The sequence below is a fragment of the Equus asinus genome, chromosome 21, assembly GCF_041296235.1.
Source record: "Equus asinus isolate D_3611 breed Donkey chromosome 21, EquAss-T2T_v2, whole genome shotgun sequence".
NCBI classification, from domain to species: Eukaryota; Metazoa; Chordata; class Mammalia; order Perissodactyla; family Equidae; genus Equus; species Equus asinus.
Window position 1 is genome coordinate 3,245,396 of NC_091810.1, and position 288,358 is coordinate 3,533,753.

Sequence of the window (288,358 nt, forward strand, 5' to 3'; positions counted from 1 at the left end):
GGCAACCCCCTTCACGGACACAATGTTTCCAAGACAACTTAGACAAATCGGATGAATTCCACTCTCCAGGAAAGATATTTTTCTGTCTCTTTTCCGGATTTGGGAAGTTTCGAACTTGACCCCTGATCCTTGAACGTTCCCCTAGATTCCGTCCAGATACGGGCTTACTTAATTTTTATAGGGTGTGCCATTTGTTTGCCCTACATCCTCTACCCTGGCCTGTTTATTTTTCTTGAAACACAACTGTAAAGTTCTAATTTTCGTGCAACTTCCTTACATATGGTGTCAAAACACATAATCAATAATCCTTCTACGGCAAGAGGTAGGGGGAGAGAATTTCGATGGAGGCAAACAGAGCACACTAGCCTGGGAGGGCAGCCTTCACGAAGGAACGAAGCCCTGTGGAAGAGGGTGCTTTTCAGCACCCTTGTAGAGCACTTCCAAACAAAGAGACATACCCCAAGCGTGACAGGGCTCCATTCCTTCAAGGCTTCCAAGACATCTCTTGGGACACATTACCATGTGCCCAGTGGGCCCACGTGACACCAGAGCTTCGGAAAAAGAGACTGACCTTCAAAGAATGCTATGGGCCTTGGAAAGGAGGCATCGATTCTTCTCTTCAATGTCCTCAAGACATCTTTCTTGACTTTGCATTATGCTTAAGGCACAAGGGCACTGTAGGTGTGATGAACGCCAAGTCCGGCCACTTGTTTCCAATGAAGTTGCAAGCTTGAATCAGCATGACCTCCCCATAGACTTGAATAGATGACAATGTTCTCCTCTCCGTGCCTGTCCCTCTATTCTCACTTGTGGCCTAGGGTTCCTTTCTTATCCCTTGCATCAGACTCTGTTTTATCTCTTCTAGTTTCTGTGCCTGCTTTCTGTTTGCCAAACCTGTTTCTGGGTATCTGTCCCTTTAATAGCCTAGCCTAGGCCAATCCTCAGACTGTAACCATGCGGCCACCCTGGGGGACATGTTCACCGTGATGTCATAAGCGACCTCAAAATTCGAAGTTGTCCTGACAACCTCCGTGCACACAGAGTTTCACAGCCATCTCAGACCAGTCTGACTCCTCACCCTGTCTAGGTAGGATAGTTTTCCTTTTTCTGCAATTGTTGTCAGTTTCTATCTTTCTCCTTGAACTTCGAAAGGGCTCCTACATTCTCTCTAGACACTGGTTTCACTCCTGTAAGATTATCCTGGGTTTTATCTCTTATATCTTGGGTAGATGGCAAAATGGGTGGACCTTACCCAGAAAAAGTCCTGGACTCCCTCACAAGTTGAAGTTGCCCAGGGAATGTTCTGATGCACAATGATGGTGTCATCTCGTGGCACTCTGCCAATTCCACCTTGGCAGGTCACAAGTTTTCCTTCCTTCTGCCTTTGGGAAGTGTACCAGATACTTCCATAGATTGTAATATTCTTATGGTTCCTTTTCTTGTGCGTATTGATAACGTATCCTCACAATTGCTGCTTATTTATGATCTCTGCCCGCACCATACCATGAAATCTATATTTCCTAACACTACTAATGTGATATGCACTCGTAATGTGAAACAGTGAGGCCCGGGCCGCCCAAGCGGAATGTGGGCACTTACCTGCTCCACCACAGGGCCGGCCCTGAATTGTACTTTTGGACCAACCTTTTGCCTGAACTTGGGAAGACGTGGGCCTGTTTGGATTATTCGTGAAGGTGATTAGTAATAACATCATGGACGGTAACATTTTCCGTTCGTTCATGGGTTTAGGACTGATCATGTTCTCTTCGTAGTATTCCTCTTCACCTATTTGGAATGGTCTGCCTTTCTGTAGCATCTGTAAGCATTTGGAGGTGATTTTCCATCCTTGGAAGTTCACCTTCCATAAACTCTTTCCGCCCCCAAAGCTTTATGACATCATTCTGGACCCCGTTTTGGATTTTTGATTTGAGGTGAATTTATAGCCATGACCCTGCATTAGAACGTACTATAACTTCCAGATTCACATCCTCATTGCTTTAGACTTCTGTGTAGCTTACATCATCTTCACCAGTGTAAGACTAATCACAGGCCCTCACCACACACTTGTGCCTAATCTTCTCTTTCACCCTCCGTCACCGCCCCTCTTTGCCTCTGGGAGCCCGCATACAAATGTTCAGTGCCACCTGTTGGTTAGTGCTTGCTTTTTCTTCTCCTTGTAAGTGAGATTCTATGGTATTTGAATTTCTCACTGGGGCTTGTTACACTTCCCCTAAAACCCTCACAGCCATTCTGGTGGTCACAAATGGCTGGATTGCATCATTTGTTCCGGCTGAGTGGTATACCATTGTGTGGCTATAGCCCATCTTCCTTCTCCAATCATCCCTTGCTGGACACCAGGGTGCTTTCCAAGTCTTGGATATCAGGAGTAAGACTGTGGTGAACACAGCCATGCACATGTCTTTATGCGGTAGTCTTTCTGACTTTTTTGGATAAGCAAGCGGCAGATTAATAGCTGGGTCATACGGGACATGGATACTTAAACTTCTGAGGCAGTTCCACACCTTTGGCATCGTGGCTGCACCGGGTTACACTCCCACCAGCAGTGCAGGAGGCTTCCCTTCTCTCCACCTCCTCTCTGACACTTGTTATTTCCTGTCTGCTTCCTTCTAGCCATGCTGACCACAGTGAGCTGCCATGGCCTTGCAGTTTGGATTTGCATTTTCCTGAGACTTAATGATGGTGAACAAGTTTTCATGCACCTACTGGCCCTCTTTCTGTCTTCTTCGGAGAAATCTCTGCTTCCATCTTTTGACCAGGTTTTCATTGGCTTGTTTTTTTTCTTGTGGAGACGTGCGAGTTGATTGTATCTTTGGGCTTTTCACCCCTTGTCCGATGTGTGGTTTGCAAACATCCTCTCCCAATTGTTGTGGTGTCTTAGTATTCAGTTGATGGTTTCCTTGAGTGGGCAGAAGTGTGTGCATTTGATGTGGTCCCGTTTGTTTCTTGTTTCCTTTGTTGCCCTTGCCCAGTCAGACATGCTTCTTCCAAATAGGCGGCTCAGACAGATGGCAAAGAGCACTCTGCCTAGGTCTTCTCCTACAAGGTTCACGGTTTCAAGTCTGCCATTCAAGGCTTTAATCCATTTCAGGTGGTGTGTGTGCCAGGTGTAACATCATGGTGTACTCTCGTTGTGTTCCATGTGGCTGTGCAGGCTTCCCAGCACCGTTTATTGTAGAGACTCTCCTTCCTCCGCTGTCTCCACTTGGCTCCCTGGTCCAAAATGGGCTGTCCATGTAAGTTTGAGTTGGGCTCTGGGCTCTCAATTGTTTTGCATGGGTCTTCATGCCTGTTTTGGGGCCCAGACTGTGCCGTTTCGGTACCTAGCGCTTCGTCCTCTATGTTGAAATCAGAAATTGTGACACGTGCTGCTTTGTTCGTTTTCCTGAGGATTCCTTTGCCTAGTCAGGGTCTCGTGTTGCTGGCTAGAAACTTTAGGATTCTCTCTTCTTCTCTGTGGCAAATACTGCTGCAACTTTGACTGGGATTGCATGGAATCCAGAGATTCCTTACTGCGGTATGAACCTTTCAAGTGTGTTAATCCTTCCATTCCTAGATCCCTCGATATCTTTTTTTTTCTTGTGTCTTCTTGAGTTTCTTTCCCCAAAGGTTTGCTAGTTTTTGAATTAACATAGAATTCACCTGTTTTGCTAAGGTTATTCACAGAGATCCTATTCTTCGTAATGGCAAGCTCCTGTTTTTTTTTTTTTTTTTCCTTAGCTTCAGTTTTTCTATTCTTTGCAACTTTTAATTGGTTTTGTTTTGGCACAAGTGCATTGCTGTGCTCACATCTGCTGGCAATGCTCCTGTATTTGCTGTGGAAGTCTGGCCCTGTCCAACGTCCCTTCCCATCTGCCTCTACTCTACCTCGGACGCCTGCACCAGAACAACTGAAGCAGTGGTGAGGAGGCCCAAACCGAGGATTCCACCCAGCCCATACTGGGCCACAGACCCAGAAGGTGCGGACCTCACCACTGCACCACCGGCCGGCCACTTACATGTTCAGTGGCAACGTGCAGTTGAGTGCAACGGGAGTTAAATATACTAGTGAGCCCAACTCTAGCACTGTGTAGATGAGGCTAGGTTGTTTTTCGGGTCCATTGTGATGTCAGAGGATTTGTCATAATTGTGTCTCTGAGGTCCAGCATGCTTCCTGGATACAGGTTTCAGAGCCTGCTTGGAGCAGTCTCATAACTCACCCTTCCCAGTTAGCCCATGCTTGACCTTCGCTGCCGTTTTTTGGCTTGTGAATTTCTCTGACTTTCAAACGTTCCAGCAGAGTCTGTCTAAAGACGGACATCATCTTTCATTGTGGATAATTCAGGTGTGATTTCTGTTCACCTTCCATTTTCTGGGTCCTCTTTTTCTTTTCCATAGTATACTCGTCATGGTCTTTCTCAGCTATCTCCCTTAGACATGCTTATCAGTCCGTTCTCCTTCATTCCGAGGGATTAGTTTGTATTTCTTTAATCGCTGTATGTTCTCTAGGGTGAGGTGTGAGTGCTTTCGTGACTCTTGGTTGTTGTCCTTGAATTTGCACCGGTCACTTGTAGGACTCTTGGCTATCCTAGCCTAGGTCAAACTAAGCACTGAGAACACGTGGTCATGTGGGTTGGTTTGACATCCTGAGATCAGAAACTCCAAATTCGAGGTGGTCCTGGCAACTCCCTTCACGGACACAATGTTTCCAAGACAACTTAGACAAATCGGATGAATTCCACTCTCCAGGAAAGATATTTTTCTGTCTCTTTTCCGGATTTGGGAAGTTTCGAACTTGACCCCTGATCCTTGAACGTTCCCCTAGATTCCGTCCCGATACGGGCTTACTTAATTTTTATAGGGTGTGCCATTTGTTTGCCCTACATCCTCTACCCTGGCCTGTTTATTTTTCTTGAAACACAACTGTAAAGTTCTAATTTTCGTGCAACTTCCTTACATATGGTGTCAAAACACATAATCAATAATCCTTCTACGGCAAGAGGTAGGGGGAGAGAATTTCGATGGAGGCAAACAGAGCACACTAGCCTGGGAGGGCAGCCTTCACGAAGGAACGAAGCCCTGTGGAAGAGGGTGCTTTTCAGCACCCTTGTAGAGCACTTCCAAACAAAGAGACATACCCCAAGCGTGACAGGGCTCCATTCCTTCAAGGCTTCCAAGACATCTCTTGGGACACATTACCATGTGCCCAGTGGGCCCACGTGACACCAGAGCTTCGGAAAAAGAGACTGACCTTCAAAGAATGCTATGGGCCTTGGAAAGGAGGCATCGATTCTTCTCTTCAATGTCCTCAAGACATCTTTCTTGACTTTGCATTATGCTTAAGGCACAAGGGCACTGTAGGTGTGATGAACGCCAAGTCCGGCCACTTGTTTCCAATGAAGTTGCAAGCTTGAATCAGCATGACCTCCCCATAGACTTGAATAGATGACAATGTTCTCCTCTCCGTGCCTGTCCCTCTATTCTCACTTGTGGCCTAGGGTTCCTTTCTTATCCCTTGCATCAGACTCTGTTTTATCTCTTCTAGTTTCTGTGCCTGCTTTCTGTTTGCCAAACCTGTTTCTGGGTGTCTGTCCCTTTAATAGCCTAGCCTAGGCCAATCCTCAGACTGTAACCATGCGGCCACCCTGGGGGACATGTTCACCGTGATGTCATAAGCGACCTCAAAATTCGAAGTTGTCCTGACAACCTCCGTGCACACAGAGTTTCACAGCCATCTCAGACCAGTCTGACTCCTCACCCTGTCTAGGTAGGATAGTTTTCCTTTTTCTGCAATTGTTGTCAGTTTCTATCTTTCTCCTTGAACTTCGAAAGGGCTCCTACATTCTCTCTAGACACTGGTTTCACTCCTGTAAGATTATCCTGGGTTTTATCTCTTATATCTTGGGTAGATGGCAAAATGGGTGGACCTTACCCAGAAAAAGTCCTGGACTCCCTCACAAGTTGAAGTTGCCCAGGGAATGTTCTGATGCACAATGATGGTGTCATCTCGTGGCACTCTGCCAATTCCACCTTGGCAGGTCACAAGTTTTCCTTCCTTCTGCCTTTGGGAAGTGTACCAGATACTTCCATAGATTGTAATATTCTTATGGTTCCTTTTCTTGTGCGTATTGATAACGTATCCTCACAATTGCTGCTTATTTATGATCTCTGCCCGCACCATACCATGAAATCTATATTTCCTAACACTACTAATGTGATATGCACTCGTAATGTGAAACAGTGAGGCCCGGGCCGCCCAAGCGGAATGTGGGCACTTACCTGCTCCACCACAGGGCCGGCCCTGAATTGTACTTTTGGACCAACCTTTTGCCTGAACTTGGGAAGACGTGGGCCTGTTTGGATTATTCGTGAAGGTGATTAGTAATAACATCATGGACGGTAACATTTTCCGTTCGTTCATGGGTTTAGGACTGATCATGTTCTCTTCGTAGTATTCCTCTTCACCTATTTGGAATGGTCTGCCTTTCTGTAGCATCTGTAAGCATTTGGAGGTGATTTTCCATCCTTGGAAGTTCACCTTCCGTAAACTCTTTCCGCCCCCAAAGCTTTATGACATCATTCTGGACCCCGTTTTGGATTTTTGATTTGAGGTGAATTTATAGCCATGACCCTGCATTAGAACGTACTATAACTTCCAGATTCACATCCTCATTGCTTTAGACTTCTGTGTAGCTTACATCATCTTCACCAGTGTAAGACTAATCACAGGCCCTCACCACACACTTGTGCCTAATCTTCTCTTTCACCCTCCGTCACCGCCCCTCTTTGCCTCTGGGAGCCCGCATACAAATGTTCAGTGCCACCTGTTGGTTAGTGCTTGCTTTTTCTTCGCCTTGTAAGTGAGATTCTATGGTATTTGAATTTCTCACTGGGGCTTGTTACACTTCCCCTAAAACCCTCACAGCCATTCTGGTGGTCACAAATGGCTGGATTGCATCATTTGTTCCGGCTGAGTGGTATACCATTGTGTGGCTATAGCCCATCTTCCTTCTCCAATCATCCCTTGCTGGACACCAGGGTGCTTTCCAAGTCTTGGATATCAGGAGTAAGACTGTGGTGAACACAGCCATGCACATGTCTTTATGCGGTAGTCTTTCTGACTTTTTTGGATAAGCAAGCGGCAGATTAATAGCTGGGTCATACGGGACATGGATACTTAAACTTCTGAGGCAGTTCCACACCTTTGGCATCGTGGCTGCACCGGGTTACACTCCCACCAGCAGTGCAGGAGGCTTCCCTTCTCTCCACCTCCTCTCTGACACTTGTTATTTCCTGTCTGCTTCCTTCTAGCCATGCTGACCACAGTGAGCTGCCATGGCCTTGCAGTTTGGATTTGCATTTTCCTGAGACTTAATGATGGTGAACAAGTTTTCATGCACCTACTGGCCCTCTTTCTGTCTTCTTCGGAGAAATCTCTGCTTCCATCTTTTGACCAGGTTTTCATTGGCTTGTTTTTTTTCTTGTGGAGACGTGCGAGTTGATTGTATCTTTGGGCTTTTCACCCCTTGTCCGATGTGTGGTTTGCAAACATCCTCTCCCAATTGTTGTGGTGTCTTAGTATTCAGTTGATGGTTTCCTTGAGTGGGCAGAAGTGTGTGCATTTGATGTGGTCCCGTTTGTTTCTTGTTTCCTTTGTTGCCCTTGCCCAGTCAGACATGCTTCTTCCAAATAGGCGGCTCAGACAGATGGCAAAGAGCACTCTGCCTAGGTCTTCTCCTACAAGGTTCACGGTTTCAAGTCTGCCATTCAAGGCTTTAATCCATTTCAGGTGGTGTGTGTGCCAGGTGTAACATCATGGTGTACTCTCGTTGTGTTCCATGTGGCTGTGCAGGCTTCCCAGCACCGTTTATTGTAGAGACTCTCCTTTCTCCGCTGTCTCCACTTGGCTCCCTGGTCCAAAATGGGCTGTCCATGTAAGTTTGAGTTGGGCTCTGGGCTCTCAATTGTTTTGCATGGGTCTTCATGCCTGTTTTGGGGCCCAGACTGTGCCGTTTCGGTACCTAGCGCTTCGTCCTCTATGTTGAAATCAGAAATTGTGACACGTGCTGCTTTGTTCGTTTTCCTGAGGATTCCTTTGCCTAGTCAGGGTCTCGTGTTGCTGGCTAGAAACTTTAGGATTCTCTCTTCTTCTCTGTGGCAAATACTGCTGCAACTTTGACTGGGATTGCATGGAATCCAGAGATTCCTTACTGCGGTATGAACCTTTCAAGTGTGTTAATCCTTCCATTCCTCGATCCCTCGATATCTTTTTTTTTCTTGTGTCTTCTTGAGTTTCTTTCCCCAAAGGTTTGCTAGTTTTTGAATTAACATAGAATTCACCTGTTTTGCTAAGGTTATTCACAGAGATCCTATTCTTCGTAATGGCAAGCTCCTGTTTTTTTGTTTTTTTTTTCCTTAGCTTCAGTTTTTCTATTCTTTGCAACTTTTAATTGGTTTTGTTTTGGCACAAGTGCATTGCTGTGCTCACATCTGCTGGCAATGCTCCTGTATTTGCTGTGGAAGTCTGGCCCTGTCCAACGTCCCTTCCCATCTGCCTCTACTCTACCTCGGACGCCTGCACCAGAACAACTGAAGCAGTGGTGAGGAGGCCCAAACCGAGGATTCCACCCAGCCCATACTGGGCCACAGACCCAGAAGGTGCGGACCTCACCACTGCACCACCGGCCGGCCACTTACATGTTCAGTGGCAACGTGCAGTTGAGTGCAATGGGAGTTAAATATACTAGTGAGCCCAACTCTAGCACTGTGTAGATGAGGCTAGGTTGTTTTTCGGGTCCATTGTGATGTCAGAGGATTTGTCATAATTGTGTCTCTGAGGTCCAGCATGCTTCCTGGATACAGGTTTCAGAGCCTGCTTGGAGCAGTCTCATAACTCACCCTTCCCAGTTAGCCCATGCTTGACCTTCGCTGCCGTTTTTTGGCTTGTGAATTTCTCTGACTTTCAAACGTTCCAGCAGAGTCTGTCTAAAGACGGACATCATCTTTCATTGTGGATAATTCAGGTGTGATTTCTGTTCACCTTCCATTTTCTGGGTCCTCTTTTTCTTTTCCATAGTATACTCGTCATGGTCTTTCTCAGCTATCTCCCTTAGACATGCTTATCAGTCCGTTCTCCTTCATTCCGAGGGATTAGTTTGTATTTCTTTAATCGCTGTATGTTCTCTAGGGTGAGGTGTGAGTGCTTTCGTGACTCTTGGTTGTTGTCCTTGAATTTGCACCGGTCACTTGTAGGACTCTTGGCTATCCTAGCCTAGGTCAAACTAAGCACTGAGAACACGTGGTCATGTGGGTTGGTTTGACATCCTGAGATCAGAAACTCCAAATTCGAGGTGGTCCTGGCAACTCCCTTCACGGACACAATGTTTCCAAGACAACTTAGACAAATCGGATGAATTCCACTCTCCAGGAAAGATATTTTTCTGTCTCTTTTCCGGATTTGGGAAGTTTCGAACTTGACCCCTGATCCTTGAACGTTCCCCTAGATTCCGTCCAGATACGGGCTTACTTAATTTTTATAGGGTGTGCCATTTGTTTGCCCTACATCCTCTACCCTGGCCTGTTTATTTTTCTTGAAACACAACTGTAAAGTTCTAATTTTCGTGCAACTTCCTTACATATGGTGTCAAAACACATAATCAATAATCCTTCTACGGCAAGAGGTAGGGGGAGAGAATTTCGATGGAGGCAAACAGAGCACACTAGCCTGGGAGGGCAGCCTTCACGAAGGAACGAAGCCCTGTGGAAGAGGGTGCTTTTCAGCACCCTTGTAGAGCACTTCCAAACAAAGAGACATACCCCAAGCGTGACAGGGCTCCATTCCTTCAAGGCTTCCAAGACATCTCTTGGGACACATTACCATGTGCCCAGTGGGCCCACGTGACACCAGAGCTTCGGAAAAAGAGACTGACCTTCAAAGAATGCTATGGGCCTTGGAAAGGAGGCATCGATTCTTCTGTTCAATGTCCTCAAGACATCTTTCTTGACTTTGCATTATGCTTAAGGCACAAGGGCACTGTAGGTGTGATGAACCCCAAGTCCGGCCACTTGTTTCCAATGAAGTTGCAAGCTTGAATCAGCATGACCTCCCCATAGACTTGAATAGATGACAATGTTCTCCTCTCCGTGCCTGTCCCTCTATTCTCACTTGTGGCCTAGGGTTCCTTTCTTATCCCTTGCATCAGACTCTGTTTTATCTCTTCTAGTTTCTGTGCCTGCTTTCTGTTTGCCAAACCTGTTTCTGGGTGTCTGTCCCTTTAATAGCCTAGCCTAGGCCAATCCTCAGACTGTAACCATGCGGCCACCCTGGGGGACATGTTCACCGTGATGTCATAAGCGACCTCAAAATTCGAAGTTGTCCTGACAACCTCCGTGCACACAGAGTTTCACAGCCATCTCAGACCAGTCTGACTCCTCACCCTGTCTAGGTAGGATAGTTTTCCTTTTTCTGCAATTGTTGTCAGTTTCTATCTTTCTCCTTGAACTTCGAAAGGGCTCCTACATTCTCTCTAGACACTGGTTTCACTCCTGTAAGATTATCCTGGGTTTTATCTCTTATATCTTGGGTAGATGGCAAAATGGGTGGACCTTACCCAGAAAAAGTCCTGGACTCCCTCACAAGTTGAAGTTGCCCAGGGAATGTTCTGATGCACAATGATGGTGTCATCTCGTGGCACTCTGCCAATTCCACCTTGGCAGGTCACAAGATTTCCTTCCTTCTGCCTTTGGGAAGTGTACCAGATACTTCCATAGATTGTAATATTCTTATGGTTCCTTTTCTTGTGCGTATTGATAACGTATCCTCACAATTGCTGCTTATTTATGATCTCTGCCCGCACCGTACCATGAAATCTATATTTCCTAACACTACTAATGTGATATGCACTCGTAATGTGAAACAGTGAGGCCCGGGCCGCCCAAGCGGAATGTGGGCACTTACCTGCTCCACCACAGGGCCGGCCCTGAATTGTACTTTTGGACCAACCTTTTGCCTGAACTTGGGAAGACGTGGGCCTGTTTGGATTATTCGTGAAGGTGATTAGTAATAACATCATGGACGGTAACATTTTCCGTTCGTTCATGGGTTTAGGACTGATCATGTTCTCTTCGTAGTATTCCTCTTCACCTATTTGGAATGGTCTGCCTTTCTGTAGCATCTGTAAGCATTTGGAGGTGATTTTCCATCCTTGGAAGTTCACCTTCCGTAAACTCTTTCCGCCCCCAAAGCTTTATGACATCATTCTGGACCCCGTTTTGGATTTTTGATTTGAGGTGAATTTATAGCCATGACCCTGCATTAGAACGTACTATAACTTCCAGATTCACATCCTCATTGCTTTAGACTTCTGTGTAGCTTACATCATCTTCACCAGTGTAAGACTAATCACAGGCCCTCACCACACACTTGTGCCTAATCTTCTCTTTCACCCTCCGTCACCGCCCCTCTTTGCCTCTGGGAGCCCGCATACAAATGTTCAGTGCCACCTGTTGGTTAGTGCTTGCTTTTTCTTCGCCTTGTAAGTGAGATTCTATGGTATTTGAATTTCTCACTGGGGCTTGTTACACTTCCCCTAAAACCCTCACAGCCATTCTGGTGGTCACAAATGGCTGGATTGCATCCTTTGTTCCGGCTGAGTGGTATACCATTGTGTGGCTATAGCCCATCTTCCTTCTCCAATCATCCCTTGCTGGACACCAGGGTGCTTTCCAAGTCTTGGATATCAGGAGTAAGACTGTGGTGAACACAGCCATGCACGTGTCTTTATGCGGTAGTCTTTCTGACTTTTTTGGATAAGCAAGCGGCAGATTAATAGCTGGGTCATACGGGACATGGATACTTAAACTTCTGAGGCAGTTCCACACCTTTGGCATCGTGGCTGCACCGGGTTACACTCCCACCAGCAGTGCAGGAGGCTTCCCTTCTCTCCACCTCCTCTCTGACACTTGTTATTTCCTGTCTGCTTCCTTCTAGCCATGCTGACCACAGTGAGCTGCCATGGCCTTGCAGTTTGGATTTGCATTTTCCTGAGACTTCATGATGGTGAACAAGTTTTCATGCACCTACTGGCCCTCTTTCTGTCTTCTTCGGAGAAATCTCTGCTTCCATCTTTTGACCAGGTTTTCATTGGCTTGTTTTTTTTCTTGTGGAGACGTGCGAGTTGATTGTATCTTTGGGCTTTTCACCCCTTGTCCGATGTGTGGTTTGCAAACATCCTCTCCCAATCGTTGTGGTGTCTTAGTATTCAGTTGATGGTTTCCTTGAGTGGGCAGAAGTGTGTGCATTTGATGTGGTCCCGTTTGTTTCTTGTTTCCTTTGTTGCCCTTGCCCAGTCAGACATGCTTCTTCCAAATAGGCGGCTCAGACAGATGGCAAAGAGCACTCTGCCTAGGTCTTCTCCTACAAGGTTCACGGTTTCAAGTCTGCCATTCAAGGCTTTAATCCATTTCAGGTGGTGTGTGTGCCAGGTGTAACATCATGGTGTACTCTCGTTGTGTTCCATGTGGCTGTGCAGGCTTCCCAGCACCGTTTATTGTAGAGACTCTCCTTCCTCCGCTGTCTCCACTTGGCTCCCTGGTCCAAAATGGGCTGTCCATGTAAGTTTGAGTTGGGCTCTGGGCTCTCAATTGTTTTGCATGGGTCTTCATGCCTGTTTTGGGGCCCAGACTGTGCCGTTTCGGTACCTAGCGCTTCGTCCTCTATGTTGAAATCAGAAATTGTGACACGTGCTGCTTTGTTCGTTTTCCTGAGGATTCCTTTGCCTAGTCAGGGTCTCGCGTTGCTGGCTAGAAACTTTAGGATTCTCTCTTCTTCTCTGTGGCAAATACTGCTGCAACTTTGACTGGGATTGCATGGAATCCAGAGATTCCTTACTGCGGTATGAACCTTTCAAGTGTGTTAATCCTTCCATTCCTCGATCCCTCGATATCTTTTTTTTTCTTGTGTCTTCTTGAGTTTCTTTCCCCAAAGGTTTGCTAGTTTTTGAATTAACATAGAATTCACCTGTTTTGCTAAGGTTATTCACAGAGATCCTATTCTTCGTAATGGCAAGCTCCTGTTTTTTTGTTTTTTTTTTCCTTAGCTTCAGTTTTTCTGTTCTTTGCAACTTTTAATTGGTTTTGTTTTGGCACAAGTGCATTGCTGTGCTCACATCTGCTGGCAATGCTCCTGTATTTGCTGTGGAAGTCTGGCCCTGTCCAACGTCCCTTCCCATCTGCCTCTACTCTACCTCGGACGCCTGCACCAGAACAACTGAAGCAGTGGTGAGGAGGCCCAAACCGAGGATTCCACCCAGCCCATACTGGGCCACAGACCCAGAAGGTGCGGACCTCACCACTGCACCACCGGCCGGCCACTTACATGTTCAGTGGCAACGTGCAGTTGAGTGCAACGGGAGTTAAATATACTAGTGAGCCCAACTCTAGCACTGTGTAGATGAGGCTAGGTTGTTTTTCGGGTCCATTGTGATGTCAGAGGATTTGTCATAATTGTGTCTCTGAGGTCCAGCATGCTTCCTGGATACAGGTTTCAGAGCCTGCTTGGAGCAGTCTCATAACTCACCCTTCCCAGTTAGCCCATGCTTGACCTTCGCTGCCGTTTTTTGGCTTGTGAATTTCTCTGACTTTCAAACGTTCCAGCAGAGTCTGTCTAAAGACGGACATCATCTTTCATTGTGGATAATTCAGGTGTGATTTCTGTTCACCTTCCATTTTCTGGGTCCTCTTTTTCTTTTCCATAGTATACTCGTCATGGTCTTTCTCAGCTATCTCCCTTAGACATGCTTATCAGTCCGTTCTCCTTCATTCCGAGGGATTAGTTTGTATTTCTTTAATCGCTGTATGTTCTCTAGGGTGAGGTGTGAGTGCTTTCGTGACTCTTGGTTGTTGTCCTTGAATTTGCACCGGTCACTTGTAGGACTCTTGGCTACCCTAGCCTAGGTCAAACTAAGCACTGAGAACACGTGGTCATGTGGGTTGGTTTGACATCCTGAGATCAGAAACTCCAAATTCGAGGTGGTCCTGGCAACCCCCTTCACGGACACAATGTTTCCAAGACAACTTAGACAAATCGGATGAATTCCACTCTCCAGGAAAGATATTTTTCTGTCTCTTTTCCGGATTTGGGAAGTTTCGAACTTGACCCCTGATCCTTGAACGTTCCCCTAGATTCCGTCCAGATACGGGCTTACTTAATTTTTATAGGGTGTGCCATTTGTTTGCCCTACATCCTCTACCCTGGCCTGTTTATTTTTCTTGAAACACAACTGTAAAGTTCTAATTTTCGTGCAACTTCCTTACATATGGTGTCAAAACACATAATCAATAATCCTTCTACGGCAAGAGGTAGGGGGAGAGAATTTCGATGGAGGCAAACAGAGCACACTAGCCTGGGAGGGCAGCCTTCACGAAGGAACGAAGCCCTGTGGAAGAGGGTGCTTTTCAGCACCCTTGTAGAGCACTTCCAAACAAAGAGACATACCCCAAGCGTGACAGGGCTCCATTCCTTCAAGGCTTCCAAGACATCTCTTGGGACACATTACCATGTGCCCAGTGGGCCCACGTGACACCAGAGCTTCGGAAAAAGAGACTGACCTTCAAAGAATGCTATGGGCCTTGGAAAGGAGGCATCGATTCTTCTCTTCAATGTCCTCAAGACATCTTTCTTGACTTTGCATTATGCTTAAGGCACAAGGGCACTGTAGGTGTGATGAACGCCAAGTCCGGCCACTTGTTTCCAATGAAGTTGCAAGCTTGAATCAGCATGACCTCCCCATAGACTTGAATAGATGACAATGTTCTCCTCTCCGTGCCTGTCCCTCTATTCTCACTTGTGGCCTAGGGTTCCTTTCTTATCCCTTGCATCAGACTCTGTTTTATCTCTTCTAGTTTCTGTGCCTGCTTTCTGTTTGCCAAACCTGTTTCTGGGTATCTGTCCCTTTAATAGCCTAGCCTAGGCCAATCCTCAGACTGTAACCATGCGGCCACCCTGGGGGACATGTTCACCGTGATGTCATAAGCGACCTCAAAATTCGAAGTTGTCCTGACAACCTCCGTGCACACAGAGTTTCACAGCCATCTCAGACCAGTCTGACTCCTCACCCTGTCTAGGTAGGATAGTTTTCCTTTTTCTGCAATTGTTGTCAGTTTCTATCTTTCTCCTTGAACTTCGAAAGGGCTCCTACATTCTCTCTAGACACTGGTTTCACTCCTGTAAGATTATCCTGGGTTTTATCTCTTATATCTTGGGCAGATGGCAAAATGGGTGGACCTTACCCAGAAAAAGTCCTGGACTCCCTCACAAGTTGAAGTTGCCCAGGGAATGTTCTGATGCACAATGATGGTGTCATCTCGTGGCACTCTGCCAATTCCACCTTGGCAGGTCACAAGATTTCCTTCCTTCTGCCTTTGGGAAGTGTACCAGATACTTCCATAGATTGTAATATTCTTATGGTTCCTTTTCTTGTGCGTATTGATAACGTATCCTCACAATTGCTGCTTATTTATGATCACTGCCCGCACCATACCATGAAATCTATATTTCCTAACACTACTAATGTGATATGCACTCGTAATGTGAAACAGTGAGGCCCGGGCCGCCCAAGCGGAATGTGGGCACTTACCTGCTCCACCACAGGGCCGGCCCTGAATTGTACTTTTGGACCAACCTTTTGCCTGAACTTGGGAAGACGTGGGCCTGTTTGGATTATTCGTGAAGGTGATTAGTAATAACATCATGGACGGTAACATTTTCCGTTCGTTCATGGGTTTAGGACTGATCATGTTCTCTTCGTAGTATTCCTCTTCACCTATTTGGAATGGTCTGCCTTTCTGTAGCATCTGTAAGCATTTGGAGGTGATTTTCCATCCTTGGAAGTTCACCTTCCGTAAACTCTTTCCACCCCCAAAGCTTTATGACATCATTCTGGACCCCGTTTTGGATTTTTGATTTGAGGTGAATTTATAGCCATGACCCTGCATTAGAACGTACTATAACTTCCAGATTCACATCCTCATTGCTTTAGACTTCTGTGTAGCTTACATCATCTTCACCAGTGTAAGACTAATCACAGGCCCTCACCACACACTTGTGCCTAATCTTCTCTTTCACCCTCCGTCACCGCCCCTCTTTGCCTCTGGGAGCCCGCATACAAATGTTCAGTGCCACCTGTTGGTTAGTGCTTGCTTTTTCTTCGCCTTGTAAGTGAGATTCTATGGTATTTGAATTTCTCACTGGGGCTTGTTTCACTTCCCCTAAAACCCTCACAGCCATTCTGGTGGTCACAAATGGCTGGATTGCATCATTTGTTCCGGCTGAGTGGTATACCATTGTGTGGCTATAGCCCATCTTCCTTCTCCAATCATCCCTTGCTGGACACCAGGGTGCTTTCCAAGTCTTGGATATCAGGAGTAAGACTGTGGTGAACACAGCCATGCACATGTCTTTATGCGGTAGTCTTTCTTACTTTTTTGGATAAGCAAGCGGCAGATTAATAGCTGGGTCATACGGGACATGGATACTTAAATTTCTGAGGCAGTTCCACACCTTTGGCATCGTGGCTGCACCGGGTTACACTCCCACCAGCAGTGCAGGAGGCTTCCCTTCTCTCCACCTCCTCTCTGACACTTGTTATTTCCTGTCTGCTTCCTTCTAGCCATGCTGACCACAGTGAGCTGCCATGGCCTTGCAGTTTGGATTTGCATTTTCCTGAGACTTAATGATGGTGAACAAGTTTTCATGCACCTACTGGCCCTCTTTCTGTCTTCTTCGGAGAAATCTCTGCTTCCATCTTTTGACCAGGTTTTCATTGGCTTGTTTTTTTTCTTGTGGAGACGTGCGAGTTGATTGTATCTTTGGGCTTTTCACCCCTTGTCCGATGTGTGGTTTGCAAACATCCTCTCCCAATCGTTGTGGTGTCTTAGTATTCAGTTGATGGTTTCCTTGAGTGGGCAGAAGTGTGTGCATTTGATGTGGTCCCGTTTGTTTCTTGTTTCCTTTGTTGCCCTTGCCCAGTCAGACATGCTTCTTCCAAATAGGCGGCTCAGACAGATGGCAAAGAGCACTCTGCCTAGGTCTTCTCCTACAAGGTTCACGGTTTCAAGTCTGCCATTCAAGGCTTTAATCCATTTCAGGTGGTGTGTGTGCCAGGTGTAACATCATGGTGTACTCTCGTTGTGTTCCATGTGGCTGTGCAGGCTTCCCAGCACCGTTTATTGTAGAGACTCTCCTTCCTCCGCTGTCTCCACTTGGCTCCCTGGTCCAAAATGGGCTGTCCATGTAAGTTTGAGTTGGGCTCTGGGCTCTCAATTGTTTTGCATGGGTCTTCATGCCTGTTTTGGGGCCCAGACTGTGCCGTTTCGGTACCTAGCGCTTCGTCCTCTATGTTGAAATCAGAAATTGTGACACGTGCTGCTTTGTTCGTTTTCCTGAGGATTCCTTTGCCTAGTCAGGGTCTCGTGTTGCTGGCTAGAAACTTTAGGATTCTCTCTTCTTCTCTGTGGCAAATACTGCTGCAACTTTGACTGGGATTGCATGGAATCCAGAGATTCCTTACTGCGGTATGAACCATTCAAGTGTGTTAATCCTTCCATTCCTAGATCCCTCGATATCTTTTTTTTTCTTGTGTCTTCTTGAGTTTCTTTCCCCAAAGGTTTGCTAGTTTTTGAATTAACATAGAATTCACCTGTTTTGCTAAGGTTATTCACAGAGATCCTATTCTTCGTAATGGCAAGCTCCTGTTTTTTTTTTTTTTTTTTCCTTAGCTTCAGTTTTTCTATTCTTTGCAACTTTTAATTGGTTTTGTTTTGGCACAAGTGCATTGCTGTGCTCACATCTGCTGGCAATGCTCCTGTATTTGCTGTGGAAGTCTGGCCCTGTCCAACGTCCCTTCCCATCTGCCTCTACTCTACCTCGGACGCCTGCACCAGAACAACTGAAGCAGTGGTGAGGAGGCCCAAACCGAGGATTCCACCCAGCCCATACTGGGCCACAGACCCAGAAGGTGCGGACCTCACCACTGCACCACCGGCCGGCCACTTACATGTTCAGTGGCAACGTGCAGTTGAGTGCAACGGGAGTTAAATATACTAGTGAGCCCAACTCTAGCACTGTGTAGATGAGGCTAGGTTGTTTTTCGGGTCCATTGTGATGTCAGAGGATTTGTCATAATTGTGTCTCTGAGGTCCAGCATGCTTCCTGGATACAGGTTTCAGAGCCTGCTTGGAGCAGTCTCATAACTCACCCTTCCCAGTTAGCCCATGCTTGACCTTCGCTGCCGTTTTTTGGCTTGTGAATTTCTCTGACTTTCAAACGTTCCAGCAGAGTCTGTCTAAAGACGGACATCATCTTTCATTGTGGATAATTCAGGTGTGATTTCTGTTCACCTTCCATTTTCTGGGTCCTCTTTTTCTTTTCCATAGTATACTCGTCATGGTCTTTCTCAGCTATCTCCCTTAGACATGCTTATCAGTCCGTTCTCCTTCATTCCGAGGGATTAGTTTGTATTTCTTTAATCGCTGTATGTTCTCTAGGGTGAGGTGTGAGTGCTTTCGTGACTCTTGGTTGTTGTCCTTGAATTTGCACCGGTCACTTGTAGGACTCTTGGCTACCCTAGCCAAGGTCAAACTAAGCACTGAGAACACGTGGTCATGTGGGTTGGTTTGACATCCTGAGATCAGAAACTCCAAATTCGAGGTGGTCCTGGCAACCCCCTTCACGGACACAATGTTTCCAAGACAACTTAGACAAATCGGATGAATTCCACTCTCCAGGAAAGATATTTTTCTGTCTCTTTTCCGGATTTGGGAAGTTTCGAACTTGACCCCTGATCCTTGAACGTTCCCCTAGATTCCGTCCAGATACGGGCTTACTTAATTTTTATAGGGTGTGCCATTTGTTTGCCCTACATCCTCTACCCTGGCCTGTTTATTTTTCTTGAAACACAACTGTAAAGTTCTAATTTTCGTGCAACTTCCTTACATATGGTGTCAAAACACATAATCAATAATCCTTCTACGGCAAGAGGTAGGGGGAGAGAATTTCGATGGAGGCAAACAGAGCACACTAGCCTGGGAGGGCAGCCTTCACGAAGGAACGAAGCCCTGTGGAAGAGGGTGCTTTTCAGCACCCTTGTAGAGCACTTCCAAACAAAGAGACATACCCCAAGCGTGACAGGGCTCCATTCCTTCAAGGCTTCCAAGACATCTCTTGGGACACATTACCATGTGCCCAGTGGGCCCACGTGACACCAGAGCTTCGGAAAAAGAGACTGACCTTCAAAGAATGCTATGGGCCTTGGAAAGGAGGCATCGATTCTTCTCTTCAATGTCCTCAAGACATCTTTCTTGACTTTGCATTATGCTTAAGGCACAAGGGCACTGTAGGTGTGATGAACGCCAAGTCCGGCCACTTGTTTCCAATGAAGTTGCAAGCTTGAATCAGCATGACCTCCCCATAGACTTGAATAGATGACAATGTTCTCCTCTCCGTGCCTGTCCCTCTATTCTCACTTGTGGCCTAGGGTTCCTTTCTTATCCCTTGCATCAGACTCTGTTTTATCTCTTCTAGTTTCTGTGCCTGCTTTCTGTTTGCCAAACCTGTTTCTGGGTATCTGTCCCTTTAATAGCCTAGCCTAGGCCAATCCTCAGACTGTAACCATGCGGCCACCCTGGGGGACATGTTCACCGTGATGTCATAAGCGACCTCAAAATTCGAAGTTGTCCTGACAACCTCCGTGCACACAGAGTTTCACAGCCATCTCAGACCAGTCTGACTCCTCACCCTGTCTAGGTAGGATAGTTTTCCTTTTTCTGCAATTGTTGTCAGTTTCTATCTTTCTCCTTGAACTTCGAAAGGGCTCCTACATTCTCTCTAGACACTGGTTTCACTCCTGTAAGATTATCCTGGGTTTTATCTCTTATATCTTGGGCAGATGGCAAAATGGGTGGACCTTACCCAGAAAAAGTCCTGGACTCCCTCACAAGTTGAAGTTGCCCAGGGAATGTTCTGATGCACAATGATGGTGTCATCTCGTGGCACTCTGCCAATTCCACCTTGGCAGGTCACAAGATTTCCTTCCTTCTGCCTTTGGGAAGTGTACCAGATACTTCCATAGATTGTAATATTCTTATGGTTCCTTTTCTTGTGCGTATTGATAACGTATCCTCACAATTGCTGCTTATTTATGATCTCTGCCCGCACCATACCATGAAATCTATATTTCCTAACACTACTAATGTGATATGCACTCGTAATGTGAAACAGTGAGGCCCGGGCCGCCCAAGCGGAATGTGGGCACTTACCTGCTCCACCACAGGGCCGGCCCTGAATTGTACTTTTGGACCAACCTTTTGCCTGAACTTGGGAAGACGTGGGCCTGTTTGGATTATTCGTGAAGGTGATTAGTAATAACATCATGGACGGTAACATTTTCCGTTCGTTCATGGGTTTAGGACTGATCATGTTCTCTTCGTAGTATTCCTCTTCACCTATTTGGAATGGTCTGCCTTTCTGTAGCATCTGTAAGCATTTGGAGGTGATTTTCCATCCTTGGAAGTTCACCTTCCGTAAACTCTTTCCGCCCCCAAAGCTTTATGACATCATTCTGGACCCCGTTTTGGATTTTTGATTTGAGGTGAATTTATAGCCATGACCCTGCATTAGAACGTACTATAACTTCCAGATTCACATCCTCATTGCTTTAGACTTCTGTGTAGCTTACATCATCTTCACCAGTGTAAGACTAATCACAGGCCCTCACCACACACTTGTGCCTAATCTTCTCTTTCACCCTCCGTCACCGCCCCTCTTTGCCTCTGGGAGCCCGCATACAAATGTTCAGTGCCACCTGTTGGTTAGTGCTTGCTTTTTCTTCGCCTTGTAAGTGAGATTCTATGGTATTTGAATTTCTCACTGGGGCTTGTTTCACTTCCCCTAAAACCCTCACAGCCATTCTGGTGGTCACAAATGGCTGGATTGCATCATTTGTTCCGGCTGAGTGGTATACCATTGTGTGGCTATAGCCCATCTTCCTTCTCCAATCATCCCTTGCTGGACACCAGGGTGCTTTCCAAGTCTTGGATATCAGGAGTAAGACTGTGGTGAACACAGCCATGCACATGTCTTTATGCGGTAGTCTTTCTGACTTTTTTGGATAAGCAAGCGGCAGATTAATAGCTGGGTCATACGGGACATGGATACTTAAATTTCTGAGGCAGTTCCACACCTTTGGCATCGTGGCTGCACCGGGTTACACTCCCACCAGCAGTGCAGGAGGCTTCCCTTCTCTCCACCTCCTCTCTGACACTTGTTATTTCCTGTCTGCTTCCTTCTAGCCATGCTGACCACAGTGAGCTGCCATGGCCTTGCAGTTTGGATTTGCATTTTCCTGAGACTTAATGATGGTGAACAAGTTTTCATGCACCTACTGGCCCTCTTTCTGTCTTCTTCGGAGAAATCTCTGCTTCCATCTTTTGACCAGGTTTTCATTGGCTTGTTTTTTTTCTTGTGGAGACGTGCGAGTTGATTGTATCTTTGGGCTTTTCACCCCTTGTCCGATGTGTGGTTTGCAAACATCCTCTCCCAATCGTTGTGGTGTCTTAGTATTCAGTTGATGGTTTCCTTGAGTGGGCAGAAGTGTGTGCATTTGATGTGGTCCCGTTTGTTTCTTGTTTCCTTTGTTGCCCTTGCCCAGTCAGACATGCTTCTTCCAAATAGGCGGCTCAGACAGATGGCAAAGAGCACTCTGCCTAGGTCTTCTCCTACAAGGTTCACGGTTTCAAGTCTGCCATTCAAGGCTTTAATCCATTTCAGGTGGTGTGTGTGCCAGGTGTAACATCATGGTGTACTCTCGTTGTGTTCCATGTGGCTGTGCAGGCTTCCCAGCACCGTTTATTGTAGAGACTCTCCTTTCTCCGCTGTCTCCACTTGGCTCCCTGGTCCAAAATGGGCTGTCCATGTAAGTTTGAGTTGGGCTCTGGGCTCTCAATTGTTTTGCATGGGTCTTCATGCCTGTTTTGGGGCCCAGACTGTGCCGTTTCGGTACCTAGCGCTTCGTCCTCTATGTTGAAATCAGAAATTGTGACACGTGCTGCTTTGTTCGTTTTCCTGAGGATTCCTTTGCCTAGTCAGGGTCTCGTGTTGCTGGCTAGAAACTTTAGGATTCTCTCTTCTTCTCTGTGGCAAATACTGCTGCAACTTTGACTGGGATTGCATGGAATCCAGAGATTCCTTACTGCGGTATGAACCTTTCAAGTGTGTTAATCCTTCCATTCCTAGATCCCTCGATATCTTTTTTTTTCTTGTGTCTTCTTGAGTTTCTTTCCCCAAAGGTTTGCTAGTTTTTGAATTAACATAGAATTCACCTGTTTTGCTAAGGTTATTCACAGAGATCCTATTCTTCGTAATGGCAAGCTCCTGTTTTTTTTTTTTTTTTTCCTTAGCTTCAGTTTTTCTGTTCTTTGCAACTTTTAATTGGTTTTGTTTTGGCACAAGTGCATTGCTGTGCTCACATCTGCTGGCAATGCTCCTGTATTTGCTGTGGAAGTCTGGCCCTGTCCAACGTCCCTTCCCATCTGCCTCTACTCTACCTCGGACGCCTGCACCAGAACAACTGAAGCAGTGGTGAGGGGGCCCAAACCGAGGATTCCACCCAGCCCATACTGGGCCACAGACCCAGAAGGTGCGGACCTCACCACTGCACCACCGGCCGGCCACTTACATGTTCAGTGGCAACGTGCAGTTGAGTGCAACGGGAGTTAAATATACTTGTGAGCCCAACTCTAGCACTGTGTAGATGAGGCTAGGTTGTTTTTCGGGTCCATTGTGATGTCAGAGGATTTGTCATAATTGTGTCTCTGAGGTCCAGCATGCTTCCTGGATACAGGTTTCAGAGCCTGCTTGGAGCAGTCTCATAACTCACCCTTCCCAGTTAGCCCATGCTTGACCTTCGCTGCCGTTTTTTGGCTTGTGAATTTCTCTGACTTTCAAACGTTCCAGCAGAGTCTGTCTAAAGACGGACATCATCTTTCATTGTGGATAATTCAGGTGTGATTTCTGTTCACCTTCCATTTTCTGGGTCCTCTTTTTCTTTTCCATAGTATACTCGTCATGGTCTTTCTCAGCTATCTCCCTTAGACATGCTTCTCAGTCCGTTCTCCTTCATTCCGAGGGATTAGTTTGTATTTCGTTAATCGCTGTATGTTCTCTAGGGTGAGGTGTGAGTGCTTTCGTGACTCTTGGTTGTTGTCCTTGAATTTGCACCGGTCACTTGTAGGACTCTTGGCTACCCTAGCCAAGGTCAAACTAAGCACTGAGAACACGTGGTCATGTGGGTTGGTTTGACATCCTGAGATCAGAAACTCCAAATTCGAGGTGGTCCTGGCAACCCCCTTCACGGACACAATGTTTCCAAGACAACTTAGAAAAATCGGATGAATTCCACTCTCCAGGAAAGATATTTTTCTGTCTCTTTTCCGGATTTGGGAAGTTTCGAACTTGACCCCTGATCCTTGAACGTTCCCCTAGATTCCGTCCAGATACGGGCTTACTTAATTTTTATAGGGTGTGCCATTTGTTTGCCCTACATCCTCTACCCTGGCCTGTTTATTTTTCTTGAAACACAACTGTAAAGTTCTAATTTTCGTGCAACTTCCTTACATATGGTGTCAAAACACATAATCAATAATCCTTCTACGGCAAGAGGTAGGGGGAGAGAATTTCGATGGAGGCAAACAGAGCACACTAGCCTGGGAGGGCAGCCTTCACGAAGGAACGAAGCCCTGTGGAAGAGGGTGCTTTTCAGCACCCTTGTAGAGCACTTCCAAACAAAGAGACATACCCCAAGCGTGACAGGGCTCCATTCCTTCAAGGCTTCCAAGACATCTCTTGGGACACATTACCATGTGCCCAGTGGGCCCACGTGACACCAGAGCTTCGGAAAAAGAGACTGACCTGCAAAGAATGCTATGGGCCTTGGAAAGGAGGCATCGATTCTTCTCTTCAATGTCCTCAAGACATCTTTCTTGACTTTGCATTATGCTTAAGGCACAAGGGCACTGTAGGTGTGATGAACGCCAAGTCCGGCCACTTGTTTCCAATGAAGTTGCAAGCTTGAATCAGCATGACCTCCCCATAGACTTGAATAGATGACAATGTTCTCCTCTCCGTGCCTGTCCCTCTATTCTCACTTGTGGCCTAGGGTTCCTTTCTTATCCCTTGCATCAGACTCTGTTTTATCTCTTCTAGTTTCTGTGCCTGCTTTCTGTTTGCCAAACCTGTTTCTGGGTATCTGTCCCTTTAATAGCCTAGCCTAGGCCAATCCTCAGACTGTAACCATGCGGCCACCCTGGGGGACATGTTCACCGTGATGTCATAAGCGACCTCAAAATTCGAAGTTGTCCTGACAACCTCCGTGCACACAGAGTTTCACAGCCATCTCAGACCAGTCTGACTCCTCACCCTGTCTAGGTAGGATAGTTTTCCTTTTTCTGCAATTGTTGTCAGTTTCTATCTTTCTCCTTGAACTTCGAAAGGGCTCCTACATTCTCTCTAGACACTGGTTTCACTCCTGTAAGATTATCCTGGGTTTTATCTCTTATATCTTGGGCAGATGGCAAAATGGGTGGACCTTACCCAGAAAAAGTCCTGGACTCCCTCACAAGTTGAAGTTGCCCAGGGAATGTTCTGATGCACAATGATGGTGTCATCTCGTGGCACTCTGCCAATTCCACCTTGGCAGGTCACAAGATTTCCTTCCTTCTGCCTTTGGGAAGTGTACCAGATACTTCCATAGATTGTAATATTCTTATGGTTCCTTTTCTTGTGCGTATTGATAACGTATCCTCACAATTGCTGCTTATTTATGATCTCTGCCCGCACCATACCATGAAATCTATATTTCCTAACACTACTAATGTGATATGCACTCGTAATGTGAAACAGTGAGGCCCGGGCCGCCCAAGCGGAATGTGGGCACTTACCTGCTCCACCACAGGGCCGGCCCTGAATTGTACTTTTGGACCAACCTTTTGCCTGAACTTGGGAAGACGTGGGCCTGTTTGGATTATTCGTGAAGGTGATTAGTAATAACATCATGGACGGTAACATTTTCCGTTCGTTCATGGGTTTAGGACTGATCATGTTCTCTTCGTAGTATTCCTCTTCACCTATTTGGAATGGTCTGCCTTTCTGTAGCATCTGTAAGCATTTGGAGGTGATTTTCCATCCTTGGAAGTTCACCTTCCGTAAACTCTTTCCGCCCCCAAAGCTTTATGACATCATTCTGGACCCCGTTTTGGATTTTTGATTTGAGGTGAATTTATAGCCATGACCCTGCATTAGAACGTACTATAACTTCCAGATTCACATCCTCATTGCTTTAGACTTCTGTGTAGCTTACATCATCTTCACCAGTGTAAGACTAATCACAGGCCCTCACCACACACTTGTGCCTAATCTTCTCTTTCACCCTCCGTCACCGCCCCTCTTTGCCTCTGGGAGCCCGCATACAAATGTTCAGTGCCACCTGTTGGTTAGTGCTTGCTTTTTCTTCGCCTTGTAAGTGAGATTCTATGGTATTTGAATTTCTCACTGGGGCTTGTTACACTTCCCCTAAAACCCTCACAGCCATTCTGGTGGTCACAAATGGCTGGATTGCATCATTTGTTCCGGCTGAGTGGTATACCATTGTGTGGCTATAGCCCATCTTCCTTCTCCAATCATCCCTTGCTGGACACCAGGGTGCTTTCCAAGTCTTGGATATCAGGAGTAAGACTGTGGTGAACACAGCCATGCACATGTCTTTATGCGGTAGTCTTTCTGACTGTTTTGGATAAGCAAGCGGCAGATTAATAGCTGGGTCATACGGGACATGGATACTTAAACTTCTGAGGCAGTTCCACACCTTTGGCATCGTGGCTGCACCGGGTTACACTCCCACCAGCAGTGCAGGAGGCTTCCCTTCTCTCCACCTCCTCTCTGACACTTGTTATTTCCTGTCTGCTTCCTTCTAGCCATGCTGACCACAGTGAGCTGCCATGGCCTTGCAGTTTGGATTTGCATTTTCCTGAGACTTCATGATGGTGAACAAGTTTTCATGCACCTACTGGCCCTCTTTCTGTCTTCTTCGGAGAAATCTCTGCTTCCATCTTTTGACCAGGTTTTCATTGGCTTGTTTTTTTTCTTGTGGAGACGTGCGAGTTGATTGTATCTTTGGGCTTTTCACCCCTTGTCCGATGTGTGGTTTGCAAACATCCTCTCCCAATTGTTGTGGTGTCTTAGTATTCAGTTGATGGTTTCCTTGAGTGGGCAGAAGTGTGTGCATTTGATGTGGTCCCGTTTGTTTCTTGTTTCCTTTGTTGCCCTTGCCCAGTCAGACATGCTTCTTCCAAATAGGCGGCTCAGACAGATGGCAAAGAGCACTCTGCCTAGGTCTTCTCCTACAAGGTTCACGGTTTCAAGTCTGCCATTCAAGGCTTTAATCCATTTCAGGTGGTGTGTGTGCCAGGTGTAACATCATGGTGTACTCTCGTTGTGTTCCATGTGGCTGTGCAGGCTTCCCAGCACCGTTTATTGTAGAGACTCTCCTTCCTCCGCTGTCTCCACTTGGCTCCCTGGTCCAAAATGGGCTGTCCATGTAAGTTTGAGTTGGGCTCTGGGCTCTCAATTGTTTTGCATGGGTCTTCATGCCTGTTTTGGGGCCCAGACTGTGCCGTTTCGGTACCTAGCGCTTCGTCCTCTATGTTGAAATCAGAAATTGTGACACGTGCTGCTTTGTTCGTTTTCCTGAGGATTCCTTTGCCTAGTCAGGGTCTCGTGTTGCTGGCTAGAAACTTTAGGATTCTCTCTTCTTCTCTGTGGCAAATACTGCTGCAACTTTGACTGGGATTGCATGGAATCCAGAGATTCCTTACTGCGGTATGAACCTTTCAAGTGTGTTAATCCTTCCATTCCTCGATCCCTCGATATCTTTTTTTTTCTTGTGTCTTCTTGAGTTTCTTTCCCCAAAGGTTTGCTAGTTTTTGAATTAACATAGAATTCACCTGTTTTGCTAAGGTTATTCACAGAGATCCTATTCTTCGTAATGGCAAGCTCCTGTTTTTTTGTTTTTTTTTTCCTTAGCTTCAGTTTTTCTGTTCTTTGCAACTTTTAATTGGTTTTGTTTTGGCACAAGTGCATTGCTGTGCTCACATCTGCTGGCAATGCTCCTGTATTTGCTGTGGAAGTCTGGCCCTGTCCAACGTCCCTTCCCATCTGCCTCTACTCTACCTCGGACGCCTGCACCAGAACAACTGAAGCAGTGGTGAGGAGGCCCAAACCGAGGATTCCACCCAGCCCATACTGGGCCACAGACCCAGAAGGTGCGGACCTCACCACTGCACCACCGGCCGGCCACTTACATGTTCAGTGGCAACGTGCAGTTGAGTGCAATGGGAGTTAAATATACTAGTGAGCCCAACTCTAGCACTGTGTAGATGAGGCTAGGTTGTTTTTCGGGTCCATTGTGATGTCAGAGGATTTGTCATAATTGTGTCTCTGAGGTCCAGCATGCTTCCTGGATACAGGTTTCAGAGCCTGCTTGGAGCAGTCTCATAACTCACCCTTCCCAGTTAGCCCATGCTTGACCTTCGCTGCCGTTTTTTGGCTTGTGAATTTCTCTGACTTTCAAACGTTCCAGCAGAGTCTGTCTAAAGACGGACATCATCTTTCATTGTGGATAATTCAGGTGTGATTTCTGTTCACCTTCCATTTTCTGGGTCCTCTTTTTCTTTTCCATAGTATACTCGTCATGGTCTTTCTCAGCTATCTCCCTTAGACATGCTTATCAGTCCGTTCTCCTTCATTCCAAGGGATTAGTTTGTATTTGTTAATCGCTGTATGTTCTCTAGGGTGAGGTGTGAGTGCTTTCGTGACTCTTGGTTGTTGTCCTTGAATTTGCACCGGTCACTTGTAGGACTCTTGGCTACCCTAGCCTAGGTCAAACTAAGCACTGAGAACACGTGGTCATGTGGGTTGGTTTGACATCCTGAGATCAGAAACTCCAAATTCGAGGTGGTCCTGGCAACCCCCTTCACGGACACAATGTTTCCAAGACAACTTAGACAAATCGGATGAATTCCACTCTCCAGGAAAGATATTTTTCTGTCTCTTTTCCGGATTTGGGAAGTTTCGAACTTGACCCCTGATCCTTGAACGTTCCCCTAGATTCCGTCCAGATACGGGCTTACTTAATTTTTATAGGGTGTGCCATTTGTTTGCCCTACATCCTCTACCCTGGCCTGTTTATTTTTCTTGAAACACAACTGTAAAGTTCTAATTTTCGTGCAACTTCCTTACATATGGTGTCAAAACACATAATCAATAATCCTTCTACGGCAAGAGGTAGGGGGAGAGAATTTCGATGGAGGCAAACAGAGCACACTAGCCTGGGAGGGCAGCCTTCACGAAGGAACGAAGCCCTGTGGAAGAGGGTGCTTTTCAGCACCCTTGTAGAGCACTTCCAAACAAAGAGACATACCCCAAGCGTGACAGGGCTCCATTCCTTCAAGGCTTCCAAGACATCTCTTGGGACACATTACCATGTGCCCAGTGGGCCCACGTGACACCAGAGCTTCGGAAAAAGAGACTGACCTGCAAAGAATGCTATGGGCCTTGGAAAGGAGGCATCGATTCTTCTCTTCAATGTCCTCAAGACATCTTTCTTGACTTTGCATTATGCTTAAGGCACAAGGGCACTGTAGGTGTGATGAACGCCAAGTCCGGCCACTTGTTTCCAATGAAGTTGCAAGCTTGAATCAGCATGACCTCCCCATAGACTTGAATAGATGACAATGTTCTCCTCTCCGTGCCTGTCCCTCTATTCTCACTTGTGGCCTAGGGTTCCTTTCTTATCCCTTGCATCAGACTCTGTTTTATCTCTTCTAGTTTCTGTGCCTGCTTTCTGTTTGCCAAACCTGTTTCTGGGTATCTGTCCCTTTAATAGCCTAGCCTAGGCCAATCCTCAGACTGTAACCATGCGGCCACCCTGGGGGACATGTTCACCGTGATGTCATAAGCGACCTCAAAATTCGAAGTTGTCCTGACAACCTCCGTGCACACAGAGTTTCACAGCCATCTCAGACCAGTCTGACTCCTCACCCTGTCTAGGTAGGATAGTTTTCCTTTTTCTGCAATTGTTGTCAGTTTCTATCTTTCTCCTTGAACTTCGAAAGGGCTCCTACATTCTCTCTAGACACTGGTTTCACTCCTGTAAGATTATCCTGGGTTTTATCTCTTATATCTTGGGCAGATGGCAAAATGGGTGGACCTTACCCAGAAAAAGTCCTGGACTCCCTCACAAGTTGAAGTTGCCCAGGGAATGTTCTGATGCACAATGATGGTGTCATCTCGTGGCACTCTGCCAATTCCACCTTGGCAGGTCACAAGATTTCCTTCCTTCTGCCTTTGGGAAGTGTACCAGATACTTCCATAGATTGTAATATTCTTATGGTTCCTTTTCTTGTGCGTATTGATAACGTATCCTCACAATTGCTGCTTATTTATGATCTCTGCCCGCACCATACCATGAAATCTATATTTCCTAACACTACTAATGTGATATGCACTCGTAATGTGAAACAGTGAGGCCCGGGCCGCCCAAGCGGAATGTGGGCACTTACCTGCTCCACCACAGGGCCGGCCCTGAATTGTACTTTTGGACCAACCTTTTGCCTGAACTTGGGAAGACGTGGGCCTGTTTGGATTATTCGTGAAGGTGATTAGTAATAACATCATGGACGGTAACATTTTCCGTTCGTTCATGGGTTTAGGACTGATCATGTTCTCTTCGTAGTATTCCTCTTCACCTATTTGGAATGGTCTGCCTTTCTGTAGCATCTGTAAGCATTTGGAGGTGATTTTCCATCCTTGGAAGTTCACCTTCCGTAAACTCTTTCCGCCCCCAAAGCTTTATGACATCATTCTGGACCCCGTTTTGGATTTTTGATTTGAGGTGAATTTATAGCCATGACCCTGCATTAGAACGTACTATAACTTCCAGATTCACGTCCTCATTGCTTTAGACTTCTGTGTAGCTTACATCATCTTCACCAGTGTAAGACTAATCACAGGCCCTCACCACACACTTGTGCCTAATCTTCTCTTTCACCCTCCGTCACCGCCCCTCTTTGCCTCTGGGAGCCCGCATACAAATGTTCAGTGCCACCTGTTGGTTAGTGCTTGCTTTTTCTTCTCCTTGTAAGTGAGATTCTATGGTATTTGAATTTCTCCCTGGGGCTTGTTACACTTCCCCTAAAACCCTCACAGCCATTCTGGTGGTCACAAATGGCTGGATTGCATCATTTGTTCCGGCTGAGTGGTATACCATTGTGTGGCTATAGCCCATCTTCCTTCTCCAATCATCCCTTGCTGGACACCAGGGTGCTTTCCAAGTCTTGGATATCCGGAGTAAGACTGTGGTGAACACAGCCATGCACATGTCTTTATGCGGTAGTCTTTCTGACTGTTTTGGATAAGCAAGCGGCAGATTAATAGCTGGGTCATACGGGACATGGATACTTAAACTTCTGAGGCAGTTCCACACCTTTGGCATCGTGGCTGCACCGGGTTACACTCCCACCAGCAGTGCAGGAGGCTTCCCTTCTCTCCACCTCCTCTCTGACACTTGTTATTTCCTGTCTGCTTCCTTCTAGCCATGCTGACCACAGTGAGCTGCCATGGCCTTGCAGTTTGGATTTGCATTTTCCTGAGACTTCATGATGGTGAACAAGTTTTCATGCACCTACTGGCCCTCTTTCTGTCTTCTTCGGAGAAATCTCTGCTTCCATCTTTTGACCAGGTTTTCATTGGCTTGTTTTTTTTCTTGTGGAGACGTGCGAGTTGATTGTATCTTTGGGCTTTTCACCCCTTGTCCGATGTGTGGTTTGCAAACATCCTCTCCCAATTGTTGTGGTGTCTTAGTATTCAGTTGATGGTTTCCTTGAGTGGGCAGAAGTGTGTGCATTTGATGTGGTCCCGTTTGTTTCTTGTTTCCTTTGTTGCCCTTGCCCAGTCAGACATGCTTCTTCCAAATAGGCGGCTCAGACAGATGGCAAAGAGCACTCTGCCTAGGTCTTCTCCTACAAGGTTCACGGTTTCAAGTCTGCCATTCAAGGCTTTAATCCATTTCAGGTGGTGTGTGTGCCAGGTGTAACATCATGGTGTACTCTCGTTGTGTTCCATGTGGCTGTGCAGGCTTCCCAGCACCGTTTATTGTAGAGACTCTCCTTCCTCCGCTGTCTCCACTTGGCTCCCTGGTCCAAAATGGGCTGTCCATGTAAGTTTGAGTTGGGCTCTGGGCTCTCAATTGTTTTGCATGGGTCTTCATGCCTGTTTTGGGGCCCAGACTGTGCCGTTTCGGTACCTAGCGCTTCGTCCTCTATGTTGAAATCAGAAATTGTGACACGTGCTGCTTTGTTCGTTTCCCTGAGGATTCCTTTGCCTAGTCAGGGTCTCGTGTTGCTGGCTAGAAACTTTAGGATTCTCTCTTCTTCTCTGTGGCAAATACTGCTGCAACTTTGACTGGGATTGCATGGAATCCAGAGATTCCTTACTGCGGTATGAACCTTTCAAGTGTGTTAATCCTTCCATTCCTCGATCCCTCGATATCTTTTTTTTTCTTGTGTCTTCTTGAGTTTCTTTCCCCAAAGGTTTGCTAGTTTTTGAATTAACATAGAATTCACCTGTTTTGCTAAGGTTATTCACAGAGATCCTATTCTTCGTAATGGCAAGCTCCTGTTTTTTTGTTTTTTTTTTCCTTAGCTTCAGTTTTTCTGTTCTTTGCAACTTTTAATTGGTTTTGTTTTGGCACAAGTGCATTGCTGTGCTCACATCTGCTGGCAATGCTCCTGTATTTGCTGTGGAAGTCTGGCCCTGTCCAACGTCCCTTCCCATCTGCCTCTACTCTACCTCGGACGCCTGCACCAGAACAACTGAAGCAGTGGTGAGGAGGCCCAAACCGAGGATTCCACCCAGCCCATACTGGGCCACAGACCCAGAAGGTGCGGACCTCACCACTGCACCACCGGCCGGCCACTTACATGTTCAGTGGCAACGTGCAGTTGAGTGCAACGGGAGTTAAATATACTAGTGAGCCCAACTCTAGCACTGTGTAGATGAGGCTAGGTTGTTTTTCGGGTCCATTGTGATGTCAGAGGATTTGTCATAATTGTGTCTCTGAGGTCCAGCATGCTTCCTGGATACAGGTTTCAGAGCCTGCTTGGAGCAGTCTCATAACTCACCCTTCCCAGTTAGCCCATGCTTGACCTTCGCTGCCGTTTTTTGGCTTGTGAATTTCTCTGACTTTCAAACGTTCCAGCAGAGTCTGTCTAAAGACGGACATCATCTTTCATTGTGGATAATTCAGGTGTGATTTCTGTTCACCTTCCATTTTCTGGGTCCTCTTTTTCTTTTCCATAGTATACTCGTCATGGTCTTTCTCAGCTATCTCCCTTAGACATGCTTATCAGTCCGTTCTCCTTCATTCCAAGGGATTAGTTTGTATTTCGTTAATCGCTGTATGTTCTCTAGGGTGAGGTGTGAGTGCTTTCGTGACTCTTGGTTGTTGTCCTTGAATTTGCACCGGTCACTTGTAGGACTCTTGGCTACCCTAGCCTAGGTCAAACTAAGCACTGAGAACACGTGGTCATGTGGGTTGGTTTGACATCCTGAGATCAGAAACTCCAAATTCGAGGTGGTCCTGGCAACCCCCTTCACGGACACAATGTTTCCAAGACAACTTAGACAAATCGGATGAATTCCACTCTCCAGGAAAGATATTTTTCTGTCTCTTTTCCGGATTTGGGAAGTTTCGAACTTGACCCCTGATCCTTGAACGTTCCCCTAGATTCCGTCCAGATACGGGCTTACTTAATTTTTATAGGGTGTGCCATTTGTTTGCCCTACATCCTCTACCCTGGCCTGTTTATTTTTCTTGAAACACAACTGTAAAGTTCTAATTTTCGTGCAACTTCCTTACATATGGTGTCAAAACACATAATCAATAATCCTTCTACGGCAAGAGGTAGGGGGAGAGAATTTCGATGGAGGCAAACAGAGCACACTAGCCTGGGAGGGCAGCCTTCACGAAGGAACGAAGCCCTGTGGAAGAGGGTGCTTTTCAGCACCCTTGTAGAGCACTTCCAAACAAAGAGACATACCCCAAGCGTGACAGGGCTCCATTCCTTCAAGGCTTCCAAGACATCTCTTGGGACACATTACCATGTGCCCAGTGGGCCCACGTGACACCAGAGCTTCGGAAAAAGAGACTGACCTTCAAAGAATGCTATGGGCCTTGGAAAGGAGGCATCGATTCTTCTCTTCAATGTCCTCAAGACATCTTTCTTGACTTTGCATTATGCTTAAGGCACAAGGGCACTGTAGGTGTGATGAACGCCAAGTCCGGCCACTTGTTTCCAATGAAGTTGCAAGCTTGAATCAGCATGACCTCCCCATAGACTTGAATAGATGACAATGTTCTCCTCTCCGTGCCTGTCCCTCTATTCTCACTTGTGGCCTAGGGTTCCTTTCTTATCCCTTGCATCAGACTCTGTTTTATCTCTTCTAGTTTCTGTGCCTGCTTTCTGTTTGCCAAACCTGTTTCTGGGTATCTGTCCCTTTAATAGCCTAGCCTAGGCCAATCCTCAGACTGTAACCATGCGGCCACCCTGGGGGACATGTTCACCGTGATGTCATAAGCGACCTCAAAATTCGAAGTTGTCCTGACAACCTCCGTGCACACAGAGTTTCACAGCCATCTCAGACCAGTCTGACTCCTCACCCTGTCTAGGTAGGATAGTTTTCCTTTTTCTGCAATTGTTGTCAGTTTCTATCTTTCTCCTTGAACTTCGAAAGGGCTCCTACATTCTCTCTAGACACTGGTTTCACTCCTGTAAGATTATCCTGGGTTTTATCTCTTATATCTTGGGTAGATGGCAAAATGGGTGGACCTTACCCAGAAAAAGTCCTGGACTCCCTCACAAGTTGAAGTTGCCCAGGGAATGTTCTGATGCACAATGATGGTGTCATCTCGTGGCACTCTGCCAATTCCACCTTGGCAGGTCACAAGTTTTCCTTCCTTCTGCCTTTGGGAAGTGTACCAGATACTTCCATAGATTGTAATATTCTTATGGTTCCTTTTCTTGTGCGTATTGATAACGTATCCTCACAATTGCTGCTTATTTATGATCTCTGCCCGCACCATACCATGAAATCTATATTTCCTAACACTACTAATGTGATATGCACTCGTAATGTCAAACAGTGAGGCCCGGGCCGCCCAAGCGGAATGTGGGCACTTACCTGCTCCACCACAGGGCCGGCCCTGAATTGTACTTTTGGACCAACCTTTTGCCTGAACTTGGGAAGACGTGGGCCTGTTTGGATTATTCGTGAAGGTGATTAGTAATAACATCATGGACGGTAACATTTTCCGTTCGTTCATGGGTTTAGGACTGATCATGTTCTCTTCGTAGTATTCCTCTTCACCTATTTGGAATGGTCTGCCTTTCTGTAGCATCTGTAAGCATTTGGAGGTGATTTTCCATCCTTGGAAGTTCACCTTCCGTAAACTCTTTCCGCCCCCAAAGCTTTATGACATCATTCTGGACCCCGTTTTGGATTTTTGATTTGAGGTGAATTTATAGCCATGACCCTGCATTAGAACGTACTATAACTTCCAGATTCACGTCCTCATTGCTTTAGACTTCTGTGTAGCTTACATCATCTTCACCAGTGTAAGACTAATCACAGGCCCTCACCACACACTTGTGCCTAATCTTCTCTTTCACCCTCCGTCACCGCCCCTCTTTGCCTCTGGGAGCCAGCATACAAATGTTCAGTGCCACCTGTTGGTTAGTGCTTGCTTTTTCTTCTCCTTGTAAGTGAGATTCTATGGTATTTGAATTTCTCACTGGGGCTTGTTACACTTCCCCTAAAACCCTCACAGCCATTCTGGTGGTCACAAATGGCTGGATTGCATCATTTGTTCCGGCTGAGTGGTATACCATTGTGTGGCTATAGCCCATCTTCCTTCTCCAATCATCCCTTGCTGGACACCAGGGTGCTTTCCAAGTCTTGGATATCAGGAGTAAGACTGTGGTGAACACAGCCATGCACATGTCTTTATGCGGTAGTCTTTCTGACTGTTTTGGATAAGCAAGCGGCAGATTAATAGCTGGGTCATACGGGACATGGATACTTAAACTTCTGAGGCAGTTCCACACCTTTGGCATCGTGGCTGCACCGGGTTACACTCCCACCAGCAGTGCAGGAGGCTTCCCTTCTCTCCACCTCCTCTCTGACACTTGTTATTTCCTGTCTGCTTCCTTCTAGCCATGCTGACCACAGTGAGCTGCCATGGCCTTGCAGTTTGGATTTGCATTTTCCTGAGACTTCATGATGGTGAACAAGTTTTCATGCACCTACTGGCCCTCTTTCTGTCTTCTTCGGAGAAATCTCTGCTTCCATCTTTTGACCAGGTTTTCATTGGCTTGTTTTTTTTCTTGTGGAGACGTGCGAGTTGATTGTATCTTTGGGCTTTTCACCCCTTGTCCGATGTGTGGTTTGCAAACATCCTCTCCCAATTGTTGTGGTGTCTTAGTATTCAGTTGATGGTTTCCTTGAGTGGGCAGAAGTGTGTGCATTTGATGTGGTCCCGTTTGTTTCTTGTTTCCTTTGTTGCCCTTGCCCAGTCAGACATGCTTCTTCCAAATAGGCGGCTCAGACAGATGGCAAAGAGCACTCTGCCTAGGTCTTCTCCTACAAGGTTCACGGTTTCAAGTCTGCCATTCAAGGCTTTAATCCATTTCAGGTGGTGTGTGTGCCAGGTGTAACATCATGGTGTACTCTCGTTGTGTTCCATGTGGCTGTGCAGGCTTCCCAGCACCGTTTATTGTAGAGACTCTCCTTCCTCCGCTGTCTCCACTTGGCTCCCTGGTCCAAAATGGGCTGTCCATGTAAGTTTGAGTTGGGCTCTGGGCTCTCAATTGTTTTGCATGGGTCTTCATGCCTGTTTTGGGGCCCAGACTGTGCCGTTTCGGTACCTAGCGCTTCGTCCTCTATGTTGAAATCAGAAATTGTGACACGTGCTGCTTTGTTCGTTTTCCTGAGGATTCCTTTGCCTAGTCAGGGTCTCGTGTTGCTGGCTAGAAACTTTAGGATTCTCTCTTCTTCTCTGTGGCAAATACTGCTGCAACTTTGACTGGGATTGCATGGAATCCAGAGATTCCTTACTGCGGTATGAACCTTTCAAGTGTGTTAATCCTTCCATTCCTCGATCCCTCGATATCTTTTTTTTTCTTGTGTCTTCTTGAGTTTCTTTCCCCAAAGGTTTGCTAGTTTTTGAATTAACATAGAATTCACCTGTTTTGCTAAGGTTATTCACAGAGATCCTATTCTTCGTAATGGCAAGCTCCTGTTTTTTTGTTTTTTTTTTCCTTAGCTTCAGTTTTTCTGTTCTTTGCAACTTTTAATTGGTTTTGTTTTGGCACAAGTGCATTGCTGTGCTCACATCTGCTGGCAATGCTCCTGTATTTGCTGTGGAAGTCTGGCCCTGTCCAACGTCCCTTCCCATCTGCCTCTACTCTACCTCGGACGCCTGCACCAGAACAACTGAAGCAGTGGTGAGGAGGCCCAAACCGAGGATTCCACCCAGCCCATACTGGGCCACAGACCCAGAAGGTGCGGACCTCACCACTGCACCACCGGCCGGCCACTTACATGTTCAGTGGCAACGTGCAGTTGAGTGCAATGGGAGTTAAATATACTAGTGAGCCCAACTCTAGCACTGTGTAGATGAGGCTAGGTTGTTTTTCGGGTCCATTGTGATGTCAGAGGATTTGTCATAATTGTGTCTCTGAGGTCCAGCATGCTTCCTGGATACAGGTTTCAGAGCCTGCTTGGAGCAGTCTCATAACTCACCCTTCCCAGTTAGCCCATGCTTGACCTTCGCTGCCGTTTTTTGGCTTGTGAATTTCTCTGACTTTCAAACGTTCCAGCAGAGTCTGTCTAAAGACGGACATCATCTTTCATTGTGGATAATTCAGGTGTGATTTCTGTTCACCTTCCATTTTCTGGGTCCTCTTTTTCTTTTCCATAGTATACTCGTCATGGTCTTTCTCAGCTATCTCCCTTAGACATGCTTATCAGTCCGTTCTCCTTCATTCCAAGGGATTAGTTTGTATTTCGTTAATCGCTGTATGTTCTCTAGGGTGAGGTGTGAGTGCTTTCGTGACTCTTGGTTGTTGTCCTTGAATTTGCACCGGTCACTTGTAGGACTCTTGGCTACCCTAGCCTAGGTCAAACTAAGCACTGAGAACACGTGGTCATGTGGGTTGGTTTGACATCCTGAGATCAGAAACTCCAAATTCGAGGTGGTCCTGGCAACCCCCTTCACGGACACAATGTTTCCAAGACAACTTAGACAAATCGGATGAATTCCACTCTCCAGGAAAGATATTTTTCTGTCTCTTTTCCGGATTTGGGAAGTTTCGAACTTGACCCCTGATCCTTGAACGTTCCCCTAGATTCCGTCCAGATACGGGCTTACTTACTTTTTATAGGGTGTGCCATTTGTTTGCCCTACATCCTCTACCCTGGCCTGTTTATTTTTCTTGAAACACAACTGTAAAGTTCTAATTTTCGTGCAACTTCCTTACATATGGTGTCAAAACACATAATCAATAATCCTTCTACGGCAAGAGGTAGGGGGAGAGAATTTCGATGGAGGCAAACAGAGCACACTAGCCTGGGAGGGCAGCCTTCACGAAGGAACGAAGCCCTGTGGAAGAGGGTGCTTTTCAGCACCCTTGTAGAGCACTTCCAAACAAAGAGACATACCCCAAGCGTGACAGGGCTCCATTCCTTCAAGGCTTCCAAGACATCTCTTGGGACACATTACCATGTGCCCAGTGGGCCCACGTGACACCAGAGCTTCGGAAAAAGAGACTGACCTGCAAAGAATGCTATGGGCCTTGGAAAGGAGGCATCGATTCTTCTCTTCAATGTCCTCAAGACATCTTTCTTGACTTTGCATTATGCTTAAGGCACAAGGGCACTGTAGGTGTGATGAACGCCAAGTCCGGCCACTTGTTTCCAATGAAGTTGCAAGCTTGAATCAGCATGACCTCCCCATAGACTTGAATAGATGACAATGTTCTCCTCTCCGTGCCTGTCCCTCTATTCTCACTTGTGGCCTAGGGTTCCTTTCTTATCCCTTGCATCAGACTCTGTTTTATCTCTTCTAGTTTCTGTGCCTGCTTTCTGTTTGCCAAACCTGTTTCTGGGTATCTGTCCCTTTAATAGCCTAGCCTAGGCCAATCCTCAGACTGTAACCATGCGGCCACCCTGGGGGACATGTTCACCGTGATGTCATAAGCGACCTCAAAATTCGAAGTTGTCCTGACAACCTCCGTGCACACAGAGTTTCACAGCCATCTCAGACCAGTCTGACTCCTCACCCTGTCTAGGTAGGATAGTTTTCCTTTTTCTGCAATTGTTGTCAGTTTCTATCTTTCTCCTTGAACTTCGAAAGGGCTCCTACATTCTCTCTAGACACTGGTGTCACTCCTGTAAGATTATCCTGGGTTTTATCTCTTATATCTTGGGTAGATGGCAAAATGGGTGGACCTTACCCAGAAAAAGTCCTGGACTCCCTCACAAGTTGAAGTTGCCCAGGGAATGTTCTGATGCACAATGATGGTGTCATCTCGTGGCACTCTGCCAATTCCACCTTGGCAGGTCACAAGTTTTCCTTCCTTCTGCCTTTGGGAAGTGTACCAGATACTTCCATAGATTGTAATATTCTTATGGTTCCTTTTCTTGTGCGTATTGATAACGTATCCTCACAATTGCTGCTTATTTATGATCTCTGCCCGCACCATACCATGAAATCTATATTTCCTAACACTACTAATGTGATATGCACTCGTAATGTGAAACAGTGAGGCCCGGGCCGCCCAAGCGGAATGTGGGCACTTACCTGCTCCACCACAGGGCCGGCCCTGAATTGTACTTTTGGACCAACCTTTTGCCTGAACTTGGGAAGACGTGGGCCTGTTTGGATTATTCGTGAAGGTGATTAGTAATAACATCATGGACGGTAACATTTTCCGTTCGTTCATGGGTTTAGGACTGATCATGTTCTCTTCGTAGTATTCCTCTTCACCTATTTGGAATGGTCTGCCTTTCTGTAGCATCTGTAAGCATTTGGAGGTGATTTTCCATCCTTGGAAGTTCACCTTCTGTAAACTCTTTCCGCCCCCAAAGCTTTATGACATCATTCTGGACCCCTTTTTGGATTTTTGATTTGAGGTGAATTTATAGCCATGACCCTGCATTAGAACGTACTATAACTTCCAGATTCACGTCCTCATTGCTTTAGACTTCTGTGTAGCTTACATCATCTTCACCAGTGTAAGACTAATCACAGGCCCTCACCACACACTTGTGCCTAATCTTCTCTTTCACCCTCCGTCACCGCCCCTCTTTGCCTCTGGGAGCCCGCATACAAATGTTCAGTGCCACCTGTTGGTTAGTGCTTGCTTTTTCTTCTCCTTGTAAGTGAGATTCTATGGTATTTGAATTTCTCCCTGGGGCTTGTTACACTTCCCCTAAAACCCTCACAGCCATTCTGGTGGTCACAAATGGCTGGATTGCATCATTTGTTCCGGCTGAGTGGTATACCATTGTGTGGCTATAGCCCATCTTCCTTCTCCAATCATCCCTTGCTGGACACCAGGGTGCTTTCCAAGTCTTGGATATCCGGAGTAAGACTGTGGTGAACACAGCCATGCACATGTCTTTATGCAGTAGTCTTTCTGACTGTTTTGGATAAGCAAGCGGCAGATTAATAGCTGGGTCATACGGGACATGGATACTTAAACTTCTGAGGCAGTTCCACACCTTTGGCATCGTGGCTGCACCGGGTTACACTCCCACCAGCAGTGCAGGAGGCTTCCCTTCTCTCCACCTCCTCTCTGACACTTGTTATTTCCTGTCTGCTTCCTTCTAGCCATGCTGACCACAGTGAGCTGCCATGGCCTTGCAGTTTGGATTTGCATTTTCCTGAGACTTCATGATGGTGAACAAGTTTTCATGCACCTACTGGCCCTCTTTCTGTCTTCTTCGGAGAAATCTCTGCTTCCATCTTTTGACCAGGTTTTCATTGGCTTGTTTTTTTTCTTGTGGAGACGTGCGAGTTGATTGTATCTTTGGGCTTTTCACCCCTTGTCCGATGTGTGGTTTGCAAACATCCTCTCCCAATTGTTGTGGTGTCTTAGTATTCAGTTGATGGTTTCCTTGAGTGGGCAGAAGTGTGTGCATTTGATGTGGTCCCGTTTGTTTCTTGTTTCCTTTGTTGCCCTTGCCCAGTCAGACATGCTTCTTCCAAATAGGCGGCTCAGACAGATGGCAAAGAGCACTCTGCCTAGGTCTTCTCCTACAAGGTTCACGGTTTCAAGTCTGCCATTCAAGGCTTTAATCCATTTCAGGTGGTGTGTGTGCCAGGTGTAACATCATGGTGTACTCTCGTTGTGTTCCATGTGGCTGTGCAGGCTTCCCAGCACCGTTTATTGTAGAGACTCTCCTTCCTCCGCTGTCTCCACTTGGCTCCCTGGTCCAAAATGGGCTGTCCATGTAAGTTTGAGTTGGGCTCTGGGCTCTCAATTGTTTTGCATGGGTCTTCATGCCTGTTTTGGGGCCCAGACTGTGCCGTTTCGGTACCTAGCGCTTCGTCCTCTATGTTGAAATCAGAAATTGTGACACGTGCTGCTTTGTTCGTTTTCCTGAGGATTCCTTTGCCTAGTCAGGGTCTCGTGTTGCTGGCTAGAAACTTTAGGATTCTCTCTTCTTCTCTGTGGCAAATACTGCTGCAACTTTGACTGGGATTGCATGGAATCCAGAGATTCCTTACTGCGGTATGAACCTTTCAAGTGTGTTAATCCTTCCATTCCTCGATCCCTCGATATCTTTTTTTTTCTTGTGTCTTCTTGAGTTTCTTTCCCCAAAGGTTTGCTAGTTTTTGAATTAACATAGAATTCACCTGTTTTGCTAAGGTTATTCACAGAGATCCTATTCTTCGTAATGGCAAGCTCCTGTTTTTTTGTTTTTTTTTTCCTTAGCTTCAGTTTTTCTGTTCTTTGCAACTTTTAATTGGTTTTGTTTTGGCACAAGTGCATTGCTGTGCTCACATCTGCTGGCAATGCTCCTGTATTTGCTGTGGAAGTCTGGCCCTGTCCAACGTCCCTTCCCATCTGCCTCTACTCTACCTCGGACGCCTGCACCAGAACAACTGAAGCAGTGGTGAGGAGGCCCAAACCGAGGATTCCACCCAGCCCATACTGGGCCACAGACCCAGAAGGTGCGGACCTCACCACTGCACCACCGGCCGGCCACTTACATGTTCAGTGGCAACGTGCAGTTGAGTGCAATGGGAGTTAAATATACTAGTGAGCCCAACTCTAGCACTGTGTAGATGAGGCTAGGTTGTTTTTCGGGTCCATTGTGATGTCAGAGGATTTGTCATAATTGTGTCTCTGAGGTCCAGCATGCTTCCTGGATACAGGTTTCAGAGCCTGCTTGGAGCAGTCTCATAACTCACCCTTCCCAGTTAGCCCATGCTTGACCTTCGCTGCCGTTTTTTGGCTTGTGAATTTCTCTGACTTTCAAACGTTCCAGCAGAGTCTGTCTAAAGACGGACATCATCTTTCATTGTGGATAATTCAGGTGTGATTTCTGTTCACCTTCCATTTTCTGGGTCCTCTTTTTCTTTTCCATAGTATACTCGTCATGGTCTTTCTCAGCTATCTCCCTTAGACATGCTTATCAGTCCGTTCTCCTTCATTCCAAGGGATTAGTTTGTATTTCGTTAATCGCTGTATGTTCTCTAGGGTGAGGTGTGAGTGCTTTCGTGACTCTTGGTTGTTGTCCTTGAATTTGCACCGGTCACTTGTAGGACTCTTGGCTACCCTAGCCTAGGTCAAACTAAGCACTGAGAACACGTGGTCATGTGGGTTGGTTTGACATCCTGAGATCAGAAACTCCAAATTCGAGGTGGTCCTGGCAACCCCCTTCACGGACACAATGTTTCCAAGACAACTTAGACAAATCGGATGAATTCCACTCTCCAGGAAAGATATTTTTCTGTCTCTTTTCCGGATTTGGGAAGTTTCGAACTTGACCCCTGATCCTTGAACGTTCCCCTAGATTCCGTCCAGATACGGGCTTACTTACTTTTTATAGGGTGTGCCATTTGTTTGCCCTACATCCTCTACCCTGGCCTGTTTATTTTTCTTGAAACACAACTGTAAAGTTCTAATTTTCGTGCAACTTCCTTACATATGGTGTCAAAACACATAATCAATAATCCTTCTACGGCAAGAGGTAGGGGGAGAGAATTTCGATGGAGGCAAACAGAGCACACTAGCCTGGGAGGGCAGCCTTCACGAAGGAACGAAGCCCTGTGGAAGAGGGTGCTTTTCAGCACCCTTGTAGAGCACTTCCAAACAAAGAGACATACCCCAAGCGTGACAGGGCTCCATTCCTTCAAGGCTTCCAAGACATCTCTTGGGACACATTACCATGTGCCCAGTGGGCCCACGTGACACCAGAGCTTCGGAAAAAGAGACTGACCTGCAAAGAATGCTATGGGCCTTGGAAAGGAGGCATCGATTCTTCTCTTCAATGTCCTCAAGACATCTTTCTTGACTTTGCATTATGCTTAAGGCACAAGGGCACTGTAGGTGTGATGAACGCCAAGTCCGGCCACTTGTTTCCAATGAAGTTGCAAGCTTGAATCAGCATGACCTCCCCATAGACTTGAATAGATGACAATGTTCTCCTCTCCGTGCCTGTCCCTCTATTCTCACTTGTGGCCTAGGGTTCCTTTCTTATCCCTTGCATCAGACTCTGTTTTATCTCTTCTAGTTTCTGTGCCTGCTTTCTGTTTGCCAAACCTGTTTCTGGGTATCTGTCCCTTTAATAGCCTAGCCTAGGCCAATCCTCAGACTGTAACCATGCGGCCACCCTGGGGGACATGTTCACCGTGATGTCATAAGCGACCTCAAAATTCGAAGTTGTCCTGACAACCTCCGTGCACACAGAGTTTCACAGCCATCTCAGACCAGTCTGACTCCTCACCCTGTCTAGGTAGGATAGTTTTCCTTTTTCTGCAATTGTTGTCAGTTTCTATCTTTCTCCTTGAACTTCGAAAGGGCTCCTACATTCTCTCTAGACACTGGTGTCACTCCTGTAAGATTATCCTGGGTTTTATCTCTTATATCTTGGGTAGATGGCAAAATGGGTGGACCTTACCCAGAAAAAGTCCTGGACTCCCTCACAAGTTGAAGTTGCCCAGGGAATGTTCTGATGCACAATGATGGTGTCATCTCGTGGCACTCTGCCAATTCCACCTTGGCAGGTCACAAGTTTTCCTTCCTTCTGCCTTTGGGAAGTGTACCAGATACTTCCATAGATTGTAATATTCTTATGGTTCCTTTTCTTGTGCGTATTGATAACGTATCCTCACAATTGCTGCTTATTTATGATCTCTGCCCGCACCATACCATGAAATCTATATTTCCTAACACTACTAATGTGATATGCACTCGTAATGTGAAACAGTGAGGCCCGGGCCGCCCAAGCGGAATGTGGGCACTTACCTGCTCCACCACAGGGCCGGCCCTGAATTGTACTTTTGGACCAACCTTTTGCCTGAACTTGGGAAGACGTGGGCCTGTTTGGATTATTCGTGAAGGTGATTAGTAATAACATCATGGACGGTAACATTTTCCGTTCGTTCATGGGTTTAGGACTGATCATGTTCTCTTCGTAGTATTCCTCTTCACCTATTTGGAATGGTCTGCCTTTCTGTAGCATCTGTAAGCATTTGGAGGTGATTTTCCATCCTTGGAAGTTCACCTTCTGTAAACTCTTTCCGCCCCCAAAGCTTTATGACATCATTCTGGACCCCTTTTTGGATTTTTGATTTGAGGTGAATTTATAGCCATGACCCTGCATTAGAACGTACTATAACTTCCAGATTCACGTCCTCATTGCTTTAGACTTCTGTGTAGCTTACATCATCTTCACCAGTGTAAGACTAATCACAGGCCCTCACCACACACTTGTGCCTAATCTTCTCTTTCACCCTCCGTCACCGCCCCTCTTTGCCTCTGGGAGCCCGCATACAAATGTTCAGTGCCACCTGTTGGTTAGTGCTTGCTTTTTCTTCTCCTTGTAAGTGAGATTCTATGGTATTTGAATTTCTCCCTGGGGCTTGTTACACTTCCCCTAAAACCCTCACAGCCATTCTGGTGGTCACAAATGGCTGGATTGCATCATTTGTTCCGGCTGAGTGGTATACCATTGTGTGGCTATAGCCCATCTTCCTTCTCCAATCATCCCTTGCTGGACACCAGGGTGCTTTCCAAGTCTTGGATATCCGGAGTAAGACTGTGGTGAACACAGCCATGCACATGTCTTTATGCGGTAGTCTTTCTGACTGTTTTGGATAAGCAAGCGGCAGATTAATAGCTGGGTCATACGGGACATGGATACTTAAACTTCTGAGGCAGTTCCACACCTTTGGCATCGTGGCTGCACCGGGTTACACTCCCACCAGCAGTGCAGGAGGCTTCCCTTCTCTCCACCTCCTCTCTGACACTTGTTATTTCCTGTCTGCTTCCTTCTAGCCATGCTGACCACAGTGAGCTGCCATGGCCTTGCAGTTTGGATTTGCATTTTCCTGAGACTTCATGATGGTGAACAAGTTTTCATGCACCTACTGGCCCTCTTTCTGTCTTCTTCGGAGAAATCTCTGCTTCCATCTTTTGACCAGGTTTTCATTGGCTTGTTTTTTTTCTTGTGGAGACGTGCGAGTTGATTGTATCTTTGGGCTTTTCACCCCTTGTCCGATGTGTGGTTTGCAAACATCCTCTCCCAATTGTTGTGGTGTCTTAGTATTCAGTTGATGGTTTCCTTGAGTGGGCAGAAGTGTGTGCATTTGATGTGGTCCCGTTTGTTTCTTGTTTCCTTTGTTGCCCTTGCCCAGTCAGACATGCTTCTTCCAAATAGGTGGCTCAGACAGATGGCAAAGAGCACTCTGCCTAGGTCTTCTCCTACAAGGTTCACGGTTTCAAGTCTGCCATTCAAGGCTTTAATCCATTTCAGGTGGTGTGTGTGCCAGGTGTAACATCATGGTGTACTCTCGTTGTGTTCCATGTGGCTGTGCAGGCTTCCCAGCACCGTTTATTGTAGAGACTCTCCTTCCTCCGCTGTCTCCACTTGGCTCCCTGGTCCAAAATGGGCTGTCCATGTAAGTTTGAGTTGGGCTCTGGGCTCTCAATTGTTTTGCATGGGTCTTCATGCCTGTTTTGGGGCCCAGACTGTGCCGTTTCGGTACCTAGCGCTTCGTCCTCTATGTTGAAATCAGAAATTGTGACACGTGCTGCTTTGTTCGTTTTCCTGAGGATTCCTTTGCCTAGTCAGGGTCTCGTGTTGCTGGCTAGAAACTTTAGGATTCTCTCTTCTTCTCTGTGGCAAATACTGCTGCAACTTTGACTGGGATTGCATGGAATCCAGAGATTCCTTACTGCGGTATGAACCTTTCAAGTGTGTTAATCCTTCCATTCCTAGATCCCTCGATATCTTTTTTTTTCTTGTGTCTTCTTGAGTTTCTTTCCCCAAAGGTTTGCTAGTTTTTGAATTAACATAGAATTCACCTGTTTTGCTAAGGTTATTCACAGAGATCCTATTCTTCGTAATGGCAAGCTCCTGTTTTTTTGTTTTTTTTTTCCTTAGCTTCAGTTTTTCTGTTCTTTGCAACTTTTAATTGGTTTTGTTTTGGCACAAGTGCATTGCTGTGCTCACATCTGCTGGCAATGCTCCTGTATTTGCTGTGGAAGTCTGGCCCTGTCCAACGTCCCTTCCCATCTGCCTCTACTCTACCTCGGACGCCTGCACCAGAACAACTGAAGCAGTGGTGAGGAGGCCCAAACCGAGGATTCCACCCAGCCCATACTGGGCCACAGACCCAGAAGGTGCGGACCTCACCACTGCACCACCGGCCGGCCACTTACATGTTCAGTGGCAACGTGCAGTTGAGTGCAATGGGAGTTAAATATACTAGTGAGCCCAACTCTAGCACTGTGTAGATGAGGCTAGGTTGTTTTTCGGGTCCATTGTGATGTCAGAGGATTTGTCATAATTGTGTCTCTGAGGTCCAGCATGCTTCCTGGATACAGGTTTCAGAGCCTGCTTGGAGCAGTCTCATAACTCACCCTTCCCAGTTAGCCCATGCTTGACCTTCGCTGCCGTTTTTTGGCTTGTGAATTTCTCTGACTTTCAAACGTTCCAGCAGAGTCTGTCTAAAGACGGACATCATCTTTCATTGTGGATAATTCAGGTGTGATTTCTGTTCACCTTCCATTTTCTGGGTCCTCTTTTTCTTTTCCATAGTATACTCGTCATGGTCTTTCTCAGCTATCTCCCTTAGACATGCTTATCAGTCCGTTCTCCTTCATTCCAAGGGATTAGTTTGTATTTCGTTAATCGCTGTATGTTCTCTAGGGTGAGGTGTGAGTGCTTTCGTGACTCTTGGTTGTTGTCCTTGAATTTGCACCGGTCACTTGTAGGACTCTTGGCTACCCTAGCCTAGGTCAAACTAAGCACTGAGAACACGTGGTCATGTGGGTTGGTTTGACATCCTGAGATCAGAAACTCCAAATTCGAGGTGGTCCTGGCAACCCCCTTCACGGACACAATGTTTCCAAGACAACTTAGACAAATCGGATGAATTCCACTCTCCAGGAAAGATATTTTTCTGTCTCTTTTCCGGATTTGGGAAGTTTCGAACTTGACCCCTGATCCTTGAACGTTCCCCTAGATTCCGTCCAGATACGGGCTTACTTAATTTTTATAGGGTGTGCCATTTGTTTGCCCTACATCCTCTACCCTGGCCTGTTTATTTTTCTTGAAACACAACTGTAAAGTTCTAATTTTCGTGCAACTTCCTTACATATGGTGTCAAAACACATAATCAATAATCCTTCTACGGCAAGAGGTAGGGGGAGAGAATTTCGATGGAGGCAAACAGAGCACACTAGCCTGGGAGGGCAGCCTTCACGAAGGAACGAAGCCCTGTGGAAGAGGGTGCTTTTCAGCACCCTTGTAGAGCACTTCCAAACAAAGAGACATACCCCAAGCGTGACAGGGCTCCATTCCTTCAAGGCTTCCAAGACATCTCTTGGGACACATTACCATGTGCCCAGTGGGCCCACGTGACACCAGAGCTTCGGAAAAAGAGACTGACCTGCAAAGAATGCTATGGGCCTTGGAAAGGAGGCATCGATTCTTCTCTTCAATGTCCTCAAGACATCTTTCTTGACTTTGCATTATGCTTAAGGCACAAGGGCACTGTAGGTGTGATGAACGCCAAGTCCGGCCACTTGTTTCCAATGAAGTTGCAAGCTTGAATCAGCATGACCTCCCCATAGACTTGAATAGATGACAATGTTCTCCTCTCCGTGCCTGTCCCTCTATTCTCACTTGTGGCCTAGGGTTCCTTTCTTATCCCTTGCATCAGACTCTGTTTTATCTCTTCTAGTTTCTGTGCCTGCTTTCTGTTTGCCAAACCTGTTTCTGGGTATCTGTCCCTTTAATAGCCTAGCCTAGGCCAATCCTCAGACTGTAACCATGCGGCCACCCTGGGGGACATGTTCACCGTGATGTCATAAGCGACCTCAAAATTCGAAGTTGTCCTGACAACCTCCGTGCACACAGAGTTTCACAGCCATCTCAGACCAGTCTGACTCCTCACCCTGTCTAGGTAGGATAGTTTTCCTTTTTCTGCAATTGTTGTCAGTTTCTATCTTTCTCCTTGAACTTCGAAAGGGCTCCTACATTCTCTCTAGACACTGGTGTCACTCCTGTAAGATTATCCTGGGTTTTATCTCTTATATCTTGGGTAGATGGCAAAATGGGTGGACCTTACCCAGAAAAAGTCCTGGACTCCCTCACAAGTTGAAGTTGCCCAGGGAATGTTCTGATGCACAATGATGGTGTCATCTCGTGGCACTCTGCCAATTCCACCTTGGCAGGTCACAAGTTTTCCTTCCTTCTGCCTTTGGGAAGTGTACCAGATACTTCCATAGATTGTAATATTCTTATGGTTCCTTTTCTTGTGCGTATTGATAACGTATCCTCACAATTGCTGCTTATTTATGATCTCTGCCCGCACCATACCATGAAATCTATATTTCCTAACACTACTAATGTGATATGCACTCGTAATGTGAAACAGTGAGGCCCGGGCCGCCCAAGCGGAATGTGGGCACTTACCTGCTCCACCACAGGGCCGGCCCTGAATTGTACTTTTGGACCAACCTTTTGCCTGAACTTGGGAAGACGTGGGCCTGTTTGGATTATTCGTGAAGGTGATTAGTAATAACATCATGGACGGTAACATTTTCCGTTCGTTCATGGGTTTAGGACTGATCATGTTCTCTTCGTAGTATTCCTCTTCACCTATTTGGAATGGTCTGCCTTTCTGTAGCATCTGTAAGCATTTGGAGGTGATTTTCCATCCTTGGAAGTTCACCTTCCGTAAACTCTTTCCGCCCCCAAAGCTTTATGACATCATTCTGGACCCCTTTTTGGATTTTTGATTTGAGGTGAATTTATAGCCATGACCCTGCATTAGAACGTACTATAACTTCCAGATTCACGTCCTCATTGCTTTAGACTTCTGTGTAGCTTACATCATCTTCACCAGTGTAAGACTAATCACAGGCCCTCACCACACACTTGTGCCTAATCTTCTCTTTCACCCTCCGTCACCGCCCCTCTTTGCCTCTGGGAGCCCGCATACAAATGTTCAGTGCCACCTGTTGGTTAGTGCTTGCTTTTTCTTCTCCTTGTAAGTGAGATTCTATGGTATTTGAATTTCTCCCTGGGGCTTGTTACACTTCCCCTAAAACCCTCACAGCCATTCTGGTGGTCACAAATGGCTGGATTGCATCATTTGTTCCGGCTGAGTGGTATACCATTGTGTGGCTATAGCCCATCTTCCTTCTCCAATCATCCCTTGCTGGACACCAGGGTGCTTTCCAAGTCTTGGATATCCGGAGTAAGACTGTGGTGAACACAGCCATGCACATGTCTTTATGCGGTAGTCTTTCTGACTGTTTTGGATAAGCAAGCGGCAGATTAATAGCTGGGTCATACGGGACATGGATACTTAAACTTCTGAGGCAGTTCCACACCTTTGGCATCGTGGCTGCACCGGGTTACACTCCCACCAGCAGTGCAGGAGGCTTCCCTTCTCTCCACCTCCTCTCTGACACTTGTTATTTCCTGTCTGCTTCCTTCTAGCCATGCTGACCACAGTGAGCTGCCATGGCCTTGCAGTTTGGATTTGCATTTTCCTGAGACTTCATGATGGTGAACAAGTTTTCATGCACCTACTGGCCCTCTTTCTGTCTTCTTCGGAGAAATCTCTGCTTCCATCTTTTGACCAGGTTTTCATTGGCTTGTTTTTTTTCTTGTGGAGACGTGCGAGTTGATTGTATCTTTGGGCTTTTCACCCCTTGTCCGATGTGTGGTTTGCAAACATCCTCTCCCAATTGTTGTGGTGTCTTAGTATTCAGTTGATGGTTTCCTTGAGTGGGCAGAAGTGTGTGCATTTGATGTGGTCCCGTTTGTTTCTTGTTTCCTTTGTTGCCCTTGCCCAGTCAGACATGCTTCTTCCAAATAGGCGGCTCAGACAGATGGCAAAGAGCACTCTGCCTAGGTCTTCTCCTACAAGGTTCACGGTTTCAAGTCTGCCATTCAAGGCTTTAATCCATTTCAGGTGGTGTGTGTGCCAGGTGTAACATCATGGTGTACTCTCGTTGTGTTCCATGTGGCTGTGCAGGCTTCCCAGCACCGTTTATTGTAGAGACTCTCCTTCCTCCGCTGTCTCCACTTGGCTCCCTGGTCCAAAATGGGCTGTCCATGTAAGTTTGAGTTGGGCTCTGGGCTCTCAATTGTTTTGCATGGGTCTTCATGCCTGTTTTGGGGCCCAGACTGTGCCGTTTCGGTACCTAGCGCTTCGTCCTCTATGTTGAAATCAGAAATTGTGACACGTGCTGCTTTGTTCGTTTTCCTGAGGATTCCTTTGCCTAGTCAGGGTCTCGTGTTGCTGGCTAGAAACTTTAGGATTCTCTCTTCTTCTCTGTGGCAAATACTGCTGCAACTTTGACTGGGATTGCATGGAATCCAGAGATTCCTTACTGCGGTATGAACCTTTCAAGTGTGTTAATCCTTCCATTCCTCGATCCCTCGATATCTTTTTTTTTCTTGTGTCTTCTTGAGTTTCTTTCCCCAAAGGTTTGCTAGTTTTTGAATTAACATAGAATTCACCTGTTTTGCTAAGGTTATTCACAGAGATCCTATTCTTCGTAATGGCAAGCTCCTGTTTTTTTGTTTTTTTTTTCCTTAGCTTCAGTTTTTCTGTTCTTTGCAACTTTTAATTGGTTTTGTTTTGGCACAAGTGCATTGCTGTGCTCACATCTGCTGGCAATGCTCCTGTATTTGCTGTGGAAGTCTGGCCCTGTCCAACGTCCCTTCCCATCTGCCTCTACTCTACCTCGGACGCCTGCACCAGAACAACTGAAGCAGTGGTGAGGAGGCCCAAACCGAGGATTCCACCCAGCCCATACTGGGCCACAGACCCAGAAGGTGCGGACCTCACCACTGCACCACCGGCCGGCCACTTACATGTTCAGTGGCAACGTGCAGTTGAGTGCAACGGGAGTTAAATATACTAGTGAGCCCAACTCTAGCACTGTGTAGATGAGGCTAGGTTGTTTTTCGGGTCCATTGTGATGTCAGAGGATTTGTCATAATTGTGTCTCTGAGGTCCAGCATGCTTCCTGGATACAGGTTTCAGAGCCTGCTTGGAGCAGTCTCATAACTCACCCTTCCCAGTTAGCCCATGCTTGACCTTCGCTGCCGTTTTTTGGCTTGTGAATTTCTCTGACTTTCAAACGTTCCAGCAGAGTCTGTCTAAAGACGGACATCATCTTTCATTGTGGATAATTCAGGTGTGATTTCTGTTCACCTTCCATTTTCTGGGTCCTCTTTTTCTTTTCCATAGTATACTCGTCATGGTCTTTCTCAGCTATCTCCCTTAGACATGCTTATCAGTCCGTTCTCCTTCATTCCGAGGGATTAGTTTGTATTTCGTTAATCGCTGTATGTTCTCTAGGGTGAGGTGTGAGTGCTTTCGTGACTCTTGGTTGTTGTCCTTGAATTTGCACCGGTCACTTGTAGGACTCTTGGCTACCCTAGCCTAGGTCAAACTAAGCACTGAGAACACGTGGTCATGTGGGTTGGTTTGACATCCTGAGATCAGAAACTCCAAATTCGAGGTGGTCCTGGCAACCCCCTTCACGGACACAATGTTTCCAAGACAACTTAGACAAATCGGATGAATTCCACTCTCCAGGAAAGATATTTTTCTGTCTCTTTTCCGGATTTGGGAAGTTTCGAACTTGACCCCTGATCCTTGAACGTTCCCCTAGATTCCGTCCAGATACGGGCTTACTTAATTTTTATAGGGTGTGCCATTTGTTTGCCCTACATCCTCTACCCTGGCCTGTTTATTTTTCTTGAAACACAACTGTAAAGTTCTAATTTTCGTGCAACTTCCTTACATATGGTGTCAAAACACATAATCAATAATCCTTCTACGGCAAGAGGTAGGGGGAGAGAATTTCGATGGAGGCAAACAGAGCACACTAGCCTGGGAGGGCAGCCTTCACGAAGGAACGAAGCCCTGTGGAAGAGGGTGCTTTTCAGCACCCTTGTAGAGCACTTCCAAACAAAGAGACATACCCCAAGCGTGACAGGGCTCCATTCCTTCAAGGCTTCCAAGACATCTCTTGGGACACATTACCATGTGCCCAGTGGGCCCACGTGACACCAGAGCTTCGGAAAAAGAGACTGACCTTCAAAGAATGCTATGGGCCTTGGAAAGGAGGCATCGATTCTTCTCTTCAACGTCCTCAAGACATCTTTCTTGACTTTGCATTATGCTTAAGGCACAAGGGCACTGTAGGTGTGATGAACGCCAAGTCCGGCCACTTGTTTCCAATGAAGTTGCAAGCTTGAATCAGCATGACCTCCCCATAGACTTGAATAGATGACAATGTTCTCCTCTCCGTGCCTGTCCCTCTATTCTCACTTGTGGCCTAGGGTTCCTTTCTTATCCCTTGCATCAGACTCTGTTTTATCTCTTCTAGTTTCTGTGCCTGCTTTCTGTTTGCCAAACCTGTTTCTGGGTATCTGTCCCTTTAATAGCCTAGCCTAGGCCAATCCTCAGACTGTAACCATGCGGCCACCCTGGGGGACATGTTCACCGTGATGTCATAAGCGACCTCAAAATTCGAAGTTGTCCTGACAACCTCCGTGCACACAGAGTTTCACAGCCATCTCAGACCAGTCTGACTCCTCACCCTGTCTAGGTAGGATAGTTTTCCTTTTTCTGCAATTGTTGTCAGTTTCTATCTTTCTCCTTGAACTTCGAAAGGGCTCCTACATTCTCTCTAGACACTGGTGTCACTCCTGTAAGATTATCCTGGGTTTTATCTCTTATATCTTGGGTAGATGGCAAAATGGGTGGACCTTACCCAGAAAAAGTCCTGGACTCCCTCACAAGTTGAAGTTGCCCAGGGAATGTTCTGATGCACAATGATGGTGTCATCTCGTGGCACTCTGCCAATTCCACCTTGGCAGGTCACAAGTTTTCCTTCCTTCTGCCTTTGGGAAGTGTACCAGATACTTCCATAGATTGTAATATTCTTATGGTTCCTTTTCTTGTGCGTATTGATAACGTATCCTCACAATTGCTGCTTATTTATGATCTCTGCCCGCACCATACCATGAAATCTATATTTCCTAACACTACTAATGTGATATGCACTCGTAATGTGAAACAGTGAGGCCCGGGCCGCCCAAGCGGAATGTGGGCACTTACCTGCTCCACCACAGGGCCGGCCCTGAATTGTACTTTTGGACCAACCTTTTGCCTGAACTTGGGAAGACGTGGGCCTGTTTGGATTATTCGTGAAGGTGATTAGTAATAACATCATGGACGGTAACATTTTCCGTTCGTTCATGGGTTTAGGACTGATCATGTTCTCTTCGTAGTATTCCTCTTCACCTATTTGGAATGGTCTGCCTTTCTGTAGCATCTGTAAGCATTTGGAGGTGATTTTCCATCCTTGGAAGTTCACCTTCCGTAAACTCTTTCCGCCCCCAAAGCTTTATGACATCATTCTGGACCCCTTTTTGGATTTTTGATTTGAGGTGAATTTATAGCCATGACCCTGCATTAGAACGTACTATAACTTCCAGATTCACGTCCTCATTGCTTTAGACTTCTGTGTAGCTTACATCATCTTCACCAGTGTAAGACTAATCACAGGCCCTCACCACACACTTGTGCCTAATCTTCTCTTTCACCCTCCGTCACCGCCCCTCTTTGCCTCTGGGAGCCCGCATACAAATGTTCAGTGCCACCTGTTGGTTAGTGCTTGCTTTTTCTTCTCCTTGTAAGTGAGATTCTATGGTATTTGAATTTCTCCCTGGGGCTTGTTACACTTCCCCTAAAACCCTCACAGCCATTCTGGTGGTCACAAATGGCTGGATTGCATCATTTGTTCCGGCTGAGTGGTATACCATTGTGTGGCTATAGCCCATCTTCCTTCTCCAATCATCCCTTGCTGGACACCAGGGTGCTTTCCAAGTCTTGGATATCCGGAGTAAGACTGTGGTGAACACAGCCATGCACATGTCTTTATGCGGTAGTCTTTCTGACTGTTTTGGATAAGCAAGCGGCAGATTAATAGCTGGGTCATACGGGACATGGATACTTAAACTTCTGAGGCAGTTCCACACCTTTGGCATCGTGGCTGCACCGGGTTACACTCCCACCAGCAGTGCAGGAGGCTTCCCTTCTCTCCACCTCCTCTCTGACACTTGTTATTTCCTGTCTGCTTCCTTCTAGCCATGCTGACCACAGTGAGCTGCCATGGCCTTGCAGTTTGGATTTGCATTTTCCTGAGACTTCATGATGGTGAACAAGTTTTCATGCACCTACTGGCCCTCTTTCTGTCTTCTTCGGAGAAATCTCTGCTTCCATCTTTTGACCAGGTTTTCATTGGCTTGTTTTTTTTCTTGTGGAGACGTGCGAGTTGATTGTATCTTTGGGCTTTTCACCCCTTGTCCGATGTGTGGTTTGCAAACATCCTCTCCCAATTGTTGTGGTGTCTTAGTATTCAGTTGATGGTTTCCTTGAGTGGGCAGAAGTGTGTGCATTTGATGTGGTCCCGTTTGTTTCTTGTTTCCTTTGTTGCCCTTGCCCAGTCAGACATGCTTCTTCCAAATAGGCGGCTCAGACAGATGGCAAAGAGCACTCTGCCTAGGTCTTCTCCTACAAGGTTCACGGTTTCAAGTCTGCCATTCAAGGCTTTAATCCATTTCAGGTGGTGTGTGTGCCAGGTGTAACATCATGGTGTACTCTCGTTGTGTTCCATGTGGCTGTGCAGGCTTCCCAGCACCGTTTATTGTAGAGACTCTCCTTCCTCCGCTGTCTCCACTTGGCTCCCTGGTCCAAAATGGGCTGTCCATGTAAGTTTGAGTTGGGCTCTGGGCTCTCAATTGTTTTGCATGGGTCTTCATGCCTGTTTTGGGGCCCAGACTGTGCCGTTTCGGTACCTAGCGCTTCGTCCTCTATGTTGAAATCAGAAATTGTGACACGTGCTGCTTTGTTCGTTTTCCTGAGGATTCCTTTGCCTAGTCAGGGTCTCGTGTTGCTGGCTAGAAACTTTAGGATTCTCTCTTCTTCTCTGTGGCAAATACTGCTGCAACTTTGACTGGGATTGCATGGAATCCAGAGATTCCTTACTGCGGTATGAACCTTTCAAGTGTGTTAATCCTTCCATTCCTCGATCCCTCGATATCTTTTTTTTTCTTGTGTCTTCTTGAGTTTCTTTCCCCAAAGGTTTGCTAGTTTTTGAATTAACATAGAATTCACCTGTTTTGCTAAGGTTATTCACAGAGATCCTATTCTTCGTAATGGCAAGCTCCTGTTTTTTTGTTTTTTTTTTCCTTAGCTTCAGTTTTTCTGTTCTTTGCAACTTTTAATTGGTTTTGTTTTGGCACAAGTGCATTGCTGTGCTCACATCTGCTGGCAATGCTCCTGTATTTGCTGTGGAAGTCTGGCCCTGTCCAACGTCCCTTCCCATCTGCCTCTACTCTACCTCGGACGCCTGCACCAGAACAACTGAAGCAGTGGTGAGGGGGCCCAAACCGAGGATTCCACCCAGCCCATACTGGGCCACAGACCCAGAAGGTGCGGACCTCACCACTGCACCACCGGCCGGCCACTTACATGTTCAGTGGCAACGTGCAGTTGAGTGCAACGGGAGTTAAATATACTAGTGAGCCCAACTCTAGCACTGTGTAGATGAGGCTAGGTTGTTTTTCGGGTCCATTGTGATGTCAGAGGATTTGTCATAATTGTGTCTCTGAGGTCCAGCATGCTTCCTGGATACAGGTTTCAGAGCCTGCTTGGAGCAGTCTCATAACTCACCCTTCCCAGTTAGCCCATGCTTGACCTTCGCTGCCGTTTTTTGGCTTGTGAATTTCTCTGACTTTCAAACGTTCCAGCAGAGTCTGTCTAAAGACGGACATCATCTTTCATTGTGGATAATTCAGGTGTGATTTCTGTTCACCTTCCATTTTCTGGGTCCTCTTTTTCTTTTCCATAGTATACTCGTCATGGTCTTTCTCAGCTATCTCCCTTAGACATGCTTATCAGTCCGTTCTCCTTCATTCCGAGGGATTAGTTTGTATTTCTTTAATCGCTGTATGTTCTCTAGGGTGAGGTGTGAGTGCTTTCGTGACTCTTGGTTGTTGTCCTTGAATTTGCACCGGTCACTTGTAGGACTCTTGGCTACCCTAGCCTAGGTCAAACTAAGCACTGAGAACACGTGGTCATGTGGGTTGGTTTGACATCCTGAGATCAGAAACTCCAAATTCGAGGTGGTCCTGGCAACCCCCTTCAGGGACACAATGTTTCCAAGACAACTTAGACAAATCGGATGAATTCCACTCTCCAGGAAAGATATTTTTCTGTCTCTTTTCCGGATTTGGGAAGTTTCGAACTTGACCCCTGATCCTTGAACGTTCCCCTAGATTCCGTCCAGATACGGGCTTACTTAATTTTTATAGGGTGTGCCATTTGTTTGCCCTACATCCTCTACCCTGGCCTGTTTATTTTTCTTGAAACACAACTGTAAAGTTCTAATTTTCGTGCAACTTCCTTACATATGGTGTCAAAACACAAAATCAATAATCCTTCTACGGCAAGAGGTAGGGGGAGAGAATTTCGATGGAGGCAAACAGAGCACACTAGCCTGGGAGGGCAGCCTTCACGAAGGAACGAAGCCCTGTGGAAGAGGGTGCTTTTCAGCACCCTTGTAGAGCACTTCCAAACAAAGAGACATACCCCAAGCGTGACAGGGCTCCATTCCTTCAAGGCTTCCAAGACATCTCTTGGGACACATTACCATGTGCCCAGTGGGCCCACGTGACACCAGAGCTTCGGAAAAAGAGACTGACCTTCAAAGAATGCTATGGGCCTTGGAAAGGAGGCATCGATTCTTCTCTTCAACGTCCTCAAGACATCTTTCTTGACTTTGCATTATGCTTAAGGCACAAGGGCACTGTAGGTGTGATGAACGCCAAGTCCGGCCACTTGTTTCCAATGAAGTTGCAAGCTTGAATCAGCATGACCTCCCCATAGACTTGAATAGATGACAATGTTCTCCTCTCCGTGCCTGTCCCTCTATTCTCACTTGTGGCCTAGGGTTCCTTTCTTATCCCTTGCATCAGACTCTGTTTTATCTCTTCTAGTTTCTGTGCCTGCTTTCTGTTTGCCAAACCTGTTTCTGGGTATCTGTCCCTTTAATAGCCTAGCCTAGGCCAATCCTCAGACTGTAACCATGCGGCCACCCTGGGGGACATGTTCACCGTGATGTCATAAGCGACCTCAAAATTCGAAGTTGTCCTGACAACCTCCGTGCACACAGAGTTTCACAGCCATCTCAGACCAGTCTGACTCCTCACCCTGTCTAGGTAGGATAGTTTTCCTTTTTCTGCAATTGTTGTCAGTTTCTATCTTTCTCCTTGAACTTCGAAAGGGCTCCTACATTCTCTCTAGACACTGGTGTCACTCCTGTAAGATTATCCTGGGTTTTATCTCTTATATCTTGGGTAGATGGCAAAATGGGTGGACCTTACCCAGAAAAAGTCCTGGACTCCCTCACAAGTTGAAGTTGCCCAGGGAATGTTCTGATGCACAATGATGGTGTCATCTCGTGGCACTCTGCCAATTCCACCTTGGCAGGTCACAAGTTTTCCTTCCTTCTGCCTTTGGGAAGTGTACCAGATACTTCCATAGATTGTAATATTCTTATGGTTCCTTTTCTTGTGCGTATTGATAACGTATCCTCACAATTGCTGCTTATTTATGATCTCTGCCCGCACCATACCATGAAATCTATATTTCCTAACACTACTAATGTGATATGCACTCGTAATGTGAAACAGTGAGGCCCGGGCCGCCCAAGCGGAATGTGGGCACTTACCTGCTCCACCACAGGGCCGGCCCTGAATTGTACTTTTGGACCAACCTTTTGCCTGAACTTGGGAAGACGTGGGCCTGTTTGGATTATTCGTGAAGGTGATTAGTAATAACATCATGGACGGTAACATTTTCCGTTCGTTCATGGGTTTAGGACTGATCATGTTCTCTTCGTAGTATTCCTCTTCACCTATTTGGAATGGTCTGCCTTTCTGTAGCATCTGTAAGCATTTGGAGGTGATTTTCCATCCTTGGAAGTTCACCTTCTGTAAACTCTTTCCGCCCCCAAAGCTTTATGACATCATTCTGGACCCCTTTTTGGATTTTTGATTTGAGGTGAATTTATAGCCATGACCCTGCATTAGAACGTACTATAACTTCCAGATTCACGTCCTCATTGCTTTAGACTTCTGTGTAGCTTACATCATCTTCACCAGTGTAAGACTAATCACAGGCCCTCACCACACACTTGTGCCTAATCTTCTCTTTCACCCTCCGTCACCGCCCCTCTTTGCCTCTGGGAGCCCGCATACAAATGTTCAGTGCCACCTGTTGGTTAGTGCTTGCTTTTTCTTCTCCTTGTAAGTGAGATTCTATGGTATTTGAATTTCTCCCTGGGGCTTGTTACACTTCCCCTAAAACCCTCACAGCCATTCTGGTGGTCACAAATGGCTGGATTGCATCATTTGTTCCGGCTGAGTGGTATACCATTGTGTGGCTATAGCCCATCTTCCTTCTCCAATCATCCCTTGCTGGACACCAGGGTGCTTTCCAAGTCTTGGATATCCGGAGTAAGACTGTGGTGAACACAGCCATGCACATGTCTTTATGCGGTAGTCTTTCTGACTGTTTTGGATAAGCAAGCGGCAGATTAATAGCTGGGTCATACGGGACATGGATACTTAAACTTCTGAGGCAGTTCCACACCTTTGGCATCGTGGCTGCACCGGGTTACACTCCCACCAGCAGTGCAGGAGGCTTCCCTTCTCTCCACCTCCTCTCTGACACTTGTTATTTCCTGTCTGCTTCCTTCTAGCCATGCTGACCACAGTGAGCTGCCATGGCCTTGCAGTTTGGATTTGCATTTTCCTGAGACTTCATGATGGTGAACAAGTTTTCATGCACCTACTGGCCCTCTTTCTGTCTTCTTCGGAGAAATCTCTGCTTCCATCTTTTGACCAGGTTTTCATTGGCTTGTTTTTTTTCTTGTGGAGACGTGCGAGTTGATTGTATCTTTGGGCTTTTCACCCCTTGTCCGATGTGTGGTTTGCAAACATCCTCTCCCAATTGTTGTGGTGTCTTAGTATTCAGTTGATGGTTTCCTTGAGTGGGCAGAAGTGTGTGCATTTGATGTGGTCCCGTTTGTTTCTTGTTTCCTTTGTTGCCCTTGCCCAGTCAGACATGCTTCTTCCAAATAGGCGGCTCAGACAGATGGCAAAGAGCACTCTGCCTAGGTCTTCTCCTACAAGGTTCACGGTTTCAAGTCTGCCATTCAAGGCTTTAATCCATTTCAGGTGGTGTGTGTGCCAGGTGTAACATCATGGTGTACTCTCGTTGTGTTCCATGTGGCTGTGCAGGCTTCCCAGCACCGTTTATTGTAGAGACTCTCCTTCCTCCGCTGTCTCCACTTGGCTCCCTGGTCCAAAATGGGCTGTCCATGTAAGTTTGAGTTGGGCTCTGGGCTCTCAATTGTTTTGCATGGGTCTTCATGCCTGTTTTGGGGCCCAGACTGTGCCGTTTCGGTACCTAGCGCTTCGTCCTCTATGTTGAAATCAGAAATTGTGACACGTGCTGCTTTGTTCGTTTTCCTGAGGATTCCTTTGCCTAGTCAGGGTCTCGTGTTGCTGGCTAGAAACTTTAGGATTCTCTCTTCTTCTCTGTGGCAAATACTGCTGCAACTTTGACTGGGATTGCATGGAATCCAGAGATTCCTTACTGCGGTATGAACCTTTCAAGTGTGTTAATCCTTCCATTCCTCGATCCCTCGATATCTTTTTTTTTCTTGTGTCTTCTTGAGTTTCTTTCCCCAAAGGTTTGCTAGTTTTTGAATTAACATAGAATTCACCTGTTTTGCTAAGGTTATTCACAGAGATCCTATTCTTCGTAATGGCAAGCTCCTGTTTTTTTGTTTTTTTTTTCCTTAGCTTCAGTTTTTCTGTTCTTTGCAACTTTTAATTGGTTTTGTTTTGGCACAAGTGCATTGCTGTGCTCACATCTGCTGGCAATGCTCCTGTATTTGCTGTGGAAGTCTGGCCCTGTCCAACGTCCCTTCCCATCTGCCTCTACTCTACCTCGGACGCCTGCACCAGAACAACTGAAGCAGTGGTGAGGGGGCCCAAACCGAGGATTCCACCCAGCCCATACTGGGCCACAGACCCAGAAGGTGCGGACCTCACCACTGCACCACCGGCCGGCCACTTACATGTTCAGTGGCAACGTGCAGTTGAGTGCAACGGGAGTTAAATATACTAGTGAGCCCAACTCTAGCACTGTGTAGATGAGGCTAGGTTGTTTTTCGGGTCCATTGTGATGTCAGAGGATTTGTCATAATTGTGTCTCTGAGGTCCAGCATGCTTCCTGGATACAGGTTTCAGAGCCTGCTTGGAGCAGTCTCATAACTCACCCTTCCCAGTTAGCCCATGCTTGACCTTCGCTGCCGTTTTTTGGCTTGTGAATTTCTCTGACTTTCAAACGTTCCAGCAGAGTCTGTCTAAAGACGGACATCATCTTTCATTGTGGATAATTCAGGTGTGATTTCTGTTCACCTTCCATTTTCTGGGTCCTCTTTTTCTTTTCCATAGTATACTCGTCATGGTCTTTCTCAGCTATCTCCCTTAGACATGCTTATCAGTCCGTTCTCCTTCATTCCGAGGGATTAGTTTGTATTTCTTTAATCGCTGTATGTTCTCTAGGGTGAGGTGTGAGTGCTTTCGTGACTCTTGGTTGTTGTCCTTGAATTTGCACCGGTCACTTGTAGGACTCTTGGCTACCCTAGCCTAGGTCAAACTAAGCACTGAGAACACGTGGTCATGTGGGTTGGTTTGACATCCTGAGATCAGAAACTCCAAATTCGAGGTGGTCCTGGCAACCCCCTTCACGGACACAATGTTTCCAAGACAACTTAGACAAATCGGATGAATTCCACTCTCCAGGAAAGATATTTTTCTGTCTCTTTTCCGGATTTGGGAAGTTTCGAACTTGACCCCTGATCCTTGAACGTTCCCCTAGATTCCGTCCAGATACGGGCTTACTTACTTTTTATAGGGTGTGCCATTTGTTTGCCCTACATCCTCTACCCTGGCCTGTTTATTTTTCTTGAAACACAACTGTAAAGTTCTAATTTTCGTGCAACTTCCTTACATATGGTGTCAAAACACATAATCAATAATCCTTCTACGGCAAGAGGTAGGGGGAGAGAATTTCGATGGAGGCAAACAGAGCACACTAGCCTGGGAGGGCAGCCTTCACGAAGGAACGAAGCCCTGTGGAAGAGGGTGCTTTTCAGCACCCTTGTAGAGCACTTCCAAACAAAGAGACATACCCCAAGCGTGACAGGGCTCCATTCCTTCAAGGCTTCCAAGACATCTCTTGGGACACATTACCATGTGCCCAGTGGGCCCACGTGACACCAGAGCTTCGGAAAAAGAGACTGACCTTCAAAGAATGCTATGGGCCTTGGAAAGGAGGCATCGATTCTTCTCTTCAACGTCCTCAAGACATCTTTCTTGACTTTGCATTATGCTTAAGGCACAAGGGCACTGTAGGTGTGATGAACGCCAAGTCCGGCCACTTGTTTCCAATGAAGTTGCAAGCTTGAATCAGCATGACCTCCCCATAGACTTGAATAGATGACAATGTTCTCCTCTCCGTGCCTGTCCCTCTATTCTCACTTGTGGCCTAGGGTTCCTTTCTTATCCCTTGCATCAGACTCTGTTTTATCTCTTCTAGTTTCTGTGCCTGCTTTCTGTTTGCCAAACCTGTTTCTGGGTATCTGTCCCTTTAATAGCCTAGCCTAGGCCAATCCTCAGACTGTAACCATGCGGCCACCCTGGGGGACATGTTCACCGTGATGTCATAAGCGACCTCAAAATTCGAAGTTGTCCTGACAACCTCCGTGCACACAGAGTTTCACAGCCATCTCAGACCAGTCTGACTCCTCACCCTGTCTAGGTAGGATAGTTTTCCTTTTTCTGCAATTGTTGTCAGTTTCTATCTTTCTCCTTGAACTTCGAAAGGGCTCCTACATTCTCTCTAGACACTGGTTTCACTCCTGTAAGATTATCCTGGGTTTTATCTCTTATATCTTGGGTAGATGGCAAAATGGGTGGACCTTACCCAGAAAAAGTCCTGGACTCCCTCACAAGTTGAAGTTGCCCAGGGAATGTTCTGATGCACAATGATGGTGTCATCTCGTGGCACTCTGCCAATTCCACCTTGGCAGGTCACAAGTTTTCCTTCCTTCTGCCTTTGGGAAGTGTACCAGATACTTCCATAGATTGTAATATTCTTATGGTTCCTTTTCTTGTGCGTATTGATAACGTATCCTCACAATTGCTGCTTATTTATGATCTCTGCCCGCACCATACCATGAAATCTATATTTCCTAACACTACTAATGTGATATGCACTCGTAATGTGAAACAGTGAGGCCCGGGCCGCCCAAGCGGAATGTGGGCACTTACCTGCTCCACCACAGGGCCGGCCCTGAATTGTACTTTTGGACCAACCTTTTGCCTGAACTTGGGAAGACGTGGGCCTGTTTGGATTATTCGTGAAGGTGATTAGTAATAACATCATGGACGGTAACATTTTCCGTTCGTTCATGGGTTTAGGACTGATCATGTTCTCTTCGTAGTATTCCTCTTCACCTATTTGGAATGGTCTGCCTTTCTGTAGCATCTGTAAGCATTTGGAGGTGATTTTCCATCCTTGGAAGTTCACCTTCCGTAAACTCTTTCCGCCCCCAAAGCTTTATGACATCATTCTGGACCCCTTTTTGGATTTTTGATTTGAGGTGAATTTATAGCCATGACCCTGCATTAGAACGTACTATAACTTCCAGATTCACGTCCTCATTGCTTTAGACTTCTGTGTAGCTTACATCATCTTCACCAGTGTAAGACTAATCACAGGCCCTCACCACACACTTGTGCCTAATCTTCTCTTTCACCCTCCGTCACCGCCCCTCTTTGCCTCTGGGAGCCCGCATACAAATGTTCAGTGCCACCTGTTGGTTAGTGCTTGCTTTTTCTTCTCCTTGTAAGTGAGATTCTATGGTATTTGAATTTCTCCCTGGGGCTTGTTACACTTCCCCTAAAACCCTCACAGCCATTCTGGTGGTCACAAATGGCTGGATTGCATCATTTGTTCCGGCTGAGTGGTATACCATTGTGTGGCTATAGCCCATCTTCCTTCTCCAATCATCCCTTGCTGGACACCAGGGTGCTTTCCAAGTCTTGGATATCCGGAGTAAGACTGTGGTGAACACAGCCATGCACATGTCTTTATGCGGTAGTCTTTCTGACTGTTTTGGATAAGCAAGCGGCAGATTAATAGCTGGGTCATACGGGACATGGATACTTAAACTTCTGAGGCAGTTCCACACCTTTGGCATCGTGGCTGCACCGGGTTACACTCCCACCAGCAGTGCAGGAGGCTTCCCTTCTCTCCACCTCCTCTCTGACACTTGTTATTTCCTGTCTGCTTCCTTCTAGCCATGCTGACCACAGTGAGCTGCCATGGCCTTGCAGTTTGGATTTGCATTTTCCTGAGACTTCATGATGGTGAACAAGTTTTCATGCACCTACTGGCCCTCTTTCTGTCTTCTTCGGAGAAATCTCTGCTTCCATCTTTTGACCAGGTTTTCATTGGCTTGTTTTTTTTCTTGTGGAGACGTGCGAGTTGATTGTATCTTTGGGCTTTTCACCCCTTGTCCGATGTGTGGTTTGCAAACATCCTCTCCCAATTGTTGTGGTGTCTTAGTATTCAGTTGATGGTTTCCTTGAGTGGGCAGAAGTGTGTGCATTTGATGTGGTCCCGTTTGTTTCTTGTTTCCTTTGTTGCCCTTGCCCAGTCAGACATGCTTCTTCCAAATAGGCGGCTCAGACAGATGGCAAAGAGCACTCTGCCTAGGTCTTCTCCTACAAGGTTCACGGTTTCAAGTCTGCCATTCAAGGCTTTAATCCATTTCAGGTGGTGTGTGTGCCAGGTGTAACATCATGGTGTACTCTCGTTGTGTTCCATGTGGCTGTGCAGGCTTCCCAGCACCGTTTATTGTAGAGACTCTCCTTCCTCCGCTGTCTCCACTTGGCTCCCTGGTCCAAAATGGGCTGTCCATGTAAGTTTGAGTTGGGCTCTGGGCTCTCAATTGTTTTGCATGGGTCTTCATGCCTGTTTTGGGGCCCAGACTGTGCCGTTTCGGTACCTAGCGCTTCGTCCTCTATGTTGAAATCAGAAATTGTGACACGTGCTGCTTTGTTCGTTTTCCTGAGGATTCCTTTGCCTAGTCAGGGTCTCGTGTTGCTGGCTAGAAACTTTAGGATTCTCTCTTCTTCTCTGTGGCAAATACTGCTGCAACTTTGACTGGGATTGCATGGAATCCAGAGATTCCTTACTGCGGTATGAACCTTTCAAGTGTGTTAATCCTTCCATTCCTCGATCCCTCGATATCTTTTTTTTTCTTGTGTCTTCTTGAGTTTCTTTCCCCAAAGGTTTGCTAGTTTTTGAATTAACATAGAATTCACCTGTTTTGCTAAGGTTATTCACAGAGATCCTATTCTTCGTAATGGCAAGCTCCTGTTTTTTTGTTTTTTTTTTCCTTAGCTTCAGTTTTTCTGTTCTTTGCAACTTTTAATTGGTTTTGTTTTGGCACAAGTGCATTGCTGTGCTCACATCTGCTGGCAATGCTCCTGTATTTGCTGTGGAAGTCTGGCCCTGTCCAACGTCCCTTCCCATCTGCCTCTACTCTACCTCGGACGCCTGCACCAGAACAACTGAAGCAGTGGTGAGGGGGCCCAAACCGAGGATTCCACCCAGCCCATACTGGGCCACAGACCCAGAAGGTGCGGACCTCACCACTGCACCACCGGCCGGCCACTTACATGTTCAGTGGCAACGTGCAGTTGAGTGCAACGGGAGTTAAATATACTAGTGAGCCCAACTCTAGCACTGTGTAGATGAGGCTAGGTTGTTTTTCGGGTCCATTGTGATGTCAGAGGATTTGTCATAATTGTGTCTCTGAGGTCCAGCATGCTTCCTGGATACAGGTTTCAGAGCCTGCTTGGAGCAGTCTCATAACTCACCCTTCCCAGTTAGCCCATGCTTGACCTTCGCTGCCGTTTTTTGGCTTGTGAATTTCTCTGACTTTCAAACGTTCCAGCAGAGTCTGTCTAAAGACGGACATCATCTTTCATTGTGGATAATTCAGGTGTGATTTCTGTTCACCTTCCATTTTCTGGGTCCTCTTTTTCTTTTCCATAGTATACTCGTCATGGTCTTTCTCAGCTATCTCCCTTAGACATGCTTATCAGTCCGTTCTCCTTCATTCCGAGGGATTAGTTTGTATTTCTTTAATCGCTGTATGTTCTCTAGGGTGAGGTGTGAGTGCTTTCGTGACTCTTGGTTGTTGTCCTTGAATTTGCACCGGTCACTTGTAGGACTCTTGGCTACCCTAGCCTAGGTCAAACTAAGCACTGAGAACACGTGGTCATGTGGGTTGGTTTGACATCCTGAGATCAGAAACTCCAAATTCGAGGTGGTCCTGGCAACCCCCTTCAGGGACACAATGTTTCCAAGACAACTTAGACAAATCGGATGAATTCCACTCTCCAGGAAAGATATTTTTCTGTCTCTTTTCCGGATTTGGGAAGTTTCGAACTTGACCCCTGATCCTTGAACGTTCCCCTAGATTCCGTCCAGATACGGGCTTACTTAATTTTTATAGGGTGTGCCATTTGTTTGCCCTACATCCTCTACCCTGGCCTGTTTATTTTTCTTGAAACACAACTGTAAAGTTCTAATTTTCGTGCAACTTCCTTACATATGGTGTCAAAACACATAATCAATAATCCTTCTACGGCAAGAGGTAGGGGGAGAGAATTTCGATGGAGGCAAACAGAGCACACTAGCCTGGGAGGGCAGCCTTCACGAAGGAACGAAGCCCTGTGGAAGAGGGTGCTTTTCAGCACCCTTGTAGAGCACTTCCAAACAAAGAGACATACCCCAAGCGTGACAGGGCTCCATTCCTTCAAGGCTTCCAAGACATCTCTTGGGACACATTACCATGTGCCCAGTGGGCCCACGTGACACCAGAGCTTCGGAAAAAGAGACTGACCTTCAAAGAATGCTATGGGCCTTGGAAAGGAGGCATCGATTCTTCTCTTCAACGTCCTCAAGACATCTTTCTTGACTTTGCATTATGCTTAAGGCACAAGGGCACTGTAGGTGTGATGAACGCCAAGTCCGGCCACTTGTTTCCAATGAAGTTGCAAGCTTGAATCAGCATGACCTCCCCATAGACTTGAATAGATGACAATGTTCTCCTCTCCGTGCCTGTCCCTCTATTCTCACTTGTGGCCTAGGGTTCCTTTCTTATCCCTTGCATCAGACTCTGTTTTATCTCTTCTAGTTTCTGTGCCTGCTTTCTGTTTGCCAAACCTGTTTCTGGGTATCTGTCCCTTTAATAGCCTAGCCTAGGCCAATCCTCAGACTGTAACCATGCGGCCACCCTGGGGGACATGTTCACCGTGATGTCATAAGCGACCTCAAAATTCGAAGTTGTCCTGACAACCTCCGTGCACACAGAGTTTCACAGCCATCTCAGACCAGTCTGACTCCTCACCCTGTCTAGGTAGGATAGTTTTCCTTTTTCTGCAATTGTTGTCAGTTTCTATCTTTCTCCTTGAACTTCGAAAGGGCTCCTACATTCTCTCTAGACACTGGTTTCACTCCTGTAAGATTATCCTGGGTTTTATCTCTTATATCTTGGGTAGATGGCAAAATGGGTGGACCTTACCCAGAAAAAGTCCTGGACTCCCTCACAAGTTGAAGTTGCCCAGGGAATGTTCTGATGCACAATGATGGTGTCATCTCGTGGCACTCTGCCAATTCCACCTTGGCAGGTCACAAGTTTTCCTTCCTTCTGCCTTTGGGAAGTGTACCAGATACTTCCATAGATTGTAATATTCTTATGGTTCCTTTTCTTGTGCGTATTGATAACGTATCCTCACAATTGCTGCTTATTTATGATCTCTGCCCGCACCATACCATGAAATCTATATTTCCTAACACTACTAATGTGATATGCACTCGTAATGTGAAACAGTGAGGCCCGGGCCGCCCAAGCGGAATGTGGGCACTTACCTGCTCCACCACAGGGCCGGCCCTGAATTGTACTTTTGGACCAACCTTTTGCCTGAACTTGGGAAGACGTGGGCCTGTTTGGATTATTCGTGAAGGTGATTAGTAATAACATCATGGACGGTAACATTTTCCGTTCGTTCATGGGTTTAGGACTGATCATGTTCTCTTCGTAGTATTCCTCTTCACCTATTTGGAATGGTCTGCCTTTCTGTAGCATCTGTAAGCATTTGGAGGTGATTTTCCATCCTTGGAAGTTCACCTTCCGTAAACTCTTTCCGCCCCCAAAGCTTTATGACATCATTCTGGACCCCTTTTTGGATTTTTGATTTGAGGTGAATTTATAGCCATGACCCTGCATTAGAACGTACTATAACTTCCAGATTCACGTCCTCATTGCTTTAGACTTCTGTGTAGCTTACATCATCTTCACCAGTGTAAGACTAATCACAGGCCCTCACCACACACTTGTGCCTAATCTTCTCTTTCACCCTCCGTCACCGCCCCTCTTTGCCTCTGGGAGCCCGCATACAAATGTTCAGTGCCACCTGTTGGTTAGTGCTTGCTTTTTCTTCTCCTTGTAAGTGAGATTCTATGGTATTTGAATTTCTCCCTGGGGCTTGTTACACTTCCCCTAAAACCCTCACAGCCATTCTGGTGGTCACAAATGGCTGGATTGCATCATTTGTTCCGGCTGAGTGGTATACCATTGTGTGGCTATAGCCCATCTTCCTTCTCCAATCATCCCTTGCTGGACACCAGGGTGCTTTCCAAGTCTTGGATATCCGGAGTAAGACTGTGGTGAACACAGCCATGCACATGTCTTTATGCGGTAGTCTTTCTGACTGTTTTGGATAAGCAAGCGGCAGATTAATAGCTGGGTCATACGGGACATGGATACTTAAACTTCTGAGGCAGTTCCACACCTTTGGCATCGTGGCTGCACCGGGTTACACTCCCACCAGCAGTGCAGGAGGCTTCCCTTCTCTCCACCTCCTCTCTGACACTTGTTATTTCCTGTCTGCTTCCTTCTAGCCATGCTGACCACAGTGAGCTGCCATGGCCTTGCAGTTTGGATTTGCATTTTCCTGAGACTTCATGATGGTGAACAAGTTTTCATGCACCTACTGGCCCTCTTTCTGTCTTCTTCGGAGAAATCTCTGCTTCCATCTTTTGACCAGGTTTTCATTGGCTTGTTTTTTTTCTTGTGGAGACGTGCGAGTTGATTGTATCTTTGGGCTTTTCACCCCTTGTCCGATGTGTGGTTTGCAAACATCCTCTCCCAATTGTTGTGGTGTCTTAGTATTCAGTTGATGGTTTCCTTGAGTGGGCAGAAGTGTGTGCATTTGATGTGGTCCCGTTTGTTTCTTGTTTCCTTTGTTGCCCTTGCCCAGTCAGACATGCTTCTTCCAAATAGGCGGCTCAGACAGATGGCAAAGAGCACTCTGCCTAGGTCTTCTCCTACAAGGTTCACGGTTTCAAGTCTGCCATTCAAGGCTTTAATCCATTTCAGGTGGTGTGTGTGCCAGGTGTAACATCATGGTGTACTCTCGTTGTGTTCCATGTGGCTGTGCAGGCTTCCCAGCACCGTTTATTGTAGAGACTCTCCTTCCTCCGCTGTCTCCACTTGGCTCCCTGGTCCAAAATGGGCTGTCCATGTAAGTTTGAGTTGGGCTCTGGGCTCTCAATTGTTTTGCATGGGTCTTCATGCCTGTTTTGGGGCCCAGACTGTGCCGTTTCGGTACCTAGCGCTTCGTCCTCTATGTTGAAATCAGAAATTGTGACACGTGCTGCTTTGTTCGTTTTCCTGAGGATTCCTTTGCCTAGTCAGGGTCTCGTGTTGCTGGCTAGAAACTTTAGGATTCTCTCTTCTTCTCTGTGGCAAATACTGCTGCAACTTTGACTGGGATTGCATGGAATCCAGAGATTCCTTACTGCGGTATGAACCTTTCAAGTGTGTTAATCCTTCCATTCCTCGATCCCTCGATATCTTTTTTTTTCTTGTGTCTTCTTGAGTTTCTTTCCCCAAAGGTTTGCTAGTTTTTGAATTAACATAGAATTCACCTGTTTTGCTAAGGTTATTCACAGAGATCCTATTCTTCGTAATGGCAAGCTCCTGTTTTTTTGTTTTTTTTTTCCTTAGCTTCAGTTTTTCTGTTCTTTGCAACTTTTAATTGGTTTTGTTTTGGCACAAGTGCATTGCTGTGCTCACATCTGCTGGCAATGCTCCTGTATTTGCTGTGGAAGTCTGGCCCTGTCCAACGTCCCTTCCCATCTGCCTCTACTCTACCTCGGACGCCTGCACCAGAACAACTGAAGCAGTGGTGAGGAGGCCCAAACCGAGGATTCCACCCAGCCCATACTGGGCCACAGACCCAGAAGGTGCGGACCTCACCACTGCACCACCGGCCGGCCACTTACATGTTCAGTGGCAACGTGCAGTTGAGTGCAACGGGAGTTAAATATACTAGTGAGCCCAACTCTAGCACTGTGTAGATGAGGCTAGGTTGTTTTTCGGGTCCATTGTGATGTCAGAGGATTTGTCATAATTGTGTCTCTGAGGTCCAGCATGCTTCCTGGATACAGGTTTCAGAGCCTGCTTGGAGCAGTCTCATAACTCACCCTTCCCAGTTAGCCCATGCTTGACCTTCGCTGCCGTTTTTTGGCTTGTGAATTTCTCTGACTTTCAAACGTTCCAGCAGAGTCTGTCTAAAGACGGACATCATCTTTCATTGTGGATAATTCAGGTGTGATTTCTGTTCACCTTCCATTTTCTGGGTCCTCTTTTTCTTTTCCATAGTATACTCGTCATGGTCTTTCTCAGCTATCTCCCTTAGACATGCTTATCAGTCCGTTCTCCTTCATTCCGAGGGATTAGTTTGTATTTCTTTAATCGCTGTATGTTCTCTAGGGTGAGGTGTGAGTGCTTTCGTGACTCTTGGTTGTTGTCCTTGAATTTGCACCGGTCACTTGTAGGACTCTTGGCTACCCTAGCCTAGGTCAAACTAAGCACTGAGAACACGTGGTCATGTGGGTTGGTTTGACATCCTGAGATCAGAAACTCCAAATTCGAGGTGGTCCTGGCAACCCCCTTCAGGGACACAATGTTTCCAAGACAACTTAGACAAATCGGATGAATTCCACTCTCCAGGAAAGATATTTTTCTGTCTCTTTTCCGGATTTGGGAAGTTTCGAACTTGACCCCTGATCCTTGAACGTTCCCCTAGATTCCGTCCAGATACGGGCTTACTTAATTTTTATAGGGTGTGCCATTTGTTTGCCCTACATCCTCTACCCTGGCCTGTTTATTTTTCTTGAAACACAACTGTAAAGTTCTAATTTTCGTGCAACTTCCTTACATATGGTGTCAAAACACATAATCAATAATCCTTCTACGGCAAGAGGTAGGGGGAGAGAATTTCGATGGAGGCAAACAGAGCACACTAGCCTGGGAGGGCAGCCTTCACGAAGGAACGAAGCCCTGTGGAAGAGGGTGCTTTTCAGCACCCTTGTAGAGCACTTCCAAACAAAGAGACATACCCCAAGCGTGACAGGGCTCCATTCCTTCAAGGCTTCCAAGACATCTCTTGGGACACATTACCATGTGCCCAGTGGGCCCACGTGACACCAGAGCTTCGGAAAAAGAGACTGACCTTCAAAGAATGCTATGGGCCTTGGAAAGGAGGCATCGATTCTTCTCTTCAATGTCCTCAAGACATCTTTCTTGACTTTGCATTATGCTTAAGGCACAAGGGCACTGTAGGTGTGATGAACGCCAAGTCCGGCCACTTGTTTCCAATGAAGTTGCAAGCTTGAATCAGCATGACCTCCCCATAGACTTGAATAGATGACAATGTTCTCCTCTCCGTGCCTGTCCCTCTATTCTCACTTGTGGCCTAGGGTTCCTTTCTTATCCCTTGCATCAGACTCTGTTTTATCTCTTCTAGTTTCTGTGCCTGCTTTCTGTTTGCCAAACCTGTTTCTGGGTATCTGTCCCTTTAATAGCCTAGCCTAGGCCAATCCTCAGACTGTAACCATGCGGCCACCCTGGGGGACATGTTCACCGTGATGTCATAAGCGACCTCAAAATTCGAAGTTGTCCTGACAACCTCCGTGCACACAGAGTTTCACAGCCATCTCAGACCAGTCTGACTCCTCACCCTGTCTAGGTAGGATAGTTTTCCTTTTTCTGCAATTGTTGTCAGTTTCTATCTTTCTCCTTGAACTTCGAAAGGGCTCCTACATTCTCTCTAGACACTGGTTTCACTCCTGTAAGATTATCCTGGGTTTTATCTCTTATATCTTGGGTAGATGGCAAAATGGGTGGACCTTACCCAGAAAAAGTCCTGGACTCCCTCACAAGTTGAAGTTGCCCAGGGAATGTTCTGATGCACAATGATGGTGTCATCTCGTGGCACTCTGCCAATTCCACCTTGGCAGGTCACAAGTTTTCCTTCCTTCTGCCTTTGGGAAGTGTACCAGATACTTCCATAGATTGTAATATTCTTATGGTTCCTTTTCTTGTGCGTATTGATAACGTATCCTCACAATTGCTGCTTATTTATGATCTCTGCCCGCACCATACCATGAAATCTATATTTCCTAACACTACTAATGTGATATGCACTCGTAATGTGAAACAGTGAGGCCCGGGCCGCCCAAGCGGAATGTGGGCACTTACCTGCTCCACCACAGGGCCGGCCCTGAATTGTACTTTTGGACCAACCTTTTGCCTGAACTTGGGAAGACGTGGGCCTGTTTGGATTATTCGTGAAGGTGATTAGTAATAACATCATGGACGGTAACATTTTCCGTTCGTTCATGGGTTTAGGACTGATCATGTTCTCTTCGTAGTATTCCTCTTCACCTATTTGGAATGGTCTGCCTTTCTGTAGCATCTGTAAGCATTTGGAGGTGATTTTCCATCCTTGGAAGTTCACCTTCTGTAAACTCTTTCCGCCCCCAAAGCTTTATGACATCATTCTGGACCCCTTTTTGGATTTTTGATTTGAGGTGAATTTATAGCCATGACCCTGCATTAGAACGTACTATAACTTCCAGATTCACGTCCTCATTGCTTTAGACTTCTGTGTAGCTTACATCATCTTCACCAGTGTAAGACTAATCACAGGCCCTCACCACACACTTGTGCCTAATCTTCTCTTTCACCCTCCGTCACCGCCCCTCTTTGCCTCTGGGAGCCCGCATACAAATGTTCAGTGCCACCTGTTGGTTAGTGCTTGCTTTTTCTTCTCCTTGTAAGTGAGATTCTATGGTATTTGAATTTCTCCCTGGGGCTTGTTACACTTCCCCTAAAACCCTCACAGCCATTCTGGTGGTCACAAATGGCTGGATTGCATCATTTGTTCCGGCTGAGTGGTATACCATTGTGTGGCTATAGCCCATCTTCCTTCTCCAATCATCCCTTGCTGGACACCAGGGTGCTTTCCAAGTCTTGGATATCCGGAGTAAGACTGTGGTGAACACAGCCATGCACATGTCTTTATGCGGTAGTCTTTCTGACTGTTTTGGATAAGCAAGCGGCAGATTAATAGCTGGGTCATACGGGACATGGATACTTAAACTTCTGAGGCAGTTCCACACCTTTGGCATCGTGGCTGCACCGGGTTACACTCCCACCAGCAGTGCAGGAGGCTTCCCTTCTCTCCACCTCCTCTCTGACACTTGTTATTTCCTGTCTGCTTCCTTCTAGCCATGCTGACCACAGTGAGCTGCCATGGCCTTGCAGTTTGGATTTGCATTTTCCTGAGACTTCATGATGGTGAACAAGTTTTCATGCACCTACTGGCCCTCTTTCTGTCTTCTTCGGAGAAATCTCTGCTTCCATCTTTTGACCAGGTTTTCATTGGCTTGTTTTTTTTCTTGTGGAGACGTGCGAGTTGATTGTATCTTTGGGCTTTTCACCCCTTGTCCGATGTGTGGTTTGCAAACATCCTCTCCCAATTGTTGTGGTGTCTTAGTATTCAGTTGATGGTTTCCTTGAGTGGGCAGAAGTGTGTGCATTTGATGTGGTCCCGTTTGTTTCTTGTTTCCTTTGTTGCCCTTGCCCAGTCAGACATGCTTCTTCCAAATAGGCGGCTCAGACAGATGGCAAAGAGCACTCTGCCTAGGTCTTCTCCTACAAGGTTCACGGTTTCAAGTCTGCCATTCAAGGCTTTAATCCATTTCAGGTGGTGTGTGTGCCAGGTGTAACATCATGGTGTACTCTCGTTGTGTTCCATGTGGCTGTGCAGGCTTCCCAGCACCGTTTATTGTAGAGACTCTCCTTCCTCCGCTGTCTCCACTTGGCTCCCTGGTCCAAAATGGGCTGTCCATGTAAGTTTGAGTTGGGCTCTGGGCTCTCAATTGTTTTGCATGGGTCTTCATGCCTGTTTTGGGGCCCAGACTGTGCCGTTTCGGTACCTAGCGCTTCGTCCTCTATGTTGAAATCAGAAATTGTGACACGTGCTGCTTTGTTCGTTTTCCTGAGGATTCCTTTGCCTAGTCAGGGTCTCGTGTTGCTGGCTAGAAACTTTAGGATTCTCTCTTCTTCTCTGTGGCAAATACTGCTGCAACTTTGACTGGGATTGCATGGAATCCAGAGATTCCTTACTGCGGTATGAACCTTTCAAGTGTGTTAATCCTTCCATTCCTCGATCCCTCGATATCTTTTTTTTTCTTGTGTCTTCTTGAGTTTCTTTCCCCAAAGGTTTGCTAGTTTTTGAATTAACATAGAATTCACCTGTTTTGCTAAGGTTATTCACAGAGATCCTATTCTTCGTAATGGCAAGCTCCTGTTTTTTTGTTTTTTTTTTCCTTAGCTTCAGTTTTTCTGTTCTTTGCAACTTTTAATTGGTTTTGTTTTGGCACAAGTGCATTGCTGTGCTCACATCTGCTGGCAATGCTCCTGTATTTGCTGTGGAAGTCTGGCCCTGTCCAACGTCCCTTCCCATCTGCCTCTACTCTACCTCGGACGCCTGCACCAGAACAACTGAAGCAGTGGTGAGGAGGCCCAAACCGAGGATTCCACCCAGCCCATACTGGGCCACAGACCCAGAAGGTGCGGACCTCACCACTGCACCACCGGCCGGCCACTTACATGTTCAGTGGCAACGTGCAGTTGAGTGCAACGGGAGTTAAATATACTAGTGAGCCCAACTCTAGCACTGTGTAGATGAGGCTAGGTTGTTTTTCGGGTCCATTGTGATGTCAGAGGATTTGTCATAATTGTGTCTCTGAGGTCCAGCATGCTTCCTGGATACAGGTTTCAGAGCCTGCTTGGAGCAGTCTCATAACTCACCCTTCCCAGTTAGCCCATGCTTGACCTTCGCTGCCGTTTTTTGGCTTGTGAATTTCTCTGACTTTCAAACGTTCCAGCAGAGTCTGTCTAAAGACGGACATCATCTTTCATTGTGGATAATTCAGGTGTGATTTCTGTTCACCTTCCATTTTCTGGGTCCTCTTTTTCTTTTCCATAGTATACTCGTCATGGTCTTTCTCAGCTATCTCCCTTAGACATGCTTATCAGTCCGTTCTCCTTCATTCCGAGGGATTAGTTTGTATTTCTTTAATCGCTGTATGTTCTCTAGGGTGAGGTGTGAGTGCTTTCGTGACTCTTGGTTGTTGTCCTTGAATTTGCACCGGTCACTTGTAGGACTCTTGGCTACCCTAGCCTAGGTCAAACTAAGCACTGAGAACACGTGGTCATGTGGGTTGGTTTGACATCCTGAGATCAGAAACTCCAAATTCGAGGTGGTCCTGGCAACCCCCTTCAGGGACACAATGTTTCCAAGACAACTTAGACAAATCGGATGAATTCCACTCTCCAGGAAAGATATTTTTCTGTCTCTTTTCCGGATTTGGGAAGTTTCGAACTTGACCCCTGATCCTTGAACGTTCCCCTAGATTCCGTCCAGATACGGGCTTACTTAATTTTTATAGGGTGTGCCATTTGTTTGCCCTACATCCTCTACCCTGGCCTGTTTATTTTTCTTGAAACACAACTGTAAAGTTCTAATTTTCGTGCAACTTCCTTACATATGGTGTCAAAACACATAATCAATAATCCTTCTACGGCAAGAGGTAGGGGGAGAGAATTTCGATGGAGGCAAACAGAGCACACTAGCCTGGGAGGGCAGCCTTCACGAAGGAACGAAGCCCTGTGGAAGAGGGTGCTTTTCAGCACCCTTGTAGAGCACTTCCAAACAAAGAGACATACCCCAAGCGTGACAGGGCTCCATTCCTTCAAGGCTTCCAAGACATCTCTTGGGACACATTACCATGTGCCCAGTGGGCCCACGTGACACCAGAGCTTCGGAAAAAGAGACTGACCTGCAAAGAATGCTATGGGCCTTGGAAAGGAGGCATCGATTCTTCTCTTCAATGTCCTCAAGACATCTTTCTTGACTTTGCATTATGCTTAAGGCACAAGGGCACTGTAGGTGTGATGAACGCCAAGTCCGGCCACTTGTTTCCAATGAAGTTGCAAGCTTGAATCAGCATGACCTCCCCATAGACTTGAATAGATGACAATGTTCTCCTCTCCGTGCCTGTCCCTCTATTCTCACTTGTGGCCTAGGGTTCCTTTCTTATCCCTTGCATCAGACTCTGTTTTATCTCTTCTAGTTTCTGTGCCTGCTTTCTGTTTGCCAAACCTGTTTCTGGGTGTCTGTCCCTTTAATAGCCTAGCCTAGGCCAATCCTCAGACTGTAACCATGCGGCCACCCTGGGGGACATGTTCACCGTGATGTCATAAGCGACCTCAAAATTCGAAGTTGTCCTGACAACCTCCGTGCACACAGAGTTTCACAGCCATCTCAGACCAGTCTGACTCCTCACCCTGTCTAGGTAGGATAGTTTTCCTTTTTCTGCAATTGTTGTCAGTTTCTATCTTTCTCCTTGAACTTCGAAAGGGCTCCTACATTCTCTCTAGACACTGGTGTCACTCCTGTAAGATTATCCTGGGTTTTATCTCTTATATCTTGGGTAGATGGCAAAATGGGTGGACCTTACCCAGAAAAAGTCCTGGACTCCCTCACAAGTTGAAGTTGCCCAGGGAATGTTCTGATGCACAATGATGGTGTCATCTCGTGGCACTCTGCCAATTCCACCTTGGCAGGTCACAAGTTTTCCTTCCTTCTGCCTTTGGGAAGTGTACCAGATACTTCCATAGATTGTAATATTCTTATGGTTCCTTTTCTTGTGCGTATTGATAACGTATCCTCACAATTGCTGCTTATTTATGATCTCTGCCCGCACCATACCATGAAATCTATATTTCCTAACACTACTAATGTGATATGCACTCGTAATGTGAAACAGTGAGGCCCGGGCCGCCCAAGCGGAATGTGGGCACTTACCTGCTCCACCACAGGGCCGGCCCTGAATTGTACTTTTGGACCAACCTTTTGCCTGAACTTGGGAAGACGTGGGCCTGTTTGGATTATTCGTGAAGGTGATTAGTAATAACATCATGGACGGTAACATTTTCCGTTCGTTCATGGGTTTAGGACTGATCATGTTCTCTTCGTAGTATTCCTCTTCACCTATTTGGAATGGTCTGCCTTTCTGTAGCATCTGTAAGCATTTGGAGGTGATTTTCCATCCTTGGAAGTTCACCTTCCGTAAACTCTTTCCGCCCCCAAAGCTTTATGACATCATTCTGGACCCCTTTTTGGATTTTTGATTTGAGGTGAATTTATAGCCATGACCCTGCATTAGAACGTACTATAACTTCCAGATTCACGTCCTCATTGCTTTAGACTTCTGTGTAGCTTACATCATCTTCACCAGTGTAAGACTAATCACAGGCCCTCACCACACACTTGTGCCTAATCTTCTCTTTCACCCTCCGTCACCGCCCCTCTTTGCCTCTGGGAGCCCGCATACAAATGTTCAGTGCCACCTGTTGGTTAGTGCTTGCTTTTTCTTCTCCTTGTAAGTGAGATTCTATGGTATTTGAATTTCTCCCTGGGGCTTGTTACACTTCCCCTAAAACCCTCACAGCCATTCTGGTGGTCACAAATGGCTGGATTGCATCATTTGTTCCGGCTGAGTGGTATACCATTGTGTGGCTATAGCCCATCTTCCTTCTCCAATCATCCCTTGCTGGACACCAGGGTGCTTTCCAAGTCTTGGATATCCGGAGTAAGACTGTGGTGAACACAGCCATGCACATGTCTTTATGCGGTAGTCTTTCTGACTGTTTTGGATAAGCAAGCGGCAGATTAATAGCTGGGTCATACGGGACATGGATACTTAAACTTCTGAGGCAGTTCCACACCTTTGGCATCGTGGCTGCACCGGGTTACACTCCCACCAGCAGTGCAGGAGGCTTCCCTTCTCTCCACCTCCTCTCTGACACTTGTTATTTCCTGTCTGCTTCCTTCTAGCCATGCTGACCACAGTGAGCTGCCATGGCCTTGCAGTTTGGATTTGCATTTTCCTGAGACTTCATGATGGTGAACAAGTTTTCGTGCACCTACTGGCCCTCTTTCTGTCTTCTTCGGAGAAATCTCTGCTTCCATCTTTTGACCAGGTTTTCATTGGCTTGTTTTTTTTCTTGTGGAGACGTGCGAGTTGATTGTATCTTTGGGCTTTTCACCCCTTGTCCGATGTGTGGTTTGCAAACATCCTCTCCCAATTGTTGTGGTGTCTTAGTATTCAGTTGATGGTTTCCTTGAGTGGGCAGAAGTGTGTGCATTTGATGTGGTCCCGTTTGTTTCTTGTTTCCTTTGTTGCCCTTGCCCAGTCAGACATGCTTCTTCCAAATAGGCGGCTCAGACAGATGGCAAAGAGCACTCTGCCTAGGTCTTCTCCTACAAGGTTCACGGTTTCAAGTCTGCCATTCAAGGCTTTAATCCATTTCAGGTGGTGTGTGTGCCAGGTGTAACATCATGGCGTACTCTCGTTGTGTTCCATGTGGCTGTGCAGGCTTCCCAGCACCGTTTATTGTAGAGACTCTCCTTCCTCCGCTGTCTCCACTTGGCTCCCTGGTCCAAAATGGGCTGTCCATGTAAGTTTGAGTTGGGCTCTGGGCTCTCAATTGTTTTGCATGGGTCTTCATGCCTGTTTTGGGGCCCAGACTGTGCCGTTTCGGTACCTAGCGCTTCGTCCTCTATGTTGAAATCAGAAATTGTGACACGTGCTGCTTTGTTCGTTTTCCTGAGGATTCCTTTGCCTAGTCAGGGTCTCGTGTTGCTGGCTAGAAACTTTAGGATTCTCTCTTCTTCTCTGTGGCAAATACTGCTGCAACTTTGACTGGGATTGCATGGAATCCAGAGATTCCTTACTGCGGTATGAACCTTTCAAGTGTGTTAATCCTTCCATTCCTCGATCCCTCGATATCTTTTTTTTTCTTGTGTCTTCTTGAGTTTCTTTCCCCAAAGGTTTGCTAGTTTTTGAATTAACATAGAATTCACCTGTTTTGCTAAGGTTATTCACAGAGATCCTATTCTTCGTAATGGCAAGCTCCTGTTTTTTTGTTTTTTTTTTCCTTAGCTTCAGTTTTTCTGTTCTTTGCAACTTTTAATTGGTTTTGTTTTGGCACAAGTGCATTGCTGTGCTCACATCTGCTGGCAATGCTCCTGTATTTGCTGTGGAAGTCTGGCCCTGTCCAACGTCCCTTCCCATCTGCCTCTACTCTACCTCGGACGCCTGCACCAGAACAACTGAAGCAGTGGTGAGGAGGCCCAAACCGAGGATTCCACCCAGCCCATACTGGGCCACAGACCCAGAAGGTGCGGACCTCACCACTGCACCACCGGCCGGCCACTTACATGTTCAGTGGCAACGTGCAGTTGAGTGCAACGGGAGTTAAATATACTAGTGAGCCCAACTCTAGCACTGTGTAGATGAGGCTAGGTTGTTTTTCGGGTCCATTGTGATGTCAGAGGATTTGTCATAATTGTGTCTCTGAGGTCCAGCATGCTTCCTGGATACAGGTTTCAGAGCCTGCTTGGAGCAGTCTCATAACTCACCCTTCCCAGTTAGCCCATGCTTGACCTTCGCTGCCGTTTTTTGGCTTGTGAATTTCTCTGACTTTCAAACGTTCCAGCAGAGTCTGTCTAAAGACGGACATCATCTTTCATTGTGGATAATTCAGGTGTGATTTCTGTTCACCTTCCATTTTCTGGGTCCTCTTTTTCTTTTCCATAGTATACTCGTCATGGTCTTTCTCAGCTATCTCCCTTAGACATGCTTATCAGTCCGTTCTCCTTCATTCCGAGGGATTAGTTTGTATTTCGTTAATCGCTGTATGTTCTCTAGGGTGAGGTGTGAGTGCTTTCGTGACTCTTGGTTGTTGTCCTTGAATTTGCACCGGTCACTTGTAGGACTCTTGGCTACCCTAGCCTAGGTCAAACTAAGCACTGAGAACACGTGGTCATGTGGGTTGGTTTGACATCCTGAGATCAGAAACTCCAAATTCGAGGTGGTCCTGGCAACCCCCTTCAGGGACACAATGTTTCCAAGACAACTTAGACAAATCGGATGAATTCCACTCTCCAGGAAAGATATTTTTCTGTCTCTTTTCCGGATTTGGGAAGTTTCGAACTTGACCCCTGATCCTTGAACGTTCCCCTAGATTCCGTCCAGATACGGGCTTACTTAATTTTTATAGGGTGTGCCATTTGTTTGCCCTACATCCTCTACCCTGGCCTGTTTATTTTTCTTGAAACACAACTGTAAAGTTCTAATTTTCGTGCAACTTCCTTACATATGGTGTCAAAACACATAATCAATAATCCTTCTACGGCAAGAGGTAGGGGGAGAGAATTTCGATGGAGGCAAACAGAGCACACTAGCCTGGGAGGGCAGCCTTCACGAAGGAACGAAGCCCTGTGGAAGAGGGTGCTTTTCAGCACCCTTGTAGAGCACTTCCAAACAAAGAGACATACCCCAAGCGTGACAGGGCTCCATTCCTTCAAGGCTTCCAAGACATCTCTTGGGACACATTACCATGTGCCCAGTGGGCCCACGTGACACCAGAGCTTCGGAAAAAGAGACTGACCTGCAAAGAATGCTATGGGCCTTGGAAAGGAGGCATCGATTCTTCTCTTCAATGTCCTCAAGACATCTTTCTTGACTTTGCATTATGCTTAAGGCACAAGGGCACTGTAGGTGTGATGAACGCCAAGTCCGGCCACTTGTTTCCAATGAAGTTGCAAGCTTGAATCAGCATGACCTCCCCATAGACTTGAATAGATGACAATGTTCTCCTCTCCGTGCCTGTCCCTCTATTCTCACTTGTGGCCTAGGGTTCCTTTCTTATCCCTTGCATCAGACTCTGTTTTATCTCTTCTAGTTTCTGTGCCTGCTTTCTGTTTGCCAAACCTGTTTCTGGGTGTCTGTCCCTTTAATAGCCTAGCCTAGGCCAATCCTCAGACTGTAACCATGCGGCCACCCTGGGGGACATGTTCACTGTGATGTCATAAGCGACCTCAAAATTCGAAGTTGTCCTGACAACCTCCGTGCACACAGAGTTTCACAGCCATCTCAGACCAGTCTGACTCCTCACCCTGTCTAGGTAGGATAGTTTTCCTTTTTCTGCAATTGTTGTCAGTTTCTATCTTTCTCCTTGAACTTCGAAAGGGCTCCTACATTCTCTCTAGACACTGGTGTCACTCCTGTAAGATTATCCTGGGTTTTATCTCTTATATCTTGGGTAGATGGCAAAATGGGTGGACCTTACCCAGAAAAAGTCCTGGACTCCCTCACAAGTTGAAGTTGCCCAGGGAATGTTCTGATGCACAATGATGGTGTCATCTCGTGGCACTCTGCCAATTCCACCTTGGCAGGTCACAAGTTTTCCTTCCTTCTGCCTTTGGGAAGTGTACCAGATACTTCCATAGATTGTAATATTCTTATGGTTCCTTTTCTTGTGCGTATTGATAACGTATCCTCACAATTGCTGCTTATTTATGATCTCTGCCCGCACCATACCATGAAATCTATATTTCCTAACACTACTAATGTGATATGCACTCGTAATGTGAAACAGTGAGGCCCGGGCCGCCCAAGCGGAATGTGGGCACTTACCTGCTCCACCACAGGGCCGGCCCTGAATTGTACTTTTGGACCAACCTTTTGCCTGAACTTGGGAAGACGTGGGCCTGTTTGGATTATTCGTGAAGGTGATTAGTAATAACATCATGGACGGTAACATTTTCCGTTCGTTCATGGGTTTAGGACTGATCATGTTCTCTTCGTAGTATTCCTCTTCACCTATTTGGAATGGTCTGCCTTTCTGTAGCATCTGTAAGCATTTGGAGGTGATTTTCCATCCTTGGAAGTTCACCTTCCGTAAACTCTTTCCGCCCCCAAAGCTTTATGACATCATTCTGGACCCCTTTTTGGATTTTTGATTTGAGGTGAATTTATAGCCATGACCCTGCATTAGAACGTACTATAACTTCCAGATTCACGTCCTCATTGCTTTAGACTTCTGTGTAGCTTACATCATCTTCACCAGTGTAAGACTAATCACAGGCCCTCACCACACACTTGTGCCTAATCTTCTCTTTCACCCTCCGTCACCGCCCCTCTTTGCCTCTGGGAGCCCGCATACAAATGTTCAGTGCCACCTGTTGGTTAGTGCTTGCTTTTTCTTCTCCTTGTAAGTGAGATTCTATGGTATTTGAATTTCTCCCTGGGGCTTGTTACACTTCCCCTAAAACCCTCACAGCCATTCTGGTGGTCACAAATGGCTGGATTGCATCATTTGTTCCGGCTGAGTGGTATACCATTGTGTGGCTATAGCCCATCTTCCTTCTCCAATCATCCCTTGCTGGACACCAGGGTGCTTTCCAAGTCTTGGATATCCGGAGTAAGACTGTGGTGAACACAGCCATGCACATGTCTTTATGCGGTAGTCTTTCTGACTGTTTTGGATAAGCAAGCGGCAGATTAATAGCTGGGTCATACGGGACATGGATACTTAAACTTCTGAGGCAGTTCCACACCTTTGGCATCGTGGCTGCACCGGGTTACACTCCCACCAGCAGTGCAGGAGGCTTCCCTTCTCTCCACCTCCTCTCTGACACTTGTTATTTCCTGTCTGCTTCCTTCTAGCCATGCTGACCACAGTGAGCTGCCATGGCCTTGCAGTTTGGATTTGCATTTTCCTGAGACTTCATGATGGTGAACAAGTTTTCGTGCACCTACTGGCCCTCTTTCTGTCTTCTTCGGAGAAATCTCTGCTTCCATCTTTTGACCAGGTTTTCATTGGCTTGTTTTTTTTCTTGTGGAGACGTGCGAGTTGATTGTATCTTTGGGCTTTTCACCCCTTGTCCGATGTGTGGTTTGCAAACATCCTCTCCCAATTGTTGTGGTGTCTTAGTATTCAGTTGATGGTTTCCTTGAGTGGGCAGAAGTGTGTGCATTTGATGTGGTCCCGTTTGTTTCTTGTTTCCTTTGTTGCCCTTGCCCAGTCAGACATGCTTCTTCCAAATAGGCGGCTCAGACAGATGGCAAAGAGCACTCTGCCTAGGTCTTCTCCTACAAGGTTCACGGTTTCAAGTCTGCCATTCAAGGCTTTAATCCATTTCAGGTGGTGTGTGTGCCAGGTGTAACATCATGGCGTACTCTCGTTGTGTTCCATGTGGCTGTGCAGGCTTCCCAGCACCGTTTATTGTAGAGACTCTCCTTCCTCCGCTGTCTCCACTTGGCTCCCTGGTCCAAAATGGGCTGTCCATGTAAGTTTGAGTTGGGCTCTGGGCTCTCAATTGTTTTGCATGGGTCTTCATGCCTGTTTTGGGGCCCAGACTGTGCCGTTTCGGTACCTAGCGCTTCGTCCTCTATGTTGAAATCAGAAATTGTGACACGTGCTGCTTTGTTCGTTTTCCTGAGGATTCCTTTGCCTAGTCAGGGTCTCGTGTTGCTGGCTAGAAACTTTAGGATTCTCTCTTCTTCTCTGTGGCAAATACTGCTGCAACTTTGACTGGGATTGCATGGAATCCAGAGATTCCTTACTGCGGTATGAACCTTTCAAGTGTGTTAATCCTTCCATTCCTCGATCCCTCGATATCTTTTTTTTTCTTGTGTCTTCTTGAGTTTCTTTCCCCAAAGGTTTGCTAGTTTTTGAATTAACATAGAATTCACCTGTTTTGCTAAGGTTATTCACAGAGATCCTATTCTTCGTAATGGCAAGCTCCTGTTTTTTTGTTTTTTTTTTCCTTAGCTTCAGTTTTTCTGTTCTTTGCAACTTTTAATTGGTTTTGTTTTGGCACAAGTGCATTGCTGTGCTCACATCTGCTGGCAATGCTCCTGTATTTGCTGTGGAAGTCTGGCCCTGTCCAACGTCCCTTCCCATCTGCCTCTACTCTACCTCGGACGCCTGCACCAGAACAACTGAAGCAGTGGTGAGGAGGCCCAAACCGAGGATTCCACCCAGCCCATACTGGGCCACAGACCCAGAAGGTGCGGACCTCACCACTGCACCACCGGCCGGCCACTTACATGTTCAGTGGCAACGTGCAGTTGAGTGCAACGGGAGTTAAATATACTAGTGAGCCCAACTCTAGCACTGTGTAGATGAGGCTAGGTTGTTTTTCGGGTCCATTGTGATGTCAGAGGATTTGTCATAATTGTGTCTCTGAGGTCCAGCATGCTTCCTGGATACAGGTTTCAGAGCCTGCTTGGAGCAGTCTCATAACTCACCCTTCCCAGTTAGCCCATGCTTGACCTTCGCTGCCGTTTTTTGGCTTGTGAATTTCTCTGACTTTCAAACGTTCCAGCAGAGTCTGTCTAAAGACGGACATCATCTTTCATTGTGGATAATTCAGGTGTGATTTCTGTTCACCTTCCATTTTCTGGGTCCTCTTTTTCTTTTCCATAGTATACTCGTCATGGTCTTTCTCAGCTATCTCCCTTAGACATGCTTATCAGTCCGTTCTCCTTCATTCCGAGGGATTAGTTTGTATTTCTTTAATCGCTGTATGTTCTCTAGGGTGAGGTGTGAGTGCTTTCGTGACTCTTGGTTGTTGTCCTTGAATTTGCACCGGTCACTTGTAGGACTCTTGGCTACCCTAGCCTAGGTCAAACTAAGCACTGAGAACACGTGGTCATGTGGGTTGGTTTGACATCCTGAGATCAGAAACTCCAAATTCGAGGTGGTCCTGGCAACCCCCTTCAGGGACACAATGTTTCCAAGACAACTTAGACAAATCGGATGAATTCCACTCTCCAGGAAAGATATTTTTCTGTCTCTTTTCCGGATTTGGGAAGTTTCGAACTTGACCCCTGATCCTTGAACGTTCCCCTAGATTCCGTCCAGATACGGGCTTACTTAATTTTTATAGGGTGTGCCATTTGTTTGCCCTACATCCTCTACCCTGGCCTGTTTATTTTTCTTGAAACACAACTGTAAAGTTCTAATTTTCGTGCAACTTCCTTACATATGGTGTCAAAACACATAATCAATAATCCTTCTACGGCAAGAGGTAGGGGGAGAGAATTTCGATGGAGGCAAACAGAGCACACTAGCCTGGGAGGGCAGCCTTCACGAAGGAACGAAGCCCTGTGGAAGAGGGTGCTTTTCAGCACCCTTGTAGAGCACTTCCAAACAAAGAGACATACCCCAAGCGTGACAGGGCTCCATTCCTTCAAGGCTTCCAAGACATCTCTTGGGACACATTACCATGTGCCCAGTGGGCCCACGTGACACCAGAGCTTCGGAAAAAGAGACTGACCTGCAAAGAATGCTATGGGCCTTGGAAAGGAGGCATCGATTCTTCTCTTCAATGTCCTCAAGACATCTTTCTTGACTTTGCATTATGCTTAAGGCACAAGGGCACTGTAGGTGTGATGAACGCCAAGTCCGGCCACTTGTTTCCAATGAAGTTGCAAGCTTGAATCAGCATGACCTCCCCATAGACTTGAATAGATGACAATGTTCTCCTCTCCGTGCCTGTCCCTCTATTCTCACTTGTGGCCTAGGGTTCCTTTCTTATCCCTTGCATCAGACTCTGTTTTATCTCTTCTAGTTTCTGTGCCTGCTTTCTGTTTGCCAAACCTGTTTCTGGGTGTCTGTCCCTTTAATAGCCTAGCCTAGGCCAATCCTCAGACTGTAACCATGCGGCCACCCTGGGGGACATGTTCACCGTGATGTCATAAGCGACCTCAAAATTCGAAGTTGTCCTGACAACCTCCGTGCACACAGAGTTTCACAGCCATCTCAGACCAGTCTGACTCCTCACCCTGTCTAGGTAGGATAGTTTTCCTTTTTCTGCAATTGTTGTCAGTTTCTATCTTTCTCCTTGAACTTCGAAAGGGCTCCTACATTCTCTCTAGACACTGGTGTCACTCCTGTAAGATTATCCTGGGTTTTATCTCTTATATCTTGGGTAGATGGCAAAATGGGTGGACCTTACCCAGAAAAAGTCCTGGACTCCCTCACAAGTTGAAGTTGCCCAGGGAATGTTCTGATGCACAATGATGGTGTCATCTCGTGGCACTCTGCCAATTCCACCTTGGCAGGTCACAAGTTTTCCTTCCTTCTGCCTTTGGGAAGTGTACCAGATACTTCCATAGATTGTAATATTCTTATGGTTCCTTTTCTTGTGCGTATTGATAACGTATCCTCACAATTGCTGCTTATTTATGATCTGTGCCCGCACCATACCATGAAATCTATATTTCCTAACACTACTAATGTGATATGCACTCGTAATGTGAAACAGTGAGGCCCGGGCCGCCCAAGCGGAATGTGGGCACTTACCTGCTCCACCACAGGGCCGGCCCTGAATTGTACTTTTGGACCAACCTTTTGCCTGAACTTGGGAAGACGTGGGCCTGTTTGGATTATTCGTGAAGGTGATTAGTAATAACATCATGGACGGTAACATTTTCCGTTCGTTCATGGGTTTAGGACTGATCATGTTCTCTTCGTAGTATTCCTCTTCACCTATTTGGAATGGTCTGCCTTTCTGTAGCATCTGTAAGCATTTGGAGGTGATTTTCCATCCTTGGAAGTTCACCTTCTGTAAACTCTTTCCGCCCCCAAAGCTTTATGACATCATTCTGGACCCCTTTTTGGATTTTTGATTTGAGGTGAATTTATAGCCATGACCCTGCATTAGAACGTACTATAACTTCCAGATTCACGTCCTCATTGCTTTAGACTTCTGTGTAGCTTACATCATCTTCACCAGTGTAAGACTAATCACAGGCCCTCACCACACACTTGTGCCTAATCTTCTCTTTCACCCTCCGTCACCGCCCCTCTTTGCCTCTGGGAGCCCGCATACAAATGTTCAGTGCCACCTGTTGGTTAGTGCTTGCTTTTTCTTCTCCTTGTAAGTGAGATTCTATGGTATTTGAATTTCTCCCTGGGGCTTGTTACACTTCCCCTAAAACCCTCACAGCCATTCTGGTGGTCACAAATGGCTGGATTGCATCATTTGTTCCGGCTGAGTGGTATACCATTGTGTGGCTATAGCCCATCTTCCTTCTCCAATCATCCCTTGCTGGACACCAGGGTGCTTTCCAAGTCTTGGATATCCGGAGTAAGACTGTGGTGAACACAGCCATGCACATGTCTTTATGCGGTAGTCTTTCTGACTGTTTTGGATAAGCAAGCGGCAGATTAATAGCTGGGTCATACGGGACATGGATACTTAAACTTCTGAGGCAGTTCCACACCTTTGGCATCGTGGCTGCACCGGGTTACACTCCCACCAGCAGTGCAGGAGGCTTCCCTTCTCTCCACCTCCTCTCTGACACTTGTTATTTCCTGTCTGCTTCCTTCTAGCCATGCTGACCACAGTGAGCTGCCATGGCCTTGCAGTTTGGATTTGCATTTTCCTGAGACTTAATGATGGTGAACAAGTTTTCGTGCACCTACTGGCCCTCTTTCTGTCTTCTTCGGAGAAATCTCTGCTTCCATCTTTTGACCAGGTTTTCATTGGCTTGTTTTTTTTCTTGTGGAGACGTGCGAGTTGATTGTATCTTTGGGCTTTTCACCCCTTGTCCGATGTGTGGTTTGCAAACATCCTCTCCCAATTGTTGTGGTGTCTTAGTATTCAGTTGATGGTTTCCTTGAGTGGGCAGAAGTGTGTGCATTTGATGTGGTCCCGTTTGTTTCTTGTTTCCTTTGTTGCCCTTGCCCAGTCAGACATGCTTCTTCCAAATAGGCGGCTCAGACAGATGGCAAAGAGCACTCTGCCTAGGTCTTCTCCTACAAGGTTCACGGTTTCAAGTCTGCCATTCAAGGCTTTAATCCATTTCAGGTGGTGTGTGTGCCAGGTGTAACATCATGGTGTACTCTCGTTGTGTTCCATGTGGCTGTGCAGGCTTCCCAGCACCGTTTATTGTAGAGACTCTCCTTCCTCCGCTGTCTCCACTTGGCTCCCTGGTCCAAAATGGGCTGTCCATGTAAGTTTGAGTTGGGCTCTGGGCTCTCAATTGTTTTGCATGGGTCTTCATGCCTGTTTTGGGGCCCAGACTGTGCCGTTTCGGTACCTAGCGCTTCGTCCTCTATGTTGAAATCAGAAATTGTGACACGTGCTGCTTTGTTCGTTTTCCTGAGGATTCCTTTGCCTAGTCAGGGTCTCGTGTTGCTGGCTAGAAACTTTAGGATTCTCTCTTCTTCTCTGTGGCAAATACTGCTGCAACTTTGACTGGGATTGCATGGAATCCAGAGATTCCTTACTGCGGTATGAACCTTTCAAGTGTGTTAATCCTTCCATTCCTCGATCCCTCGATATCTTTTTTTTTCTTGTGTCTTCTTGAGTTTCTTTCCCCAAAGGTTTGCTAGTTTTTGAATTAACATAGAATTCACCTGTTTTGCTAAGGTTATTCACAGAGATCCTATTCTTCGTAATGGCAAGCTCCTGTTTTTTTGTTTTTTTTTTCCTTAGCTTCAGTTTTTCTGTTCTTTGCAACTTTTAATTGGTTTTGTTTTGGCACAAGTGCATTGCTGTGCTCACATCTGCTGGCAATGCTCCTGTATTTGCTGTGGAAGTCTGGCCCTGTCCAACGTCCCTTCCCATCTGCCTCTACTCTACCTCGGACGCCTGCACCAGAACAACTGAAGCAGTGGTGAGGAGGCCCAAACCGAGGATTCCACCCAGCCCATACTGGGCCACAGACCCAGAAGGTGCGGACCTCACCACTGCACCACCGGCCGGCCACTTACATGTTCAGTGGCAACGTGCAGTTGAGTGCAATGGGAGTTAAATATACTAGTGAGCCCAACTCTAGCACTGTGTAGATGAGGCTAGGTTGTTTTTCGGGTCCATTGTGATGTCAGAGGATTTGTCATAATTGTGTCTCTGAGGTCCAGCATGCTTCCTGGATACAGGTTTCAGAGCCTGCTTGGAGCAGTCTCATAACTCACCCTTCCCAGTTAGCCCATGCTTGACGTTCGCTGCCGTTTTTTGGCTTGTGAATTTCTCTGACTTTCAAACGTTCCAGCAGAGTCTGTCTAAAGACGGACATCATCTTTCATTGTGGATAATTCAGGTGTGATTTCTGTTCACCTTCCATTTTCTGGGTCCTCTTTTTCTTTTCCATAGTATACTCGTCATGGTCTTTCTCAGCTATCTCCCTTAGACATGCTTATCAGTCCGTTCTCCTTCATTCCGAGGGATTAGTTTGTATTTCGTTAATCGCTGTATGTTCTCTAGGGTGAGGTGTGAGTGCTTTCGTGACTCTTGGTTGTTGTCCTTGAATTTGCACCGGTCACTTGTAGGACTCTTGGCTACCCTAGCCTAGGTCAAACTAAGCACTGAGAACACGTGGTCATGTGGGTTGGTTTGACATCCTGAGATCAGAAACTCCAAATTCGAGGTGGTCCTGGCAACCCCCTTCAGGGACACAATGTTTCCAAGACAACTTAGACAAATCGGATGAATTCCACTCTCCAGGAAAGATATTTTTCTGTCTCTTTTCCGGATTTGGGAAGTTTCGAACTTGACCCCTGATCCTTGAACGTTCCCCTAGATTCCGTCCAGATACGGGCTTACTTAATTTTTATAGGGTGTGCCATTTGTTTGCCCTACATCCTCTACCCTGGCCTGTTTATTTTTCTTGAAACACAACTGTAAAGTTCTAATTTTCGTGCAACTTCCTTACATATGGTGTCAAAACACATAATCAATAATCCTTCTACGGCAAGAGGTAGGGGGAGAGAATTTCGATGGAGGCAAACAGAGCACACTAGCCTGGGAGGGCAGCCTTCACGAAGGAACGAAGCCCTGTGGAAGAGGGTGCTTTTCAGCACCCTTGTAGAGCACTTCCAAACAAAGAGACATACCCCAAGCGTGACAGGGCTCCATTCCTTCAAGGCTTCCAAGACATCTCTTGGGACACATTACCATGTGCCCAGTGGGCCCACGTGACACCAGAGCTTCGGAAAAAGAGACTGACCTGCAAAGAATGCTATGGGCCTTGGAAAGGAGGCATCGATTCTTCTCTTCAATGTCCTCAAGACATCTTTCTTGACTTTGCATTATGCTTAAGGCACAAGGGCACTGTAGGTGTGATGAACGCCAAGTCCGGCCACTTGTTTCCAATGAAGTTGCAAGCTTGAATCAGCATGACCTCCCCATAGACTTGAATAGATGACAATGTTCTCCTCTCCGTGCCTGTCCCTCTATTCTCACTTGTGGCCTAGGGTTCCTTTCTTATCCCTTGCATCAGACTCTGTTTTATCTCTTCTAGTTTCTGTGCCTGCTTTCTGTTTGCCAAACCTGTTTCTGGGTATCTGTCCCTTTAATAGCCTAGCCTAGGCCAATCCTCAGACTGTAACCATGCGGCCACCCTGGGGGACATGTTCACCGTGATGTCATAAGCGACCTCAAAATTCGAAGTTGTCCTGACAACCTCCGTGCACACAGAGTTTCACAGCCATCTCAGACCAGTCTGACTCCTCACCCTGTCTAGGTAGGATAGTTTTCCTTTTTCTGCAATTGTTGTCAGTTTCTATCTTTCTCCTTGAACTTCGAAAGGGCTCCTACATTCTCTCTAGACACTGGTGTCACTCCTGTAAGATTATCCTGGGTTTTATCTCTTATATCTTGGGTAGATGGCAAAATGGGTGGACCTTACCCAGAAAAAGTCCTGGACTCCCTCACAAGTTGAAGTTGCCCAGGGAATGTTCTGATGCACAATGATGGTGTCATCTCGTGGCACTCTGCCAATTCCACCTTGGCAGGTCACAAGTTTTCCTTCCTTCTGCCTTTGGGAAGTGTACCAGATACTTCCATAGATTGTAATATTCTTATGGTTCCTTTTCTTGTGCGTATTGATAACGTATCCTCACAATTGCTGCTTATTTATGATCTCTGCCCGCACCATACCATGAAATCTATATTTCCTAACACTACTAATGTGATATGCACTCGTAATGTGAAACAGTGAGGCCCGGGCCGCCCAAGCGGAATGTGGGCACTTACCTGCTCCACCACAGGGCCGGCCCTGAATTGTACTTTTGGACCAACCTTTTGCCTGAACTTGGGAAGACGTGGGCCTGTTTGGATTATTCGTGAAGGTGATTAGTAATAACATCATGGACGGTAACATTTTCCGTTCGTTCATGGGTTTAGGACTGATCATGTTCTCTTCGTAGTATTCCTCTTCACCTATTTGGAATGGTCTGCCTTTCTGTAGCATCTGTAAGCATTTGGAGGTGATTTTCCATCCTTGGAAGTTCACCTTCCGTAAACTCTTTCCGCCCCCAAAGCTTTATGACATCATTCTGGACCCCTTTTTGGATTTTTGATTTGAGGTGAATTTATAGCCATGACCCTGCATTAGAACGTACTATAACTTCCAGATTCACGTCCTCATTGCTTTAGACTTCTGTGTAGCTTACATCATCTTCACCAGTGTAAGACTAATCACAGGCCCTCACCACACACTTGTGCCTAATCTTCTCTTTCACCCTCCGTCACCGCCCCTCTTTGCCTCTGGGAGCCCGCATACAAATGTTCAGTGCCACCTGTTGGTTAGTGCTTGCTTTTTCTTCTCCTTGTAAGTGAGATTCTATGGTATTTGAATTTCTCCCTGGGGCTTGTTACACTTCCCCTAAAACCCTCACAGCCATTCTGGTGGTCACAAATGGCTGGATTGCATCATTTGTTCCGGCTGAGTGGTATACCATTGTGTGGCTATAGCCCATCTTCCTTCTCCAATCATCCCTTGCTGGACACCAGGGTGCTTTCCAAGTCTTGGATATCCGGAGTAAGACTGTGGTGAACACAGCCATGCACATGTCTTTATGCGGTAGTCTTTCTGACTGTTTTGGATAAGCAAGCGGCAGATTAATAGCTGGGTCATACGGGACATGGATACTTAAACTTCTGAGGCAGTTCCACACCTTTGGCATCGTGGCTGCACCGGGTTACACTCCCACCAGCAGTGCAGGAGGCTTCCCTTCTCTCCACCTCCTCTCTGACACTTGTTATTTCCTGTCTGCTTCCTTCTAGCCATGCTGACCACAGTGAGCTGCCATGGCCTTGCAGTTTGGATTTGCATTTTCCTGAGACTTAATGATGGTGAACAAGTTTTCATGCACCTACTGGCCCTCTTTCTGTCTTCTTCGGAGAAATCTCTGCTTCCATCTTTTGACCAGGTTTTCATTGGCTTGTTTTTTTTCTTGTGGAGACGTGCGAGTTGATTGTATCTTTGGGCTTTTCACCCCTTGTCCGATGTGTGGTTTGCAAACATCCTCTCCCAATCGTTGTGGTGTCTTAGTATTCAGTTGATGGTTTCCTTGAGTGGGCAGAAGTGTGTGCATTTGATGTGGTCCCGTTTGTTTCTTGTTTCCTTTGTTGCCCTTGCCCAGTCAGACATGCTTCTTCCAAATAGGCGGCTCAGACAGATGGCAAAGAGCACTCTGCCTAGGTCTTCTCCTACAAGGTTCACGGTTTCAAGTCTGCCATTCAAGGCTTTAATCCATTTCAGGTGGTGTGTGTGCCAGGTGTAACATCATGGTGTACTCTCGTTGTGTTCCATGTGGCTGTGCAGGCTTCCCAGCACCGTTTATTGTAGAGACTCTCCTTCCTCCGCTGTCTCCACTTGGCTCCCTGGTCCAAAATGGGCTGTCCATGTAAGTTTGAGTTGGGCTCTGGGCTCTCAATTGTTTTGCATGGGTCTTCATGCCTGTTTTGGGGCCCAGACTGTGCCGTTTCGGTACCTAGCGCTTCGTCCTCTATGTTGAAATCAGAAATTGTGACACGTGCTGCTTTGTTCGTTTTCCTGAGGATTCCTTTGCCTAGTCAGGGTCTCGCGTTGCTGGCTAGAAACTTTAGGATTCTCTCTTCTTCTCTGTGGCAAATACTGCTGCAACTTTGACTGGGATTGCATGGAATCCAGAGATTCCTTACTGCGGTATGAACCTTTCAAGTGTGTTAATCCTTCCATTCCTCGATCCCTCGATATCTTTTTTTTTCTTGTGTCTTCTTGAGTTTCTTTCCCCAAAGGTTTGCTAGTTTTTGAATTAACATAGAATTCACCTGTTTTGCTAAGGTTATTCACAGAGATCCTATTCTTCGTAATGGCAAGCTCCTGTTTTTTTGTTTTTTTTTTCCTTAGCTTCAGTTTTTCTGTTCTTTGCAACTTTTAATTGGTTTTGTTTTGGCACAAGTGCATTGCTGTGCTCACATCTGCTGGCAATGCTCCTGTATTTGCTGTGGAAGTCTGGCCCTGTCCAACGTCCCTTCCCATCTGCCTCTACTCTACCTCGGACGCCTGCACCAGAACAACTGAAGCAGTGGTGAGGAGGCCCAAACCGAGGATTCCACCCAGCCCATACTGGGCCACAGACCCAGAAGGTGCGGACCTCACCACTGCACCACCGGCCGGCCACTTACATGTTCAGTGGCAACGTGCAGTTGAGTGCAATGGGAGTTAAATATACTAGTGAGCCCAACTCTAGCACTGTGTAGATGAGGCTAGGTTGTTTTTCGGGTCCATTGTGATGTCAGAGGATTTGTCATAATTGTGTCTCTGAGGTCCAGCATGCTTCCTGGATACAGGTTTCAGAGCCTGCTTGGAGCAGTCTCATAACTCACCCTTCCCAGTTAGCCCATGCTTGACCTTCGCTGCCGTTTTTTGGCTTGTGAATTTCTCTGACTTTCAAACGTTCCAGCAGAGTCTGTCTAAAGACGGACATCATCTTTCATTGTGGATAATTCAGGTGTGATTTCTGTTCACCTTCCATTTTCTGGGTCCTCTTTTTCTTTTCCATAGTATACTCGTCATGGTCTTTCTCAGCTATCTCCCTTAGACATGCTTATCAGTCCGTTCTCCTTCATTCCGAGGGATTAGTTTGTATTTCGTTAATCGCTGTATGTTCTCTAGGGTGAGGTGTGAGTGCTTTCGTGACTCTTGGTTGTTGTCCTTGAATTTGCACCGGTCACTTGTAGGACTCTTGGCTACCCTAGCCTAGGTCAAACTAAGCACTGAGAACACGTGGTCATGTGGGTTGGTTTGACATCCTGAGATCAGAAACTCCAAATTCGAGGTGGTCCTGGCAACCCCCTTCAGGGACACAATGTTTCCAAGACAACTTAGACAAATCGGATGAATTCCACTCTCCAGGAAAGATATTTTTCTGTCTCTTTTCCGGATTTGGGAAGTTTCGAACTTGACCCCTGATCCTTGAACGTTCCCCTAGATTCCGTCCAGATATGGGCTTACTTAATTTTTATAGGGTGTGCCATTTGTTTGCCCTACATCCTCTACCCTGGCCTGTTTATTTTTCTTGAAACACAACTGTAAAGTTCTAATTTTCGTGCAACTTCCTTACATATGGTGTCAAAACACATAATCAATAATCCTTCTACGGCAAGAGGTAGGGGGAGAGAATTTCGATGGAGGCAAACAGAGCACACTAGCCTGGGAGGGCAGCCTTCACGAAGGAACGAAGCCCTGTGGAAGAGGGTGCTTTTCAGCACCCTTGTAGAGCACTTCCAAACAAAGAGACATACCCCAAGCGTGACAGGGCTCCATTCCTTCAAGGCTTCCAAGACATCTCTTGGGACACATTACCATGTGCCCAGTGGGCCCACGTGACACCAGAGCTTCGGAAAAAGAGACTGACCTTCAAAGAATGCTATGGGCCTTGGAAAGGAGGCATCGATTCTTCTCTTCAATGTCCTCAAGACATCTTTCTTGACTTTGCATTATGCTTAAGGCACAAGGGCACTGTAGGTGTGATGAACGCCAAGTCCGGCCACTTGTTTCCAATGAAGTTGCAAGCTTGAATCAGCATGACCTCCCCATAGACTTGAATAGATGACAATGTTCTCCTCTCCGTGCCTGTCCCTCTATTCTCACTTGTGGCCTAGGGTTCCTTTCTTATCCCTTGCATCAGACTCTGTTTTATCTCTTCTAGTTTCTGTGCCTGCTTTCTGTTTGCCAAACCTGTTTCTGGGTATCTGTCCCTTTAATAGCCTAGCCTAGGCCAATCCTCAGACTGTAACCATGCGGCCACCCTGGGGGACATGTTCACCGTGATGTCATAAGCGACCTCAAAATTCGAAGTTGTCCTGACAACCTCCGTGCACACAGAGTTTCACAGCCATCTCAGACCAGTCTGACTCCTCACCCTGTCTAGGTAGGATAGTTTTCCTTTTTCTGCAATTGTTGTCAGTTTCTATCTTTCTCCTTGAACTTCGAAAGGGCTCCTACATTCTCTCTAGACACTGGTGTCACTCCTGTAAGATTATCCTGGGTTTTATCTCTTATATCTTGGGTAGATGGCAAAATGGGTGGACCTTACCCAGAAAAAGTCCTGGACTCCCTCACAAGTTGAAGTTGCCCAGGGAATGTTCTGATGCACAATGATGGTGTCATCTCGTGGCACTCTGCCAATTCCACCTTGGCAGGTCACAAGTTTTCCTTCCTTCTGCCTTTGGGAAGTGTACCAGATACTTCCATAGATTGTAATATTCTTATGGTTCCTTTTCTTGTGCGTATTGATAACGTATCCTCACAATTGCTGCTTATTTATGATCTCTGCCCGCACCATACCATGAAATCTATATTTCCTAACACTACTAATGTGATATGCACTCGTAATGTGAAACAGTGAGGCCCGGGCCGCCCAAGCGGAATGTGGGCACTTACCTGCTCCACCACAGGGCCGGCCCTGAATTGTACTTTTGGACCAACCTTTTGCCTGAACTTGGGAAGACGTGGGCCTGTTTGGATTATTCGTGAAGGTGATTAGTAATAACATCATGGACGGTAACATTTTCCGTTCGTTCATGGGTTTAGGACTGATCATGTTCTCTTCGTAGTATTCCTCTTCACCTATTTGGAATGGTCTGCCTTTCTGTAGCATCTGTAAGCATTTGGAGGTGATTTTCCATCCTTGGAAGTTCACCTTCCGTAAACTCTTTCCGCCCCCAAAGCTTTATGACATCATTCTGGACCCCTTTTTGGATTTTTGATTTGAGGTGAATTTATAGCCATGACCCTGCATTAGAACGTACTATAACTTCCAGATTCACGTCCTCATTGCTTTAGACTTCTGTGTAGCTTACATCATCTTCACCAGTGTAAGACTAATCACAGGCCCTCACCACACACTTGTGCCTAATCTTCTCTTTCACCCTCCGTCACCGCCCCTCTTTGCCTCTGGGAGCCCGCATACAAATGTTCAGTGCCACCTGTTGGTTAGTGCTTGCTTTTTCTTCTCCTTGTAAGTGAGATTCTATGGTATTTGAATTTCTCCCTGGGGCTTGTTACACTTCCCCTAAAACCCTCACAGCCATTCTGGTGGTCACAAATGGCTGGATTGCATCATTTGTTCCGGCTGAGTGGTATACCATTGTGTGGCTATAGCCCATCTTCCTTCTCCAATCATCCCTTGCTGGACACCAGGGTGCTTTCCAAGTCTTGGATATCCGGAGTAAGACTGTGGTGAACACAGCCATGCACATGTCTTTATGCGGTAGTCTTTCTGACTGTTTTGGATAAGCAAGCGGCAGATTAATAGCTGGGTCATACGGGACATGGATACTTAAACTTCTGAGGCAGTTCCACACCTTTGGCATCGTGGCTGCACCGGGTTACACTCCCACCAGCAGTGCAGGAGGCTTCCCTTCTCTCCACCTCCTCTCTGACACTTGTTATTTCCTGTCTGCTTCCTTCTAGCCATGCTGACCACAGTGAGCTGCCATGGCCTTGCAGTTTGGATTTGCATTTTCCTGAGACTTAATGATGGTGAACAAGTTTTCATGCACCTACTGGCCCTCTTTCTGTCTTCTTCGGAGAAATCTCTGCTTCCATCTTTTGACCAGGTTTTCATTGGCTTGTTTTTTTTCTTGTGGAGACGTGCGAGTTGATTGTATCTTTGGGCTTTTCACCCCTTGTCCGATGTGTGGTTTGCAAACATCCTCTCCCAATCGTTGTGGTGTCTTAGTATTCAGTTGATGGTTTCCTTGAGTGGGCAGAAGTGTGTGCATTTGATGTGGTCCCGTTTGTTTCTTGTTTCCTTTGTTGCCCTTGCCCAGTCAGACATGCTTCTTCCAAATAGGCGGCTCAGACAGATGGCAAAGAGCACTCTGCCTAGGTCTTCTCCTACAAGGTTCACGGTTTCAAGTCTGCCATTCAAGGCTTTAATCCATTTCAGGTGGTGTGTGTGCCAGGTGTAACATCATGGTGTACTCTCGTTGTGTTCCATGTGGCTGTGCAGGCTTCCCAGCACCGTTTATTGTAGAGACTCTCCTTCCTCCGCTGTCTCCACTTGGCTCCCTGGTCCAAAATGGGCTGTCCATGTAAGTTTGAGTTGGGCTCTGGGCTCTCAATTGTTTTGCATGGGTCTTCATGCCTGTTTTGGGGCCCAGACTGTGCCGTTTCGGTACCTAGCGCTTCGTCCTCTATGTTGAAATCAGAAATTGTGACACGTGCTGCTTTGTTCGTTTTCCTGAGGATTCCTTTGCCTAGTCAGGGTCTCGCGTTGCTGGCTAGAAACTTTAGGATTCTCTCTTCTTCTCTGTGGCAAATACTGCTGCAACTTTGACTGGGATTGCATGGAATCCAGAGATTCCTTACTGCGGTATGAACCTTTCAAGTGTGTTAATCCTTCCATTCCTCGATCCCTCGATATCTTTTTTTTTCTTGTGTCTTCTTGAGTTTCTTTCCCCAAAGGTTTGCTAGTTTTTGAATTAACATAGAATTCACCTGTTTTGCTAAGGTTATTCACAGAGATCCTATTCTTCGTAATGGCAAGCTCCTGTTTTTTTGTTTTTTTTTTCCTTAGCTTCAGTTTTTCTGTTCTTTGCAACTTTTAATTGGTTTTGTTTTGGCACAAGTGCATTGCTGTGCTCACATCTGCTGGCAATGCTCCTGTATTTGCTGTGGAAGTCTGGCCCTGTCCAACGTCCCTTCCCATCTGCCTCTACTCTACCTCGGACGCCTGCACCAGAACAACTGAAGCAGTGGTGAGGAGGCCCAAACCGAGGATTCCACCCAGCCCATACTGGGCCACAGACCCAGAAGGTGCGGACCTCACCACTGCACCACCGGCCGGCCACTTACATGTTCAGTGGCAACGTGCAGTTGAGTGCAATGGGAGTTAAATATACTAGTGAGCCCAACTCTAGCACTGTGTAGATGAGGCTAGGTTGTTTTTCGGGTCCATTGTGATGTCAGAGGATTTGTCATAATTGTGTCTCTGAGGTCCAGCATGCTTCCTGGATACAGGTTTCAGAGCCTGCTTGGAGCAGTCTCATAACTCACCCTTCCCAGTTAGCCCATGCTTGACCTTCGCTGCCGTTTTTTGGCTTGTGAATTTCTCTGACTTTCAAACGTTCCAGCAGAGTCTGTCTAAAGACGGACATCATCTTTCATTGTGGATAATTCAGGTGTGATTTCTGTTCACCTTCCATTTTCTGGGTCCTCTTTTTCTTTTCCATAGTATACTCGTCATGGTCTTTCTCAGCTATCTCCCTTAGACATGCTTATCAGTCCGTTCTCCTTCATTCCGAGGGATTAGTTTGTATTTCGTTAATCGCTGTATGTTCTCTAGGGTGAGGTGTGAGTGCTTTCGTGACTCTTGGTTGTTGTCCTTGAATTTGCACCGGTCACTTGTAGGACTCTTGGCTACCCTAGCCTAGGTCAAACTAAGCACTGAGAACACGTGGTCATGTGGGTTGGTTTGACATCCTGAGATCAGAAACTCCAAATTCGAGGTGGTCCTGGCAACCCCCTTCAGGGACACAATGTTTCCAAGACAACTTAGACAAATCGGATGAATTCCACTCTCCAGGAAAGATATTTTTCTGTCTCTTTTCCGGATTTGGGAAGTTTCGAACTTGACCCCTGATCCTTGAACGTTCCCCTAGATTCCGTCCAGATACGGGCTTACTTAATTTTTATAGGGTGTGCCATTTGTTTGCCCTACATCCTCTACCCTGGCCTGTTTATTTTTCTTGAAACACAACTGTAAAGTTCTAATTTTCGTGCAACTTCCTTACATATGGTGTCAAAACACATAATCAATAATCCTTCTACGGCAAGAGGTAGGGGGAGAGAATTTCGATGGAGGCAAACAGAGCACACTAGCCTGGGAGGGCAGCCTTCACGAAGGAACGAAGCCCTGTGGAAGAGGGTGCTTTTCAGCACCCTTGTAGAGCACTTCCAAACAAAGAGACATACCCCAAGCGTGACAGGGCTCCATTCCTTCAAGGCTTCCAAGACATCTCTTGGGACACATTACCATGTGCCCAGTGGGCCCACGTGACACCAGAGCTTCGGAAAAAGAGACTGACCTTCAAAGAATGCTATGGGCCTTGGAAAGGAGGCATCGATTCTTCTCTTCAATGTCCTCAAGACATCTTTCTTGACTTTGCATTATGCTTAAGGCACAAGGGCACTGTAGGTGTGATGAACGCCAAGTCCGGCCACTTGTTTCCAATGAAGTTGCAAGCTTGAATCAGCATGACCTCCCCATAGACTTGAATAGATGACAATGTTCTCCTCTCCGTGCCTGTCCCTCTATTCTCACTTGTGGCCTAGGGTTCCTTTCTTATCCCTTGCATCAGACTCTGTTTTATCTCTTCTAGTTTCTGTGCCTGCTTTCTGTTTGCCAAACCTGTTTCTGGGTATCTGTCCCTTTAATAGCCTAGCCTAGGCCAATCCTCAGACTGTAACCATGCGGCCACCCTGGGGGACATGTTCACCGTGATGTCATAAGCGACCTCAAAATTCGAAGTTGTCCTGACAACCTCCGTGCACACAGAGTTTCACAGCCATCTCAGACCAGTCTGACTCCTCACCCTGTCTAGGTAGGATAGTTTTCCTTTTTCTGCAATTGTTGTCAGTTTCTATCTTTCTCCTTGAACTTCGAAAGGGCTCCTACATTCTCTCTAGACACTGGTTTCACTCCTGTAAGATTATCCTGGGTTTTATCTCTTATATCTTGGGTAGATGGCAAAATGGGTGGACCTTACCCAGAAAAAGTCCTGGACTCCCTCACAAGTTGAAGTTGCCCAGGGAATGTTCTGATGCACAATGATGGTGTCATCTCGTGGCACTCTGCCAATTCCACCTTGGCAGGTCACAAGTTTTCCTTCCTTCTGCCTTTGGGAAGTGTACCAGATACTTCCATAGATTGTAATATTCTTATGGTTCCTTTTCTTGTGCGTATTGATAACGTATCCTCACAATTGCTGCTTATTTATGATCTGTGCCCGCACCATACCATGAAATCTATATTTCCTAACACTACTAATGTGATATGCACTCGTAATGTGAAACAGTGAGGCCCGGGCCGCCCAAGCGGAATGTGGGCACTTACCTGCTCCACCACAGGGCCGGCCCTGAATTGTACTTTTGGACCAACCTTTTGCCTGAACTTGGGAAGACGTGGGCCTGTTTGGATTATTCGTGAAGGTGATTAGTAATAACATCATGGACGGTAACATTTTCCGTTCGTTCATGGGTTTAGGACTGATCATGTTCTCTTCGTAGTATTCCTCTTCACCTATTTGGAATGGTCTGCCTTTCTGTAGCATCTGTAAGCATTTGGAGGTGATTTTCCATCCTTGGAAGTTCACCTTCCGTAAACTCTTTCCGCCCCCAAAGCTTTATGACATCATTCTGGACCCCTTTTTGGATTTTTGATTTGAGGTGAATTTATAGCCATGACCCTGCATTAGAACGTACTATAACTTCCAGATTCACGTCCTCATTGCTTTAGACTTCTGTGTAGCTTACATCATCTTCACCAGTGTAAGACTAATCACAGGCCCTCACCACACACTTGTGCCTAATCTTCTCTTTCACCCTCCGTCACCGCCCCTCTTTGCCTCTGGGAGCCCGCATACAAATGTTCAGTGCCACCTGTTGGTTAGTGCTTGCTTTTTCTTCTCCTTGTAAGTGAGATTCTATGGTATTTGAATTTCTCCCTGGGGCTTGTTACACTTCCCCTAAAACCCTCACAGCCATTCTGGTGGTCACAAATGGCTGGATTGCATCATTTGTTCCGGCTGAGTGGTATACCATTGTGTGGCTATAGCCCATCTTCCTTCTCCAATCATCCCTTGCTGGACACCAGGGTGCTTTCCAAGTCTTGGATATCCGGAGTAAGACTGTGGTGAACACAGCCATGCACATGTCTTTATGCGGTAGTCTTTCTGACTGTTTTGGATAAGCAAGCGGCAGATTAATAGCTGGGTCATACGGGACATGGATACTTAAACTTCTGAGGCAGTTCCACACCTTTGGCATCGTGGCTGCACCGGGTTACACTCCCACAAGCAGTGCAGGAGGCTTCCCTTCTCTCCACCTCCTCTCTGACACTTGTTATTTCCTGTCTGCTTCCTTCTAGCCATGCTGACCACAGTGAGCTGCCATGGCCTTGCAGTTTGGATTTGCATTTTCCTGAGACTTAATGATGGTGAACAAGTTTTCATGCACCTACTGGCCCTCTTTCTGTCTTCTTCGGAGAAATCTCTGCTTCCATCTTTTGACCAGGTTTTCATTGGCTTGTTTTTTTTCTTGTGGAGACGTGCGAGTTGATTGTATCTTTGGGCTTTTCACCCCTTGTCCGATGTGTGGTTTGCAAACATCCTCTCCCAATCGTTGTGGTGTCTTAGTATTCAGTTGATGGTTTCCTTGAGTGGGCAGAAGTGTGTGCATTTGATGTGGTCCCGTTTGTTTCTTGTTTCCTTTGTTGCCCTTGCCCAGTCAGACATGCTTCTTCCAAATAGGCGGCTCAGACAGATGGCAAAGAGCACTCTGCCTAGGTCTTCTCCTACAAGGTTCACGGTTTCAAGTCTGCCATTCAAGGCTTTAATCCATTTCAGGTGGTGTGTGTGCCAGGTGTAACATCATGGTGTACTCTCGTTGTGTTCCATGTGGCTGTGCAGGCTTCCCAGCACCGTTTATTGTAGAGACTCTCCTTCCTCCGCTGTCTCCACTTGGCTCCCTGGTCCAAAATGGGCTGTCCATGTAAGTTTGAGTTGGGCTCTGGGCTCTCAATTGTTTTGCATGGGTCTTCATGCCTGTTTTGGGGCCCAGACTGTGCCGTTTCGGTACCTAGCGCTTCGTCCTCTATGTTGAAATCAGAAATTGTGACACGTGCTGCTTTGTTCGTTTTCCTGAGGATTCCTTTGCCTAGTCAGGGTCTCGTGTTGCTGGCTAGAAACTTTAGGATTCTCTCTTCTTCTCTGTGGCAAATACTGCTGCAACTTTGACTGGGATTGCATGGAATCCAGAGATTCCTTACTGCGGTATGAACCTTTCAAGTGTGTTAATCCTTCCATTCCTCGATCCCTCGATATCTTTTTTTTTCTTGTGTCTTCTTGAGTTTCTTTCCCCAAAGGTTTGCTAGTTTTTGAATTAACATAGAATTCACCTGTTTTGCTAAGGTTATTCACAGAGATCCTATTCTTCGTAATGGCAAGCTCCTGTTTTTTTGTTTTTTTTTTTCCTTAGCTTCAGTTTTTCTGTTCTTTGCAACTTTTAATTGGTTTTGTTTTGGCACAAGTGCATTGCTGTGCTCACATCTGCTGGCAATGCTCCTGTATTTGCTGTGGAAGTCTGGCCCTGTCCAACGTCCCTTCCCATCTGCCTCTACTCTACCTCGGACGCCTGCACCAGAACAACTGAAGCAGTGGTGAGGAGGCCCAAACCGAGGATTCCACCCAGCCCATACTGGGCCACAGACCCAGAAGGTGCGGACCTCACCACTGCACCACCGGCCGGCCACTTACATGTTCAGTGGCAACGTGCAGTTGAGTGCAATGGGAGTTAAATATACTAGTGAGCCCAACTCTAGCACTGTGTAGATGAGGCTAGGTTGTTTTTCGGGTCCATTGTGATGTCAGAGGATTTGTCATAATTGTGTCTCTGAGGTCCAGCATGCTTCCTGGATACAGGTTTCAGAGCCTGCTTGGAGCAGTCTCATAACTCACCCTTCCCAGTTAGCCCATGCTTGACCTTCGCTGCCGTTTTTTGGCTTGTGAATTTCTCTGACTTTCAAACGTTCCAGCAGAGTCTGTCTAAAGACGGACATCACCTTTCATTGTGGATAATTCAGGTGTGATTTCTGTTCACCTTCCATTTTCTGGGTCCTCTTTTTCTTTTCCATAGTATACTCGTCATGGTCTTTCTCAGCTATCTCCCTTAGACATGCTTATCAGTCCGTTCTCCTTCATTCCAAGGGATTAGTTTGTATTTCGTTAATCGCTGTATGTTCTCTAGGGTGAGGTGTGAGTGCTTTCGTGACTCTTGGTTGTTGTCCTTGAATTTGCACCGGTCACTTGTAGGACTCTTGGCTACCCTAGCCTAGGTCAAACTAAGCACTGAGAACACGTGGTCATGTGGGTTGGTTTGACATCCTGAGATCAGAAACTCCAAATTCGAGGTGGTCCTGGCAACCCCCTTCACGGACACAATGTTTCCAAGACAACTTAGACAAATCGGATGAATTCCACTCTCCAGGAAAGATATTTTTCTGTCTCTTTTCCGGATTTGGGAAGTTTCGAACTTGACCCCTGATCCTTGAACGTTCCCCTAGATTCCGTCCAGATACGGGCTTACTTAATTTTTATAGGGTGTGCCATTTGTTTGCCCTACATCCTCTACCCTGGCCTGTTTATTTTTCTTGAAACACAACTGTAAAGTTCTAATTTTCGTGCAACTTCCTTACATATGGTGTCAAAACACATAATCAATAATCCTTCTACGGCAAGAGGTAGGGGGAGAGAATTTCGATGGAGGCAAACAGAGCACACTAGCCTGGGAGGGCAGCCTTCACGAAGGAACGAAGCCCTGTGGAAGAGGGTGCTTTTCAGCACCCTTGTAGAGCACTTCCAAACAAAGAGACATACCCCAAGCGTGACAGGGCTCCATTCCTTCAAGGCTTCCAAGACATCTCTTGGGACACATTACCATGTGCCCAGTGGGCCCACGTGACACCAGAGCTTCGGAAAAAGAGACTGACCTGCAAAGAATGCTATGGGCCTTGGAAAGGAGGCATCGATTCTTCTCTTCAATGTCCTCAAGACATCTTTCTTGACTTTGCATTATGCTTAAGGCACAAGGGCACTGTAGGTGTGATGAACGCCAAGTCCGGCCACTTGTTTCCAATGAAGTTGCAAGCTTGAATCAGCATGACCTCCCCATAGACTTGAATAGATGACAATGTTCTCCTCTCCGTGCCTGTCCCTCTATTCTCACTTGTGGCCTAGGGTTCCTTTCTTATCCCTTGCATCAGACTCTGTTTTATCTCTTCTAGTTTCTGTGCCTGCTTTCTGTTTGCCAAACCTGTTTCTGGGTATCTGTCCCTTTAATAGCCTAGCCTAGGCCAATCCTCAGACTGTAACCATGCGGCCACCCTGGGGGACATGTTCACCGTGATGTCATAAGCGACCTCAAAATTCGAAGTTGTCCTGACAACCTCCGTGCACACAGAGTTTCACAGCCATCTCAGACCAGTCTGACTCCTCACCCTGTCTAGGTAGGATAGTTTTCCTTTTTCTGCAATTGTTGTCAGTTTCTATCTTTCTCCTTGAACTTCGAAAGGGCTCCTACATTCTCTCTAGACACTGGTTTCACTCCTGTAAGATTATCCTGGGTTTTATCTCTTATATCTTGGGTAGATGGCAAAATGGGTGGACCTTACCCAGAAAAAGTCCTGGACTCCCTCACAAGTTGAAGTTGCCCAGGGAATGTTCTGATGCACAATGATGGTGTCATCTCGTGGCACTCTGCCAATTCCACCTTGGCAGGTCACAAGTTTTCCTTCCTTCTGCCTTTGGGAAGTGTACCAGATACTTCCATAGATTGTAATATTCTTATGGTTCCTTTTCTTGTGCGTATTGATAACGTATCCTCACAATTGCTGCTTATTTATGATCTGTGCCCGCACCATACCATGAAATCTATATTTCCTAACACTACTAATGTGATATGCACTCGTAATGTGAAACAGTGAGGCCCGGGCCGCCCAAGCGGAATGTGGGCACTTACCTGCTCCACCACAGGGCCGGCCCTGAATTGTACTTTTGGACCAACCTTTTGCCTGAACTTGGGAAGACGTGGGCCTGTTTGGATTATTCGTGAAGGTGATTAGTAATAACATCATGGACGGTAACATTTTCCGTTCGTTCATGGGTTTAGGACTGATCATGTTCTCTTCGTAGTATTCCTCTTCACCTATTTGGAATGGTCTGCCTTTCTGTAGCATCTGTAAGCATTTGGAGGTGATTTTCCATCCTTGGAAGTTCACCTTCTGTAAACTCTTTCCGCCCCCAAAGCTTTATGACATCATTCTGGACCCCTTTTTGGATTTTTGATTTGAGGTGAATTTATAGCCATGACCCTGCATTAGAACGTACTATAACTTCCAGATTCACGTCCTCATTGCTTTAGACTTCTGTGTAGCTTACATCATCTTCACCAGTGTAAGACTAATCACAGGCCCTCACCACACACTTGTGCCTAATCTTCTCTTTCACCCTCCGTCACCGCCCCTCTTTGCCTCTGGGAGCCCGCATACAAATGTTCAGTGCCACCTGTTGGTTAGTGCTTGCTTTTTCTTCTCCTTGTAAGTGAGATTCTATGGTATTTGAATTTCTCCCTGGGGCTTGTTACACTTCCCCTAAAACCCTCACAGCCATTCTGGTGGTCACAAATGGCTGGATTGCATCATTTGTTCCGGCTGAGTGGTATACCATTGTGTGGCTATAGCCCATCTTCCTTCTCCAATCATCCCTTGCTGGACACCAGGGTGCTTTCCAAGTCTTGGATATCAGGAGTAAGACTGTGGTGAACACAGCCATGCACATGTCTTTATGCGGTAGTCTTTCTGACTGTTTTGGATAAGCAAGCGGCAGATTAATAGCTGGGTCATACGGGACATGGATACTTAAACTTCTGAGGCAGTTCCACACCTTTGGCATCGTGGCTGCACCGGGTTACACTCCCACCAGCAGTGCAGGAGGCTTCCCTTCTCTCCACCTCCTCTCTGACACTTGTTATTTCCTGTCTGCTTCCTTCTAGCCATGCTGACCACAGTGAGCTGCCATGGCCTTGCAGTTTGGATTTGCATTTTCCTGAGACTTAATGATGGTGAACAAGTTTTCATGCACCTACTGGCCCTCTTTCTGTCTTCTTCGGAGAAATCTCTGCTTCCATCTTTTGACCAGGTTTTCATTGGCTTGTTTTTTTCTTGTGGAGACGTGCGAGTTGATTGTATCTTTGGGCTTTTCACCCCTTGTCCGATGTGTGGTTTGCAAACATCCTCTCCCAATCGTTGTGGTGTCTTAGTATTCAGTTGATGGTTTCCTTGAGTGGGCAGAAGTGTGTGCATTTGATGTGGTCCCGTTTGTTTCTTGTTTCCTTTGTTGCCCTTGCCCAGTCAGACATGCTTCTTCCAAATAGGCGGCTCAGACAGATGGCAAAGAGCACTCTGCCTAGGTCTTCTCCTACAAGGTTCACGGTTTCAAGTCTGCCATTCAAGGCTTTAATCCATTTCAGGTGGTGTGTGTGCCAGGTGTAACATCATGGTGTACTCTCGTTGTGTTCCATGTGGCTGTGCAGGCTTCCCAGCACCGTTTATTGTAGAGACTCTCCTTCCTCCGCTGTCTCCACTTGGCTCCCTGGTCCAAAATGGGCTGTCCATGTAAGTTTGAGTTGGGCTCTGGGCTCTCAATTGTTTTGCATGGGTCTTCATGCCTGTTTTGGGGCCCAGACTGTGCCGTTTCGGTACCTAGCGCTTCGTCCTCTATGTTGAAATCAGAAATTGTGACACGTGCTGCTTTGTTCGTTTTCCTGAGGATTCCTTTGCCTAGTCAGGGTCTCGTGTTGCTGGCTAGAAACTTTAGGATTCTCTCTTCTTCTCTGTGGCAAATACTGCTGCAACTTTGACTGGGATTGCATGGAATCCAGAGATTCCTTACTGCGGTATGAACCTTTCAAGTGTGTTAATCCTTCCATTCCTCGATCCCTCGATATCTTTTTTTTTCTTGTGTCTTCTTGAGTTTCTTTCCCCAAAGGTTTGCTAGTTTTTGAATTAACATAGAATTCACCTGTTTTGCTAAGGTTATTCACAGAGATCCTATTCTTCGTAATGGCAAGCTCCTGTTTTTTTGTTTTTTTTTTTCCTTAGCTTCAGTTTTTCTGTTCTTTGCAACTTTTAATTGGTTTTGTTTTGGCACAAGTGCATTGCTGTGCTCACATCTGCTGGCAATGCTCCTGTATTTGCTGTGGAAGTCTGGCCCTGTCCAACGTCCCTTCCCATCTGCCTCTACTCTACCTCGGACGCCTGCACCAGAACAACTGAAGCAGTGGTGAGGAGGCCCAAACCGAGGATTCCACCCAGCCCATACTGGGCCACAGACCCAGAAGGTGCGGACCTCACCACTGCACCACCGGCCGGCCACTTACATGTTCAGTGGCAACGTGCAGTTGAGTGCAATGGGAGTTAAATATACTAGTGAGCCCAACTCTAGCACTGTGTAGATGAGGCTAGGTTGTTTTTCGGGTCCATTGTGATGTCAGAGGATTTGTCATAATTGTGTCTCTGAGGTCCAGCATGCTTCCTGGATACAGGTTTCAGAGCCTGCTTGGAGCAGTCTCATAACTCACCCTTCCCAGTTAGCCCATGCTTGACCTTCGCTGCCGTTTTTTGGCTTGTGAATTTCTCTGACTTTCAAACGTTCCAGCAGAGTCTGTCTAAAGACGGACATCACCTTTCATTGTGGATAATTCAGGTGTGATTTCTGTTCACCTTCCATTTTCTGGGTCCTCTTTTTCTTTTCCATAGTATACTCGTCATGGTCTTTCTCAGCTATCTCCCTTAGACATGCTTATCAGTCCGTTCTCCTTCATTCCAAGGGATTAGTTTGTATTTCTTTAATCGCTGTATGTTCTCTAGGGTGAGGTGTGAGTGCTTTCGTGACTCTTGGTTGTTGTCCTTGAATTTGCACCGGTCACTTGTAGGACTCTTGGCTACCCTAGCCTAGGTCAAACTAAGCACTGAGAACACGTGGTCATGTGGGTTGGTTTGACATCCTGAGATCAGAAACTCCAAATTCGAGGTGGTCCTGGCAACCCCCTTCACGGACACAATGTTTCCAAGACAACTTAGACAAATCGGATGAATTCCACTCTCCAGGAAAGATATTTTTCTGTCTCTTTTCCGGATTTGGGAAGTTTCGAACTTGACCCCTGATCCTTGAACGTTCCCCTAGATTCCGTCCAGATACGGGCTTACTTAATTTTTATAGGGTGTGCCATTTGTTTGCCCTACATCCTCTACCCTGGCCTGTTTATTTTTCTTGAAACACAACTGTAAAGTTCTAATTTTCGTGCAACTTCCTTACATATGGTGTCAAAACACATAATCAATAATCCTTCTACGGCAAGAGGTAGGGGGAGAGAATTTCGATGGAGGCAAACAGAGCACACTAGCCTGGGAGGGCAGCCTTCACGAAGGAACGAAGCCCTGTGGAAGAGGGTGCTTTTCAGCACCCTTGTAGAGCACTTCCAAACAAAGAGACATACCCCAAGCGTGACAGGGCTCCATTCCTTCAAGGCTTCCAAGACATCTCTTGGGACACATTACCATGTGCCCAGTGGGCCCACGTGACACCAGAGCTTCGGAAAAAGAGACTGACCTTCAAAGAATGCTATGGGCCTTGGAAAGGAGGCATCGATTCTTCTCTTCAATGTCCTCAAGACATCTTTCTTGACTTTGCATTATGCTTAAGGCACAAGGGCACTGTAGGTGTGATGAACGCCAAGTCCGGCCACTTGTTTCCAATGAAGTTGCAAGCTTGAATCAGCATGACCTCCCCATAGACTTGAATAGATGACAATGTTCTCCTCTCCGTGCCTGTCCCTCTATTCTCACTTGTGGCCTAGGGTTCCTTTCTTATCCCTTGCATCAGACTCTGTTTTATCTCTTCTAGTTTCTGTGCCTGCTTTCTGTTTGCCAAACCTGTTTCTGGGTATCTGTCCCTTTAATAGCCTAGCCTAGGCCAATCCTCAGACTGTAACCATGCGGCCACCCTGGGGGACATGTTCACCGTGATGTCATAAGCGACCTCAAAATTCGAAGTTGTCCTGACAACCTCCGTGCACACAGAGTTTCACAGCCATCTCAGACCAGTCTGACTCCTCACCCTGTCTAGGTAGGATAGTTTTCCTTTTTCTGCAATTGTTGTCAGTTTCTATCTTTCTCCTTGAACTTCGAAAGGGCTCCTACATTCTCTCTAGACACTGGTTTCACTCCTGTAAGATTATCCTGGGTTTTATCTCTTATATCTTGGGTAGATGGCAAAATGGGTGGACCTTACCCAGAAAAAGTCCTGGACTCCCTCACAAGTTGAAGTTGCCCAGGGAATGTTCTGATGCACAATGATGGTGTCATCTCGTGGCACTCTGCCAATTCCACCTTGGCAGGTCACAAGTTTTCCTTCCTTCTGCCTTTGGGAAGTGTACCAGATACTTCCATAGATTGTAATATTCTTATGGTTCCTTTTCTTGTGCGTATTGATAACGTATCCTCACAATTGCTGCTTATTTATGATCTGTGCCCGCACCATACCATGAAATCTATATTTCCTAACACTACTAATGTGATATGCACTCGTAATGTGAAACAGTGAGGCCCGGGCCGCCCAAGCGGAATGTGGGCACTTACCTGCTCCACCACAGGGCCGGCCCTGAATTGTACTTTTGGACCAACCTTTTGCCTGAACTTGGGAAGACGTGGGCCTGTTTGGATTATTCGTGAAGGTGATTAGTAATAACATCATGGACGGTAACATTTTCCGTTCGTTCATGGGTTTAGGACTGATCATGTTCTCTTCGTAGTATTCCTCTTCACCTATTTGGAATGGTCTGCCTTTCTGTAGCATCTGTAAGCATTTGGAGGTGATTTTCCATCCTTGGAAGTTCACCTTCTGTAAACTCTTTCCGCCCCCAAAGCTTTATGACATCATTCTGGACCCCTTTTTGGATTTTTGATTTGAGGTGAATTTATAGCCATGACCCTGCATTAGAACGTACTATAACTTCCAGATTCACGTCCTCATTGCTTTAGACTTCTGTGTAGCTTACATCATCTTCACCAGTGTAAGACTAATCACAGGCCCTCACCACACACTTGTGCCTAATCTTCTCTTTCACCCTCCGTCACCGCCCCTCTTTGCCTCTGGGAGCCCGCATACAAATGTTCAGTGCCACCTGTTGGTTAGTGCTTGCTTTTTCTTCTCCTTGTAAGTGAGATTCTATGGTATTTGAATTTCTCCCTGGGGCTTGTTACACTTCCCCTAAAACCCTCACAGCCATTCTGGTGGTCACAAATGGCTGGATTGCATCATTTGTTCCGGCTGAGTGGTATACCATTGTGTGGCTATAGCCCATCTTCCTTCTCCAATCATCCCTTGCTGGACACCAGGGTGCTTTCCAAGTCTTGGATATCCGGAGTAAGACTGTGGTGAACACAGCCATGCACATGTCTTTATGCGGTAGTCTTTCTGACTGTTTTGGATAAGCAAGCGGCAGATTAATAGCTGGGTCATACGGGACATGGATACTTAAACTTCTGAGGCAGTTCCACACCTTTGGCATCGTGGCTGCACCGGGTTACACTCCCACCAGCAGTGCAGGAGGCTTCCCTTCTCTCCACCTCCTCTCTGACACTTGTTATTTCCTGTCTGCTTCCTTCTAGCCATGCTGACCACAGTGAGCTGCCATGGCCTTGCAGTTTGGATTTGCATTTTCCTGAGACTTAATGATGGTGAACAAGTTTTCATGCACCTACTGGCCCTCTTTCTGTCTTCTTCGGAGAAATCTCTGCTTCCATCTTTTGACCAGGTTTTCATTGGCTTGTTTTTTTTCTTGTGGAGACGTGCGAGTTGATTGTATCTTTGGGCTTTTCACCCCTTGTCCGATGTGTGGTTTGCAAACATCCTCTCCCAATCGTTGTGGTGTCTTAGTATTCAGTTGATGGTTTCCTTGAGTGGGCAGAAGTGTGTGCATTTGATGTGGTCCCGTTTGTTTCTTGTTTCCTTTGTTGCCCTTGCCCAGTCAGACATGCTTCTTCCAAATAGGCGGCTCAGACAGATGGCAAAGAGCACTCTGCCTAGGTCTTCTCCTACAAGGTTCACGGTTTCAAGTCTGCCATTCAAGGCTTTAATCCATTTCAGGTGGTGTGTGTGCCAGGTGTAACATCATGGTGTACTCTCGTTGTGTTCCATGTGGCTGTGCAGGCTTCCCAGCACCGTTTATTGTAGAGACTCTCCTTCCTCCGCTGTCTCCACTTGGCTCCCTGGTCCAAAATGGGCTGTCCATGTAAGTTTGAGTTGGGCTCTGGGCTCTCAATTGTTTTGCATGGGTCTTCATGCCTGTTTTGGGGCCCAGACTGTGCCGTTTCGGTACCTAGCGCTTCGTCCTCTATGTTGAAATCAGAAATTGTGACACGTGCTGCTTTGTTCGTTTTCCTGAGGATTCCTTTGCCTAGTCAGGGTCTCGTGTTGCTGGCTAGAAACTTTAGGATTCTCTCTTCTTCTCTGTGGCAAATACTGCTGCAACTTTGACTGGGATTGCATGGAATCCAGAGATTCCTTACTGCGGTATGAACCTTTCAAGTGTGTTAATCCTTCCATTCCTCGATCCCTCGATATCTTTTTTTTTCTTGTGTCTTCTTGAGTTTCTTTCCCCAAAGGTTTGCTAGTTTTTGAATTAACATAGAATTCACCTGTTTTGCTAAGGTTATTCACAGAGATCCTATTCTTCGTAATGGCAAGCTCCTGTTTTTTTGTTTTTTTTTTCCTTAGCTTCAGTTTTTCTGTTCTTTGCAACTTTTAATTGGTTTTGTTTTGGCACAAGTGCATTGCTGTGCTCACATCTGCTGGCAATGCTCCTGTATTTGCTGTGGAAGTCTGGCCCTGTCCAACGTCCCTTCCCATCTGCCTCTACTCTACCTCGGACGCCTGCACCAGAACAACTGAAGCAGTGGTGAGGGGGCCCAAACCGAGGATTCCACCCAGCCCATACTGGGCCACAGACCCAGAAGGTGCGGACCTCACCACTGCACCACCGGCCGGCCACTTACATGTTCAGTGGCAACGTGCAGTTGAGTGCAATGGGAGTTAAATATACTAGTGAGCCCAACTCTAGCACTGTGTAGATGAGGCTAGGTTGTTTTTCGGGTCCATTGTGATGTCAGAGGATTTGTCATAATTGTGTCTCTGAGGTCCAGCATGCTTCCTGGATACAGGTTTCAGAGCCTGCTTGGAGCAGTCTCATAACTCACCCTTCCCAGTTAGCCCATGCTTGACCTTCGCTGCCGTTTTTTGGCTTGTGAATTTCTCTGACTTTCAAACGTTCCAGCAGAGTCTGTCTAAAGACGGACATCATCTTTCATTGTGGATAATTCAGGTGTGATTTCTGTTCACCTTCCATTTTCTGGGTCCTCTTTTTCTTTTCCATAGTATACTCGTCATGGTCTTTCTCAGCTATCTCCCTTAGACATGCTTATCAGTCCGTTCTCCTTCATTCCAAGGGATTAGTTTGTATTTCGTTAATCGCTGTATGTTCTCTAGGGTGAGGTGTGAGTGCTTTCGTGACTCTTGGTTGTTGTCCTTGAATTTGCACCGGTCACTTGTAGGACTCTTGGCTACCCTAGCCTAGGTCAAACTAAGCACTGAGAACACGTGGTCATGTGGGTTGGTTTGACATCCTGAGATCAGAAACTCCAAATTCGAGGTGGTCCTGGCAACCCCCTTCACGGACACAATGTTTCCAAGACAACTTAGACAAATCGGATGAATTCCACTCTCCAGGAAAGATATTTTTCTGTCTCTTTTCCGGATTTGGGAAGTTTCGAACTTGACCCCTGATCCTTGAACGTTCCCCTAGATTCCGTCCAGATACGGGCTTACTTAATTTTTATAGGGTGTGCCATTTGTTTGCCCTACATCCTCTACCCTGGCCTGTTTATTTTTCTTGAAACACAACTGTAAAGTTCTAATTTTCGTGCAACTTCCTTTCATATGGTGTCAAAACACATAATCAATAATCCTTCTACGGCAAGAGGTAGGGGGAGAGAATTTCGATGGAGGCAAACAGAGCACACTAGCCTGGGAGGGCAGCCTTCACGAAGGAACGAAGCCCTGTGGAAGAGGGTGCTTTTCAGCACCCTTGTAGAGCACTTCCAAACAAAGAGACATACCCCAAGCGTGACAGGGCTCCATTCCTTCAAGGCTTCCAAGACATCTCTTGGGACACATTACCATGTGCCCAGTGGGCCCACGTGACACCAGAGCTTCGGAAAAAGAGACTGACCTTCAAAGAATGCTATGGGCCTTGGAAAGGAGGCATCGATTCTTCTCTTCAATGTCCTCAAGACATCTTTCTTGACTTTGCATTATGCTTAAGGCACAAGGGCACTGTAGGTGTGATGAACGCCAAGTCCGGCCACTTGTTTCCAATGAAGTTGCAAGCTTGAATCAGCATGACCTCCCCATAGACTTGAATAGATGACAATGTTCTCCTCTCCGTGCCTGTCCCTCTATTCTCACTTGTGGCCTAGGGTTCCTTTCTTATCCCTTGCATCAGACTCTGTTTTATCTCTTCTAGTTTCTGTGCCTGCTTTCTGTTTGCCAAACCTGTTTCTGGGTATCTGTCCCTTTAATAGCCTAGCCTAGGCCAATCCTCAGACTGTAACCATGCGGCCACCCTGGGGGACATGTTCACCGTGATGTCATAAGCGACCTCAAAATTCGAAGTTGTCCTGACAACCTCCGTGCACACAGAGTTTCACAGCCATCTCAGACCAGTCTGACTCCTCACCCTGTCTAGGTAGGATAGTTTTCCTTTTTCTGCAATTGTTGTCAGTTTCTATCTTTCTCCTTGAACTTCGAAAGGGCTCCTACATTCTCTCTAGACACTGGTTTCACTCCTGTAAGATTATCCTGGGTTTTATCTCTTATATCTTGGGTAGATGGCAAAATGGGTGGACCTTACCCAGAAAAAGTCCTGGACTCCCTCACAAGTTGAAGTTGCCCAGGGAATGTTCTGATGCACAATGATGGTGTCATCTCGTGGCACTCTGCCAATTCCACCTTGGCAGGTCACAAGTTTTCCTTCCTTCTGCCTTTGGGAAGTGTACCAGATACTTCCATAGATTGTAATATTCTTATGGTTCCTTTTCTTGTGCGTATTGATAACGTATCCTCACAATTGCTGCTTATTTATGATCTGTGCCCGCACCATACCATGAAATCTATATTTCCTAACACTACTAATGTGATATGCACTCGTAATGTGAAACAGTGAGGCCCGGGCCGCCCAAGCGGAATGTGGGCACTTACCTGCTCCACCACAGGGCCGGCCCTGAATTGTACTTTTGGACCAACCTTTTGCCTGAACTTGGGAAGACGTGGGCCTGTTTGGATTATTCGTGAAGGTGATTAGTAATAACATCATGGACGGTAACATTTTCCGTTCGTTCATGGGTTTAGGACTGATCATGTTCTCTTCGTAGTATTCCTCTTCACCTATTTGGAATGGTCTGCCTTTCTGTAGCATCTGTAAGCATTTGGAGGTGATTTTCCATCCTTGGAAGTTCACCTTCTGTAAACTCTTTCCGCCCCCAAAGCTTTATGACATCATTCTGGACCCCTTTTTGGATTTTTGATTTGAGGTGAATTTATAGCCATGACCCTGCATTAGAACGTACTATAACTTCCAGATTCACGTCCTCATTGCTTTAGACTTCTGTGTAGCTTACATCATCTTCACCAGTGTAAGACTAATCACAGGCCCTCACCACACACTTGTGCCTAATCTTCTCTTTCACCCTCCGTCACCGCCCCTCTTTGCCTCTGGGAGCCCGCATACAAATGTTCAGTGCCACCTGTTGGTTAGTGCTTGCTTTTTCTTCTCCTTGTAAGTGAGATTCTATGGTATTTGAATTTCTCCCTGGGGCTTGTTACACTTCCCCTAAAACCCTCACAGCCATTCTGGTGGTCACAAATGGCTGGATTGCATCATTTGTTCCGGCTGAGTGGTATACCATTGTGTGGCTATAGACCATCTTCCTTCTCCAATCATCCCTTGCTGGACACCAGGGTGCTTTCCAAGTCTTGGATATCCGGAGTAAGACTGTGGTGAACACAGCCATGCACATGTCTTTATGCGGTAGTCTTTCTGACTGTTTTGGATAAGCAAGCGGCAGATTAATAGCTGGGTCATACGGGACATGGATACTTAAACTTCTGAGGCAGTTCCACACCTTTGGCATCGTGGCTGCACCGGGTTACACTCCCACCAGCAGTGCAGGAGGCTTCCCTTCTCTCCACCTCCTCTCTGACACTTGTTATTTCCTGTCTGCTTCCTTCTAGCCATGCTGACCACAGTGAGCTGCCATGGCCTTGCAGTTTGGATTTGCATTTTCCTGAGACTTAATGATGGTGAACAAGTTTTCATGCACCTACTGGCCCTCTTTCTGTCTTCTTCGGAGAAATCTCTGCTTCCATCTTTTGACCAGGTTTTCATTGGCTTGTTTTTTTTCTTGTGGAGACGTGCGAGTTGATTGTATCTTTGGGCTTTTCACCCCTTGTCCGATGTGTGGTTTGCAAACATCCTCTCCCAATCGTTGTGGTGTCTTAGTATTCAGTTGATGGTTTCCTTGAGTGGGCAGAAGTGTGTGCATTTGATGTGGTCCCGTTTGTTTCTTGTTTCCTTTGTTGCCCTTGCCCAGTCAGACATGCTTCTTCCAAATAGGCGGCTCAGACAGATGGCAAAGAGCACTCTGCCTAGGTCTTCTCCTACAAGGTTCACGGTTTCAAGTCTGCCATTCAAGGCTTTAATCCATTTCAGGTGGTGTGTGTGCCAGGTGTAACATCATGGTGTACTCTCGTTGTGTTCCATGTGGCTGTGCAGGCTTCCCAGCACCGTTTATTGTAGAGACTCTCCTTCCTCCGCTGTCTCCACTTGGCTCCCTGGTCCAAAATGGGCTGTCCATGTAAGTTTGAGTTGGGCTCTGGGCTCTCAATTGTTTTGCATGGGTCTTCATGCCTGTTTTGGGGCCCAGACTGTGCCGTTTCGGTACCTAGCGCTTCGTCCTCTATGTTGAAATCAGAAATTGTGACACGTGCTGCTTTGTTCGTTTTCCTGAGGATTCCTTTGCCTAGTCAGGGTCTCGTGTTGCTGGCTAGAAACTTTAGGATTCTCTCTTCTTCTCTGTGGCAAATACTGCTGCAACTTTGACTGGGATTGCATGGAATCCAGAGATTCCTTACTGCGGTATGAACCTTTCAAGTGTGTTAATCCTTCCATTCCTCGATCCCTCGATATCTTTTTTTTTCTTGTGTCTTCTTGAGTTTCTTTCCCCAAAGGTTTGCTAGTTTTTGAATTAACATAGAATTCACCTGTTTTGCTAAGGTTATTCACAGAGATCCTATTCTTCGTAATGGCAAGCTCCTGTTTTTTTGTTTTTTTTTTTCCTTAGCTTCAGTTTTTCTGTTCTTTGCAACTTTTAATTGGTTTTGTTTTGGCACAAGTGCATTGCTGTGCTCACATCTGCTGGCAATGCTCCTGTATTTGCTGTGGAAGTCTGGCCCTGTCCAACGTCCCTTCCCTTCTGCCTCTACTCTACCTCGGACGCCTGCACCAGAACAACTGAAGCAGTGGTGAGGAGGCCCAAACCGAGGATTCCACCCAGCCCATACTGGGCCACAGACCCAGAAGGTGCGGACCTCACCACTGCACCACCGGCCGGCCACTTACATGTTCAGTGGCAACGTGCAGTTGAGTGCAATGGGAGTTAAATATACTAGTGAGCCCAACTCTAGCACTGTGTAGATGAGGCTAGGTTGTTTTTCGGGTCCATTGTGATGTCAGAGGATTTGTCATAATTGTGTCTCTGAGGTCCAGCATGCTTCCTGGATACAGGTTTCAGAGCCTGCTTGGAGCAGTCTCATAACTCACCCTTCCCAGTTAGCCCATGCTTGACCTTCGCTGCCGTTTTTTGGCTTGTGAATTTCTCTGACTTTCAAACGTTCCAGCAGAGTCTGTCTAAAGACGGACATCATCTTTCATTGTGGATAATTCAGGTGTGATTTCTGTTCACCTTCCATTTTCTGGGTCCTCTTTTTCTTTTCCATAGTATACTCGTCATGGTCTTTCTCAGCTATCTCCCTTAGACATGCTTATCAGTCCGTTCTCCTTCATTCCAAGGGATTAGTTTGTATTTCGTTAATCGCTGTATGTTCTCTAGGGTGAGGTGTGAGTGCTTTCGTGACTCTTGGTTGTTGTCCTTGAATTTGCACCGGTCACTTGTAGGACTCTTGGCTACCCTAGCCTAGGTCAAACTAAGCACTGAGAACACGTGGTCATGTGGGTTGGTTTGACATCCTGAGATCAGAAACTCCAAATTCGAGGTGGTCCTGGCAACCCCCTTCACGGACACAATGTTTCCAAGACAACTTAGACAAATCGGATGAATTCCACTCTCCAGGAAAGATATTTTTCTGTCTCTTTTCCGGATTTGGGAAGTTTCGAACTTGACCCCTGATCCTTGAACGTTCCCCTAGATTCCGTCCAGATACGGGCTTACTTAATTTTTATAGGGTGTGCCATTTGTTTGCCCTACATCCTCTACCCTGGCCTGTTTATTTTTCTTGAAACACAACTGTAAAGTTCTAATTTTCGTGCAACTTCCTTACATATGGTGTCAAAACACATAATCAATAATCCTTCTACGGCAAGAGGTAGGGGGAGAGAATTTCGATGGAGGCAAACAGAGCACACTAGCCTGGGAGGGCAGCCTTCACGAAGGAACGAAGCCCTGTGGAAGAGGGTGCTTTTCAGCACCCTTGTAGAGCACTTCCAAACAAAGAGACATACCCCAAGCGTGACAGGGCTCCATTCCTTCAAGGCTTCCAAGACATCTCTTGGGACACATTACCATGTGCCCAGTGGGCCCACGTGACACCAGAGCTTCGGAAAAAGAGACTGACCTTCAAAGAATGCTATGGGCCTTGGAAAGGAGGCATCGATTCTTCTCTTCAATGTCCTCAAGACATCTTTCTTGACTTTGCATTATGCTTAAGGCACAAGGGCACTGTAGGTGTGATGAACGCCAAGTCCGGCCACTTGTTTCCAATGAAGTTGCAAGCTTGAATCAGCATGACCTCCCCATAGACTTGAATAGATGACAATGTTCTCCTCTCCGTGCCTGTCCCTCTATTCTCACTTGTGGCCTAGGGTTCCTTTCTTATCCCTTGCATCAGACTCTGTTTTATCTCTTCTAGTTTCTGTGCCTGCTTTCTGTTTGCCAAACCTGTTTCTGGGTATCTGTCCCTTTAATAGCCTAGCCTAGGCCAATCCTCAGACTGTAACCATGCGGCCACCCTGGGGGACATGTTCACCGTGATGTCATAAGCGACCTCAAAATTCGAAGTTGTCCTGACAACCTCCGTGCACACAGAGTTTCACAGCCATCTCAGACCAGTCTGACTCCTCACCCTGTCTAGGTAGGATAGTTTTCCTTTTTCTGCAATTGTTGTCAGTTTCTATCTTTCTCCTTGAACTTCGAAAGGGCTCCTACATTCTCTCTAGACACTGGTTTCACTCCTGTAAGATTATCCTGGGTTTTATCTCTTATATCTTGGGTAGATGGCAAAATGGGTGGACCTTACCCAGAAAAAGTCCTGGACTCCCTCACAAGTTGAAGTTGCCCAGGGAATGTTCTGATGCACAATGATGGTGTCATCTCGTGGCACTCTGCCAATTCCACCTTGGCAGGTCACAAGTTTTCCTTCCTTCTGCCTTTGGGAAGTGTACCAGATACTTCCATAGATTGTAATATTCTTATGGTTCCTTTTCTTGTGCGTATTGATAACGTATCCTCACAATTGCTGCTTATTTATGATCTGTGCCCGCACCATACCATGAAATCTATATTTCCTAACACTACTAATGTGATATGCACTCGTAATGTGAAACAGTGAGGCCCGGGCCGCCCAAGCGGAATGTGGGCACTTACCTGCTCCACCACAGGGCCGGCCCTGAATTGTACTTTTGGACCAACCTTTTGCCTGAACTTGGGAAGACGTGGGCCTGTTTGGATTATTCGTGAAGGTGATTAGTAATAACATCATGGACGGTAACATTTTCCGTTCGTTCATGGGTTTAGGACTGATCATGTTCTCTTCGTAGTATTCCTCTTCACCTATTTGGAATGGTCTGCCTTTCTGTAGCATCTGTAAGCATTTGGAGGTGATTTTCCATCCTTGGAAGTTCACCTTCTGTAAACTCTTTCCGCCCCCAAAGCTTTATGACATCATTCTGGACCCCTTTTTGGATTTTTGATTTGAGGTGAATTTATAGCCATGACCCTGCATTAGAACGTACTATAACTTCCAGATTCACGTCCTCATTGCTTTAGACTTCTGTGTAGCTTACATCATCTTCACCAGTGTAAGACTAATCACAGGCCCTCACCACACACTTGTGCCTAATCTTCTCTTTCACCCTCCGTCACCGCCCCTCTTTGCCTCTGGGAGCCCGCATACAAATGTTCAGTGCCACCTGTTGGTTAGTGCTTGCTTTTTCTTCTCCTTGTAAGTGAGATTCTATGGTATTTGAATTTCTCCCTGGGGCTTGTTACACTTCCCCTAAAACCCTCACAGCCATTCTGGTGGTCACAAATGGCTGGATTGCATCATTTGTTCCGGCTGAGTGGTATACCATTGTGTGGCTATAGCCCATCTTCCTTCTCCAATCATCCCTTGCTGGACACCAGGGTGCTTTCCAAGTCTTGGATATCAGGAGTAAGACTGTGGTGAACACAGCCATGCACATGTCTTTATGCGGTAGTCTTTCTGACTGTTTTGGATAAGCAAGCGGCAGATTAATAGCTGGGTCATACGGGACATGGATACTTAAACTTCTGAGGCAGTTCCACACCTTTGGCATCGTGGCTGCACCGGGTTACACTCCCACCAGCAGTGCAGGAGGCTTCCCTTCTCTCCACCTCCTCTCTGACACTTGTTATTTCCTGTCTGCTTCCTTCTAGCCATGCTGACCACAGTGAGCTGCCATGGCCTTGCAGTTTGGATTTGCATTTTCCTGAGACTTAATGATGGTGAACAAGTTTTCATGCACCTACTGGCCCTCTTTCTGTCTTCTTCGGAGAAATCTCTGCTTCCATCTTTTGACCAGGTTTTCATTGGCTTGTTTTTTTTCTTGTGGAGACGTGCGAGTTGATTGTATCTTTGGGCTTTTCACCCCTTGTCCGATGTGTGGTTTGCAAACATCCTCTCCCAATCGTTGTGGTGTCTTAGTATTCAGTTGATGGTTTCCTTGAGTGGGCAGAAGTGTGTGCATTTGATGTGGTCCCGTTTGTTTCTTGTTTCCTTTGTTGCCCTTGCCCAGTCAGACATGCTTCTTCCAAATAGGCGGCTCAGACAGATGGCAAAGAGCACTCTGCCTAGGTCTTCTCCTACAAGGTTCACGGTTTCAAGTCTGCCATTCAAGGCTTTAATCCATTTCAGGTGGTGTGTGTGCCAGGTGTAACATCATGGTGTACTCTCGTTGTGTTCCATGTGGCTGTGCAGGCTTCCCAGCACCGTTTATTGTAGAGACTCTCCTTCCTCCGCTGTCTCCACTTGGCTCCCTGGTCCAAAATGGGCTGTCCATGTAAGTTTGAGTTGGGCTCTGGGCTCTCAATTGTTTTGCATGGGTCTTCATGCCTGTTTTGGGGCCCAGACTGTGCCGTTTCGGTACCTAGCGCTTCGTCCTCTATGTTGAAATCAGAAATTGTGACACGTGCTGCTTTGTTCGTTTTCCTGAGGATTCCTTTGCCTAGTCAGGGTCTCGTGTTGCTGGCTAGAAACTTTAGGATTCTCTCTTCTTCTCTGTGGCAAATACTGCTGCAACTTTGACTGGGATTGCATGGAATCCAGAGATTCCTTACTGCGGTATGAACCTTTCAAGTGTGTTAATCCTTCCATTCCTCGATCCCTCGATATCTTTTTTTTTCTTGTGTCTTCTTGAGTTTCTTTCCCCAAAGGTTTGCTAGTTTTTGAATTAACATAGAATTCACCTGTTTTGCTAAGGTTATTCACAGAGATCCTATTCTTCGTAATGGCAAGCTCCTGTTTTTTTGTTTTTTTTTTTCCTTAGCTTCAGTTTTTCTGTTCTTTGCAACTTTTAATTGGTTTTGTTTTGGCACAAGTGCATTGCTGTGCTCACATCTGCTGGCAATGCTCCTGTATTTGCTGTGGAAGTCTGGCCCTGTCCAACGTCCCTTCCCATCTGCCTCTACTCTACCTCGGACGCCTGCACCAGAACAACTGAAGCAGTGGTGAGGAGGCCCAAACCGAGGATTCCACCCAGCCCATACTGGGCCACAGACCCAGAAGGTGCGGACCTCACCACTGCACCACCGGCCGGCCACTTACATGTTCAGTGGCAACGTGCAGTTGAGTGCAATGGGAGTTAAATATACTAGTGAGCCCAACTCTAGCACTGTGTAGATGAGGCTAGGTTGTTTTTCGGGTCCATTGTGATGTCAGAGGATTTGTCATAATTGTGTCTCTGAGGTCCAGCATGCTTCCTGGATACAGGTTTCAGAGCCTGCTTGGAGCAGTCTCATAACTCACCCTTCCCAGTTAGCCCATGCTTGACCTTCGCTGCCGTTTTTTGGCTTGTGAATTTCTCTGACTTTCAAACGTTCCAGCAGAGTCTGTCTAAAGACGGACATCACCTTTCATTGTGGATAATTCAGGTGTGATTTCTGTTCACCTTCCATTTTCTGGGTCCTCTTTTTCTTTTCCATAGTATACTCGTCATGGTCTTTCTCAGCTATCTCCCTTAGACATGCTTATCAGTCCGTTCTCCTTCATTCCAAGGGATTAGTTTGTATTTCTTTAATCGCTGTATGTTCTCTAGGGTGAGGTGTGAGTGCTTTCGTGACTCTTGGTTGTTGTCCTTGAATTTGCACCGGTCACTTGTAGGACTCTTGGCTACCCTAGCCTAGGTCAAACTAAGCACTGAGAACACGTGGTCATGTGGGTTGGTTTGACATCCTGAGATCAGAAACTCCAAATTCGAGGTGGTCCTGGCAACCCCCTTCACGGACACAATGTTTCCAAGACAACTTAGACAAATCGGATGAATTCCACTCTCCAGGAAAGATATTTTTCTGTCTCTTTTCCGGATTTGGGAAGTTTCGAACTTGACCCCTGATCCTTGAACGTTCCCCTAGATTCCGTCCAGATACGGGCTTACTTAATTTTTATAGGGTGTGCCATTTGTTTGCCCTACATCCTCTACCCTGGCCTGTTTATTTTTCTTGAAACACAACTGTAAAGTTCTAATTTTCGTGCAACTTCCTTACATATGGTGTCAAAACACATAATCAATAATCCTTCTACGGCAAGAGGTAGGGGGAGAGAATTTCGATGGAGGCAAACAGAGCACACTAGCCTGGGAGGGCAGCCTTCACGAAGGAACGAAGCCCTGTGGAAGAGGGTGCTTTTCAGCACCCTTGTAGAGCACTTCCAAACAAAGAGACATACCCCAAGCGTGACAGGGCTCCATTCCTTCAAGGCTTCCAAGACATCTCTTGGGACACATTACCATGTGCCCAGTGGGCCCACGTGACACCAGAGCTTCGGAAAAAGAGACTGACCTTCAAAGAATGCTATGGGCCTTGGAAAGGAGGCATCGATTCTTCTCTTCAATGTCCTCAAGACATCTTTCTTGACTTTGCATTATGCTTAAGGCACAAGGGCACTGTAGGTGTGATGAACGCCAAGTCCGGCCACTTGTTTCCAATGAAGTTGCAAGCTTGAATCAGCATGACCTCCCCATAGACTTGAATAGATGACAATGTTCTCCTCTCCGTGCCTGTCCCTCTATTCTCACTTGTGGCCTAGGGTTCCTTTCTTATCCCTTGCATCAGACTCTGTTTTATCTCTTCTAGTTTCTGTGCCTGCTTTCTGTTTGCCAAACCTGTTTCTGGGTATCTGTCCCTTTAATAGCCTAGCCTAGGCCAATCCTCAGACTGTAACCATGCGGCCACCCTGGGGGACATGTTCACCGTGATGTCATAAGCGACCTCAAAATTCGAAGTTGTCCTGACAACCTCCGTGCACACAGAGTTTCACAGCCATCTCAGACCAGTCTGACTCCTCACCCTGTCTAGGTAGGATAGTTTTCCTTTTTCTGCAATTGTTGTCAGTTTCTATCTTTCTCCTTGAACTTCGAAAGGGCTCCTACATTCTCTCTAGACACTGGTTTCACTCCTGTAAGATTATCCTGGGTTTTATCTCTTATATCTTGGGTAGATGGCAAAATGGGTGGACCTTACCCAGAAAAAGTCCTGGACTCCCTCACAAGTTGAAGTTGCCCAGGGAATGTTCTGATGCACAATGATGGTGTCATCTCGTGGCACTCTGCCAATTCCACCTTGGCAGGTCACAAGTTTTCCTTCCTTCTGCCTTTGGGAAGTGTACCAGATACTTCCATAGATTGTAATATTCTTATGGTTCCTTTTCTTGTGCGTATTGATAACGTATCCTCACAATTGCTGCTTATTTATGATCTGTGCCCGCACCATACCATGAAATCTATATTTCCTAACACTACTAATGTGATATGCACTCGTAATGTGAAACAGTGAGGCCCGGGCCGCCCAAGCGGAATGTGGGCACTTACCTGCTCCACCACAGGGCCGGCCCTGAATTGTACTTTTGGACCAACCTTTTGCCTGAACTTGGGAAGACGTGGGCCTGTTTGGATTATTCGTGAAGGTGATTAGTAATAACATCATGGACGGTAACATTTTCCGTTCGTTCATGGGTTTAGGACTGATCATGTTCTCTTCGTAGTATTCCTCTTCACCTATTTGGAATGGTCTGCCTTTCTGTAGCATCTGTAAGCATTTGGAGGTGATTTTCCATCCTTGGAAGTTCACCTTCTGTAAACTCTTTCCGCCCCCAAAGCTTTATGACATCATTCTGGACCCCTTTTTGGATTTTTGATTTGAGGTGAATTTATAGCCATGACCCTGCATTAGAACGTACTATAACTTCCAGATTCACGTCCTCATTGCTTTAGACTTCTGTGTAGCTTACATCATCTTCACCAGTGTAAGACTAATCACAGGCCCTCACCACACACTTGTGCCTAATCTTCTCTTTCACCCTCCGTCACCGCCCCTCTTTGCCTCTGGGAGCCCGCATACAAATGTTCAGTGCCACCTGTTGGTTAGTGCTTGCTTTTTCTTCTCCTTGTAAGTGAGATTCTATGGTATTTGAATTTCTCCCTGGGGCTTGTTACACTTCCCCTAAAACCCTCACAGCCATTCTGGTGGTCACAAATGGCTGGATTGCATCATTTGTTCCGGCTGAGTGGTATACCATTGTGTGGCTATAGCCCATCTTCCTTCTCCAATCATCCCTTGCTGGACACCAGGGTGCTTTCCAAGTCTTGGATATCAGGAGTAAGACTGTGGTGAACACAGCCATGCACAAGTCTTTATGCGGTAGTCTTTCTGACTGTTTTGGATAAGCAAGCGGCAGATTAATAGCTGGGTCATACGGGACATGGATACTTAAACTTCTGAGGCAGTTCCACACCTTTGGCATCGTGGCTGCACCGGGTTACACTCCCACCAGCAGTGCAGGAGGCTTCCCTTCTCTCCACCTCCTCTCTGACACTTGTTATTTCCTGTCTGCTTCCTTCTAGCCATGCTGACCACAGTGAGCTGCCATGGCCTTGCAGTTTGGATTTGCATTTTCCTGAGACTTAATGATGGTGAACAAGTTTTCATGCACCTACTGGCCCTCTTTCTGTCTTCTTCGGAGAAATCTCTGCTTCCATCTTTTGACCAGGTTTTCATTGGCTTGTTTTTTTTCTTGTGGAGACGTGCGAGTTGATTGTATCTTTGGGCTTTTCACCCCTTGTCCGATGTGTGGTTTGCAAACATCCTCTCCCAATCGTTGTGGTGTCTTAGTATTCAGTTGATGGTTTCCTTGAGTGGGCAGAAGTGTGTGCATTTGATGTGGTCCCGTTTGTTTCTTGTTTCCTTTGTTGCCCTTGCCCAGTCAGACATGCTTCTTCCAAATAGGCGGCTCAGACAGATGGCAAAGAGCACTCTGCCTAGGTCTTCTCCTACAAGGTTCACGGTTTCAAGTCTGCCATTCAAGGCTTTAATCCATTTCAGGTGGTGTGTGTGCCAGGTGTAACATCATGGTGTACTCTCGTTGTGTTCCATGTGGCTGTGCAGGCTTCCCAGCACCGTTTATTGTAGAGACTCTCCTTCCTCCGCTGTCTCCACTTGGCTCCCTGGTCCAAAATGGGCTGTCCATGTAAGTTTGAGTTGGGCTCTGGGCTCTCAATTGTTTTGCATGGGTCTTCATGCCTGTTTTGGGGCCCAGACTGTGCCGTTTCGGTACCTAGTGCTTCGTCCTCTATGTTGAAATCAGAAATTGTGACACGTGCTGCTTTGTTCGTTTTCCTGAGGATTCCTTTGCCTAGTCAGGGTCTCGTGTTGCTGGCTAGAAACTTTAGGATTCTCTCTTCTTCTCTGTGGCAAATACTGCTGCAACTTTGACTGGGATTGCATGGAATCCAGAGATTCCTTACTGCGGTATGAACCTTTCAAGTGTGTTAATCCTTCCATTCCTCGATCCCTCGATATCTTTTTTTTTCTTGTGTCTTCTTGAGTTTCTTTCCCCAAAGGTTTGCTAGTTTTTGAATTAACATAGAATTCACCTGTTTTGCTAAGGTTATTCACAGAGATCCTATTCTTCGTAATGGCAAGCTCCTGTTTTTTTGTTTTTTTTTTTCCTTAGCTTCAGTTTTTCTGTTCTTTGCAACTTTTAATTGGTTTTGTTTTGGCACAAGTGCATTGCTGTGCTCACATCTGCTGGCAATGCTCCTGTATTTGCTGTGGAAGTCTGGCCCTGTCCAACGTCCCTTCCCTTCTGCCTCTACTCTACCTCGGACGCCTGCACCAGAACAACTGAAGCAGTGGTGAGGAGGCCCAAACCGAGGATTCCACCCAGCCCATACTGGGCCACAGACCCAGAAGGTGCGGACCTCACCACTGCACCACCGGCCGGCCACTTACATGTTCAGTGGCAACGTGCAGTTGAGTGCAATGGGAGTTAAATATACTAGTGAGCCCAACTCTAGCACTGTGTAGATGAGGCTAGGTTGTTTTTCGGGTCCATTGTGATGTCAGAGGATTTGTCATAATTGTGTCTCTGAGGTCCAGCATGCTTCCTGGATACAGGTTTCAGAGCCTGCTTGGAGCAGTCTCATAACTCACCCTTCCCAGTTAGCCCATGCTTGACCTTCGCTGCCGTTTTTTGGCTTGTGAATTTCTCTGACTTTCAAACGTTCCAGCAGAGTCTGTCTAAAGACGGACATCATCTTTCATTGTGGATAATTCAGGTGTGATTTCTGTTCACCTTCCATTTTCTGGGTCCTCTTTTTCTTTTCCATAGTATACTCGTCATGGTCTTTCTCAGCTATCTCCCTTAGACATGCTTATCAGTCCGTTCTCCTTCATTCCAAGGGATTAGTTTGTATTTCGTTAATCGCTGTATGTTCTCTAGGGTGAGGTGTGAGTGCTTTCGTGACTCTTGGTTGTTGTCCTTGAATTTGCACCGGTCACTTGTAGGACTCTTGGCTACCCTAGCCTAGGTCAAACTAAGCACTGAGAACACGTGGTCATGTGGGTTGGTTTGACATCCTGAGATCAGAAACTCCAAATTCGAGGTGGTCCTGGCAACCCCCTTCACGGACACAATGTTTCCAAGACAACTTAGACAAATCGGATGAATTCCACTCTCCAGGAAAGATATTTTTCTGTCTCTTTTCCGGATTTGGGAAGTTTCGAACTTGACCCCTGATCCTTGAACGTTCCCCTAGATTCCGTCCAGATACGGGCTTACTTAATTTTTATAGGGTGTGCCATTTGTTTGCCCTACATCCTCTACCCTGGCCTGTTTATTTTTCTTGAAACACAACTGTAAAGTTCTAATTTTCGTGCAACTTCCTTTCATATGGTGTCAAAACACATAATCAATAATCCTTCTACGGCAAGAGGTAGGGGGAGAGAATTTCGATGGAGGCAAACAGAGCACACTAGCCTGGGAGGGCAGCCTTCACGAAGGAACGAAGCCCTGTGGAAGAGGGTGCTTTTCAGCACCCTTGTAGAGCACTTCCAAACAAAGAGACATACCCCAAGCGTGACAGGGCTCCATTCCTTCAAGGCTTCCAAGACATCTCTTGGGACACATTACCATGTGCCCAGTGGGCCCACGTGACACCAGAGCTTCGGAAAAAGAGACTGACCTTCAAAGAATGCTATGGGCCTTGGAAAGGAGGCATCGATTCTTCTCTTCAATGTCCTCAAGACATCTTTCTTGACTTTGCATTATGCTTAAGGCACAAGGGCACTGTAGGTGTGATGAACGCCAAGTCCGGCCACTTGTTTCCAATGAAGTTGCAAGCTTGAATCAGCATGACCTCCCCATAGACTTGAATAGATGACAATGTTCTCCTCTCCGTGCCTGTCCCTCTATTCTCACTTGTGGCCTAGGGTTCCTTTCTTATCCCTTGCATCAGACTCTGTTTTATCTCTTCTAGTTTCTGTGCCTGCTTTCTGTTTGCCAAACCTGTTTCTGGGTATCTGTCCCTTTAATAGCCTAGCCTAGGCCAATCCTCAGACTGTAACCATGCGGCCACCCTGGGGGACATGTTCACCGTGATGTCATAAGCGACCTCAAAATTCGAAGTTGTCCTGACAACCTCCGTGCACACAGAGTTTCACAGCCATCTCAGACCAGTCTGACTCCTCACCCTGTCTAGGTAGGATAGTTTTCCTTTTTCTGCAATTGTTGTCAGTTTCTATCTTTCTCCTTGAACTTCGAAAGGGCTCCTACATTCTCTCTAGACACTGGTTTCACTCCTGTAAGATTATCCTGGGTTTTATCTCTTATATCTTGGGTAGATGGCAAAATGGGTGGACCTTACCCAGAAAAAGTCCTGGACTCCCTCACAAGTTGAAGTTGCCCAGGGAATGTTCTGATGCACAATGATGGTGTCATCTCGTGGCACTCTGCCAATTCCACCTTGGCAGGTCACAAGTTTTCCTTCCTTCTGCCTTTGGGAAGTGTACCAGATACTTCCATAGATTGTAATATTCTTATGGTTCCTTTTCTTGTGCGTATTGATAACGTATCCTCACAATTGCTGCTTATTTATGATCTCTGCCCGCACCATACCATGAAATCTATATTTCCTAACACTACTAATGTGATATGCACTCGTAATGTGAAACAGTGAGGCCCGGGCCGCCCAAGCGGAATGTGGGCACTTACCTGCTCCACCACAGGGCCGGCCCTGAATTGTACTTTTGGACCAACCTTTTGCCTGAACTTGGGAAGACGTGGGCCTGTTTGGATTATTCGTGAAGGTGATTAGTAATAACATCATGGACGGTAACATTTTCCGTTCGTTCATGGGTTTAGGACTGATCATGTTCTCTTCGTAGTATTCCTCTTCACCTATTTGGAATGGTCTGCCTTTCTGTAGCATCTGTAAGCATTTGGAGGTGATTTTCCATCCTTGGAAGTTCACCTTCTGTAAACTCTTTCCGCCCCCAAAGCTTTATGACATCATTCTGGACCCCTTTTTGGATTTTTGATTTGAGGTGAATTTATAGCCATGACCCTGCATTAGAACGTACTATAACTTCCAGATTCACGTCCTCATTGCTTTAGACTTCTGTGTAGCTTACATCATCTTCACCAGTGTAAGACTAATCACAGGCCCTCACCACACACTTGTGCCTAATCTTCTCTTTCACCCTCCGTCACCGCCCCTCTTTGCCTCTGGGAGCCCGCATACAAATGTTCAGTGCCACCTGTTGGTTAGTGCTTGCTTTTTCTTCTCCTTGTAAGTGAGATTCTATGGTATTTGAATTTCTCACTGGGGCTTGTTACACTTCCCCTAAAACCCTCACAGCCATTCTGGTGGTCACAAATGGCTGGATTGCATCATTTGTTCCGGCTGAGTGGTATACCATTGTGTGGCTATAGACCATCTTCCTTCTCCAATCATCCCTTGCTGGACACCAGGGTGCTTTCCAAGTCTTGGATATCCGGAGTAAGACTGTGGTGAACACAGCCATGCACATGTCTTTATGCGGTAGTCTTTCTGACTGTTTTGGATAAGCAAGCGGCAGATTAATAGCTGGGTCATACGGGACATGGATACTTAAACTTCTGAGGCAGTTCCACACCTTTGGCATCGTGGCTGCACCGGGTTACACTCCCACCAGCAGTGCAGGAGGCTTCCCTTCTCTCCACCTCCTCTCTGACACTTGTTATTTCCTGTCTGCTTCCTTCTAGCCATGCTGACCACAGTGAGCTGCCATGGCCTTGCAGTTTGGATTTGCATTTTCCTGAGACTTCATGATGGTGAACAAGTTTTCATGCACCTACTGGCCCTCTTTCTGTCTTCTTCGGAGAAATCTCTGCTTCCATCTTTTGACCAGGTTTTCATTGGCTTGTTTTTTTTCTTGTGGAGACGTGCGAGTTGATTGTATCTTTGGGCTTTTCACCCCTTGTCCGATGTGTGGTTTGCAAACATCCTCTCCCAATCGTTGTGGTGTCTTAGTATTCAGTTGATGGTTTCCTTGAGTGGGCAGAAGTGTGTGCATTTGATGTGGTCCCGTTTGTTTCTTGTTTCCTTTGTTGCCCTTGCCCAGTCAGACATGCTTCTTCCAAATAGGCGGCTCAGACAGATGGCAAAGAGCACTCTGCCTAGGTCTTCTCCTACAAGGTTCACGGTTTCAAGTCTGCCATTCAAGGCTTTAATCCATTTCAGGTGGTGTGTGTGCCAGGTGTAACATCATGGTGTACTCTCGTTGTGTTCCATGTGGCTGTGCAGGCTTCCCAGCACCGTTTATTGTAGAGACTCTCCTTCCTCCGCTGTCTCCACTTGGCTCCCTGGTCCAAAATGGGCTGTCCATGTAAGTTTGAGTTGGGCTCTGGGCTCTCAATTGTTTTGCATGGGTCTTCATGCCTGTTTTGGGGCCCAGACTGTGCCGTTTCGGTACCTAGCGCTTCGTCCTCTATGTTGAAATCAGAAATTGTGACACGTGCTGCTTTGTTCGTTTTCCTGAGGATTCCTTTGCCTAGTCAGGGTCTCGTGTTGCTGGCTAGAAACTTTAGGATTCTCTCTTCTTCTCTGTGGCAAATACTGCTGCAACTTTGACTGGGATTGCATGGAATCCAGAGATTCCTTACTGCGGTATGAACCTTTCAAGTGTGTTAATCCTTCCATTCCTCGATCCCTCGATATCTTTTTTTTTCTTGTGTCTTCTTGAGTTTCTTTCCCCAAAGGTTTGCTAGTTTTTGAATTAACATAGAATTCACCTGTTTTGCTAAGGTTATTCACAGAGATCCTATTCTTCGTAATGGCAAGCTCCTGTTTTTTTGTTTTTTTTTTTCCTTAGCTTCAGTTTTTCTGTTCTTTGCAACTTTTAATTGGTTTTGTTTTGGCACAAGTGCATTGCTGTGCTCACATCTGCTGGCAATGCTCCTGTATTTGCTGTGGAAGTCTGGCCCTGTCCAACGTCCCTTCCCTTCTGCCTCTACTCTACCTCGGACGCCTGCACCAGAACAACTGAAGCAGTGGTGAGGAGGCCCAAACCGAGGATTCCACCCAGCCCATACTGGGCCACAGACCCAGAAGGTGCGGACCTCACCACTGCACCACCGGCCGGCCACTTACATGTTCAGTGGCAACGTGCAGTTGAGTGCAATGGGAGTTAAATATACTAGTGAGCCCAACTCTAGCACTGTGTAGATGAGGCTAGGTTGTTTTTCGGGTCCATTGTGATGTCAGAGGATTTGTCATAATTGTGTCTCTGAGGTCCAGCATGCTTCCTGGATACAGGTTTCAGAGCCTGCTTGGAGCAGTCTCATAACTCACCCTTCCCAGTTAGCCCATGCTTGACCTTCGCTGCCGTTTTTTGGCTTGTGAATTTCTCTGACTTTCAAACGTTCCAGCAGAGTCTGTCTAAAGACGGACATCATCTTTCATTGTGGATAATTCAGGTGTGATTTCTGTTCACCTTCCATTTTCTGGGTCCTCTTTTTCTTTTCCATAGTATACTCGTCATGGTCTTTCTCAGCTATCTCCCTTAGACATGCTTATCAGTCCGTTCTCCTTCATTCCAAGGGATTAGTTTGTATTTCGTTAATCGCTGTATGTTCTCTAGGGTGAGGTGTGAGTGCTTTCGTGACTCTTGGTTGTTGTCCTTGAATTTGCACCGGTCACTTGTAGGACTCTTGGCTACCCTAGCCTAGGTCAAACTAAGCACTGAGAACACGTGGTCATGTGGGTTGGTTTGACATCCTGAGATCAGAAACTCCAAATTCGAGGTGGTCCTGGCAACCCCCTTCACGGACACAATGTTTCCAAGACAACTTAGACAAATCGGATGAATTCCACTCTCCAGGAAAGATATTTTTCTGTCTCTTTTCCGGATTTGGGAAGTTTCGAACTTGACCCCTGATCCTTGAACGTTCCCCTAGATTCCGTCCAGATACGGGCTTACTTAATTTTTATAGGGTGTGCCATTTGTTTGCCCTACATCCTCTACCCTGGCCTGTTTATTTTTCTTGAAACACAACTGTAAAGTTCTAATTTTCGTGCAACTTCCTTACATATGGTGTCAAAACACATAATCAATAATCCTTCTACGGCAAGAGGTAGGGGGAGAGAATTTCGATGGAGGCAAACAGAGCACACTAGCCTGGGAGGGCAGCCTTCACGAAGGAACGAAGCCCTGTGGAAGAGGGTGCTTTTCAGCACCCTTGTAGAGCACTTCCAAACAAAGAGACATACCCCAAGCGTGACAGGGCTCCATTCCTTCAAGGCTTCCAAGACATCTCTTGGGACACATTACCATGTGCCCAGTGGGCCCACGTGACACCAGAGCTTCGGAAAAAGAGACTGACCTTCAAAGAATGCTATGGGCCTTGGAAAGGAGGCATCGATTCTTCTCTTCAATGTCCTCAAGACATCTTTCTTGACTTTGCATTATGCTTAAGGCACAAGGGCACTGTAGGTGTGATGAACGCCAAGTCCGGCCACTTGTTTCCAATGAAGTTGCAAGCTTGAATCAGCATGACCTCCCCATAGACTTGAATAGATGACAATGTTCTCCTCTCCGTGCCTGTCCCTCTATTCTCACTTGTGGCCTAGGGTTCCTTTCTTATCCCTTGCATCAGACTCTGTTTTATCTCTTCTAGTTTCTGTGCCTGCTTTCTGTTTGCCAAACCTGTTTCTGGGTATCTGTCCCTTTAATAGCCTAGCCTAGGCCAATCCTCAGACTGTAACCATGCGGCCACCCTGGGGGACATGTTCACCGTGATGTCATAAGCGACCTCAAAATTCGAAGTTGTCCTGACAACCTCCGTGCACACAGAGTTTCACAGCCATCTCAGACCAGTCTGACTCCTCACCCTGTCTAGGTAGGATAGTTTTCCTTTTTCTGCAATTGTTGTCAGTTTCTATCTTTCTCCTTGAACTTCGAAAGGGCTCCTACATTCTCTCTAGACACTGGTTTCACTCCTGTAAGATTATCCTGGGTTTTATCTCTTATATCTTGGGTAGATGGCAAAATGGGTGGACCTTACCCAGAAAAAGTCCTGGACTCCCTCACAAGTTGAAGTTGCCCAGGGAATGTTCTGATGCACAATGATGGTGTCATCTCGTGGCACTCTGCCAATTCCACCTTGGCAGGTCACAAGTTTTCCTTCCTTCTGCCTTTGGGAAGTGTACCAGATACTTCCATAGATTGTAATATTCTTATGGTTCCTTTTCTTGTGCGTATTGATAACGTATCCTCACAATTGCTGCTTATTTATGATCTCTGCCCGCACCATACCATGAAATCTATATTTCCTAACACTACTAATGTGATATGCACTCGTAATGTGAAACAGTGAGGCCCGGGCCGCCCAAGCGGAATGTGGGCACTTACCTGCTCCACCACAGGGCCGGCCCTGAATTGTACTTTTGGACCAACCTTTTGCCTGAACTTGGGAAGACGTGGGCCTGTTTGGATTATTCGTGAAGGTGATTAGTAATAACATCATGGACGGTAACATTTTCCGTTCGTTCATGGGTTTAGGACTGATCATGTTCTCTTCGTAGTATTCCTCTTCACCTATTTGGAATGGTCTGCCTTTCTGTAGCATCTGTAAGCATTTGGAGGTGATTTTCCATCCTTGGAAGTTCACCTTCTGTAAACTCTTTCCGCCCCCAAAGCTTTATGACATCATTCTGGACCCCTTTTTGGATTTTTGATTTGAGGTGAATTTATAGCCATGACCCTGCATTAGAACGTACTATAACTTCCAGATTCACATCCTCATTGCTTTAGACTTCTGTGTAGCTTACATCATCTTCACCAGTGTAAGACTAATCACAGGCCCTCACCACACACTTGTGCCTAATCTTCTCTTTCACCCTCCGTCACCGCCCCTCTTTGCCTCTGGGAGCCCGCATACAAATGTTCAGTGCCACCTGTTGGTTAGTGCTTGCTTTTTCTTCTCCTTGTAAGTGAGATTCTATGGTATTTGAATTTCTCACTGGGGCTTGTTACACTTCCCCTAAAACCCTCACAGCCATTCTGGTGGTCACAAATGGCTGGATTGCATCATTTGTTCCGGCTGAGTGGTATACCATTGTGTGGCTATAGCCCATCTTCCTTCTCCAATCATCCCTTGCTGGACACCAGGGTGCTTTCCAAGTCTTGGATATCCGGAGTAAGACTGTGGTGAACACAGCCATGCACATGTCTTTATGCGGTAGTCTTTCTGACTGTTTTGGATAAGCAAGCGGCAGATTAATAGCTGGGTCATACGGGACATGGATACTTAAACTTCTGAGGCAGTTCCACACCTTTGGCATCGTGGCTGCACCGGGTTACACTCCCACCAGCAGTGCAGGAGGCTTCCCTTCTCTCCACCTCCTCTCTGACACTTGTTATTTCCTGTCTGCTTCCTTCTAGCCATGCTGACCACAGTGAGCTGCCATGGCCTTGCAGTTTGGATTTGCATTTTCCTGAGACTTAATGATGGTGAACAAGTTTTCATGCACCTACTGGCCCTCTTTCTGTCTTCTTCGGAGAAATCTCTGCTTCCATCTTTTGACCAGGTTTTCATTGGCTTGTTTTTTTTCTTGTGGAGACGTGCGAGTTGATTGTATCTTTGGGCTTTTCACCCCTTGTCCGATGTGTGGTTTGCAAACATCCTCTCCCAATCGTTGTGGTGTCTTAGTATTCAGTTGATGGTTTCCTTGAGTGGGCAGAAGTGTGTGCATTTGATGTGGTCCCGTTTGTTTCTTGTTTCCTTTGTTGCCCTTGCCCAGTCAGACATGCTTCTTCCAAATAGGCGGCTCAGACAGATGGCAAAGAGCACTCTGCCTAGGTCTTCTCCTACAAGGTTCACGGTTTCAAGTCTGCCATTCAAGGCTTTAATCCATTTCAGGTGGTGTGTGTGCCAGGTGTAACATCATGGTGTACTCTCGTTGTGTTCCATGTGGCTGTGCAGGCTTCCCAGCACCGTTTATTGTAGAGACTCTCCTTCCTCCGCTGTCTCCACTTGGCTCCCTGGTCCAAAATGGGCTGTCCATGTAAGTTTGAGTTGGGCTCTGGGCTCTCAATTGTTTTGCATGGGTCTTCATGCCTGTTTTGGGGCCCAGACTGTGCCGTTTCGGTACCTAGCGCTTCGTCCTCTATGTTGAAATCAGAAATTGTGACACGTGCTGCTTTGTTCGTTTTCCTGAGGATTCCTTTGCCTAGTCAGGGTCTCGTGTTGCTGGCTAGAAACTTTAGGATTCTCTCTTCTTCTCTGTGGCAAATACTGCTGCAACTTTGACTGGGATTGCATGGAATCCAGAGATTCCTTACTGCGGTATGAACCTTTCAAGTGTGTTAATCCTTCCATTCCTCGATCCCTCGATATCTTTTTTTTTCTTGTGTCTTCTTGAGTTTCTTTCCCCAAAGGTTTGCTAGTTTTTGAATTAACATAGAATTCACCTGTTTTGCTAAGGTTATTCACAGAGATCCTATTCTTCGTAATGGCAAGCTCCTGTTTTTTTGTTTTTTTTTTTCCTTAGCTTCAGTTTTTCTGTTCTTTGCAACTTTTAATTGGTTTTGTTTTGGCACAAGTGCATTGCTGTGCTCACATCTGCTGGCAATGCTCCTGTATTTGCTGTGGAAGTCTGGCCCTGTCCAACGTCCCTTCCCTTCTGCCTCTACTCTACCTCGGACGCCTGCACCAGAACAACTGAAGCAGTGGTGAGGAGGCCCAAACCGAGGATTCCACCCAGCCCATACTGGGCCACAGACCCAGAAGGTGCGGACCTCACCACTGCACCACCGGCCGGCCACTTACATGTTCAGTGGCAACGTGCAGTTGAGTGCAATGGGAGTTAAATATACTAGTGAGCCCAACTCTAGCACTGTGTAGATGAGGCTAGGTTGTTTTTCGGGTCCATTGTGATGTCAGAGGATTTGTCATAATTGTGTCTCTGAGGTCCAGCATGCTTCCTGGATACAGGTTTCAGAGCCTGCTTGGAGCAGTCTCATAACTCACCCTTCCCAGTTAGCCCATGCTTGACCTTCGCTGCCGTTTTTTGGCTTGTGAATTTCTCTGACTTTCAAACGTTCCAGCAGAGTCTGTCTAAAGACGGACATCATCTTTCATTGTGGATAATTCAGGTGTGATTTCTGTTCACCTTCCATTTTCTGGGTCCTCTTTTTCTTTTCCATAGTATACTCGTCATGGTCTTTCTCAGCTATCTCCCTTAGACATGCTTATCAGTCCGTTCTCCTTCATTCCAAGGGATTAGTTTGTATTTCGTTAATCGCTGTATGTTCTCTAGGGTGAGGTGTGAGTGCTTTCGTGACTCTTGGTTGTTGTCCTTGAATTTGCACCGGTCACTTGTAGGACTCTTGGCTACCCTAGCCTAGGTCAAACTAAGCACTGAGAACACGTGGTCATGTGGGTTGGTTTGACATCCTGAGATCAGAAACTCCAAATTCGAGGTGGTCCTGGCAACCCCCTTCACGGACACAATGTTTCCAAGACAACTTAGACAAATCGGATGAATTCCACTCTCCAGGAAAGATATTTTTCTGTCTCTTTTCCGGATTTGGGAAGTTTCGAACTTGACCCCTGATCCTTGAACGTTCCCCTAGATTCCGTCCAGATACGGGCTTACTTAATTTTTATAGGGTGTGCCATTTGTTTGCCCTACATCCTCTACCCTGGCCTGTTTATTTTTCTTGAAACACAACTGTAAAGTTCTAATTTTCGTGCAACTTCCTTACATATGGTGTCAAAACACATAATCAATAATCCTTCTACGGCAAGAGGTAGGGGGAGAGAATTTCGATGGAGGCAAACAGAGCACACTAGCCTGGGAGGGCAGCCTTCACGAAGGAACGAAGCCCTGTGGAAGAGGGTGCTTTTCAGCACCCTTGTAGAGCACTTCCAAACAAAGAGACATACCCCAAGCGTGACAGGGCTCCATTCCTTCAAGGCTTCCAAGACATCTCTTGGGACACATTACCATGTGCCCAGTGGGCCCACGTGACACCAGAGCTTCGGAAAAAGAGACTGACCTTCAAAGAATGCTATGGGCCTTGGAAAGGAGGCATCGATTCTTCTCTTCAATGTCCTCAAGACATCTTTCTTGACTTTGCATTATGCTTAAGGCACAAGGGCACTGTAGGTGTGATGAACGCCAAGTCCGGCCACTTGTTTCCAATGAAGTTGCAAGCTTGAATCAGCATGACCTCCCCATAGACTTGAATAGATGACAATGTTCTCCTCTCCGTGCCTGTCCCTCTATTCTCACTTGTGGCCTAGGGTTCCTTTCTTATCCCTTGCATCAGACTCTGTTTTATCTCTTCTAGTTTCTGTGCCTGCTTTCTGTTTGCCAAACCTGTTTCTGGGTATCTGTCCCTTTAATAGCCTAGCCTAGGCCAATCCTCAGACTGTAACCATGCGGCCACCCTGGGGGACATGTTCACCGTGATGTCATAAGCGACCTCAAAATTCGAAGTTGTCCTGACAACCTCCGTGCACACAGAGTTTCACAGCCATCTCAGACCAGTCTGACTCCTCACCCTGTCTAGGTAGGATAGTTTTCCTTTTTCTGCAATTGTTGTCAGTTTCTATCTTTCTCCTTGAACTTCGAAAGGGCTCCTACATTCTCTCTAGACACTGGTTTCACTCCTGTAAGATTATCCTGGGTTTTATCTCTTATATCTTGGGTAGATGGCAAAATGGGTGGACCTTACCCAGAAAAAGTCCTGGACTCCCTCACAAGTTGAAGTTGCCCAGGGAATGTTCTGATGCACAATGATGGTGTCATCTCGTGGCACTCTGCCAATTCCACCTTGGCAGGTCACAAGTTTTCCTTCCTTCTGCCTTTGGGAAGTGTACCAGATACTTCCATAGATTGTAATATTCTTATGGTTCCTTTTCTTGTGCGTATTGATAACGTATCCTCACAATTGCTGCTTATTTATGATCTCTGCCCGCACCATACCATGAAATCTATATTTCCTAACACTACTAATGTGATATGCACTCGTAATGTGAAACAGTGAGGCCCGGGCCGCCCAAGCGGAATGTGGGCACTTACCTGCTCCACCACAGGGCCGGCCCTGAATTGTACTTTTGGACCAACCTTTTGCCTGAACTTGGGAAGACGTGGGCCTGTTTGGATTATTCGTGAAGGTGATTAGTAATAACATCATGGACGGTAACATTTTCCGTTCGTTCATGGGTTTAGGACTGATCATGTTCTCTTCGTAGTATTCCTCTTCACCTATTTGGAATGGTCTGCCTTTCTGTAGCATCTGTAAGCATTTGGAGGTGATTTTCCATCCTTGGAAGTTCACCTTCTGTAAACTCTTTCCGCCCCCAAAGCTTTATGACATCATTCTGGACCCCTTTTTGGATTTTTGATTTGAGGTGAATTTATAGCCATGACCCTGCATTAGAACGTACTATAACTTCCAGATTCACATCCTCATTGCTTTAGACTTCTGTGTAGCTTACATCATCTTCACCAGTGTAAGACTAATCACAGGCCCTCACCACACACTTGTGCCTAATCTTCTCTTTCACCCTCCGTCACCGCCCCTCTTTGCCTCTGGGAGCCCGCATACAAATGTTCAGTGCCACCTGTTGGTTAGTGCTTGCTTTTTCTTCTCCTTGTAAGTGAGATTCTATGGTATTTGAATTTCTCACTGGGGCTTGTTACACTTCCCCTAAAACCCTCACAGCCATTCTGGTGGTCACAAATGGCTGGATTGCATCATTTGTTCCGGCTGAGTGGTATACCATTGTGTGGCTATAGCCCATCTTCCTTCTCCAATCATCCCTTGCTGGACACCAGGGTGCTTTCCAAGTCTTGGATATCCGGAGTAAGACTGTGGTGAACACAGCCATGCACATGTCTTTATGCGGTAGTCTTTCTGACTGTTTTGGATAAGCAAGCGGCAGATTAATAGCTGGGTCATACGGGACATGGATACTTAAACTTCTGAGGCAGTTCCACACCTTTGGCATCGTGGCTGCACCGGGTTACACTCCCACCAGCAGTGCAGGAGGCTTCCCTTCTCTCCACCTCCTCTCTGACACTTGTTATTTCCTGTCTGCTTCCTTCTAGCCATGCTGACCACAGTGAGCTGCCATGGCCTTGCAGTTTGGATTTGCATTTTCCTGAGACTTAATGATGGTGAACAAGTTTTCATGCACCTACTGGCCCTCTTTCTGTCTTCTTCGGAGAAATCTCTGCTTCCATCTTTTGACCAGGTTTTCATTGGCTTGTTTTTTTTCTTGTGGAGACGTGCGAGTTGATTGTATCTTTGGGCTTTTCACCCCTTGTCCGATGTGTGGTTTGCAAACATCCTCTCCCAATCGTTGTGGTGTCTTAGTATTCAGTTGATGGTTTCCTTGAGTGGGCAGAAGTGTGTGCATTTGATGTGGTCCCGTTTGTTTCTTGTTTCCTTTGTTGCCCTTGCCCAGTCAGACATGCTTCTTCCAAATAGGCGGCTCAGACAGATGGCAAAGAGCACTCTGCCTAGGTCTTCTCCTACAAGGTTCACGGTTTCAAGTCTGCCATTCAAGGCTTTAATCCATTTCAGGTGGTGTGTGTGCCAGGTGTAACATCATGGTGTACTCTCGTTGTGTTCCATGTGGCTGTGCAGGCTTCCCAGCACCGTTTATTGTAGAGACTCTCCTTCCTCCGCTGTCTCCACTTGGCTCCCTGGTCCAAAATGGGCTGTCCATGTAAGTTTGAGTTGGGCTCTGGGCTCTCAATTGTTTTGCATGGGTCTTCATGCCTGTTTTGGGGCCCAGACTGTGCCGTTTCGGTACCTAGCGCTTCGTCCTCTATGTTGAAATCAGAAATTGTGACACGTGCTGCTTTGTTCGTTTTCCTGAGGATTCCTTTGCCTAGTCAGGGTCTCGTGTTGCTGGCTAGAAACTTTAGGATTCTCTCTTCTTCTCTGTGGCAAATACTGCTGCAACTTTGACTGGGATTGCATGGAATCCAGAGATTCCTTACTGCGGTATGAACCTTTCAAGTGTGTTAATCCTTCCATTCCTCGATCCCTCGATATCTTTTTTTTTCTTGTGTCTTCTTGAGTTTCTTTCCCCAAAGGTTTGCTAGTTTTTGAATTAACATAGAATTCACCTGTTTTGCTAAGGTTATTCACAGAGATCCTATTCTTCGTAATGGCAAGCTCCTGTTTTTTTGTTTTTTTTTTTCCTTAGCTTCAGTTTTTCTGTTCTTTGCAACTTTTAATTGGTTTTGTTTTGGCACAAGTGCATTGCTGTGCTCACATCTGCTGGCAATGCTCCTGTATTTGCTGTGGAAGTCTGGCCCTGTCCAACGTCCCTTCCCTTCTGCCTCTACTCTACCTCGGACGCCTGCACCAGAACAACTGAAGCAGTGGTGAGGAGGCCCAAACCGAGGATTCCACCCAGCCCATACTGGGCCACAGACCCAGAAGGTGCGGACCTCACCACTGCACCACCGGCCGGCCACTTACATGTTCAGTGGCAACGTGCAGTTGAGTGCAATGGGAGTTAAATATACTAGTGAGCCCAACTCTAGCACTGTGTAGATGAGGCTAGGTTGTTTTTCGGGTCCATTGTGATGTCAGAGGATTTGTCATAATTGTGTCTCTGAGGTCCAGCATGCTTCCTGGATACAGGTTTCAGAGCCTGCTTGGAGCAGTCTCATAACTCACCCTTCCCAGTTAGCCCATGCTTGACCTTCGCTGCCGTTTTTTGGCTTGTGAATTTCTCTGACTTTCAAACGTTCCAGCAGAGTCTGTCTAAAGACGGACATCATCTTTCATTGTGGATAATTCAGGTGTGATTTCTGTTCACCTTCCATTTTCTGGGTCCTCTTTTTCTTTTCCATAGTATACTCGTCATGGTCTTTCTCAGCTATCTCCCTTAGACATGCTTATCAGTCCGTTCTCCTTCATTCCAAGGGATTAGTTTGTATTTCGTTAATCGCTGTATGTTCTCTAGGGTGAGGTGTGAGTGCTTTCGTGACTCTTGGTTGTTGTCCTTGAATTTGCACCGGTCACTTGTAGGACTCTTGGCTACCCTAGCCTAGGTCAAACTAAGCACTGAGAACACGTGGTCATGTGGGTTGGTTTGACATCCTGAGATCAGAAACTCCAAATTCGAGGTGGTCCTGGCAACCCCCTTCACGGACACAATGTTTCCAAGACAACTTAGACAAATCGGATGAATTCCACTCTCCAGGAAAGATATTTTTCTGTCTCTTTTCCGGATTTGGGAAGTTTCGAACTTGACCCCTGATCCTTGAACGTTCCCCTAGATTCCGTCCAGATACGGGCTTACTTAATTTTTATAGGGTGTGCCATTTGTTTGCCCTACATCCTCTACCCTGGCCTGTTTATTTTTCTTGAAACACAACTGTAAAGTTCTAATTTTCGTGCAACTTCCTTTCATATGGTGTCAAAACACATAATCAATAATCCTTCTACGGCAAGAGGTAGGGGGAGAGAATTTCGATGGAGGCAAACAGAGCACACTAGCCTGGGAGGGCAGCCTTCACGAAGGAACGAAGCCCTGTGGAAGAGGGTGCTTTTCAGCACCCTTGTAGAGCACTTCCAAACAAAGAGACATACCCCAAGCGTGACAGGGCTCCATTCCTTCAAGGCTTCCAAGACATCTCTTGGGACACATTACCATGTGCCCAGTGGGCCCACGTGACACCAGAGCTTCGGAAAAAGAGACTGACCTTCAAAGAATGCTATGGGCCTTGGAAAGGAGGCATCGATTCTTCTCTTCAATGTCCTCAAGACATCTTTCTTGACTTTGCATTATGCTTAAGGCACAAGGGCACTGTAGGTGTGATGAACGCCAAGTCCGGCCACTTGTTTCCAATGAAGTTGCAAGCTTGAATCAGCATGACCTCCCCATAGACTTGAATAGATGACAATGTTCTCCTCTCCGTGCCTGTCCCTCTATTCTCACTTGTGGCCTAGGGTTCCTTTCTTATCCCTTGCATCAGACTCTGTTTTATCTCTTCTAGTTTCTGTGCCTGCTTTCTGTTTGCCAAACCTGTTTCTGGGTATCTGTCCCTTTAATAGCCTAGCCTAGGCCAATCCTCAGACTGTAACCATGCGGCCACCCTGGGGGACATGTTCACCGTGATGTCATAAGCGACCTCAAAATTCGAAGTTGTCCTGACAACCTCCGTGCACACAGAGTTTCACAGCCATCTCAGACCAGTCTGACTCCTCACCCTGTCTAGGTAGGATAGTTTTCCTTTTTCTGCAATTGTTGTCAGTTTCTATCTTTCTCCTTGAACTTCGAAAGGGCTCCTACATTCTCTCTAGACACTGGTTTCACTCCTGTAAGATTATCCTGGGTTTTATCTCTTATATCTTGGGTAGATGGCAAAATGGGTGGACCTTACCCAGAAAAAGTCCTGGACTCCCTCACAAGTTGAAGTTGCCCAGGGAATGTTCTGATGCACAATGATGGTGTCATCTCGTGGCACTCTGCCAATTCCACCTTGGCAGGTCACAAGTTTTCCTTCCTTCTGCCTTTGGGAAGTGTACCAGATACTTCCATAGATTGTAATATTCTTATGGTTCCTTTTCTTGTGCGTATTGATAACGTATCCTCACAATTGCTGCTTATTTATGATCTCTGCCCGCACCATACCATGAAATCTATATTTCCTAACACTACTAATGTGATATGCACTCGTAATGTGAAACAGTGAGGCCCGGGCCGCCCAAGCGGAATGTGGGCACTTACCTGCTCCACCACAGGGCCGGCCCTGAATTGTACTTTTGGACCAACCTTTTGCCTGAACTTGGGAAGACGTGGGCCTGTTTGGATTATTCGTGAAGGTGATTAGTAATAACATCATGGACGGTAACATTTTCCGTTCGTTCATGGGTTTAGGACTGATCATGTTCTCTTCGTAGTATTCCTCTTCACCTATTTGGAATGGTCTGCCTTTCTGTAGCATCTGTAAGCATTTGGAGGTGATTTTCCATCCTTGGAAGTTCACCTTCTGTAAACTCTTTCCGCCCCCAAAGCTTTATGACATCATTCTGGACCCCTTTTTGGATTTTTGATTTGAGGTGAATTTATAGCCATGACCCTGCATTAGAACGTACTATAACTTCCAGATTCACATCCTCATTGCTTTAGACTTCTGTGTAGCTTACATCATCTTCACCAGTGTAAGACTAATCACAGGCCCTCACCACACACTTGTGCCTAATCTTCTCTTTCACCCTCCGTCACCGCCCCTCTTTGCCTCTGGGAGCCCGCATACAAATGTTCAGTGCCACCTGTTGGTTAGTGCTTGCTTTTTCTTCTCCTTGTAAGTGAGATTCTATGGTATTTGAATTTCTCACTGGGGCTTGTTACACTTCCCCTAAAACCCTCACAGCCATTCTGGTGGTCACAAATGGCTGGATTGCATCATTTGTTCCGGCTGAGTGGTATACCATTGTGTGGCTATAGCCCATCTTCCTTCTCCAATCATCCCTTGCTGGACACCAGGGTGCTTTCCAAGTCTTGGATATCAGGAGTAAGACTGTGGTGAACACAGCCATGCACATGTCTTTATGCGGTAGTCTTTCTGACTGTTTTGGATAAGCAAGCGGCAGATTAATAGCTGGGTCATACGGGACATGGATACTTAAACTTCTGAGGCAGTTCCACACCTTTGGCATCGTGGCTGCACCGGGTTACACTCCCACCAGCAGTGCAGGAGGCTTCCCTTCTCTCCACCTCCTCTCTGACACTTGTTATTTCCTGTCTGCTTCCTTCTAGCCATGCTGACCACAGTGAGCTGCCATGGCCTTGCAGTTTGGATTTGCATTTTCCTGAGACTTAATGATGGTGAACAAGTTTTCATGCACCTACTGGCCCTCTTTCTGTCTTCTTCGGAGAAATCTCTGCTTCCATCTTTTGACCAGGTTTTCATTGGCTTGTTTTTTTTCTTGTGGAGACGTGCGAGTTGATTGTATCTTTGGGCTTTTCACCCCTTGTCCGATGTGTGGTTTGCAAACATCCTCTCCCAATCGTTGTGGTGTCTTAGTATTCAGTTGATGGTTTCCTTGAGTGGGCAGAAGTGTGTGCATTTGATGTGGTCCCGTTTGTTTCTTGTTTCCTTTGTTGCCCTTGCCCAGTCAGACATGCTTCTTCCAAATAGGCGGCTCAGACAGATGGCAAAGAGCACTCTGCCTAGGTCTTCTCCTACAAGGTTCACGGTTTCAAGTCTGCCATTCAAGGCTTTAATCCATTTCAGGTGGTGTGTGTGCCAGGTGTAACATCATGGTGTACTCTCGTTGTGTTCCATGTGGCTGTGCAGGCTTCCCAGCACCGTTTATTGTAGAGACTCTCCTTCCTCCGCTGTCTCCACTTGGCTCCCTGGTCCAAAATGGGCTGTCCATGTAAGTTTGAGTTGGGCTCTGGGCTCTCAATTGTTTTGCATGGGTCTTCATGCCTGTTTTGGGGCCCAGACTGTGCCGTTTCGGTACCTAGCGCTTCGTCCTCTATGTTGAAATCAGAAATTGTGACACGTGCTGCTTTGTTCGTTTTCCTGAGGATTCCTTTGCCTAGTCAGGGTCTCGTGTTGCTGGCTAGAAACTTTAGGATTCTCTCTTCTTCTCTGTGGCAAATACTGCTGCAACTTTGACTGGGATTGCATGGAATCCAGAGATTCCTTACTGCGGTATGAACCTTTCAAGTGTGTTAATCCTTCCATTCCTCGATCCCTCGATATCTTTTTTTTTCTTGTGTCTTCTTGAGTTTCTTTCCCCAAAGGTTTGCTAGTTTTTGAATTAACATAGAATTCACCTGTTTTGCTAAGGTTATTCACAGAGATCCTATTCTTCGTAATGGCAAGCTCCTGTTTTTTTGTTTTTTTTTTTCCTTAGCTTCAGTTTTTCTGTTCTTTGCAACTTTTAATTGGTTTTGTTTTGGCACAAGTGCATTGCTGTGCTCACATCTGCTGGCAATGCTCCTGTATTTGCTGTGGAAGTCTGGCCCTGTCCAACGTCCCTTCCCTTCTGCCTCTACTCTACCTCGGACGCCTGCACCAGAACAACTGAAGCAGTGGTGAGGAGGCCCAAACCGAGGATTCCACCCAGCCCATACTGGGCCACAGACCCAGAAGGTGCGGACCTCACCACTGCACCACCGGCCGGCCACTTACATGTTCAGTGGCAACGTGCAGTTGAGTGCAATGGGAGTTAAATATACTAGTGAGCCCAACTCTAGCACTGTGTAGATGAGGCTAGGTTGTTTTTCGGGTCCATTGTGATGTCAGAGGATTTGTCATAATTGTGTCTCTGAGGTCCAGCATGCTTCCTGGATACAGGTTTCAGAGCCTGCTTGGAGCAGTCTCATAACTCACCCTTCCCAGTTAGCCCATGCTTGACCTTCGCTGCCGTTTTTTGGCTTGTGAATTTCTCTGACTTTCAAACGTTCCAGCAGAGTCTGTCTAAAGACGGACATCATCTTTCATTGTGGATAATTCAGGTGTGATTTCTGTTCACCTTCCATTTTCTGGGTCCTCTTTTTCTTTTCCATAGTATACTCGTCATGGTCTTTCTCAGCTATCTCCCTTAGACATGCTTATCAGTCCGTTCTCCTTCATTCCAAGGGATTAGTTTGTATTTCGTTAATCGCTGTATGTTCTCTAGGGTGAGGTGTGAGTGCTTTCGTGACTCTTGGTTGTTGTCCTTGAATTTGCACCGGTCACTTGTAGGACTCTTGGCTACCCTAGCCTAGGTCAAACTAAGCACTGAGAACACGTGGTCATGTGGGTTGGTTTGACATCCTGAGATCAGAAACTCCAAATTCGAGGTGGTCCTGGCAACCCCCTTCACGGACACAATGTTTCCAAGACAACTTAGACAAATCGGATGAATTCCACTCTCCAGGAAAGATATTTTTCTGTCTCTTTTCCGGATTTGGGAAGTTTCGAACTTGACCCCTGATCCTTGAACGTTCCCCTAGATTCCGTCCAGATACGGGCTTACTTAATTTTTATAGGGTGTGCCATTTGTTTGCCCTACATCCTCTACCCTGGCCTGTTTATTTTTCTTGAAACACAACTGTAAAGTTCTAATTTTCGTGCAACTTCCTTTCATATGGTGTCAAAACACATAATCAATAATCCTTCTACGGCAAGAGGTAGGGGGAGAGAATTTCGATGGAGGCAAACAGAGCACACTAGCCTGGGAGGGCAGCCTTCACGAAGGAACGAAGCCCTGTGGAAGAGGGTGCTTTTCAGCACCCTTGTAGAGCACTTCCAAACAAAGAGACATACCCCAAGCGTGACAGGGCTCCATTCCTTCAAGGCTTCCAAGACATCTCTTGGGACACATTACCATGTGCCCAGTGGGCCCACGTGACACCAGAGCTTCGGAAAAAGAGACTGACCTTCAAAGAATGCTATGGGCCTTGGAAAGGAGGCATCGATTCTTCTCTTCAATGTCCTCAAGACATCTTTCTTGACTTTGCATTATGCTTAAGGCACAAGGGCACTGTAGGTGTGATGAACGCCAAGTCCGGCCACTTGTTTCCAATGAAGTTGCAAGCTTGAATCAGCATGACCTCCCCATAGACTTGAATAGATGACAATGTTCTCCTCTCCGTGCCTGTCCCTCTATTCTCACTTGTGGCCTAGGGTTCCTTTCTTATCCCTTGCATCAGACTCTGTTTTATCTCTTCTAGTTTCTGTGCCTGCTTTCTGTTTGCCAAACCTGTTTCTGGGTATCTGTCCCTTTAATAGCCTAGCCTAGGCCAATCCTCAGACTGTAACCATGCGGCCACCCTGGGGGACATGTTCACCGTGATGTCATAAGCGACCTCAAAATTCGAAGTTGTCCTGACAACCTCCGTGCACACAGAGTTTCACAGCCATCTCAGACCAGTCTGACTCCTCACCCTGTCTAGGTAGGATAGTTTTCCTTTTTCTGCAATTGTTGTCAGTTTCTATCTTTCTCCTTGAACTTCGAAAGGGCTCCTACATTCTCTCTAGACACTGGTTTCACTCCTGTAAGATTATCCTGGGTTTTATCTCTTATATCTTGGGTAGATGGCAAAATGGGTGGACCTTACCCAGAAAAAGTCCTGGACTCCCTCACAAGTTGAAGTTGCCCAGGGAATGTTCTGATGCACAATGATGGTGTCATCTCGTGGCACTCTGCCAATTCCACCTTGGCAGGTCACAAGTTTTCCTTCCTTCTGCCTTTGGGAAGTGTACCAGATACTTCCATAGATTGTAATATTCTTATGGTTCCTTTTCTTGTGCGTATTGATAACGTATCCTCACAATTGCTGCTTATTTATGATCTCTGCCCGCACCATACCATGAAATCTATATTTCCTAACACTACTAATGTGATATGCACTCGTAATGTGAAACAGTGAGGCCCGGGCCGCCCAAGCGGAATGTGGGCACTTACCTGCTCCACCACAGGGCCGGCCCTGAATTGTACTTTTGGACCAACCTTTTGCCTGAACTTGGGAAGACGTGGGCCTGTTTGGATTATTCGTGAAGGTGATTAGTAATAACATCATGGACGGTAACATTTTCCGTTCGCTCATGGGTTTAGGACTGATCATGTTCTCTTCGTAGTATTCCTCTTCACCTATTTGGAATGGTCTGCCTTTCTGTAGCATCTGTAAGCATTTGGAGGTGATTTTCCATCCTTGGAAGTTCACCTTCCGTAAACTCTTTCCGCCCCCAAAGCTTTATGACATCATTCTGGACCCCGTTTTGGATTTTTGATTTGAGGTGAATTTATAGCCATGACCCTGCATTAGAACGTACTATAACTTCCAGATTCACATCCTCATTGCTTTAGACTTCTGTGTAGCTTACATCATCTTCACCAGTGTAAGACTAATCACAGGCCCTCACCACACACTTGTGCCTAATCTTCTCTTTCACCCTCCGTCACCGCCCCTCTTTGCCTCTGGGAGCCCGCATACAAATGTTCAGTGCCACCTGTTGGTTAGTGCTTGCTTTTTCTTCGCCTTGTAAGTGAGATTCTATGGTATTTGAATTTCTCACTGGGGCTTGTTACACTTCCCCTAAAACCCTCACAGCCATTCTGGTGGTCACAAATGGCTGGATTGCATCATTTGTTCCGGCTGAGTGGTATACCATTGTGTGGCTATAGCCCATCTTCCTTCTCCAATCATCCCTTGCTGGACACCAGGGTGCTTTCCAAGTCTTGGATATCAGGAGTAAGACTGTGGTGAACACAGCCATGCACATGTCTTTATGCGGTAGTCTTTCTGACTTTTTTGGATAAGCAAGCGGCAGATTAATAGCTGGGTCATACGGGACATGGATACTTAAACTTCTGAGGCAGTTCCACACCTTTGGCATCGTGGCTGCACCGGGTTACACTCCCACCAGCAGTGCAGGAGGCTTCCCTTCTCTCCACCTCCTCTCTGACACTTGTTATTTCCTGTCTGCTTCCTTCTAGCCATGCTGACCACAGTGAGCTGCCATGGCCTTGCAGTTTGGATTTGCATTTTCCTGAGACTTCATGATGGTGAACAAGTTTTCATGCACCTACTGGCCCTCTTTCTGTCTTCTTCGGAGAAATCTCTGCTTCCATCTTTTGACCAGGTTTTCATTGGCTTGTTTTTTTTCTTGTGGAGACGTGCGAGTTGATTGTATCTTTGGGCTTTTCACCCCTTGTCCGATGTGTGGTTTGCAAACATCCTCTCCCAATTGTTGTGGTGTCTTAGTATTCAGTTGATGGTTTCCTTGAGTGGGCAGAAGTGTGTGCATTTGATGTGGTCCCGTTTGTTTCTTGTTTCCTTTGTTGCCCTTGCCCAGTCAGACATGCTTCTTCCAAATAGGCGGCTCAGACAGATGGCAAAGAGCACTCTGCCTAGGTCTTCTCCTACAAGGTTCACGGTTTCAAGTCTGCCATTCAAGGCTTTAATCCATTTCAGGTGGTGTGTGTGCCAGGTGTAACATCATGGTGTACTCTCGTTGTGTTCCATGTGGCTGTGCAGGCTTCCCAGCACCGTTTATTGTAGAGACTCTCCTTCCTCCGCTGTCTCCACTTGGCTCCCTGGTCCAAAATGGGCTGTCCATGTAAGTTTGAGTTGGGCTCTGGGCTCTCAATTGTTTTGCATGGGTCTTCATGCCTGTTTTGGGGCCCAGACTGTGCCGTTTCGGTACCTAGCGCTTCGTCCTCTATGTTGAAATCAGAAATTGTGACACGTGCTGCTTTGTTCGTTTTCCTGAGGATTCCTTTGCCTAGTCAGGGTCTCGTGTTGCTGGCTAGAAACTTTAGGATTCTCTCTTCTTCTCTGTGGCAAATACTGCTGCAACTTTGACTGGGATTGCATGGAATCCAGAGATTCCTTACTGCGGTATGAACCTTTCAAGTGTGTTAATCCTTCCATTCCTCGATCCCTCGATATCTTTTTTTTTCTTGTGTCTTCTTGAGTTTCTTTCCCCAAAGGTTTGCTAGTTTTTGAATTAACATAGAATTCACCTGTTTTGCTAAGGTTATTCACAGAGATCCTATTCTTCGTAATGGCAAGCTCCTGTTTTTTTGTTTTTTTTTTTCCTTAGCTTCAGTTTTTCTGTTCTTTGCAACTTTTAATTGGTTTTGTTTTGGCACAAGTGCATTGCTGTGCTCACATCTGCTGGCAATGCTCCTGTATTTGCTGTGGAAGTCTGGCCCTGTCCAACGTCCCTTCCCATCTGCCTCTACTCTACCTCGGACGCCTGCACCAGAACAACTGAAGCAGTGGTGAGGAGGCCCAAACCGAGGATTCCACCCAGCCCATACTGGGCCACAGACCCAGAAGGTGCGGACCTCACCACTGCACCACCGGCCGGCCACTTACATGTTCAGTGGCAACGTGCAGTTGAGTGCAACGGGAGTTAAATATACTAGTGAGCCCAACTCTAGCACTGTGTAGATGAGGCTAGGTTGTTTTTCGGGTCCATTGTGATGTCAGAGGATTTGTCATAATTGTGTCTCTGAGGTCCAGCATGCTTCCTGGATACAGGTTTCAGAGCCTGCTTGGAGCAGTCTCATAACTCACCCTTCCCAGTTAGCCCATGCTTGACGTTCGCTGCCGTTTTTTGGCTTGTGAATTTCTCTGACTTTCAAACGTTCCAGCAGAGTCTGTCTAAAGACGGACATCATCTTTCATTGTGGATAATTCAGGTGTGATTTCTGTTCACCTTCCATTTTCTGGGTCCTCTTTTTCTTTTCCATAGTATACTCGTCATGGTCTTTCTCAGCTATCTCCCTTAGACATGCTTATCAGTCCGTTCTCCTTCATTCCGAGGGATTAGTTTGTATTTCTTTAATCGCTGTATGTTCTCTAGGGTGAGGTGTGAGTGCTTTCGTGACTCTTGGTTGTTGTCCTTGAATTTGCACCGGTCACTTGTAGGACTCTTGGCTATCCTAGCCTAGGTCAAACTAAGCACTGAGAACACGTGGTCATGTGGGTTGGTTTGACATCCTGAGATCAGAAACTCCAAATTCGAGGTGGTCCTGGCAACCCCCTTCACGGACACAATGTTTCCAAGACAACTTAGACAAATCGGATGAATTCCACTCTCCAGGAAAGATATTTTTCTGTCTCTTTTCCGGATTTGGGAAGTTTCGAACTTGACCCCTGATCCTTGAACGTTCCCCTAGATTCCGTCCAGATACGGGCTTACTTACTTTTTATAGGGTGTGCCATTTGTTTGCCCTACATCCTCTACCCTGGCCTGTTTATTTTTCTTGAAACACAACTGTAAAGTTCTAATTTTCGTGCAACTTCCTTACATATGGTGTCAAAACACATAATCAATAATCCTTCTACGGCAAGAGGTAGGGGGAGAGAATTTCGATGGAGGCAAACAGAGCACACTAGCCTGGGAGGGCAGCCTTCACGAAGGAACGAAGCCCTGTGGAAGAGGGTGCTTTTCAGCACCCTTGTAGAGCACTTCCAAACAAAGAGACATACCCCAAGCGTGACAGGGCTCCATTCCTTCAAGGCTTCCAAGACATCTCTTGGGACACATTACCATGTGCCCAGTGGGCCCACGTGACACCAGAGCTTCGGAAAAAGAGACTGACCTTCAAAGAATGCTATGGGCCTTGGAAAGGAGGCATCGATTCTTCTGTTCAATGTCCTCAAGACATCTTTCTTGACTTTGCATTATGCTTAAGGCACAAGGGCACTGTAGGTGTGATGAACCCCAAGTCCGGCCACTTGTTTCCAATGAAGTTGCAAGCTTGAATCAGCATGACCTCCCCATAGACTTGAATAGATGACAATGTTCTCCTCTCCGTGCCTGTCCCTCTATTCTCACTTGTGGCCTAGGGTTCCTTTCTTATCCCTTGCATCAGACTCTGTTTTATCTCTTCTAGTTTCTGTGCCTGCTTTCTGTTTGCCAAACCTGTTTCTGGGTGTCTGTCCCTTTAATAGCCTAGCCTAGGCCAATCCTCAGACTGTAACCATGCGGCCACCCTGGGGGACATGTTCACCGTGATGTCATAAGCGACCTCAAAATTCGAAGTTGTCCTGACAACCTCCGTGCACACAGAGTTTCACAGCCATCTCAGACCAGTCTGACTCCTCACCCTGTCTAGGTAGGATAGTTTTCCTTTTTCTGCAATTGTTGTCAGTTTCTATCTTTCTCCTTGAACTTCGAAAGGGCTCCTACATTCTCTCTAGACACTGGTTTCACTCCTGTAAGATTATCCTGGGTTTTATCTCTTATATCTTGGGTAGATGGCAAAATGGGTGGACCTTACCCAGAAAAAGTCCTGGACTCCCTCACAAGTTGAAGTTGCCCAGGGAATGTTCTGATGCACAATGATGGTGTCATCTCGTGGCACTCTGCCAATTCCACCTTGGCAGGTCACAAGTTTTCCTTCCTTCTGCCTTTGGGAAGTGTACCAGATACTTCCATAGATTGTAATATTCTTATGGTTCCTTTTCTTGTGCGTATTGATAACGTATCCTCACAATTGCTGCTTATTTATGATCTGTGCCCGCACCATACCATGAAATCTATATTTCCTAACACTACTAATGTGATATGCACTCGTAATGTGAAACAGTGAGGCCCGGGCCGCCCAAGCGGAATGTGGGCACTTACCTGCTCCACCACAGGGCCGGCCCTGAATTGTACTTTTGGACCAACCTTTTGCCTGAACTTGGGAAGACGTGGGCCTGTTTGGATTATTCGTGAAGGTGATTAGTAATAACATCATGGACGGTAACATTTTCCGTTCGTTCATGGGTTTAGGACTGATCATGTTCTCTTCGTAGTATTCCTCTTCACCTATTTGGAATGGTCTGCCTTTCTGTAGCATCTGTAAGCATTTGGAGGTGATTTTCCATCCTTGGAAGTTCACCTTCTGTAAACTCTTTCCGCCCCCAAAGCTTTATGACATCATTCTGGACCCCGTTTTGGATTTTTGATTTGAGGTGAATTTATAGCCATGACCCTGCATTAGAACGTACTATAACTTCCAGATTCACATCCTCATTGCTTTAGACTTCTGTGTAGCTTACATCATCTTCACCAGTGTAAGACTAATCACAGGCCCTCACCACACACTTGTGCCTAATCTTCTCTTTCACCCTCCGTCACCGCCCCTCTTTGCCTCTGGGAGCCCGCATACAAATGTTCAGTGCCACCTGTTGGTTAGTGCTTGCTTTTTCTTCGCCTTGTAAGTGAGATTCTATGGTATTTGAATTTCTCACTGGGGCTTGTTACACTTCCCCTAAAACCCTCACAGCCATTCTGGTGGTCACAAATGGCTGGATTGCATCATTTGTTCCGGCTGAGTGGTATACCATTGTGTGGCTATAGCCCATCTTCCTTCTCCAATCATCCCTTGCTGGACACCAGGGTGCTTTCCAAGTCTTGGATATCCGGAGTAAGACTGTGGTGAACACAGCCATGCACATGTCTTTATGCGGTAGTCTTTCTGACTTTTTTGGATAAGCAAGCGGCAGATTAATAGCTGGGTCATACGGGACATGGATACTTAAATTTCTGAGGCAGTTCCACACCTTTGGCATCGTGGCTGCACCGGGTTACACTCCCACCAGCAGTGCAGGAGGCTTCCCTTCTCTCCACCTCCTCTCTGACACTTGTTATTTCCTGTCTGCTTCCTTCTAGCCATGCTGACCACAGTGAGCTGCCATGGCCTTGCAGTTTGGATTTGCATTTTCCTGAGACTTCATGATGGTGAACAAGTTTTCATGCACCTACTGGCCCTCTTTCTGTCTTCTTCGGAGAAATCTCTGCTTCCATCTTTTGACCAGGTTTTCATTGGCTTGTTTTTTTTCTTGTGGAGACGTGCGAGTTGATTGTATCTTTGGGCTTTTCACCCCTTGTCCGATGTGTGGTTTGCAAACATCCTCTCCCAATTGTTGTGGTGTCTTAGTATTCAGTTGATGGTTTCCTTGAGTGGGCAGAAGTGTGTGCATTTGATGTGGTCCCGTTTGTTTCTTGTTTCCTTTGTTGCCCTTGCCCAGTCAGACATGCTTCTTCCAAATAGGCGGCTCAGACAGATGGCAAAGAGCACTCTGCCTAGGTCTTCTCCTACAAGGTTCACGGTTTCAAGTCTGCCATTCAAGGCTTTAATCCATTTCAGGTGGTGTGTGTGCCAGGTGTAACATCATGGTGTACTCTCGTTGTGTTCCATGTGGCTGTGCAGGCTTCCCAGCACCGTTTATTGTAGAGACTCTCCTTCCTCCGCTGTCTCCACTTGGCTCCCTGGTCCAAAATGGGCTGTCCATGTAAGTTTGAGTTGGGCTCTGGGCTCTCAATTGTTTTGCATGGGTCTTCATGCCTGTTTTGGGGCCCAGACTGTGCCGTTTCGGTACCTAGCGCTTCGTCCTCTATGTTGAAATCAGAAATTGTGACACGTGCTGCTTTGTTCGTTTTCCTGAGGATTCCTTTGCCTAGTCAGGGTCTCGTGTTGCTGGCTAGAAACTTTAGGATTCTCTCTTCTTCTCTGTGGCAAATACTGCTGCAACTTTGACTGGGATTGCATGGAATCCAGAGATTCCTTACTGCGGTATGAACCTTTCAAGTGTGTTAATCCTTCCATTCCTAGATCCCTCGATATCTTTTTTTTTCTTGTGTCTTCTTGAGTTTCTTTCCCCAAAGGTTTGCTAGTTTTTGAATTAACATAGAATTCACCTGTTTTGCTAAGGTTATTCACAGAGATCCTATTCTTCGTAATGGCAAGCTCCTGTTTTTTTGTTTTTTTTTTCCTTAGCTTCAGTTTTTCTGTTCTTTGCAACTTTTAATTGGTTTTGTTTTGGCACAAGTGCATTGCTGTGCTCACATCTGCTGGCAATGCTCCTGTATTTGCTGTGGAAGTCTGGCCCTGTCCAACGTCCCTTCCCATCTGCCTCTACTCTACCTCGGACGCCTGCACCAGAACAACTGAAGCAGTGGTGAGGAGGCCCAAACCGAGGATTCCACCCAGCCCATACTGGGCCACAGACCCAGAAGGTGCGGACCTCACCACTGCACCACCGGCCGGCCACTTACATGTTCAGTGGCAACGTGCAGTTGAGTGCAACGGGAGTTAAATATACTAGTGAGCCCAACTCTAGCACTGTGTAGATGAGGCTAGGTTGTTTTTCGGGTCCATTGTGATGTCAGAGGATTTGTCATAATTGTGTCTCTGAGGTCCAGCATGCTTCCTGGATACAGGTTTCAGAGCCTGCTTGGAGCAGTCTCATAACTCACCCTTCCCAGTTAGCCCATGCTTGACCTTCGCTGCCGTTTTTTGGCTTGTGAATTTCTCTGACTTTCAAACGTTCCAGCAGAGTCTGTCTAAAGACGGACATCATCTTTCATTGTGGATAATTCAGGTGTGATTTCTGTTCACCTTCCATTTTCTGGGTCCTCTTTTTCTTTTCCATAGTATACTCGTCATGGTCTTTCTCAGCTATCTCCCTTAGACATGCTTATCAGTCCGTTCTCCTTCATTCCGAGGGATTAGTTTGTATTTCTTTAATCGCTGTATGTTCTCTAGGGTGAGGTGTGAGTGCTTTCGTGACTCTTGGTTGTTGTCCTTGAATTTGCACCGGTCACTTGTAGGACTCTTGGCTATCCTAGCCTAGGTCAAACTAAGCACTGAGAACACGTGGTCATGTGGGTTGGTTTGACATCCTGAGATCAGAAACTCCAAATTCGAGGTGGTCCTGGCAACCCCCTTCACGGACACAATGTTTCCAAGACAACTTAGACAAATCGGATGAATTCCACTCTCCAGGAAAGATATTTTTCTGTCTCTTTTCCGGATTTGGGAAGTTTCGAACTTGACCCCTGATCCTTGAACGTTCCCCTAGATTCCGTCCAGATACGGGCTTACTTAATTTTTATAGGGTGTGCCATTTGTTTGCCCTACATCCTCTACCCTGGCCTGTTTATTTTTCTTGAAACACAACTGTAAAGTTCTAATTTTCGTGCAACTTCCTTACATATGGTGTCAAAACACATAATCAATAATCCTTCTACGGCAAGAGGTAGGGGGAGAGAATTTCGATGGAGGCAAACAGAGCACACTAGCCTGGGAGGGCAGCCTTCACGAAGGAACGAAGCCCTGTGGAAGAGGGTGCTTTTCAGCACCCTTGTAGAGCACTTCCAAACAAAGAGACATACCCCAAGCGTGACAGGGCTCCATTCCTTCAAGGCTTCCAAGACATCTCTTGGGACACATTACCATGTGCCCAGTGGGCCCACGTGACACCAGAGCTTCGGAAAAAGAGACTGACCTTCAAAGAATGCTATGGGCCTTGGAAAGGAGGCATCGATTCTTCTGTTCAATGTCCTCAAGACATCTTTCTTGACTTTGCATTATGCTTAAGGCACAAGGGCACTGTAGGTGTGATGAACCCCAAGTCCGGCCACTTGTTTCCAATGAAGTTGCAAGCTTGAATCAGCATGACCTCCCCATAGACTTGAATAGATGACAATGTTCTCCTCTCCGTGCCTGTCCCTCTATTCTCACTTGTGGCCTAGGGTTCCTTTCTTATCCCTTGCATCAGACTCTGTTTTATCTCTTCTAGTTTCTGTGCCTGCTTTCTGTTTGCCAAACCTGTTTCTGGGTGTCTGTCCCTTTAATAGCCTAGCCTAGGCCAATCCTCAGACTGTAACCATGCGGCCACCCTGGGGGACATGTTCACCGTGATGTCATAAGCGACCTCAAAATTCGAAGTTGTCCTGACAACCTCCGTGCACACAGAGTTTCACAGCCATCTCAGACCAGTCTGACTCCTCACCCTGTCTAGGTAGGATAGTTTTCCTTTTTCTGCAATTGTTGTCAGTTTCTATCTTTCTCCTTGAACTTCGAAAGGGCTCCTACATTCTCTCTAGACACTGGTTTCACTCCTGTAAGATTATCCTGGGTTTTATCTCTTATATCTTGGGTAGATGGCAAAATGGGTGGACCTTACCCAGAAAAAGTCCTGGACTCCCTCACAAGTTGAAGTTGCCCAGGGAATGTTCTGATGCACAATGATGGTGTCATCTCGTGGCACTCTGCCAATTCCACCTTGGCAGGTCACAAGTTTTCCTTCCTTCTGCCTTTGGGAAGTGTACCAGATACTTCCATAGATTGTAATATTCTTATGGTTCCTTTTCTTGTGCGTATTGATAACGTATCCTCACAATTGCTGCTTATTTATGATCTCTGCCCGCACCATACCATGAAATCTATATTTCCTAACACTACTAATGTGATATGCACTCGTAATGTGAAACAGTGAGGCCCGGGCCGCCCAAGCGGAATGTGGGCACTTACCTGCTCCACCACAGGGCCGGCCCTGAATTGTACTTTTGGACCAACCTTTTGCCTGAACTTGGGAAGACGTGGGCCTGTTTGGATTATTCGTGAAGGTGATTAGTAATAACATCATGGACGGTAACATTTTCCGTTCGTTCATGGGTTTAGGACTGATCATGTTCTCTTCGTAGTATTCCTCTTCACCTATTTGGAATGGTCTGCCTTTCTGTAGCATCTGTAAGCATTTGGAGGTGATTTTCCATCCTTGGAAGTTCACCTTCTGTAAACTCTTTCCGCCCCCAAAGCTTTATGACATCATTCTGGACCCCGTTTTGGATTTTTGATTTGAGGTGAATTTATAGCCATGACCCTGCATTAGAACGTACTATAACTTCCAGATTCACATCCTCATTGCTTTAGACTTCTGTGTAGCTTACATCATCTTCACCAGTGTAAGACTAATCACAGGCCCTCACCACACACTTGTGCCTAATCTTCTCTTTCACCCTCCGTCACCGCCCCTCTTTGCCTCTGGGAGCCCGCATACAAATGTTCAGTGCCACCTGTTGGTTAGTGCTTGCTTTTTCTTCGCCTTGTAAGTGAGATTCTATGGTATTTGAATTTCTCACTGGGGCTTGTTACACTTCCCCTAAAACCCTCACAGCCATTCTGGTGGTCACAAATGGCTGGATTGCATCATTTGTTCCGGCTGAGTGGTATACCATTGTGTGGCTATAGCCCATCTTCCTTCTCCAATCATCCCTTGCTGGACACCAGGGTGCTTTCCAAGTCTTGGATATCCGGAGTAAGACTGTGGTGAACACAGCCATGCACATGTCTTTATGCGGTAGTCTTTCTGACTTTTTTGGATAAGCAAGCGGCAGATTAATAGCTGGGTCATACGGGACATGGATACTTAAATTTCTGAGGCAGTTCCACACCTTTGGCATCGTGGCTGCACCGGGTTACACTCCCACCAGCAGTGCAGGAGGCTTCCCTTCTCTCCACCTCCTCTCTGACACTTGTTATTTCCTGTCTGCTTCCTTCTAGCCATGCTGACCACAGTGAGCTGCCATGGCCTTGCAGTTTGGATTTGCATTTTCCTGAGACTTCATGATGGTGAACAAGTTTTCATGCACCTACTGGCCCTCTTTCTGTCTTCTTCGGAGAAATCTCTGCTTCCATCTTTTGACCAGGTTTTCATTGGCTTGTTTTTTTTCTTGTGGAGACGTGCGAGTTGATTGTATCTTTGGGCTTTTCACCCCTTGTCCGATGTGTGGTTTGCAAACATCCTCTCCCAATTGTTGTGGTGTCTTAGTATTCAGTTGATGGTTTCCTTGAGTGGGCAGAAGTGTGTGCATTTGATGTGGTCCCGTTTGTTTCTTGTTTCCTTTGTTGCCCTTGCCCAGTCAGACATGCTTCTTCCAAATAGGCGGCTCAGACAGATGGCAAAGAGCACTCTGCCTAGGTCTTCTCCTACAAGGTTCACGGTTTCAAGTCTGCCATTCAAGGCTTTAATCCATTTCAGGTGGTGTGTGTGCCAGGTGTAACATCATGGTGTACTCTCGTTGTGTTCCATGTGGCTGTGCAGGCTTCCCAGCACCGTTTATTGTAGAGACTCTCCTTCCTCCGCTGTCTCCACTTGGCTCCCTGGTCCAAAATGGGCTGTCCATGTAAGTTTGAGTTGGGCTCTGGGCTCTCAATTGTTTTGCATGGGTCTTCATGCCTGTTTTGGGGCCCAGACTGTGCCGTTTCGGTACCTAGCGCTTCGTCCTCTATGTTGAAATCAGAAATTGTGACACGTGCTGCTTTGTTCGTTTTCCTGAGGATTCCTTTGCCTAGTCAGGGTCTCGTGTTGCTGGCTAGAAACTTTAGGATTCTCTCTTCTTCTCTGTGGCAAATACTGCTGCAACTTTGACTGGGATTGCATGGAATCCAGAGATTCCTTACTGCGGTATGAACCTTTCAAGTGTGTTAATCCTTCCATTCCTAGATCCCTCGATATCTTTTTTTTTCTTGTGTCTTCTTGAGTTTCTTTCCCCAAAGGTTTGCTAGTTTTTGAATTAACATAGAATTCACCTGTTTTGCTAAGGTTATTCACAGAGATCCTATTCTTCGTAATGGCAAGCTCCTGTTTTTTTGTTTTTTTTTTCCTTAGCTTCAGTTTTTCTGTTCTTTGCAACTTTTAATTGGTTTTGTTTTGGCACAAGTGCATTGCTGTGCTCACATCTGCTGGCAATGCTCCTGTATTTGCTGTGGAAGTCTGGCCCTGTCCAACGTCCCTTCCCATCTGCCTCTACTCTACCTCGGACGCCTGCACCAGAACAACTGAAGCAGTGGTGAGGAGGCCCAAACCGAGGATTCCACCCAGCCCATACTGGGCCACAGACCCAGAAGGTGCGGACCTCACCACTGCACCACCGGCCGGCCACTTACATGTTCAGTGGCAACGTGCAGTTGAGTGCAACGGGAGTTAAATATACTAGTGAGCCCAACTCTAGCACTGTGTAGATGAGGCTAGGTTGTTTTTCGGGTCCATTGTGATGTCAGAGGATTTGTCATAATTGTGTCTCTGAGGTCCAGCATGCTTCCTGGATACAGGTTTCAGAGCCTGCTTGGAGCAGTCTCATAACTCACCCTTCCCAGTTAGCCCATGCTTGACCTTCGCTGCCGTTTTTTGGCTTGTGAATTTCTCTGACTTTCAAACGTTCCAGCAGAGTCTGTCTAAAGACGGACATCATCTTTCATTGTGGATAATTCAGGTGTGATTTCTGTTCACCTTCCATTTTCTGGGTCCTCTTTTTCTTTTCCATAGTATACTCGTCATGGTCTTTCTCAGCTATCTCCCTTAGACATGCTTATCAGTCCGTTCTCCTTCATTCCGAGGGATTAGTTTGTATTTCTTTAATCGCTGTATGTTCTCTAGGGTGAGGTGTGAGTGCTTTCGTGACTCTTGGTTGTTGTCCTTGAATTTGCACCGGTCACTTGTAGGACTCTTGGCTATCCTAGCCTAGGTCAAACTAAGCACTGAGAACACGTGGTCATGTGGGTTGGTTTGACATCCTGAGATCAGAAACTCCAAATTCGAGGTGGTCCTGGCAACTCCCTTCACGGACACAATGTTTCCAAGACAACTTAGACAAATCGGATGAATTCCACTCTCCAGGAAAGATATTTTTCTGTCTCTTTTCCGGATTTGGGAAGTTTCGAACTTGACCCCTGATCCTTGAACGTTCCCCTAGATTCCGTCCAGATACGGGCTTACTTAATTTTTATAGGGTGTGCCATTTGTTTGCCCTACATCCTCTACCCTGGCCTGTTTATTTTTCTTGAAACACAACTGTAAAGTTCTAATTTTCGTGCAACTTCCTTACATATGGTGTCAAAACACATAATCAATAATCCTTCTACGGCAAGAGGTAGGGGGAGAGAATTTCGATGGAGGCAAACAGAGCACACTAGCCTGGGAGGGCAGCCTTCACGAAGGAACGAAGCCCTGTGGAAGAGGGTGCTTTTCAGCACCCTTGTAGAGCACTTCCAAACAAAGAGACATACCCCAAGCGTGACAGGGCTCCATTCCTTCAAGGCTTCCAAGACATCTCTTGGGACACATTACCATGTGCCCAGTGGGCCCACGTGACACCAGAGCTTCGGAAAAAGAGACTGACCTTCAAAGAATGCTATGGGCCTTGGAAAGGAGGCATCGATTCTTCTCTTCAATGTCCTCAAGACATCTTTCTTGACTTTGCATTATGCTTAAGGCACAAGGGCACTGTAGGTGTGATGAACGCCAAGTCCGGCCACTTGTTTCCAATGAAGTTGCAAGCTTGAATCAGCATGACCTCCCCATAGACTTGAATAGATGACAATGTTCTCCTCTCCGTGCCTGTCCCTCTATTCTCACTTGTGGCCTAGGGTTCCTTTCTTATCCCTTGCATCAGACTCTGTTTTATCTCTTCTAGTTTCTGTGCCTGCTTTCTGTTTGCCAAACCTGTTTCTGGGTATCTGTCCCTTTAATAGCCTAGCCTAGGCCAATCCTCAGACTGTAACCATGCGGCCACCCTGGGGGACATGTTCACCGTGATGTCATAAGCGACCTCAAAATTCGAAGTTGTCCTGACAACCTCCGTGCACACAGAGTTTCACAGCCATCTCAGACCAGTCTGACTCCTCACCCTGTCTAGGTAGGATAGTTTTCCTTTTTCTGCAATTGTTGTCAGTTTCTATCTTTCTCCTTGAACTTCGAAAGGGCTCCTACATTCTCTCTAGACACTGGTTTCACTCCTGTAAGATTATCCTGGGTTTTATCTCTTATATCTTGGGTAGATGGCAAAATGGGTGGACCTTACCCAGAAAAAGTCCTGGACTCCCTCACAAGTTGAAGTTGCCCAGGGAATGTTCTGATGCACAATGATGGTGTCATCTCGTGGCACTCTGCCAATTCCACCTTGGCAGGTCACAAGATTTCCTTCCTTCTGCCTTTGGGAAGTGTACCAGATACTTCCATAGATTGTAATATTCTTATGGTTCCTTTTCTTGTGCGTATTGATAACGTATCCTCACAATTGCTGCTTATTTATGATCTCTGCCCGCACCATACCATGAAATCTATATTTCCTAACACTACTAATGTGATATGCACTCGTAATGTGAAACAGTGAGGCCCGGGCCGCCCAAGCGGAATGTGGGCACTTACCTGCTCCACCACAGGGCCGGCCCTGAATTGTACTTTTGGACCAACCTTTTGCCTGAACTTGGGAAGACGTGGGCCTGTTTGGATTATTCGTGAAGGTGATTAGTAATAACATCATGGACGGTAACATTTTCCGTTCGCTCATGGGTTTAGGACTGATCATGTTCTCTTCGTAGTATTCCTCTTCACCTATTTGGAATGGTCTGCCTTTCTGTAGCATCTGTAAGCATTTGGAGGTGATTTTCCATCCTTGGAAGTTCACCTTCCGTAAACTCTTTCCGCCCCCAAAGCTTTATGACATCATTCTGGACCCCGTTTTGGATTTTTGATTTGAGGTGAATTTATAGCCATGACCCTGCATTAGAACGTACTATAACTTCCAGATTCACATCCTCATTGCTTTAGACTTCTGTGTAGCTTACATCATCTTCACCAGTGTAAGACTAATCACAGGCCCTCACCACACACTTGTGCCTAATCTTCTCTTTCACCCTCCGTCACCGCCCCTCTTTGCCTCTGGGAGCCCGCATACAAATGTTCAGTGCCACCTGTTGGTTAGTGCTTGCTTTTTCTTCGCCTTGTAAGTGAGATTCTATGGTATTTGAATTTCTCACTGGGGCTTGTTACACTTCCCCTAAAACCCTCACAGCCATTCTGGTGGTCACAAATGGCTGGATTGCATCATTTGTTCCGGCTGAGTGGTATACCATTGTGTGGCTATAGCCCATCTTCCTTCTCCAATCATCCCTTGCTGGACACCAGGGTGCTTTCCAAGTCTTGGATATCAGGAGTAAGACTGTGGTGAACACAGCCATGCACATGTCTTTATGCGGTAGTCTTTCTGACTTTTTTGGATAAGCAAGCGGCAGATTAATAGCTGGGTCATACGGGACATGGATACTTAAACTTCTGAGGCAGTTCCACACCTTTGGCATCGTGGCTGCACCGGGTTACACTCCCACCAGCAGTGCAGGAGGCTTCCCTTCTCTCCACCTCCTCTCTGACACTTGTTATTTCCTGTCTGCTTCCTTCTAGCCATGCTGACCACAGTGAGCTGCCATGGCCTTGCAGTTTGGATTTGCATTTTCCTGAGACTTCATGATGGTGAACAAGTTTTCATGCACCTACTGGCCCTCTTTCTGTCTTCTTCGGAGAAATCTCTGCTTCCATCTTTTGACCAGGTTTTCATTGGCTTGTTTTTTTTCTTGTGGAGACGTGCGAGTTGATTGTATCTTTGGGCTTTTCACCCCTTGTCCGATGTGTGGTTTGCAAACATCCTCTCCCAATTGTTGTGGTGTCTTAGTATTCAGTTGATGGTTTCCTTGAGTGGGCAGAAGTGTGTGCATTTGATGTGGTCCCGTTTGTTTCTTGTTTCCTTTGTTGCCCTTGCCCAGTCAGACATGCTTCTTCCAAATAGGCGGCTCAGACAGATGGCAAAGAGCACTCTGCCTAGGTCTTCTCCTACAAGGTTCACGGTTTCAAGTCTGCCATTCAAGGCTTTAATCCATTTCAGGTGGTGTGTGTGCCAGGTGTAACATCATGGTGTACTCTCGTTGTGTTCCATGTGGCTGTGCAGGCTTCCCAGCACCGTTTATTGTAGAGACTCTCCTTCCTCCGCTGTCTCCACTTGGCTCCCTGGTCCAAAATGGGCTGTCCATGTAAGTTTGAGTTGGGCTCTGGGCTCTCAATTGTTTTGCATGGGTCTTCATGCCTGTTTTGGGGCCCAGACTGTGCCGTTTCGGTACCTAGCGCTTCGTCCTCTATGTTGAAATCAGAAATTGTGACACGTGCTGCTTTGTTCGTTTTCCTGAGGATTCCTTTGCCTAGTCAGGGTCTCGTGTTGCTGGCTAGAAACTTTAGGATTCTCTCTTCTTCTCTGTGGCAAATACTGCTGCAACTTTGACTGGGATTGCATGGAATCCAGAGATTCCTTACTGCGGTATGAACCTTTCAAGTGTGTTAATCCTTCCATTCCTAGATCCCTCGATATCTTTTTTTTTCTTGTGTCTTCTTGAGTTTCTTTCCCCAAAGGTTTGCTAGTTTTTGAATTAACATAGAATTCACCTGTTTTGCTAAGGTTATTCACAGAGATCCTATTCTTCGTAATGGCAAGCTCCTGTTTTTTTTTTTTTTTTTCCTTAGCTTCAGTTTTTCTATTCTTTGCAACTTTTAATTGGTTTTGTTTTGGCACAAGTGCATTGCTGTGCTCACATCTGCTGGCAATGCTCCTGTATTTGCTGTGGAAGTCTGGCCCTGTCCAACGTCCCTTCCCATCTGCCTCTACTCTACCTCGGACGCCTGCACCAGAACAACTGAAGCAGTGGTGAGGAGGCCCAAACCGAGGATTCCACCCAGCCCATACTGGGCCACAGACCCAGAAGGTGCGGACCTCACCACTGCACCACCGGCCGGCCACTTACATGTTCAGTGGCAACGTGCAGTTGAGTGCAACGGGAGTTAAATATACTAGTGAGCCCAACTCTAGCACTGTGTAGATGAGGCTAGGTTGTTTTTCGGGTCCATTGTGATGTCAGAGGATTTGTCATAATTGTGTCTCTGAGGTCCAGCATGCTTCCTGGATACAGGTTTCAGAGCCTGCTTGGAGCAGTCTCATAACTCACCCTTCCCAGTTAGCCCATGCTTGACCTTCGCTGCCGTTTTTTGGCTTGTGAATTTCTCTGACTTTCAAACGTTCCAGCAGAGTCTGTCTAAAGACGGACATCATCTTTCATTGTGGATAATTCAGGTGTGATTTCTGTTCACCTTCCATTTTCTGGGTCCTCTTTTTCTTTTCCATAGTATACTCGTCATGGTCTTTCTCAGCTATCTCCCTTAGACATGCTTATCAGTCCGTTCTCCTTCATTCCGAGGGATTAGTTTGTATTTCTTTAATCGCTGTATGTTCTCTAGGGTGAGGTGTGAGTGCTTTCGTGACTCTTGGTTGTTGTCCTTGAATTTGCACCGGTCACTTGTAGGACTCTTGGCTATCCTAGCCTAGGTCAAACTAAGCACTGAGAACACGTGGTCATGTGGGTTGGTTTGACATCCTGAGATCAGAAACTCCAAATTCGAGGTGGTCCTGGCAACTCCCTTCACGGACACAATGTTTCCAAGACAACTTAGACAAATCGGATGAATTCCACTCTCCAGGAAAGATATTTTTCTGTCTCTTTTCCGGATTTGGGAAGTTTCGAACTTGACCCCTGATCCTTGAACGTTCCCCTAGATTCCGTCCCGATACGGGCTTACTTAATTTTTATAGGGTGTGCCATTTGTTTGCCCTACATCCTCTACCCTGGCCTGTTTATTTTTCTTGAAACACAACTGTAAAGTTCTAATTTTCGTGCAACTTCCTTACATATGGTGTCAAAACACATAATCAATAATCCTTCTACGGCAAGAGGTAGGGGGAGAGAATTTCGATGGAGGCAAACAGAGCACACTAGCCTGGGAGGGCAGCCTTCACGAAGGAACGAAGCCCTGTGGAAGAGGGTGCTTTTCAGCACCCTTGTAGAGCACTTCCAAACAAAGAGACATACCCCAAGCGTGACAGGGCTCCATTCCTTCAAGGCTTCCAAGACATCTCTTGGGACACATTACCATGTGCCCAGTGGGCCCACGTGACACCAGAGCTTCGGAAAAAGAGACTGACCTTCAAAGAATGCTATGGGCCTTGGAAAGGAGGCATCGATTCTTCTCTTCAATGTCCTCAAGACATCTTTCTTGACTTTGCATTATGCTTAAGGCACAAGGGCACTGTAGGTGTGATGAACCCCAAGTCCGGCCACTTGTTTCCAATGAAGTTGCAAGCTTGAATCAGCATGACCTCCCCATAGACTTGAATAGATGACAATGTTCTCCTCTCCGTGCCTGTCCCTCTATTCTCACTTGTGGCCTAGGGTTCCTTTCTTATCCCTTGCATCAGACTCTGCTTTATCTCTTCTAGTTTCTGTGCCTGCTTTCTGTTTGCCAAACCTGTTTCTGGGTGTCTGTCCCTTTAATAGCCTAGCCTAGGCCAATCCTCAGACTGTAACCATGCGGCCACCCTGGGGGACATGTTCACCGTGATGTCATAAGCGACCTCAAAATTCGAAGTTGTCCTGACAACCTCCGTGCACACAGAGTTTCACAGCCATCTCAGACCAGTCTGACTCCTCACCCTGTCTAGGTAGGATAGTTTTCCTTTTTCTGCAATTGTTGTCAGTTTCTATCTTTCTCCTTGAACTTCGAAAGGGCTCCTACATTCTCTCTAGACACTGGTTTCACTCCTGTAAGATTATCCTGGGTTTTATCTCTTATATCTTGGGTAGATGGCAAAATGGGTGGACCTTACCCAGAAAAAGTCCTGGACTCCCTCACAAGTTGAAGTTGCCCAGGGAATGTTCTGATGCACAATGATGGTGTCATCTCGTGGCACTCTGCCAATTCCACCTTGGCAGGTCACAAGATTTCCTTCCTTCTGCCTTTGGGAAGTGTACCAGATACTTCCATAGATTGTAATATTCTTATGGTTCCTTTTCTTGTGCGTATTGATAACGTATCCTCACAATTGCTGCTTATTTATGATCTCTGCCCGCACCATACCATGAAATCTATATTTCCTAACACTACTAATGTGATATGCACTCGTAATGTGAAACAGTGAGGCCCGGGCCGCCCAAGCGGAATGTGGGCACTTACCTGCTCCACCACAGGGCCGGCCCTGAATTGTACTTTTGGACCAACCTTTTGCCTGAACTTGGGAAGACGTGGGCCTGTTTGGATTATTCGTGAAGGTGATTAGTAATAACATCATGGACGGTAACATTTTCCGTTCGTTCATGGGTTTAGGACTGATCATGTTCTCTTCGTAGTATTCCTCTTCACCTATTTGGAATGGTCTGCCTTTCTGTAGCATCTGTAAGCATTTGGAGGTGATTTTCCATCCTTGGAAGTTCACCTTCCGTAAACTCTTTCCGCCCCCAAAGCTTTATGACATCATTCTGGACCCCTTTTTGGATTTTTGATTTGAGGTGAATTTATAGCCATGACCCTGCATTAGAACGTACTATAACTTCCAGATTCACATCCTCATTGCTTTAGACTTCTGTGTAGCTTACATCATCTTCACCAGTGTAAGACTAATCACAGGCCCTCACCACACACTTGTGCCTAATCTTCTCTTTCACCCTCCGTCACCGCCCCTCTTTGCCTCTGGGAGCCCGCATACAAATGTTCAGTGCCACCTGTTGGTTAGTGCTTGCTTTTTCTTCGCCTTGTAAGTGAGATTCTATGGTATTTGAATTTCTCACTGGGGCTTGTTACACTTCCCCTAAAACCCTCACAGCCATTCTGGTGGTCACAAATGGCTGGATTGCATCATTTGTTCCGGCTGAGTGGTATACCATTGTGTGGCTATAGCCCATCTTCCTTCTCCAATCATCCCTTGCTGGACACCAGGGTGCTTTCCAAGTCTTGGATATCAGGAGTAAGACGGTGGTGAACACAGCCATGCACATGTCTTTCTGCGGTAGTCTTTCTGACTTTTTTGGATAAGCAAGCGGCAGATTAATAGCTGGGTCATACGGGACATGGATACTTAAACTTCTGAGGCAGTTCCACACCTTTGGCATCGTGGCTGCACCGGGTTACACTCCCACCAGCAGTGCAGGAGGCTTCCCTTCTCTGCACCTCCTCTCTGACACTTGTTATTTCCTGTCTGCTCCCTCTAGCCATGCTGACCACAGTGAGCTGCCATGGCCTTGCAGTTTGGATTTGCATTTTCCTGAGACTTAATGATGGTGAACAAGTTTTCATGCACCTACTGGCCCTCTTTCTGTCTTCTTCGGAGAAATCTCTGCTTCCATCTTTTGACCAGGTTTTCATTGGCTTGTTTTTTTTCTTGTGGAGACGTGCGAGTTGATTGTATCTTTGGGCTTTTCACCCCTTGTCCGATGTGTGGTTTGCAAACATCCTCTCCCAATTGTTGTGGTGTCTTAGTATTCAGTTGATGGTTTCCTTGAGTGGGCAGAAGTGTGTGCATTTGATGTGGTCCCGTTTGTTTCTTGTTTCCTTTGTTGCCCTTGCCCAGTCAGACATGCTTCTTCCAAATAGGCGGCTCAGACAGATGGCAAAGAGCACTCTGCCTAGGTCTTCTCCTACAAGGTTCACGGTTTCAAGTCTGCCATTCAAGGCTTTAATCCATTTCAGGTGGTGTGTGTGCCAGGTGTAACATCATGGTGTACTCTCGTTGTGTTCCATGTGGCTGTGCAGGCTTCCCAGCACCGTTTATTGTAGAGACTCTCCTTTCTCCGCTGTCTCCACTTGGCTCCCTGGTCCAAAATGGGCTGTCCATGTAAGTTTGAGTTGGGCTCTGGGCTCTCAATTGTTTTGCATGGGTCTTCATGCCTGTTTTGGGGCCCAGACTGTGCCGTTTCGGTACCTAGCGCTTCGTCCTCTATGTTGAAATCAGAAATTGTGACACGTGCTGCTTTGTTCGTTTTCCTGAGGATTCCTTTGCCTAGTCAGGGTCTCGTGTTGCTGGCTAGAAACTTTAGGATTCTCTCTTCTTCTCTGTGGCAAATACTGCTGCAACTTTGACTGGGATTGCATGGAATCCAGAGATTCCTTACTGCGGTATGAACCTTTCAAGTGTGTTAATCCTTCCATTCCTAGATCCCTCGATATCTTTTTTTTTCTTGTGTCTTCTTGAGTTTCTTTCCCCAAAGGTTTGCTAGTTTTTGAATTAACATAGAATTCACCTGTTTTGCTAAGGTTATTCACAGAGATCCTATTCTTCGTAATGGCAAGCTCCTGTTTTTTTGTTTTTTTTTTCCTTAGCTTCAGTTTTTCTGTTCTTTGCAACTTTTAATTGGTTTTGTTTTGGCACAAGTGCATTGCTGTGCTCACATCTGCTGGCAATGCTCCTGTATTTGCTGTGGAAGTCTGGCCCTGTCCAACGTCCCTTCCCATCTGCCTCTACTCTACCTCGGACGCCTGCACCAGAACAACTGAAGCAGTGGTGAGGAGGCCCAAACCGAGGATTCCACCCAGCCCATACTGGGCCACAGACCCAGAAGGTGCGGACCTCACCACTGCACCACCGGCCGGCCACTTACATGTTCAGTGGCAACGTGCAGTTGAGTGCAACGGGAGTTAAATATACTAGTGAGCCCAACTCTAGCACTGTGTAGATGAGGCTAGGTTGTTTTTCGGGTCCATTGTGATGTCAGAGGATTTGTCATAATTGTGTCTCTGAGGTCCAGCATGCTTCCTGGATACAGGTTTCAGAGCCTGCTTGGAGCAGTCTCATAACTCACCCTTCCCAGTTAGCCCATGCTTGACGTTCGCTGCCGTTTTTTGGCTTGTGAATTTCTCTGACTTTCAAACGTTCCAGCAGAGTCTGTCTAAAGACGGACATCATCTTTCATTGTGGATAATTCAGGTGTGATTTCTGTTCACCTTCCATTTTCTGGGTCCTCTTTTTCTTTTCCATAGTATACTCGTCATGGTCTTTCTCAGCTATCTCCCTTAGACATGCTTATCAGTCCGTTCTCCTTCATTCCGAGGGATTAGTTTGTATTTCTTTAATCGCTGTATGTTCTCTAGGGTGAGGTGTGAGTGCTTTCGTGACTCTTGGTTGTTGTCCTTGAATTTGCACCGGTCACTTGTAGGACTCTTGGCTATCCTAGCCTAGGTCAAACTAAGCACTGAGAACACGTGGTCATGTGGGTTGGTTTGACATCCTGAGATCAGAAACTCCAAATTCGAGGTGGTCCTGGCAACCCCCTTCACGGACACAATGTTTCCAAGACAACTTAGACAAATCGGATGAATTCCACTCTCCAGGAAAGATATTTTTCTGTCTCTTTTCCGGATTTGGGAAGTTTCGAACTTGACCCCTGATCCTTGAACGTTCCCCTAGATTCCGTCCAGATACGGGCTTACTTAATTTTTATAGGGTGTGCCATTTGTTTGCCCTACATCCTCTACCCTGGCCTGTTTATTTTTCTTGAAACACAACTGTAAAGTTCTAATTTTCGTGCAACTTCCTTACATATGGTGTCAAAACACATAATCAATAATCCTTCTACGGCAAGAGGTAGGGGGAGAGAATTTCGATGGAGGCAAACAGAGCACACTAGCCTGGGAGGGCAGCCTTCACGAAGGAACGAAGCCCTGTGGAAGAGGGTGCTTTTCAGCACCCTTGTAGAGCACTTCCAAACAAAGAGACATACCCCAAGCGTGACAGGGCTCCATTCCTTCAAGGCTTCCAAGACATCTCTTGGGACACATTACCATGTGCCCAGTGGGCCCACGTGACACCAGAGCTTCGGAAAAAGAGACTGACCTGCAAAGAATGCTATGGGCCTTGGAAAGGAGGCATCGATTCTTCTCTTCAATGTCCTCAAGACATCTTTCTTGACTTTGCATTATGCTTAAGGCACAAGGGCACTGTAGGTGTGATGAACGCCAAGTCCGGCCACTTGTTTCCAATGAAGTTGCAAGCTTGAATCAGCATGACCTCCCCATAGACTTGAATAGATGACAATGTTCTCCTCTCCGTGCCTGTCCCTCTATTCTCACTTGTGGCCTAGGGTTCCTTTCTTATCCCTTGCATCAGACTCTGTTTTATCTCTTCTAGTTTCTGTGCCTGCTTTCTGTTTGCCAAACCTGTTTCTGGGTGTCTGTCCCTTTAATAGCCTAGCCTAGGCCAATCCTCAGACTGTAACCATGCAGCCACCCTGGGGGACATGTTCACCGTGATGTCATAAGCGACCTCAAAATTCGAAGTTGTCCTGACAACCTCCGTGCACACAGAGTTTCACAGCCATCTCAGACCAGTCTGACTCCTCACCCTGTCTAGGTAGGATAGTTTTCCTTTTTCTGCAATTGTTGTCAGTTTCTATCTTTCTCCTTGAACTTCGAAAGGGCTCCTACATTCTCTCTAGACACTGGTTTCACTCCTGTAAGATTATCCTGGGTTTTATCTCTTATATCTTGGGTAGATGGCAAAATGGGTGGACCTTACCCAGAAAAAGTCCTGGACTCCCTCACAAGTTGAAGTTGCCCAGGGAATGTTCTGATGCACAATGATGGTGTCATCTCGTGGCACTCTGCCAATTCCACCTTGGCAGGTCACAAGTTTTCCTTCCTTCTGCCTTTGGGAAGTGTACCAGATACTTCCATAGATTGTAATATTCTTATGGTTCCTTTTCTTGTGCGTATTGATAACGTATCCTCACAATTGCTGCTTATTTATGATCTCTGCCCGCACCATACCATGAAATCTATATTTCCTAACACTACTAATGTGATATGCACTCGTAATGTGAAACAGTGAGGCCCGGGCCGCCCAAGCGTAATGTGGGCACTTACCTGCTCCACCACAGGGCCGGCCCTGAATTGTACTTTTGGACCAACCTTTTGCCTGAACTTGGGAAGACGTGGGCCTGTTTGGATTATTCGTGAAGGTGATTAGTAATAACATCATGGACGGTAACATTTTCCGTTCGTTCATGGGTTTAGGACTGATCATGTTCTCTTCGTAGTATTCCTCTTCACCTATTTGGAATGGTCTGCCTTTCTGTAGCATCTGTAAGCATTTGGAGGTGATTTTCCATCCTTGGAAGTTCACCTTCTGTAAACTCTTTCCGCCCCCAAAGCTTTATGACATCATTCTGGACCCCGTTTTGGATTTTTGATTTGAGGTGAATTTATAGCCATGACCCTGCATTAGAACGTACTATAACTTCCAGATTCACATCCTCATTGCTTTAGACTTCTGTGTAGCTTACATCATCTTCACCAGTGTAAGACTAATCACAGGCCCTCACCACACACTTGTGCCTAATCTTCTCTTTCACCCTCCGTCACCGCCCCTCTTTGCCTCTGGGAGCCCGCATACAAATGTTCAGTGCCACCTGTTGGTTAGTGCTTGCTTTTTCTTCGCCTTGTAAGTGAGATTCTATGGTATTTGAATTTCTCACTGGGGCTTGTTACACTTCCCCTAAAACCCTCACAGCCATTCTGGTGGTCACAAATGGCTGGATTGCATCATTTGTTCCGGCTGAGTGGTATACCATTGTGTGGCTATAGCCCATCTTCCTTCTCCAATCATCCCTTGCTGGACACCAGGGTGCTTTCCAAGTCTTGGATATCCGGAGTAAGACTGTGGTGAACACAGCCATGCACATGTCTTTATGCGGTAGTCTTTCTGACTTTTTTGGATAAGCAAGCGGCAGATTAATAGCTGGGTCATACGGGACATGGATACTTAAACTTCTGAGGCAGTTCCACACCTTTGGCATCGTGGCTGCACCGGGTTACACTCCCACCAGCAGTGCAGGAGGCTTCCCTTCTCTCCACCTCCTCTCTGACACTTGTTATTTCCTGTCTGCTTCCTTCTAGCCATGCTGACCACAGTGAGCTGCCATGGCCTTGCAGTTTGGATTTGCATTTTCCTGAGACTTCATGATGGTGAACAAGTTTTCATGCACCTACTGGCCCTCTTTCTGTCTTCTTCGGAGAAATCTCTGCTTCCATCTTTTGACCAGGTTTTCATTGGCTTGTTTTTTTTCTTGTGGAGACGTGCGAGTTGATTGTATCTTTGGGCTTTTCACCCCTTGTCCGATGTGTGGTTTGCAAACATCCTCTCCCAATTGTTGTGGTGTCTTAGTATTCAGTTGATGGTTTCCTTGAGTGGGCAGAAGTGTGTGCATTTGATGTGGTCCCGTTTGTTTCTTGTTTCCTTTGTTGCCCTTGCCCAGTCAGACATGCTTCTTCCAAATAGGCGGCTCAGACAGATGGCAAAGAGCACTCTGCCTAGGTCTTCTCCTACAAGGTTCACGGTTTCAAGTCTGCCATTCAAGGCTTTAATCCATTTCAGGTGGTGTGTGTGCCAGGTGTAACATCATGGTGTACTCTCGTTGTGTTCCATGTGGCTGTGCAGGCTTCCCAGCACCGTTTATTGTAGAGACTCTCCTTCCTCCGCTGTCTCCACTTGGCTCCCTGGTCCAAAATGGGCTGTCCATGTAAGTTTGAGTTGGGCTCTGGGCTCTCAATTGTTTTGCATGGGTCTTCATGCCTGTTTTGGGGCCCAGACTGTGCCGTTTCGGTACCTAGCGCTTCGTCCTCTATGTTGAAATCAGAAATTGTGACACGTGCTGCTTTGTTCGTTTTCCTGAGGATTCCTTTGCCTAGTCAGGGTCTCGTGTTGCTGGCTAGAAACTTTAGGATTCTCTCTTCTTCTCTGTGGCAAATACTGCTGCAACTTTGACTGGGATTGCATGGAATCCAGAGATTCCTTACTGCGGTATGAACCTTTCAAGTGTGTTAATCCTTCCATTCCTAGATCCCTCGATATCTTTTTTTTTCTTGTGTCTTCTTGAGTTTCTTTCCCCAAAGGTTTGCTAGTTTTTGAATTAACATAGAATTCACCTGTTTTGCTAAGGTTATTCACAGAGATCCTATTCTTCGTAATGGCAAGCTCCTGTTTTTTTTTTTTTTTTTCCTTAGCTTCAGTTTTTCTATTCTTTGCAACTTTTAATTGGTTTTGTTTTGGCACAAGTGCATTGCTGTGCTCACATCTGCTGGCAATGCTCCTGTATTTGCTGTGGAAGTCTGGCCCTGTCCAACGTCCCTTCCCATCTGCCTCTACTCTACCTCGGACGCCTGCACCAGAACAACTGAAGCAGTGGTGAGGAGGCCCAAACCGAGGATTCCACCCAGCCCATACTGGGCCACAGACCCAGAAGGTGCGGACCTCACCACTGCACCACCGGCCGGCCACTTACATGTTCAGTGGCAACGTGCAGTTGAGTGCAACGGGAGTTAAATATACTAGTGAGCCCAACTCTAGCACTGTGTAGATGAGGCTAGGTTGTTTTTCGGGTCCATTGTGATGTCAGAGGATTTGTCATAATTGTGTCTCTGAGGTCCAGCATGCTTCCTGGATACAGGTTTCAGAGCCTGCTTGGAGCAGTCTCATAACTCACCCTTCCCAGTTAGCCCATGCTTGACCTTCGCTGCCGTTTTTTGGCTTGTGAATTTCTCTGACTTTCAAACGTTCCAGCAGAGTCTGTCTAAAGACGGACATCATCTTTCATTGTGGATAATTCAGGTGTGATTTCTGTTCACCTTCCATTTTCTGGGTCCTCTTTTTCTTTTCCATAGTATACTCGTCATGGTCTTTCTCAGCTATCTCCCTTAGACATGCTTATCAGTCCGTTCTCCTTCATTCCGAGGGATTAGTTTGTATTTCTTTAATCGCTGTATGTTCTCTAGGGTGAGGTGTGAGTGCTTTCGTGACTCTTGGTTGTTGTCCTTGAATTTGCACCGGTCACTTGTAGGACTCTTGGCTATCCTAGCCTAGGTCAAACTAAGCACTGAGAACACGTGGTCATGTGGGTTGGTTTGACATCCTGAGATCAGAAACTCCAAATTCGAGGTGGTCCTGGCAACTCCCTTCACGGACACAATGTTTCCAAGACAACTTAGACAAATCGGATGAATTCCACTCTCCAGGAAAGATATTTTTCTGTCTCTTTTCCGGATTTGGGAAGTTTCGAACTTGACCCCTGATCCTTGAACGTTCCCCTAGATTCCGTCCAGATACGGGCTTACTTAATTTTTATAGGGTGTGCCATTTGTTTGCCCTACATCCTCTACCCTGGCCTGTTTATTTTTCTTGAAACACAACTGTAAAGTTCTAATTTTCGTGCAACTTCCTTACATATGGTGTCAAAACACATAATCAATAATCCTTCTACGGCAAGAGGTAGGGGGAGAGAATTTCGATGGAGGCAAACAGAGCACACTAGCCTGGGAGGGCAGCCTTCACGAAGGAACGAAGCCCTGTGGAAGAGGGTGCTTTTCAGCACCCTTGTAGAGCACTTCCAAACAAAGAGACATACCCCAAGCGTGACAGGGCTCCATTCCTTCAAGGCTTCCAAGACATCTCTTGGGACACATTACCATGTGCCCAGTGGGCCCACGTGACACCAGAGCTTCGGAAAAAGAGACTGACCTTCAAAGAATGCTATGGGCCTTGGAAAGGAGGCATCGATTCTTCTCTTCAATGTCCTCAAGACATCTTTCTTGACTTTGCATTATGCTTAAGGCACAAGGGCACTGTAGGTGTGATGAACGCCAAGTCCGGCCACTTGTTTCCAATGAAGTTGCAAGCTTGAATCAGCATGACCTCCCCATAGACTTGAATAGATGACAATGTTCTCCTCTCCGTGCCTGTCCCTCTATTCTCACTTGTGGCCTAGGGTTCCTTTCTTATCCCTTGCATCAGACTCTGTTTTATCTCTTCTAGTTTCTGTGCCTGCTTTCTGTTTGCCAAACCTGTTTCTGGGTGTCTGTCCCTTTAATAGCCTAGCCTAGGCCAATCCTCAGACTGTAACCATGCGGCCACCCTGGGGGACATGTTCACCGTGATGTCATAAGCGACCTCAAAATTCGAAGTTGTCCTGACAACCTCCGTGCACACAGAGTTTCACAGCCATCTCAGACCAGTCTGACTCCTCACCCTGTCTAGGTAGGATAGTTTTCCTTTTTCTGCAATTGTTGTCAGTTTCTATCTTTCTCCTTGAACTTCGAAAGGGCTCCTACATTCTCTCTAGACACTGGTTTCACTCCTGTAAGATTATCCTGGGTTTTATCTCTTATATCTTGGGTAGATGGCAAAATGGGTGGACCTTACCCAGAAAAAGTCCTGGACTCCCTCACAAGTTGAAGTTGCCCAGGGAATGTTCTGATGCACAATGATGGTGTCATCTCGTGGCACTCTGCCAATTCCACCTTGGCAGGTCACAAGATTTCCTTCCTTCTGCCTTTGGGAAGTGTACCAGATACTTCCATAGATTGTAATATTCTTATGGTTCCTTTTCTTGTGCGTATTGATAACGTATCCTCACAATTGCTGCTTATTTATGATCTCTGCCCGCACCATACCATGAAATCTATATTTCCTAACACTACTAATGTGATATGCACTCGTAAGGTGAAACAGTGAGGCCCGGGCCGCCCAAGCGGAATGTGGGCACTTACCTGCTCCACCACAGGGCCGGCCCTGAATTGTACTTTTGGACCAACCTTTTGCCTGAACTTGGGAAGACGTGGGCCTGTTTGGATTATTCGTGAAGGTGATTAGTAATAACATCATGGACGGTAACATTTTCCGTTCGTTCATGGGTTTAGGACTGATCATGTTCTCTTCGTAGTATTCCTCTTCACCTATTTGGAATGGTCTGCCTTTCTGTAGCATCTGTAAGCATTTGGAGGTGATTTTCCATCCTTGGAAGTTCACCTTCCGTAAACTCTTTCCGCCCCCAAAGCTTTATGACATCATTCTGGACCCCGTTTTGGATTTTTGATTTGAGGTGAATTTATAGCCATGACCCTGCATTAGAACGTACTATAACTTCCAGATTCACATCCTCATTGCTTTAGACTTCTGTGTAGCTTACATCATCTTCACCAGTGTAAGACTAATCACAGGCCCTCACCACACACTTGTGCCTAATCTTCTCTTTCACCCTCCGTCACCGCCCCTCTTTGCCTCTGGGAGCCCGCATACAAATGTTCAGTGCCACCTGTTGGTTAGTGCTTGCTTTTTCTTCGCCTTGTAAGTGAGATTCTATGGTATTTGAATTTCTCACTGGGGCTTGTTACACTTCCCCTAAAACCCTCACAGCCATTCTGGTGGTCACAAATGGCTGGATTGCATCATTTGTTCCGGCTGAGTGGTATACCATTGTGTGGCTATAGCCCATCTTCCTTCTCCAATCATCCCTTGCTGGACACCAGGGTGCTTTCCAAGTCTTGGATATCAGGAGTAAGACGGTGGTGAACACAGCCATGCACATGTCTTTATGCGGTAGTCTTTCTGACTGTTTTGGATAAGCAAGCGGCAGATTAATAGCTGGGTCATACGGGACATGGATACTTAAACTTCTGAGGCAGTTCCACACCTTTGGCATCGTGGCTGCACCGGGTTACACTCCCACCAGCAGTGCAGGAGGCTTCCCTTCTCTCCACCTCCTCTCTGACACTTGTTATTTCCTGTCTGCTTCCTTCTAGCCATGCTGACCACAGTGAGCTGCCATGGCCTTGCAGTTTGGATTTGCATTTTCCTGAGACTTAATGATGGTGAACAAGTTTTCGTGCACCTACTGGCCCTCTTTCTGTCTTCTTCGGAGAAATCTCTGCTTCCATCTTTTGACCAGGTTTTCATTGGCTTGTTTTTTTTCTTGTGGAGACGTGCGAGTTGATTGTATCTTTGGGCTTTTCACCCCTTGTCCGATGTGTGGTTTGCAAACATCCTCTCCCAATTGTTGTGGTGTCTTAGTATTCAGTTGATGGTTTCCTTGAGTGGGCAGAAGTGTGTGCATTTGATGTGGTCCCGTTTGTTTCTTGTTTCCTTTGTTGCCCTTGCCCAGTCAGACATGCTTCTTCCAAATAGGCGGCTCAGACAGATGGCAAAGAGCACTCTGCCTAGGTCTTCTCCTACAAGGTTCACGGTTTCAAGTCTGCCATTCAAGGCTTTAATCCATTTCAGGTGGTGTGTGTGCCAGGTGTAACATCATGGTGTACTCTCGTTGTGTTCCATGTGGCTGTGCAGGCTTCCCAGCACCGTTTATTGTAGAGACTCTCCTTCCTCCGCTGTCTCCACTTGGCTCCCTGGTCCAAAATGGGCTGTCCATGTAAGTTTGAGTTGGGCTCTGGGCTCTCAATTGTTTTGCATGGGTCTTCATGCCTGTTTTGGGGCCCAGACTGTGCCGTTTCGGTACCTAGCGCTTCGTCCTCTATGTTGAAATCAGAAATTGTGACACGTGCTGCTTTGTTCGTTTTCCTGAGGATTCCTTTGCCTAGTCAGGGTCTCGTGTTGCTGGCTAGAAACTTTAGGATTCTCTCTTCTTCTCTGTGGCAAATACTGCTGCAACTTTGACTGGGATTGCATGGAATCCAGAGATTCCTTACTGCGGTATGAACCTTTCAAGTGTGTTAATCCTTCCATTCCTAGATCCCTCGATATCTTTTTTTTTCTTGTGTCTTCTTGAGTTTCTTTCCCCAAAGGTTTGCTAGTTTTTGAATTAACATAGAATTCACCTGTTTTGCTAAGGTTATTCACAGAGATCCTATTCTTCGTAATGGCAAGCTCCTGTTTTTTTTTTTTTTTTTTCCTTAGCTTCAGTTTTTCTATTCTTTGCAACTTTTAATTGGTTTTGTTTTGGCACAAGTGCATTGCTGTGCTCACATCTGCTGGCAATGCTCCTGTATTTGCTGTGGAAGTCTGGCCCTGTCCAACGTCCCTTCCCATCTGCCTCTACTCTACCTCGGACGCCTGCACCAGAACAACTGAAGCAGTGGTGAGGAGGCCCAAACCGAGGATTCCACCCAGCCCATACTGGGCCACAGACCCAGAAGGTGCGGACCTCACCACTGCACCACCGGCCGGCCACTTACATGTTCAGTGGCAACGTGCAGTTGAGTGCAACGGGAGTTAAATATACTAGTGAGCCCAACTCTAGCACTGTGTAGATGAGGCTAGGTTGTTTTTCGGGTCCATTGTGATGTCAGAGGATTTGTCATAATTGTGTCTCTGAGGTCCAGCATGCTTCCTGGATACAGGTTTCAGAGCCTGCTTGGAGCAGTCTCATAACTCACCCTTCCCAGTTAGCCCATGCTTGACCTTCGCTGCCGTTTTTTGGCTTGTGAATTTCTCTGACTTTCAAACGTTCCAGCAGAGTCTGTCTAAAGACGGACATCATCTTTCATTGTGGATAATTCAGGTGTGATTTCTGTTCACCTTCCATTTTCTGGGTCCTCTTTTTCTTTTCCATAGTATACTCGTCATGGTCTTTCTCAGCTATCTCCCTTAGACATGCTTATCAGTCCGTTCTCCTTCATTCCGAGGGATTAGTTTGTATTTCTTTAATCGCTGTATGTTCTCTAGGGTGAGGTGTGAGTGCTTTCGTGACTCTTGGTTGTTGTCCTTGAATTTGCACCGGTCACTTGTAGGACTCTTGGCTATCCTAGCCTAGGTCAAACTAAGCACTGAGAACACGTGGTCATGTGGGTTGGTTTGACATCCTGAGATCAGAAACTCCAAATTCGAGGTGGTCCTGGCAACTCCCTTCACGGACACAATGTTTCCAAGACAACTTAGACAAATCGGATGAATTCCACTCTCCAGGAAAGATATTTTTCTGTCTCTTTTCCGGATTTGGGAAGTTTCGAACTTGACCCCTGATCCTTGAACGTTCCCCTAGATTCCGTCCAGATACGGGCTTACTTAATTTTTATAGGGTGTGCCATTTGTTTGCCCTACATCCTCTACCCTGGCCTGTTTATTTTTCTTGAAACACAACTGTAAAGTTCTAATTTTCGTGCAACTTCCTTACATATGGTGTCAAAACACATAATCAATAATCCTTCTACGGCAAGAGGTAGGGGGAGAGAATTTCGATGGAGGCAAACAGAGCACACTAGCCTGGGAGGGCAGCCTTCACGAAGGAACGAAGCCCTGTGGAAGAGGGTGCTTTTCAGCACCCTTGTAGAGCACTTCCAAACAAAGAGACATACCCCAAGCGTGACAGGGCTCCATTCCTTCAAGGCTTCCAAGACATCTCTTGGGACACATTACCATGTGCCCAGTGGGCCCACGTGACACCAGAGCTTCGGAAAAAGAGACTGACCTGCAAAGAATGCTATGGGCCTTGGAAAGGAGGCATCGATTCTTCTCTTCAATGTCCTCAAGACATCTTTCTTGACTTTGCATTATGCTTAAGGCACAAGGGCACTGTAGGTGTGATGAACGCCAAGTCCGGCCACTTGTTTCCAATGAAGTTGCAAGCTTGAATCAGCATGACCTCCCCATAGACTTGAATAGATGACAATGTTCTCCTCTCCGTGCCTGTCCCTCTATTCTCACTTGTGGCCTAGGGTTCCTTTCTTATCCCTTGCATCAGACTCTGTTTTATCTCTTCTAGTTTCTGTGCCTGCTTTCTGTTTGCCAAACCTGTTTCTGGGTATCTGTCCCTTTAATAGCCTAGCCTAGGCCAATCCTCAGACTGTAACCATGCGGCCACCCTGGGGGACATGTTCACCGTGATGTCATAAGCGACCTCAAAATTCGAAGTTGTCCTGACAACCTCCGTGCACACAGAGTTTCACAGCCATCTCAGACCAGTCTGACTCCTCACCCTGTCTAGGTAGGATAGTTTTCCTTTTTCTGCAATTGTTGTCAGTTTCTATCTTTCTCCTTGAACTTCGAAAGGGCTCCTACATTCTCTCTAGACACTGGTTTCACTCCTGTAAGATTATCCTGGGTTTTATCTCTTATATCTTGGGTAGATGGCAAAATGGGTGGACCTTACCCAGAAAAAGTCCTGGACTCCCTCACAAGTTGAAGTTGCCCAGGGAATGTTCTGATGCACAATGATGGTGTCATCTCGTGGCACTCTGCCAATTCCACCTTGGCAGGTCACAAGATTTCCTTCCTTCTGCCTTTGGGAAGTGTACCAGATACTTCCATAGATTGTAATATTCTTATGGTTCCTTTTCTTGTGCGTACTGATAACGTATCCTCACAATTGCTGCTTATTTATGATCTCTGCCCGCACCATACCATGAAATCTATATTTCCTAACACTACTAATGTGATATGCACTCGTAATGTGAAACAGTGAGGCCCGGGCCGCCCAAGCGGAATGTGGGCACTTACCTGCTCCACCACAGGGCCGGCCCTGAATTGTACTTTTGGACCAACCTTTTGCCTGAACTTGGGAAGACGTGGGCCTGTTTGGATTATTCGTGAAGGTGATTAGTAATAACATCATGGACGGTAACATTTTCCGTTCGCTCATGGGTTTAGGACTGATCATGTTCTCTTCGTAGTATTCCTCTTCACCTATTTGGAATGGTCTGCCTTTCTGTAGCATCTGTAAGCATTTGGAGGTGATTTTCCATCCTTGGAAGTTCACCTTCCGTAAACTCTTTCCGCCCCCAAAGCTTTATGACATCATTCTGGACCCCGTTTTGGATTTTTGATTTGAGGTGACTTTATAGCCATGACCCTGCATTAGAACGTACTATAACTTCCAGATTCACATCCTCATTGCTTTAGACTTCTGTGTAGCTTACATCATCTTCACCAGTGTAAGACTAATCACAGGCCCTCACCACACACTTGTGCCTAATCTTCTCTTTCACCCTCCGTCACCGCCCCTCTTTGCCTCTGGGAGCCCGCATACAAATGTTCAGTGCCACCTGTTGGTTAGTGCTTGCTTTTTCTTCGCCTTGTAAGTGAGATTCTATGGTATTTGAATTTCTCACTGGGGCTTGTTACACTTCCCCTAAAACCCTCACAGCCATTCTGGTGGTCACAAATGGCTGGATTGCATCATTTGTTCCGGCTGAGTGGTATACCATTGTGTGGCTATAGCCCATCTTCCTTCTCCAATCATCCCTTGCTGGACACCAGGGTGCTTTCCAAGTCTTGGATATCAGGAGTAAGACTGTGGTGAACACAGCCATGCACATGTCTTTATGCGGTAGTCTTTCTGACTTTTTTGGATAAGCAAGCGGCAGATTAATAGCTGGGTCATACGGGACATGGATACTTAAACTTCTGAGGCAGTTCCACACCTTTGGCATCGTGGCTGCACCGGGTTACACTCCCACCAGCAGTGCAGGAGGCTTCCCTTCTCTCCACCTCCTCTCTGACACTTGTTATTTCCTGTCTGCTTCCTTCTAGCCATGCTGACCACAGTGAGCTGCCATGGCCTTGCAGTTTGGATTTGCATTTTCCTGAGACTTAATGATGGTGAACAAGTTTTCGTGCACCTACTGGCCCTCTTTCTGTCTTCTTCGGAGAAATCTCTGCTTCCATCTTTTGACCAGGTTTTCATTGGCTTGTTTTTTTTCTTGTGGAGACGTGCGAGTTGATTGTATCTTTGGGCTTTTCACCCCTTGTCCGATGTGTGGTTTGCAAACATCCTCTCCCAATTGTTGTGGTGTCTTAGTATTCAGTTGATGGTTTCCTTGAGTGGGCAGAAGTGTGTGCATTTGATGTGGTCCCGTTTGTTTCTTGTTTCCTTTGTTGCCCTTGCTCAGTCAGACATGCTTCTTCCAAATAGGCGGCTCAGACAGATGGCAAAGAGCACTCTGCCTAGGTCTTCTCCTACAAGGTTCACGGTTTCAAGTCTGCCATTCAAGGCTTTAATCCATTTCAGGTGGTGTGTGTGCCAGGTGTAACATCATGGTGTACTCTCGTTGTGTTCCATGTGGCTGTGCAGGCTTCCCAGCACCGTTTATTGTAGAGACTCTCCTTTCTCCGCTGTCTCCACTTGGCTCCCTGGTCCAAAATGGGCTGTCCATGTAAGTTTGAGTTGGGCTCTGGGCTCTCAATTGTTTTGCATGGGTCTTCATGCCTGTTTTGGGGCCCAGACTGTGCCGTTTCGGTACCTAGCGCTTCGTCCTCTATGTTGAAATCAGAAATTGTGACACGTGCTGCTTTGTTCGTTTTCCTGAGGATTCCTTTGCCTAGTCAGGGTCTCGTGTTGCTGGCTAGAAACTTTAGGATTCTCTCTTCTTCTCTGTGGCAAATACTGCTGCAACTTTGACTGGGATTGCATGGAATCCAGAGATTCCTTACTGCGGTATGAACCTTTCAAGTGTGTTAATCCTTCCATTCCTAGATCCCTCGATATCTTTTTTTTTCTTGTGTCTTCTTGAGTTTCTTTCCCCAAAGGTTTGCTAGTTTTTGAATTAACATAGAATTCACCTGTTTTGCTAAGGTTATTCACAGAGATCCTATTCTTCGTAATGGCAAGCTCCTGTTTTTTTTTTTTTTTTCCTTAGCTTCAGTTTTTCTATTCTTTGCAACTTTTAATTGGTTTTGTTTTGGCACAAGTGCATTGCTGTGCTCACATCTGCTGGCAATGCTCCTGTATTTGCTGTGGAAGTCTGGCCCTGTCCAACGTCCCTTCCCATCTGCCTCTACTCTACCTCGGACGCCTGCACCAGAACAACTGAAGCAGTGGTGAGGAGGCCCAAACCGAGGATTCCACCCAGCCCATACTGGGCCACAGACCCAGAAGGTGCGGACCTCACCACTGCACCACCGGCCGGCCACTTACATGTTCAGTGGCAACGTGCAGTTGAGTGCAACGGGAGTTAAATATACTAGTGAGCCCAACTCTAGCACTGTGTAGATGAGGCTAGGTTGTTTTTCGGGTCCATTGTGATGTCAGAGGATTTGTCATAATTGTGTCTCTGAGGTCCAGCATGCTTCCTGGATACAGGTTTCAGAGCCTGCTTGGAGCAGTCTCATAACTCACCCTTCCCAGTTAGCCCATGCTTGACCTTCGCTGCCGTTTTTTGGCTTGTGAATTTCTCTGACTTTCAAACGTTCCAGCAGAGTCTGTCTAAAGACGGACATCATCTTTCATTGTGGATAATTCAGGTGTGATTTCTGTTCACCTTCCATTTTCTGGGTCCTCTTTTTCTTTTCCATAGTATACTCGTCATGGTCTTTCTCAGCTATCTCCCTTAGACATGCTTATCAGTCCGTTCTCCTTCATTCCGAGGGATTAGTTTGTATTTCTTTAATCGCTGTATGTTCTCTAGGGTGAGGTGTGAGTGCTTTCGTGACTCTTGGTTGTTGTCCTTGAATTTGCACCGGTCACTTGTAGGACTCTTGGCTATCCTAGCCTAGGTCAAACTAAGCACTGAGAACACGTGGTCATGTGGGTTGGTTTGACATCCTGAGATCAGAAACTCCAAATTCGAGGTGGTCCTGGCAACTCCCTTCACGGACACAATGTTTCCAAGACAACTTAGACAAATCGGATGAATTCCACTCTCCAGGAAAGATATTTTTCTGTCTCTTTTCCGGATTTGGGAAGTTTCGAACTTGACCCCTGATCCTTGAACGTTCCCCTAGATTCCGTCCAGATACGGGCTTACTTAATTTTTATAGGGTGTGCCATTTGTTTGCCCTACATCCTCTACCCTGGCCTGTTTATTTTTCTTGAAACACAACTGTAAAGTTCTAATTTTCGTGCAACTTCCTTACATATGGTGTCAAAACACATAATCAATAATCCTTCTACGGCAAGAGGTAGGGGGAGAGAATTTCGATGGAGGCAAACAGAGCACACTAGCCTGGGAGGGCAGCCTTCACGAAGGGACGAAGCCCTGTGGAAGAGGGTGCTTTTCAGCACCCTTGTAGAGCACTTCCAAACAAAGAGACATACCCCAAGCGTGACAGGGCTCCATTCCTTCAAGGCTTCCAAGACATCTCTTGGGACACATTACCATGTGCCCAGTGGGCCCACGTGACACCAGAGCTTCGGAAAAAGAGACTGACCTTCAAAGAATGCTATGGGCCTTGGAAAGGAGGCATCGATTCTTCTCTTCAATGTCCTCAAGACATCTTTCTTGACTTTGCATTATGCTTAAGGCACAAGGGCACTGTAGGTGTGATGAACGCCAAGTCCGGCCACTTGTTTCCAATGAAGTTGCAAGCTTGAATCAGCATGACCTCCCCATAGACTTGAATAGATGACAATGTTCTCCTGTCCGGACTGTCCCTCTATTCTCACTTGTGGCCTAGGGTTCCTTTCTTATCCCTTGCATCAGACTCTGTTTTATCTCTTCTAGTTTCTGTGCCTGCTTTCTGTTTGCCAAACCTGTTTCTGGGTATCTGTCCCTTTAATAGCCTAGCCTAGGCCAATCCTCAGACTGTAACCATGCGGCCACCCTGGGGGACATGTTCACCGTGATGTCATAAGCGACCTCAAAATTCGAAGTTGTCCTGACAACCTCCGTGCACACAGAGTTTCACAGCCATCTCAGACCAGTCTGACTCCTCACCCTGTCTAGGTAGGATAGTTTTCCTTTTTCTGCAATTGTTGTCAGTTTCTATCTTTCTCCTTGAACTTCGAAAGGGCTCCTACATTCTCTCTAGACACTGGTTTCACTCCTGTAAGATTATCCTGGGTTTTATCTCTTATATCTTGGGTAGATGGCAAAATGGGTGGACCTTACCCAGAAAAAGTCCTGGACTCCCTCACAAGTTGAAGTTGCCCAGGGAATGTTCTGATGCACAATGATGGTGTCATCTCGTGGCACTCTGCCAATTCCACCTTGGCAGGTCACAAGATTTCCTTCCTTCTGCCTTTGGGAAGTGTACCAGATACTTCCATAGATTGTAATATTCTTATGGTTCCTTTTCTTGTGCGTATTGATAACGTATCCTCACAATTGCTGCTTATTTATGATCTCTGCCCGCACCATACCATGAAATCTATATTTCCTAACACTACTAATGTGATATGCACTCGTAATGTGAAACAGTGAGGCCCGGGCCGCCCAAGCGGAATGTGGGCACTTACCTGCTCCACCACAGGGCCGGCCCTGAATTGTACTTTTGGACCAACCTTTTGCCTGAACTTGGGAAGACGTGGGCCTGTTTGGATTATTCGTGAAGGTGATTAGTAATAACATCATGGACGGTAACATTTTCCGTTCGCTCATGGGTTTAGGACTGATCATGTTCTCTTCGTAGTATTCCTCTTCACCTATTTGGAATGGTCTGCCTTTCTGTAGCATCTGTAAGCATTTGGAGGTGATTTTCCATCCTTGGAAGTTCACCTTCCGTAAACTCTTTCCGCCCCCAAAGCTTTATGACATCATTCTGGACCCCGTTTTGGATTTTTGATTTGAGGTGAATTTATAGCCATGACCCTGCATTAGAACGTACTATAACTTCCAGATTCACATCCTCATTGCTTTAGACTTCTGTGTAGCTTACATCATCTTCACCAGTGTAAGACTAATCACAGGCCCTCACCACACACTTGTGCCTAATCTTCTCTTTCACCCTCCGTCACCGCCCCTCTTTGCCTCTGGGAGCCCGCATACAAATGTTCAGTGCCACCTGTTGGTTAGTGCTTGCTTTTTCTTCGCCTTGTAAGTGAGATTCTATGGTATTTGAATTTCTCACTGGGGCTTGTTACACTTCCCCTAAAACCCTCACAGCCATTCTGGTGGTCACAAATGGCTGGATTGCATCATTTGTTCCGGCTGAGTGGTATACCATTGTGTGGCTATAGCCCATCTTCCTTCTCCAATCATCCCTTGCTGGACACCAGGGTGCTTTCCAAGTCTTGGATATCAGGAGTAAGATGGTGGTGAACACAGCCATGCACATGTCTTTATGCGGTAGTCTTTCTGACTTTTTTGGATAAGCAAGCGGCAGATTAATAGCTGGGTCATACGGGACATGGATACTTAAACTTCTGAGGCAGTTCCACACCTTTGGCATCGTGGCTGCACCGGGTTACACTCCCACCAGCAGTGCAGGAGGCTTCCCTTCTCTGCACCTCCTCTCTGACACTTGTTATTTCCTGTCTGCTCCCTCTAGCCATGCTGACCACAGTGAGCTGCCATGGCCTTGCAGTTTGGATTTGCATTTTCCTAAGACTTAATGATGGTGAACAAGTTTTCATGCACCTACTGGCCCTCTTTCTGTCTTCTTCGGAGAAATCTCTGCTTCCATCTTTTGACCAGGTTTTCATTGGCTTGTTTTTTTTCTTGTGGAGACGTGCGAGTTGATTGTATCTTTGGGCTTTTCACCCCTTGTCCGATGTGTGGTTTGCAAACATCCTCTCCCAATTGTTGTGGTGTCTTAGTATTCAGTTGATGGTTTCCTTGAGTGGGCAGAAGTGTGTGCATTTGATGTGGTCCCGTTTGTTTCTTGTTTCCTTTGTTGCCCTTGCCCAGTCAGACATGCTTCTTCCAAATAGGCGGCTCAGACAGATGGCAAAGAGCACTCTGCCTAGGTCTTCTCCTACAAGGTTCACGGTTTCAAGTCTGCCATTCAAGGCTTTAATCCATTTCAGGTGGTGTGTGTGCCAGGTGTAACATCATGGTGTACTCTCGTTGTGTTCCATGTGGCTGTGCAGGCTTCCCAGCACCGTTTATTGTAGAGACTCTCCTTTCTCCGCTGTCTCCACTTGGCTCCCTGGTCCAAAATGGGCTGTCCATGTAAGTTTGAGTTGGGCTCTGGGCTCTCAATTGTTTTGCATGGGTCTTCATGCCTGTTTTGGGGCCCAGACTGTGCCGTTTCGGTACCTAGCGCTTCGTCCTCTATGTTGAAATCAGAAATTGTGACACGTGCTGCTTTGTTCGTTTTCCTGAGGATTCCTTTGCCTAGTCAGGGTCTCGTGTTGCTGGCTAGAAACTTTAGGATTCTCTCTTCTTCTCTGTGGCAAATACTGCTGCAACTTTGACTGGGATTGCATGGAATCCAGAGATTCCTTACTGCGGTATGAACCTTTCAAGTGTGTTAATCCTTCCATTCCTCGATCCCTCGATATCTTTTTTTTTCTTGTGTCTTCTTGAGTTTCTTTCCCCAAAGGTTTGCTAGTTTTTGAATTAACATAGAATTCACCTGTTTTGCTAAGGTTATTCACAGAGATCCTATTCTTCGTAATGGCAAGCTCCTGTTTTTTTTTTTTTTTTCCTTAGCTTCAGTTTTTCTATTCTTTGCAACTTTTAATTGGTTTTGTTTTGGCACAAGTGCATTGCTGTGCTCACATCTGCTGGCAATGCTCCTGTATTTGCTGTGGAAGTCTGGCCCTGTCCAACGTCCCTTCCCATCTGCCTCTACTCTACCTCGGACGCCTGCACCAGAACAACTGAAGCAGTGGTGAGGAGGCCCAAACCGAGGATTCCACCCAGCCCATACTGGGCCACAGACCCAGAAGGTGCGGACCTCACCACTGCACCACCGGCCGGCCACTTACATGTTCAGTGGCAACGTGCAGTTGAGTGCAACGGGAGTTAAATATACTAGTGAGCCCAACTCTAGCACTGTGTAGATGAGGCTAGGTTGTTTTTCGGGTCCATTGTGATGTCAGAGGATTTGTCATAATTGTGTCTCTGAGGTCCAGCATGCTTCCTGGATACAGGTTTCAGAGCCTGCTTGGAGCAGTCTCATAACTCACCCTTCCCAGTTAGCCCATGCTTGACCTTCGCTGCCGTTTTTTGGCTTGTGAATTTCTCTGACTTTCAAACGTTCCAGCAGAGTCTGTCTAAAGACGGACATCATCTTTCATTGTGGATAATTCAGGTGTGATTTCTGTTCACCTTCCATTTTCTGGGTCCTCTTTTTCTTTTCCATAGTATACTCGTCATGGTCTTTCTCAGCTATCTCCCTTAGACATGCTTATCAGTCCGTTCTCCTTCATTCCGAGGGATTAGTTTGTATTTCTTTAATCGCTGTATGTTCTCTAGGGTGAGGTGTGAGTGCTTTCGTGACTCTTGGTTGTTGTCCTTGAATTTGCACCGGTCACTTGTAGGACTCTTGGCTATCCTAGCCTAGGTCAAACTAAGCACTGAGAACACGTGGTCATGTGGGTTGGTTTGACATCCTGAGATCAGAAACTCCAAATTCGAGGTGGTCCTGGCAACCCCCTTCACGGACACAATGTTTCCAAGACAACTTAGACAAATCGGATGAATTCCACTCTCCAGGAAAGATATTTTTCTGTCTCTTTTCCGGATTTGGGAAGTTTCGAACTTGACCCCTGATCCTTGAACGTTCCCCTAGATTCCGTCCAGATACGGGCTTACTTAATTTTTATAGGGTGTGCCATTTGTTTGCCCTACATCCTCTACCCTGGCCTGTTTATTTTTCTTGAAACACAACTGTAAAGTTCTAATTTTCGTGCAACTTCCTTACATATGGTGTCAAAACACATAATCAATAATCCTTCTACGGCAAGAGGTAAGGGGAGAGAATTTCGATGGAGGCAAACAGAGCACACTAGCCTGGGAGGGCAGCCTTCACGAAGGAACGAAGCCCTGTGGAAGAGGGTGCTTTTCAGCACCCTTGTAGAGCACTTCCAAACAAAGAGACATACCCCAAGCGTGACAGGGCTCCATTCCTTCAAGGCTTCCAAGACATCTCTTGGGACACATTACCATGTGCCCAGTGGGCCCACGTGACACCAGAGCTTCGGAAAAAGAGACTGACCTTCAAAGAATGCTATGGGCCTTGGAAAGGAGGCATCGATTCTTCTCTTCAATGTCCTCAAGACATCTTTCTTGACTTTGCATTATGCTTAAGGCACAAGGGCACTGTAGGTGTGATGAACGCCAAGTCCGGCCACTTGTTTCCAATGAAGTTGCAAGCTTGAATCAGCATGACCTCCCCATAGACTTGAATAGATGACAATGTTCTCCTCTCCGTGCCTGTCCCTCTATTCTCACTTGTGGCCTAGGGTTCCTTTCTTATCCCTTGCATCAGACTCTGTTTTATCTCTTCTAGTTTCTGTGCCTGCTTTCTGTTTGCCAAACCTGTTTCTGGGTATCTGTCCCTTTAATAGCCTAGCCTAGGCCAATCCTCAGACTGTAACCATGCGGCCACCCTGGGGGACATGTTCACCGTGATGTCATAAGCGACCTCAAAATTCGAAGTTGTCCTGACAACCTCCGTGCACACAGAGTTTCACAGCCATCTCAGACCAGTCTGACTCCTCACCCTGTCTAGGTAGGATAGTTTTCCTTTTTCTGCAATTGTTGTCAGTTTCTATCTTTCTCCTTGAACTTCGAAAGGGCTCCTACATTCTCTCTAGACACTGGTTTCACTCCTGTAAGATTATCCTGGGTTTTATCTCTTATATCTTGGGTAGATGGCAAAATGGGTGGACCTTACCCAGAAAAAGTCCTGGACTCCCTCACAAGTTGAAGTTGCCCAGGGAATGTTCTGATGCACAATGATGGTGTCATCTCGTGGCACTCTGCCAATTCCACCTTGGCAGGTCACAAGATTTCCTTCCTTCTGCCTTTGGGAAGTGTACCAGATACTTCCATAGATTGTAATATTCTTATGGTTCCTTTTCTTGTGCGTATTGATAACGTATCCTCACAATTGCTGCTTATTTATGATCTCTGCCCGCACCATACCATGAAATCTATATTTCCTAACACTACTAATGTGATATGCACTCGTAATGTGAAACAGTGAGGCCCGGGCCGCCCAAGCGGAATGTGGGCACTTACCTGCTCCACCACAGGGCCGGCCCTGAATTGTACTTTTGGACCAACCTTTTGCCTGAACTTGGGAAGACGTGGGCCTGTTTGGATTATTCGTGAAGGTGATTAGTAATAACATCATGGACGGTAACATTTTCCGTTCGCTCATGGGTTTAGGACTGATCATGTTCTCTTCGTAGTATTCCTCTTCACCTATTTGGAATGGTCTGCCTTTCTGTAGCATCTGTAAGCATTTGGAGGTGATTTTCCATCCTTGGAAGTTCACCTTCCGTAAACTCTTTCCGCCCCCAAAGCTTTATGACATCATTCTGGACCCCGTTTTGGATTTTTGATTTGAGGTGAATTTATAGCCATGACCCTGCATTAGAACGTACTATAACTTCCAGATTCACATCCTCATTGCTTTAGACTTCTGTGTAGCTTACATCATCTTCACCAGTGTAAGACTAATCACAGGCCCTCACCACACACTTGTGCCTAATCTTCTCTTTCACCCTCCGTCACCGCCCCTCTTTGCCTCTGGGAGCCCGCATACAAATGTTCAGTGCCACCTGTTGGTTAGTGCTTGCTTTTTCTTCTCCTTGTAAGTGAGATTCTATGGTATTTGAATTTCTCACTGGGGCTTGTTACACTTCCCCTAAAACCCTCACAGCCATTCTGGTGGTCACAAATGGCTGGATTGCATCATTTGTTCCGGCTGAGTGGTATACCATTGTGTGGCTATAGCCCATCTTCCTTCTCCAATCATCCCTTGCTGGACACCAGGGTGCTTTCCAAGTCTTGGATATCAGGAGTAAGACTGTGGTGAACACAGCCATGCACATGTCTTTATGCGGTAGTCTTTCTGACTGTTTTGGATAAGCAAGCGGCAGATTAATAGCTGGGTCATACGGGACATGGATACTTAAACTTCTGAGGCAGTTCCACACCTTTGGCATCGTGGCTGCACCGGGTTACACTCCCACCAGCAGTGCAGGAGGCTTCCCTTCTCTCCACCTCCTCTCTGACACTTGTTATTTCCTGTCTGCTTCCTTCTAGCCATGCTGACCACAGTGAGCTGCCATGGCCTTGCAGTTTGGATTTGCATTTTCCTGAGACTTAATGATGGTGAACAAGTTTTCGTGCACCTACTGGCCCTCTTTCTGTCTTCTTCGGAGAAATCTCTGCTTCCATCTTTTGACCAGGTTTTCATTGGCTTGTTTTTTTTCTTGTGGAGACGTGCGAGTTGATTGTATCTTTGGGCTTTTCACCCCTTGTCCGATGTGTGGTTTGCAAACATCCTCTCCCAATTGTTGTGGTGTCTTAGTATTCAGTTGATGGTTTCCTTGAGTGGGCAGAAGTGTGTGCATTTGATGTGGTCCCGTTTGTTTCTTGTTTCCTTTGTTGCCCTTGCCCAGTCAGACATGCTTCTTCCAAATAGGCGGCTCAGACAGATGGCAAAGAGCACTCTGCCTAGGTCTTCTCCTACAAGGTTCACGGTTTCAAGTCTGCCATTCAAGGCTTTAATCCATTTCAGGTGGTGTGTGTGCCAGGTGTAACATCATGGTGTACTCTCGTTGTGTTCCATGTGGCTGTGCAGGCTTCCCAGCACCGTTTATTGTAGAGACTCTCCTTTCTCCGCTGTCTCCACTTGGCTCCCTGGTCCAAAATGGGCTGTCCATGTAAGTTTGAGTTGGGCTCTGGGCTCTCAATTGTTTTGCATGGGTCTTCATGCCTGTTTTGGGGCCCAGACTGTGCCGTTTCGGTACCTAGCGCTTCGTCCTCTATGTTGAAATCAGAAATTGTGACACGTGCTGCTTTGTTCGTTTTCCTGAGGATTCCTTTGCCTAGTCAGGGTCTCGTGTTGCTGGCTAGAAACTTTAGGATTCTCTCTTCTTCTCTGTGGCAAATACTGCTGCAACTTTGACTGGGATTGCATGGAATCCAGAGATTCCTTACTGCGGTATGAACCTTTCAAGTGTGTTAATCCTTCCATTCCTCGATCCCTCGATATCTTTTTTTTTCTTGTGTCTTCTTGAGTTTCTTTCCCCAAAGGTTTGCTAGTTTTTGAATTAACATAGAATTCACCTGTTTTGCTAAGGTTATTCACAGAGATCCTATTCTTCGTAATGGCAAGCTCCTGTTTTTTTGTTTTTTTTTTCCTTAGCTTCAGTTTTTCTGTTCTTTGCAACTTTTAATTGGTTTTGTTTTGGCACAAGTGCATTGCTGTGCTCACATCTGCTGGCAATGCTCCTGTATTTGCTGTGGAAGTCTGGCCCTGTCCAACGTCCCTTCCCATCTGCCTCTACTCTACCTCGGACGCCTGCACCAGAACAACTGAAGCAGTGGTGAGGAGGCCCAAACCGAGGATTCCACCCAGCCCATACTGGGCCACAGACCCAGAAGGTGCGGACCTCACCACTGCACCACCGGCCGGCCACTTACATGTTCAGTGGCAACGTGCAGTTGAGTGCAACGGGAGTTAAATATACTAGTGAGCCCAACTCTAGCACTGTGTAGATGAGGCTAGGTTGTTTTTCGGGTCCATTGTGATGTCAGAGGATTTGTCATAATTGTGTCTCTGAGGTCCAGCATGCTTCCTGGATACAGGTTTCAGAGCCTGCTTGGAGCAGTCTCATAACTCACCCTTCCCAGTTAGCCCATGCTTGACCTTCGCTGCCGTTTTTTGGCTTGTGAATTTCTCTGACTTTCAAACGTTCCAGCAGAGTCTGTCTAAAGACGGACATCATCTTTCATTGTGGATAATTCAGGTGTGATTTCTGTTCACCTTCCATTTTCTGGGTCCTCTTTTTCTTTTCCATAGTATACTCGTCATGGTCTTTCTCAGCTATCTCCCTTAGACATGCTTATCAGTCCGTTCTCCTTCATTCCAAGGGATTAGTTTGTATTTCTTTAATCGCTGTATGTTCTCTAGGGTGAGGTGTGAGTGCTTTCGTGACTCTTGGTTGTTGTCCTTGAATTTGCACCGGTCACTTGTAGGACTCTTGGCTACCCTAGCCTAGGTCAAACTAAGCACTGAGAACACGTGGTCATGTGGGTTGGTTTGACATCCTGAGATCAGAAACTCCAAATTCGAGGTGGTCCTGGCAACCCCCTTCACGGACACAATGTTTCCAAGACAACTTAGACAAATCGGATGAATTCCACTCTCCAGGAAAGATATTTTTCTGTCTCTTTTCCGGATTTGGGAAGTTTCGAACTTGACCCCTGATCCTTGAACGTTCCCCTAGATTCCGTCCAGATACGGGCTTACTTAATTTTTATAGGGTGTGCCATTTGTTTGCCCTACATCCTCTACCCTGGCCTGTTTATTTTTCTTGAAACACAACTGTAAAGTTCTAATTTTCGTGCAACTTCCTTACATATGGTGTCAAAACACATAATCAATAATCCTTCTACGGCAAGAGGTAGGGGGAGAGAATTTCGATGGAGGCAAACAGAGCACACTAGCCTGGGAGGGCAGCCTTCACGAAGGAACGAAGCCCTGTGGAAGAGGGTGCTTTTCAGCACCCTTGTAGAGCACTTCCAAACAAAGAGACATACCCCAAGCGTGACAGGGCTCCATTCCTTCAAGGCTTCCAAGACATCTCTTGGGACACATTACCATGTGCCCAGTGGGCCCACGTGACACCAGAGCTTCGGAAAAAGAGACTGACCTTCAAAGAATGCTATGGGCCTTGGAAAGGAGGCATCGATTCTTCTCTTCAATGTCCTCAAGACATCTTTCTTGACTTTGCATTATGCTTAAGGCACAAGGGCACTGTAGGTGTGATGAACGCCAAGTCCGGCCACTTGTTTCCAATGAAGTTGCAAGCTTGAATCAGCATGACCTCCCCATAGACTTGAATAGATGACAATGTTCTCCTCTCCGTGCCTGTCCCTCTATTCTCACTTGTGGCCTAGGGTTCCTTTCTTATCCCTTGCATCAGACTCTGTTTTATCTCTTCTAGTTTCTGTGCCTGCTTTCTGTTTGCCAAACCTGTTTCTGGGTATCTGTCCCTTTAATAGCCTAGCCTAGGCCAATCCTCAGACTGTAACCATGCGGCCACCCTGGGGGACATGTTCACCGTGATGTCATAAGCGACCTCAAAATTCGAAGTTGTCCTGACAACCTCCGTGCACACAGAGTTTCACAGCCATCTCAGACCAGTCTGACTCCTCACCCTGTCTAGGTAGGATAGTTTTCCTTTTTCTGCAATTGTTGTCAGTTTCTATCTTTCTCCTTGAACTTCGAAAGGGCTCCTACATTCTCTCTAGACACTGGTTTCACTCCTGTAAGATTATCCTGGGTTTTATCTCTTATATCTTGGGTAGATGGCAAAATGGGTGGACCTTACCCAGAAAAAGTCCTGGACTCCCTCACAAGTTGAAGTTGCCCAGGGAATGTTCTGATGCACAATGATGGTGTCATCTCGTGGCACTCTGCCAATTCCACCTTGGCAGGTCACAAGATTTCCTTCCTTCTGCCTTTGGGAAGTGTACCAGATACTTCCATAGATTGTAATATTCTTATGGTTCCTTTTCTTGTGCGTATTGATAACGTATCCTCACAATTGCTGCTTATTTATGATCTCTGCCCGCACCATACCATGAAATCTATATTTCCTAACACTACTAATGTGATATGCACTCGTAATGTGAAACAGTGAGGCCCGGGCCGCCCAAGCGGAATGTGGGCACTTACCTGCTCCACCACAGGGCCGGCCCTGAATTGTACTTTTGGACCAACCTTTTGCCTGAACTTGGGAAGACGTGGGCCTGTTTGGATTATTCGTGAAGGTGATTAGTAATAACATCATGGACGGTAACATTTTCCGTTCGCTCATGGGTTTAGGACTGATCATGTTCTCTTCGTAGTATTCCTCTTCACCTATTTGGAATGGTCTGCCTTTCTGTAGCATCTGTAAGCATTTGGAGGTGATTTTCCATCCTTGGAAGTTCACCTTCCGTAAACTCTTTCCGCCCCCAAAGCTTTATGACATCATTCTGGACCCCGTTTTGGATTTTTGATTTGAGGTGAATTTATAGCCATGACCCTGCATTAGAACGTACTATAACTTCCAGATTCACATCCTCATTGCTTTAGACTTCTGTGTAGCTTACATCATCTTCACCAGTGTAAGACTAATCACAGGCCCTCACCACACACTTGTGCCTAATCTTCTCTTTCACCCTCCGTCACCGCCCCTCTTTGCCTCTGGGAGCCCGCATACAAATGTTCAGTGCCACCTGTTGGTTAGTGCTTGCTTTTTCTTCTCCTTGTAAGTGAGATTCTATGGTATTTGAATTTCTCACTGGGGCTTGTTACACTTCCCCTAAAACCCTCACAGCCATTCTGGTGGTCACAAATGGCTGGATTGCATCATTTGTTCCGGCTGAGTGGTATACCATTGTGTGGCTATAGCCCATCTTCCTTCTCCAATCATCCCTTGCTGGACACCAGGGTGCTTTCCAAGTCTTGGATATCAGGAGTAAGACTGTGGTGAACACAGCCATGCACATGTCTTTATGCGGTAGTCTTTCTGACTGTTTTGGATAAGCAAGCGGCAGATTAATAGCTGGGTCATACGGGACATGGATACTTAAACTTCTGAGGCAGTTCCACACCTTTGGCATCGTGGCTGCACCGGGTTACACTCCCACCAGCAGTGCAGGAGGCTTCCCTTCTCTCCACCTCCTCTCTGACACTTGTTATTTCCTGTCTGCTTCCTTCTAGCCATGCTGACCACAGTGAGCTGCCATGGCCTTGCAGTTTGGATTTGCATTTTCCTGAGACTTAATGATGGTGAACAAGTTTTCGTGCACCTACTGGCCCTCTTTCTGTCTTCTTCGGAGAAATCTCTGCTTCCATCTTTTGACCAGGTTTTCATTGGCTTGTTTTTTTTCTTGTGGAGACGTGCGAGTTGATTGTATCTTTGGGCTTTTCACCCCTTGTCCGATGTGTGGTTTGCAAACATCCTCTCCCAATTGTTGTGGTGTCTTAGTATTCAGTTGATGGTTTCCTTGAGTGGGCAGAAGTGTGTGCATTTGATGTGGTCCCGTTTGTTTCTTGTTTCCTTTGTTGCCCTTGCCCAGTCAGACATGCTTCTTCCAAATAGGCGGCTCAGACAGATGGCAAAGAGCACTCTGCCTAGGTCTTCTCCTACAAGGTTCACGGTTTCAAGTCTGCCATTCAAGGCTTTAATCCATTTCAGGTGGTGTGTGTGCCAGGTGTAACATCATGGTGTACTCTCGTTGTGTTCCATGTGGCTGTGCAGGCTTCCCAGCACCGTTTATTGTAGAGACTCTCCTTTCTCCGCTGTCTCCACTTGGCTCCCTGGTCCAAAATGGGCTGTCCATGTAAGTTTGAGTTGGGCTCTGGGCTCTCAATTGTTTTGCATGGGTCTTCATGCCTGTTTTGGGGCCCAGACTGTGCCGTTTCGGTACCTAGCGCTTCGTCCTCTATGTTGAAATCAGAAATTGTGACACGTGCTGCTTTGTTCGTTTTCCTGAGGATTCCTTTGCCTAGTCAGGGTCTCGTGTTGCTGGCTAGAAACTTTAGGATTCTCTCTTCTTCTCTGTGGCAAATACTGCTGCAACTTTGACTGGGATTGCATGGAATCCAGAGATTCCTTACTGCGGTATGAACCTTTCAAGTGTGTTAATCCTTCCATTCCTCGATCCCTCGATATCTTTTTTTTTCTTGTGTCTTCTTGAGTTTCTTTCCCCAAAGGTTTGCTAGTTTTTGAATTAACATAGAATTCACCTGTTTTGCTAAGGTTATTCACAGAGATCCTATTCTTCGTAATGGCAAGCTCCTGTTTTTTTGTTTTTTTTTTCCTTAGCTTCAGTTTTTCTATTCTTTGCAACTTTTAATTGGTTTTGTTTTGGCACAAGTGCATTGCTGTGCTCACATCTGCTGGCAATGCTCCTGTATTTGCTGTGGAAGTCTGGCCCTGTCCAACGTCCCTTCCCATCTGCCTCTACTCTACCTCGGACGCCTGCACCAGAACAACTGAAGCAGTGGTGAGGAGGCCCAAACCGAGGATTCCACCCAGCCCATACTGGGCCACAGACCCAGAAGGTGCGGACCTCACCACTGCACCACCGGCCGGCCACTTACATGTTCAGTGGCAACGTGCAGTTGAGTGCAACGGGAGTTAAATATACTAGTGAGCCCAACTCTAGCACTGTGTAGATGAGGCTAGGTTGTTTTTCGGGTCCATTGTGATGTCAGAGGATTTGTCATAATTGTGTCTCTGAGGTCCAGCATGCTTCCTGGATACAGGTTTCAGAGCCTGCTTGGAGCAGTCTCATAACTCACCCTTCCCAGTTAGCCCATGCTTGACCTTCGCTGCCGTTTTTTGGCTTGTGAATTTCTCTGACTTTCAAACGTTCCAGCAGAGTCTGTCTAAAGACGGACATCATCTTTCATTGTGGATAATTCAGGTGTGATTTCTGTTCACCTTCCATTTTCTGGGTCCTCTTTTTCTTTTCCATAGTATACTCGTCATGGTCTTTCTCAGCTATCTCCCTTAGACATGCTTATCAGTCCGTTCTCCTTCATTCCGAGGGATTAGTTTGTATTTCTTTAATCGCTGTATGTTCTCTAGGGTGAGGTGTGAGTGCTTTCGTGACTCTTGGTTGTTGTCCTTGAATTTGCACCGGTCACTTGTAGGACTCTTGGCTATCCTAGCCTAGGTCAAACTAAGCACTGAGAACACGTGGTCATGTGGGTTGGTTTGACATCCTGAGATCAGAAACTCCAAATTCGAGGTGGTCCTGGCAACTCCCTTCACGGACACAATGTTTCCAAGACAACTTAGACAAATCGGATGAATTCCACTCTCCAGGAAAGATATTTTTCTGTCTCTTTTCCGGATTTGGGAAGTTTCGAACTTGACCCCTGATCCTTGAACGTTCCCCTAGATTCCGTCCAGATACGGGCTTACTTAATTTTTATAGGGTGTGCCATTTGTTTGCCCTACATCCTCTACCCTGGCCTGTTTATTTTTCTTGAAACACAACTGTAAAGTTCTAATTTTCGTGCAACTTCCTTACATATGGTGTCAAAACACATAATCAATAATCCTTCTACGGCAAGAGGTAGGGGGAGAGAATTTCGATGGAGGCAAACAGAGCACACTAGCCTGGGAGGGCAGCCTTCACGAAGGAACGAAGCCCTGTGGAAGAGGGTGCTTTTCAGCACCCTTGTAGAGCACTTCCAAACAAAGAGACATACCCCAAGCGTGACAGGGCTCCATTCCTTCAAGGCTTCCAAGACATCTCTTGGGACACATTACCATGTGCCCAGTGGGCCCACGTGACACCAGAGCTTCGGAAAAAGAGACTGACCTTCAAAGAATGCTATGGGCCTTGGAAAGGAGGCATCGATTCTTCTGTTCAATGTCCTCAAGACATCTTTCTTGACTTTGCATTATGCTTAAGGCACAAGGGCACTGTAGGTGTGATGAACCCCAAGTCCGGCCACTTGTTTCCAATGAAGTTGCAAGCTTGAATCAGCATGACCTCCCCATAGACTTGAATAGATGACAATGTTCTCCTCTCCGTGCCTGTCCCTCTATTCTCACTTGTGGCCTAGGGTTCCTTTCTTATCCCTTGCATCAGACTCTGTTTTATCTCTTCTAGTTTCTGTGCCTGCTTTCTGTTTGCCAAACCTGTTTCTGGGTGTCTGTCCCTTTAATAGCCTAGCCTAGGCCAATCCTCAGACTGTAACCATGCGGCCACCCTGGGGGACATGTTCACCGTGATGTCATAAGCGACCTCAAAATTCGAAGTTGTCCTGACAACCTCCGTGCACACAGAGTTTCACAGCCATCTCAGACCAGTCTGACTCCTCACCCTGTCTAGGTAGGATAGTTTTCCTTTTTCTGCAATTGTTGTCAGTTTCTATCTTTCTCCTTGAACTTCGAAAGGGCTCCTACATTCTCTCTAGACACTGGTTTCACTCCTGTAAGATTATCCTGGGTTTTATCTCTTATATCTTGGGTAGATGGCAAAATGGGTGGACCTTACCCAGAAAAAGTCCTGGACTCCCTCACAAGTTGAAGTTGCCCAGGGAATGTTCTGATGCACAATGATGGTGTCATCTCGTGGCACTCTGCCAATTCCACCTTGGCAGGTCACAAGATTTCCTTCCTTCTGCCTTTGGGAAGTGTACCAGATACTTCCATAGATTGTGATATTCTTATGGTTCCTTTTCTTGTGCGTATTGATAACGTATCCTCACAATTGCTGCTTATTTATGATCTCTGCCCGCACCGTACCATGAAATCTATATTTCCTAACACTACTAATGTGATATGCACTCGTAATGTGAAACAGTGAGGCCCGGGCCGCCCAAGCGGAATGTGGGCACTTACCTGCTCCACCACAGGGCCGGCCCTGAATTGTACTTTTGGACCAACCTTTTGCCTGAACTTGGGAAGACGTGGGCCTGTTTGGATTATTCGTGAAGGTGATTAGTAATAACATCATGGACGGTAACATTTTCCGTTCGTTCATGGGTTTAGGACTGATCATGTTCTCTTCGTAGTATTCCTCTTCACCTATTTGGAATGGTCTGCCTTTCTGTAGCATCTGTAAGCATTTGGAGGTGATTTTCCATCCTTGGAAGTTCACCTTCCGTAAACTCTTTCCGCCCCCAAAGCTTTATGACATCATTCTGGACCCCGTTTTGGATTTTTGATTTGAGGTGAATTTATAGCCATGACCCTGCATTAGAACGTACTATAACTTCCAGATTCACATCCTCATTGCTTTAGACTTCTGTGTAGCTTACATCATCTTCACCAGTGTAAGACTAATCACAGGCCCTCACCACACACTTGTGCCTAATCTTCTCTTTCACCCTCCGTCACCGCCCCTCTTTGCCTCTGGGAGCCCGCATACAAATGTTCAGTGCCACCTGTTGGTTAGTGCTTGCTTTTTCTTCGCCTTGTAAGTGAGATTCTATGGTATTTGAATTTCTCACTGGGGCTTGTTACACTTCCCCTAAAACCCTCACAGCCATTCTGGTGGTCACAAATGGCTGGATTGCATCATTTGTTCCGGCTGAGTGGTATACCATTGTGTGGCTATAGCCCATCTTCCTTCTCCAATCATCCCTTGCTGGACACCAGGGTGCTTTCCAAGTCTTGGATATCAGGAGTAAGACTGTGGTGAACACAGCCATGCACATGTCTTTATGCGGTAGTCTTTCTGACTTTTTTGGATAAGCAAGCGGCAGATTAATAGCTGGGTCATACGGGACATGGATACTTAAACTTCTGAGGCAGTTCCACACCTTTGGCATCGTGGCTGCACCGGGTTACACTCCCACCAGCAGTGCAGGAGGCTTCCCTTCTCTCCACCTCCTCTCTGACACTTGTTATTTCCTGTCTGCTTCCTTCTAGCCATGCTGACCACAGTGAGCTGCCATGGCCTTGCAGTTTGGATTTGCATTTTCCTGAGACTTCATGATGGTGAACAAGTTTTCATGCACCTACTGGCCCTCTTTCTGTCTTCTTCGGAGAAATCTCTGCTTCCATCTTTTGACCAGGTTTTCATTGGCTTGTTTTTTTTCTTGTGGAGACGTGCGAGTTGATTGTATCTTTGGGCTTTTCACCCCTTGTCCGATGTGTGGTTTGCAAACATCCTCTCCCAATCGTTGTGGTGTCTTAGTATTCAGTTGATGGTTTCCTTGAGTGGGCAGAAGTGTGTGCATTTGATGTGGTCCCGTTTGTTTCTTGTTTCCTTTGTTGCCCTTGCCCAGTCAGACATGCTTCTTCCAAATAGGCGGCTCAGACAGATGGCAAAGAGCACTCTGCCTAGGTCTTCTCCTACAAGGTTCACGGTTTCAAGTCTGCCATTCAAGGCTTTAATCCATTTCAGGTGGTGTGTGTGCCAGGTGTAACATCATGGTGTACTCTCGTTGTGTTCCATGTGGCTGTGCAGGCTTCCCAGCACCGTTTATTGTAGAGACTCTCCTTCCTCCGCTGTCTCCACTTGGCTCCCTGGTCCAAAATGGGCTGTCCATGTAAGTTTGAGTTGGGCTCTGGGCTCTCAATTGTTTTGCATGGGTCTTCATGCCTGTTTTGGGGCCCAGACTGTGCCGTTTCGGTACCTAGCGCTTCGTCCTCTATGTTGAAATCAGAAATTGTGACACGTGCTGCTTTGTTCGTTTTCCTGAGGATTCCTTTGCCTAGTCAGGGTCTCGTGTTGCTGGCTAGAAACTTTAGGATTCTCTCTTCTTCTCTGTGGCAAATACTGCTGCAACTTTGACTGGGATTGCATGGAATCCAGAGATTCCTTACTGCGGTATGAACCTTTCAAGTGTGTTAATCCTTCCATTCCTCGATCCCTCGATATCTTTTTTTTTCTTGTGTCTTCTTGAGTTTCTTTCCCCAAAGGTTTGCTAGTTTTTGAATTAACATAGAATTCACCTGTTTTGCTAAGGTTATTCACAGAGATCCTATTCTTCGTAATGGCAAGCTCCTGTTTTTTTGTTTTTTTTTTCCTTAGCTTCAGTTTTTCTGTTCTTTGCAACTTTTAATTGGTTTTGTTTTGGCACAAGTGCATTGCTGTGCTCACATCTGCTGGCAATGCTCCTGTATTTGCTGTGGAAGTCTGGCCCTGTCCAACGTCCCTTCCCATCTGCCTCTACTCTACCTCGGACGCCTGCACCAGAACAACTGAAGCAGTGGTGAGGAGGCCCAAACCGAGGATTCCACCCAGCCCATACTGGGCCACAGACCCAGAAGGTGCGGACCTCACCACTGCACCACCGGCCGGCCACTTACATGTTCAGTGGCAACGTGCAGTTGAGTGCAACGGGAGTTAAATATACTAGTGAGCCCAACTCTAGCACTGTGTAGATGAGGCTAGGTTGTTTTTCGGGTCCATTGTGATGTCAGAGGATTTGTCATAATTGTGTCTCTGAGGTCCAGCATGCTTCCTGGATACAGGTTTCAGAGCCTGCTTGGAGCAGTCTCATAACTCACCCTTCCCAGTTAGCCCATGCTTGACCTTCGCTGCCGTTTTTTGGCTTGTGAATTTCTCTGACTTTCAAACGTTCCAGCAGAGTCTGTCTAAAGACGGACATCATCTTTCATTGTGGATAATTCAGGTGTGATTTCTGTTCACCTTCCATTTTCTGGGTCCTCTTTTTCTTTTCCATAGTATACTCGTCATGGTCTTTCTCAGCTATCTCCCTTAGACATGCTTATCAGTCCGTTCTCCTTCATTCCGAGGGATTAGTTTGTATTTCTTTAATCGCTGTATGTTCTCTAGGGTGAGGTGTGAGTGCTTTCGTGACTCTTGGTTGTTGTCCTTGAATTTGCACCGGTCACTTGTAGGACTCTTGGCTACCCTAGCCTAGGTCAAACTAAGCACTGAGAACACGTGGTCATGTGGGTTGGTTTGACATCCTGAGATCAGAAACTCCAAATTCGAGGTGGTCCTGGCAACCCCCTTCACGGACACAATGTTTCCAAGACAACTTAGACAAATCGGATGAATTCCACTCTCCAGGAAAGATATTTTTCTGTCTCTTTTCCGGATTTGGGAAGTTTCGAACTTGACCCCTGATCCTTGAACGTTCCCCTAGATTCCGTCCAGATACGGGCTTACTTAATTTTTATAGGGTGTGCCATTTGTTTGCCCTACATCCTCTACCCTGGCCTGTTTATTTTTCTTGAAACACAACTGTAAAGTTCTAATTTTCGTGCAACTTCCTTACATATGGTGTCAAAACACATAATCAATAATCCTTCTACGGCAAGAGGTAGGGGGAGAGAATTTCGATGGAGGCAAACAGAGCACACTAGCCTGGGAGGGCAGCCTTCACGAAGGAACGAAGCCCTGTGGAAGAGGGTGCTTTTCAGCACCCTTGTAGAGCACTTCCAAACAAAGAGACATACCCCAAGCGTGACAGGGCTCCATTCCTTCAAGGCTTCCAAGACATCTCTTGGGACACATTACCATGTGCCCAGTGGGCCCACGTGACACCAGAGCTTCGGAAAAAGAGACTGACCTTCAAAGAATGCTATGGGCCTTGGAAAGGAGGCATCGATTCTTCTCTTCAATGTCCTCAAGACATCTTTCTTGACTTTGCATTATGCTTAAGGCACAAGGGCACTGTAGGTGTGATGAACGCCAAGTCCGGCCACTTGTTTCCAATGAAGTTGCAAGCTTGAATCAGCATGACCTCCCCATAGACTTGAATAGATGACAATGTTCTCCTCTCCGTGCCTGTCCCTCTATTCTCACTTGTGGCCTAGGGTTCCTTTCTTATCCCTTGCATCAGACTCTGTTTTATCTCTTCTAGTTTCTGTGCCTGCTTTCTGTTTGCCAAACCTGTTTCTGGGTATCTGTCCCTTTAATAGCCTAGCCTAGGCCAATCCTCAGACTGTAACCATGCGGCCACCCTGGGGGACATGTTCACCGTGATGTCATAAGCGACCTCAAAATTCGAAGTTGTCCTGACAACCTCCGTGCACACAGAGTTTCACAGCCATCTCAGACCAGTCTGACTCCTCACCCTGTCTAGGTAGGATAGTTTTCCTTTTTCTGCAATTGTTGTCAGTTTCTATCTTTCTCCTTGAACTTCGAAAGGGCTCCTACATTCTCTCTAGACACTGGTTTCACTCCTGTAAGATTATCCTGGGTTTTATCTCTTATATCTTGGGTAGATGGCAAAATGGGTGGACCTTACCCAGAAAAAGTCCTGGACTCCCTCACAAGTTGAAGTTGCCCAGGGAATGTTCTGATGCACAATGATGGTGTCATCTCGTGGCACTCTGCCAATTCCACCTTGGCAGGTCACAAGTTTTCCTTCCTTCTGCCTTTGGGAAGTGTACCAGATACTTCCATAGATTGTAATATTCTTATGGTTCCTTTTCTTGTGCGTATTGATAACGTATCCTCACAATTGCTGCTTATTTATGATCTCTGCCCGCACCATACCATGAAATCTATATTTCCTAACACTACTAATGTGATATGCACTCGTAATGTGAAACAGTGAGGCCCGGGCCGCCCAAGCGGAATGTGGGCACTTACCTGCTCCACCACAGGGCCGGCCCTGAATTGTACTTTTGGACCAACCTTTTGCCTGAACTTGGGAAGACGTGGGCCTGTTTGGATTATTCGTGAAGGTGATTAGTAATAACATCATGGACGGTAACATTTTCCGTTCGTTCATGGGTTTAGGACTGATCATGTTCTCTTCGTAGTATTCCTCTTCACCTATTTGGAATGGTCTGCCTTTCTGTAGCATCTGTAAGCATTTGGAGGTGATTTTCCATCCTTGGAAGTTCACCTTCCATAAACTCTTTCCGCCCCCAAAGCTTTATGACATCATTCTGGACCCCGTTTTGGATTTTTGATTTGAGGTGAATTTATAGCCATGACCCTGCATTAGAACGTACTATAACTTCCAGATTCACATCCTCATTGCTTTAGACTTCTGTGTAGCTTACATCATCTTCACCAGTGTAAGACTAATCACAGGCCCTCACCACACACTTGTGCCTAATCTTCTCTTTCACCCTCCGTCACCGCCCCTCTTTGCCTCTGGGAGCCCGCATACAAATGTTCAGTGCCACCTGTTGGTTAGTGCTTGCTTTTTCTTCTCCTTGTAAGTGAGATTCTATGGTATTTGAATTTCTCACTGGGGCTTGTTACACTTCCCCTAAAACCCTCACAGCCATTCTGGTGGTCACAAATGGCTGGATTGCATCATTTGTTCCGGCTGAGTGGTATACCATTGTGTGGCTATAGCCCATCTTCCTTCTCCAATCATCCCTTGCTGGACACCAGGGTGCTTTCCAAGTCTTGGATATCAGGAGTAAGACTGTGGTGAACACAGCCATGCACATGTCTTTATGCGGTAGTCTTTCTGACTTTTTTGGATAAGCAAGCGGCAGATTAATAGCTGGGTCATACGGGACATGGATACTTAAACTTCTGAGGCAGTTCCACACCTTTGGCATCGTGGCTGCACCGGGTTACACTCCCACCAGCAGTGCAGGAGGCTTCCCTTCTCTCCACCTCCTCTCTGACACTTGTTATTTCCTGTCTGCTTCCTTCTAGCCATGCTGACCACAGTGAGCTGCCATGGCCTTGCAGTTTGGATTTGCATTTTCCTGAGACTTAATGATGGTGAACAAGTTTTCATGCACCTACTGGCCCTCTTTCTGTCTTCTTCGGAGAAATCTCTGCTTCCATCTTTTGACCAGGTTTTCATTGGCTTGTTTTTTTTCTTGTGGAGACGTGCGAGTTGATTGTATCTTTGGGCTTTTCACCCCTTGTCCGATGTGTGGTTTGCAAACATCCTCTCCCAATTGTTGTGGTGTCTTAGTATTCAGTTGATGGTTTCCTTGAGTGGGCAGAAGTGTGTGCATTTGATGTGGTCCCGTTTGTTTCTTGTTTCCTTTGTTGCCCTTGCCCAGTCAGACATGCTTCTTCCAAATAGGCGGCTCAGACAGATGGCAAAGAGCACTCTGCCTAGGTCTTCTCCTACAAGGTTCACGGTTTCAAGTCTGCCATTCAAGGCTTTAATCCATTTCAGGTGGTGTGTGTGCCAGGTGTAACATCATGGTGTACTCTCGTTGTGTTCCATGTGGCTGTGCAGGCTTCCCAGCACCGTTTATTGTAGAGACTCTCCTTCCTCCGCTGTCTCCACTTGGCTCCCTGGTCCAAAATGGGCTGTCCATGTAAGTTTGAGTTGGGCTCTGGGCTCTCAATTGTTTTGCATGGGTCTTCATGCCTGTTTTGGGGCCCAGACTGTGCCGTTTCGGTACCTAGCGCTTCGTCCTCTATGTTGAAATCAGAAATTGTGACACGTGCTGCTTTGTTCGTTTTCCTGAGGATTCCTTTGCCTAGTCAGGGTCTCGTGTTGCTGGCTAGAAACTTTAGGATTCTCTCTTCTTCTCTGTGGCAAATACTGCTGCAACTTTGACTGGGATTGCATGGAATCCAGAGATTCCTTACTGCGGTATGAACCTTTCAAGTGTGTTAATCCTTCCATTCCTAGATCCCTCGATATCTTTTTTTTTCTTGTGTCTTCTTGAGTTTCTTTCCCCAAAGGTTTGCTAGTTTTTGAATTAACATAGAATTCACCTGTTTTGCTAAGGTTATTCACAGAGATCCTATTCTTCGTAATGGCAAGCTCCTGTTTTTTTTTTTTTTTTTCCTTAGCTTCAGTTTTTCTATTCTTTGCAACTTTTAATTGGTTTTGTTTTGGCACAAGTGCATTGCTGTGCTCACATCTGCTGGCAATGCTCCTGTATTTGCTGTGGAAGTCTGGCCCTGTCCAACGTCCCTTCCCATCTGCCTCTACTCTACCTCGGACGCCTGCACCAGAACAACTGAAGCAGTGGTGAGGAGGCCCAAACCGAGGATTCCACCCAGCCCATACTGGGCCACAGACCCAGAAGGTGCGGACCTCACCACTGCACCACCGGCCGGCCACTTACATGTTCAGTGGCAACGTGCAGTTGAGTGCAACGGGAGTTAAATATACTAGTGAGCCCAACTCTAGCACTGTGTAGATGAGGCTAGGTTGTTTTTCGGGTCCATTGTGATGTCAGAGGATTTGTCATAATTGTGTCTCTGAGGTCCAGCATGCTTCCTGGATACAGGTTTCAGAGCCTGCTTGGAGCAGTCTCATAACTCACCCTTCCCAGTTAGCCCATGCTTGACCTTCGCTGCCGTTTTTTGGCTTGTGAATTTCTCTGACTTTCAAACGTTCCAGCAGAGTCTGTCTAAAGACGGACATCATCTTTCATTGTGGATAATTCAGGTGTGATTTCTGTTCACCTTCCATTTTCTGGGTCCTCTTTTTCTTTTCCATAGTATACTCGTCATGGTCTTTCTCAGCTATCTCCCTTAGACATGCTTATCAGTCCGTTCTCCTTCATTCCGAGGGATTAGTTTGTATTTCTTTAATCGCTGTATGTTCTCTAGGGTGAGGTGTGAGTGCTTTCGTGACTCTTGGTTGTTGTCCTTGAATTTGCACCGGTCACTTGTAGGACTCTTGGCTATCCTAGCCTAGGTCAAACTAAGCACTGAGAACACGTGGTCATGTGGGTTGGTTTGACATCCTGAGATCAGAAACTCCAAATTCGAGGTGGTCCTGGCAACTCCCTTCACGGACACAATGTTTCCAAGACAACTTAGACAAATCGGATGAATTCCACTCTCCAGGAAAGATATTTTTCTGTCTCTTTTCCGGATTTGGGAAGTTTCGAACTTGACCCCTGATCCTTGAACGTTCCCCTAGATTCCGTCCCGATACGGGCTTACTTAATTTTTATAGGGTGTGCCATTTGTTTGCCCTACATCCTCTACCCTGGCCTGTTTATTTTTCTTGAAACACAACTGTAAAGTTCTAATTTTCGTGCAACTTCCTTACATATGGTGTCAAAACACATAATCAATAATCCTTCTACGGCAAGAGGTAGGGGGAGAGAATTTCGATGGAGGCAAACAGAGCACACTAGCCTGGGAGGGCAGCCTTCACGAAGGAACGAAGCCCTGTGGAAGAGGGTGCTTTTCAGCACCCTTGTAGAGCACTTCCAAACAAAGAGACATACCCCAAGCGTGACAGGGCTCCATTCCTTCAAGGCTTCCAAGACATCTCTTGGGACACATTACCATGTGCCCAGTGGGCCCACGTGACACCAGAGCTTCGGAAAAAGAGACTGACCTTCAAAGAATGCTATGGGCCTTGGAAAGGAGGCATCGATTCTTCTCTTCAATGTCCTCAAGACATCTTTCTTGACTTTGCATTATGCTTAAGGCACAAGGGCACTGTAGGTGTGATGAACGCCAAGTCCGGCCACTTGTTTCCAATGAAGTTGCAAGCTTGAATCAGCATGACCTCCCCATAGACTTGAATAGATGACAATGTTCTCCTCTCCGTGCCTGTCCCTCTATTCTCACTTGTGGCCTAGGGTTCCTTTCTTATCCCTTGCATCAGACTCTGTTTTATCTCTTCTAGTTTCTGTGCCTGCTTTCTGTTTGCCAAACCTGTTTCTGGGTGTCTGTCCCTTTAATAGCCTAGCCTAGGCCAATCCTCAGACTGTAACCATGCGGCCACCCTGGGGGACATGTTCACCGTGATGTCATAAGCGACCTCAAAATTCGAAGTTGTCCTGACAACCTCCGTGCACACAGAGTTTCACAGCCATCTCAGACCAGTCTGACTCCTCACCCTGTCTAGGTAGGATAGTTTTCCTTTTTCTGCAATTGTTGTCAGTTTCTATCTTTCTCCTTGAACTTCGAAAGGGCTCCTACATTCTCTCTAGACACTGGTTTCACTCCTGTAAGATTATCCTGGGTTTTATCTCTTATATCTTGGGTAGATGGCAAAATGGGTGGACCTTACCCAGAAAAAGTCCTGGACTCCCTCACAAGTTGAAGTTGCCCAGGGAATGTTCTGATGCACAATGATGGTGTCATCTCGTGGCACTCTGCCAATTCCACCTTGGCAGGTCACAAGTTTTCCTTCCTTCTGCCTTTGGGAAGTGTACCAGATACTTCCATAGATTGTAATATTCTTATGGTTCCTTTTCTTGTGCGTATTGATAACGTATCCTCACAATTGCTGCTTATTTATGATCTCTGCCCGCACCATACCATGAAATCTATATTTCCTAACACTACTAATGTGATATGCACTCGTAATGTGAAACAGTGAGGCCCGGGCCGCCCAAGCGGAATGTGGGCACTTACCTGCTCCACCACAGGGCCGGCCCTGAATTGTACTTTTGGACCAACCTTTTGCCTGAACTTGGGAAGACGTGGGCCTGTTTGGATTATTCGTGAAGGTGATTAGTAATAACATCATGGACGGTAACATTTTCCGTTCGTTCATGGGTTTAGGACTGATCATGTTCTCTTCGTAGTATTCCTCTTCACCTATTTGGAATGGTCTGCCTTTCTGTAGCATCTGTAAGCATTTGGAGGTGATTTTCCATCCTTGGAAGTTCACCTTCCGTAAACTCTTTCCGCCCCCAAAGCTTTATGACATCATTCTGGACCCCGTTTTGGATTTTTGATTTGAGGTGAATTTATAGCCATGACCCTGCATTAGAACGTACTATAACTTCCAGATTCACATCCTCATTGCTTTAGACTTCTGTGTAGCTTACATCATCTTCACCAGTGTAAGACTAATCACAGGCCCTCACCACACACTTGTGCCTAATCTTCTCTTTCACCCTCCGTCACCGCCCCTCTTTGCCTCTGGGAGCCCGCATACAAATGTTCAGTGCCACCTGTTGGTTAGTGCTTGCTTTTTCTTCGCCTTGTAAGTGAGATTCTATGGTATTTGAATTTCTCACTGGGGCTTGTTACACTTCCCCTAAAACCCTCACAGCCATTCTGGTGGTCACAAATGGCTGGATTGCATCATTTGTTCTGGCTGAGTGGTATACCATTGTGTGGCTATAGCCCATCTTCCTTCTCCAATCATCCCTTGCTGGACACCAGGGTGCTTTCCAAGTCTTGGATATCAGGAGTAAGACTGTGGTGAACACAGCCATGCACATGTCTTTATGCGGTAGTCTTTCTGACTTTTTTGGATAAGCAAGCGGCAGATTAATAGCTGGGTCATACGGGACATGGATACTTAAACTTCTGAGGCAGTTCCACACCTTTGGCATCGTGGCTGCACCGGGTTACACTCCCACCAGCAGTGCAGGAGGCTTCCCTTCTCTCCACCTCCTCTCTGACACTTGTTATTTCCTGTCTGCTTCCTTCTAGCCATGCTGACCACAGTGAGCTGCCATGGCCTTGCAGTTTGGATTTGCATTTTCCTGAGACTTAATGATGGTGAACAAGTTTTCATGCACCTACTGGCCCTCTTTCTGTCTTCTTCGGAGAAATCTCTGCTTCCATCTTTTGACCAGGTTTTCATTGGCTTGTTTTTTTTCTTGTGGAGACGGGCGAGTTGATTGTATCTTTGGGCTTTTCACCCCTTGTCCGATGTGTGGTTTGCAAACATCCTCTCCCAATTGTTGTGGTGTCTTAGTATTCAGTTGATGGTTTCCTTGAGTGGGCAGAAGTGTGTGCATTTGATGTGGTCCCGTTTGTTTCTTGTTTCCTTTGTTGCCCTTGCCCAGTCAGACATGCTTCTTCCAAATAGGCGGCTCAGACAGATGGCAAAGAGCACTCTGCCTAGGTCTTCTCCTACAAGGTTCACGGTTTCAAGTCTGCCATTCAAGGCTTTAATCCATTTCAGGTGGTGTGTGTGCCAGGTGTAACATCATGGTGTACTCTCGTTGTGTTCCATGTGGCTGTGCAGGCTTCCCAGCACCGTTTATTGTAGAGACTCTCCTTTCTCCGCTGTCTCCACTTGGCTCCCTGGTCCAAAATGGGCTGTCCATGTAAGTTTGAGTTGGGCTCTGGGCTCTCAATTGTTTTGCATGGGTCTTCATGCCTGTTTTGGGGCCCAGACTGTGCCGTTTCGGTACCTAGCGCTTCGTCCTCTATGTTGAAATCAGAAATTGTGACACGTGCTGCTTTGTTCGTTTTCCTGAGGATTCCTTTGCCTAGTCAGGGTCTCGTGTTGCTGGCTAGAAACTTTAGGATTCTCTCTTCTTCTCTGTGGCAAATACTGCTGCAACTTTGACTGGGATTGCATGGAATCCAGAGATTCCTTACTGCGGTATGAACCTTTCAAGTGTGTTAATCCTTCCATTCCTCGATCCCTCGATATCTTTTTTTTTCTTGTGTCTTCTTGAGTTTCTTTCCCCAAAGGTTTGCTAGTTTTTGAATTAACATAGAATTCACCTGTTTTGCTAAGGTTATTCACAGAGATCCTATTCTTCGTAATGGCAAGCTCCTGTTTTTTTGTTTTTTTTTTCCTTAGCTTCAGTTTTTCTATTCTTTGCAACTTTTAATTGGTTTTGTTTTGGCACAAGTGCATTGCTGTGCTCACATCTGCTGGCAATGCTCCTGTATTTGCTGTGGAAGTCTGGCCCTGTCCAACGTCCCTTCCCATCTGCCTCTACTCTACCTCGGACGCCTGCACCAGAACAACTGAAGCAGTGGTGAGGAGGCCCAAACCGAGGATTCCACCCAGCCCATACTGGGCCACAGACCCAGAAGGTGCGGACCTCACCACTGCACCACCGGCCGGCCACTTACATGTTCAGTGGCAACGTGCAGTTGAGTGCAACGGGAGTTAAATATACTAGTGAGCCCAACTCTAGCACTGTGTAGATGAGGCTAGGTTGTTTTTCGGGTCCATTGTGATGTCAGAGGATTTGTCATAATTGTGTCTCTGAGGTCCAGCATGCTTCCTGGATACAGGTTTCAGAGCCTGCTTGGAGCAGTCTCATAACTCACCCTTCCCAGTTAGCCCATGCTTGACCTTCGCTGCCGTTTTTTGGCTTGTGAATTTCTCTGACTTTCAAACGTTCCAGCAGAGTCTGTCTAAAGACGGACATCATCTTTCATTGTGGATAATTCAGGTGTGATTTCTGTTCACCTTCCATTTTCTGGGTCCTCTTTTTCTTTTCCATAGTATACTCGTCATGGTCTTTCTCAGCTATCTCCCTTAGACATGCTTATCAGTCCGTTCTCCTTCATTCCGAGGGATTAGTTTGTATTTCTTTAATCGCTGTATGTTCTCTAGGGTGAGGTGTGAGTGCTTTCGTGACTCTTGGTTGTTGTCCTTGAATTTGCACCGGTCACTTGTAGGACTCTTGGCTATCCTAGCCTAGGTCAAACTAAGCACTGAGAACACGTGGTCATGTGGGTTGGTTTGACATCCTGAGATCAGAAACTCCAAATTCGAGGTGGTCCTGGCAACTCCCTTCACGGACACAATGTTTCCAAGACAACTTAGACAAATCGGATGAATTCCACTCTCCAGGAAAGATATTTTTCTGTCTCTTTTCCGGATTTGGGAAGTTTCGAACTTGACCCCTGATCCTTGAACGTTCCCCTAGATTCCGTCCAGATACGGGCTTACTTAATTTTTATAGGGTGTGCCATTTGTTTGCCCTACATCCTCTACCCTGGCCTGTTTATTTTTCTTGAAACACAACTGTAAAGTTCTAATTTTCGTGCAACTTCCTTACATATGGTGTCAAAACACATAATCAATAATCCTTCTACGGCAAGAGGTAGGGGGAGAGAATTTCGATGGAGGCAAACAGAGCACACTAGCCTGGGAGGGCAGCCTTCACGAAGGAACGAAGCCCTGTGGAAGAGGGTGCTTTTCAGCACCCTTGTAGAGCACTTCCAAACAAAGAGACATACCCCAAGCGTGACAGGGCTCCATTCCTTCAAGGCTTCCAAGACATCTCTTGGGACACATTACCATGTGCCCAGTGGGCCCACGTGACACCAGAGCTTCGGAAAAAGAGACTGACCTGCAAAGAATGCTATGGGCCTTGGAAAGGAGGCATCGATTCTTCTCTTCAATGTCCTCAAGACATCTTTCTTGACTTTGCATTATGCTTAAGGCACAAGGGCACTGTAGGTGTGATGAACGCCAAGTCCGGCCACTTGTTTCCAATGAAGTTGCAAGCTTGAATCAGCATGACCTCCCCATAGACTTGAATAGATGACAATGTTCTCCTCTCCGTGCCTGTCCCTCTATTCTCACTTGTGGCCTAGGGTTCCTTTCTTATCCCTTGCATCAGACTCTGTTTTATCTCTTCTAGTTTCTGTGCCTGCTTTCTGTTTGCCAAACCTGTTTCTGGGTGTCTGTCCCTTTAATAGCCTAGCCTAGGCCAATCCTCAGACTGTAACCATGCGGCCACCCTGGGGGACATGTTCACCGTGATGTCATAAGCGACCTCAAAATTCGAAGTTGTCCTGACAACCTCCGTGCACACAGAGTTTCACAGCCATCTCAGACCAGTCTGACTCCTCACCCTGTCTAGGTAGGATAGTTTTCCTTTTTCTGCAATTGTTGTCAGTTTCTATCTTTCTCCTTGAACTTCGAAAGGGCTCCTACATTCTCTCTAGACACTGGTTTCACTCCTGTAAGATTATCCTGGGTTTTATCTCTTATATCTTGGGTAGATGGCAAAATGGGTGGACCTTACCCAGAAAAAGTCCTGGACTCCCTCACAAGTTGAAGTTGCCCAGGGAATGTTCTGATGCACAATGATGGTGTCATCTGGTGGCACTCTGCCAATTCCACCTTGGCAGGTCACAAGTTTTCCTTCCTTCTGCCTTTGGGAAGTGTACCAGATACTTCCATAGATTGTAATATTCTTATGGTTCCTTTTCTTGTGCGTATTGATAACGTATCCTCACAATTGCTGCTTATTTATAATCTCTGCCCGCACCATACCATGAAATCTATATTTCCTAACACTACTAATGTGATATGCACTCGTAATGTGAAACAGTGAGGCCTGGGCCGCCCAAGCGGAATGTGGGCACTTACCTGCTCCACCACAGGGCCGGCCCTGAATTGTACTTTTGGACCAACCTTTTGCCTGAACTTGGGAAGACGTGGGCCTGTTTGGATTATTCGTGAAGGTGATTAGTAATAACATCATGGACGGTAACATTTTCCGTTCGTTCATGGGTTTAGGACTGATCATGTTCTCTTCGTAGTATTCCTCTTCACCTATTTGGAATGGTCTGCCTTTCTGTAGCATCTGTAAGCATTTGGAGGTGATTTTCCATCCTTGGAAGTTCACCTTCCGTAAACTCTTTCCGCCCCCAAAGCTTTATGACATCATTCTGGACCCCGTTTTGGATTTTTGATTTGAGGTGAATTTATAGCCATGACCCTGCATTAGAACGTACTATAACTTCCAGATTCACATCCTCATTGCTTTAGACTTCTGTGTAGCTTACATCATCTTCACCAGTGTAAGACTAATCACAGGCCCTCACCACACACTTGTGCCTAATCTTCTCTTTCACCCTCCGTCACCGCCCCTCTTTGCCTCTGGGAGCCCGCATACAAATGTTCAGTGCCACCTGTTGGTTAGTGCTTGCTTTTTCTTCGCCTTGTAAGTGAGATTCTATGGTATTTGAATTTCTCACTGGGGCTTGTTACACTTCCCCTAAAACCCTCACAGCCATTCTGGTGGTCACAAATGGCTGGATTGCATCCTTTGTTCCGGCTGAGTGGTATACCATTGTGTGGCTATAGCCCATCTTCCTTCTCCAATCATCCCTTGCTGGACACCAGGGTGCTTTCCAAGTCTTGGATATCAGGAGTAAGACTGTGGTGAACACAGCCATGCACGTGTCTTTATGCGGTAGTCTTTCTGACTTTTTTGGATAAGCAAGCGGCAGATTAATAGCTGGGTCATACGGGACATGGATACTTAAACTTCTGAGGCAGTTCCACACCTTTGGCATCGTGGCTGCACCGGGTTACACTCCCACCAGCAGTGCAGGAGGCTTCCCTTCTCTCCACCTCCTCTCTGACACTTGTTATTTCCTGTCTGCTTCCTTCTAGCCATGCTGACCACAGTGAGCTGCCATGGCCTTGCAGTTTGGATTTGCATTTTCCTGAGACTTCATGATGGTGAACAAGTTTTCATGCACCTACTGGCCCTCTTTCTGTCTTCTTCGGAGAAATCTCTGCTTCCATCTTTTGACCAGGTTTTCATTGGCTTGTTTTTTTTCTTGTGGAGACGTGCGAGTTGATTGTATCTTTGGGCTTTTCACCCCTTGTCCGATGTGTGGTTTGCAAACATCCTCTCCCAATCGTTGTGGTGTCTTAGTATTCAGTTGATGGTTTCCTTGAGTGGGCAGAAGTGTGTGCATTTGATGTGGTCCCGTTTGTTTCTTGTTTCCTTTGTTGCCCTTGCCCAGTCAGACATGCTTCTTCCAAATAGGCGGCTCAGACAGATGGCAAAGAGCACTCTGCCTAGGTCTTCTCCTACAAGGTTCACGGTTTCAAGTCTGCCATTCAAGGCTTTAATCCATTTCAGGTGGTGTGTGTGCCAGGTGTAACATCATGGTGTACTCTCGTTGTGTTCCATGTGGCTGTGCAGGCTTCCCAGCACCGTTTATTGTAGAGACTCTCCTTCCTCCGCTGTCTCCACTTGGCTCCCTGGTCCAAAATGGGCTGTCCATGTAAGTTTGAGTTGGGCTCTGGGCTCTCAATTGTTTTGCATGGGTCTTCATGCCTGTTTTGGGGCCCAGACTGTGCCGTTTCGGTACCTAGCGCTTCGTCCTCTATGTTGAAATCAGAAATTGTGACACGTGCTGCTTTGTTCGTTTTCCTGAGGATTCCTTTGCCTAGTCAGGGTCTCGCGTTGCTGGCTAGAAACTTTAGGATTCTCTCTTCTTCTCTGTGGCAAATACTGCTGCAACTTTGACTGGGATTGCATGGAATCCAGAGATTCCTTACTGCGGTATGAACCTTTCAAGTGTGTTAATCCTTCCATTCCTCGATCCCTCGATATCTTTTTTTTTCTTGTGTCTTCTTGAGTTTCTTTCCCCAAAGGTTTGCTAGTTTTTGAATTAACATAGAATTCACCTGTTTTGCTAAGGTTATTCACAGAGATCCTATTCTTCGTAATGGCAAGCTCCTGTTTTTTTGTTTTTTTTTTCCTTAGCTTCAGTTTTTCTGTTCTTTGCAACTTTTAATTGGTTTTGTTTTGGCACAAGTGCATTGCTGTGCTCACATCTGCTGGCAATGCTCCTGTATTTGCTGTGGAAGTCTGGCCCTGTCCAACGTCCCTTCCCATCTGCCTCTACTCTACCTCGGACGCCTGCACCAGAACAACTGAAGCAGTGGTGAGGAGGCCCAAACCGAGGATTCCACCCAGCCCATACTGGGCCACAGACCCAGAAGGTGCGGACCTCACCACTGCACCACCGGCCGGCCACTTACATGTTCAGTGGCAACGTGCAGTTGAGTGCAACGGGAGTTAAATATACTAGTGAGCCCAACTCTAGCACTGTGTAGATGAGGCTAGGTTGTTTTTCGGGTCCATTGTGATGTCAGAGGATTTGTCATAATTGTGTCTCTGAGGTCCAGCATGCTTCCTGGATACAGGTTTCAGAGCCTGCTTGGAGCAGTCTCATAACTCACCCTTCCCAGTTAGCCCATGCTTGACCTTCGCTGCCGTTTTTTGGCTTGTGAATTTCTCTGACTTTCAAACGTTCCAGCAGAGTCTGTCTAAAGACGGACATCATCTTTCATTGTGGATAATTCAGGTGTGATTTCTGTTCACCTTCCATTTTCTGGGTCCTCTTTTTCTTTTCCATAGTATACTCGTCATGGTCTTTCTCAGCTATCTCCCTTAGACATGCTTATCAGTCCGTTCTCCTTCATTCCGAGGGATTAGTTTGTATTTCTTTAATCGCTGTATGTTCTCTAGGGTGAGGTGTGAGTGCTTTCGTGACTCTTGGTTGTTGTCCTTGAATTTGCACCGGTCACTTGTAGGACTCTTGGCTATCCTAGCCTAGGTCAAACTAAGCACTGAGAACACGTGGTCATGTGGGTTGGTTTGACATCCTGAGATCAGAAACTCCAAATTCGAGGTGGTCCTGGCAACTCCCTTCACGGACACAATGTTTCCAAGACAACTTAGACAAATCGGATGAATTCCACTCTCCAGGAAAGATATTTTTCTGTCTCTTTTCCGGATTTGGGAAGTTTCGAACTTGACCCCTGATCCTTGAACGTTCCCCTAGATTCCGTCCAGATACGGGCTTACTTAATTTTTATAGGGTGTGCCATTTGTTTGCCCTACATCCTCTACCCTGGCCTGTTTATTTTTCTTGAAACACAACTGTAAAGTTCTAATTTTCGTGCAACTTCCTTACATATGGTGTCAAAACACATAATCAATAATCCTTCTACGGCAAGAGGTAGGGGGAGAGAATTTCGATGGAGGCAAACAGAGCACACTAGCCTGGGAGGGCAGCCTTCACGAAGGAACGAAGCCCTGTGGAAGAGGGTGCTTTTCAGCACCCTTGTAGAGCACTTCCAAACAAAGAGACATACCCCAAGCGTGACAGGGCTCCATTCCTTCAAGGCTTCCAAGACATCTCTTGGGACACATTACCATGTGGCCAGTGGGCCCACGTGACACCAGAGCTTCGGAAAAAGAGACTGACCTGCAAAGAATGCTATGGGCCTTGGAAAGGAGGCATCGATTCTTCTCTTCAATGTCCTCAAGACATCTTTCTTGACTTTGCATTATGCTTAAGGCACAAGGGCACTGTAGGTGTGATGAACCCCAAGTCCGGCCACTTGTTTCCAATGAAGTTGCAAGCTTGAATCAGCATGACCTCCCCATAGACTTGAATAGATGACAATGTTCTCCTCTCCGTGCCTGTCCCTCTATTCTCACTTGTGGCCTAGGGTTCCTTTCTTATCCCTTGCATCAGACTCTGTTTTATCTCTTCTAGTTTCTGTGCCTGCTTTCTGTTTGCCTAACCTGTTTCTGGGTATCTGACCCTTTAATAGCCTAGCCTAGGCCAATCCTCAGACTGTAACCATGCGGCCACCCTGGGGGACATGTTCACCGTGATGTCATAAGCGACCTCAAAATTCGAAGTTGTCCTGACAACCTCCGTGCACACAGAGTTTCACAGCCATCTCAGACCAGTCTGACTCCTCACCCTGTCTAGGTAGGATAGTTTTCCTTTTTCTGCAATTGTTGTCAGTTTCTATCTTTCTCCTTGAACTTCGAAAGGGCTCCTACATTCTCTCTAGACACTGGTTTCACTCCTGTAAGATTATCCTGGGTTTTATCTCTTATATCTTGGGCAGATGGCAAAATGGGTGGACCTTACCCAGAAAAAGTCCTGGACTCCCTCACAAGTTGAAGTTGCCCAGGGAATGTTCTGATGCACAATGATGGTGTCATCTCGTGGCACTCTGCCAATTCCACCTTGGCAGGTCACAAGATTTCCTTCCTTCTGCCTTTGGGAAGTGTACCAGATACTTCCATAGATTGTAATATTCTTATGGTTCCTTTTCTTGTGCGTATTGATAACGTATCCTCACAATTGCTGCTTATTTATGATCTCTGCCCGCACCATACCATGAAATCTATATTTCCTAACACTACTAATGTGATATGCACTCGTAATGTGAAACAGTGAGGCCCGGGCCGCCCAAGCGGAATGTGGGCACTTACCTGCTCCACCACAGGGCCGGCCCTGAATTGTACTTTTGGACCAACCTTTTGCCTGAACTTGGGAAGACGTGGGCCTGTTTGGATTATTCGTGAAGGTGATTAGTAATAACATCATGGACGGTAACATTTTCCGTTCGTTCATGGGTTTAGGACTGATCATGTTCTCTTCGTAGTATTCCTCTTCACCTATTTGGAATGGTCTGCCTTTCTGTAGCATCTGTAAGCATTTGGAGGTGATTTTCCATCCTTGGAAGTTCACCTTCCGTAAACTCTTTCCACCCCCAAAGCTTTATGACATCATTCTGGACCCCGTTTTGGATTTTTGATTTGAGGTGAATTTATAGCCATGACCCTGCATTAGAACGTACTATAACTTCCAGATTCACATCCTCATTGCTTTAGACTTCTGTGTAGCTTACATCATCTTCACCAGTGTAAGACTAATCACAGGCCCTCACCACACACTTGTGCCTAATCTTCTCTTTCACCCTCCGTCACCGCCCCTCTTTGCCTCTGGGAGCCCGCATACAAATGTTCAGTGCCACCTGTTGGTTAGTGCTTGCTTTTTCTTCGCCTTGTAAGTGAGATTCTATGGTATTTGAATTTCTCACTGGGGCTTGTTTCACTTCCCCTAAAACCCTCACAGCCATTCTGGTGGTCACAAATGGCTGGATTGCATCATTTGTTCCGGCTGAGTGGTATACCATTGTGTGGCTATAGCCCATCTTCCTTCTCCAATCATCCCTTGCTGGACACCAGGGTGCTTTCCAAGTCTTGGATATCAGGAGTAAGACTGTGGTGAACACAGCCATGCACATGTCTTTATGCGGTAGTCTTTCTTACTTTTTTGGATAAGCAAGCGGCAGATTAATAGCTGGGTCATACGGGACATGGATACTTAAATTTCTGAGGCAGTTCCACACCTTTGGCATCGTGGCTGCACCGGGTTACACTCCCACCAGCAGTGCAGGAGGCTTCCCTTCTCTCCACCTCCTCTCTGACACTTGTTATTTCCTGTCTGCTTCCTTCTAGCCATGCTGACCACAGTGAGCTGCCATGGCCTTGCAGTTTGGATTTGCATTTTCCTGAGACTTAATGATGGTGAACAAGTTTTCATGCACCTACTGGCCCTCTTTCTGTCTTCTTCGGAGAAATCTCTGCTTCCATCTTTTGACCAGGTTTTCATTGGCTTGTTTTTTTTCTTGTGGAGACGTGCGAGTTGATTGTATCTTTGGGCTTTTCACCCCTTGTCCGATGTGTGGTTTGCAAACATCCTCTCCCAATCGTTGTGGTGTCTTAGTATTCAGTTGATGGTTTCCTTGAGTGGGCAGAAGTGTGTGCATTTGATGTGGTCCCGTTTGTTTCTTGTTTCCTTTGTTGCCCTTGCCCAGTCAGACATGCTTCTTCCAAATAGGCGGCTCAGACAGATGGCAAAGAGCACTCTGCCTAGGTCTTCTCCTACAAGGTTCACGGTTTCAAGTCTGCCATTCAAGGCTTTAATCCATTTCAGGTGGTGTGTGTGCCAGGTGTAACATCATGGTGTACTCTCGTTGTGTTCCATGTGGCTGTGCAGGCTTCCCAGCACCGTTTATTGTAGAGACTCTCCTTCCTCCGCTGTCTCCACTTGGCTCCCTGGTCCAAAATGGGCTGTCCATGTAAGTTTGAGTTGGGCTCTGGGCTCTCAATTGTTTTGCATGGGTCTTCATGCCTGTTTTGGGGCCCAGACTGTGCCGTTTCGGTACCTAGCGCTTCGTCCTCTATGTTGAAATCAGAAATTGTGACACGTGCTGCTTTGTTCGTTTTCCTGAGGATTCCTTTGCCTAGTCAGGGTCTCGTGTTGCTGGCTAGAAACTTTAGGATTCTCTCTTCTTCTCTGTGGCAAATACTGCTGCAACTTTGACTGGGATTGCATGGAATCCAGAGATTCCTTACTGCGGTATGAACCATTCAAGTGTGTTAATCCTTCCATTCCTAGATCCCTCGATATCTTTTTTTTTCTTGTGTCTTCTTGAGTTTCTTTCCCCAAAGGTTTGCTAGTTTTTGAATTAACATAGAATTCACCTGTTTTGCTAAGGTTATTCACAGAGATCCTATTCTTCGTAATGGCAAGCTCCTGTTTTTTTTTTTTTTTTTTCCTTAGCTTCAGTTTTTCTATTCTTTGCAACTTTTAATTGGTTTTGTTTTGGCACAAGTGCATTGCTGTGCTCACATCTGCTGGCAATGCTCCTGTATTTGCTGTGGAAGTCTGGCCCTGTCCAACGTCCCTTCCCATCTGCCTCTACTCTACCTCGGACGCCTGCACCAGAACAACTGAAGCAGTGGTGAGGAGGCCCAAACCGAGGATTCCACCCAGCCCATACTGGGCCACAGACCCAGAAGGTGCGGACCTCACCACTGCACCACCGGCCGGCCACTTACATGTTCAGTGGCAACGTGCAGTTGAGTGCAACGGGAGTTAAATATACTAGTGAGCCCAACTCTAGCACTGTGTAGATGAGGCTAGGTTGTTTTTCGGGTCCATTGTGATGTCAGAGGATTTGTCATAATTGTGTCTCTGAGGTCCAGCATGCTTCCTGGATACAGGTTTCAGAGCCTGCTTGGAGCAGTCTCATAACTCACCCTTCCCAGTTAGCCCATGCTTGACCTTCGCTGCCGTTTTTTGGCTTGTGAATTTCTCTGACTTTCAAACGTTCCAGCAGAGTCTGTCTAAAGACGGACATCATCTTTCATTGTGGATAATTCAGGTGTGATTTCTGTTCACCTTCCATTTTCTGGGTCCTCTTTTTCTTTTCCATAGTATACTCGTCATGGTCTTTCTCAGCTATCTCCCTTAGACATGCTTATCAGTCCGTTCTCCTTCATTCCGAGGGATTAGTTTGTATTTCTTTAATCGCTGTATGTTCTCTAGGGTGAGGTGTGAGTGCTTTCGTGACTCTTGGTTGTTGTCCTTGAATTTGCACCGGTCACTTGTAGGACTCTTGGCTACCCTAGCCAAGGTCAAACTAAGCACTGAGAACACGTGGTCATGTGGGTTGGTTTGACATCCTGAGATCAGAAACTCCAAATTCGAGGTGGTCCTGGCAACCCCCTTCACGGACACAATGTTTCCAAGACAACTTAGACAAATCGGATGAATTCCACTCTCCAGGAAAGATATTTTTCTGTCTCTTTTCCGGATTTGGGAAGTTTCGAACTTGACCCCTGATCCTTGAACGTTCCCCTAGATTCCGTCCAGATACGGGCTTACTTAATTTTTATAGGGTGTGCCATTTGTTTGCCCTACATCCTCTACCCTGGCCTGTTTATTTTTCTTGAAACACAACTGTAAAGTTCTAATTTTCGTGCAACTTCCTTACATATGGTGTCAAAACACATAATCAATAATCCTTCTACGGCAAGAGGTAGGGGGAGAGAATTTCGATGGAGGCAAACAGAGCACACTAGCCTGGGAGGGCAGCCTTCACGAAGGAACGAAGCCCTGTGGAAGAGGGTGCTTTTCAGCACCCTTGTAGAGCACTTCCAAACAAAGAGACATACCCCAAGCGTGACAGGGCTCCATTCCTTCAAGGCTTCCAAGACATCTCTTGGGACACATTACCATGTGCCCAGTGGGCCCACGTGACACCAGAGCTTCGGAAAAAGAGACTGACCTTCAAAGAATGCTATGGGCCTTGGAAAGGAGGCATCGATTCTTCTCTTCAATGTCCTCAAGACATCTTTCTTGACTTTGCATTATGCTTAAGGCACAAGGGCACTGTAGGTGTGATGAACGCCAAGTCCGGCCACTTGTTTCCAATGAAGTTGCAAGCTTGAATCAGCATGACCTCCCCATAGACTTGAATAGATGACAATGTTCTCCTCTCCGTGCCTGTCCCTCTATTCTCACTTGTGGCCTAGGGTTCCTTTCTTATCCCTTGCATCAGACTCTGTTTTATCTCTTCTAGTTTCTGTGCCTGCTTTCTGTTTGCCAAACCTGTTTCTGGGTATCTGTCCCTTTAATAGCCTAGCCTAGGCCAATCCTCAGACTGTAACCATGCGGCCACCCTGGGGGACATGTTCACCGTGATGTCATAAGCGACCTCAAAATTCGAAGTTGTCCTGACAACCTCCGTGCACACAGAGTTTCACAGCCATCTCAGACCAGTCTGACTCCTCACCCTGTCTAGGTAGGATAGTTTTCCTTTTTCTGCAATTGTTGTCAGTTTCTATCTTTCTCCTTGAACTTCGAAAGGGCTCCTACATTCTCTCTAGACACTGGTTTCACTCCTGTAAGATTATCCTGGGTTTTATCTCTTATATCTTGGGCAGATGGCAAAATGGGTGGACCTTACCCAGAAAAAGTCCTGGACTCCCTCACAAGTTGAAGTTGCCCAGGGAATGTTCTGATGCACAATGATGGTGTCATCTCGTGGCACTCTGCCAATTCCACCTTGGCAGGTCACAAGATTTCCTTCCTTCTGCCTTTGGGAAGTGTACCAGATACTTCCATAGATTGTAATATTCTTATGGTTCCTTTTCTTGTGCGTATTGATAACGTATCCTCACAATTGCTGCTTATTTATGATCTCTGCCCGCACCATACCATGAAATCTATATTTCCTAACACTACTAATGTGATATGCACTCGTAATGTGAAACAGTGAGGCCCGGGCCGCCCAAGCGGAATGTGGGCACTTACCTGCTCCACCACAGGGCCGGCCCTGAATTGTACTTTTGGACCAACCTTTTGCCTGAACTTGGGAAGACGTGGGCCTGTTTGGATTATTCGTGAAGGTGATTAGTAATAACATCATGGACGGTAACATTTTCCGTTCGTTCATGGGTTTAGGACTGATCATGTTCTCTTCGTAGTATTCCTCTTCACCTATTTGGAATGGTCTGCCTTTCTGTAGCATCTGTAAGCATTTGGAGGTGATTTTCCATCCTTGGAAGTTCACCTTCCGTAAACTCTTTCCGCCCCCAAAGCTTTATGACATCATTCTGGACCCCGTTTTGGATTTTTGATTTGAGGTGAATTTATAGCCATGACCCTGCATTAGAACGTACTATAACTTCCAGATTCACATCCTCATTGCTTTAGACTTCTGTGTAGCTTACATCATCTTCACCAGTGTAAGACTAATCACAGGCCCTCACCACACACTTGTGCCTAATCTTCTCTTTCACCCTCCGTCACCGCCCCTCTTTGCCTCTGGGAGCCCGCATACAAATGTTCAGTGCCACCTGTTGGTTAGTGCTTGCTTTTTCTTCGCCTTGTAAGTGAGATTCTATGGTATTTGAATTTCTCACTGGGGCTTGTTTCACTTCCCCTAAAACCCTCACAGCCATTCTGGTGGTCACAAATGGCTGGATTGCATCATTTGTTCCGGCTGAGTGGTATACCATTGTGTGGCTATAGCCCATCTTCCTTCTCCAATCATCCCTTGCTGGACACCAGGGTGCTTTCCAAGTCTTGGATATCAGGAGTAAGACTGTGGTGAACACAGCCATGCACATGTCTTTATGCGGTAGTCTTTCTGACTTTTTTGGATAAGCAAGCGGCAGATTAATAGCTGGGTCATACGGGACATGGATACTTAAATTTCTGAGGCAGTTCCACACCTTTGGCATCGTGGCTGCACCGGGTTACACTCCCACCAGCAGTGCAGGAGGCTTCCCTTCTCTCCACCTCCTCTCTGACACTTGTTATTTCCTGTCTGCTTCCTTCTAGCCATGCTGACCACAGTGAGCTGCCATGGCCTTGCAGTTTGGATTTGCATTTTCCTGAGACTTCATGATGGTGAACAAGTTTTCATGCACCTACTGGCCCTCTTTCTGTCTTCTTCGGAGAAATCTCTGCTTCCATCTTTTGACCAGGTTTTCATTGGCTTGTTTTTTTTCTTGTGGAGACGTGCGAGTTGATTGTATCTTTGGGCTTTTCACCCCTTGTCCGATGTGTGGTTTGCAAACATCCTCTCCCAATCGTTGTGGTGTCTTAGTATTCAGTTGATGGTTTCCTTGAGTGGGCAGAAGTGTGTGCATTTGATGTGGTCCCGTTTGTTTCTTGTTTCCTTTGTTGCCCTTGCCCAGTCAGACATGCTTCTTCCAAATAGGCGGCTCAGACAGATGGCAAAGAGCACTCTGCCTAGGTCTTCTCCTACAAGGTTCACGGTTTCAAGTCTGCCATTCAAGGCTTTAATCCATTTCAGGTGGTGTGTGTGCCAGGTGTAACATCATGGTGTACTCTCGTTGTGTTCCATGTGGCTGTGCAGGCTTCCCAGCACCGTTTATTGTAGAGACTCTCCTTTCTCCGCTGTCTCCACTTGGCTCCCTGGTCCAAAATGGGCTGTCCATGTAAGTTTGAGTTGGGCTCTGGGCTCTCAATTGTTTTGCATGGGTCTTCATGCCTGTTTTGGGGCCCAGACTGTGCCGTTTCGGTACCTAGCGCTTCGTCCTCTATGTTGAAATCAGAAATTGTGACACGTGCTGCTTTGTTCGTTTTCCTGAGGATTCCTTTGCCTAGTCAGGGTCTCGTGTTGCTGGCTAGAAACTTTAGGATTCTCTCTTCTTCTCTGTGGCAAATACTGCTGCAACTTTGACTGGGATTGCATGGAATCCAGAGATTCCTTACTGCGGTATGAACCTTTCAAGTGTGTTAATCCTTCCATTCCTAGATCCCTCGATATCTTTTTTTTTCTTGTGTCTTCTTGAGTTTCTTTCCCCAAAGGTTTGCTAGTTTTTGAATTAACATAGAATTCACCTGTTTTGCTAAGGTTATTCACAGAGATCCTATTCTTCGTAATGGCAAGCTCCTGTTTTTTTTTTTTTTTTTCCTTAGCTTCAGTTTTTCTGTTCTTTGCAACTTTTAATTGGTTTTGTTTTGGCACAAGTGCATTGCTGTGCTCACATCTGCTGGCAATGCTCCTGTATTTGCTGTGGAAGTCTGGCCCTGTCCAACGTCCCTTCCCATCTGCCTCTACTCTACCTCGGACGCCTGCACCAGAACAACTGAAGCAGTGGTGAGGGGGCCCAAACCGAGGATTCCACCCAGCCCATACTGGGCCACAGACCCAGAAGGTGCGGACCTCACCACTGCACCACCGGCCGGCCACTTACATGTTCAGTGGCAACGTGCAGTTGAGTGCAACGGGAGTTAAATATACTTGTGAGCCCAACTCTAGCACTGTGTAGATGAGGCTAGGTTGTTTTTCGGGTCCATTGTGATGTCAGAGGATTTGTCATAATTGTGTCTCTGAGGTCCAGCATGCTTCCTGGATACAGGTTTCAGAGCCTGCTTGGAGCAGTCTCATAACTCACCCTTCCCAGTTAGCCCATGCTTGACCTTCGCTGCCGTTTTTTGGCTTGTGAATTTCTCTGACTTTCAAACGTTCCAGCAGAGTCTGTCTAAAGACGGACATCATCTTTCATTGTGGATAATTCAGGTGTGATTTCTGTTCACCTTCCATTTTCTGGGTCCTCTTTTTCTTTTCCATAGTATACTCGTCATGGTCTTTCTCAGCTATCTCCCTTAGACATGCTTCTCAGTCCGTTCTCCTTCATTCCGAGGGATTAGTTTGTATTTCGTTAATCGCTGTATGTTCTCTAGGGTGAGGTGTGAGTGCTTTCGTGACTCTTGGTTGTTGTCCTTGAATTTGCACCGGTCACTTGTAGGACTCTTGGCTACCCTAGCCAAGGTCAAACTAAGCACTGAGAACACGTGGTCATGTGGGTTGGTTTGACATCCTGAGATCAGAAACTCCAAATTCGAGGTGGTCCTGGCAACCCCCTTCACGGACACAATGTTTCCAAGACAACTTAGAAAAATCGGATGAATTCCACTCTCCAGGAAAGATATTTTTCTGTCTCTTTTCCGGATTTGGGAAGTTTCGAACTTGACCCCTGATCCTTGAACGTTCCCCTAGATTCCGTCCAGATACGGGCTTACTTAATTTTTATAGGGTGTGCCATTTGTTTGCCCTACATCCTCTACCCTGGCCTGTTTATTTTTCTTGAAACACAACTGTAAAGTTCTAATTTTCGTGCAACTTCCTTACATATGGTGTCAAAACACATAATCAATAATCCTTCTACGGCAAGAGGTAGGGGGAGAGAATTTCGATGGAGGCAAACAGAGCACACTAGCCTGGGAGGGCAGCCTTCACGAAGGAACGAAGCCCTGTGGAAGAGGGTGCTTTTCAGCACCCTTGTAGAGCACTTCCAAACAAAGAGACATACCCCAAGCGTGACAGGGCTCCATTCCTTCAAGGCTTCCAAGACATCTCTTGGGACACATTACCATGTGCCCAGTGGGCCCACGTGACACCAGAGCTTCGGAAAAAGAGACTGACCTGCAAAGAATGCTATGGGCCTTGGAAAGGAGGCATCGATTCTTCTCTTCAATGTCCTCAAGACATCTTTCTTGACTTTGCATTATGCTTAAGGCACAAGGGCACTGTAGGTGTGATGAACGCCAAGTCCGGCCACTTGTTTCCAATGAAGTTGCAAGCTTGAATCAGCATGACCTCCCCATAGACTTGAATAGATGACAATGTTCTCCTCTCCGTGCCTGTCCCTCTATTCTCACTTGTGGCCTAGGGTTCCTTTCTTATCCCTTGCATCAGACTCTGTTTTATCTCTTCTAGTTTCTGTGCCTGCTTTCTGTTTGCCAAACCTGTTTCTGGGTATCTGTCCCTTTAATAGCCTAGCCTAGGCCAATCCTCAGACTGTAACCATGCGGCCACCCTGGGGGACATGTTCACCGTGATGTCATAAGCGACCTCAAAATTCGAAGTTGTCCTGACAACCTCCGTGCACACAGAGTTTCACAGCCATCTCAGACCAGTCTGACTCCTCACCCTGTCTAGGTAGGATAGTTTTCCTTTTTCTGCAATTGTTGTCAGTTTCTATCTTTCTCCTTGAACTTCGAAAGGGCTCCTACATTCTCTCTAGACACTGGTTTCACTCCTGTAAGATTATCCTGGGTTTTATCTCTTATATCTTGGGCAGATGGCAAAATGGGTGGACCTTACCCAGAAAAAGTCCTGGACTCCCTCACAAGTTGAAGTTGCCCAGGGAATGTTCTGATGCACAATGATGGTGTCATCTCGTGGCACTCTGCCAATTCCACCTTGGCAGGTCACAAGATTTCCTTCCTTCTGCCTTTGGGAAGTGTACCAGATACTTCCATAGATTGTAATATTCTTATGGTTCCTTTTCTTGTGCGTATTGATAACGTATCCTCACAATTGCTGCTTATTTATGATCTCTGCCCGCACCATACCATGAAATCTATATTTCCTAACACTACTAATGTGATATGCACTCGTAATGTGAAACAGTGAGGCCCGGGCCGCCCAAGCGGAATGTGGGCACTTACCTGCTCCACCACAGGGCCGGCCCTGAATTGTACTTTTGGACCAACCTTTTGCCTGAACTTGGGAAGACGTGGGCCTGTTTGGATTATTCGTGAAGGTGATTAGTAATAACATCATGGACGGTAACATTTTCCGTTCGTTCATGGGTTTAGGACTGATCATGTTCTCTTCGTAGTATTCCTCTTCACCTATTTGGAATGGTCTGCCTTTCTGTAGCATCTGTAAGCATTTGGAGGTGATTTTCCATCCTTGGAAGTTCACCTTCCGTAAACTCTTTCCGCCCCCAAAGCTTTATGACATCATTCTGGACCCCGTTTTGGATTTTTGATTTGAGGTGAATTTATAGCCATGACCCTGCATTAGAACGTACTATAACTTCCAGATTCACATCCTCATTGCTTTAGACTTCTGTGTAGCTTACATCATCTTCACCAGTGTAAGACTAATCACAGGCCCTCACCACACACTTGTGCCTAATCTTCTCTTTCACCCTCCGTCACCGCCCCTCTTTGCCTCTGGGAGCCCGCATACAAATGTTCAGTGCCACCTGTTGGTTAGTGCTTGCTTTTTCTTCGCCTTGTAAGTGAGATTCTATGGTATTTGAATTTCTCACTGGGGCTTGTTACACTTCCCCTAAAACCCTCACAGCCATTCTGGTGGTCACAAATGGCTGGATTGCATCATTTGTTCCGGCTGAGTGGTATACCATTGTGTGGCTATAGCCCATCTTCCTTCTCCAATCATCCCTTGCTGGACACCAGGGTGCTTTCCAAGTCTTGGATATCAGGAGTAAGACTGTGGTGAACACAGCCATGCACATGTCTTTATGCGGTAGTCTTTCTGACTGTTTTGGATAAGCAAGCGGCAGATTAATAGCTGGGTCATACGGGACATGGATACTTAAACTTCTGAGGCAGTTCCACACCTTTGGCATCGTGGCTGCACCGGGTTACACTCCCACCAGCAGTGCAGGAGGCTTCCCTTCTCTCCACCTCCTCTCTGACACTTGTTATTTCCTGTCTGCTTCCTTCTAGCCATGCTGACCACAGTGAGCTGCCATGGCCTTGCAGTTTGGATTTGCATTTTCCTGAGACTTCATGATGGTGAACAAGTTTTCATGCACCTACTGGCCCTCTTTCTGTCTTCTTCGGAGAAATCTCTGCTTCCATCTTTTGACCAGGTTTTCATTGGCTTGTTTTTTTTCTTGTGGAGACGTGCGAGTTGATTGTATCTTTGGGCTTTTCACCCCTTGTCCGATGTGTGGTTTGCAAACATCCTCTCCCAATTGTTGTGGTGTCTTAGTATTCAGTTGATGGTTTCCTTGAGTGGGCAGAAGTGTGTGCATTTGATGTGGTCCCGTTTGTTTCTTGTTTCCTTTGTTGCCCTTGCCCAGTCAGACATGCTTCTTCCAAATAGGCGGCTCAGACAGATGGCAAAGAGCACTCTGCCTAGGTCTTCTCCTACAAGGTTCACGGTTTCAAGTCTGCCATTCAAGGCTTTAATCCATTTCAGGTGGTGTGTGTGCCAGGTGTAACATCATGGTGTACTCTCGTTGTGTTCCATGTGGCTGTGCAGGCTTCCCAGCACCGTTTATTGTAGAGACTCTCCTTCCTCCGCTGTCTCCACTTGGCTCCCTGGTCCAAAATGGGCTGTCCATGTAAGTTTGAGTTGGGCTCTGGGCTCTCAATTGTTTTGCATGGGTCTTCATGCCTGTTTTGGGGCCCAGACTGTGCCGTTTCGGTACCTAGCGCTTCGTCCTCTATGTTGAAATCAGAAATTGTGACACGTGCTGCTTTGTTCGTTTTCCTGAGGATTCCTTTGCCTAGTCAGGGTCTCGTGTTGCTGGCTAGAAACTTTAGGATTCTCTCTTCTTCTCTGTGGCAAATACTGCTGCAACTTTGACTGGGATTGCATGGAATCCAGAGATTCCTTACTGCGGTATGAACCTTTCAAGTGTGTTAATCCTTCCATTCCTCGATCCCTCGATATCTTTTTTTTTCTTGTGTCTTCTTGAGTTTCTTTCCCCAAAGGTTTGCTAGTTTTTGAATTAACATAGAATTCACCTGTTTTGCTAAGGTTATTCACAGAGATCCTATTCTTCGTAATGGCAAGCTCCTGTTTTTTTGTTTTTTTTTTCCTTAGCTTCAGTTTTTCTGTTCTTTGCAACTTTTAATTGGTTTTGTTTTGGCACAAGTGCATTGCTGTGCTCACATCTGCTGGCAATGCTCCTGTATTTGCTGTGGAAGTCTGGCCCTGTCCAACGTCCCTTCCCATCTGCCTCTACTCTACCTCGGACGCCTGCACCAGAACAACTGAAGCAGTGGTGAGGAGGCCCAAACCGAGGATTCCACCCAGCCCATACTGGGCCACAGACCCAGAAGGTGCGGACCTCACCACTGCACCACCGGCCGGCCACTTACATGTTCAGTGGCAACGTGCAGTTGAGTGCAATGGGAGTTAAATATACTAGTGAGCCCAACTCTAGCACTGTGTAGATGAGGCTAGGTTGTTTTTCGGGTCCATTGTGATGTCAGAGGATTTGTCATAATTGTGTCTCTGAGGTCCAGCATGCTTCCTGGATACAGGTTTCAGAGCCTGCTTGGAGCAGTCTCATAACTCACCCTTCCCAGTTAGCCCATGCTTGACCTTCGCTGCCGTTTTTTGGCTTGTGAATTTCTCTGACTTTCAAACGTTCCAGCAGAGTCTGTCTAAAGACGGACATCATCTTTCATTGTGGATAATTCAGGTGTGATTTCTGTTCACCTTCCATTTTCTGGGTCCTCTTTTTCTTTTCCATAGTATACTCGTCATGGTCTTTCTCAGCTATCTCCCTTAGACATGCTTATCAGTCCGTTCTCCTTCATTCCAAGGGATTAGTTTGTATTTCGTTAATCGCTGTATGTTCTCTAGGGTGAGGTGTGAGTGCTTTCGTGACTCTTGGTTGTTGTCCTTGAATTTGCACCGGTCACTTGTAGGACTCTTGGCTACCCTAGCCTAGGTCAAACTAAGCACTGAGAACACGTGGTCATGTGGGTTGGTTTGACATCCTGAGATCAGAAACTCCAAATTCGAGGTGGTCCTGGCAACCCCCTTCACGGACACAATGTTTCCAAGACAACTTAGACAAATCGGATGAATTCCACTCTCCAGGAAAGATATTTTTCTGTCTCTTTTCCGGATTTGGGAAGTTTCGAACTTGACCCCTGATCCTTGAACGTTCCCCTAGATTCCGTCCAGATACGGGCTTACTTAATTTTTATAGGGTGTGCCATTTGTTTGCCCTACATCCTCTACCCTGGCCTGTTTATTTTTCTTGAAACACAACTGTAAAGTTCTAATTTTCGTGCAACTTCCTTACATATGGTGTCAAAACACATAATCAATAATCCTTCTACGGCAAGAGGTAGGGGGAGAGAATTTCGATGGAGGCAAACAGAGCACACTAGCCTGGGAGGGCAGCCTTCACGAAGGAACGAAGCCCTGTGGAAGAGGGTGCTTTTCAGCACCCTTGTAGAGCACTTCCAAACAAAGAGACATACCCCAAGCGTGACAGGGCTCCATTCCTTCAAGGCTTCCAAGACATCTCTTGGGACACATTACCATGTGCCCAGTGGGCCCACGTGACACCAGAGCTTCGGAAAAAGAGACTGACCTGCAAAGAATGCTATGGGCCTTGGAAAGGAGGCATCGATTCTTCTCTTCAATGTCCTCAAGACATCTTTCTTGACTTTGCATTATGCTTAAGGCACAAGGGCACTGTAGGTGTGATGAACGCCAAGTCCGGCCACTTGTTTCCAATGAAGTTGCAAGCTTGAATCAGCATGACCTCCCCATAGACTTGAATAGATGACAATGTTCTCCTCTCCGTGCCTGTCCCTCTATTCTCACTTGTGGCCTAGGGTTCCTTTCTTATCCCTTGCATCAGACTCTGTTTTATCTCTTCTAGTTTCTGTGCCTGCTTTCTGTTTGCCAAACCTGTTTCTGGGTATCTGTCCCTTTAATAGCCTAGCCTAGGCCAATCCTCAGACTGTAACCATGCGGCCACCCTGGGGGACATGTTCACCGTGATGTCATAAGCGACCTCAAAATTCGAAGTTGTCCTGACAACCTCCGTGCACACAGAGTTTCACAGCCATCTCAGACCAGTCTGACTCCTCACCCTGTCTAGGTAGGATAGTTTTCCTTTTTCTGCAATTGTTGTCAGTTTCTATCTTTCTCCTTGAACTTCGAAAGGGCTCCTACATTCTCTCTAGACACTGGTTTCACTCCTGTAAGATTATCCTGGGTTTTATCTCTTATATCTTGGGCAGATGGCAAAATGGGTGGACCTTACCCAGAAAAAGTCCTGGACTCCCTCACAAGTTGAAGTTGCCCAGGGAATGTTCTGATGCACAATGATGGTGTCATCTCGTGGCACTCTGCCAATTCCACCTTGGCAGGTCACAAGATTTCCTTCCTTCTGCCTTTGGGAAGTGTACCAGATACTTCCATAGATTGTAATATTCTTATGGTTCCTTTTCTTGTGCGTATTGATAACGTATCCTCACAATTGCTGCTTATTTATGATCTCTGCCCGCACCATACCATGAAATCTATATTTCCTAACACTACTAATGTGATATGCACTCGTAATGTGAAACAGTGAGGCCCGGGCCGCCCAAGCGGAATGTGGGCACTTACCTGCTCCACCACAGGGCCGGCCCTGAATTGTACTTTTGGACCAACCTTTTGCCTGAACTTGGGAAGACGTGGGCCTGTTTGGATTATTCGTGAAGGTGATTAGTAATAACATCATGGACGGTAACATTTTCCGTTCGTTCATGGGTTTAGGACTGATCATGTTCTCTTCGTAGTATTCCTCTTCACCTATTTGGAATGGTCTGCCTTTCTGTAGCATCTGTAAGCATTTGGAGGTGATTTTCCATCCTTGGAAGTTCACCTTCCGTAAACTCTTTCCGCCCCCAAAGCTTTATGACATCATTCTGGACCCCGTTTTGGATTTTTGATTTGAGGTGAATTTATAGCCATGACCCTGCATTAGAACGTACTATAACTTCCAGATTCACGTCCTCATTGCTTTAGACTTCTGTGTAGCTTACATCATCTTCACCAGTGTAAGACTAATCACAGGCCCTCACCACACACTTGTGCCTAATCTTCTCTTTCACCCTCCGTCACCGCCCCTCTTTGCCTCTGGGAGCCCGCATACAAATGTTCAGTGCCACCTGTTGGTTAGTGCTTGCTTTTTCTTCTCCTTGTAAGTGAGATTCTATGGTATTTGAATTTCTCCCTGGGGCTTGTTACACTTCCCCTAAAACCCTCACAGCCATTCTGGTGGTCACAAATGGCTGGATTGCATCATTTGTTCCGGCTGAGTGGTATACCATTGTGTGGCTATAGCCCATCTTCCTTCTCCAATCATCCCTTGCTGGACACCAGGGTGCTTTCCAAGTCTTGGATATCCGGAGTAAGACTGTGGTGAACACAGCCATGCACATGTCTTTATGCGGTAGTCTTTCTGACTGTTTTGGATAAGCAAGCGGCAGATTAATAGCTGGGTCATACGGGACATGGATACTTAAACTTCTGAGGCAGTTCCACACCTTTGGCATCGTGGCTGCACCGGGTTACACTCCCACCAGCAGTGCAGGAGGCTTCCCTTCTCTCCACCTCCTCTCTGACACTTGTTATTTCCTGTCTGCTTCCTTCTAGCCATGCTGACCACAGTGAGCTGCCATGGCCTTGCAGTTTGGATTTGCATTTTCCTGAGACTTCATGATGGTGAACAAGTTTTCATGCACCTACTGGCCCTCTTTCTGTCTTCTTCGGAGAAATCTCTGCTTCCATCTTTTGACCAGGTTTTCATTGGCTTGTTTTTTTTCTTGTGGAGACGTGCGAGTTGATTGTATCTTTGGGCTTTTCACCCCTTGTCCGATGTGTGGTTTGCAAACATCCTCTCCCAATTGTTGTGGTGTCTTAGTATTCAGTTGATGGTTTCCTTGAGTGGGCAGAAGTGTGTGCATTTGATGTGGTCCCGTTTGTTTCTTGTTTCCTTTGTTGCCCTTGCCCAGTCAGACATGCTTCTTCCAAATAGGCGGCTCAGACAGATGGCAAAGAGCACTCTGCCTAGGTCTTCTCCTACAAGGTTCACGGTTTCAAGTCTGCCATTCAAGGCTTTAATCCATTTCAGGTGGTGTGTGTGCCAGGTGTAACATCATGGTGTACTCTCGTTGTGTTCCATGTGGCTGTGCAGGCTTCCCAGCACCGTTTATTGTAGAGACTCTCCTTCCTCCGCTGTCTCCACTTGGCTCCCTGGTCCAAAATGGGCTGTCCATGTAAGTTTGAGTTGGGCTCTGGGCTCTCAATTGTTTTGCATGGGTCTTCATGCCTGTTTTGGGGCCCAGACTGTGCCGTTTCGGTACCTAGCGCTTCGTCCTCTATGTTGAAATCAGAAATTGTGACACGTGCTGCTTTGTTCGTTTTCCTGAGGATTCCTTTGCCTAGTCAGGGTCTCGTGTTGCTGGCTAGAAACTTTAGGATTCTCTCTTCTTCTCTGTGGCAAATACTGCTGCAACTTTGACTGGGATTGCATGGAATCCAGAGATTCCTTACTGCGGTATGAACCTTTCAAGTGTGTTAATCCTTCCATTCCTCGATCCCTCGATATCTTTTTTTTTCTTGTGTCTTCTTGAGTTTCTTTCCCCAAAGGTTTGCTAGTTTTTGAATTAACATAGAATTCACCTGTTTTGCTAAGGTTATTCACAGAGATCCTATTCTTCGTAATGGCAAGCTCCTGTTTTTTTGTTTTTTTTTTCCTTAGCTTCAGTTTTTCTGTTCTTTGCAACTTTTAATTGGTTTTGTTTTGGCACAAGTGCATTGCTGTGCTCACATCTGCTGGCAATGCTCCTGTATTTGCTGTGGAAGTCTGGCCCTGTCCAACGTCCCTTCCCATCTGCCTCTACTCTACCTCGGACGCCTGCACCAGAACAACTGAAGCAGTGGTGAGGAGGCCCAAACCGAGGATTCCACCCAGCCCATACTGGGCCACAGACCCAGAAGGTGCGGACCTCACCACTGCACCACCGGCCGGCCACTTACATGTTCAGTGGCAACGTGCAGTTGAGTGCAACGGGAGTTAAATATACTAGTGAGCCCAACTCTAGCACTGTGTAGATGAGGCTAGGTTGTTTTTCGGGTCCATTGTGATGTCAGAGGATTTGTCATAATTGTGTCTCTGAGGTCCAGCATGCTTCCTGGATACAGGTTTCAGAGCCTGCTTGGAGCAGTCTCATAACTCACCCTTCCCAGTTAGCCCATGCTTGACCTTCGCTGCCGTTTTTTGGCTTGTGAATTTCTCTGACTTTCAAACGTTCCAGCAGAGTCTGTCTAAAGACGGACATCATCTTTCATTGTGGATAATTCAGGTGTGATTTCTGTTCACCTTCCATTTTCTGGGTCCTCTTTTTCTTTTCCATAGTATACTCGTCATGGTCTTTCTCAGCTATCTCCCTTAGACATGCTTATCAGTCCGTTCTCCTTCATTCCAAGGGATTAGTTTGTATTTCGTTAATCGCTGTATGTTCTCTAGGGTGAGGTGTGAGTGCTTTCGTGACTCTTGGTTGTTGTCCTTGAATTTGCACCGGTCACTTGTAGGACTCTTGGCTACCCTAGCCTAGGTCAAACTAAGCACTGAGAACACGTGGTCATGTGGGTTGGTTTGACATCCTGAGATCAGAAACTCCAAATTCGAGGTGGTCCTGGCAACCCCCTTCACGGACACAATGTTTCCAAGACAACTTAGACAAATCGGATGAATTCCACTCTCCAGGAAAGATATTTTTCTGTCTCTTTTCCGGATTTGGGAAGTTTCGAACTTGACCCCTGATCCTTGAACGTTCCCCTAGATTCCGTCCAGATACGGGCTTACTTAATTTTTATAGGGTGTGCCATTTGTTTGCCCTACATCCTCTACCCTGGCCTGTTTATTTTTCTTGAAACACAACTGTAAAGTTCTAATTTTCGTGCAACTTCCTTACATATGGTGTCAAAACACATAATCAATAATCCTTCTACGGCAAGAGGTAGGGGGAGAGAATTTCGATGGAGGCAAACAGAGCACACTAGCCTGGGAGGGCAGCCTTCACGAAGGAACGAAGCCCTGTGGAAGAGGGTGCTTTTCAGCACCCTTGTAGAGCACTTCCAAACAAAGAGACATACCCCAAGCGTGACAGGGCTCCATTCCTTCAAGGCTTCCAAGACATCTCTTGGGACACATTACCATGTGCCCAGTGGGCCCACGTGACACCAGAGCTTCGGAAAAAGAGACTGACCTTCAAAGAATGCTATGGGCCTTGGAAAGGAGGCATCGATTCTTCTCTTCAATGTCCTCAAGACATCTTTCTTGACTTTGCATTATGCTTAAGGCACAAGGGCACTGTAGGTGTGATGAACGCCAAGTCCGGCCACTTGTTTCCAATGAAGTTGCAAGCTTGAATCAGCATGACCTCCCCATAGACTTGAATAGATGACAATGTTCTCCTCTCCGTGCCTGTCCCTCTATTCTCACTTGTGGCCTAGGGTTCCTTTCTTATCCCTTGCATCAGACTCTGTTTTATCTCTTCTAGTTTCTGTGCCTGCTTTCTGTTTGCCAAACCTGTTTCTGGGTATCTGTCCCTTTAATAGCCTAGCCTAGGCCAATCCTCAGACTGTAACCATGCGGCCACCCTGGGGGACATGTTCACCGTGATGTCATAAGCGACCTCAAAATTCGAAGTTGTCCTGACAACCTCCGTGCACACAGAGTTTCACAGCCATCTCAGACCAGTCTGACTCCTCACCCTGTCTAGGTAGGATAGTTTTCCTTTTTCTGCAATTGTTGTCAGTTTCTATCTTTCTCCTTGAACTTCGAAAGGGCTCCTACATTCTCTCTAGACACTGGTTTCACTCCTGTAAGATTATCCTGGGTTTTATCTCTTATATCTTGGGTAGATGGCAAAATGGGTGGACCTTACCCAGAAAAAGTCCTGGACTCCCTCACAAGTTGAAGTTGCCCAGGGAATGTTCTGATGCACAATGATGGTGTCATCTCGTGGCACTCTGCCAATTCCACCTTGGCAGGTCACAAGTTTTCCTTCCTTCTGCCTTTGGGAAGTGTACCAGATACTTCCATAGATTGTAATATTCTTATGGTTCCTTTTCTTGTGCGTATTGATAACGTATCCTCACAATTGCTGCTTATTTATGATCTCTGCCCGCACCATACCATGAAATCTATATTTCCTAACACTACTAATGTGATATGCACTCGTAATGTGAAACAGTGAGGCCCGGGCCGCCCAAGCGGAATGTGGGCACTTACCTGCTCCACCACAGGGCCGGCCCTGAATTGTACTTTTGGACCAACCTTTTGCCTGAACTTGGGAAGACGTGGGCCTGTTTGGATTATTCGTGAAGGTGATTAGTAATAACATCATGGACGGTAACATTTTCCGTTCGTTCATGGGTTTAGGACTGATCATGTTCTCTTCGTAGTATTCCTCTTCACCTATTTGGAATGGTCTGCCTTTCTGTAGCATCTGTAAGCATTTGGAGGTGATTTTCCATCCTTGGAAGTTCACCTTCCGTAAACTCTTTCCGCCCCCAAAGCTTTATGACATCATTCTGGACCCCGTTTTGGATTTTTGATTTGAGGTGAATTTATAGCCATGACCCTGCATTAGAACGTACTATAACTTCCAGATTCACGTCCTCATTGCTTTAGACTTCTGTGTAGCTTACATCATCTTCACCAGTGTAAGACTAATCACAGGCCCTCACCACACACTTGTGCCTAATCTTCTCTTTCACCCTCCGTCACCGCCCCTCTTTGCCTCTGGGAGCCAGCATACAAATGTTCAGTGCCACCTGTTGGTTAGTGCTTGCTTTTTCTTCTCCTTGTAAGTGAGATTCTATGGTATTTGAATTTCTCACTGGGGCTTGTTACACTTCCCCTAAAACCCTCACAGCCATTCTGGTGGTCACAAATGGCTGGATTGCATCATTTGTTCCGGCTGAGTGGTATACCATTGTGTGGCTATAGCCCATCTTCCTTCTCCAATCATCCCTTGCTGGACACCAGGGTGCTTTCCAAGTCTTGGATATCAGGAGTAAGACTGTGGTGAACACAGCCATGCACATGTCTTTATGCGGTAGTCTTTCTGACTGTTTTGGATAAGCAAGCGGCAGATTAATAGCTGGGTCATACGGGACATGGATACTTAAACTTCTGAGGCAGTTCCACACCTTTGGCATCGTGGCTGCACCGGGTTACACTCCCACCAGCAGTGCAGGAGGCTTCCCTTCTCTCCACCTCCTCTCTGACACTTGTTATTTCCTGTCTGCTTCCTTCTAGCCATGCTGACCACAGTGAGCTGCCATGGCCTTGCAGTTTGGATTTGCATTTTCCTGAGACTTCATGATGGTGAACAAGTTTTCATGCACCTACTGGCCCTCTTTCTGTCTTCTTCGGAGAAATCTCTGCTTCCATCTTTTGACCAGGTTTTCATTGGCTTGTTTTTTTTCTTGTGGAGACGTGCGAGTTGATTGTATCTTTGGGCTTTTCACCCCTTGTCCGATGTGTGGTTTGCAAACATCCTCTCCCAATTGTTGTGGTGTCTTAGTATTCAGTTGATGGTTTCCTTGAGTGGGCAGAAGTGTGTGCATTTGATGTGGTCCCGTTTGTTTCTTGTTTCCTTTGTTGCCCTTGCCCAGTCAGACATGCTTCTTCCAAATAGGCGGCTCAGACAGATGGCAAAGAGCACTCTGCCTAGGTCTTCTCCTACAAGGTTCACGGTTTCAAGTCTGCCATTCAAGGCTTTAATCCATTTCAGGTGGTGTGTGTGCCAGGTGTAACATCATGGTGTACTCTCGTTGTGTTCCATGTGGCTGTGCAGGCTTCCCAGCACCGTTTATTGTAGAGACTCTCCTTCCTCCGCTGTCTCCACTTGGCTCCCTGGTCCAAAATGGGCTGTCCATGTAAGTTTGAGTTGGGCTCTGGGCTCTCAATTGTTTTGCATGGGTCTTCATGCCTGTTTTGGGGCCCAGACTGTGCCGTTTCGGTACCTAGCGCTTCGTCCTCTATGTTGAAATCAGAAATTGTGACACGTGCTGCTTTGTTCGTTTTCCTGAGGATTCCTTTGCCTAGTCAGGGTCTCGTGTTGCTGGCTAGAAACTTTAGGATTCTCTCTTCTTCTCTGTGGCAAATACTGCTGCAACTTTGACTGGGATTGCATGGAATCCAGAGATTCCTTACTGCGGTATGAACCTTTCAAGTGTGTTAATCCTTCCATTCCTCGATCCCTCGATATCTTTTTTTTTCTTGTGTCTTCTTGAGTTTCTTTCCCCAAAGGTTTGCTAGTTTTTGAATTAACATAGAATTCACCTGTTTTGCTAAGGTTATTCACAGAGATCCTATTCTTCGTAATGGCAAGCTCCTGTTTTTTTGTTTTTTTTTTCCTTAGCTTCAGTTTTTCTGTTCTTTGCAACTTTTAATTGGTTTTGTTTTGGCACAAGTGCATTGCTGTGCTCACATCTGCTGGCAATGCTCCTGTATTTGCTGTGGAAGTCTGGCCCTGTCCAACGTCCCTTCCCATCTGCCTCTACTCTACCTCGGACGCCTGCACCAGAACAACTGAAGCAGTGGTGAGGAGGCCCAAACCGAGGATTCCACCCAGCCCATACTGGGCCACAGACCCAGAAGGTGCGGACCTCACCACTGCACCACCGGCCGGCCACTTACATGTTCAGTGGCAACGTGCAGTTGAGTGCAATGGGAGTTAAATATACTAGTGAGCCCAACTCTAGCACTGTGTAGATGAGGCTAGGTTGTTTTTCGGGTCCATTGTGATGTCAGAGGATTTGTCATAATTGTGTCTCTGAGGTCCAGCATGCTTCCTGGATACAGGTTTCAGAGCCTGCTTGGAGCAGTCTCATAACTCACCCTTCCCAGTTAGCCCATGCTTGACCTTCGCTGCCGTTTTTTGGCTTGTGAATTTCTCTGACTTTCAAACGTTCCAGCAGAGTCTGTCTAAAGACGGACATCATCTTTCATTGTGGATAATTCAGGTGTGATTTCTGTTCACCTTCCATTTTCTGGGTCCTCTTTTTCTTTTCCATAGTATACTCGTCATGGTCTTTCTCAGCTATCTCCCTTAGACATGCTTATCAGTCCGTTCTCCTTCATTCCAAGGGATTAGTTTGTATTTCGTTAATCGCTGTATGTTCTCTAGGGTGAGGTGTGAGTGCTTTCGTGACTCTTGGTTGTTGTCCTTGAATTTGCACCGGTCACTTGTAGGACTCTTGGCTACCCTAGCCTAGGTCAAACTAAGCACTGAGAACACGTGGTCATGTGGGTTGGTTTGACATCCTGAGATCAGAAACTCCAAATTCGAGGTGGTCCTGGCAACCCCCTTCACGGACACAATGTTTCCAAGACAACTTAGACAAATCGGATGAATTCCACTCTCCAGGAAAGATATTTTTCTGTCTCTTTTCCGGATTTGGGAAGTTTCGAACTTGACCCCTGATCCTTGAACGTTCCCCTAGATTCCGTCCAGATACGGGCTTACTTACTTTTTATAGGGTGTGCCATTTGTTTGCCCTACATCCTCTACCCTGGCCTGTTTATTTTTCTTGAAACACAACTGTAAAGTTCTAATTTTCGTGCAACTTCCTTACATATGGTGTCAAAACACATAATCAATAATCCTTCTACGGCAAGAGGTAGGGGGAGAGAATTTCGATGGAGGCAAACAGAGCACACTAGCCTGGGAGGGCAGCCTTCACGAAGGAACGAAGCCCTGTGGAAGAGGGTGCTTTTCAGCACCCTTGTAGAGCACTTCCAAACAAAGAGACATACCCCAAGCGTGACAGGGCTCCATTCCTTCAAGGCTTCCAAGACATCTCTTGGGACACATTACCATGTGCCCAGTGGGCCCACGTGACACCAGAGCTTCGGAAAAAGAGACTGACCTGCAAAGAATGCTATGGGCCTTGGAAAGGAGGCATCGATTCTTCTCTTCAATGTCCTCAAGACATCTTTCTTGACTTTGCATTATGCTTAAGGCACAAGGGCACTGTAGGTGTGATGAACGCCAAGTCCGGCCACTTGTTTCCAATGAAGTTGCAAGCTTGAATCAGCATGACCTCCCCATAGACTTGAATAGATGACAATGTTCTCCTCTCCGTGCCTGTCCCTCTATTCTCACTTGTGGCCTAGGGTTCCTTTCTTATCCCTTGCATCAGACTCTGTTTTATCTCTTCTAGTTTCTGTGCCTGCTTTCTGTTTGCCAAACCTGTTTCTGGGTATCTGTCCCTTTAATAGCCTAGCCTAGGCCAATCCTCAGACTGTAACCATGCGGCCACCCTGGGGGACATGTTCACCGTGATGTCATAAGCGACCTCAAAATTCGAAGTTGTCCTGACAACCTCCGTGCACACAGAGTTTCACAGCCATCTCAGACCAGTCTGACTCCTCACCCTGTCTAGGTAGGATAGTTTTCCTTTTTCTGCAATTGTTGTCAGTTTCTATCTTTCTCCTTGAACTTCGAAAGGGCTCCTACATTCTCTCTAGACACTGGTGTCACTCCTGTAAGATTATCCTGGGTTTTATCTCTTATATCTTGGGTAGATGGCAAAATGGGTGGACCTTACCCAGAAAAAGTCCTGGACTCCCTCACAAGTTGAAGTTGCCCAGGGAATGTTCTGATGCACAATGATGGTGTCATCTCGTGGCACTCTGCCAATTCCACCTTGGCAGGTCACAAGTTTTCCTTCCTTCTGCCTTTGGGAAGTGTACCAGATACTTCCATAGATTGTAATATTCTTATGGTTCCTTTTCTTGTGCGTATTGATAACGTATCCTCACAATTGCTGCTTATTTATGATCTCTGCCCGCACCATACCATGAAATCTATATTTCCTAACACTACTAATGTGATATGCACTCGTAATGTCAAACAGTGAGGCCCGGGCCGCCCAAGCGGAATGTGGGCACTTACCTGCTCCACCACAGGGCCGGCCCTGAATTGTACTTTTGGACCAACCTTTTGCCTGAACTTGGGAAGACGTGGGCCTGTTTGGATTATTCGTGAAGGTGATTAGTAATAACATCATGGACGGTAACATTTTCCGTTCGTTCATGGGTTTAGGACTGATCATGTTCTCTTCGTAGTATTCCTCTTCACCTATTTGGAATGGTCTGCCTTTCTGTAGCATCTGTAAGCATTTGGAGGTGATTTTCCATCCTTGGAAGTTCACCTTCTGTAAACTCTTTCCGCCCCCAAAGCTTTATGACATCATTCTGGACCCCTTTTTGGATTTTTGATTTGAGGTGAATTTATAGCCATGACCCTGCATTAGAACGTACTATAACTTCCAGATTCACGTCCTCATTGCTTTAGACTTCTGTGTAGCTTACATCATCTTCACCAGTGTAAGACTAATCACAGGCCCTCACCACACACTTGTGCCTAATCTTCTCTTTCACCCTCCGTCACCGCCCCTCTTTGCCTCTGGGAGCCCGCATACAAATGTTCAGTGCCACCTGTTGGTTAGTGCTTGCTTTTTCTTCTCCTTGTAAGTGAGATTCTATGGTATTTGAATTTCTCACTGGGGCTTGTTACACTTCCCCTAAAACCCTCACAGCCATTCTGGTGGTCACAAATGGCTGGATTGCATCATTTGTTCCGGCTGAGTGGTATACCATTGTGTGGCTATAGCCCATCTTCCTTCTCCAATCATCCCTTGCTGGACACCAGGGTGCTTTCCAAGTCTTGGATATCCGGAGTAAGACTGTGGTGAACACAGCCATGCACATGTCTTTATGCAGTAGTCTTTCTGACTGTTTTGGATAAGCAAGCGGCAGATTAATAGCTGGGTCATACGGGACATGGATACTTAAACTTCTGAGGCAGTTCCACACCTTTGGCATCGTGGCTGCACCGGGTTACACTCCCACCAGCAGTGCAGGAGGCTTCCCTTCTCTCCACCTCCTCTCTGACACTTGTTATTTCCTGTCTGCTTCCTTCTAGCCATGCTGACCACAGTGAGCTGCCATGGCCTTGCAGTTTGGATTTGCATTTTCCTGAGACTTCATGATGGTGAACAAGTTTTCATGCACCTACTGGCCCTCTTTCTGTCTTCTTCGGAGAAATCTCTGCTTCCATCTTTTGACCAGGTTTTCATTGGCTTGTTTTTTTTCTTGTGGAGACGTGCGAGTTGATTGTATCTTTGGGCTTTTCACCCCTTGTCCGATGTGTGGTTTGCAAACATCCTCTCCCAATTGTTGTGGTGTCTTAGTATTCAGTTGATGGTTTCCTTGAGTGGGCAGAAGTGTGTGCATTTGATGTGGTCCCGTTTGTTTCTTGTTTCCTTTGTTGCCCTTGCCCAGTCAGACATGCTTCTTCCAAATAGGCGGCTCAGACAGATGGCAAAGAGCACTCTGCCTAGGTCTTCTCCTACAAGGTTCACGGTTTCAAGTCTGCCATTCAAGGCTTTAATCCATTTCAGGTGGTGTGTGTGCCAGGTGTAACATCATGGTGTACTCTCGTTGTGTTCCATGTGGCTGTGCAGGCTTCCCAGCACCGTTTATTGTAGAGACTCTCCTTCCTCCGCTGTCTCCACTTGGCTCCCTGGTCCAAAATGGGCTGTCCATGTAAGTTTGAGTTGGGCTCTGGGCTCTCAATTGTTTTGCATGGGTCTTCATGCCTGTTTTGGGGCCCAGACTGTGCCGTTTCGGTACCTAGCGCTTCGTCCTCTATGTTGAAATCAGAAATTGTGACACGTGCTGCTTTGTTCGTTTTCCTGAGGATTCCTTTGCCTAGTCAGGGTCTCGTGTTGCTGGCTAGAAACTTTAGGATTCTCTCTTCTTCTCTGTGGCAAATACTGCTGCAACTTTGACTGGGATTGCATGGAATCCAGAGATTCCTTACTGCGGTATGAACCTTTCAAGTGTGTTAATCCTTCCATTCCTCGATCCCTCGATATCTTTTTTTTTCTTGTGTCTTCTTGAGTTTCTTTCCCCAAAGGTTTGCTAGTTTTTGAATTAACATAGAATTCACCTGTTTTGCTAAGGTTATTCACAGAGATCCTATTCTTCGTAATGGCAAGCTCCTGTTTTTTTGTTTTTTTTTTCCTTAGCTTCAGTTTTTCTGTTCTTTGCAACTTTTAATTGGTTTTGTTTTGGCACAAGTGCATTGCTGTGCTCACATCTGCTGGCAATGCTCCTGTATTTGCTGTGGAAGTCTGGCCCTGTCCAACGTCCCTTCCCATCTGCCTCTACTCTACCTCGGACGCCTGCACCAGAACAACTGAAGCAGTGGTGAGGAGGCCCAAACCGAGGATTCCACCCAGCCCATACTGGGCCACAGACCCAGAAGGTGCGGACCTCACCACTGCACCACCGGCCGGCCACTTACATGTTCAGTGGCAACGTGCAGTTGAGTGCAATGGGAGTTAAATATACTAGTGAGCCCAACTCTAGCACTGTGTAGATGAGGCTAGGTTGTTTTTCGGGTCCATTGTGATGTCAGAGGATTTGTCATAATTGTGTCTCTGAGGTCCAGCATGCTTCCTGGATACAGGTTTCAGAGCCTGCTTGGAGCAGTCTCATAACTCACCCTTCCCAGTTAGCCCATGCTTGACCTTCGCTGCCGTTTTTTGGCTTGTGAATTTCTCTGACTTTCAAACGTTCCAGCAGAGTCTGTCTAAAGACGGACATCATCTTTCATTGTGGATAATTCAGGTGTGATTTCTGTTCACCTTCCATTTTCTGGGTCCTCTTTTTCTTTTCCATAGTATACTCGTCATGGTCTTTCTCAGCTATCTCCCTTAGACATGCTTATCAGTCCGTTCTCCTTCATTCCAAGGGATTAGTTTGTATTTCGTTAATCGCTGTATGTTCTCTAGGGTGAGGTGTGAGTGCTTTCGTGACTCTTGGTTGTTGTCCTTGAATTTGCACCGGTCACTTGTAGGACTCTTGGCTACCCTAGCCTAGGTCAAACTAAGCACTGAGAACACGTGGTCATGTGGGTTGGTTTGACATCCTGAGATCAGAAACTCCAAATTCGAGGTGGTCCTGGCAACCCCCTTCACGGACACAATGTTTCCAAGACAACTTAGACAAATCGGATGAATTCCACTCTCCAGGAAAGATATTTTTCTGTCTCTTTTCCGGATTTGGGAAGTTTCGAACTTGACCCCTGATCCTTGAACGTTCCCCTAGATTCCGTCCAGATACGGGCTTACTTACTTTTTATAGGGTGTGCCATTTGTTTGCCCTACATCCTCTACCCTGGCCTGTTTATTTTTCTTGAAACACAACTGTAAAGTTCTAATTTTCGTGCAACTTCCTTACATATGGTGTCAAAACACATAATCAATAATCCTTCTACGGCAAGAGGTAGGGGGAGAGAATTTCGATGGAGGCAAACAGAGCACACTAGCCTGGGAGGGCAGCCTTCACGAAGGAACGAAGCCCTGTGGAAGAGGGTGCTTTTCAGCACCCATGTAGAGCACTTCCAAACAAAGAGACATACCCCAAGCGTGACAGGGCTCCATTCCTTCAAGGCTTCCAAGACATCTCTTGGGACACATTACCATGTGCCCAGTGGGCCCACGTGACACCAGAGCTTCGGAAAAAGAGACTGACCTGCAAAGAATGCTATGGGCCTTGGAAAGGAGGCATCGATTCTTCTCTTCAATGTCCTCAAGACATCTTTCTTGACTTTGCATTATGCTTAAGGCACAAGGGCACTGTAGGTGTGATGAACGCCAAGTCCGGCCACTTGTTTCCAATGAAGTTGCAAGCTTGAATCAGCATGACCTCCCCATAGACTTGAATAGATGACAATGTTCTCCTCTCCGTGCCTGTCCCTCTATTCTCACTTGTGGCCTAGGGTTCCTTTCTTATCCCTTGCATCAGACTCTGTTTTATCTCTTCTAGTTTCTGTGCCTGCTTTCTGTTTGCCAAACCTGTTTCTGGGTATCTGTCCCTTTAATAGCCTAGCCTAGGCCAATCCTCAGACTGTAACCATGCGGCCACCCTGGGGGACATGTTCACCGTGATGTCATAAGCGACCTCAAAATTCGAAGTTGTCCTGACAACCTCCGTGCACACAGAGTTTCACAGCCATCTCAGACCAGTCTGACTCCTCACCCTGTCTAGGTAGGATAGTTTTCCTTTTTCTGCAATTGTTGTCAGTTTCTATCTTTCTCCTTGAACTTCGAAAGGGCTCCTACATTCTCTCTAGACACTGGTGTCACTCCTGTAAGATTATCCTGGGTTTTATCTCTTATATCTTGGGTAGATGGCAAAATGGGTGGACCTTACCCAGAAAAAGTCCTGGACTCCCTCACAAGTTGAAGTTGCCCAGGGAATGTTCTGATGCACAATGATGGTGTCATCTCGTGGCACTCTGCCAATTCCACCTTGGCAGGTCACAAGTTTTCCTTCCTTCTGCCTTTGGGAAGTGTACCAGATACTTCCATAGATTGTAATATTCTTATGGTTCCTTTTCTTGTGCGTATTGATAACGTATCCTCACAATTGCTGCTTATTTATGATCTCTGCCCGCACCATACCATGAAATCTATATTTCCTAACACTACTAATGTGATATGCACTCGTAATGTGAAACAGTGAGGCCCGGGCCGCCCAAGCGGAATGTGGGCACTTACCTGCTCCACCACAGGGCCGGCCCTGAATTGTACTTTTGGACCAACCTTTTGCCTGAACTTGGGAAGACGTGGGCCTGTTTGGATTATTCGTGAAGGTGATTAGTAATAACATCATGGACGGTAACATTTTCCGTTCGTTCATGGGTTTAGGACTGATCATGTTCTCTTCGTAGTATTCCTCTTCACCTATTTGGAATGGTCTGCCTTTCTGTAGCATCTGTAAGCATTTGGAGGTGATTTTCCATCCTTGGAAGTTCACCTTCTGTAAACTCTTTCCGCCCCCAAAGCTTTATGACATCATTCTGGACCCCTTTTTGGATTTTTGATTTGAGGTGAATTTATAGCCATGACCCTGCATTAGAACGTACTATAACTTCCAGATTCACGTCCTCATTGCTTTAGACTTCTGTGTAGCTTACATCATCTTCACCAGTGTAAGACTAATCACAGGCCCTCACCACACACTTGTGCCTAATCTTCTCTTTCACCCTCCGTCACCGCCCCTCTTTGCCTCTGGGAGCCCGCATACAAATGTTCAGTGCCACCTGTTGGTTAGTGCTTGCTTTTTCTTCTCCTTGTAAGTGAGATTCTATGGTATTTGAATTTCTCCCTGGGGCTTGTTACACTTCCCCTAAAACCCTCACAGCCATTCTGGTGGTCACAAATGGCTGGATTGCATCATTTGTTCCGGCTGAGTGGTATACCATTGTGTGGCTATAGCCCATCTTCCTTCTCCAATCATCCCTTGCTGGACACCAGGGTGCTTTCCAAGTCTTGGATATCCGGAGTAAGACTGTGGTGAACACAGCCATGCACATGTCTTTATGCGGTAGTCTTTCTGACTGTTTTGGATAAGCAAGCGGCAGATTAATAGCTGGGTCATACGGGACATGGATACTTAAACTTCTGAGGCAGTTCCACACCTTTGGCATCGTGGCTGCACCGGGTTACACTCCCACCAGCAGTGCAGGAGGCTTCCCTTCTCTCCACCTCCTCTCTGACACTTGTTATTTCCTGTCTGCTTCCTTCTAGCCATGCTGACCACAGTGAGCTGCCATGGCCTTGCAGTTTGGATTTGCATTTTCCTGAGACTTCATGATGGTGAACAAGTTTTCATGCACCTACTGGCCCTCTTTCTGTCTTCTTCGGAGAAATCTCTGCTTCCATCTTTTGACCAGGTTTTCATTGGCTTGTTTTTTTTCTTGTGGAGACGTGCGAGTTGATTGTATCTTTGGGCTTTTCACCCCTTGTCCGATGTGTGGTTTGCAAACATCCTCTCCCAATTGTTGTGGTGTCTTAGTATTCAGTTGATGGTTTCCTTGAGTGGGCAGAAGTGTGTGCATTTGATGTGGTCCCGTTTGTTTCTTGTTTCCTTTGTTGCCCTTGCCCAGTCAGACATGCTTCTTCCAAATAGGTGGCTCAGACAGATGGCAAAGAGCACTCTGCCTAGGTCTTCTCCTACAAGGTTCACGGTTTCAAGTCTGCCATTCAAGGCTTTAATCCATTTCAGGTGGTGTGTGTGCCAGGTGTAACATCATGGTGTACTCTCGTTGTGTTCCATGTGGCTGTGCAGGCTTCCCAGCACCGTTTATTGTAGAGACTCTCCTTCCTCCGCTGTCTCCACTTGGCTCCCTGGTCCAAAATGGGCTGTCCATGTAAGTTTGAGTTGGGCTCTGGGCTCTCAATTGTTTTGCATGGGTCTTCATGCCTGTTTTGGGGCCCAGACTGTGCCGTTTCGGTACCTAGCGCTTCGTCCTCTATGTTGAAATCAGAAATTGTGACACGTGCTGCTTTGTTCGTTTTCCTGAGGATTCCTTTGCCTAGTCAGGGTCTCGTGTTGCTGGCTAGAAACTTTAGGATTCTCTCTTCTTCTCTGTGGCAAATACTGCTGCAACTTTGACTGGGATTGCATGGAATCCAGAGATTCCTTACTGCGGTATGAACCTTTCAAGTGTGTTAATCCTTCCATTCCTAGATCCCTCGATATCTTTTTTTTTCTTGTGTCTTCTTGAGTTTCTTTCCCCAAAGGTTTGCTAGTTTTTGAATTAACATAGAATTCACCTGTTTTGCTAAGGTTATTCACAGAGATCCTATTCTTCGTAATGGCAAGCTCCTGTTTTTTTGTTTTTTTTTTCCTTAGCTTCAGTTTTTCTGTTCTTTGCAACTTTTAATTGGTTTTGTTTTGGCACAAGTGCATTGCTGTGCTCACATCTGCTGGCAATGCTCCTGTATTTGCTGTGGAAGTCTGGCCCTGTCCAACGTCCCTTCCCATCTGCCTCTACTCTACCTCGGACGCCTGCACCAGAACAACTGAAGCAGTGGTGAGGAGGCCCAAACCGAGGATTCCACCCAGCCCATACTGGGCCACAGACCCAGAAGGTGCGGACCTCACCACTGCACCACCGGCCGGCCACTTACATGTTCAGTGGCAACGTGCAGTTGAGTGCAATGGGAGTTAAATATACTAGTGAGCCCAACTCTAGCACTGTGTAGATGAGGCTAGGTTGTTTTTCGGGTCCATTGTGATGTCAGAGGATTTGTCATAATTGTGTCTCTGAGGTCCAGCATGCTTCCTGGATACAGGTTTCAGAGCCTGCTTGGAGCAGTCTCATAACTCACCCTTCCCAGTTAGCCCATGCTTGACCTTCGCTGCCGTTTTTTGGCTTGTGAATTTCTCTGACTTTCAAACGTTCCAGCAGAGTCTGTCTAAAGACGGACATCATCTTTCATTGTGGATAATTCAGGTGTGATTTCTGTTCACCTTCCATTTTCTGGGTCCTCTTTTTCTTTTCCATAGTATACTCGTCATGGTCTTTCTCAGCTATCTCCCTTAGACATGCTTATCAGTCCGTTCTCCTTCATTCCAAGGGATTAGTTTGTATTTCGTTAATCGCTGTATGTTCTCTAGGGTGAGGTGTGAGTGCTTTCGTGACTCTTGGTTGTTGTCCTTGAATTTGCACCGGTCACTTGTAGGACTCTTGGCTACCCTAGCCTAGGTCAAACTAAGCACTGAGAACACGTGGTCATGTGGGTTGGTTTGACATCCTGAGATCAGAAACTCCAAATTCGAGGTGGTCCTGGCAACCCCCTTCACGGACACAATGTTTCCAAGACAACTTAGACAAATCGGATGAATTCCACTCTCCAGGAAAGATATTTTTCTGTCTCTTTTCCGGATTTGGGAAGTTTCGAACTTGACCCCTGATCCTTGAACGTTCCCCTAGATTCCGTCCAGATACGGGCTTACTTAATTTTTATAGGGTGTGCCATTTGTTTGCCCTACATCCTCTACCCTGGCCTGTTTATTTTTCTTGAAACACAACTGTAAAGTTCTAATTTTCGTGCAACTTCCTTACATATGGTGTCAAAACACATAATCAATAATCCTTCTACGGCAAGAGGTAGGGGGAGAGAATTTCGATGGAGGCAAACAGAGCACACTAGCCTGGGAGGGCAGCCTTCACGAAGGAACGAAGCCCTGTGGAAGAGGGTGCTTTTCAGCACCCTTGTAGAGCACTTCCAAACAAAGAGACATACCCCAAGCGTGACAGGGCTCCATTCCTTCAAGGCTTCCAAGACATCTCTTGGGACACATTACCATGTGCCCAGTGGGCCCACGTGACACCAGAGCTTCGGAAAAAGAGACTGACCTGCAAAGAATGCTATGGGCCTTGGAAAGGAGGCATCGATTCTTCTCTTCAATGTCCTCAAGACATCTTTCTTGACTTTGCATTATGCTTAAGGCACAAGGGCACTGTAGGTGTGATGAACGCCAAGTCCGGCCACTTGTTTCCAATGAAGTTGCAAGCTTGAATCAGCATGACCTCCCCATAGACTTGAATAGATGACAATGTTCTCCTCTCCGTGCCTGTCCCTCTATTCTCACTTGTGGCCTAGGGTTCCTTTCTTATCCCTTGCATCAGACTCTGTTTTATCTCTTCTAGTTTCTGTGCCTGCTTTCTGTTTGCCAAACCTGTTTCTGGGTATCTGTCCCTTTAATAGCCTAGCCTAGGCCAATCCTCAGACTGTAACCATGCGGCCACCCTGGGGGACATGTTCACCGTGATGTCATAAGCGACCTCAAAATTCGAAGTTGTCCTGACAACCTCCGTGCACACAGAGTTTCACAGCCATCTCAGACCAGTCTGACTCCTCACCCTGTCTAGGTAGGATAGTTTTCCTTTTTCTGCAATTGTTGTCAGTTTCTATCTTTCTCCTTGAACTTCGAAAGGGCTCCTACATTCTCTCTAGACACTGGTGTCACTCCTGTAAGATTATCCTGGGTTTTATCTCTTATATCTTGGGTAGATGGCAAAATGGGTGGACCTTACCCAGAAAAAGTCCTGGACTCCCTCACAAGTTGAAGTTGCCCAGGGAATGTTCTGATGCACAATGATGGTGTCATCTCGTGGCACTCTGCCAATTCCACCTTGGCAGGTCACAAGTTTTCCTTCCTTCTGCCTTTGGGAAGTGTACCAGATACTTCCATAGATTGTAATATTCTTATGGTTCCTTTTCTTGTGCGTATTGATAACGTATCCTCACAATTGCTGCTTATTTATGATCTCTGCCCGCACCATACCATGAAATCTATATTTCCTAACACTACTAATGTGATATGCACTCGTAATGTGAAACAGTGAGGCCCGGGCCGCCCAAGCGGAATGTGGGCACTTACCTGCTCCACCACAGGGCCGGCCCTGAATTGTACTTTTGGACCAACCTTTTGCCTGAACTTGGGAAGACGTGGGCCTGTTTGGATTATTCGTGAAGGTGATTAGTAATAACATCATGGACGGTAACATTTTCCGTTCGTTCATGGGTTTAGGACTGATCATGTTCTCTTCGTAGTATTCCTCTTCACCTATTTGGAATGGTCTGCCTTTCTGTAGCATCTGTAAGCATTTGGAGGTGATTTTCCATCCTTGGAAGTTCACCTTCTGTAAACTCTTTCCGCCCCCAAAGCTTTATGACATCATTCTGGACCCCTTTTTGGATTTTTGATTTGAGGTGAATTTATAGCCATGACCCTGCATTAGAACGTACTATAACTTCCAGATTCACGTCCTCATTGCTTTAGACTTCTGTGTAGCTTACATCATCTTCACCAGTGTAAGACTAATCACAGGCCCTCACCACACACTTGTGCCTAATCTTCTCTTTCACCCTCCGTCACCGCCCCTCTTTGCCTCTGGGAGCCCGCATACAAATGTTCAGTGCCACCTGTTGGTTAGTGCTTGCTTTTTCTTCTCCTTGTAAGTGAGATTCTATGGTATTTGAATTTCTCCCTGGGGCTTGTTACACTTCCCCTAAAACCCTCACAGCCATTCTGGTGGTCACAAATGGCTGGATTGCATCATTTGTTCCGGCTGAGTGGTATACCATTGTGTGGCTATAGCCCATCTTCCTTCTCCAATCATCCCTTGCTGGACACCAGGGTGCTTTCCAAGTCTTGGATATCCGGAGTAAGACTGTGGTGAACACAGCCATGCACATGTCTTTATGCGGTAGTCTTTCTGACTGTTTTGGATAAGCAAGCGGCAGATTAATAGCTGGGTCATACGGGACATGGATACTTAAACTTCTGAGGCAGTTCCACACCTTTGGCATCGTGGCTGCACCGGGTTACACTCCCACCAGCAGTGCAGGAGGCTTCCCTTCTCTCCACCTCCTCTCTGACACTTGTTATTTCCTGTCTGCTTCCTTCTAGCCATGCTGACCACAGTGAGCTGCCATGGCCTTGCAGTTTGGATTTGCATTTTCCTGAGACTTCATGATGGTGAACAAGTTTTCATGCACCTACTGGCCCTCTTTCTGTCTTCTTCGGAGAAATCTCTGCTTCCATCTTTTGACCAGGTTTTCATTGGCTTGTTTTTTTTCTTGTGGAGACGTGCGAGTTGATTGTATCTTTGGGCTTTTCACCCCTTGTCCGATGTGTGGTTTGCAAACATCCTCTCCCAATTGTTGTGGTGTCTTAGTATTCAGTTGATGGTTTCCTTGAGTGGGCAGAAGTGTGTGCATTTGATGTGGTCCCGTTTGTTTCTTGTTTCCTTTGTTGCCCTTGCCCAGTCAGACATGCTTCTTCCAAATAGGCGGCTCAGACAGATGGCAAAGAGCACTCTGCCTAGGTCTTCTCCTACAAGGTTCACGGTTTCAAGTCTGCCATTCAAGGCTTTAATCCATTTCAGGTGGTGTGTGTGCCAGGTGTAACATCATGGTGTACTCTCGTTGTGTTCCATGTGGCTGTGCAGGCTTCCCAGCACCGTTTATTGTAGAGACTCTCCTTCCTCCGCTGTCTCCACTTGGCTCCCTGGTCCAAAATGGGCTGTCCATGTAAGTTTGAGTTGGGCTCTGGGCTCTCAATTGTTTTGCATGGGTCTTCATGCCTGTTTTGGGGCCCAGACTGTGCCGTTTCGGTACCTAGCGCTTCGTCCTCTATGTTGAAATCAGAAATTGTGACACGTGCTGCTTTGTTCGTTTTCCTGAGGATTCCTTTGCCTAGTCAGGGTCTCGTGTTGCTGGCTAGAAACTTTAGGATTCTCTCTTCTTCTCTGTGGCAAATACTGCTGCAACTTTGACTGGGATTGCATGGAATCCAGAGATTCCTTACTGCGGTATGAACCTTTCAAGTGTGTTAATCCTTCCATTCCTCGATCCCTCGATATCTTTTTTTTTCTTGTGTCTTCTTGAGTTTCTTTCCCCAAAGGTTTGCTAGTTTTTGAATTAACATAGAATTCACCTGTTTTGCTAAGGTTATTCACAGAGATCCTATTCTTCGTAATGGCAAGCTCCTGTTTTTTTGTTTTTTTTTTCCTTAGCTTCAGTTTTTCTGTTCTTTGCAACTTTTAATTGGTTTTGTTTTGGCACAAGTGCATTGCTGTGCTCACATCTGCTGGCAATGCTCCTGTATTTGCTGTGGAAGTCTGGCCCTGTCCAACGTCCCTTCCCATCTGCCTCTACTCTACCTCGGACGCCTGCACCAGAACAACTGAAGCAGTGGTGAGGAGGCCCAAACCGAGGATTCCACCCAGCCCATACTGGGCCACAGACCCAGAAGGTGCGGACCTCACCACTGCACCACCGGCCGGCCACTTACATGTTCAGTGGCAACGTGCAGTTGAGTGCAATGGGAGTTAAATATACTAGTGAGCCCAACTCTAGCACTGTGTAGATGAGGCTAGGTTGTTTTTCGGGTCCATTGTGATGTCAGAGGATTTGTCATAATTGTGTCTCTGAGGTCCAGCATGCTTCCTGGATACAGGTTTCAGAGCCTGCTTGGAGCAGTCTCATAACTCACCCTTCCCAGTTAGCCCATGCTTGACCTTCGCTGCCGTTTTTTGGCTTGTGAATTTCTCTGACTTTCAAACGTTCCAGCAGAGTCTGTCTAAAGACGGACATCATCTTTCATTGTGGATAATTCAGGTGTGATTTCTGTTCACCTTCCATTTTCTGGGTCCTCTTTTTCTTTTCCATAGTATACTCGTCATGGTCTTTCTCAGCTATCTCCCTTAGACATGCTTATCAGTCCGTTCTCCTTCATTCCAAGGGATTAGTTTGTATTTCGTTAATCGCTGTATGTTCTCTAGGGTGAGGTGTGAGTGCTTTCGTGACTCTTGGTTGTTGTCCTTGAATTTGCACCGGTCACTTGTAGGACTCTTGGCTACCCTAGCCTAGGTCAAACTAAGCACTGAGAACACGTGGTCATGTGGGTTGGTTTGACATCCTGAGATCAGAAACTCCAAATTCGAGGTGGTCCTGGCAACCCCCTTCACGGACACAATGTTTCCAAGACAACTTAGACAAATCGGATGAATTCCACTCTCCAGGAAAGATATTTTTCTGTCTCTTTTCCGGATTTGGGAAGTTTCGAACTTGACCCCTGATCCTTGAACGTTCCCCTAGATTCCGTCCAGATACGGGCTTACTTAATTTTTATAGGGTGTGCCATTTGTTTGCCCTACATCCTCTACCCTGGCCTGTTTATTTTTCTTGAAACACAACTGTAAAGTTCTAATTTTCGTGCAACTTCCTTACATATGGTGTCAAAACACATAATCAATAATCCTTCTACGGCAAGAGGTAGGGGGAGAGAATTTCGATGGAGGCAAACAGAGCACACTAGCCTGGGAGGGCAGCCTTCACGAAGGAACGAAGCCCTGTGGAAGAGGGTGCTTTTCAGCACCCTTGTAGAGCACTTCCAAACAAAGAGACATACCCCAAGCGTGACAGGGCTCCATTCCTTCAAGGCTTCCAAGACATCTCTTGGGACACATTACCATGTGCCCAGTGGGCCCACGTGACACCAGAGCTTCGGAAAAAGAGACTGACCTGCAAAGAATGCTATGGGCCTTGGAAAGGAGGCATCGATTCTTCTCTTCAATGTCCTCAAGACATCTTTCTTGACTTTGCATTATGCTTAAGGCACAAGGGCACTGTAGGTGTGATGAACGCCAAGTCCGGCCACTTGTTTCCAATGAAGTTGCAAGCTTGAATCAGCATGACCTCCCCATAGACTTGAATAGATGACAATGTTCTCCTCTCCGTGCCTGTCCCTCTATTCTCACTTGTGGCCTAGGGTTCCTTTCTTATCCCTTGCATCAGACTCTGTTTTATCTCTTCTAGTTTCTGTGCCTGCTTTCTGTTTGCCAAACCTGTTTCTGGGTATCTGTCCCTTTAATAGCCTAGCCTAGGCCAATCCTCAGACTGTAACCATGCGGCCACCCTGGGGGACATGTTCACCGTGATGTCATAAGCGACCTCAAAATTCGAAGTTGTCCTGACAACCTCCGTGCACACAGAGTTTCACAGCCATCTCAGACCAGTCTGACTCCTCACCCTGTCTAGGTAGGATAGTTTTCCTTTTTCTGCAATTGTTGTCAGTTTCTATCTTTCTCCTTGAACTTCGAAAGGGCTCCTACATTCTCTCTAGACACTGGTGTCACTCCTGTAAGATTATCCTGGGTTTTATCTCTTATATCTTGGGTAGATGGCAAAATGGGTGGACCTTACCCAGAAAAAGTCCTGGACTCCCTCACAAGTTGAAGTTGCCCAGGGAATGTTCTGATGCACAATGATGGTGTCATCTCGTGGCACTCTGCCAATTCCACCTTGGCAGGTCACAAGTTTTCCTTCCTTCTGCCTTTGGGAAGTGTACCAGATACTTCCATAGATTGTAATATTCTTATGGTTCCTTTTCTTGTGCGTATTGATAACGTATCCTCACAATTGCTGCTTATTTATGATCTCTGCCCGCACCATACCATGAAATCTATATTTCCTAACACTACTAATGTGATATGCACTCGTAATGTGAAACAGTGAGGCCCGGGCCGCCCAAGCGGAATGTGGGCACTTACCTGCTCCACCACAGGGCCGGCCCTGAATTGTACTTTTGGACCAACCTTTTGCCTGAACTTGGGAAGACGTGGGCCTGTTTGGATTATTCGTGAAGGTGATTAGTAATAACATCATGGACGGTAACATTTTCCGTTCGTTCATGGGTTTAGGACTGATCATGTTCTCTTCGTAGTATTCCTCTTCACCTATTTGGAATGGTCTGCCTTTCTGTAGCATCTGTAAGCATTTGGAGGTGATTTTCCATCCTTGGAAGTTCACCTTCTGTAAACTCTTTCCGCCCCCAAAGCTTTATGACATCATTCTGGACCCCTTTTTGGATTTTTGATTTGAGGTGAATTTATAGCCATGACCCTGCATTAGAACGTACTATAACTTCCAGATTCACGTCCTCATTGCTTTAGACTTCTGTGTAGCTTACATCATCTTCACCAGTGTAAGACTAATCACAGGCCCTCACCACACACTTGTGCCTAATCTTCTCTTTCACCCTCCGTCACCGCCCCTCTTTGCCTCTGGGAGCCCGCATACAAATGTTCAGTGCCACCTGTTGGTTAGTGCTTGCTTTTTCTTCTCCTTGTAAGTGAGATTCTATGGTATTTGAATTTCTCCCTGGGGCTTGTTACACTTCCCCTAAAACCCTCACAGCCATTCTGGTGGTCACAAATGGCTGGATTGCATCATTTGTTCCGGCTGAGTGGTATACCATTGTGTGGCTATAGCCCATCTTCCTTCTCCAATCATCCCTTGCTGGACACCAGGGTGCTTTCCAAGTCTTGGATATCCGGAGTAAGACTGTGGTGAACACAGCCATGCACATGTCTTTATGCGGTAGTCTTTCTGACTGTTTTGGATAAGCAAGCGGCAGATTAATAGCTGGGTCATACGGGACATGGATACTTAAACTTCTGAGGCAGTTCCACACCTTTGGCATCGTGGCTGCACCGGGTTACACTCCCACCAGCAGTGCAGGAGGCTTCCCTTCTCTCCACCTCCTCTCTGACACTTGTTATTTCCTGTCTGCTTCCTTCTAGCCATGCTGACCACAGTGAGCTGCCATGGCCTTGCAGTTTGGATTTGCATTTTCCTGAGACTTCATGATGGTGAACAAGTTTTCATGCACCTACTGGCCCTCTTTCTGTCTTCTTCGGAGAAATCTCTGCTTCCATCTTTTGACCAGGTTTTCATTGGCTTGTTTTTTTTCTTGTGGAGACGTGCGAGTTGATTGTATCTTTGGGCTTTTCACCCCTTGTCCGATGTGTGGTTTGCAAACATCCTCTCCCAATTGTTGTGGTGTCTTAGTATTCAGTTGATGGTTTCCTTGAGTGGGCAGAAGTGTGTGCATTTGATGTGGTCCCGTTTGTTTCTTGTTTCCTTTGTTGCCCTTGCCCAGTCAGACATGCTTCTTCCAAATAGGCGGCTCAGACAGATGGCAAAGAGCACTCTGCCTAGGTCTTCTCCTACAAGGTTCACGGTTTCAAGTCTGCCATTCAAGGCTTTAATCCATTTCAGGTGGTGTGTGTGCCAGGTGTAACATCATGGTGTACTCTCGTTGTGTTCCATGTGGCTGTGCAGGCTTCCCAGCACCGTTTATTGTAGAGACTCTCCTTCCTCCGCTGTCTCCACTTGGCTCCCTGGTCCAAAATGGGCTGTCCATGTAAGTTTGAGTTGGGCTCTGGGCTCTCAATTGTTTTGCATGGGTCTTCATGCCTGTTTTGGGGCCCAGACTGTGCCGTTTCGGTACCTAGCGCTTCGTCCTCTATGTTGAAATCAGAAATTGTGACACGTGCTGCTTTGTTCGTTTTCCTGAGGATTCCTTTGCCTAGTCAGGGTCTCGTGTTGCTGGCTAGAAACTTTAGGATTCTCTCTTCTTCTCTGTGGCAAATACTGCTGCAACTTTGACTGGGATTGCATGGAATCCAGAGATTCCTTACTGCGGTATGAACCTTTCAAGTGTGTTAATCCTTCCATTCCTCGATCCCTCGATATCTTTTTTTTTCTTGTGTCTTCTTGAGTTTCTTTCCCCAAAGGTTTGCTAGTTTTTGAATTAACATAGAATTCACCTGTTTTGCTAAGGTTATTCACAGAGATCCTATTCTTCGTAATGGCAAGCTCCTGTTTTTTTGTTTTTTTTTTCCTTAGCTTCAGTTTTTCTGTTCTTTGCAACTTTTAATTGGTTTTGTTTTGGCACAAGTGCATTGCTGTGCTCACATCTGCTGGCAATGCTCCTGTATTTGCTGTGGAAGTCTGGCCCTGTCCAACGTCCCTTCCCATCTGCCTCTACTCTACCTCGGACGCCTGCACCAGAACAACTGAAGCAGTGGTGAGGAGGCCCAAACCGAGGATTCCACCCAGCCCATACTGGGCCACAGACCCAGAAGGTGCGGACCTCACCACTGCACCACCGGCCGGCCACTTACATGTTCAGTGGCAACGTGCAGTTGAGTGCAACGGGAGTTAAATATACTAGTGAGCCCAACTCTAGCACTGTGTAGATGAGGCTAGGTTGTTTTTCGGGTCCATTGTGATGTCAGAGGATTTGTCATAATTGTGTCTCTGAGGTCCAGCATGCTTCCTGGATACAGGTTTCAGAGCCTGCTTGGAGCAGTCTCATAACTCACCCTTCCCAGTTAGCCCATGCTTGACCTTCGCTGCCGTTTTTTGGCTTGTGAATTTCTCTGACTTTCAAACGTTCCAGCAGAGTCTGTCTAAAGACGGACATCATCTTTCATTGTGGATAATTCAGGTGTGATTTCTGTTCACCTTCCATTTTCTGGGTCCTCTTTTTCTTTTCCATAGTATACTCGTCATGGTCTTTCTCAGCTATCTCCCTTAGACATGCTTATCAGTCCGTTCTCCTTTATTCCGAGGGATTAGTTTGTATTTCGTTAATCGCTGTATGTTCTCTAGGGTGAGGTGTGAGTGCTTTCGTGACTCTTGGTTGTTGTCCTTGAATTTGCACCGGTCACTTGTAGGACTCTTGGCTACCCTAGCCTAGGTCAAACTAAGCACTGAGAACACGTGGTCATGTGGGTTGGTTTGACATCCTGAGATCAGAAACTCCAAATTCGAGGTGGTCCTGGCAACCCCCTTCACGGACACAATGTTTCCAAGACAACTTAGACAAATCGGATGAATTCCACTCTCCAGGAAAGATATTTTTCTGTCTCTTTTCCGGATTTGGGAAGTTTCGAACTTGACCCCTGATCCTTGAACGTTCCCCTAGATTCCGTCCAGATACGGGCTTACTTAATTTTTATAGGGTGTGCCATTTGTTTGCCCTACATCCTCTACCCTGGCCTGTTTATTTTTCTTGAAACACAACTGTAAAGTTCTAATTTTCGTGCAACTTCCTTACATATGGTGTCAAAACACATAATCAATAATCCTTCTACGGCAAGAGGTAGGGGGAGAGAATTTCGATGGAGGCAAACAGAGCACACTAGCCTGGGAGGGCAGCCTTCACGAAGGAACGAAGCCCTGTGGAAGAGGGTGCTTTTCAGCACCCTTGTAGAGCACTTCCAAACAAAGAGACATACCCCAAGCGTGACAGGGCTCCATTCCTTCAAGGCTTCCAAGACATCTCTTGGGACACATTACCATGTGCCCAGTGGGCCCACGTGACACCAGAGCTTCGGAAAAAGAGACTGACCTTCAAAGAATGCTATGGGCCTTGGAAAGGAGGCATCGATTCTTCTCTTCAACGTCCTCAAGACATCTTTCTTGACTTTGCATTATGCTTAAGGCACAAGGGCACTGTAGGTGTGATGAACGCCAAGTCCGGCCACTTGTTTCCAATGAAGTTGCAAGCTTGAATCAGCATGACCTCCCCATAGACTTGAATAGATGACAATGTTCTCCTCTCCGTGCCTGTCCCTCTATTCTCACTTGTGGCCTAGGGTTCCTTTCTTATCCCTTGCATCAGACTCTGTTTTATCTCTTCTAGTTTCTGTGCCTGCTTTCTGTTTGCCAAACCTGTTTCTGGGTATCTGTCCCTTTAATAGCCTAGCCTAGGCCAATCCTCAGACTGTAACCATGCGGCCACCCTGGGGGACATGTTCACCGTGATGTCATAAGCGACCTCAAAATTCGAAGTTGTCCTGACAACCTCCGTGCACACAGAGTTTCACAGCCATCTCAGACCAGTCTGACTCCTCACCCTGTCTAGGTAGGATAGTTTTCCTTTTTCTGCAATTGTTGTCAGTTTCTATCTTTCTCCTTGAACTTCGAAAGGGCTCCTACATTCTCTCTAGACACTGGTGTCACTCCTGTAAGATTATCCTGGGTTTTATCTCTTATATCTTGGGTAGATGGCAAAATGGGTGGACCTTACCCAGAAAAAGTCCTGGACTCCCTCACAAGTTGAAGTTGCCCAGGGAATGTTCTGATGCACAATGATGGTGTCATCTCGTGGCACTCTGCCAATTCCACCTTGGCAGGTCACAAGTTTTCCTTCCTTCTGCCTTTGGGAAGTGTACCAGATACTTCCATAGATTGTAATATTCTTATGGTTCCTTTTCTTGTGCGTATTGATAACGTATCCTCACAATTGCTGCTTATTTATGATCTCTGCCCGCACCATACCATGAAATCTATATTTCCTAACACTACTAATGTGATATGCACTCGTAATGTGAAACAGTGAGGCCCGGGCCGCCCAAGCGGAATGTGGGCACTTACCTGCTCCACCACAGGGCCGGCCCTGAATTGTACTTTTGGACCAACCTTTTGCCTGAACTTGGGAAGACGTGGGCCTGTTTGGATTATTCGTGAAGGTGATTAGTAATAACATCATGGACGGTAACATTTTCCGTTCGTTCATGGGTTTAGGACTGATCATGTTCTCTTCGTAGTATTCCTCTTCACCTATTTGGAATGGTCTGCCTTTCTGTAGCATCTGTAAGCATTTGGAGGTGATTTTCCATCCTTGGAAGTTCACCTTCCGTAAACTCTTTCCGCCCCCAAAGCTTTATGACATCATTCTGGACCCCTTTTTGGATTTTTGATTTGAGGTGAATTTATAGCCATGACCCTGCATTAGAACGTACTATAACTTCCAGATTCACGTCCTCATTGCTTTAGACTTCTGTGTAGCTTACATCATCTTCACCAGTGTAAGACTAATCACAGGCCCTCACCACACACTTGTGCCTAATCTTCTCTTTCACCCTCCGTCACCGCCCCTCTTTGCCTCTGGGAGCCCGCATACAAATGTTCAGTGCCACCTGTTGGTTAGTGCTTGCTTTTTCTTCTCCTTGTAAGTGAGATTCTATGGTATTTGAATTTCTCCCTGGGGCTTGTTACACTTCCCCTAAAACCCTCACAGCCATTCTGGTGGTCACAAATGGCTGGATTGCATCATTTGTTCCGGCTGAGTGGTATACCATTGTGTGGCTATAGCCCATCTTCCTTCTCCAATCATCCCTTGCTGGACACCAGGGTGCTTTCCAAGTCTTGGATATCCGGAGTAAGACTGTGGTGAACACAGCCATGCACATGTCTTTATGCGGTAGTCTTTCTGACTGTTTTGGATAAGCAAGCGGCAGATTAATAGCTGGGTCATACGGGACATGGATACTTAAACTTCTGAGGCAGTTCCACACCTTTGGCATCGTGGCTGCACCGGGTTACACTCCCACCAGCAGTGCAGGAGGCTTCCCTTCTCTCCACCTCCTCTCTGACACTTGTTATTTCCTGTCTGCTTCCTTCTAGCCATGCTGACCACAGTGAGCTGCCATGGCCTTGCAGTTTGGATTTGCATTTTCCTGAGACTTCATGATGGTGAACAAGTTTTCATGCACCTACTGGCCCTCTTTCTGTCTTCTTCGGAGAAATCTCTGCTTCCATCTTTTGACCAGGTTTTCATTGGCTTGTTTTTTTTCTTGTGGAGACGTGCGAGTTGATTGTATCTTTGGGCTTTTCACCCCTTGTCCGATGTGTGGTTTGCAAACATCCTCTCCCAATTGTTGTGGTGTCTTAGTATTCAGTTGATGGTTTCCTTGAGTGGGCAGAAGTGTGTGCATTTGATGTGGTCCCGTTTGTTTCTTGTTTCCTTTGTTGCCCTTGCCCAGTCAGACATGCTTCTTCCAAATAGGCGGCTCAGACAGATGGCAAAGAGCACTCTGCCTAGGTCTTCTCCTACAAGGTTCACGGTTTCAAGTCTGCCATTCAAGGCTTTAATCCATTTCAGGTGGTGTGTGTGCCAGGTGTAACATCATGGTGTACTCTCGTTGTGTTCCATGTGGCTGTGCAGGCTTCCCAGCACCGTTTATTGTAGAGACTCTCCTTCCTCCGCTGTCTCCACTTGGCTCCCTGGTCCAAAATGGGCTGTCCATGTAAGTTTGAGTTGGGCTCTGGGCTCTCAATTGTTTTGCATGGGTCTTCATGCCTGTTTTGGGGCCCAGACTGTGCCGTTTCGGTACCTAGCGCTTCGTCCTCTATGTTGAAATCAGAAATTGTGACACGTGCTGCTTTGTTCGTTTTCCTGAGGATTCCTTTGCCTAGTCAGGGTCTCGTGTTGCTGGCTAGAAACTTTAGGATTCTCTCTTCTTCTCTGTGGCAAATACTGCTGCAACTTTGACTGGGATTGCATGGAATCCAGAGATTCCTTACTGCGGTATGAACCTTTCAAGTGTGTTAATCCTTCCATTCCTCGATCCCTCGATATCTTTTTTTTTCTTGTGTCTTCTTGAGTTTCTTTCCCCAAAGGTTTGCTAGTTTTTGAATTAACATAGAATTCACCTGTTTTGCTAAGGTTATTCACAGAGATCCTATTCTTCGTAATGGCAAGCTCCTGTTTTTTTGTTTTTTTTTTCCTTAGCTTCAGTTTTTCTGTTCTTTGCAACTTTTAATTGGTTTTGTTTTGGCACAAGTGCATTGCTGTGCTCACATCTGCTGGCAATGCTCCTGTATTTGCTGTGGAAGTCTGGCCCTGTCCAACGTCCCTTCCCATCTGCCTCTACTCTACCTCGGACGCCTGCACCAGAACAACTGAAGCAGTGGTGAGGGGGCCCAAACCGAGGATTCCACCCAGCCCATACTGGGCCACAGACCCAGAAGGTGCGGACCTCACCACTGCACCACCGGCCGGCCACTTACATGTTCAGTGGCAACGTGCAGTTGAGTGCAACGGGAGTTAAATATACTAGTGAGCCCAACTCTAGCACTGTGTAGATGAGGCTAGGTTGTTTTTCGGGTCCATTGTGATGTCAGAGGATTTGTCATAATTGTGTCTCTGAGGTCCAGCATGCTTCCTGGATACAGGTTTCAGAGCCTGCTTGGAGCAGTCTCATAACTCACCCTTCCCAGTTAGCCCATGCTTGACCTTCGCTGCCGTTTTTTGGCTTGTGAATTTCTCTGACTTTCAAACGTTCCAGCAGAGTCTGTCTAAAGACGGACATCATCTTTCATTGTGGATAATTCAGGTGTGATTTCTGTTCACCTTCCATTTTCTGGGTCCTCTTTTTCTTTTCCATAGTATACTCGTCATGGTCTTTCTCAGCTATCTCCCTTAGACATGCTTATCAGTCCGTTCTCCTTCATTCCGAGGGATTAGTTTGTATTTCTTTAATCGCTGTATGTTCTCTAGGGTGAGGTGTGAGTGCTTTCGTGACTCTTGGTTGTTGTCCTTGAATTTGCACCGGTCACTTGTAGGACTCTTGGCTACCCTAGCCTAGGTCAAACTAAGCACTGAGAACACGTGGTCATGTGGGTTGGTTTGACATCCTGAGATCAGAAACTCCAAATTCGAGGTGGTCCTGGCAACCCCCTTCACGGACACAATGTTTCCAAGACAACTTAGACAAATCGGATGAATTCCACTCTCCAGGAAAGATATTTTTCTGTCTCTTTTCCGGATTTGGGAAGTTTCGAACTTGACCCCTGATCCTTGAACGTTCCCCTAGATTCCGTCCAGATACGGGCTTACTTAATTTTTATAGGGTGTGCCATTTGTTTGCCCTACATCCTCTACCCTGGCCTGTTTATTTTTCTTGAAACACAACTGTAAAGTTCTAATTTTCGTGCAACTTCCTTACATATGGTGTCAAAACACATAATCAATAATCCTTCTACGGCAAGAGGTAGGGGGAGAGAATTTCGATGGAGGCAAACAGAGCACACTAGCCTGGGAGGGCAGCCTTCACGAAGGAACGAAGCCCTGTGGAAGAGGGTGCTTTTCAGCACCCTTGTAGAGCACTTCCAAACAAAGAGACATACCCCAAGCGTGACAGGGCTCCATTCCTTCAAGGCTTCCAAGACATCTCTTGGGACACATTACCATGTGCCCAGTGGGCCCACGTGACACCAGAGCTTCGGAAAAAGAGACTGACCTTCAAAGAATGCTATGGGCCTTGGAAAGGAGGCATCGATTCTTCTCTTCAACGTCCTCAAGACATCTTTCTTGACTTTGCATTATGCTTAAGGCACAAGGGCACTGTAGGTGTGATGAACGCCAAGTCCGGCCACTTGTTTCCAATGAAGTTGCAAGCTTGAATCAGCATGACCTCCCCATAGACTTGAATAGATGACAATGTTCTCCTCTCCGTGCCTGTCCCTCTATTCTCACTTGTGGCCTAGGGTTCCTTTCTTATCCCTTGCATCAGACTCTGTTTTATCTCTTCTAGTTTCTGTGCCTGCTTTCTGTTTGCCAAACCTGTTTCTGGGTATCTGTCCCTTTAATAGCCTAGCCTAGGCCAATCCTCAGACTGTAACCATGCGGCCACCCTGGGGGACATGTTCACCGTGATGTCATAAGCGACCTCAAAATTCGAAGTTGTCCTGACAACCTCCGTGCACACAGAGTTTCACAGCCATCTCAGACCAGTCTGACTCCTCACCCTGTCTAGGTAGGATAGTTTTCCTTTTTCTGCAATTGTTGTCAGTTTCTATCTTTCTCCTTGAACTTCGAAAGGGCTCCTACATTCTCTCTAGACACTGGTTTCACTCCTGTAAGATTATCCTGGGTTTTATCTCTTATATCTTGGGTAGATGGCAAAATGGGTGGACCTTACCCAGAAAAAGTCCTGGACTCCCTCACAAGTTGAAGTTGCCCAGGGAATGTTCTGATGCACAATGATGGTGTCATCTCGTGGCACTCTGCCAATTCCACCTTGGCAGGTCACAAGTTTTCCTTCCTTCTGCCTTTGGGAAGTGTACCAGATACTTCCATAGATTGTAATATTCTTATGGTTCCTTTTCTTGTGCGTATTGATAACGTATCCTCACAATTGCTGCTTATTTATGATCTCTGCCCGCACCATACCATGAAATCTATATTTCCTAACACTACTAATGTGATATGCACTCGTAATGTGAAACAGTGAGGCCCGGGCCGCCCAAGCGGAATGTGGGCACTTACCTGCTCCACCACAGGGCCGGCCCTGAATTGTACTTTTGGACCAACCTTTTGCCTGAACTTGGGAAGACGTGGGCCTGTTTGGATTATTCGTGAAGGTGATTAGTAATAACATCATGGACGGTAACATTTTCCGTTCGTTCATGGGTTTAGGACTGATCATGTTCTCTTCGTAGTATTCCTCTTCACCTATTTGGAATGGTCTGCCTTTCTGTAGCATCTGTAAGCATTTGGAGGTGATTTTCCATCCTTGGAAGTTCACCTTCCGTAAACTCTTTCCGCCCCCAAAGCTTTATGACATCATTCTGGACCCCTTTTTGGATTTTTGATTTGAGGTGAATTTATAGCCATGACCCTGCATTAGAACGTACTATAACTTCCAGATTCACGTCCTCATTGCTTTAGACTTCTGTGTAGCTTACATCATCTTCACCAGTGTAAGACTAATCACAGGCCCTCACCACACACTTGTGCCTAATCTTCTCTTTCACCCTCCGTCACCGCCCCTCTTTGCCTCTGGGAGCCCGCATACAAATGTTCAGTGCCACCTGTTGGTTAGTGCTTGCTTTTTCTTCTCCTTGTAAGTGAGATTCTATGGTATTTGAATTTCTCCCTGGGGCTTGTTACACTTCCCCTAAAACCCTCACAGCCATTCTGGTGGTCACAAATGGCTGGATTGCATCATTTGTTCCGGCTGAGTGGTATACCATTGTGTGGCTATAGCCCATCTTCCTTCTCCAATCATCCCTTGCTGGACACCAGGGTGCTTTCCAAGTCTTGGATATCCGGAGTAAGACTGTGGTGAACACAGCCATGCACATGTCTTTATGCGGTAGTCTTTCTGACTGTTTTGGATAAGCAAGCGGCAGATTAATAGCTGGGTCATACGGGACATGGATACTTAAACTTCTGAGGCAGTTCCACACCTTTGGCATCGTGGCTGCACCGGGTTACACTCCCACCAGCAGTGCAGGAGGCTTCCCTTCTCTCCACCTCCTCTCTGACACTTGTTATTTCCTGTCTGCTTCCTTCTAGCCATGCTGACCACAGTGAGCTGCCATGGCCTTGCAGTTTGGATTTGCATTTTCCTGAGACTTCATGATGGTGAACAAGTTTTCATGCACCTACTGGCCCTCTTTCTGTCTTCTTCGGAGAAATCTCTGCTTCCATCTTTTGACCAGGTTTTCATTGGCTTGTTTTTTTTCTTGTGGAGACGTGCGAGTTGATTGTATCTTTGGGCTTTTCACCCCTTGTCCGATGTGTGGTTTGCAAACATCCTCTCCCAATTGTTGTGGTGTCTTAGTATTCAGTTGATGGTTTCCTTGAGTGGGCAGAAGTGTGTGCATTTGATGTGGTCCCGTTTGTTTCTTGTTTCCTTTGTTGCCCTTGCCCAGTCAGACATGCTTCTTCCAAATAGGCGGCTCAGACAGATGGCAAAGAGCACTCTGCCTAGGTCTTCTCCTACAAGGTTCACGGTTTCAAGTCTGCCATTCAAGGCTTTAATCCATTTCAGGTGGTGTGTGTGCCAGGTGTAACATCATGGTGTACTCTCGTTGTGTTCCATGTGGCTGTGCAGGCTTCCCAGCACCGTTTATTGTAGAGACTCTCCTTCCTCCGCTGTCTCCACTTGGCTCCCTGGTCCAAAATGGGCTGTCCATGTAAGTTTGAGTTGGGCTCTGGGCTCTCAATTGTTTTGCATGGGTCTTCATGCCTGTTTTGGGGCCCAGACTGTGCCGTTTCGGTACCTAGCGCTTCGTCCTCTATGTTGAAATCAGAAATTGTGACACGTGCTGCTTTGTTCGTTTTCCTGAGGATTCCTTTGCCTAGTCAGGGTCTCGTGTTGCTGGCTAGAAACTTTAGGATTCTCTCTTCTTCTCTGTGGCAAATACTGCTGCAACTTTGACTGGGATTGCATGGAATCCAGAGATTCCTTACTGCGGTATGAACCTTTCAAGTGTGTTAATCCTTCCATTCCTCGATCCCTCGATATCTTTTTTTTTCTTGTGTCTTCTTGAGTTTCTTTCCCCAAAGGTTTGCTAGTTTTTGAATTAACATAGAATTCACCTGTTTTGCTAAGGTTATTCACAGAGATCCTATTCTTCGTAATGGCAAGCTCCTGTTTTTTTGTTTTTTTTTTCCTTAGCTTCAGTTTTTCTGTTCTTTGCAACTTTTAATTGGTTTTGTTTTGGCACAAGTGCATTGCTGTGCTCACATCTGCTGGCAATGCTCCTGTATTTGCTGTGGAAGTCTGGCCCTGTCCAACGTCCCTTCCCATCTGCCTCTACTCTACCTCGGACGCCTGCACCAGAACAACTGAAGCAGTGGTGAGGGGGCCCAAACCGAGGATTCCACCCAGCCCATACTGGGCCACAGACCCAGAAGGTGCGGACCTCACCACTGCACCACCGGCCGGCCACTTACATGTTCAGTGGCAACGTGCAGTTGAGTGCAACGGGAGTTAAATATACTAGTGAGCCCAACTCTAGCACTGTGTAGATGAGGCTAGGTTGTTTTTCGGGTCCATTGTGATGTCAGAGGATTTGTCATAATTGTGTCTCTGAGGTCCAGCATGCTTCCTGGATACAGGTTTCAGAGCCTGCTTGGAGCAGTCTCATAACTCACCCTTCCCAGTTAGCCCATGCTTGACCTTCGCTGCCGTTTTTTGGCTTGTGAATTTCTCTGACTTTCAAACGTTCCAGCAGAGTCTGTCTAAAGACGGACATCATCTTTCATTGTGGATAATTCAGGTGTGATTTCTGTTCACCTTCCATTTTCTGGGTCCTCTTTTTCTTTTCCATAGTATACTCGTCATGGTCTTTCTCAGCTATCTCCCTTAGACATGCTTATCAGTCCGTTCTCCTTCATTCCGAGGGATTAGTTTGTATTTCTTTAATCGCTGTATGTTCTCTAGGGTGAGGTGTGAGTGCTTTCGTGACTCTTGGTTGTTGTCCTTGAATTTGCACCGGTCACTTGTAGGACTCTTGGCTACCCTAGCCTAGGTCAAACTAAGCACTGAGAACACGTGGTCATGTGGGTTGGTTTGACATCCTGAGATCAGAAACTCCAAATTCGAGGTGGTCCTGGCAACCCCCTTCAGGGACACAATGTTTCCAAGACAACTTAGACAAATCGGATGAATTCCACTCTCCAGGAAAGATATTTTTCTGTCTCTTTTCCGGATTTGGGAAGTTTCGAACTTGACCCCTGATCCTTGAACGTTCCCCTAGATTCCGTCCAGATACGGGCTTACTTAATTTTTATAGGGTGTGCCATTTGTTTGCCCTACATCCTCTACCCTGGCCTGTTTATTTTTCTTGAAACACAACTGTAAAGTTCTAATTTTCGTGCAACTTCCTTACATATGGTGTCAAAACACATAATCAATAATCCTTCTACGGCAAGAGGTAGGGGGAGAGAATTTCGATGGAGGCAAACAGAGCACACTAGCCTGGGAGGGCAGCCTTCACGAAGGAACGAAGCCCTGTGGAAGAGGGTGCTTTTCAGCACCCTTGTAGAGCACTTCCAAACAAAGAGACATACCCCAAGCGTGACAGGGCTCCATTCCTTCAAGGCTTCCAAGACATCTCTTGGGACACATTACCATGTGCCCAGTGGGCCCACGTGACACCAGAGCTTCGGAAAAAGAGACTGACCTTCAAAGAATGCTATGGGCCTTGGAAAGGAGGCATCGATTCTTCTCTTCAACGTCCTCAAGACATCTTTCTTGACTTTGCATTATGCTTAAGGCACAAGGGCACTGTAGGTGTGATGAACGCCAAGTCCGGCCACTTGTTTCCAATGAAGTTGCAAGCTTGAATCAGCATGACCTCCCCATAGACTTGAATAGATGACAATGTTCTCCTCTCCGTGCCTGTCCCTCTATTCTCACTTGTGGCCTAGGGTTCCTTTCTTATCCCTTGCATCAGACTCTGTTTTATCTCTTCTAGTTTCTGTGCCTGCTTTCTGTTTGCCAAACCTGTTTCTGGGTATCTGTCCCTTTAATAGCCTAGCCTAGGCCAATCCTCAGACTGTAACCATGCGGCCACCCTGGGGGACATGTTCACCGTGATGTCATAAGCGACCTCAAAATTCGAAGTTGTCCTGACAACCTCCGTGCACACAGAGTTTCACAGCCATCTCAGACCAGTCTGACTCCTCACCCTGTCTAGGTAGGATAGTTTTCCTTTTTCTGCAATTGTTGTCAGTTTCTATCTTTCTCCTTGAACTTCGAAAGGGCTCCTACATTCTCTCTAGACACTGGTTTCACTCCTGTAAGATTATCCTGGGTTTTATCTCTTATATCTTGGGTAGATGGCAAAATGGGTGGACCTTACCCAGAAAAAGTCCTGGACTCCCTCACAAGTTGAAGTTGCCCAGGGAATGTTCTGATGCACAATGATGGTGTCATCTCGTGGCACTCTGCCAATTCCACCTTGGCAGGTCACAAGTTTTCCTTCCTTCTGCCTTTGGGAAGTGTACCAGATACTTCCATAGATTGTAATATTCTTATGGTTCCTTTTCTTGTGCGTATTGATAACGTATCCTCACAATTGCTGCTTATTTATGATCTCTGCCCGCACCATACCATGAAATCTATATTTCCTAACACTACTAATGTGATATGCACTCGTAATGTGAAACAGTGAGGCCCGGGCCGCCCAAGCGGAATGTGGGCACTTACCTGCTCCACCACAGGGCCGGCCCTGAATTGTACTTTTGGACCAACCTTTTGCCTGAACTTGGGAAGACGTGGGCCTGTTTGGATTATTCGTGAAGGTGATTAGTAATAACATCATGGACGGTAACATTTTCCGTTCGTTCATGGGTTTAGGACTGATCATGTTCTCTTCGTAGTATTCCTCTTCACCTATTTGGAATGGTCTGCCTTTCTGTAGCATCTGTAAGCATTTGGAGGTGATTTTCCATCCTTGGAAGTTCACCTTCCGTAAACTCTTTCCGCCCCCAAAGCTTTATGACATCATTCTGGACCCCTTTTTGGATTTTTGATTTGAGGTGAATTTATAGCCATGACCCTGCATTAGAACGTACTATAACTTCCAGATTCACGTCCTCATTGCTTTAGACTTCTGTGTAGCTTACATCATCTTCACCAGTGTAAGACTAATCACAGGCCCTCACCACACACTTGTGCCTAATCTTCTCTTTCACCCTCCGTCACCGCCCCTCTTTGCCTCTGGGAGCCCGCATACAAATGTTCAGTGCCACCTGTTGGTTAGTGCTTGCTTTTTCTTCTCCTTGTAAGTGAGATTCTATGGTATTTGAATTTCTCCCTGGGGCTTGTTACACTTCCCCTAAAACCCTCACAGCCATTCTGGTGGTCACAAATGGCTGGATTGCATCATTTGTTCCGGCTGAGTGGTATACCATTGTGTGGCTATAGCCCATCTTCCTTCTCCAATCATCCCTTGCTGGACACCAGGGTGCTTTCCAAGTCTTGGATATCCGGAGTAAGACTGTGGTGAACACAGCCATGCACATGTCTTTATGCGGTAGTCTTTCTGACTGTTTTGGATAAGCAAGCGGCAGATTAATAGCTGGGTCATACGGGACATGGATACTTAAACTTCTGAGGCAGTTCCACACCTTTGGCATCGTGGCTGCACCGGGTTACACTCCCACCAGCAGTGCAGGAGGCTTCCCTTCTCTCCACCTCCTCTCTGACACTTGTTATTTCCTGTCTGCTTCCTTCTAGCCATGCTGACCACAGTGAGCTGCCATGGCCTTGCAGTTTGGATTTGCATTTTCCTGAGACTTCATGATGGTGAACAAGTTTTCATGCACCTACTGGCCCTCTTTCTGTCTTCTTCGGAGAAATCTCTGCTTCCATCTTTTGACCAGGTTTTCATTGGCTTGTTTTTTTTCTTGTGGAGACGTGCGAGTTGATTGTATCTTTGGGCTTTTCACCCCTTGTCCGATGTGTGGTTTGCAAACATCCTCTCCCAATTGTTGTGGTGTCTTAGTATTCAGTTGATGGTTTCCTTGAGTGGGCAGAAGTGTGTGCATTTGATGTGGTCCCGTTTGTTTCTTGTTTCCTTTGTTGCCCTTGCCCAGTCAGACATGCTTCTTCCAAATAGGCGGCTCAGACAGATGGCAAAGAGCACTCTGCCTAGGTCTTCTCCTACAAGGTTCACGGTTTCAAGTCTGCCATTCAAGGCTTTAATCCATTTCAGGTGGTGTGTGTGCCAGGTGTAACATCATGGTGTACTCTCGTTGTGTTCCATGTGGCTGTGCAGGCTTCCCAGCACCGTTTATTGTAGAGACTCTCCTTCCTCCGCTGTCTCCACTTGGCTCCCTGGTCCAAAATGGGCTGTCCATGTAAGTTTGAGTTGGGCTCTGGGCTCTCAATTGTTTTGCATGGGTCTTCATGCCTGTTTTGGGGCCCAGACTGTGCCGTTTCGGTACCTAGCGCTTCGTCCTCTATGTTGAAATCAGAAATTGTGACACGTGCTGCTTTGTTCGTTTTCCTGAGGATTCCTTTGCCTAGTCAGGGTCTCGTGTTGCTGGCTAGAAACTTTAGGATTCTCTCTTCTTCTCTGTGGCAAATACTGCTGCAACTTTGACTGGGATTGCATGGAATCCAGAGATTCCTTACTGCGGTATGAACCTTTCAAGTGTGTTAATCCTTCCATTCCTCGATCCCTCGATATCTTTTTTTTTCTTGTGTCTTCTTGAGTTTCTTTCCCCAAAGGTTTGCTAGTTTTTGAATTAACATAGAATTCACCTGTTTTGCTAAGGTTATTCACAGAGATCCTATTCTTCGTAATGGCAAGCTCCTGTTTTTTTGTTTTTTTTTTCCTTAGCTTCAGTTTTTCTGTTCTTTGCAACTTTTAATTGGTTTTGTTTTGGCACAAGTGCATTGCTGTGCTCACATCTGCTGGCAATGCTCCTGTATTTGCTGTGGAAGTCTGGCCCTGTCCAACGTCCCTTCCCATCTGCCTCTACTCTACCTCGGACGCCTGCACCAGAACAACTGAAGCAGTGGTGAGGAGGCCCAAACCGAGGATTCCACCCAGCCCATACTGGGCCACAGACCCAGAAGGTGCGGACCTCACCACTGCACCACCGGCCGGCCACTTACATGTTCAGTGGCAACGTGCAGTTGAGTGCAACGGGAGTTAAATATACTAGTGAGCCCAACTCTAGCACTGTGTAGATGAGGCTAGGTTGTTTTTCGGGTCCATTGTGATGTCAGAGGATTTGTCATAATTGTGTCTCTGAGGTCCAGCATGCTTCCTGGATACAGGTTTCAGAGCCTGCTTGGAGCAGTCTCATAACTCACCCTTCCCAGTTAGCCCATGCTTGACCTTCGCTGCCGTTTTTTGGCTTGTGAATTTCTCTGACTTTCAAACGTTCCAGCAGAGTCTGTCTAAAGACGGACATCATCTTTCATTGTGGATAATTCAGGTGTGATTTCTGTTCACCTTCCATTTTCTGGGTCCTCTTTTTCTTTTCCATAGTATACTCGTCATGGTCTTTCTCAGCTATCTCCCTTAGACATGCTTATCAGTCCGTTCTCCTTCATTCCGAGGGATTAGTTTGTATTTCGTTAATCGCTGTATGTTCTCTAGGGTGAGGTGTGAGTGCTTTCGTGACTCTTGGTTGTTGTCCTTGAATTTGCACCGGTCACTTGTAGGACTCTTGGCTACCCTAGCCTAGGTCAAACTAAGCACTGAGAACACGTGGTCATGTGGGTTGGTTTGACATCCTGAGATCAGAAACTCCAAATTCGAGGTGTTCCTGGCAACCCCCTTCAGGGACACAATGTTTCCAAGACAACTTAGACAAATCGGATGAATTCCACTCTCCAGGAAAGATATTTTTCTGTCTCTTTTCCGGATTTGGGAAGTTTCGAACTTGACCCCTGATCCTTGAACGTTCCCCTAGATTCCGTCCAGATACGGGCTTACTTAATTTTTATAGGGTGTGCCATTTGTTTGCCCTACATCCTCTACCCTGGCCTGTTTATTTTTCTTGAAACACAACTGTAAAGTTCTAATTTTCGTGCAACTTCCTTACATATGGTGTCAAAACACATAATCAATAATCCTTCTACGGCAAGAGGTAGGGGGAGAGAATTTCGATGGAGGCAAACAGAGCACACTAGCCTGGGAGGGCAGCCTTCACGAAGGAACGAAGCCCTGTGGAAGAGGGTGCTTTTCAGCACCCTTGTAGAGCACTTCCAAACAAAGAGACATACCCCAAGCGTGACAGGGCTCCATTCCTTCAAGGCTTCCAAGACATCTCTTGGGACACATTACCATGTGCCCAGTGGGCCCACGTGACACCAGAGCTTCGGAAAAAGAGACTGACCTTCAAAGAATGCTATGGGCCTTGGAAAGGAGGCATCGATTCTTCTCTTCAATGTCCTCAAGACATCTTTCTTGACTTTGCATTATGCTTAAGGCACAAGGGCACTGTAGGTGTGATGAACGCCAAGTCCGGCCACTTGTTTCCAATGAAGTTGCAAGCTTGAATCAGCATGACCTCCCCATAGACTTGAATAGATGACAATGTTCTCCTCTCCGTGCCTGTCCCTCTATTCTCACTTGTGGCCTAGGGTTCCTTTCTTATCCCTTGCATCAGACTCTGTTTTATCTCTTCTAGTTTCTGTGCCTGCTTTCTGTTTGCCAAACCTGTTTCTGGGTATCTGTCCCTTTAATAGCCTAGCCTAGGCCAATCCTCAGACTGTAACCATGCGGCCACCCTGGGGGACATGTTCACCGTGATGTCATAAGCGACCTCAAAATTCGAAGTTGTCCTGACAACCTCCGTGCACACAGAGTTTCACAGCCATCTCAGACCAGTCTGACTCCTCACCCTGTCTAGGTAGGATAGTTTTCCTTTTTCTGCAATTGTTGTCAGTTTCTATCTTTCTCCTTGAACTTCGAAAGGGCTCCTACATTCTCTCTAGACACTGGTTTCACTCCTGTAAGATTATCCTGGGTTTTATCTCTTATATCTTGGGTAGATGGCAAAATGGGTGGACCTTACCCAGAAAAAGTCCTGGACTCCCTCACAAGTTGAAGTTGCCCAGGGAATGTTCTGATGCACAATGATGGTGTCATCTCGTGGCACTCTGCCAATTCCACCTTGGCAGGTCACAAGTTTTCCTTCCTTCTGCCTTTGGGAAGTGTACCAGATACTTCCATAGATTGTAATATTCTTATGGTTCCTTTTCTTGTGCGTATTGATAACGTATCCTCACAATTGCTGCTTATTTATGATCTCTGCCCGCACCATACCATGAAATCTATATTTCCTAACACTACTAATGTGATATGCACTCGTAATGTGAAACAGTGAGGCCCGGGCCGCCCAAGCGGAATGTGGGCACTTACCTGCTCCACCACAGGGCCGGCCCTGAATTGTACTTTTGGACCAACCTTTTGCCTGAACTTGGGAAGACGTGGGCCTGTTTGGATTATTCGTGAAGGTGATTAGTAATAACATCATGGACGGTAACATTTTCCGTTCGTTCATGGGTTTAGGACTGATCATGTTCTCTTCGTAGTATTCCTCTTCACCTATTTGGAATGGTCTGCCTTTCTGTAGCATCTGTAAGCATTTGGAGGTGATTTTCCATCCTTGGAAGTTCACCTTCTGTAAACTCTTTCCGCCCCCAAAGCTTTATGACATCATTCTGGACCCCTTTTTGGATTTTTGATTTGAGGTGAATTTATAGCCATGACCCTGCATTAGAACGTACTATAACTTCCAGATTCACGTCCTCATTGCTTTAGACTTCTGTGTAGCTTACATCATCTTCACCAGTGTAAGACTAATCACAGGCCCTCACCACACACTTGTGCCTAATCTTCTCTTTCACCCTCCGTCACCGCCCCTCTTTGCCTCTGGGAGCCCGCATACAAATGTTCAGTGCCACCTGTTGGTTAGTGCTTGCTTTTTCTTCTCCTTGTAAGTGAGATTCTATGGTATTTGAATTTCTCCCTGGGGCTTGTTACACTTCCCCTAAAACCCTCACAGCCATTCTGGTGGTCACAAATGGCTGGATTGCATCATTTGTTCCGGCTGAGTGGTATACCATTGTGTGGCTATAGCCCATCTTCCTTCTCCAATCATCCCTTGCTGGACACCAGGGTGCTTTCCAAGTCTTGGATATCCGGAGTAAGACTGTGGTGAACACAGCCATGCACATGTCTTTATGCGGTAGTCTTTCTGACTGTTTTGGATAAGCAAGCGGCAGATTAATAGCTGGGTCATACGGGACATGGATACTTAAACTTCTGAGGCAGTTCCACACCTTTGGCATCGTGGCTGCACCGGGTTACACTCCCACCAGCAGTGCAGGAGGCTTCCCTTCTCTCCACCTCCTCTCTGACACTTGTTATTTCCTGTCTGCTTCCTTCTAGCCATGCTGACCACAGTGAGCTGCCATGGCCTTGCAGTTTGGATTTGCATTTTCCTGAGACTTCATGATGGTGAACAAGTTTTCATGCACCTACTGGCCCTCTTTCTGTCTTCTTCGGAGAAATCTCTGCTTCCATCTTTTGACCAGGTTTTCATTGGCTTGTTTTTTTTCTTGTGGAGACGTGCGAGTTGATTGTATCTTTGGGCTTTTCACCCCTTGTCCGATGTGTGGTTTGCAAACATCCTCTCCCAATTGTTGTGGTGTCTTAGTATTCAGTTGATGGTTTCCTTGAGTGGGCAGAAGTGTGTGCATTTGATGTGGTCCCGTTTGTTTCTTGTTTCCTTTGTTGCCCTTGCCCAGTCAGACATGCTTCTTCCAAATAGGCGGCTCAGACAGATGGCAAAGAGCACTCTGCCTAGGTCTTCTCCTACAAGGTTCACGGTTTCAAGTCTGCCATTCAAGGCTTTAATCCATTTCAGGTGGTGTGTGTGCCAGGTGTAACATCATGGTGTACTCTCGTTGTGTTCCATGTGGCTGTGCAGGCTTCCCAGCACCGTTTATTGTAGAGACTCTCCTTCCTCCGCTGTCTCCACTTGGCTCCCTGGTCCAAAATGGGCTGTCCATGTAAGTTTGAGTTGGGCTCTGGGCTCTCAATTGTTTTGCATGGGTCTTCATGCCTGTTTTGGGGCCCAGACTGTGCCGTTTCGGTACCTAGCGCTTCGTCCTCTATGTTGAAATCAGAAATTGTGACACGTGCTGCTTTGTTCGTTTTCCTGAGGATTCCTTTGCCTAGTCAGGGTCTCGTGTTGCTGGCTAGAAACTTTAGGATTCTCTCTTCTTCTCTGTGGCAAATACTGCTGCAACTTTGACTGGGATTGCATGGAATCCAGAGATTCCTTACTGCGGTATGAACCTTTCAAGTGTGTTAATCCTTCCATTCCTCGATCCCTCGATATCTTTTTTTTTCTTGTGTCTTCTTGAGTTTCTTTCCCCAAAGGTTTGCTAGTTTTTGAATTAACATAGAATTCACCTGTTTTGCTAAGGTTATTCACAGAGATCCTATTCTTCGTAATGGCAAGCTCCTGTTTTTTTGTTTTTTTTTTCCTTAGCTTCAGTTTTTCTGTTCTTTGCAACTTTTAATTGGTTTTGTTTTGGCACAAGTGCATTGCTGTGCTCACATCTGCTGGCAATGCTCCTGTATTTGCTGTGGAAGTCTGGCCCTGTCCAACGTCCCTTCCCATCTGCCTCTACTCTACCTCGGACGCCTGCACCAGAACAACTGAAGCAGTGGTGAGGAGGCCCAAACCGAGGATTCCACCCAGCCCATACTGGGCCACAGACCCAGAAGGTGCGGACCTCACCACTGCACCACCGGCCGGCCACTTACATGTTCAGTGGCAACGTGCAGTTGAGTGCAACGGGAGTTAAATATACTAGTGAGCCCAACTCTAGCACTGTGTAGATGAGGCTAGGTTGTTTTTCGGGTCCATTGTGATGTCAGAGGATTTGTCATAATTGTGTCTCTGAGGTCCAGCATGCTTCCTGGATACAGGTTTCAGAGCCTGCTTGGAGCAGTCTCATAACTCACCCTTCCCAGTTAGCCCATGCTTGACCTTCGCTGCCGTTTTTTGGCTTGTGAATTTCTCTGACTTTCAAACGTTCCAGCAGAGTCTGTCTAAAGACGGACATCATCTTTCATTGTGGATAATTCAGGTGTGATTTCTGTTCACCTTCCATTTTCTGGGTCCTCTTTTTCTTTTCCATAGTATACTCGTCATGGTCTTTCTCAGCTATCTCCCTTAGACATGCTTATCAGTCCGTTCTCCTTCATTCCGAGGGATTAGTTTGTATTTCTTTAATCGCTGTATGTTCTCTAGGGTGAGGTGTGAGTGCTTTCGTGACTCTTGGTTGTTGTCCTTGAATTTGCACCGGTCACTTGTAGGACTCTTGGCTACCCTAGCCTAGGTCAAACTAAGCACTGAGAACACGTGGTCATGTGGGTTGGTTTGACATCCTGAGATCAGAAACTCCAAATTCGAGGTGGTCCTGGCAACCCCCTTCAGGGACACAATGTTTCCAAGACAACTTAGACAAATCGGATGAATTCCACTCTCCAGGAAAGATATTTTTCTGTCTCTTTTCCGGATTTGGGAAGTTTCGAACTTGACCCCTGATCCTTGAACGTTCCCCTAGATTCCGTCCAGATACGGGCTTACTTAATTTTTATAGGGTGTGCCATTTGTTTGCCCTACATCCTCTACCCTGGCCTGTTTATTTTTCTTGAAACACAACTGTAAAGTTCTAATTTTCGTGCAACTTCCTTACATATGGTGTCAAAACACATAATCAATAATCCTTCTACGGCAAGAGGTAGGGGGAGAGAATTTCGATGGAGGCAAACAGAGCACACTAGCCTGGGAGGGCAGCCTTCACGAAGGAACGAAGCCCTGTGGAAGAGGGTGCTTTTCAGCACCCTTGTAGAGCACTTCCAAACAAAGAGACATACCCCAAGCGTGACAGGGCTCCATTCCTTCAAGGCTTCCAAGACATCTCTTGGGACACATTACCATGTGCCCAGTGGGCCCACGTGACACCAGAGCTTCGGAAAAAGAGACTGACCTGCAAAGAATGCTATGGGCCTTGGAAAGGAGGCATCGATTCTTCTCTTCAATGTCCTCAAGACATCTTTCTTGACTTTGCATTATGCTTAAGGCACAAGGGCACTGTAGGTGTGATGAACGCCAAGTCCGGCCACTTGTTTCCAATGAAGTTGCAAGCTTGAATCAGCATGACCTCCCCATAGACTTGAATAGATGACAATGTTCTCCTCTCCGTGCCTGTCCCTCTATTCTCACTTGTGGCCTAGGGTTCCTTTCTTATCCCTTGCATCAGACTCTGTTTTATCTCTTCTAGTTTCTGTGCCTGCTTTCTGTTTGCCAAACCTGTTTCTGGGTGTCTGTCCCTTTAATAGCCTAGCCTAGGCCAATCCTCAGACTGTAACCATGCGGCCACCCTGGGGGACATGTTCACCGTGATGTCATAAGCGACCTCAAAATTCGAAGTTGTCCTGACAACCTCCGTGCACACAGAGTTTCACAGCCATCTCAGACCAGTCTGACTCCTCACCCTGTCTAGGTAGGATAGTTTTCCTTTTTCTGCAATTGTTGTCAGTTTCTATCTTTCTCCTTGAACTTCGAAAGGGCTCCTACATTCTCTCTAGACACTGGTGTCACTCCTGTAAGATTATCCTGGGTTTTATCTCTTATATCTTGGGTAGATGGCAAAATGGGTGGACCTTACCCAGAAAAAGTCCTGGACTCCCTCACAAGTTGAAGTTGCCCAGGGAATGTTCTGATGCACAATGATGGTGTCATCTCGTGGCACTCTGCCAATTCCACCTTGGCAGGTCACAAGTTTTCCTTCCTTCTGCCTTTGGGAAGTGTACCAGATACTTCCATAGATTGTAATATTCTTATGGTTCCTTTTCTTGTGCGTATTGATAACGTATCCTCACAATTGCTGCTTATTTATGATCTCTGCCCGCACCATACCATGAAATCTATATTTCCTAACACTACTAATGTGATATGCACTCGTAATGTGAAACAGTGAGGCCCGGGCCGCCCAAGCGGAATGTGGGCACTTACCTGCTCCACCACAGGGCCGGCCCTGAATTGTACTTTTGGACCAACCTTTTGCCTGAACTTGGGAAGACGTGGGCCTGTTTGGATTATTCGTGAAGGTGATTAGTAATAACATCATGGACGGTAACATTTTCCGTTCGTTCATGGGTTTAGGACTGATCATGTTCTCTTCGTAGTATTCCTCTTCACCTATTTGGAATGGTCTGCCTTTCTGTAGCATCTGTAAGCATTTGGAGGTGATTTTCCATCCTTGGAAGTTCACCTTCCGTAAACTCTTTCCGCCCCCAAAGCTTTATGACATCATTCTGGACCCCTTTTTGGATTTTTGATTTGAGGTGAATTTATAGCCATGACCCTGCATTAGAACGTACTATAACTTCCAGATTCACGTCCTCATTGCTTTAGACTTCTGTGTAGCTTACATCATCTTCACCAGTGTAAGACTAATCACAGGCCCTCACCACACACTTGTGCCTAATCTTCTCTTTCACCCTCCGTCACCGCCCCTCTTTGCCTCTGGGAGCCCGCATACAAATGTTCAGTGCCACCTGTTGGTTAGTGCTTGCTTTTTCTTCTCCTTGTAAGTGAGATTCTATGGTATTTGAATTTCTCCCTGGGGCTTGTTACACTTCCCCTAAAACCCTCACAGCCATTCTGGTGGTCACAAATGGCTGGATTGCATCATTTGTTCCGGCTGAGTGGTATACCATTGTGTGGCTATAGCCCATCTTCCTTCTCCAATCATCCCTTGCTGGACACCAGGGTGCTTTCCAAGTCTTGGATATCCGGAGTAAGACTGTGGTGAACACAGCCATGCACATGTCTTTATGCGGTAGTCTTTCTGACTGTTTTGGATAAGCAAGCGGCAGATTAATAGCTGGGTCATACGGGACATGGATACTTAAACTTCTGAGGCAGTTCCACACCTTTGGCATCGTGGCTGCACCGGGTTACACTCCCACCAGCAGTGCAGGAGGCTTCCCTTCTCTCCACCTCCTCTCTGACACTTGTTATTTCCTGTCTGCTTCCTTCTAGCCATGCTGACCACAGTGAGCTGCCATGGCCTTGCAGTTTGGATTTGCATTTTCCTGAGACTTCATGATGGTGAACAAGTTTTCGTGCACCTACTGGCCCTCTTTCTGTCTTCTTCGGAGAAATCTCTGCTTCCATCTTTTGACCAGGTTTTCATTGGCTTGTTTTTTTTCTTGTGGAGACGTGCGAGTTGATTGTATCTTTGGGCTTTTCACCCCTTGTCCGATGTGTGGTTTGCAAACATCCTCTCCCAATTGTTGTGGTGTCTTAGTATTCAGTTGATGGTTTCCTTGAGTGGGCAGAAGTGTGTGCATTTGATGTGGTCCCGTTTGTTTCTTGTTTCCTTTGTTGCCCTTGCCCAGTCAGACATGCTTCTTCCAAATAGGCGGCTCAGACAGATGGCAAAGAGCACTCTGCCTAGGTCTTCTCCTACAAGGTTCACGGTTTCAAGTCTGCCATTCAAGGCTTTAATCCATTTCAGGTGGTGTGTGTGCCAGGTGTAACATCATGGCGTACTCTCGTTGTGTTCCATGTGGCTGTGCAGGCTTCCCAGCACCGTTTATTGTAGAGACTCTCCTTCCTCCGCTGTCTCCACTTGGCTCCCTGGTCCAAAATGGGCTGTCCATGTAAGTTTGAGTTGGGCTCTGGGCTCTCAATTGTTTTGCATGGGTCTTCATGCCTGTTTTGGGGCCCAGACTGTGCCGTTTCGGTACCTAGCGCTTCGTCCTCTATGTTGAAATCAGAAATTGTGACACGTGCTGCTTTGTTCGTTTTCCTGAGGATTCCTTTGCCTAGTCAGGGTCTCGTGTTGCTGGCTAGAAACTTTAGGATTCTCTCTTCTTCTCTGTGGCAAATACTGCTGCAACTTTGACTGGGATTGCATGGAATCCAGAGATTCCTTACTGCGGTATGAACCTTTCAAGTGTGTTAATCCTTCCATTCCTCGATCCCTCGATATCTTTTTTTTTCTTGTGTCTTCTTGAGTTTCTTTCCCCAAAGGTTTGCTAGTTTTTGAATTAACATAGAATTCACCTGTTTTGCTAAGGTTATTCACAGAGATCCTATTCTTCGTAATGGCAAGCTCCTGTTTTTTTGTTTTTTTTTTCCTTAGCTTCAGTTTTTCTGTTCTTTGCAACTTTTAATTGGTTTTGTTTTGGCACAAGTGCATTGCTGTGCTCACATCTGCTGGCAATGCTCCTGTATTTGCTGTGGAAGTCTGGCCCTGTCCAACGTCCCTTCCCATCTGCCTCTACTCTACCTCGGACGCCTGCACCAGAACAACTGAAGCAGTGGTGAGGAGGCCCAAACCGAGGATTCCACCCAGCCCATACTGGGCCACAGACCCAGAAGGTGCGGACCTCACCACTGCACCACCGGCCGGCCACTTACATGTTCAGTGGCAACGTGCAGTTGAGTGCAACGGGAGTTAAATATACTAGTGAGCCCAACTCTAGCACTGTGTAGATGAGGCTAGGTTGTTTTTCGGGTCCATTGTGATGTCAGAGGATTTGTCATAATTGTGTCTCTGAGGTCCAGCATGCTTCCTGGATACAGGTTTCAGAGCCTGCTTGGAGCAGTCTCATAACTCACCCTTCCCAGTTAGCCCATGCTTGACCTTCGCTGCCGTTTTTTGGCTTGTGAATTTCTCTGACTTTCAAACGTTCCAGCAGAGTCTGTCTAAAGACGGACATCATCTTTCATTGTGGATAATTCAGGTGTGATTTCTGTTCACCTTCCATTTTCTGGGTCCTCTTTTTCTTTTCCATAGTATACTCGTCATGGTCTTTCTCAGCTATCTCCCTTAGACATGCTTATCAGTCCGTTCTCCTTCATTCCGAGGGATTAGTTTGTATTTCGTTAATCGCTGTATGTTCTCTAGGGTGAGGTGTGAGTGCTTTCGTGACTCTTGGTTGTTGTCCTTGAATTTGCACCGGTCACTTGTAGGACTCTTGGCTACCCTAGCCTAGGTCAAACTAAGCACTGAGAACACGTGGTCATGTGGGTTGGTTTGACATCCTGAGATCAGAAACTCCAAATTCGAGGTGGTCCTGGCAACCCCCTTCAGGGACACAATGTTTCCAAGACAACTTAGACAAATCGGATGAATTCCACTCTCCAGGAAAGATATTTTTCTGTCTCTTTTCCGGATTTGGGAAGTTTCGAACTTGACCCCTGATCCTTGAACGTTCCCCTAGATTCCGTCCAGATACGGGCTTACTTAATTTTTATAGGGTGTGCCATTTGTTTGCCCTACATCCTCTACCCTGGCCTGTTTATTTTTCTTGAAACACAACTGTAAAGTTCTAATTTTCGTGCAACTTCCTTACATATGGTGTCAAAACACATAATCAATAATCCTTCTACGGCAAGAGGTAGGGGGAGAGAATTTCGATGGAGGCAAACAGAGCACACTAGCCTGGGAGGGCAGCCTTCACGAAGGAACGAAGCCCTGTGGAAGAGGGTGCTTTTCAGCACCCTTGTAGAGCACTTCCAAACAAAGAGACATACCCCAAGCGTGACAGGGCTCCATTCCTTCAAGGCTTCCAAGACATCTCTTGGGACACATTACCATGTGCCCAGTGGGCCCACGTGACACCAGAGCTTCGGAAAAAGAGACTGACCTGCAAAGAATGCTATGGGCCTTGGAAAGGAGGCATCGATTCTTCTCTTCAATGTCCTCAAGACATCTTTCTTGACTTTGCATTATGCTTAAGGCACAAGGGCACTGTAGGTGTGATGAACGCCAAGTCCGGCCACTTGTTTCCAATGAAGTTGCAAGCTTGAATCAGCATGACCTCCCCATAGACTTGAATAGATGACAATGTTCTCCTCTCCGTGCCTGTCCCTCTATTCTCACTTGTGGCCTAGGGTTCCTTTCTTATCCCTTGCATCAGACTCTGTTTTATCTCTTCTAGTTTCTGTGCCTGCTTTCTGTTTGCCAAACCTGTTTCTGGGTGTCTGTCCCTTTAATAGCCTAGCCTAGGCCAATCCTCAGACTGTAACCATGCGGCCACCCTGGGGGACATGTTCACTGTGATGTCATAAGCGACCTCAAAATTCGAAGTTGTCCTGACAACCTCCGTGCACACAGAGTTTCACAGCCATCTCAGACCAGTCTGACTCCTCACCCTGTCTAGGTAGGATAGTTTTCCTTTTTCTGCAATTGTTGTCAGTTTCTATCTTTCTCCTTGAACTTCGAAAGGGCTCCTACATTCTCTCTAGACACTGGTGTCACTCCTGTAAGATTATCCTGGGTTTTATCTCTTATATCTTGGGTAGATGGCAAAATGGGTGGACCTTACCCAGAAAAAGTCCTGGACTCCCTCACAAGTTGAAGTTGCCCAGGGAATGTTCTGATGCACAATGATGGTGTCATCTCGTGGCACTCTGCCAATTCCACCTTGGCAGGTCACAAGTTTTCCTTCCTTCTGCCTTTGGGAAGTGTACCAGATACTTCCATAGATTGTAATATTCTTATGGTTCCTTTTCTTGTGCGTATTGATAACGTATCCTCACAATTGCTGCTTATTTATGATCTCTGCCCGCACCATACCATGAAATCTATATTTCCTAACACTACTAATGTGATATGCACTCGTAATGTGAAACAGTGAGGCCCGGGCCGCCCAAGCGGAATGTGGGCACTTACCTGCTCCACCACAGGGCCGGCCCTGAATTGTACTTTTGGACCAACCTTTTGCCTGAACTTGGGAAGACGTGGGCCTGTTTGGATTATTCGTGAAGGTGATTAGTAATAACATCATGGACGGTAACATTTTCCGTTCGTTCATGGGTTTAGGACTGATCATGTTCTCTTCGTAGTATTCCTCTTCACCTATTTGGAATGGTCTGCCTTTCTGTAGCATCTGTAAGCATTTGGAGGTGATTTTCCATCCTTGGAAGTTCACCTTCCGTAAACTCTTTCCGCCCCCAAAGCTTTATGACATCATTCTGGACCCCTTTTTGGATTTTTGATTTGAGGTGAATTTATAGCCATGACCCTGCATTAGAACGTACTATAACTTCCAGATTCACGTCCTCATTGCTTTAGACTTCTGTGTAGCTTACATCATCTTCACCAGTGTAAGACTAATCACAGGCCCTCACCACACACTTGTGCCTAATCTTCTCTTTCACCCTCCGTCACCGCCCCTCTTTGCCTCTGGGAGCCCGCATACAAATGTTCAGTGCCACCTGTTGGTTAGTGCTTGCTTTTTCTTCTCCTTGTAAGTGAGATTCTATGGTATTTGAATTTCTCCCTGGGGCTTGTTACACTTCCCCTAAAACCCTCACAGCCATTCTGGTGGTCACAAATGGCTGGATTGCATCATTTGTTCCGGCTGAGTGGTATACCATTGTGTGGCTATAGCCCATCTTCCTTCTCCAATCATCCCTTGCTGGACACCAGGGTGCTTTCCAAGTCTTGGATATCCGGAGTAAGACTGTGGTGAACACAGCCATGCACATGTCTTTATGCGGTAGTCTTTCTGACTGTTTTGGATAAGCAAGCGGCAGATTAATAGCTGGGTCATACGGGACATGGATACTTAAACTTCTGAGGCAGTTCCACACCTTTGGCATCGTGGCTGCACCGGGTTACACTCCCACCAGCAGTGCAGGAGGCTTCCCTTCTCTCCACCTCCTCTCTGACACTTGTTATTTCCTGTCTGCTTCCTTCTAGCCATGCTGACCACAGTGAGCTGCCATGGCCTTGCAGTTTGGATTTGCATTTTCCTGAGACTTCATGATGGTGAACAAGTTTTCGTGCACCTACTGGCCCTCTTTCTGTCTTCTTCGGAGAAATCTCTGCTTCCATCTTTTGACCAGGTTTTCATTGGCTTGTTTTTTTTCTTGTGGAGACGTGCGAGTTGATTGTATCTTTGGGCTTTTCACCCCTTGTCCGATGTGTGGTTTGCAAACATCCTCTCCCAATTGTTGTGGTGTCTTAGTATTCAGTTGATGGTTTCCTTGAGTGGGCAGAAGTGTGTGCATTTGATGTGGTCCCGTTTGTTTCTTGTTTCCTTTGTTGCCCTTGCCCAGTCAGACATGCTTCTTCCAAATAGGCGGCTCAGACAGATGGCAAAGAGCACTCTGCCTAGGTCTTCTCCTACAAGGTTCACGGTTTCAAGTCTGCCATTCAAGGCTTTAATCCATTTCAGGTGGTGTGTGTGCCAGGTGTAACATCATGGCGTACTCTCGTTGTGTTCCATGTGGCTGTGCAGGCTTCCCAGCACCGTTTATTGTAGAGACTCTCCTTCCTCCGCTGTCTCCACTTGGCTCCCTGGTCCAAAATGGGCTGTCCATGTAAGTTTGAGTTGGGCTCTGGGCTCTCAATTGTTTTGCATGGGTCTTCATGCCTGTTTTGGGGCCCAGACTGTGCCGTTTCGGTACCTAGCGCTTCGTCCTCTATGTTGAAATCAGAAATTGTGACACGTGCTGCTTTGTTCGTTTTCCTGAGGATTCCTTTGCCTAGTCAGGGTCTCGTGTTGCTGGCTAGAAACTTTAGGATTCTCTCTTCTTCTCTGTGGCAAATACTGCTGCAACTTTGACTGGGATTGCATGGAATCCAGAGATTCCTTACTGCGGTATGAACCTTTCAAGTGTGTTAATCCTTCCATTCCTCGATCCCTCGATATCTTTTTTTTTCTTGTGTCTTCTTGAGTTTCTTTCCCCAAAGGTTTGCTAGTTTTTGAATTAACATAGAATTCACCTGTTTTGCTAAGGTTATTCACAGAGATCCTATTCTTCGTAATGGCAAGCTCCTGTTTTTTTGTTTTTTTTTTCCTTAGCTTCAGTTTTTCTGTTCTTTGCAACTTTTAATTGGTTTTGTTTTGGCACAAGTGCATTGCTGTGCTCACATCTGCTGGCAATGCTCCTGTATTTGCTGTGGAAGTCTGGCCCTGTCCAACGTCCCTTCCCATCTGCCTCTACTCTACCTCGGACGCCTGCACCAGAACAACTGAAGCAGTGGTGAGGAGGCCCAAACCGAGGATTCCACCCAGCCCATACTGGGCCACAGACCCAGAAGGTGCGGACCTCACCACTGCACCACCGGCCGGCCACTTACATGTTCAGTGGCAACGTGCAGTTGAGTGCAACGGGAGTTAAATATACTAGTGAGCCCAACTCTAGCACTGTGTAGATGAGGCTAGGTTGTTTTTCGGGTCCATTGTGATGTCAGAGGATTTGTCATAATTGTGTCTCTGAGGTCCAGCATGCTTCCTGGATACAGGTTTCAGAGCCTGCTTGGAGCAGTCTCATAACTCACCCTTCCCAGTTAGCCCATGCTTGACCTTCGCTGCCGTTTTTTGGCTTGTGAATTTCTCTGACTTTCAAACGTTCCAGCAGAGTCTGTCTAAAGACGGACATCATCTTTCATTGTGGATAATTCAGGTGTGATTTCTGTTCACCTTCCATTTTCTGGGTCCTCTTTTTCTTTTCCATAGTATACTCGTCATGGTCTTTCTCAGCTATCTCCCTTAGACATGCTTATCAGTCCGTTCTCCTTCATTCCGAGGGATTAGTTTGTATTTCGTTAATCGCTGTATGTTCTCTAGGGTGAGGTGTGAGTGCTTTCGTGACTCTTGGTTGTTGTCCTTGAATTTGCACCGGTCACTTGTAGGACTCTTGGCTACCCTAGCCTAGGTCAAACTAAGCACTGAGAACACGTGGTCATGTGGGTTGGTTTGACATCCTGAGATCAGAAACTCCAAATTCGAGGTGGTCCTGGCAACCCCCTTCAGGGACACAATGTTTCCAAGACAACTTAGACAAATCGGATGAATTCCACTCTCCAGGAAAGATATTTTTCTGTCTCTTTTCCGGATTTGGGAAGTTTCGAACTTGACCCCTGATCCTTGAACGTTCCCCTAGATTCCGTCCAGATATGGGCTTACTTAATTTTTATAGGGTGTGCCATTTGTTTGCCCTACATCCTCTACCCTGGCCTGTTTATTTTTCTTGAAACACAACTGTAAAGTTCTAATTTTCGTGCAACTTCCTTACATATGGTGTCAAAACACATAATCAATAATCCTTCTACGGCAAGAGGTAGGGGGAGAGAATTTCGATGGAGGCAAACAGAGCACACTAGCCTGGGAGGGCAGCCTTCACGAAGGAACGAAGCCCTGTGGAAGAGGGTGCTTTTCAGCACCCTTGTAGAGCACTTCCAAACAAAGAGACATACCCCAAGCGTGACAGGGCTCCATTCCTTCAAGGCTTCCAAGACATCTCTTGGGACACATTACCATGTGCCCAGTGGGCCCACGTGACACCAGAGCTTCGGAAAAAGAGACTGACCTGCAAAGAATGCTATGGGCCTTGGAAAGGAGGCATCGATTCTTCTCTTCAATGTCCTCAAGACATCTTTCTTGACTTTGCATTATGCTTAAGGCACAAGGGCACTGTAGGTGTGATGAACGCCAAGTCCGGCCACTTGTTTCCAATGAAGTTGCAAGCTTGAATCAGCATGACCTCCCCATAGACTTGAATAGATGACAATGTTCTCCTCTCCGTGCCTGTCCCTCTATTCTCACTTGTGGCCTAGGGTTCCTTTCTTATCCCTTGCATCAGACTCTGTTTTATCTCTTCTAGTTTCTGTGCCTGCTTTCTGTTTGCCAAACCTGTTTCTGGGTGTCTGTCCCTTTAATAGCCTAGCCTAGGCCAATCCTCAGACTGTAACCATGCGGCCACCCTGGGGGACATGTTCACCGTGATGTCATAAGCGACCTCAAAATTCGAAGTTGTCCTGACAACCTCCGTGCACACAGAGTTTCACAGCCATCTCAGACCAGTCTGACTCCTCACCCTGTCTAGGTAGGATAGTTTTCCTTTTTCTGCAATTGTTGTCAGTTTCTATCTTTCTCCTTGAACTTCGAAAGGGCTCCTACATTCTCTCTAGACACTGGTGTCACTCCTGTAAGATTATCCTGGGTTTTATCTCTTATATCTTGGGTAGATGGCAAAATGGGTGGACCTTACCCAGAAAAAGTCCTGGACTCCCTCACAAGTTGAAGTTGCCCAGGGAATGTTCTGATGCACAATGATGGTGTCATCTCGTGGCACTCTGCCAATTCCACCTTGGCAGGTCACAAGTTTTCCTTCCTTCTGCCTTTGGGAAGTGTACCAGATACTTCCATAGATTGTAATATTCTTATGGTTCCTTTTCTTGTGCGTATTGATAACGTATCCTCACAATTGCTGCTTATTTATGATCTGTGCCCGCACCATACCATGAAATCTATATTTCCTAACACTACTAATGTGATATGCACTCGTAATGTGAAACAGTGAGGCCCGGGCCGCCCAAGCGGAATGTGGGCACTTACCTGCTCCACCACAGGGCCGGCCCTGAATTGTACTTTTGGACCAACCTTTTGCCTGAACTTGGGAAGACGTGGGCCTGTTTGGATTATTCGTGAAGGTGATTAGTAATAACATCATGGACGGTAACATTTTCCGTTCGTTCATGGGTTTAGGACTGATCATGTTCTCTTCGTACTATTCCTCTTCACCTATTTGGAATGGTCTGCCTTTCTGTAGCATCTGTAAGCATTTGGAGGTGATTTTCCATCCTTGGAAGTTCACCTTCTGTAAACTCTTTCCGCCCCCAAAGCTTTATGACATCATTCTGGACCCCTTTTTGGATTTTTGATTTGAGGTGAATTTATAGCCATGACCCTGCATTAGAACGTACTATAACTTCCAGATTCACGTCCTCATTGCTTTAGACTTCTGTGTAGCTTACATCATCTTCACCAGTGTAAGACTAATCACAGGCCCTCACCACACACTTGTGCCTAATCTTCTCTTTCACCCTCCGTCACCGCCCCTCTTTGCCTCTGGGAGCCCGCATACAAATGTTCAGTGCCACCTGTTGGTTAGTGCTTGCTTTTTCTTCTCCTTGTAAGTGAGATTCTATGGTATTTGAATTTCTCCCTGGGGCTTGTTACACTTCCCCTAAAACCCTCACAGCCATTCTGGTGGTCACAAATGGCTGGATTGCATCATTTGTTCCGGCTGAGTGGTATACCATTGTGTGGCTATAGCCCATCTTCCTTCTCCAATCATCCCTTGCTGGACACCAGGGTGCTTTCCAAGTCTTGGATATCCGGAGTAAGACTGTGGTGAACACAGCCATGCACATGTCTTTATGCGGTAGTCTTTCTGACTGTTTTGGATAAGCAAGCGGCAGATTAATAGCTGGGTCATACGGGACATGGATACTTAAACTTCTGAGGCAGTTCCACACCTTTGGCATCGTGGCTGCACCGGGTTACACTCCCACCAGCAGTGCAGGAGGCTTCCCTTCTCTCCACCTCCTCTCTGACACTTGTTATTTCCTGTCTGCTTCCTTCTAGCCATGCTGACCACAGTGAGCTGCCATGGCCTTGCAGTTTGGATTTGCATTTTCCTGAGACTTAATGATGGTGAACAAGTTTTCGTGCACCTACTGGCCCTCTTTCTGTCTTCTTCGGAGAAATCTCTGCTTCCATCTTTTGACCAGGTTTTCATTGGCTTGTTTTTTTTCTTGTGGAGACGTGCGAGTTGATTGTATCTTTGGGCTTTTCACCCCTTGTCCGATGTGTGGTTTGCAAACATCCTCTCCCAATTGTTGTGGTGTCTTAGTATTCAGTTGATGGTTTCCTTGAGTGGGCAGAAGTGTGTGCATTTGATGTGGTCCCGTTTGTTTCTTGTTTCCTTTGTTGCCCTTGCCCAGTCAGACATGCTTCTT